We start from the raw sequence: 261,240 nt of genomic DNA on the forward strand, positions 1-261,240 counted from the left end.
TTGCCCTGTTTAGCATAAAGACTGGAGGCTAGCCTGGCTCTCCAAAGTTCAAAACCCCAGCATCTATCAGCGTCAGAGGTGCTGCAGGGCACAGAGCCAGGCTAGTTGTTGATTGAATGATCAAAAGATCTCTCAGTATTCCATCCTGTGGCCTCTCTGAGTTGCTGCTCTTTGTTTATTCTATGTATATAATCCTATTTCTATAAAGGAAACTGGTCCCAAAAACATCATGCATACCCTGCTATTGTTCTGAACAGTAACCATCCCATTTTTCGGGAAGGAAAAAGTGCCACACTGTAAAGCAAGGCCTGAACAGCAGTTTGGTATATTTATGTAGAAATTATAGCGAAGTAACATGATAACTGACAAAGCCTCGGATATGAACGTACTGGTTGAATATACAGTACAGCTTAAGCCTGAGAATATAAAGAGTGCATCTCAGGATGGTGCCGGCCAATTCCTCCCTGAGAGAGACACGTCTGGAGGGTTTGCAGAAACAGGCCAAGCTGCTCTTAAAAAGGCCACTGGGGTCTGAGATGTATCACACCACCTGCACACCAGTAGAAAGAGAGCATTCGCTCCCCTTCCATGAACTGCTGTCTCATTCCGAGGGGGGGGGGGGCATACCATTTATCGTGGCACACTTTTTGCCTCTTCAGCCTACCTCATATACCCAGACAAGGGGTAACAAGGAAATCAGTACAGATCAATCACAGTGATGGATTATTGTACATTCGCAGTTGAGGTTAGCGGAACATTTCCATGAATGCACTCAGGTAAGCTTTGTGCTGATCTGGGGTCAGAGAGGTGAGGTGAATTTGAAGACATGCTCAGGTTTGGAGGCTCCAAAACAACAAACGGATCAAGCAACTGTTCTATCTCCGAAACAAATAGCAGTAGACCGGCTGTATCAAAAGAACACCGAGCGTATCACAATACTGCTCCTTCAGGTCGAGATACCAGCTGTCTGCTCAGGTCTGTCCAGAAGTACCCGTTCGTGGCTGAGACACCAGGGTGGACTTTTGTAAATGAGGCCCTCGCCGCGATGTTTTGCAGTAACGCTGATATTCAGCAGCGCTTAGGTTGACGTGTGTCAGCCTGAGTTTAACTCACAGGGTATCCTGGAGGACGTAACAATCGCCCTGCGGCTGAAGACGAGAGAGTTCTCCAGCTGCAGCCGCACCAGCTGCTGATAGACCTTTAAATAGAAGTACTTGTAGGGTTGTTTTAGACAGAAGTGGGCCTTGACATGGTGTTGGGTGTGAGGATACACACACACACACACACACACACACACACACACACACACACACACACACACACACACACACACACACACACACACACACACACACACACACACACTTCCTCTCCATTTTCAAACACACCCACAAATCAATAGCCTGATTGAATTTGGTTCCCTACTTCTTGCTCCCCAGGGGTCCTGTTGATTGGGCTTGGCAAACGCAATCGTGTGAGTGTAACAAAGAGAGAGCATCAATGTGTGTGTTTCCCTCATTGGACACAAAGCGAAGTAGGGCCTCTGATCGGCATTTTGAGAGGACCCTCCAAAAACCACGACAAAACATTGTCCACCCATCATGGCGAACCGCTTCCCAGAAAGTCCAGAACTGGCTGCTCGACCTAATCCAGAAGTCGGTGACAGTCAGCAGAGGAAACGGCCGACAGCTGATGCAGCCGATTGATCTGGTCATTTGTTGTGATTCAGAATGACTTTGACGCATCTTCAAAACTTTCACGCTGAGGAGTGAAATACTGTGAAACAAGTAAAGAGGCGACCAGGCAACAAGAATCACTTCACTCAATAGACAATAGAGAAGTCATTGTTATAACGATTGGTACAGATTTCTTCATTGTAAGCCATATTGACATCCTTTCAAAACAAATATCAAAAAATCTGCAGTTCATGTCAAGATGGGCCAGTTGCTACATCCAGTATACGTTTAACAGCTCATCACCGCCATTATCTTTAGCCTGCGTAATGTAACAGCTTTAACAGGGAGAGAGAGAGATAAAGATGAACAAATGAGAGAAAAAGAGAGGAAATGTGTGGCGCTCCCTCTCCCCCGCTCTATGACTTTGCACTTTTCTCCTCATTAGTGGAGGCGGACCTGCCAGTGTCCTGCCGGGGACAGCAGCAGCAGCAGCAGCCCAACACTGTGGCCAGAATCTCTAATGAGAGGTCTAGAATAGATAATTGACAATTTTAAATTTGCTAGCCATTATATAGGCCTTGAACACTTTGGTTTAATGAGAATTAAAGATTCAGAAGCAATGCATTTTATATCAATCAGGCAAACAACCCATGGGACAGAAAGAGGGGATGGAAGAGGGGGATGGAAAACAGGGAAATAAACACAGAGGGGGCATCGTTTGTGTGTCTGAAATCTGCAGGCAGGAAGGCAAAGAAGCCACAGCTGATGCTTTTTCATCAGAGCATCTCTCATTTCAGTTTAATCTGATTTAAATGATCTAACTGTGACAATAACACACAAACTCACAACGTTGTTTATTTCTACTTGCAATGCTCTGCTTGTTGACTCAACCACACTGTGGGTTCAATCAAGTGCAGCACAGTGGGTGGTCTCCCTTTTCATCAGTCCTGCTGTATGAAAGAGGAACACGATGTCCTGCTGACAGCCTCTGGAGGTCTGGGGATGTCAACTCAAAGTGTCACCACAGGGACTCAAAGATGGAGCAAGGATGGTGTGGAGGAAGCACAGAGGTGGAGGAGGAAGATGAGAAAGGGAGGATGCCCCGACAATCAGCCCCGTGCAGACGGATGCATGCAGGGGGGGGGGGGTGATGACATCAGTGAAGCAGCAGGAACAGCCGGCTGTCTCTCACAGACAGGGTGCACCCCCAGGTGAGGACAGAGTTGGTCTCCTGTGCTGTGAGACAGACACACATGTTGACATAGGAAGACACCGTTTACCTGGAACATCAACACTCACACAAACATTTGAGAGGAATATACCGAAACTTGGACGAGCTACATCAGCTAGCAATACCAAGCACACCACTGTTCACCCCGGACAAGTTGTCTTGAAAACTCATCTTCAAGATTTTGATTTGGTTTCAAAATCAGCTCACGGCCAGAGAGAGGCTCAGCATCACCTGAACACCGTTTACATGTCTTTGATGCACTTCAGGTTCAGTGGGCCCTCCGGGACGCACGTTGCCTGAGGTGGGTTCCCCGGTTCATCCATGACATCACTGCCTCCCAACCTGTTCCCCGCTTTTGATGGCTCCGGGTGAGGAGAGGCAGGTCTTGGGACACATCGTCCTGAACTCTGAAGGCATTCTCATCATCAATATCCGAACAGAGTGTGAAAAACAAGAAGGACAAGACATCATGTCACTAGTTCACTAGTGAGCCATGATTTGTTTGCACAATCTGGATCTGGAATTACTGAGTGTTAATAGCTTTAAATGCCAAATAAAACAAAGTCTGCTGTACTTACTACTGTAGATGTATTGATCTATTCCCACAGAGACAAAGGTCTGTGACTCTAAAGACATAGAATGTAACTGTAGGGACCTATAGCAGAAACCACAGCTGGTATTTCCACCTTTGAACATCTGGTTTCTGTGATGTTCTAGCATCCTCTGTTTGTCAGAGAAGCCCGGCTTATTAGAACCCATGAAAAGCATTTCCAGCAAAGTTCCCGTTCTAATAGAAGCCTAAATGACTCTTGTGACCCGCCTGAGCCTGCTCTGATAGATAATTCCCTTTACGTAATCATCTTAACGTGATGAATAGACTGTGGGAGCCGTCTAAGAGGAGACCTTTGTTAACCTTTGAGGGTATTTCCCTCTGGAGGAGCTATAAGAGGCTCGGCTATTGTCTGTTTCACCATCAGGGCCAACACAGTCTGCCAAAGTTGATATACTTCTATGACGTGTTGCCTCTCTCAAAGGGAGGGGGAAATGAAGTCCATAAACTCAAACATATTTCCCAGTAAGCACATGAAGAGAGCATAGATATTTGATGGTCCTTCAGAGGAGGGTTTGTGCGACAGGCAGGTTCAGGCAAAGCACATCCAAGTGTATTCCAAGGACACGTTTTCCACCAATAAGAACATTTCACAGATAAAAACATTGTTAATGAAGACACAAACACAGCTCTGTCTTACACACAAAACACAACAGAGAAATACTGTCATGCACGTGAAATATAGCAGACATCAATACAAGCACAGGCAGGCACACAACACCAGCCTCCCTGCACGCACACGTGCACACACACGTGCACACACACTGTGACAGCAGCAGATATCAGCAGCAGTGACAGTGCAGGCTGGGTCGTAACTACTGCAGAGGCCATCTGACACCTCATCGATGGAGATTCAGACGCAGTGCTCTGGCAGCATGCTGAAACAGCAGCTCAGGCTGCCGGGACTTCAAGCATTTCAACATTATACCGTTTGCACTTGACCTTGACTCTACCCTGACTTATCTGTTTTCATATCTTTATTTCATCAAGATTCAACCGCGCCAAATGTTCTTATCGGGAACGTGGACGACGTTGACAGCTTGTCATTTGACGTCTGACAATACATCAGCTCTCCTATCAGACAGCTGAATGAACCACGCCACTGTCGCTGGACTTCAGGTCACCGCGAAGTTCATTAAAGGCTGACTGATATTCGGCGTGATGATTTGTAGAAGCTTAAAACAAACAAACATGGAATGGACATGGATCTGTTGCTGTCACGAGCCCACACATGTGCGTGATAACCAATGCACATGAAGATAATTTGGGAGTAAGCCTGATAACTATATCCAGCTCACAGGACGAGATACCACAACAGTGCTGCCCTCCACATTCCCACGAGCGCCACAGAGTGCAACAACATGACGCATCCCTGCTAATCCGAATGGTCATCCTGCGGGGTCAGGGCTGACACATGTCTCCAGCACTCTGACAGTGATTTCCCTCAAGTGTTGTTATGCAGTGCGCCCCCATTCCATCCACACACACACACACACACACACACACACACACACACACACACACACACACACACACACACACACACACACACACACACACACACACACACTAACATCAGACAGTTAGGCTGACAGGTCAGTGGACAGACGTTCTGACGTCTTCCAGCCTACTTCTAAACCTGCCTCGACAGTTTCTTCCTGTTCCTGGCTGCTTGGCTTCCTCGTGGATATGTGGATCGCTGCCTTGCACACTATTGAACCCCCTAATTGTCTGGCAGGCTGGTTTACCTCTCTCGTTTGCTAAGAGAAGTAGCAGCAACAATCTGTTGGCTAAACTTTGCTCTTGCTGGCTTAGCGACCGTTAGCTTGCTGATTGTCTGACCCTCTGCCTAACCAGCTCCTCCAGCTCAAAGGATAAGCGTCTGACTCTGCACCTGCTACGCTTGCCGCAACTCTGTGCTGGGACTCGGGGAATGCACAACATTAAACCCTTTAATGAGAATGTTCAGACTGGCACCTGCAGGGGCGGCTACCGAGAGCCACCGCTGGGCCTTTGGGAACAGGGGAGCACGAGTGGTGATGGGATACACAGAGTTTCTCTCCCATGAACACAGAGATTCTTTATTTTAGCACCGTCACCATTCTGGTATGCAAATCAAGGGAAATACTTGATTCATGATAACATGTCGTTTCTATTACGTTTTAAAGGAAATTGTGGTAATTGCAGGAAATGCACAAGAGACATTTATTCATCAAACTTCTTTCTGTGGACCCACTTTTTACAAATGACAAACCATTGCGACCCGATTCACAAGAGGCAGATTTATTTGTAAATGAACGTTCGTGAGCATTTTTACCGACATCTCCACATCACGTGTAGCACAGATATGAATGTTAAATAAAAGATGGTGGAAGAAATTCAAATGTAATTGGCTACCCTAATAAACTCCCATGTGACCCACCTGTGGCTGCAGTTTGTGCATGACTGGCCTAGAGCAGGGGTTCTTAACCTTTTTGGATACATCCTCTCTAGGCCCTAGAGGATGTATCCACCTGATGTAAGTGATCCCATGACTTCTCATCTAGCGCCAACGTGAGGTTGACATTTTAGTTTTTTGGTGAAATGGGAATTATGGAATGAATTGCAGGGGATGAACCCTCATAACACTGGTGACTTTTCATCTGGCGCCAACAGCAGGTCAGAATTTTGGGGTTGACAGTGAAATGCCTTGACAACTGTTGGCTGGATTACTATAAACGTTGGTGCAGGCATTTAAAGTCTTTCAGAACTTCTCTGTCTGTATCTGTGTTCCAATATGTTCGGCGACTCGTCGAACATAGTTTGAGTAGTTACGAATGAATGAACAAAGAACCAATCACTAACAGAAAATGAGTGTAGCTTACAATAAGCTCCCAAAAAACTCAATCAGAGACGATTGTACTTGAGAAGAAATTGGAGACTTTTGGACTGTGAATGACTCAGGATTTTCTCGACCTTGTTGCAGAGAGTAAGCACACGTTCTCCTCTCCTGTCCATAAACCAGCTCGTCTCCAGACGCCAACAGAAAGAGGAACACATTTTGAGGTCAGTTCCCACTGAACTCAGGAATCAAACATCCTGTTAAATACTGTAAATTGCGAAGTGCTAAACAACAGCAACAGTTAAAGCAAACTTTACATCCTCGCTCAGCAATAACATCAGCCCTCAGGTAGTTAGTCACCGTCCAGGATGGGAAATCAATGGCGGACTGCAGGAGAACATTTAGGACGGCTTCGATAAACGCTGTTGTGCTCTGACACAGCTCACAGCTCGTTAATGTGCTGCTGCTTAAAATAGGAGGCTGTTTGTCTTACGTGTTGGACTTTTGCCAACGTTTGCTTTTAGAACCTAACTTTTTACAGGGACAAGCTTTGCTGTGACAAGAAAATATCCAGATTTGTATGTTTTTGTTTGCTGTGTAGCTTTCTGCGATGCCTCCACCTGACCTGAGCCGCTGCCTTTACTCTGCTGCTCTCCTCCACTCATCACTATGTATTTACACCCACACAAGACAATATGGAGGGCCAGTGGGCAATGACCCAAATGCGGGCACGCACACACACACACACACACACACACACACACACACACACACACACACACACACACACACACACACACACACACACACACACACACTCCAAAGGTGAACAGATATTTTCCGCACCTCGGGGAATTCTGTTTGGTTTTATTAAAGGGAAATGAAAGCAAACACACAGGCGATGAGCCAATATCGTCATAACTGGGGGAGTTGTGTTTAATAACTGACTGAGGGAAAGTGTCTCTGCAGGTGGGCGGGAGCAACTTTCTCAAGAGTAAACCGTGGGCGGAGACATCGGTGTCCTTAAGCGTCCACACAGATGGAGGGAGGAGAGAGGTGGAGAGGGAAATGTAAGCAAGAGCTATCTGGGTGAAGGAGTGCTGATCAAACATCACACGTGAAGTGCACATCATATCTTTTTTAAAACAAGGTTACAAATCTGTAAACCTGTATGTCTGTGCACCTACTTCCCCTGCTCATATGTCATCAAATGACTTCCGATAAATACACAGTGCAGTAAGTAAGCGTGTGAATCTGTGGATCATTCAGACAGCGTCACGACATGTGACCCGCAGTGTCCCACCGGACCAAAGCGAGGAGGCAGGATATGACAAGTGACACCGAGGACGCCTCAGAAGTCCCACTCAGCATGACTCATCGCTAGCCGCCCCTGAGGTTAGCATGGCCGTCAATCAAACTGCTTTCCAATCAATACAACTTCAGCAGACGTAATTGATTATCGCTTTAATGAGAGAGACGCGATTGGTTTCCATTCGTTTATCACAGGCCTGGACACCCCTGGGGCCTGGGTTCGTATCGTATTCGAGTATCATGGTAAGAGTTGGCGAATTCGGCTGACTTGATTACCTCTGGTGATGTTTGTTTTGCTAGGGCTTTAATATCATATATCCATAATAAAGCAAAGGCAAAACGAAGACTTCTCCCTCCTTGTTTTCAGCACAGTCTCTATTACTCTGCAACACCTCTGTCTCTTCTCAGCATGTAGCCTCATACACAAGCACATGTCTGCTCCTATCAAGTGTAATATTCCACTGATTATAAACACAACCTCAAACACTCTGCGGGCGGTAAAGGGATCCTTTGGAGCCGTGATTGGCGAGGCGTGCAGAGGTGAGAAATGAAGCTGGGTTTGATCTTCTCTTTCAAGCTCTCTTTTTTCATTTTGTGTGCGTATCACCATTCAAACGCTCTTCCGTACAGCGTGCGTCCCAAAGTAAGCACCGCATGGCGTTCTGCACTGATTGCGAAGGTCTTCACCTCAGTAGTACGTCCAGTTTATTGTTAGTTAAACCTGATACCTAGTGATGAAACAAGGCCGGTGAGCACTGTTAATAAAGTAGCAACTTATCGGCAACAGAGTTATCACATCATGAATCTGTTCTTGGCTTTCATTGTTTCTCATTAAGCTTTACTCAGTGATCCAATCACAGCCGAGCTAGCTGAGCTCCAGAGTTAGCAGGGGTTAACCTGACTCGAAGGAAATGGCTGTAGCCGCTTGTTAAAACACAGTGTTTGGTTTTCTATTTCCATTTCTGTTAAATTCAGAGGCTGTCGTGTGAGGGTGCGGCAGTCTGCAGTTATTTAAAGACACCTTCAATGGCACTGCTGAGTCACAATATCACTCTTGCTGTGGAATAATTAGTAAAGAAATGGAATTTCTTTTTTAAGTAGTAATATCTAATCGGCACTGTCATATAATACCACCTGCCGCCGTTACATTTGTCTCTGCACCCCCACCACCACGCCGGCGTCCTGAGCTGATGACAGCCGTGAGGAATATTCCACACATCATCTCCTCTTGGCATCCAATTGAGCCCCGGCTTCCACACTGTCTGTGTTCGGATGTGTGAGTGTTAGTCGTGCGCTTAACAAAGCAGTTATGTTCAATATACATGCCCTGTCTGCACAAATGCACTTCAGCGCATGTATGTGTGTGTGGCTGCCCGTGTGTTTGCACTCGCCTCGTCTCCCTGTGTGTGTTCTGTCTCCTCCTGCAGCATCACCACACCTACAGCCGGTGAGCTAAAGGGCTGCAGACAGACCTCTGAGTGCTCTCTGCCTCCTCCTCTGCATCCATCAGAGGCGTGATACAGAGCTATGAATTTCTCTCCTTCACTCAGATTTATTGAAATGATATACACCTGCTGTCTGCACTTGGCACACATTTTAAAACTGCATTTTAAAAAGAGAACACTTTGCAGCTTGAGAGCTGCAGAGACATTATTGGGAAAATGTTGCAGACACCAACGTTTAAACACTGTACAATGTATGACGTGAACATGCAAATGAACCTGTGATGCTGTCTTCATGATATGATGGTAAAGCTTGATAATTACACTACAGAGCCAATATAAAAGATTTCTGCTCCTCTCATGACCTTATAATGCAGTCATTTACATATAACCTGATTGAGCTTTAATACATAGGTCTTTTCAGGTGGAGAGGAAAATAATTTCACTGAAATAAATAAAGTTTAAGTTTAGTAGAAAACAGTTTGAACTGCTTTATACATGTGGGTGCAATCTAGTCCAATGTGAAATGCATTCGTACTAAAATGAAATCTTTTGACAATTCCAAAATGTATTTAGGAATGATAAATGGATTACAATCAAAATTGTAACTATTATAGGGAAGGACGATGACTAACCGGAAGGGACATTTGTTCTTGTTCTCTCCATTCTCTCATGATGTTCATTTTGTCTGAACCTCAACCTCTTTTTCTCCAAACACATTTTGTGAGGAAGGGGCAGAAGATCAACACATTTCGGTACGATATATCAATGACGATATATATTTTTAACTTGTGGATTTGTGATGTGTTCTATTTGAACTGTTTCTCAGCTTCTTCATTTCTTGTATTTGTATGTTCCTCCCTGTTCCTCTCTGTTCCTCTCCTCCCTGTTCCCCCCTGTTCCTCTCTGTTCCTCTCTGTTCCTCCCTGTTCCTCCCTGTTCCCCCCTGTTCCTCTCTGTTCCTCTCTGTTCCTCCCTGTTCCCCTCTGTTCCCCCCTGTTCCCCCCTGTTCCTCTCTGTTCCTCCCCGTTCCTCTCCGTTCCTCCCCGTTCCCCCCCGTTCCCCTCTGTTCCTCTCTGTTCCCCTCTGTTTTCCTCTGTTCCTCTCTGTTCCTCTCTGTTCCTCTCTGTTCCCCCCGTTCCTCTCTGTTCCTCTCTGTTCCCCTCTGTTCCCCCCTGTTCCTCTCTGTTCCTCTCTGTTCCTCTCTGTTCCCCTCTGTTCCCCTGTTCCCCTCTGTTCCCCTCTGTTCCCCTCTGTTCCTCTGTTCCCCCCGTTCCTCTCTGTTCCTCTCTGTTCCTCTCTGTTCCCCTCTGTTCCTCTCTGTTCCTCTGTTCCCCCCGTTCCTCTCTGTTCCCCTCTGTTCCTCTCTGTTCCTCTCTGTTCCCCTGTTCCCCTCTGTTCCTCTCTGTTCCTCTCTGTTCCCCTCTGTTCCTCTCTGTTCCTCTCTGTTCCTCTCTGTTCCTCTCTGTTCCTCTCTGTTCCTCTCTGTTCCTCTGTTCCCCCCTGTTCCCCTCTGTTCCCCCTGTTCCCCCTGTTCCTCTCTGTTCCTCTCTGTTCCTCTGTTCCCCCCTGTTCCTCTCTGTTCCTCTCTGTTCCCCTCTGTTCCTCTGTTCCTCTCTGTTCCCCTCTGTTCCCCTCTGTTCCTCTGTTCCCCTCTGTTCCCCTCTGTTCCCCTCTGTTCCTCTGTTCCTCTCTGTTCCTCTCTGTTCCTCTCTGTTCCTCTGTTCCCCCCTGTTCCCCTCTGTTCCCCCTGTTCCCCCTGTTCCTCTCTGTTCCTCTCTGTTCCTCTGTTCCCCCCTGTTCCTCTCTGTTCCTCTCTGTTCCTCTCTGTTCCCCTCTGTTCCCCTCTGTTCATCTGTTCCCCTCTGTTCCTCTGTTCCTCTCTGTTCCTCCCTGTTCCTCTCTGTTCTTCTCTGTTCATCATTTAAATACATTCCTGTCATTCCCCTCATCTCATGATTACGAAAGGTCATGTTTAAGTGCAGTTGAATGATTTAGATTTAATTTCCTCTGTGCCTTTAACTGGCTGTTTGGAGTCAGTCCTCTGCCCTTTGTGTCTAAGAGAGTGTCCTGATCTCTTCTCCTCATCCTCACACTATTGTGCTCGATTCTTTTACATTTGAGCATTTCTACGGCAGTACAAGTAGAAATGGTTTACAAGTATCTCATTGCAGTTTGAGCTTGGAAATGAAACCTTTAATAGAAACGACCGTGAGCAGGAAAGCAACAGCAGCAGTAAGAAGTTTACATCAGAGAGGGACGTGTTGGAGCATGCTGGTTTCCAACACGCATGGAAAACCGTGTTCTTCAAAGCACAAAATAAGGCCATGACATCATATATTCCAAGCATATATATCTAATTTGTTTATTCTATTCCATATGGATAAAGCACATTTAAAAAAAGTGGACGAATAAGATCCAATGTTCTGGTTAACGTTTCTCCGGTACTCTTTTTCCTCTCAGATTCTCTTTCCTTTCTGTTCCTATTTATCTCTATATTCTCCATCTTCCTCCAGCACAGCCATCCAGTGCTGACACTCAAGAGGCTACATTGGCCATTCTTAATATATTCGTCTATTTTATTTGTCAGCTTAAAAGCATATACATATGTTACAATAAATCATCCGAATGGTATTTTTATATTTGTTGTGTTTGTATACTGTGTAAAGTTGACATGAGTATTGTGTGATCACTCCTCGTGTTCATCACAGCTCGAACACATTCCTCTCACATTTACCTGAAGAAGACTCGAAGTCAACACACGATCATGACCGTGTAGACGGAAAGAGGGATCGGAAACCATTGTCGTAGACAAGAAGTAAAAAAAACACTTTAATCTAACACACACTTACACATACAATGTTGGTACTATATCTACACTTCTACACGTGTGTACTATGATATCAGTATTTCTTCAAAACAATGTTGAAGATGTGGAATGACTGAAAACAAATCAATCAGTCCTGAAAGTCAATCATGCTGTTGTTTTATCGTGCTGATTAGTTTTAGATTAAACACATCATTAGGTTCAGCCCCTGAGTGTAGCTGCTGCTCAATTATAACTTGAATTATTTTTTATGTTTGCAAAAATGATTTCAGTATTCATGAAAGAAAACAATATCCCTTGAATTACGGAAGATGAATTAGTGTTGTTTTTGTTGAAATAATTGCTCCCCTCCTCTCTATCACACACACACACACACACACACACACACACACACACACACACACACACACACACACACACACACACACACACACACACACACACACACACACACACACACACACACACTCCCTGTAGCACCACTAACAGGCCAGCAAGGTTATGATGCACAATTAGCTTCCATCTCCCGAATAAACATATTATTATTATCGTTTTCTCACGCACTACCATGCTCCCCGTGTCATATCCAACCATATATCACCTCGTCAATTTATGTCCCGTGGCACTGCAGCAGACAGGTGATGAAGTTTTGGGCTCACTCATAATCCTATTGCTGCTGCACCTCCCTGCTCTGGACCAAGGCCAGAACACATATTACACAAATAAAACAAGAGGCAGACAGACCGGCTGCTCCAACCTCTGGCGCCCGCATCTCTCTTAAAGCTCCGTCATTGAATGCCACTGACCAGGATGAAAGATAGTCCCTGACATTTATGTCCCAATCCAGTGGGAGACAAATGAACATCATGGGCTCAACACTTTTGAAAGGGCTGACAAGATGCCGATACGATGTATTCTTTGCCATTTTGTATTTGTTTTTGTGTTTTTGTGACGTATCTGTTCTGACGTGATTCTTAGTGGACAAAGAAGCTGTGCAGGGGTTGAGTAGTTCATTCAATGTGTTTTGCATATAATGAAGTGAAACACAATGAAATGTGAAAGTTGTTATTCCTGCAGTCGGCTTAAAGCCTTTCCCGACATGCATCCCTTTACATGAATCTGACAACAATTAAACATGTTGAAGAGTAGGTCACAATCTGAACCGTAACATCATCACCTGATGCCACTTCAACAGCAAAAGAAGTTTTAAAATTCATGAGCGATGCAGCCTCAAAGACAGCAACGTTACGTATCCGTCTTTGGAAAGGCTTCGACACCAACTTGTACAGCTGCATCAATCTCAGCTTGTTGCCATTTTTCTGTTGCTACCTTGTCATTGATGTAGTAACTAAGGTGTAAGTAAGAAAAGGTCGCGTATATATTCATATGTAGTCGCTGTATGTGCTGCTGACTGAAACACAGCAACGCTACAAGATGTTTTATATGAAAACGGTGACATTAAGCTACAAACTGACGCCTGACATGTGTCACTGCATGACACGCTACAAATCAAAAGGTAAACTGGTCTCACATTTTTTTTCCTAAAAAATGCCAGTAGCCAGTTCCCAGTGCTACTACCAGTCGTGTATTAATAACGACATAACTACGCTAACGATCAACACTTCAACGGCAACTTGGCCACAATGTAGCTGGCCGGGCTTTGCCATGTTGTTGCTTTTGTTGCTTGTGGTGTGAACATTGCCTTCCTCTCCACTTTGCAACAGAGAGAGCACACTACTTCCTGCATTGACAGGTGAACATCTGCACTGGATGTAAATTGTGAGGTGCAGAATTGTCCAACATGAAGGTAAGTCAGAGGGATGCAGGCCTGAGCATAGAACACATAACATTGGCTTTGGCTTTACTAAATCCACGAGATGGATGAATGACGAGACTGTTGTGTTGTGTAATACTCTGCTACGGGCTTATCCAACTTGCACAGAGAATGAGCATGAATAGAGGTTGGCAGTTGCTGTGCAAGCTGATAATCATAGCAGCGCTGTATGAGTGACGTGGACGCAGCAGAGGGAACCTGACCTCGGGTACCATATACAGTCGGGGAAGGAAAGAAAGGGACAGAGGAAGAAAAGATGGCACCTGAGAGAGCGGAAGTAGTCCAGGGCCACTCCCTAGGCCAGGCTAATGGTGTGGTGTTGACAGTATACACTTAGATGGAGACAGAGACACTAATCCTAACAGTCTACGGTGAAAACAGTAATAGTGGAGCAGGTGTAGACAGACAGAAAGCTCAGCACATGGCAGGGCGTCACGAAGGAAGACTGAGATAAATAAAGGTGTGGAGCAGGGCGATACTAAGGAAGACTGAGATAAATAAAGGTGTGGAGCAGGGCGTCACTAAGGAAGACTGAGATAAATAAAGGTGTGGAGCAGGGCATCACGAAGGAAGACTGAGATAAATAAAGGTGTGGAGCAGGGCATCACTAAGGAAGACTGAGATAAATAAAGGTGTGGAGCAGGGCGTCACTAAGGAAGACTGAGATAAATAAAGGTGTGGAGCAGGGCATCACGAAGGAAGACTGAGATAAATAAAGGTGTGGAGCAGGGCGTCACTAAGGAAGACTGAGATAAATAAAGGTGTGGAGCAGGGCATCACTAAGGAAGACTGAGATAAATAAAGGTGTGTAGCAGGGCATCACGAAGGAAGACTGAGATAAATAAAGGTGTGGAGCAGGGCGTCACTAAGGAAGACTGAGATAAATAAAGGTGTGGAGCAGGGCGTCACTAAGGAAGACTGAGATAAATAAAGGTGTGGAGCAGGGCATCACTAAGGAAGACTGAGATAAATAAAGGTGTGGAGCAGGGCATCACTAAGGAAGACTGAGATAAATAAAGGTGTGGAGCAGGGCATCACGAAGGAAGACTGAGATAAATAAAGGTGTGGAGCAGGGCATCACGAAGGAAGACTGAGATAAATAAAGGTGTGGAGCAGGGCATCACGAAGGAAGACTGAGATAAATAAAGGTGTGGAGCAGGGCGTCACTAAGGAAGACTGAGATAAATAAAGGTGTGGAGCAGGGCATCACTAAGGAAGACTGAGATAAATAAAGGTGTGGAGCAGGGCATCACTAAGGAAGACTGAGATAAATAAAGGTGTGGAGCAGGGCGTCACTAAGGAAGACTGAGATAAATAAAGGTGTGGAGCAGGGCGTCACGAAGGAAGACTGAGATAAATAAAGGTGTGGAGCAGGGCGTCACTAAGGAAGACTGAGATAAATAAAGGTGTGGAGCAGGGCATCACTAAGGAAGACTGAGATAAATAAAGGTGTGGAGCAGGGCATCACTAAAGAAGACTGAGATAAATAAAGGTGTGGAGCAGGGCGTCACTAAGGAAGACTGAGATAAATAAAGGTGTGGAGCAGGGCGTCACGAAGGAAGACTGAGATAAATAAAGGTGTGGAGCAGGGCATCACTAAGGAAGACTGAAATAAATAAAGGTGTGGAGCAGGGCATCACTAAGGAAGACTGAAATAAATAAAGGTGCGGAGCAGGGCATCACTAAGGAAGACTGAAATAAATAAAGGTGTGGAGCAGGGCATCACTAAGGAAGACTGAGATAAATAAAGGTGTGGAGCAGGGCGTCACGAAGGAAGACTGAGATAAATAAAGGTGTGGAGCAGGGCGTCACGAAGGAAGACTGAGATAAATAAAGGTGCGGAGCAGGGCATCACTAAGGAAGACTGAGATAAATAAAGGTGTGGAGCAGGGCGTCACGAAGGAAGACTGAGATAAATAAAGGTGTGGAGCAGGGCATCACTAAGGAAGACTGAGATAAATAAAGGTGTGGAGCAGGGCGTCACGAAGGAAGACTGAGATAAATAAAGGTGTGGAGCAGGGCATCACTAAGGAAGACTGAGATAAATAAAGGTGTGGAGCAGGGCATCACTAAGGAAGACTGAGATAAATAAAGGTGCGGAGCAGGGCGTCACGAAGGAAGACTGAGATAAATAAAGGTGTGGAGCAGGGCGGCACTTACCACGGGTGTGAATTTATGGTTGTGTTTAGATGTCATCTGCTGAGGTTAGTGTTGCATTGCTGGCAGCAGCAGTCTGCTGGAGTGATCACAGCTCAATCAGCCCCAGCTCCAGCCGAGTGTCAGTGCCAGGGACCAGCCATTCGTTATAGCCCTCGCAATGGATATGGCTGCGGTGCATGGCCACCATAAATTACCGTTTGCTCCCCGTTTGCTCTCCTCTTGTTCTCTATCTCTTTCCTCTGGTCTGTTCATCTTTTGTGCTCTCGCTCACAGTTGTTTTTCATTTGCTCTCACTGTCCCTGATTCTCTCTCTAGCTTCACTCAGATAAAGCAGAGCAACAGATCATCAAAAAGAAAAGAAGTCAAAGCATTCAGATGGAAATCTTCTCATCTTGGCCTTTTAACTTCTTCTGTTTCACAAGTCAATTCAGGATTTAAGTGTGACAATTAAATCAATGACTCAGGTAAATTAGGCTTAGTGTTTGAAAAGAATGAACCAAACATCTCTATATTTTTCAATTGTCATTATTTATTGCTTCATGAACTACACATGCTCACTTTTCTATTACATACAAATAACAAGTAAATACATGATGTATACAACTTGGTTGCAAATTAACCATCAACATCAAATATCAGATGAAATAACCTGCATTAAATACATCCGTATCTGGCACCCTGCGTCACTCTCTGTCACCCTGCGTCACTCTCTGTCACCCTGCGTCACTCTGCGTCACTCTCCGTCACCCTGCGTCACTCTCTGGCAGCTTGTGTCACCTACTGACATACATATACATATAAGGAGAGGAAGAGTGAAGATATTTTCAAACATGTATTTTTGGATTGGACATTTTATGGGTTTTAATTTAAATTTATTTTCTTACATATATATATATATATTTTAAATGACAATGAAACGGATGATTTATTTTCATTATTTTAGCCGATTGTTGGAAATGACTATGAAAGTAATAATTTGGAAACAGTATTATGTTCCATTTTGTTGCAAAACCAACAAAATCATACTTAAATAAAATGAATGAGAAACAAAAAAGTACAACGTACTTACTCTAAGGATGCATACAGAGAACAGGGGGCTCCGGTGACTCAACTAAAATCATAAAACTGATTTATGGAAGCTGATCTGTCGTAACAACAATGGGTGTTCTCAGGAAATGGCTCAGGAAATGTGGCTCCGCCCCCTCAGCTCCGCAACTTCTTGACGGTTGCCGAACTATGCTCGCCTGCCACAGCTGACTCTTTCCGCTGAACTGACACAGACTGACACTGAGTGACGCTGAGTGCCACAGACTGACGCTGAGTGACGCTGACTGCCACAGACTGCCGCTGACTGCCACAGACTGCCGCTGAGTGATGCTGACTGCCACAGACTGACGCAGAGTGACGCTGACTGCCACAGACTGCCGCTGAGTGATGCTGACTGCCACAGACTGACGTAGAGTGACGCTGACTGCCACAGACTGCCGCTGAGTGATGCTGACTGCCACAGACTGACGCAGAGTGACGCTGAGTGACACAGACTGCCGCTGAGTGACGCTGACTGCCACAGACTGACGCTGAGTGCCACAGACTGACGCTGAGTGACACAGACTGACGCTGACTGCCACAGACTGACGCTGAGTGACACAGACTGACGCTGACTGCCACAGACTGACGCTGAGTGACACAGACTGCCACTGAGTGACACAGACTGACGCTGAGTGACGCTGACTGACGCTGAGTGACACAGACTGACGCTGACTGCCACAGACTGACGCTGAGTGACACAGACTGACGCTGACTGACACAGACTGACGCTGAGTGACGCAGAGGTGCCAGTGCCACAAGAAGGAGCTCGGCCCTGCACCTATACTGTGTGCTCATCAGAACAGAGTAAAGCCAAATCCTTGCTCTGCTGGTTCAGGAGGTTCAGCGTGTGTGTATGCGTGACGGCTTGCACAGTAGCATCGCTTTTACCTCAAAGAACAATGGAGAGAATATCTCATCAACTGACATCAACATGACACATGTGACACATGCACATATTATTTTATGACACAAACATGTAGATGCACACACTAACACACAGGCACTCTGTGCACTGCGGGCGCCTCCAGCCCCGAGGAAAGTTCTGCTCCGTTGCATGTGGAGCCTCAACCCAGCAGAGTGTGAATCATGGTCCAGCAGTCAGGTCAGTTAACCCTCTGAGTCCCCCCCCCCCCACGACATCCACTCAGACGGACAGTGTGCTCCAACTCTGCTCTATATATATAACATGTCCGTGGGGAATCCCAAGCAAACGAGATGTGGCGATGCTTTCCGTAGCTCAAGTAATGTACATTGATGCATGAGCTTACAGCTACAAAATCATATTTATTTCATATGTTTGGTAAAGTCTGACATTCCTAGTTTGCAGTTCAAATATTCTTGATTTCTAAACAGGATATGTGAATAAGGTTGCATTAGAAATGTTCCATTTTCAGCGATATTATTATAAATCCTGCCTCAATCATTTTAAATTCACGTAATTTGTCCTGAAAGGTTGACAACACTCATCCACCCTTTTAAACCCAAAGGTTGATAGAATCAGCATTCAGCAGTGACACCACACTTAGTCACTGAGTGAGTCCATTCATTTTAATGGGCCTGTCGTGCATATGTGTGCATAAAAAGCAATATTTTTCCTTGGAACTAAAGCAAACTGAAAGCTTCTTGTGTTCTCTTCTTATGTGTGGATTTGACTGCATCATCACACGGCTGTCCAGAGGTCTTGCTGAATCAGAAGGTCAGTCAGGGTGACAGAAGCAGTCACATCTATGCAGCGAGGCCGTCCGGCATCCGTACGCGGCGCTGAGTCACGATTACAAGCCCCCGAAGAGGAATTGTTCATTCTGTCTCGTTGGAAAACATCTCTCCAGGGATGCAACCTGAGCTGCTGACCGAGACTCTGACCTTTGCATCGTATCGTCTGTTAACACGTGGCATACTGCTCCGTTGTACAACATTACAGCATTAAAGGCCGATGCTCAACCTAAAGCAGCTTTTCTGTTGAAGTGATACTGAGCTGGAAACATAACAAACGTGAAAAAGATGCAATAAACCACGTCACATTACGAGGGCTGCTCAGAATTAAAACGAGCTGCTGTTACCTTTTCTCTCTCTCTCTCTGAGTCCCTTCAAACACTGCGGTTGGATATCTGCCGTGTCAGAAATTCTCCTCGGCTGTCTTGCAGTTTGAGCAGTTCCATGGTTCGATCTCCCACACGGCTGCTGTCAACAAAGGTCTGCTCTGAAGTGAAGCGAGCGAGCGCCGCTCTAATAACACTGGAGTAGTATTCTAGAGACTGCTGTGACTTAAAAATGCTCTCCCAGCCATCTGTGGCTCCATGATGTGCTGTTAGCACACCAAACAGAATGGGAAAGAGATGAGATCCTCCATGAAGTCATCAGTTAAACACATTTGGAAGTTTGGATGGTATAGATACAGGTATATATATATATATATATATATATATATATATATATATACACATTTCACTAAGAGTCCTCTGCAGCCAGCTGTGTGCCCACATTGCACTGGTCTGGTTACCCACCAATCAAATGGTCTTTAACTTATCTTGAATCAACTCAGTGATGAAAGAAAGTTTGGTTTCTCATCGTCACATGACTTTTGGAACGTTGACGTTAAGCATTGATACGATACATTATCCCGCTGCCAAAGCAGTCAAACAGCTGCTACGTCCTGGAACCTGTCTCCAGAATCTGGATCACTAGATTAGCTGAAAAACTGCACAGAATAAAACACAGAAAGGCTCATTTGAAGTATCATATTCCAGAAATGGGTTTTACTCAATCGTTTTATCCAGCTAATTTAGTATTCCTGCTTCCAAAGATAAGCCGTTGATGTCTGCATTTGGACATTTTCACAATAACTCACAAACCACAGCAGCTAAAAGGAGCAAGTCCAATCCTAACACACTGCACAGCAGCAGCATTCACAAACAGCTATTTCCAAAACACCTCGCTTTCCGAGGTGACTCATGTTTGGTAGGTACACCACAAATGTAAATTAGGATAACACACTCCATCACACAATAACACCTGGACTGCAGTCAACGTCAACAGACCATTTACGACTGTGCAAGTGTATTCAAGGGGAGTATTTGTTTTAAGACTACACGGCACAGTAGCTGACGTTGGCCTATATATGGGGGGGGGGGGGGGGGGGGGTTCCCATGTGGCCTATGATTGATTTTCAGCTTGGAGTGCTCACCTGTGCAGCCTCCAAAGATCCCGGTAGATAAGCATATTCAGGGTCTGCCGTGTCTTGACCTTTGCACGGTAATTGAGGGAGTGAGCTCGCTGGAAAGAGCCGAGTGCTGACGTGCTGCACGATGTCGCACTCGACCGTCAGCGAGTCGTCCGCCTCACCAGACAGAAATAAGACTGTGTGTGTCGTCAGCGGGGTTGCATACAGCTTAAAACATGTTGGGCTGGCTTTAACATTTACACGTACTGTTCCATTTGTTAGAGTTAAGATCATCACTGATGATGACTCATGGTGTGAATTGGAAACTTACAGTCTATATCGTACCGGAGTCAGATACACACAAAGGAAAGAAGAAGAAATACTGACGGTCCTGTGCTGTTTAACAAAGAGACGGAGAATCTGCAGAGAAATGTCTTTTTCTATTTCTGCCCTGAAAGCCGTGACCTCCCCGGTGGTGCATGAGCTCAATAACTGTGTAACGCTCTCTCGCTCCGACCTTACATGTGGAACATCTGACAAACCAAGCAACTAAATTGCAACAATTAAACTGGAATCTGCTTATTTTAAGAGATGATACAAATACGAGTCAGATTTGGTCTCTTCCTCGTCCACTCTCTCGCCAAAATGTCCATTCAGCAAGCTGGCACATGCTCTAGGTGCATTATAAATACATCGACAAACAGCTTTACAAATGAACAGTTTCTATGAGACACCTTTTCGGAAGAGCAAACAGGATTTCTAGAGTGCATTTGATGGACATGTCTCACATTTTTTTTCTGAAATACTTGAATCTTCAGTCCCAACACATTCTTAATCTCCTTTATCCCATTTTAACCTGAACTCTTCTGTTTCCTGACTTTACTTTAACCCGGCCCCAACTAATTACTTGCCCGACCTTAAGTAATTACTGAAACATTAAGTTGGAGATGCTTGTCTCTCATTATGTCTTCCACAGAAACGACGGGTTCAGCAAAGCAGGATATTAAAGCAGAACGTGCTTTTGTTAAACTGCTCGTTTATTTGGTTCATTACTGTAAAATCTAACTGCTGACAATTCAACCAAATGAAAGTCTTCTGTTCCAGCATCAATAAAAGTCCTCCAGAGATACAACTAAATGACAAATCAAGAACACTGTGATACAATCTAAGCCCATGGAGAAATCTGACGGAGTCATTCTGCCTCCATGTTATCTCTACCAGATATTATGAGTATTCCGAATGAAGCTCAGAATGTCTGTTGACATGTTATGAGGTTGTCATCACGCTAAATAGGGAATTTTGGAGGAATGATGGATATGTCTATATGTTCTGCCATTCATTGTCTGGATACACCTGAATATACTCAGTCACACAGTTGTCTCCTCTGCAGCACACTATACATGCATTATCAGATACCTGTGAACACAACGAACAGTCTGTTGATTGGTGTAGGAAACAAGGAAACAGTTCATTTGGCCAGTGAGGTTTGTGTATTTAAGAACGGGACCGCACGGCACGGCTGAATCAAACGGGCCTTAATCACAGCAGACACTGTGGGGAAGCTCAGGTGTTACCGATGACACTAACGACGGTCGACAGCGAGTCATAGCAGTGTGACGCTGAGCCAGCATGAGACTGAAGCAGCTTCACGGAATCATTCATCTCATTACTTACAGCTGTGCTGTGTGCTGTGAAGAAGTCCGAACTTCTGTCCACAGTGACTCGTTCACTCCCAACAGAATAAACATTCAATAGTTGACTCTATAGTCAGCAGCAAATCAAGGTTTTAGATATAATCATCTTTTTGCGTCATCGCTGACAGCTGTTGCATCACATCACTCAGCAATAAACAGAATTTTCACGTTTGTAAAATGCAACACATTGCATTGTTAGCAAAAAGTATTTTCCTCTTTCCATTCTGAAATTGATTCGGGGCAATATGTATTGTAGAGCATAAATGATCAGGTGTCTGACGGAGATTCAACGATAGAATATTGAGAATATAACCATCGATGGCTGTATCTGCACATCAGTAACTTAAGTACCTCCAAATATACACTTTACTTCTGACTTTCAAACTGAAGAGAATACAGGAATGCCAGGAAACAAATTGTGCTTTAAGTGTTAGCGCTAAAAACTGACGTAAGAGTTCATATTTGACCACTACGCCTGTATTATACCACGACACAACAAACAGAAAATGGATGCGTCCCGCTGGCTTATTTTCATCCAAACATGAGCAGGAAATGGATTCACGATGCTCAGTGCTGATGTGAGGCGCAGTGAATGTTCTCTTTCCATGTCTGCTGTTTGTCCACATTTGTGTGACCGGGTGGAAAGCTGTGTGATGTGTCCTTGGAGGACTACCTTCTGGCAACAGATCTGCTTCCTGCATTGATTTTGATTTCCGTGGCCGGGTTATTTGGGTTCCCGCCCTCGAGTCGTAGCTCGGCTGCCACCAAGGTCAGCTCGGAGACGAGGAGTCTGCTTTCGTCTCCATCAGTTTCACACTAAGTCAATGTGTTTGTATCTGTCGACTCCCTCTGCTGTTAACGCCACTGCAGCTCTGCCTCTCGTGCTTTCTTACCAAAGGAAGAAAATGTGCAAAATAACATTTAGACTTCAGCAAAACCCAGCAGGATACGTGTCAGTTTATAATTGAAATGAATGTGCATCTCTAAGCTCTGCAGATACGAACTGTAATAACATCCTGTGATGAATATCACGGGGGCTTGGGGCGATGCATTCTCTACCTGATCAGTACAACTGATTCATAATTCAAAGTTCTCAGTTTTCCTGAGCATTGCACATGCAGGTTTCACAGAGAAAGACAGCGAGTACGATAATGATACAGAGAGGAGACTCATGCAGCCCTCTTTGTATTTAACGGGTCCACAATCTGGCCTTGGAAACACTTACTCATCGCAATAAGTAGCACCTAGAACATGAAACAGCCTGCTTTCATGATTACAGTAATACGTTCAGGAGTAAACCTTCCTCCAGTGCTCAGCAATGAGAGACACATGAGAAAGTGCTCCTTTGCCCCCTGTGTCTTAACACACACACACACACACACACACACACACACACACACACACACACACACACCTACACAAATACAGTCCAAATGTCGGGATACATGATGTGAAAGTCTTTTTGAATTACAGCACACTGGCTTCCGTCAACATGGAAATTAGCTTCAGCTGGTGGAGAGAGTCTACCTTTAGAAAAGTGACGGATGGAGGACACTGCTGGACAACGTGTGATCCGATCCAAGAGAAGGCCCTACGACTGCACAGCCCGTCTGAGGATGAATGTATACATCTCGGGTATCCAATCAAATCCCAAGGATGATGAACTGACCTCCTCCCCACCATATCACACAAACAGGGATCATAACTCTTGATAATGCCGACTGGATGGAATGTCTTACAGCGAAGGGAGAAGCTGAGCTACCTTTGACCTACTTCCCCCCCCCCCCATCCTGCTCCTCCCCACCGTGCCCCGTCCAGTCAGGTCTGACCTCCGCCTTCCACCTGAATAAAAGCTGCCGCGGTGCTAAGAAAAGATCAAAGAACAAGCTGCTCCGCTGAGCATAGATCGACCAAATACAGTAAAAACAGACACTGAAAGATGTTGCTGCAAAGAATATAAGAACAACAACACATTCAATTTACACATTCAAAAAGTGTGTTTTTCTAAATGATCACCTTTACAAACAATGAAAAGGTAGAATTTGACAAAGAGCAGAATAAGAGAACGGGATCGGGCTACATGTCTTGTCCAATTTCCATTTCACTCTCTCCGTTGAAATCTATCTGCTTGTGCTGTCCTTTTGTAACAGAATCAGTCAAAACACAGCTGCCAAAGGACACAATCAATAGTTTTTACACAACATCTATTGTTTGTCATCGGCTTCCGATTGACCCTTTAAACAATAGCATCATTCATATAGTAGCATCACCAATTCTCTAACCCGTTTAGTTCAGCGTTGTGTACGGAACACAACGCACTCTGGACCAAACAATCTATTTTGACTGTTTAGTTTGTGTGTGTGTGTGTGTGTGTGTGTGTGTGTGTGTGTGTGTGAGAGGGGGCAGGGACATAAAGTGACACATTGCTGACTGAAGCACATCAGCAAATGTTGCTTCAATAATGAACAAGGTCCTAAACCTTCTGTCCGTCCCTCAAGAACTCATTTGTCTCTCTTTAAGATGTCCTTCCCAACTGTCACACACTCGTGGCTCCCACTTCTTTCTCTATTGTTCAATCCTTTATTCTCAATAAGACATGCATACTATCACATTTCAATGCACTCATGCATCCATCATGGGTACATGTATGCATGTATGTGTACAAACAATACCTGCACATACACTGCACCCACTATACTGCTCACGTACTATGGATGCCCTTCTATACAACACAAGCTTGCACGATCTGCACAAGCCTGCAGGCGCACTGCTGTTGTCTTAGGCAGGAATTTAGTTTGTTTGTTCATATATCACTTGATAAAAATACTGTGAGAGTCAAGCATGTAGGGGCAGAGGTTGTCACTCTGTGAGTGGAATTTGAGGTTTGGCTGGAGGTGAACTGTGCTTCCACTCATGAGAGACATCTGCTGAGAGGATCAGCTTTCTGAGGCTGTTCAGAGGGGATCAGTGTTCCCCCACAGGGCGTCTCTCACACAGCGCTGCCAAATACACGTGCTGCCATCTAGTGGATGCAGAACAGCAAGCGCAGCGGTCATTTCTACACCCATAGAAATCACACGTATAGAGATAATGCAATGGACCAGATAAACAGGGCCGCCCCTTTGCATGAAGCCATACCTCAGCTAACAGGTTATATATTTTCAATACCTTTTTTGATGGTTGAAAGATTATCCATTGATAAGAAGAATTTTGAACTTTGACCTGTCTCTCCCATATTTTTACCTTATTATTTTTTCGCGAAGGTCCCTCTAATAAAAATGTGTTTAGAAGTTCCAGAGTCTGAAAGAAGACGAGATGTTATGGAAGCAAAATAGCCCGAAATCTCAAACGTGTCCACTCCATGAAAAACAATGTTTCTGATCTGACTTTGCCCTGCATGAGGATGTGTCATTATGTGATTATTATTTTGGCCGTTGGGCCGTCGGTGATCTAAATATCAAAGATCAGTAATCAGTGTTACACGCAGCCATTAGTTTTATGTTATAGATATGAATGGAACAGAAGAGAGTTGGTCTGCCAGAATAGATTCAAAGAGAATGTAGCAGAGCATGTAATGACGTCATTTAATAATGTGTCAGTGAATTTCTGCAATATTTGTCAAACTTGTGTCTAATTGGAACTTTATTTTGTTGATATTTCTTTTCCTTTTCTTTTGTGTCGGTGTATCTTTGTATCATGTTGATCTTAAGGTAACTTGGTCTTCTAACTTAAAACCTGCTCATTTAATATTTCACAAGTTACATGACAACATGTAACTTGCTGGTATTGATGATCTAATGATTATTACACACAAAACATATTGGAAGGATGAAAAATGGAGAAAAAACATTGCTATTCTAAAACAAATGCATCGACCATAAAAAAGAGAAGTTTGTCCTGAAGGTGGCACCAGAGCTCCTAACGTTCAACAGTCGAGTCTCAGTTTGACAACATTTCAAAGATAATATTCAATATGTGTGTCACATTTGAACAGAAAATAACTGCTGTGAAATAGAAGAGAAGACTTTCGTGTTAAATACCTTCAACTGTCTAAAAATCCCTCTGGGTCAAATGTGTGATTTGTGATTTTGGGCTACACAAAAATGAATGGAATTGAATTGAAATTAAAATCACACGACACACCAGGTGACAGAAAACAAGCCAGAGGAGTTTGTACCGTACACACAATGTGTTTAAAAAAGTGCCAATAAGTATTTTCATTTTTTTAAACTCTTGCAGTATTTATGTAAACTCAACCGTAACTCTGAAAACATCAGTACATCCCTCAGGTGTACTGATGCATTTAAATACAGCAGCAAGGAATTCAACTCATTATGTTGTGATTATATATTTTCACAGGTTACTTTAAATATGCATAGTGTTCGATAAATGCATATTAATCATCTCACTGCGGCTATTTCCAGAGAAACCTTAGAAACATGCTGTACATTGAAACGAGTGCCTCTGCACTGCACTTCTGCCACAGGAATCACAGGCCAGGTGTAATGAATGACATTGATTATGGACCTGCTTCATTAAGGCCCTGCTATTTCATTGTATATACTGTGCATCTATCTATCTATATGTCTCTCTGTCTCTCTGTCTGTCTGTCTGTCTGTCTATCTGTCTATCTGTCGATTGTGCATGTTGGCTCACTGGAAAGACTTTAACACACAAATTAGAATCGGACCATAATTAATGAATCAAACTTCATCCATTCCTCGTGTCTTTATGACACGTCAAAATGTCTGCTGTGAAAAGAACTTGTTTGCTGAAATTCTACGGTCTCAGTTAAAATTCCAGGTGCAGCGTCTTATAGTAAGACTTATAGTACTATTGCTACCAATAATGTATGGAATATGTGGACCATTACAAGGGTTTGAATCAAGTTGTTTTCTGCTGACAGTATAAATCAGTAGCGATAAGTGTGTGTGTGTGTGTGTGTGTTAAACTGCACTGATTTGCTAATCTCAATCACCTGTGTCTGTGGAGCAGCAATCAAAGTTTTCCTTCAGGATGTTCACTCTGAATTATTTGGTCGGAGTTAACATGAGTTCCTGTCCCTTTGAGGCTGTTATTCCCGAATGTGTGTGTCCCATTGATGTCATAGTGTGTCTGGGTCCAGCATACGATTTTCTACATTTTGACCAGAAATCATGTTTGAAGAGTGAAATTGTGTTCTTGATATTTGTTTCAAAGGATTTTAAAGCTCATATCAACCACAGCTGTGACGTCACTCACTAGGCAGCGCAATACACACCAATTACAAACGAAGAGAAGGTTGGAAAACAGTATAAAATGTATACCGTATATAATAACACGAACATGTGTTTCTGTGACTTTAACGGTTCAAAGTCTTGTGACCCGTTTAAAGTTCAAATGGAGTCTGTACAGCACAAGTATGCAGCAGTAACATTTCAGAGTGGAGTATGTCGCCCATCAACTGACATCGTAAAATAAAATGTGATGAAAAGTAAAATATTTGAAAACATATAAGAAGTAAAAACAAGAATAGATGTAGCACTCGTTTACTTAAAGAGCTGAATCAGCATTCACACAATAGAAAACTGCAGGTTTTTGGCTTCAACTCTTCCGCCAACAATGTGCTGCGCTTTCAGCACTCACACAGCAGATGGTGGTAGAGCCCTGTTGAGAGGATGAGTGCCAGCGCAGAGACCTTCAATGCAGACCTGTGACATGTCGAATTAATAGCTTCACTCTATAACTTCATAAGAGATAAGATTGAGTCTGTTGTTTCTTTGCTTGTGTTTCTAAAAAATCGCAGGAACCAATTCACTGAAATATGTTTGCTGCTGTTGTCCACACATTCAAGTCAATGCAGGGACATCGATTTAGATTTCGTAACAATATACAGCACAGGAACGGCATGAGAATGTGAATATTTATTGTGTAACGACACCAAATGAGGATACCACACATTACGACAATAGCTGAGAATAAGTGAAAAACGACTTTTTAAACTGTATTCATCCACTTGAAAAGTCTGCTCCACCCGTGGGAATCAAAGTGGTGCGTGCTATAACTGCCAGAAGCCATCACGTCAACTTTCCACAATGTAAACTATCATCAAGCATATATTATATTACACAGAGGAAAACGCCTCTGTAGTTCAGGCAACGTCCACACACACACACGCACGCACACACACACGCACACGCACACAGAAGCAGACACAAATATAAATGTAAATGTGCACGGAACAGTGTCAGGCATGCTGACACTGGCACACGCCAACAGTAAAATCTTGGCCTGGCTAATGGAGTAAGGGAACCAGCTCTCCCAGTGATGTCAACAGGCCAACACACACATCCCCCTCCCCCCACCTCCTCTCTCTCTCTCTCTCTCTCTCTCTCTATCAATCAGAGGGGAATGACTTTCTTTTATTTCATTTTTTTTCCTTTTGACACCTTTCTGCCAGAAGATACTGAACACGAGTTCCTCCAAAAGCTGCTCTGCATGCAGACGCTACTTAACAAATGTGATCAAGCACTGAATGCATGCGTTGAATACACATGACCGTTAAAACAGAAACAGGAAATGACATCATCACTGGGTATGCTTGTTGATGATGCTCGGGTGGAGAAGGGATGGAGAAGCAGAGGGACGGTGGTGTGTAGGTGTGTGAGTGTGTGTGTGTGTGTGTGAGTGTGTGTGGAGGGTTGGGGAGGGCAGCGCGGTCACAGGTGACTGTCATGTTTAATAATGATTATCACCACGCACCTGCGCCCCCGCGCTAATTAACTGGACGCATATGCAAATGAGTCGGGGGATTTAAAAAAAATAACAGCTCGTGGAGTGGCAGTGAGCGGTTGTTCAGCTGCTGGATTTGATTAGGGTAATGAACGGTCAGCGATGGAGGCACCGGTGGTGGTAAAAGGAGGAGAGATAAAGGGAGGATATTAGGGTGAGAGGGGAGGAAGGAAGGAGTATTAGAGAGAGAGGGAGTGGGAGGAGAGAGAGAGATATCACCGAGGTAACATAATGGGAACAGGTGGACGAGTGGCCTGTTGACTGAGGGAATCGGAGGAGGGCGGCTGTGTTTATCAGTGCAACCAATCCAAAGTCTCACAGCATGTAAGAAAGCTCGAGGATTTCACAGCGTAAACACTGTTCCATCATTGATTGCTGTTATGCATAATGAGCATTCAGATTATGCGGACGGGACAAAATGGTGTTAGTGAGAGCAGTTGTCATTTGCATTCGCACATACCGACAAACACGTTGTGTCCTGTGTTGTATTGTCGGACACTGCACTGCAGCTTCACTTCACTGAGGAGTGCGAAGAAAGAGAGACATTGAAACCCATTCATTCCTTCCAAATGCATTCCAAACACGCTTTCTATATCTCCATACTGTGATTCGGGGCCGTGCATGCATATACACCTACCTCTAACAAAGCAAATTGCGGTTCATCCAACTCGATGGCCCCAATCTCAGTCGGGGGAGGCAGGCTCGTCACTCACACAGATAAGGGTGAATTAGGGTCTCGCTCTGGGTTTTACATTTCAATTTAGCCTCCGGCTTCAGAGCCATTAGAGGCCTAATCTAAAGCTTGGTCCGCAGGGTTCTCCTTCCCTACCGATGGCAATATTGTTTTATTAACTTTCCAGTATGCCAGAATGAGACTCCAACAGATTCATTACTTTGCATTAAATTCATATTAAGGTTATTTGTGATAGGGAGACCTCTTATTTAAGAACGTGCAGTGTTGCTGTATCACCAACTGGTTGATTTGGGCGAGCAGAGCAGAGCGTGTGAGTGTAATTGCAAGTTGATAATGTGCCTGCATGCGGAATGACCACGACGGCTCTTGCCGACAAAGGAGGGAGGGAACATTGTGCAGGTGCAAAGTCAACAGGGGACTGTAACTCTCTTAAGATAACGCTCTGCAGATCAAGCAACGTTGCAGATTGTGCAGAATACCACGATACACTTTTACACCTGACTCATGCTATTTATGTATCCAGAATGTGTGAGGGAAAACTGTAAAACTGTAAAAGCATCACTGATCACATCCAAAGGCTCCACACCCGCACGACACATCCTTTGTATATTTATCAGATGTACAAACAGAAAACAGGACGTTGTGGTTTGAAACCAGCTTGGAAATGTTGACTGACAATTGACAGCTAGCTTAATATTTGCCCCTTGACGCTACAGAAATCCGGCCTCCAACCGACAAAGAACATGTAAATAAAACATCTTTAGAGTTACTAGCAGTCATGTTTTCCCACTGTTGGTGGAGGGAACTCCCTTTACAGATCAGACTCCCTTGTTGTTGGACTTTGACGGGGTAGATGTGCTAGAAACTGGGATGCACAGTCTGCGTTATTACTCTACATGCTTCTTTACAATTGTTAAGAGCTGAGTTTCATTGAATTAAAACGTAACATGATGGCAAACAAGCCCCGCCCCGAACTGTCCGAGTACTTTAGCATGAGCATTATTCAGACTGAACACAGCCGTGCATTAAAACAACGCATGGGGCTGTGTCGGCGTGTGACACATGGCGCATTGCGGTATTTATCAAATTGTATTTTGATCGTTACTTGATAAAGTAATCATAATATTGTAAGATGTTACTAAGCAATGCATTGGTGTCCGGCGCTGGTTATGCATTACCAGTTAAAAGCTAGATGGCAGTTGACAATATATCCCATGATGCTGCTTGTCTGCTGCCACCGCTCGGTGAAACTTCTTCCCTGGGAACTCACGATGATGCTCTGCTTTCCTACCCCCCCCCCCCCATCTCATCTCTCCTGTCTGAAGCTGTTTCTGTTTATCTACAACTACCATAACTGCAAAACACTTATACACAAGCACGCGCGCACACACACACACACACACACGCGCACACACACACACAGGTTGGGTCAGTTTACCCCACTCTGGGGCTTTTGGTGTGGTCTGTGTTCCTGAGCCCAGCAAGAGATGCTGGCCTTGGGGGATGCTTGACAACAACAGAAAGTGTGTGTGTGTGCGTGTGTGTGTATGTGGGAGAGAGAGAGAGAAACATGTGGTAGTAATCTGAGTGTTTTACTGTCTGGCTCTGGTGGTGAAAGTGTTGGGCAGGGGCTACGAGCGGTCTGGATCGTGTCAGAAGCCGCCGGAGTCAGGTTACCCTGACAGACCAGACTGGGAGAGAGTACAGTGGGGGGAGAGAGAGAGAGAGAGAGAGAGAGAGAGAGAGAGAGAGAGAGAGAGAGAGAGAGAGAGAGAGAGAGAGAGAGAGAGAGAGAGAGAGAGAGAGAGAGAGAGAGAGAGAGAGAGAGAGAGAGAGAGAGAGAGAGTTGAGGGGATAAACAAGTGAGTGAGCGATGGGACTGGAAAGTAAGAGAGTGAGGCGTTGGACTTGCGAGAGCCAACCCTCTGACTTATTCTGTCTTCCCTCAGGACATTTTAATCCCACTGTGTATGTGCGTGCAGTGTTTCTGTGTGTGTGTGTGTGTGTGTGTCTGAACCAGGGCCAGTGGGCTCCAAAAGACGACCACTTGAACCAGCCCCAGCTGAGAAAACAAATGGCCTTGACGGCGCTCTCTTCTCTTCTTCTCTCATCCAATTTTCATATTTATTTCCTCGACGATGGGCATTTAATCAAGTAAGGGGGCTAATCAAAGCCAGAGAAAGGCTCCTGAACCCTCAGCTATCTCCTTCTCAATCCTAAAGCTCTGCTTCTCATTTGCCATTGACCTCGAGGACCAGACTTGTCCACTGAACCCCCTGCCACAAGGACAGAGGGGGGAGTTGGATTGCTGGAGAGTTTAGCGGTTAGCAAAAGGTTACAGCATGTGTGCTCATGTGTATAAATCCATATTCTAAGGCACAGGCAAATTAAATGTCAACAAACCTCTTCAACTGTAGTGTATGAAACATGGAGAGGATGAGAGGATGAGATGAATAGCGTTCAGGAATGAGGGAGTAGAGGGGAGAAGTGAAGAGGAGCGAGAAGGAGAGGAGCAGGGAGGATGTATAGGAGGCATAAGGGGTCACAGGGTGGAGGTGATAAGTCGCCTGCCGGGGAATTAATAGGGAGCAGATGGCGCTACCTTTACTTAATGTAGGGGTGTGGATACAAGAAGGAGAGATTTATCAGTCTATATGAGAGAGGAGTCTGCCGATCGCTGACGGGCCGACTCCCCCACCTGAGGAGGATTTAGCACATTCCTGCCTCACTGTGAACTGGGAGGTGTCAGTGGAACAGCAGAAGTTCACTGTCAGAAAGGGGGATTTAAAACAGTGAAGTGTGTGTGTGTGTGTGTTTTATTTTCTTGCATGATGAAATGAACTGAGAGGTCCTGAAGGTGAAGAGGTTTGTTGTTGTCCCTTTGAATAGCCACGGTTCTCTGTCTGTTAATGAGCACTCTATGGAGATGAAAGAAAGAATTATGCTCATCAAGCACACACGGTTACCTATTTTAATCCAGTTGTTAAGCTCTTATGTTGGTTTTTTTCTTTCTGTCATTTCACATGCCGGGCTATATCTCTTAGTATGTCACAGATAATTGAACTCTGGGCTCTTGCGTCCTTCTAAAGGAGAACTAACTCGGCAGGACTCTGAATGCCGCCTTCAAAAAAACACAACGTAACTATCAAAACAATATTGTCAGCTGAAAGTTATCTTGCTGTTGTGATGCTTTTTTAAATTTCCTCCCCTTAGTCCAAACCTCAACAGAAAATGGTTTGTTCGATTAAAATAGTGACATTTTACGTAACTTAAAACAATCATCTTTGGAAACAAAAAGCTGTATTCTATGACCTGTACCACTGACTGTAATGTCGCCCTTAACTTGACCCAGTCCCAGTTATTTCTATGGATACAGCAAAGGAACCAGTGGGAGCTGAGTGGGCCTATCACTCTTATCACTTTAGTGATAATGACGTCACATAAAAGATGACCCGGTGAACTCCACAAATGCCAGAGTGGCCCAATTAGCCACTATGCATTTCATACAATTTGCAAAGGGCAAATGTTCCCAAGCTGTAATTATGTACTCACATTGCCCAGCTTGGGTGACCTGCCAACCAGTTTTGACGTTCGTCCGTTGTCGAGGTCGCCATGACAGCGTTGGCAAAAACACAGAGAAAAAATGAGCTCGGGGGTCTGTCATTGTGTCTGTAATTGGTCAAGTTGCGCTTGTTACCTGGTAGCGAATACATAATGGCTGGTGCTGATTGCACCGTGAGATGGACAGGGAAATGTCACTGTGGGGGATGGATGAGTGGGATGCTGTTGGTTGTGTCCACAGTTTAGCTGTGCTGCCTCTGTCATCAGCATCGATTAGCGATGAAATAGAACAAATTGTCATTTTATTTTATGACTATTGTAAGACCACGCACGCCTCTGATTCGCTCCTCAATGCAAAGGTCTGCTCCGGAGCATTACGCTGACCAATATACGCTTCCTGTTGAGGATGATGAGCCTGCAACGTGATGCAGTTCAGGCTCGTCCTGCTGCCACGTAGAAGCTTGGAGTTTGTTTGGCCAGAGGCTACAAATATGGAGCTAAATCCAGGTCAAAAGTTTTGATCATTTGAACAAAAAAAATTTAACCTGAAAGTTCAAGTTGTGGTCTTGAACATTGAAAAATACAGAAATGTATTCAAAATAAAAATAAGTGAATGAAAAGTTTTTTTGGGTTAAATATAATTTTGATTCAGTACATTTTTCTTTTCAATTTTTCACTTTCACATATATTTCGATATTTGAGTTCTTATATTTTTCAGTTTGAGATTTTATATTTTCAGATTCAAATCATTTTTTTTCGGTTTCAAATCTTTTTTTCACTTTCACGTAGGTTTTTTGACCCAGATCTAGCGAGGGGGCGTGGCATCAACTGAGAGGGGCGTGTCATCATGAGCGACAGCATAACAAAGAAGGCTGAGGACCGTCCTCAACCACGTTGCCTTCAGGGAACGTGGGCACCGTGAGAATTATGATTCAACACTTTCTATCCACCATATTCATGTGAGTGGAAGTAAAGAAAAGTACGCTGGTGACAAAGTTCTGTTTAGCAAGCTGTCTTAGCCTCTACTTGGCACGGATCACAGTAAAAGAGCAATACACTCTGCCATATTGGGCCGTTCAACTACCACACATTAATATCTGACGTTTCTTCCACATTCCACTGTGAACGCAGCGTAGAATCCTCGCGATGGCGTCCGCGAGAAAGGGCTCAAAATGTGTCAGCGGCAGCTGGTAGAGTATGACGGCAAATCACTGTCAAGATGAGCGGCTAAAACAAGATATGAACTGATACTATTTGAATGAGTCTTAGACGTTATGAGAGGTACTGCCAGGCTGTGTCCCCCTGTTCCCAGTCTTTAAGCTAAGCTAAGCTAAGCTAACTGGCTGCTGAAAGCTTCATATTTGGTGTACGGACATGAAAGGGATCTCAACCTTCTCATCTTTCAGCAAGAAAGCAAATAAGTATAATTCCCCAAAAAGTTGAGCCATTCCTTTCATAACCACTGGCAACCACTGACCAAACATCCCCGTGGAATTATGTGAGCTCACATATCAAAAGACAGTTTGTTGTAGAGTTCTCTGAACGTTTCTTGGACTTTATTTTGTATTATTTTCAGTTAAATGCCCTTTAAAGAGGATAGTCCAATATTATAAACAGTACCTTTAACAATTCAGTGAGATGACCTTTCGTAGCCTAGTCCAGCTTCTCCTGGTGCTGAGGTCCAGCAGTGTTCAGGAGACGCTGCTGGGAGCCAGGCCCTCACTAATGTCTCCATTGCCTGCACCTGACCCCGCTAGCCAGCAGTGGCCAAATTTAGTTTGGAAACGTGCCACCACGGGAGAGCCGACAGGCCCATTAATCAGCAGGAGTCTCCCCCCTACTCATCCCGCAGGTCAGAGAGGGAGCAGCACACACACGTGATACACATTAACTACCTTCACGCGCAAACACATCGCACAATAGAGCACAACACACCGACTAAACGAATGATCGCTGAATCTCTAAAAGGACTCTGACAGCAACCCCTCTTTTTTCCTTTTCCACTACCTGTCCTAAATCCTCCGTCACCTCCTTTATACACACACACACACGCACCCGCACACACACACACACACACACACACCGGGTCACGGCCCTCCATCACTCCCAGCCTCATCCAGCCTCATATCCCAGCTCTCTTCTCTCAGTCTGAGCCAGGTTTTTCTGTCAGCCTGAGGCCCCGGTTGAAGAGGTTGTCCACACACCGCTACCCCTGGCCTGAACACACGAGCACACACACACACACACACACACACACACACACACATACGGGACCAAACACTCAGTGTGACCCTTAGGAACACTAACACTCAGACACTGAGACCATCTGCAAAATAGGATGGATTGATGTGTTGGACCTGAGCTGGATAACTTATAGTTTTGGAGGACCTGGATGAATGTGAAGTGGGAAAAGAAAAGGTCTTTGAATACATGTGGTGTCAGGCCAGCTTGAATGTGACGTTCATTATCATGTCTGAGATGAACTCAAAGTGCTCTCGCCTTTGGGGATCCGCAGAGAAATCCGCAAAGATGTCCGACTTTGTCTGCAGAGTTACATCACCTGTTTTTTGAAAAGTGAAACTGCAGCAGTTTGTTTGAAGCAGCCTCTAATTGACTTGTAATCAGTGTTTACTATCTCGCAATTAACACTCAGAGACAATGAGATCGGAGGATGTGGCACCAGCAGAAGGCATTTATTGGGCAATATCCCTGAGGTGTTGGACGATGCCAGAAAGTAACCGGAGAGAATGTGTCTGATAACTGCTACGCATTGATATGCAGTGTCACTGGTGCACTTATCCTTTCTAATGTGAAACTCTGCAGGGAGATGAATGGCGGGATTGGGTTAGATTAATGAAGGTTACCGAAGTCCCCAGATGTTTCTGTGGTAATTAGAGGCCTTTGTTTATCAGGAAAACAAGTCACATCAAGAGCAAAGCATTCATTATAATTTTTCATAATCTTAATAATTCAAGTGTAGCTGCTTCATTTTGTTCCCAATTTATCATGCTAATGCTATGAATAAATCTACATAATTGCAACACTCCCTGTTGGATCAGCGAGAAACAGACTTTGATCCAGCAAAAACATTGAATTTGTACTTTACATCTATTGATGCATAATATCTGCAACAAATCAACAGGTCAGAGTTTGTTAAGTGATAACGCAATGTAATAACCGTTGAAGAAGTGCATTGGTTCATTGATATTAGTAATTAGCCCTTCTTAGCATTTATTCTTGAAAAGTCGGCGATTCAGGAATCGTTTGCTGCCGGTAATGAATCTGCCCCGTACAGCAGGCGGGATGCTCAAAGCAGCGTTTTAATGTCCACTCGACTGATATCATCGCACCACGAAATAGTTTGCACCAAATAGCTTCAACCTCACAAAACACTTGAAACCATTGAGAGCTCAGAAGCAGCTGTTTCATTTCAGCCAAAATGACTTAAAGGTGGGAAGCCTTTCCACAAGGTGACTTCACTACAGTGTGCTGTCAGTGTGTGTGTGTGTGTGTGTGGGGGGGGGGGGGGGGGGCTTGCAGGTGTAGCTCGACAGCGCTGGCTGCATTTCGGTACGCCCCAATTGTCTTGTCAGAAATCAATCGGAGATCACGCCATGGTTTTGAGCGGGAGGTCAGTCCTCGCCTCAGCGTGAATATTTCATCCCGGACTCGCGTCACGGGGCTTTTAAAGATGTGTGCTGGACCATGCTGCCCACTTGCTGCCCGCTGAAAGTGACAGGGCTTACGTTTTAGCCCACTTCAGGACCAGGTTAAATCAATTAAGATCTATTATTCATCATGACAGTGCAGTGACCTCACTGAAAGCCCCTGTAATTCCAGAATAGAAAGGAGAAAATGAACTGGCAGTGAACTTTGGCTTCTCAAGTTTTCAAGAGGGAACAATTGAGCTTGTTTTAAAAGTCGGGCCTTGAAACGATGACTGCTTGCAACATGTTGCGTTTTTTGTTCCTGAGATGCTATGTGTCTCTCTCTCGTTATTCTCGGCTGCCTCTCTCCTTCGCTCTCCTTCTCGCTCTCAGATGAAAATGATGGAGCCTGATAAAAGAAAGAAGGGAAAAGATGAAAAGTGGTTTTGAAGTGGTTTGCCACATTAGTTGGCTTCCCTCATCCAACCTTCCAATTTAAGCAAACAATGCGTTGACTCGGAGACCTGCCAAGCTTGGGTGTTGGAGGCGAGAGTGCAGCTCACAAGTCAAAGTTAGACGGGTGGACGGAGGAGCCGTACATGTATAGATGGGCGTTCAGGGGATGTAGCACTCCCTCTGAAGAAACAATGCTTGTACATGTACATTCTTGTTATTTTTAGAACTATAGGGGAACATTGTGTCACATCAGAACTAACATCATGATTTGGTTTGGAGAAAAAATGTTCTGTGTGTGTGGTTTTGGGCTTGGAGGACAAAACTAAAATGCTTTGTTTAACAAGAGTCTACAGATATGCTAGCAGCTTTGTGAGGCTGTACGGTGTTTTGAGCTAAATGCTAACATCGGCATGCTAATAAGCTTGCAATGACAATGCTGATGTGCTGATGTTAGGCGGGTGAATCGTTTACCATCTTCACAATCTCAGTTTAGCGTGCTAACATTTGGTGCTTAGAACAATTTGGACGAATTATTTTAATTTATTAATTAAAAAAGTTACAATCAACAATTGAAGCTGATGGGAATGACATTAGTTTTGCAGGTATTTCATTAAAAAGCAAAGTAGTAATTGGACAAATGGGCTTAGAGCTAGCAGACAAGTCAGGGAATCACCAAAGTTATTATCTGTGGGGAACATGAATGTCTTATCAAATTTCATGGCAGACCATCTGATAGTAATTGGGACATCCACTGGAAACCACAAGGATGAACCTTGTGGTGGTGCTAGAGGAAAATTCCTCAGATCGCAAAAGTGATTTTTCGTCCTCTAGACACTGTGGATGTTGGTGCCAAATTTCATGCGGATTCCTCTCAATATTTGTAGAAACATTTCTCAAAAATGTCAATTTCATGACATGGCCAAAATCAATAGAATCCATTGAATTTTGTGCAAGTGAAACGTCTGACCTGCTGGTGGCGCTAGAGTAAAAGTCATTTTCCAAAGTGAATGGGTTTCATCCTCTGGGGACCATGAATGTCTTTGACCATCCAGCCAGTGGTGTTGCGATGTTTCAGTCTTGACTAAATTGGACAGACAAACAAACATCGGCATCGATAGAGACATGCCGCGAGCATGCCCAAAAGTCAGTGTGTATTTTTTAGAAATGTGAACTGATAGCAGCCAGTGTGTGCATATTGAGCTCTGAGACAGCAGCAGATTATATTCAAGGTCCTTCTTTTCACTAAAAAAAGCCTTCCATAACCAGGCTCCCCCTCCCTCACCCTCTCCGCAGCTACACTCACGCAGCTTTTGTTCCTCTGACCTCCTGTCTGCTCCATCCAGGACCAAGTACTGACCCATGGATGACTTCTCCTTCGCTGCCCCCTCCCTCTGAAACTCTGCCCAAACTCATCTGTGTGTATGACTAAAACTACTCTTTCTGCTTTTTATTTTTCATTTAATATCCTGTGCTACTTTGTGTATTTTTAGTTCTCAAGGATCTTGTCGTTAAACGCGTCTTTGAGTATCTTGAAGAGCGCGCTGTCAGAAAACTGTAAATAAAATAAGCTATCATTATCTGTATGCATATGTGTACTGCACCTTTAAAGACATGGCTTGTTTACATGCAGGTGCCTCATACCCCTCCGGGGCAGCATCAGTAGGCGACTGCTGTAAATGGACTCTCACTATCGTTTAAGATGGCGTAACGCATCAACCAATCACATGATCCTCTACCCCCTCATACCCTCTGGCCTCAGCTGGTACCATGGCATTATCAGAGGAGCAAAGCAGCCATTTATACAAACATACACACATGCTGTACACATACACACACATGCACCACCTCCCTCGTATGGCTTCAGGGCCATTCCAGGGATGTCAGAGATGGTTTCACCCTTTGTATCTCTCCTCTTTCACCGACGCTGAATGATGGTGGCCTGCATGGTTTGAGATTGTCATGGCCCAGAAACCCATTCGGAGTGACTGAAATGTAATAAGGCCATCCAGCCTCTGAGGGTAGAAGATGAAACCATCACAAAATGGCGGTAAAATCCAACGTTGATGGCTGTCACTACCGGAGTGTGAATTTCAAACTGGTACAAACGAGCTGAATATATGGTGTTAGACTTTAAACATGAGAGATGCAGATGTACGCTGGACTGGAAAGTCCGATTCACGGCCTCATTTCATCTCCAGTGGTAACCTATAATAGTATTGCTTGGCTCGCTCTGCTTAAAAGGTACGATCCACTTACTCCAGAAGAGTAAGCATATTGTTTCTATCTAATTGACACTAAGCTCATGGCTTTTACCATGTCAACACTGGATTACTGCTGCCTTTGAGCCTATGGAGTGGTTGACTTGGCCCACATTCAGGCCTTGTTTTCCTTTCCACTCTGTCGTCCGCTGCTCACATGCTCATAGTGCCACATGTGCACACACACGGAAGCACTCCCTCCATGGCTCTCACACACACACACACATTCACCATGTCTCTCTTTCCGTCCCCGTCCCTCTCCTTCTTTACTCTGCTACACACACACACACACACACACACACCATGTTCCAACATTAGACGAGTGTTCCAAGGCCAATTTCACCGCCGCTGAAAGTCCCTCTCTCCCAGAAGCCCCTTTGGTTCAGAGGCTAGACCGGCTAGCGATTGGCCGGTCAGAGGCTAGTTTAGTTGGTGATTGGCCAGCGAAGGCCCCCGGTGCACGCTGACAGTAATTAGCACACACCAACCATTAACAAACACAGATTAGACATGAACCCGCATGGCGTGCTGCCATCGTCGTGGCGTGTGGATGTGTGTGCGTGATGAGCGGTATTCCCCCGTGAGTGTCTGAGTAGGTCTCATTTTTACGGTTTGTGTTTGGCTGTATTTGAGACTTGGCAAGTGTGAGTGTGTTTGTTACTGGTGCTTGCATATGAGTATGCCTTCTTCCTCTGCCGGTGCATTTATCCAACCTGTCTGCGTGCACACGAGTGTGTCAGTGTATGTGTGTGCATTTGTGTTCTGCCTCATTTCCTCTGTGCCTGCTGGTCAATTTTGGCATTTGGAGAGAAAGCTGCTGCGCATTCCCCACGGCTCCTTCGCTTCTGAATTAGAGATGGGGCTACGATATGTGGAAATTATTTTTTAAACGCCCCCATTCTTTCTTTCTCTCTCTTTCTCAGTCCTCCCCCCTCCTGGGCTGGTGAATCTGCCCTGCTGTGTGCGCTTAATGAAAGATAAGAAGAGTCCTCCACCACTGACACTGAGCCACGGACCCTCAGAGGACTCCGCTAATCTGCTTGGCCCCTAATGGGGGCCACTTTGTGTCTGCCGAGGTTCATTTCATATCAAACAAATTGTGTCCTGTGAAACCCATTACATTTTGGGCCCTTTGGAGATGTTTCGCCCTTAGCTGACACATAGAGGACATCTTCGGCCCGACTTTTGATGCTGTAAATATTTCTTAAGATGGTCTTACATTGAGCATCTCTCGTCTATTCAGAGATGGGCTTTGCGCACCTTTAAAACCTGTCCGTTCTTTCATTAAACAGAGTTTGGGAGGGCGGGGGTTCAAACGATGAATAGAGCCAGCGAAGATAAGAATGTGGGGAATGGAGGATGGGGGGATAACAGAGGAAGCGATGAAGGGTTAATGAACTCGGACTCTCATCTTACACACACTCAGTTTCGTAATTGTCTCTCTGCATGCAGCCTCGCAGCATATGCCATCGACATCAGGAAATTCAAATGATGTTTGACACGTGCTTATAAACACATCTTTATTTACACGTGACGATGGCCTTGTGATGTGTTGTGAAAAGGTGCTGATGACGCAGAGTTCAGAAATCACGAGTTTCCAGCGTCAGCGCGGAATGCAAGTTATTTATTTAAGGGAGAAAATATGGTCAACGGTGTTATAAAAATGCCAACGTGAGGAGGTATGAACGCACTATCACAGGCAACATGTTCCTAATACATCTCCGCTCACCCTGCAAGGCACAACTGCCGCGGTAAGCAGCAGCAGCTGCAACACATGTATAGTACATTTATATTTGTATTGACAACAGTGTAATCTGCCGGGACAGTGTCGCCCCTTGTGCAGGTCATCACTCTTAATGTTAACGCCGTGTGTTCGTCCATATGCGTGCATGTGTGCGTGTTTCTGTTGTACGGTGTGCGTCTTTGTGCGTGCTTGTGTCTGTATGCGTATGCCATCAGTTCTGCCAGGGAGGAGAAAAAAGGGGGTGGGGGCTGGGATAGAAAATGATCTGGGGCCGATACATATGAAACAGGAGGGCTCATACATAAACATAGCTCCAAGGCCCCGGGGCCAGGCAATCTACGAGGCAAATTGCTCACCAGTCAGCCATGGAGGCCGCTCTGTTTACTATGCATGAGGTCTTGTGACACGCTTTAAAGCCGCCCCTAAAACAGGACGACTGGTTCAGTGGTAGCGAGGAGTTGGCTTTTTCTATTGCTGTTGTATTCTTTCCTGTGAAGAATATGTGGTGGGTGGAGAACAGATCATCGTTTTACTCTGCGGAGCTGTTGTGCGGTGTACAGTATATGACTGTTGGGGGATGACCGCCTGTCTGTGTCTGAGTGTGTTCAGAGTGTGTGGAGGGATTTCAATGTTGTTTTTCAGGTTATTTTGGGGCTCATTTTATCTCACTCACAGCATTCGTAATGACAGACAGACCAACATGAGAAGAGAGAGAAGACGAGCAGCAAACGTCTCACAATCCAACAGAGGATGTTGTAATTGCACAGTATGCATTTCAACCGTCCGGTCACACAATGCAGTGTTTGTGATGGACAACTTACAACACTTCATGTTTGAGAGTGTCCATTGAAAAGCAATGTACAAACAACAAACAACAGCATCTATTCGTCAATCGTCCCGTTTCCATCCAAATGTCAAGCAAATTTCAACCAAAAGTTCCACAAAATCTGCAAAGTACAATACAAACTATGGGCTCATGTGAGGGTTATTTTAAACACTGAAAAGATAAGATAAGATAAGTCAAAATAATGCTTATTTGGTCTCTCTCTCAAACTCTCAAACCAGAGTTGGTGAAAGTCTAAGAAAGACTAAAGTGAATTTTACAATAACCAGCAAAGTAAAATGACTGTGGCTTTGAGGTGTGCATATTATTATATATATATATATTATAGCTACTGTCTAAATCGCTGTTGATTTTATTTATCATCATTTGTCATTCATCCCGGGAATGTATGCCGATTGTTACCTTTCTCACTAAAGACAGAAGTGAGAGGGTGTGAGTGGCTTTTTATGATCACATTGACGTTTCCACCTCATCAGTATGTTTGTGAGTTTTGACAAATTAGATGGTTCCTTTCTGAAGAACCATTGCTCTATTTTGGGGAACAAACAATTAAACAAAGACCGACCAACACAACAATATTCAGTGTTTCAGAATAACACAGAAACGATTTTAAATTCAGAATTCCTCACATGGAAACATGTAAAGACCAAACCATAGTGTCTTTTAATTTCACGCAAGTAGCGATTTTGCCAGAACGATAGACGTTTGAGGCTGAACTTCAAATAGCCCGTCATTACACGGGAACAGGAATGAACACAATAGAGCGGGACAGAATAACATAACCGAGTGGGAAGATATGTTAACAAGCCGCCGGGACCACAGCTGCTCCAGCCTGCGTTTACCAGCCCGGTATCCCAGGGGGAGCCCTCCTCAATTCAATTCCAATCTGCTCACCCCCAGGGTCCAAGTTCAAGTTCAAAGTCAGGCTGCCACGGCACCAACGGGAGGATTGCCCACCCACGAGCCCAAAGTCAACTATTCCAACGGGAGATGAGATCAGGACAAATCCAAAACTACGTCGATTCAAACGGCCTTTTTCAAGAATGTCTGTGTGTGTGTGTGTGTGTGGACTACCGTCACGTTACAAACACCTTTGCTGCCTCTCTCTCTATTTCTCCGTCTATCTGTCTCCCTCTCTCTCTCTCTCAGGCTATAATTATGCTAATAGTATGTATATAGCTGTGGCCCTGGAGGCTTGGGGCGTATTGAAGGCGCTCAGGTCTTTCTCTCCTGTAACAGTATTAGGGTGCTATTGAAAAGCGGACGGCGGGTGAGAAGGGGGGCAGGATAGAGAGATAGCGCGGGGTGGCAAATGGGACATGACCACCGTGCTCTCTGTCACGACGCCGCCCATTGTCTGGCCGAAGAAAAGGGCCTCCGCCGGCAGTGGGACAATAATAAAGGAGCAAGAATGGACTGTGCATATTAAACAACACAACGGGCCACGCGGACCAACCTGCATACGATGAAGGGGGAAGAGGAGGAAAATAGACCGTCAGAGAGCGAGAGAGAGAGAGAGAGAGAGAGAGAGCGAGAGAGAGAGCGAGAGCGAGAGCGAGAGAGAGAGCGAGAGAGCGAGAGAGAGAGAGAGAGAGAGAGAGAGAGAGGCGGGTGTAAAGGAGTGGCAGGCAGTGGAAGAGAGAAAAGGGTGCATGATGTGAAAAGGGCACAAATAGAAGCAGAGATGACAGAGATGACTGTAAAACCAGAAATGTTGTTTTGTTTCTTCAAAGAGACGACACCGGATAATGTCACAGGTCTGCTTTGGTGTGTAGAGTTCTGATGCCACATCAAGGCCAAACCTCTGTTGCGCTAGCTCGTGACTCACTGCACTCTGGAATGGAGAATGTCTTTTATCAGGAACATAGATGTGCTTGGGTTCACTTAACCTTCTTTTTGGGGTCCTGAAGTTCATGGTTCCTTATTATCAGCTCAAGAGACACAAAGTCTCTTTTCCCTTGTTGCTAAATTACTTTTCCGAGTTTTCTGAAAATTGCTTAGAAACATGATTTTGACCTGACAATGTTTCAGATGCCTGCTACAGAAAATGAGGCTTCAGTTTTAAACATGTTTAAATACAATGCCGTCCATGCTGCCCCTGCATCTGTAATCGGTACGCTGCAGTTTACAAAGCAGGCATTCTGCTTCCAGGATATCCACCAACATCCTCTTTATTTTCCTGAACTATTTTTTGGCAATTGATGCCTTTGTTATAGCCGACAGTTAAGAGATGATGACCAACAGGGAGATGCTGTGGCACATGAGTGATGCCTTAAACCCGTTGGTCATTAAGGCTGAAGGATTCCAAAGTCTTCTTTCCAACCTTTTAGCGGTTTAGACATTTTTACAAATGTCAATGTGTTTTCTTTTACTTCTAATACAAAAGAGGTGCTACACGTCCAGGACACAGTGCACAAACCAGTGTCCTGCCTGTGTGTCCTCCCCCCCTCCCTGCCCGAGTGTGTAGAGAGGTGTCAACAGTATAGGCGTGGGTGTGGGAGGCTCCACCACGGTTCACGACTATCGCATGTGCCTCTGCGGCTATGCAGTGTGGCTACCATCTGTCCGCATGTCACACAGTGCGCTGCTCTCTCACTTTCTCCCTCTCTTTTTCTGCACATCCTCTGCCCTTCTCTCCTTCTCCCATCCGTTCATCTTTTTTCGCGCTTCCTGTCCTCTTGTCATTCCTTCTCATCTTCTGCATACATGGCCGCTGCTGCATCAAGAGGATCAGTTCAAGAAGAAGAGACAGAGATGAGACTCTGTCCTCGGAGAGCTGGACCTTAAAAACTTTATCATAGGAATTCTGCAAGCCGCCGGCTTTTTTTTGTGTTGTATAACTTCAAATATTTGTGATAAATGGAAACTTTGACCATGACATTGCTGTCAACACAAAAAATGTAGCAGCATCTCAATTTGATAAAAAGAGTGATGCACAGACGGTGTATGGAATACGATGTGAGGAATATATTCCAGGAGACACAGCAGCACCTCTCACAGACCAGTGAGTGGCAGTGTGCCACAGTCAGAGCCGACCCTCTTCAGTAGTGTGTGGTACACGTGTGGTGAAGGAGTAAGGGAGTATGTCTGTGGATGCTGCTTGTATCTGCTGGTGTTTATGAGAATATTCTTGAATGCATGCGTCTATGTGCTCTGATACATGTGTGCTTTGGGTGTCTTCAGACAGGCAGGCAGGCAGACAGAGTGAAAGCAGTAGCCAACTAACCATAATATTGTCATTAAGGAATTCAGCAGATGAATGGCCTTAAATACCTGGAAATGTCCTAAGATCTAGTGCCTTCAGCTTGTAATTTCCTCTCCAGGTCCTAAGCACTAAACCCGCTGTGTTGTTCTTGGCATTCCTCGGTCGGAGCAGAGAGCATCGCACGGACACTGATACCTTCCTCTGGGATCCATTCTCCTCTCCATTTGATGGAAACCAAAAAAGGCGCCTTTGGCCAAGCAGGGCCCATTATGGCTCAGTGACAGAGCCCGGGGGTGCAAAACGCTCTGTTCTTTCCTCAGCGCACCTTTTGGGTCTCAATGAGAAATGACATCCCGATGAACACAGAAGCCAAATTCAGCTCAAGTTGTTCCCGGTCTGAAAGTACTTTTTTGTTATGAATGATCGGAGCTGCTTTCTCGCTTCGATCGCCCACCAACTTAGTTGGAAAGAGTGGGCAACCCTTCAACGCAATCAAATCCTCCTCCAATGTGACAAACTCCATTTTATTTTTTAACTATTTAGTTGTGTTTAGCAAACATCACAATAGCCGTCGGCGCTGATGATTGCCAAGTGCAGAGCCCTCTTTGCTCCCTGTCACATTCCCACCTCATGACCTCATGACTGGCTGTATGCATTAAACAGATGCGGCTGCTATGAGGGGCCTGAAACAGGATAGGACAGCCTATAGCCTCTAGGCTGGTCTTCTCTGGCCTTGAAGCCAGGGGCCTCCGGGTCCAGAGGACAGGATAAACAGCATAGATGTGTGTGTGTGTGTGTGTGTGTGTGTGTGTGTGTGTGTGTGTGTGTGTAAGAGGCTCGAGCAATTTGCTTGCTCAGGAAAAAAACACACAAAAAGGATATCATTTTGTTGTGAGAAAGAGTTATACCCTGCACAGAAGTCACATGAAATCTATCCCATTTATTTATAAATGGCAGACCTGTATTCTTTATAATACTTCAGAGTATTTTACAAACATACTACGTGCATGTTGTGGACATTGGAATGTCTTATTCTTACCTTCAAGTCAGGATTTCCACTCTCACTCCAGTCATGCATGCAAATCAATTTGCAGGGACAACCTTTAGATCCAATCCACATCCAACAGGATGACGCGATCGCAGCGACAGCTGATTAGATAGAAAAGTGCTGATAAGTGTATTTTACCCAAAAGGTCTGGTGTGAGAACAGTGTGAACCGTGTGAAAAGGGACACGTTAACTTAGAAGCATTACAAATTTAACATAATTCCAACCAAAAACAGGTTTGTGCATCTGTCTTAAAATGCATGCGTTTGAATACAAAATACAAAAATGTGTCATATCTTTCCTGAATTTCTTGTCAGGTGGATGAAGCATAAATGCTGAATTTATTCCAAATTTAAGACTCTCATGTTAAAGATCAAAACCTACTTCCGAATAACATCAAGTCCAAATGAAATGGAAAAAACCTTTTTAACCCTTTTAGATCACACATCCTGTCATATTGTGCACATATTGAAGAATATAAATGCAACAAAACAAAAATACAAAATCAATCAATGTCTTTGTATTTTTACATCAAAATCCAATCAAAATATGAAGTGTGCGTATGTGAGTGAGTACTGACCAATTTCAACCAATAATATCACGACATCCATCCGTTCATCAACAGAGCAGTGTGGGGCTGTAGCTCCGCATCGCGCTGCTCTCTCAGCTCCATCTGCAGCCAAACGCAGAGGACTTGATTGAAACTGGAGAAAATGTCACAGGACAGAAGCAGAAGAAACTGGAACTTGTGTTTCCCTTCAACACAGAATGTTTGGGGCGGTTTAGTTTGTTAAAGTAGCAATTAAGTGTGAAAAAGAGGCACTTAATGGAAAGTATGGATCTCAGACAAACATGTAATATGTTGATGACAACAGATCGAAACTACGACGCTAAACAGACCAACAACAGCTCCGATGGCAGCGTGATGGATTCTGTTTGTGATCGCGGCTCCCCTGGAGAGAGGGGCCGGTGCGGTGCATCACTCATGCGTCTGCAGAGGGATTTACTCACTTGCAGTCATTGTCCTCTGTGCCTCCTTTAACAGACACATTGTTCCACCGAGTCAAATAAAAGCAGTAAACACAATCAGCAGCAGAAGATGGATAATGTGGTGCAATGAGTGCATGTAGAGCAGCCACACACTGCGCCCCGCTGCAGCCAGCAGCGAGGAGAGCCGCCATTAGTGAGACTGTCACCGACCCAGGCGGTACACTTTAACTAGCCCACAACCTCAGACCCATCTATTCTCAATATGCCACATTTTTATTCATTTCTTTCCCCAAAACCTGACACGCAATCTGATGATGAACCAGCCCCATTATTTCCTGCACGCCAGCAGGAAGAGATAGATCCACGAGCGCGGTGCCTTCATAGAACCAACATTATCCCTCTATGTCAGAGGTGGGTAATATCCTGGCGGTGTGGGAGTCCAGAGGTGCATACAGAATGATGTCATTAATCCTCCAGGGCAATCTCTCGCTCTCTACCTCCCTCTCTCTCCTTCTACAACCGGCAATGCCGAAAACAGAGCCCCATTTGCATGCTGCATATGTTGCCAGGTGGCTCTGTGGGCTGCGGGTACAAATGAGATTTTCTGACAACACGGCGTGAGAGAGGGGAGACTGGAGGGAGCGGGCGGTTTGGTTCCTTTCTTTCTTTTTTCTTTCTTGTCGCTGTGCATGTCTGTCGTTGCAGTATAGTCATACATTTCACAGTGTCTTCCCCAGATACATAATAATATAACAAGTCATTTGTTAAGACATCTTCGGTGCAGAAGAATAAGGTAGGCGTACAGTGACGCGTACAAAGCGCTTGCCTTTGACACAGAGAATCAGGATTATTCCCCGAGCGGTCAACAATGCTTTCCCTCACTGCGCTGGAGGGGTTTTTCTTTCTCCTCGCTATTAGGACTTTGCAAATTGCATCGTCTAGACAGGAGAAAATGACTCGGGTCACATTTTCACGAAATGGTGACCTATTGATCAGCTCAATCTAAGATGAGGGGCCACACAGAGAGACAATCTGAGGCCTTCACCTTGACACTGGGTACAGATGGGGGTGGGAAAGGAATAAAAACAGCTCTGAATGGGGGGCTTAAACTCTTCAGACTGGACTTGAAAGCTGAGAGCAATGTGTCTGGCCTGTTCCTACCCCAAGGGGTAGTGGCATTGTCTGTCAGTCACCCTGGAACTAGCCTGGATGCTCCAAATGGCTTCACCCCACATTGTTTACCACCATGTCCAAAACAGAGGACAGGAAGGAGCGTCTAGGTTGAGGATGACATTAACATTCCTCATATTCTTCAATGCCTCTCAGGAGACAAAGAGAGGGGGCATCAAAGAGAAGAGGCTTCATTTGAGCGTGTCAGCAGCACACTCGTGAATGCGTGCTCGGTCTTATGTTGTCCGCCGGTATCGAGGAGCAGAGCCTCCTGCCTCGTTTCCCCCAAATCTAACATTCCGCCATCATTGATCCGTCTCTTCAATTAACAGCCAGGTTTGTGCCCAATCAATTCCTATCTCCCTCCTCTGTTCCTCTATCTCTCTCTCTATCTCGCTCTCTCTCTGCCTTCCCCTTTCTTCATTTTTCACATCACCCCATCGTGTCCCCAGTTGCCCCCCCCCCCCTCACACGCTCCTACCTCACACCCTGAGGTCTCGGGGGTCGCTCCCTGCAAGGTGATTCGTAAACAGCAGCTTGCGGAGAAATCAATACTTTATCAACAAGCCACAACGGGCTTTTTGCACTTATCCCATATGATCTTTGTGGTAAAGGGCCCCAAGCATCCATCTCCTCCTCTGGCCCGCTCCCTAAGCTCTGTTGCTAAGACAATCAGAAGAAAAGAGAGAGGGACGAAGAGAGGAGGAGGAGGAGGAGGGGCCAAAGGAGGGAAGGAGGGAGGCAAAGGGAGAGGGGATTGAGGGTCTAGAGGCTCGCTGTTAGAGGAGGGATTTGCTGCTCCGCTGCTTTCAGCTTGATCTGCATCTGATTAAGGAGAGAGGGCAGAGTGTTGTCCTTCACCCCCGTGCTCCCCTGTCCCACCATTATGTACCCTGGCACTGAGATCCATCATCCACCTACCACAGACCAGGCTGCCATAGCCTGGGGACTTATTAGACCGGCCCTGCTCCACTCAACACCGCCCCGTTCTGCATTCCACGCGGGGTGAAAACCCGCTGCTACCCTAACATGCTGTTTCCAGTATTTGCCGTGCGTCCCAGATGAAGCCAAAAGAACACGCGCATGAAAGTAAATACCTGTTCTTTGTGGGGTCCTCCAGAGACTGGGCCCTCTAAAGCATACTTAATATCGTTTTATCCCGTGGATACTTAATACTACTCTTAATAATACTGGCGATACGTGATCAGAGAGTGTCTTCCCTTCAGTATAGTCTTCGCTTTTTCCCGTGCTGTCACATCGGTGAAGGCTTTTTCACGAGCTGGTGGCGGATGAGTGTGGCAACATGTTTAAGTTCATTAGCTAACTTTCCGTACGTAACTTGATTTATGTAACACGTGTTCATTCAAACTCAAACCACGATCCTTTCTTGAGCCTCACAAAGTAGTTTTGTTTCGATTCAAAACTTAAACCACAACCATGCGTCCGTATGTGACACGCTTGGAGTGAGAACTGGGCCTTCAAAGCATCAACATGAGCTACACATCTTCCCATGAGATCGCTTTGGATCAGAACGCCTTTGCTTGCTGTGTGTCGTCCATTTTCAGCTGTGAACTCAGTGTACTTCCTGAGGTCAAAAGAGCATGCAAGAAGACGCGCTGGATTTTAAGAGCGCCCTCTGCTGGACCACCAGACAAACCACTGTTACACTGATGAACTGTGCCCCTCGAGTTCCAACAGGTCACGACGATTCCAATGTTTCATTTTGTTCGATGTTCGAGTTTTGAATAAAAAGTGACAGCTCTACTAGTTTACAAATGCAGATTTATTTGTGAACTACTTTTTGCCAAATAGTTTTTATTTGTTCATGTTTATGCCATATTACCTGTACAACATTAACATTTCCCTATTTGGTGCATTAACAATGCTTTATTGTCATTTCCATATTTTAGGATAAAACAGTATAGAATAACTTAGTGATTATATCCGGGGGGGGGGGGGGGGGGGGGTTCAGTGCTGCTCTTTCAGACTAAATCAGAAACTGAAAAACTTTCCTCAGTTACTTCATGTTTGTATGATCCGTCTACGTCCTTCACCCACACACTTTCTCAAAGGTTAAATTATGAATTCAACCCTCAAAAAACGATTGCGGCACCAAAACAGCCCTGAAAACGTGTCTCCCTCAAACTGTATTTATGCACCGCTTCTCGCCGGCATCAAAATGCAGATACGTTGGCCTTTAATTCAGCTCTAAATCAGACGCTTGACGAGGACGGTCTCTGTGTGCTGTCTCGCTCCGAGCAGCTCTTGTCCCATAAGCCTGCATCAAAGCCGTCGGGCTGAGTGAGAAGTGGAGGAGCTCGACATGTGCAAACATCAATCCTAAATTTCCAGCCTCAATACCATCATGACCTTGGTTTGGAATGACATCTATTTGCTGGCTGGCTGCACACATCTCTTTGCAAATGGTATGGGCCAGGCTAATTTGTTTTTATGCACGTTTAGTCAAGAATGTGATGCCACGTTAGCTTTTGGGAGCACTGCCAATGTGGTGTGGGGTTTCCGAATGACAGACAGAAAAGGGGTGATGGAGGATGATTGTTCTGCCGGTTGTGTTGATATATGAAAAGAAAGACCCGCTGAACGCATCCTGGAACAAGTTCACGGCAGAAAGGAGTCCTTCTGGGACCATCTAAAGCTGAATCTCGTCTTCTGTGCACGGAAATAAACTGACCTTTAAAGCTCGGCTTCTACAGTGAAGGCAGGTGCTGTGAGGTACAAATCTCAAAGTAGGGAACACTCTACCGTGTCATGAAAAGCCGTACGAAACGATTTTAAGCATGAATCATTCCGAGTAAAGGAAATTTATGGACAAGAAATGTGCATGAAAAAAACAACTTGTCAAGTCTGTCTGCAGGACGCTCCCTTGACCTGCCAGCAAAACGACGCGGTGCCCTCAATAAACTGCAATGTAAACACAGCTCGCGCAGGAAAACATTTGCTTTCCTCGCAGCTGAATTGACCTCTCAGCACTACACAGTCAACCTCAAGATGTTGCTTCATTATCTCTACGGCACGGAATTGAGTCTCGGGTTCTGCTACCTTCATACACGCTGCCTCATTACCGTCATCACTTCCTGAACGCGAGAGCAATCAACACGTGAGTTATCGTTCACAGGACGACGTAATGAAGCCGTACGGCGCACATGACCTGACTCTAGCAAATTGATAATGTACAGAGAACACAGAGAGCAGCCGAACACTCGCAGAGATAAGACTTTATCGTGCACACACATGCGCTGTATACAGTATCCCCCTCGCCCCGCATGTCCTCACATGTCCTCCCATGACCAGGGCCCAGTTCACCTGTGGCCCTCGCGTATACATTCTGCTAAACAAACAATAGAATGCTGTCCCTGTGCTCCTTTCCACATGCACACGTTGGGCAACGCAGACAGTTTAGGTCACATGTGTCAAACTCATTTTATGTGCCCGCGAATCCACCAGCAAACAAATGTCACACTGTTACAGAGCAGAGAGAATTAGACTGAGCAGACAGTCAGTCTGTGCAAAAGAAAAGTAATGACACGGGGAAAAATACGTCAGTTCAGCCAAATCAAATCTATTTGAATTGTCTCACTTATCATCCTTCTCTTTGATACCAGAAACATGTCAAAATAGTCTTGACAACCTATCCGGGCCCTGGGGTGTATATAGATTTATCCAAAATAGGGCCGGAGGTGTGTGTTGGTTTACCGGTTGGGAAAAGGTGAACTATCCTCCACAGCTCGCTCCATATTCTCCAGACTTAAGTTCGACGAGTGACGAGCATTCTTAAAGTCCCAGTGAAACAACAGCCAACGTGTCTCGAGCTTCTGGACTGTGACTGTCCCACACACACACACACACACACACACACACACACACACACACACACACACACACACACACACACACACACACACACACACCTCCCTTATCACTAAAAGTTGCAGCTTGCTGAATGGATGGATGTCATGGTGCTGGTTACTCGCTATGTTTTTAAAGCAAGAAACGATGATTGAATTCATTTTTCGTGTCATCTCGACATTAACATCCAATTGAATGCCTGAACAGTTTGCTCCTTTGAAATGACACCTCATTGCATTTGAAAGTTGGAAAACGGCCAACACGGGCTGCACAAAGTGACAAATAGTCGACTTGAGCTGGTCCGACGGTCTGAAGGCGGAACAATAAATGAAGCAAAGAAGTTAAACCTGCCTCAACTTTTAGTGCAACACCACATCATCCAGTAACACACACGTGCAAGCGCACATACGTGTTTAAATGCCTTGTGTTACGACGCGACATAATTCTACTGTTTTCATTGTGATCGTTGAGACAGAGGTCACTGAAATTCAAAACTCTGTCTCGCAGTGTTTTGGCATCTGACAAGCCTTCAAACCCATGTCAGCATTACTGGAAGTGGTCTTCCTGGATCATATTTCATGGTCTTACAGGAACCTTCAGCAGCACCCAACACAGGGCTGTTTCTTTTGTCTCAACGTCAGCTGACTTTGATCCCTCGTTCTCGCTCCAAAGTCCAGCTTTGATCTCGGACTGCTGCTTCCCACAACACAATGAAATGTCTTACTTCTGTGTGTTCTGATTGGTTGAGCATTGAATGAGTCATTTTGTCCTTGCGTATGAGAATTCAACGTGCTCACAGCGCCGCAGATATTAGACATCCTTTCATGCACGGGATTCCTGACGGCAACACGCTGGCCTCGCACCCTCCGGCTGCCCAAGGCTGCTCCCCGCCCGCATCCAGCCAAACATTCGACCAATGCTTGATTGAAACTGGAATGAAGAGATACAAGAGCATGTGATATTGCTTCGGGTATGGAGTGCAGCTTCGACTGCAATCTCGCAGACAGGGTGATATCAGAAATATCAGGTATGCTTGTAGAGCTGGAGGTTATTCCACGGGATTAGAAAGCAGCGTTATCTCTCCGCAGCTTGAATGTGAAAAAGACCACGCTGGCTTTAAGTGTGTGTCAGTCAAAGCACACTCTGGCATGCCATCCAGCAAAGGCTATCAGAGATATCATTTAGTATTCCTGTAGTCTCGTGCAAAATATGCATAAATATTCAGTGTGTATGATTCACTGCTTCACCTGAATCAATAGCACTGATGAAACCGGCTTCACAGGTTTAGGGAGACGAGATACGGTGAGTTTGAGAAGGAGGGAAAAAATACGTGTGCCCCGGTAAACAGCAGGTGACCCAACTGCTTCAGCTGCTGCGCTGATTTACACACAACGAGTAAAAAGCTGCTTCTTCACTGAGGATGAGGAACATGAACACCGACAGTTAGGTCTCATATAGAGAGGATGAATAAAGTCCATTTAAAGACTCGATTTAATTACTTATTCAAGGGTTCAAAGGTCATTTCTGCATCCAAAACCAACAGTGGAATAATCATCTGTTTCCTTCTCTGCCTTTCTCTAACGCGTCACCTTCCGCTCTCCTCCTCCCCCTCGTCTGTTCCTCCTGCCTTCTTTCCCTCCGTCCCTCCGTCCCCTATTTTACCTTCCATCTTGACATCTCTCAGGCTGTCACTGATTCATGCTCACCTCCTCCCCCGACTCGCAGCTCCTGCGTCCCTCCATCCGTCACTTGGCTGTCCCGAGGCGAGCGGGGCAGCAGCCGGGCTGACTGTACACGAGGTCTTGGAAGGGTGAGCGCTTCCTGCTGTCTGCTCGGCTCGGCTTTTGTTTGATGACTTAACTGTCCATTGAAATTGGTTTTGTGTGTGCGATCTGTCTTTGGAAAGTATTGTGAAAGTTTGTGCAAATTTGGAATTCATAAGGAGACATTGGTGATCATTGGGCAGATGTTTTGAATGTGCAGTATTATTACAGGCCTGTCTTTTCCACTACTTCCTGACCTTTTTTCCAAAAGTCTCACTAGCCGGCCAGATTAAACAGGAAAAATATTTAATACCCATATTTTTGCTTCTATTCTACTTATGAGGGCCTTTTGGTGACAGAGTCCCGGGAAGGTCATCTACAGTCACCACACATAGAAGGGTGGACCTCCTGTTGGAGGCATTCAAGTCACAATGTAACAGTTCAACACTGCTGCTGCTGTTAAACGGATCATTTGGCTGTTGTGCTGCATTTACAGCTGTTTTTGAACCTTTACAACCAGTTTCACGAGCCAACCGCTTGAAGAGCAGGAACAATAGAAAGAGATTTAAATAGAATAATAACAACAGCAATAACATCAATAATAATAACAGTAACAAAGTTTAAATTAAATATGTGAAGTGGGATGTCCGTAGTATCTTAGGAATCTTGTATTAATGGTTGTTTGATTCATTTCTATGATTTAGATGTTTCGAGGCTGAGAAGCGAGATCCATTCACTGCAGTGAAGCTTGCTGTGAGGCTGCAGCTTTCTTTTGTTCGGTGTTCTTTTTCTTGTTGTTATTTTATTCATGGAATACATTTCTGCCCTTTGTTTTGGTCAACTCTCTGTGAAGAAGACCCTCTTCCATTGCACTACACCTGCTTGTCAACCTGAAGTTTTCCGGGGCCAAACCACCTCATCTGCCTTTGATATTAGGTGGCGGCACTACACATAATACACATACACATAATACACATACACATAATACACATCGAGTTTTTTTGAATGTATTATGTTTTGTCCTTTATGTGGACCCAAGGAAGATGAGCGGCCACTGAGGCATCAGCTAACGTGGATCCAGTTAATACACTAAACTGAATACGCATCCTTTCTCTCAGGCAAAGGTGATTCTAAGTGAAATACACAAAATCCCAAAAATGATGTGTGTTGTTTGCTCAAGAAGTTTGTTGCATCATTTCACAGAGTGTTTGCTCTTCGGCCTGAGATGTTTGCAGAAATATACAGACTCTCACAAACTTTGTCAACACACGGACCGGATTACGATGAATATAAACATACAGACATCAGAAGAAAAAGCCGTCCATCACAGCGTGTTTGGACGGTACAGGAAGACATGAGGATATGTTGTGAAGCTGTAACTACAAATAAATACATACATAAGCAAACACATGTTCATAAAAACAGATGTGTACATTTGAGCATGTACAGTAAAAGACAGCAAGAAAGTGTACGGTTGAATTGCCTCTCAGTGCGTGTGGTTTCATGCATACACTCGCTTGTCTCTGAGTCCTTTTGTATTTTAGCCACTGCTGGACACAGCCATGCATGGACTTACACTCATCGCTCTATTCTCCACCAGCAACGATCACACACACACACACACACACACACACACACACACACACACACACACACACACACACACACACACACACACACACACACACACACACACACACACACACACACACACATATCTAGGTCAAGGCAGCCAGGGGTAATGGGAAAAGCCTGAGGCATATCTGCCAGGCAGATGATCTTATGAAATGATGAAAGAGTTGTTTCTCTCACTGAAGGCGCGGATAAAACAAGACGAGTGGTGCATATGCAGGTTTCTACATGTATGTGTTTGTGTGCATGTGTTTGTGCGAGCGAGCGCGGCTAATCCAGGCTCAACAGTATCCACCCAAAGGTTCCCTGGGAAGAAGCAGTTAAGAGGCGGTTTGGAGCGGCGTGGTGGTGTAGTGGTTGGAGAGAAAATCTTTCAATTGAAAAAAAAGGTTAGAACACCATATGCCGCCACCATATACTGAAGGCCTTCAGCAAGACAAGAAACCGCATACAGGGGTGTTGCTCTGTGTGCTGCACCTCCACCACACTTTCACTGTTGACCGCTGGACTGTCGAAGGCAGTACTCACAAGATGTAGCGACAGTGACACGTTTAATACAGATGAAGCACGTACAACAGGCCAGTTTTGACTCTGTGTGTGCTTTTGAACTCACACACGGGGAAAGGGAAAGTCTGGTTACCCGCTCTTTAGCCTGTAATGACAGAGTGCTGAAGTATGACGATCAGAAGTGGAAGTGGAGATGACATTTTAACTTATGGCAAGGATGAACATATTAACTACTCTAATGCCCATAAACAGAAAAACGGAAAATAGATTTTTATTCAGTGTGAGAGAAAAGATTTAACATGTTTACCCAAATTAGGCTAAACATGTTAAATCTTTTCTCTCACACTAAGTAAAATGAGGGTAATATATATATATATATATACTGTATATAAACACATTTGTATTGTTTAATGGGGAGTATTTCTTGACAAGAAAGTCTTGTCAATGAAAACTGCAAACAACACGTTCTGTGGTTTAATGTGAGAGACGTCGATATGGAAAGACATATGACGCCGATATGATGTTGAGTTAAAACATATTGTTTTCCAATGTCGTGAGCACAACAAACACAACTTCATTCACCCTGCTCTCTGCGCTGAGGACGTCTTAACAATAGAAGTCCAGGAGTTATGTTTGTAGTTGCAGCTCTTTTAGAAATCCAATAGATGGAGACGACGCAAATATGTTTACTCTGCTCCGCTCTTCCAAATGAAGTTCCTTCATGATGTTTGCCTGCATGCAGAAAATGTGTGTGCAATTCCATTCAGTATGTGGATATGTTGTTTCCTGTAAATCTCTGGTGCATGTCCTTTAAATCCAGCCAGGGAACGGCGGACTCCGCCAATGAAAATGCTGACGAAATGTAAATAATGTGTGTGAATATATTTCATGGCTGTTGCAGATTAACTGCCAACCATGCATAGTATCTAAACTAAGATTGGTATGATTAACATTTTGAGAATTATAACTTTAAACCGACATCTTTCCAAATTGATCAGTCACCTCCATTGCTCACGGACCGAAAACAGCTTCTCGTGAGGTGACAACAACAGATATTTTTACCTTTGGCAAACTGATTCAAACCGTTTCAGCCCACCGTGTTTTAAGTGCTAACGGAATCAGCTCTATTGCAAAGTGCTGACAAATATGCAAACAAGCAGACTACGTGTTAATGACTGCTAGCTTGGTGTGTGAATGGCAAGGTGTTGATTGGTGCTGTTGCAAGCTGCCGAAGCCAAGACAAGCCTGGCCCACCGTGGCGAGTTATAGCATTCACCCTCGGCCAACAATAACTAACTTCTGTGTGCAGCAACAGCTCTCACAGTCACTTCTGCTCCTGTCCTGACAGAGGCGATGCTGTGTTATCGCAGAGCTGAAGTTTGCCCTCGGGGGCCATGTGGGAAAAGAGGGGGAGGATAAATGAGAACCTTTCGGACAGCGATGAAGTGACCCACATGTTTTCTCTGGTCATCTCTCCGTCTCTCCTCTTGTCTTCTCTCACTTTGTTCTATTTCCCTACTGGCCATCTCTCTCTATCTCTCTCTCCGCCATTTGCTTCTGCACTAATACCGACGCCCCACACCATTAGTGTTGCCCCACACTGACAGCAGACAGATGTTTGGTGCCACTTTTTGCGAATAATAAACGCAGGACAGGAAGTGGAGTCCTCACATGCAAATTCGCGAAACTAACACACCACATGCACTGCAGGGTGACAGCTGCACGCTGTGTGTGAGGATCTCTCTGTTATATGCAAAGCACTGCAAGTGAATTCATCACACAAACACACATACATTCTCGGTGCCCAATTCAGAAGAGGGAGGCTGTGTAGTTGTTCCCGGTGTCACAGCATCACCCTCGCCACAGATGACAAAACAGATATAATCAGCTCTCCAGAGACCCATCCTGCTGCTGCCGCAGTCATTGCAACTGGATAAATACGTACATCAAACAATCAGGGGCCACTGGCCACCATGCGCTATGTTGACACACACACACACTCACATTCATACACATAACTGCTAACACACACACGCATGCACATGCAGTTATATACACGTAATTGCACGCACTGTCAACACTCATTGTCGTCGCGTCAACACATATCTCATATCAAAGGACTTGTCCCTTTGACCCTCAGTGGCACATAGACCAGAATAATCGTATAATCTCCAAACGAAGAAGCAATCTACATATCTCAATGACTGGCTGGGCCGTCCTGTCATTCCATCACTAAGGATTTGCATGTGTGTGATGTATTTAATACTTTCTCATGCCTGATCCGTCGCATCATAATAACACAGCATGCGAATCAAGCCGAGGCAGACCTGGAGCTGATTTATAGTCGTGCCCTGGCTGGAGGCTCCGTCTGGGCTGTTTGAAGTGGCGTGAGTGTGTCTGTGTGTATGAATGGATGCACATAGATGGAGATATAGGTGTTTATGCATGTGCCCGTTTGAGTGGATGAAGGCATATGCATGTGTGTGTGTGTGTGTGTGGGGGGGGGGGGTTCACCCGTCTAAAGCATGTCGTCTAGACAACATTTGTGCCCTGCGTCCGAAAAGGGTGATTGTTTTATGCAAATGAGGCCACGCTAGCTGTGACATGTCGTCCAGCATGCGGGTCATGTGATGATAGAGAGCAAGGCGAAGCAGTGACGGTTGATAGCCTGCTTTTCTTTTTTTTTATTAGCGCGGCCATTGTTCGCCATCACCTCTTCGGTCAGTGAAGACACTGAGTTTCATTCAGGCCAAGAGAAAGAGTACAATGTGTGGTTTGAACCTTTCTGTTGGGACATGAGCCCAATGTACAAAAGCCTCCTAATTACCGAGATTGTAATGAAAATTCATCACACCAAGTTTGGTTTTCTTAAAGGATTGCTTCACCCAAATTACAAATAACCATATTGCCTTTGATAGTTTAACAGTTTGGGTTTTATACTGTTCAAGTGTTAAGGAACCTTCCAAAGAGATTTCTGTCATCGCCTTGCTGACATGGAGGCAAATTCTATTTAGTTTTGTGTGTTTTATTTATTTGGTAGATAACAGTTCTCGTTTCTGCAGATTAAAAGTAACCAGAACATTGATTCTGGATCGTTACCGTTCACAACCTTTCATATACAGCATGACATCAAGCAGCCTTTCATTGTTTCACGACAAACACTTTAGTCCGACTTCACATTCAACAGCATTTTATTAAGAACAGTCACTCAATGTGGCACGACGCTGTCGTGACTTCTATTGTCCTGCTGTTCAAACCTCCGGTTCTATTTCCACCATTCATTTCCAAGTGAACCACTGAAAGTAAAACAGATTTCATTCTGACTCAGTTTAGACTCTTTAAAAAAAAATATAGGTTCAAATAAAAATCATGTTTAAGTATTTCATTGATTAAAAGGTAAAAAGGTTAAAATATTCGAATGTGTTTATTTATTTGGTTATTTATGACAAGTATAAATGGAAGTAGGAATTAACAACTTTTAGTATTGGCCCCATCTGGTCATAAAGTGATGCAGGAAGTGATTACACCCTTACTGACGAGAACCCACAAGTGAGTGACTGTAATACGTCTCATCGTAATTCGGGGAAACCGACCGCTTCAGATTTCTTCTCTTCAACATGGACAGTGTGTGTGTATTTGTTAAAAGACGTCTTAAAGTCATATTCGAAGCTGACACCGACGTGTTCCGTTCTGTCCATGAGAAGGCGTGAGAAGCATCCAGATAATGACGAGGCCTCGTGTTCAGCTCTGTGGGATACAACTGCTCTTCATCCCATCATACTCTCACAGCCCTTTCCACCAAATGTGGCAGCCATTTTCTTGCAGCTCGCAGTCTCAATGCCCTCTTTAATTATGGAGAGCCAGAACGGGTTTGCGGTGGAGAAGGAAAACACTGTGAGGCTTGGGATATGGGGGGGGGGGGGGGTTCTGGGACGAGCAGTGTGGACTTGACAACCCAGGGCATGAATCGTGTAAATGGATTTGAAAACAGATGACCTGCATGCTGATCTCATGATCTGTGCCTTCCAGTCCTTCCTAAATGCGAGCTCTTTACTTCTCATCTCTCTCTCATCATTCGGCCTGTTTTTCCCTCTTTCTCATATAGAAATCTCCCCCCACTCACATGACACGGCCCGGGGTATTATCACAGGATATGTCCAGAGGTCCATGCTGACCTTTCACCCCGGTCTCGGTTATAGAAGGGGGCCCCGTTCTCTGCCTAAGCATAAAGAGTGGCGGGGCCAGCGGCGGTATTGTTGCAGCGGGCTGCTGACTGACAGGTCATTTTTCACCCATTGTTTTTTTTTTTTTTTTCAAACAGCAATTTTATCTTGCAAAGTAACGCCTTGGCAACCGTGAAAAGTGTAGCTTCAATGTGCTTGTTATTGTTAAGTGATGATCCGATGGCATTCAGGGGATAAAGGTAGCCAAGGATTTCACCGGGGTGAGTTTCAAAAAGCCCATTCTTTGTAACACGAGCAGCGTTTTCCTATTTTATTACTGTCTGCTCTTCTACTGTTAATGATAATCCATTGAAAACAACAACAGAGTAAAAAAGCACAAAATAAATAGGACAACAAACCAAGCAGCCACAACGCACACATGTTTCACGTGTGTGTTTGCAGCCGCTGACGCTCCTCAGCAGCCACGGCGCTCCATCTCCTCTCAGTATCTGGCGCTGTATCAAAGCAGGGGACGAGACGCGCTCCAAGTTTTAAATTGAATTTCATGCTGGATTAGTGGCACTCCTCTGAAATGCATGTGAGCCTCCCTTAATGACGCGCTCATCTTCGCACTCCAGAGACGCTCTGTGTGTGTGTGTGTGTGTGCGCGCGTGTGTTTGTGTGCGTTTCTCCATCAATTCGTAGAAACCGGCGAGTGGCACACAACAGACGTGTTTGCCTTATCAGTGGAAGTAATTGCTTTGTTAGGTTCTGTTGGCGGACTTCATCAGACTCTGTACATATTATGACAGGGAACGTGTTTTATTCTAAACCCTTGTTGTATTACACAAACTTTGTCTGTGGAATATATCAAATGTTCGTTTCTAACCTACAATGAACATTCAAACAAAGCGATCAAACTTTGAAAGTACACACTTGTTCATCAACACGCATCCGGTCGATTGTCCTCCTCCCTCCGTCTGTCCCTGGTCTGATGGGGTCCAGGCAGCCTTGGGTCAATCTGTCCTTTGCCATGTGTCCTCTTTAGCATTGACCCATGCTGGAGGAGCAGGGACTGGGGCCCGGGGGTTGAGGTGGTACAGAGTGGAAGGAGTGTGTGTGTGGGGGGGGGGGGTGAGGAGGGGAGGTGGGGGTGGCCTCTGCTCAAGGCAGTGGGTGAGCAGAGGGCAACAGTGTGGGGGTTGAATGTAAGTCATGAAAGCCTCTCTTTCCCTTCCATCCACCACTTCACCCCTCCCTCGTGGTCCTGGCCTGAATGACATGGATGAATAACAGAGATGTGCAGCGGTACGGGCTGACCTGCCGCTGACCCTGCTGCTCTGGCCAGGCCAGCGACAACACGTGTGTGTGTGTGTGTGCGTGCATGTACACACACATGTATATATATATATATATATGTATATATATATATATATATACATATATATATATACATATATATATATATGTATATATATACATGTATATATATACATATATATATATATGTATATATACATATATATATATATGTATATATATATATATATATGTATATATATATATATATACATATATATATATATACATATATATATATATATATATATATACATGTGTGTATGTGTATGTGTGTGAGTTTTTTTGTGTGTGCATGCGTGTGTTTATAAAGTTTCAAATTCATGTGTGCTTAAAGTGTGCATATACACCGTCCAATATCCATGTGTGCAGGTCTTTGTGTGTGTTGTTCACCATATCCATATTTGACTGTTCATGCATTAATATGTGTGTGTGTGTGTGTGTGTGTGTGTGTGTGTGTGTGTGTGTGTGTGTGTGTGTGTGTGTGTGTGTGTGGCCAGCAGGGGAAAATAAACAATGTGCTCTCCTGGTCAAAGGCAAGGCCTCAGGGCTGTGGAATATCTCGGACACAGCTCACACAGGGAATGAAATCAAGCAAAGGACAGAGAGAAAAAAGGGGCTTCACTCCATATGGCACATGGCTATAGCATGTCACTGTTATGTGCATGCTTCTGTCTGTGTGTGTGTGTGTGTGTGTGTGTGTGTGTGTGTGTGTGTGTGTGTGTGTGTGTGAGAGAGAGAAGGTATTTATGGGCTTTTGCAGTGTGTATTAATAATTATCTGCAATTACTGACTTTGGTTTATAGATATTTACATCAGCATCTGTACCTTTATGGGAACAATTTTACTTTTTTGTCCTATGCTAAAATGAATGTGTGTATACACACACACACCCACACACACACACACACACGTAGAGTTCATATTCCACTGTTACTGTCTTGTAAAACTTTCTGACAGCTACAATCCTGAAAAACATGAACCCCTTTTGTGTATGTGAGCCTGTGGGTGTGCGTTGTTCTTTGATCTGCAGATATTGTGCTGGGTCAGAACGGGAGGGGGGGGGGGGCGGGGTTTGACAAAAGAAAGAAAGAAGACAGAGTTGTCACATATCACATATCCTTAGATAGAGAACTAAAGCCTCTGGGACAAACTGATACGTGTGAATGAAGGTGTCAAAGTTGTACAGATGTGTGAATATGCGCTGCAAACTAGATCATATTTAAAGATAGACGGTGGTGGAGGAAGTACTCGGATGTATTTAAGTAAAAAGGAGCAACATCACACCGGGAAAATTCACTCCGCAAAGTGTGAATATCAAAAGTATTCAGCACAGAAAAGATACCTCTGTGGGTGTCATACTATTATATTACACACATGCAGTATGTATATTTATACAATATATAATTCATGTGTATATATATATAATATTATGTTATGTATAGTTCCACAACATTTCCCTTTCAATTGTTGTGGAGCAGAAGTATAAAATAGCATGAAATGGAAACACTCAAGTAAAGTAAAAGCACATGAAGCAGAATACAGAGTAAATGTACTTAGTTACACTTCGCCATTGAAGATAAAACAGAACACACAATACAGGCTTCAGCAGGAACAGCTAACAGCAAACAGGCATCAGCTATTTGAGTCAGTGTGGCAGAAAGCCTTTTGCAGCTGATGGCGCTCTGAATGACTTGAAGAGCTCCTTATTGCACCTCGGGGGGCGAGCAGAAGGCTAAAGGCACTGATTGAACTTTACAATATTTTCACAGTAAAATGCATTTTATTCCTGTTTAAAGTCTTTACTCTTCATTGATACAGTGAGTGCATAACATATATTAGGATTTATATTATTTGAAGTCTTCATAATAAACATGTTAAATACATTGTCTGTATTCTGTTCTGTACCCTGATCCCCATTCATTGCTACTGTACTACATGTACACTGTAAACCTCACTGTGTGGTCTGCTGATTAATGGCACAATAAAGACGGACATTTCCGACACGTGCGGCAATAACGATGCTATGCAAATTCACAGCAATCAATCTTGGCACAGCAGTGGTTAAGTTTCAGAGGGAGGTGGAACAAAAAGCCAGCCATATTGGCGGTGCTGTGTGCCAAGTGGTAGTCATGGCCCCTGCCCAGCCCTCCGATTACAAGGCTGGCAATAAGTTGGCCTGCCCGCTGGGGAAAACAGGGAGCTGACACCAGGAACATATGCAGCAACACCTGATTGCCGTGCCACCGCCGCGGATCCGGCTGCCAGAGAGCACAAACACGGCACATGTAGACGCAACACACACACACACACACACACACACACACACACACACACACACACACACACACACACACGCAAACAATGCTGGAGGAGGGAGATGCTGTAGCATGTATTAAAATTGACATGTCGACACAATCTGAGTGAATACCTGCAGCCACAATAAAAAAACACATGGACTAACACGCTAACATTTTAACTCATCATCACTCGTGCCACATAAATATGACGCCCGATGGAGCACATGCATACACAGACACACACGCTCTGACTTACAGAGCAAACCCACTGGGGATTCATTTCCGTATTCAGAGAGAGTGCGTGCCAGGCTTGGCTGGTGTGCCAGTCGCCCGCGGAGCACCACACGCTGCCATGCTGTGCCAGCAAACAGCACTGATGCCCTCCATTTGCAGTGTCACATATATCAAATGCACGCTGCTATCACTTAGCCCTCAGTAGTCTGACCCTGCCCAGCCTGCCTGCCTCGCTGTGCAAATGTGTGTGTGTTTGTGTTTAGCATCTGGCTTCATCCAATGCTCTGTACTCGGGTGGACATTTGATTGACGACAGTCCAGTATAATGCTATGATTGATTGTGTGAAAATCAGAGTGAATGAAAGTGTTTTTGGGATTATCTGTGAGCAGACATTCAACCCGCTCTGCCTCAACACAAACTGACATTTCTTAGCATTTTATTTCCTGCCGTTTTACAGAACTTTACACCAATTCACAAACCCATGACCTTCTTAATAATCTCACACACATGCACACACACACACACACACACACTTAAATGCATGAACACTTTCAAAATTGCATACAGATTTTTCTACCTCTTTGGCCGGTAAACCGTAGCCATGTGTGGTAGAAGGAAGAAAGCTTGTGAGGAGGAGGAGGAGGAGGAGGAGGAGGAGGAGGAGGAGGAGGGACTTGTTAGAGACGAGGCCTGCATTGTTTGCTCCCTCTCAAAAGGTTTTACTGTTGTTCCTGGTCACGTTCTGAACTGGATGCAACCCTACAGGTGTCCCTGCTCTCTAAATGTGTTCCCCAGACCCTTTACCAGGCCCCCTCAAGCCACCCGTCTGTGACCCCTGACCCTGCAGCCCCCGGGAAGTATGGGTAATGGCAGGCTTGTCAATAAAGTTCAGGGTTACTCATAGACCGGCTTTGTTCTGCAATGTCAGCTACCAAAAAGGAAGAGACGAGGGGGGAAAAAAACATCTCCCTCTTACCCGCCGTCCTAATAACGTATCTGGGTCTATTCAAATTAGAAATGGGTGGTTTTGATTGTGAGCGCACAACCCACCACTTTTCTCTCCTGCCTGCCTGCCTCTCCTCATCTTCTTCCATCTTCTTGCCAGGCTGCTCTCTCCTTTAACTCCAAAGAGGTGCTTGTGCACTGGGCTAAAAGGTCTTAATGTGTCTGCATTCATGGAGCCAGACCATAGAAGGCTGTTTTTAACCCTGTTTACGGCCTTGCATCCATTTGGCCAGGAGTCCTTCACTCCGTGTCCCTCCCCCTCTCCATATCTCTCTTCATTTTTCAACCTCCTTCACTCTCCCTTGCTCTCTTTCTCTCTTCAACCCACATCCCAATCCTTTTGTGATAGGATATGAATGCACTTTGCTAGTTGATAATTACACTCTCCTTCTCTGCCCTTCTCTCTCTCTCTGACAGCGGGATCCACAGGCAGTCCTTATTCAGCCAGTAATTTGCCTGTCCTCCTCATTCATTGAGAAGGTACAAATTATCCCTCACACAGGCACTGGCTATTCTCCCTCTCAGCCAGTGTGATGAGGACTGCACGAAAGAGAAAATAGCCAAGAATATGCACTTTGTATCTTCTCCAGTGTAATTTAAAAGAAGGCTCGCGTTTCATTCAGAAAGTACAGATTTCTAGTTAATATGGTCGGCAGATGGAAAGACGATAAATGAACTCCCTTAATTGTACGGCGTTTTACGGTAAAAATGAGCTCATAATGAGACAGGCATCATAGAGTGGATTTCAAACAATTAGTCTCGAATGTTTTGATCGTAACAAATACAAAATGTTTAGCTTCAGCACAATAATTACAGTCAAAAATGCCGTCAGCCATCTCGACATAACTCACCGAGATGATTCCTGGCATTACTGCGTCCGGGCTCGGGCACATTTGGACATTTGCTCCTCATTTGCTCCTCATTGCCTTCTCATCAACACCCATAGCTGAGGTCTCACCGCCGACCCAACTGCGTTTAAGCCTCGTCCAAAATAGTCCGAGGGACAAACAGATAGTGAGCAAGTGAAAGGATTCCACGACAAATTACTTGCAGGACTCCGGCTTCTTGTGAGCATATGTGTCTGCAGCCATTTATATCGCCGCCCTTTTTGAGTGTATATTTTTGTCAGCATTTATGTCTGGATATGACTTGTGTTACAGTTTAACACCCCTTCAAGGCTGGAGTGTTTTGAATCCTTAGACGGGGATGGTTTATTTCAGCATATCTGTGTGAATTTAATTACAAGTGCTTTGCTCACTTAAGAAGTATGACAGCACCACGGGCCATTTTGGTTATTCATTCATGGGCTGCGTTGGCAGGGTAGAGGAGCCTCATTGGCTGAGAGCAGGCTTCAAGCAGCCGGTGACGATTACAGGGAAAATGTGACCACTGGACAGACAAAAACTGGACCGCGAAGTCAACAGGAAATGCTTTTTTTAAAGACCATAATCATGTTTTGTCAAGTAATTACAGAACAGAGAAAAAAAATAAATACGACGACACATGATAATAGTGATAATGGGAGAAAGCATTGATCATAACCGTACAGAACAACGCCTAATGCTCACGGAGGGACAATGGAGTACAGAGGCCCCCATTGTTCTTTGACTCGATGAACTATGTAGCTCATTAGGTGGAGCTTCCCAAGATTAAAGAGATGGATATGAGCGGAGGAGTCAAGGCCCGAGGTTAGAACTGGGGGCGAAAATCGACACTCTGCCACAGCAGAGATGATCCGGCTCCCGAGCCCTTGACCCCACAGCGGGCTGCAGCCTTTGATTCCTCTCCTCTATTTTTCATCCGCACATCAAGAACACACATCGTTTCATCTCTTTGCATATTATCAGACTCCACCCAGCTCTCCTCATCTCTAATAAGGAGTATCTGTCCTTTCTTCCTCTTTCTCTTCCTTTTCTTGCTCTCTTACAACCGTTGTCGTCTGTCTCTCTGTAAGGGGTCCGTAATTGATGGATTTCATTGAAGGGTGTTGGTGGTGTATGTATATCTGCCAAAAGCACTACGGCATTGATATTCTCCCCCAGGCAAAGGAAGAGAGAGGGAGAGAGAGGTGACCCTGCTGGCTGAGTGGCAGTGGCCGTCATGCATAGCATCTCTAAAATGGAGGGAGGAGGGGGGGGGGGTGAGGGAGGGTGAATGTCACTTTCAAGTGTCTCCTCGGCACTCTCCCTTAATGAGAGATGGGTTCTGCTCCACAGACAGCCAAGGGGACCAAGGAAGGGCCCTCCCCGCCTCCTCCTCCTCATTCCTCGCCTCCACCCCTCAGATCTCCAATCCTCCGAGGAGCTGACAGCTCGGAGATCCGCGAGCCTGCGTCTCCTCCACCTGCACAACCTCATTTCCCCATCATAACAACAACAACAGAGGGAGGAGGATTCTGTTTACTGGTACTGTCCCTGTCTTCACAACATGCACATCCTTCGTAGATCACTCTCAATCAAAATGACCTCCATTTATATTTCCCCTGTATTGGCTGGTATATCGGCTCCCTCTCTCACTCTTTTCTTAAGTGAGAGATGCACACTAATGCTATTTAGCTAGCCCGGCTAGTGATTCATCCATTCCAGCTGAAGGGAAAGGTGAGAGGAGAGATCTCCCAGGACTCCTCGCAGCCCCCATCTGTCAGACGCACCCGGCCCACTGATTTACATTTACCGCAAGGATTTATGGGATGCCCGCCACAAAACGAGTCGAAGCAGCAAGAATCATGGGGCGAGAGACAGAGCGGGGAAATTATTCAAAGCAGTGATTATTTTGGGACGGCCATTACGCATGCACACCTGATCAGGGGGTGTCACCCGTGACTCCCCCCATCCAGCATGATGGAGAGGGGCCTCATCCGTGCTGCGCTCTCATTTTACCTGGCTTGCATAAAGGAGAATTCTCTTAGGCACCGGGAGAGCCTACTAAGGCTAAATTAGGCCCCCGGACAGGCAGCGGAGAAGGGAGAGAAGAGCAGATGAGGCAGTTACGTATGCACAGGGGATTGAGATGAGGGATACTGGTCAAATTCACGATCAATCTTCAACCCAACGTGTCGTGGCTATATATTCACGTATGGATATTCCACGGTCCTGTATGGCGTTGTTTCAACACACTAGGCCAGACTCAGAATACATTCCAACATTTAGAAGTGAACTTCAAATGTATAGCGTTGCAAATCAGTGGAAACTAAATGCGGCAAATGCTCATAAATGTGTGAATTTCTGTATGTTTAACAGATGACATTTGCTAGTCCACCTGCTCTCTGTAATTCAGAAGCCCAGAAAATGTCACGATGACAGCCCTCCTCTCAACGCGGCTCTCAAAGCTCTGTTCGCCGGCCGCCGTCACTGAGGATCCTCACTTATCGTCATTACTTACAGCACTTTGCAGTCCGCCGCTGAAAAAGGTGAGCAGAGCCAAGTCTTAGCACACGCTCCTCTTGCTGCAGTGTTACAACCGAGGTCAACTCAACTGCAACTCTCGGCCCTCCTCCCCTCTCCTCCTCTCGGCTCCCCGCCTCCCCGCCAAGCTCGTTACCAGTGGCCCCCAGGAACGACCTGATTTCAATTCCGACGCACTTTGTTCAATTGCCCTACATGGGAGAACTTGCCGGAATGGGGACAGTGGATTATGCTCTACCACCACTATGCTTATTTTATTTAATGCCCAAAACAGCAGATCATTCTCAGAATCTAGGGCAACTAATCATCAGGCTTTTTTTTCTTCTTCTTCTTCTTCCACTTGCTGCCTTACGTATCCATTTCGTCCACATGTTATTTTAAACACTCGGAGGCAACATGCTGAAAATATTTGGTGTACACTTAGCGAGCGTCTGAGTGGTGTCAAAGAGCAGTTGAGAATTGGTGATTAGCTGTTAGCAATTAGCTGACCTCAAGTTGAAAGGAGCAAGAATAAGATCTCAGCTGTAGCGATGAGGGCGACACAACTGACCTCGACCGGATGTTTTAACCTCACGAGGACAAAGAGATGACTTCAGATCTACACTGAATGATAAGCAGCGTGCACGGCTAAACTGCAAGTGTCAAGTTAGCAGACGTGGCGCTTTAGAGGGTGGTTGTTATTGAGTCTGCCACAGGCATGTTCCTTCTCCTTTCATGTTCACTCGTAGGCAACGCGGTCTCAGGAACATTTTGTGAGCCTGATGTCTTTTATCACAGCTCTAGCTTGATTCATGTTTTTGCACGTGATTTTCCATCCCTTTAATGTTCTGTAAATGCTGTATATTTTACGTTGGTTTGCTATGATTAAAGACATTTCTATTCTGTTCACTGCCCCCAAGCTCATTTACACCCATTCACGTCAAAAACACGTACAAAGCAGCTTTTGCACGACTAAAACAAAACACTTTGTCAACAAATAAAGAGGAAAACAATGATTTTTTTCTCTACAATAGCATTTTTAAATGTCAGTGTCTAAGTTACACTGAATGTCTTATCATATCGAAACAGTGTTTTTTTTAAAGAATATTTCTTCATGATGTTTATTTTGCAGCACAATTAAGTTGCAACGCTTAAAAATGGAAACCCATTGTGATGCTCTTTATGGTCTGCAATTGTTACATTCTGTCATTACTTCTTTATATGGTCGTTTTCATTGTTATCGGATGAAGCGGTAGCTCAAGTAGTGTTGACTGCAACCAGAATTCTGAGACATGCAGTCAGAAATGACAAGAACTCTTTTCAAGGCAGTCTTGTTTTTCGGTTTTGTCCACCGTGACCAAACCTTTATTCGAACCTCAACCAAATCATTTTAATACCAAAACCCGAAAAGGTTTTTTTTCACCTGACTTTAACCTTTAACAACATTGCTTTATGCTTCTTTTGCAAAAACATTCCTCTCAGCGAAACGTATTTCATTTGTAGATAGAGCTACAGCTATTTTGGGTAAGCAGGAACAGTCCTCGCTGCAAAGAGTCTGTGTGTCAGAGGAACTGGGGTGTTTTATTGCGCCTCTCTCTGGCCAAGGCTGTGATCCCCTTACCCCTGAGACACATTTACAGGCATTACGTAACTGGATGAAGTTCAACGTCGAGCAGTGCAATATCTCTGTTTTACTACGCACTCTTTTCCCTCCTCATGTACTGTCTGACTGCTATATAAGGGTCTTTATTGAGATGAAAAGCAGACTGAGATTCCCCGTTTGAATTTGATTCAAACACAGTCTCATGATAGTCTTTTTCCTGGCAGTGAATGATCAGTTCGCCTGCTCTTTGTGCCAGCTGATCCCAAGATGATGAGTCGTTTCAACGGGCTCAAGGGAAAGTTGACTTGCCCCCAAAACACAGAGTCTTTATTTCGTCTGATTGAAAGAAGAACACAGAACGAGAATCGACTGTAGTCCATTTGTGCCACGCTTAGACTCACAGAGAAAGACTCGTGTGAGCAAAGCCTGTAGGGCTCAGAGAGGCCAGAGGGAGAAAAGCAGCTTGGACCGGAGAAGCGCTGGACGAGGTGGGCAGATTAGTATCACAAGGATTCCTCTGAGGGATGAAGTGAAGATGGAAAGTCTGCTTTGCATTATATCTTCAAATGTTGCCGCTGATTTATACTGAAAATCATCACATTGACAGATTAAAGCCACATAACGCATTAAGTCCCACACAGAAAGTTGATGATAGCGAGGTTTAAATTGCTACGGACACTTTCCTGGCACCGTCCGACGAACGAACAATAACGAAAGTAATGGCTATTAATAACGATTAGCATATTCTCCAGCACCCAGACCCCTCACACCATTGTCTTTGCCAACCCCGTGGACATGGTGGTGGTGGATACGTAGCATCACATATGTGGGAAATATTCGAACCCTTTTGTGGCCTGACGGAGGAAACACCTAATCTGTGGGATAGCCTTCCCTCAGATAGCAGGTCTGAAAGGCTGCTCAGTGAAATAGGACAAAGGGACTCTTAATTTCCAATACGGCTTCATCGGTTGTCAACACAATTATCATGTCAGGAGGGATCATTCTGTGACAACTGTCAGAGCACCACCTCAAGACAAAACCACCATTGTGCCCGAAGGAAAGCTACATGCCCTGCTCAGATGGGCAATAGGTAAGGCCGGACATGGACCAGAGTGTGGGTGTCAGCATACAGGTGCATGTCTATTCAAAATATGTCTGCGGCCATGTTTTTGTGCATGTGTCTGTGTATGGGATCATGTACAGTTTTTTCAGCAGAAGGCAGTGTGCCAGCCGCACTGACGGTATTTGTGGCGGGTTGGCGGCAGTGTTGAGGCTAAGTGCTGGTGACAATGAGAGATGCCTAGAGGACTCTTCAAATGTCCATCCTCACGCGACATGAAGTGGACAAGACCTGCAGCGTCTCTGCCATGGGATGCCAGTCTAAGCATATGTTACAGAGGGACAAAGCATCGGGGAGGGACAGGCGGGCGAGAGGGGGACAGGGAAGCAAAGGGGTTAATGCAAGGCACGATAAGAGAAACAAACAGACAGACAGGCGGGCAGACAGACTGAGAAGTATGGGTGAGAGAAATAAGACACATAGACGTGGAGGGGGGATCGCACGGTGAAAGGGACAGAAAGGCTGCGCATGAAAGGAAGGAACGAGGGGGGTGAAGGAAAGAAGGGGACACGAGAGGGGAGGAAGTTTGAAGTAAAACTGTTGGGACGTGTGTGACATTAGGACATTGGGGCCCTGGTAGTTGTGTCATTGGTCCATGTGATTTGTGTGTAGCCTGGGTGAAGTAACGCATTGTAACAGTGGTGGAATGGTCACTGTATGTCACTGCCCTTTCCATCAGAAGCCCTGTAATGACACGTCAAAATATTTACTGGGACGTCACGCTAAATGTTGCTGATGACTAAATGTCTCTTGGCTGACAGAAATGGCTGTTTTGGTCAAGAATTAATAATCATAAATTCATCCGGACAGAGTGACAAATGTAAGCTCAGTGTCGCTCTAAAAAAACAGGGATTTTTGCGATGGAGGCATATGTGTCTAGCTGCTGTGGGCTGATGAGACTTAGCAGAGTCCTTCGGCCACATAAACAAAAGCCCTCAGAAGAGAAAATGCCAGCGTGTCCTGGACCCCCCGACCAAGAAATGTGACATGACAAGAAACAGACACAGGTTCAAGCCTTGGCCTGCAGGCCTCGCTGCATTCTTCAGCCTTCCACAAAACATAAAGTGGTGCGCAAATGTTGACATTTTTCCTGTATGGCACCGTAAAGTAGTCACACAAATTAAAAGAACGCGGTCATCTCGAATTAAAGCATTCACATCACAGACGAGGAAATGGCATAAACGTGAATATCAATTCAACTTTACATCTCCATACATCTCCGACAGATTGCATTAGCAATTTAGTTTTGTACAGGAAAGATGCACGTTGTATTCACGAGCATTTTATTGGTTATTGTTTGCCCAAAATTGCAAATGCAGTCTGTTGGAAATGTGCTTCCAGGAGCCTGGGCTGGTTCATGCCAACATAATCCCACAATAAACATTTTAGCATGTTTACAGATTCCACACATGAAGTTCAGTCACGCCTCGTGCAGAGTACCACTCAGCTTGTGAAAGCAGATATTTAATTCATCATGTGGTTCTGGAAAGTACTCTCTGAAGTCATGCTGCTATCGGGGGTGATCTCAGGTTAGACAGAAAGCTTGTTTTATAAACTGGGGCTACGGAGTTTGCATTTAGGAAAAATCTGACAGAAGATGTTCTTGATTTACATCACAGCACATATAGGATTCTACCAACTGTGTGTGTTTGTGTGTTGTACCACCTCACAGATACATTATGTCCATGGTCACAAACTATAACCGTAACCAAGTGGTTTTCTTGCCAAACCCTAATTTTACCTTCACAATAATTTAGTTTCTACACGTAAGTATGACAAAAATATGAAGTGAACGTCATTGTTTTTGCTTTGCTTGGAATTTTTGGGGTACTTTTATGCCTCTACTACAAACAATACAGATATGAGAGAAAGAGGGTTGCAACAAAAGGCACATATGAGTATTTTTAATATTCCATCGAAGGAGTTGACGTATCAACAATAATTATAAGTCCCTAAAGAGTGAAAAAGCGTAAAAGTTTCGCACAAAAATGACCACATGGACAGATTATTCATGACGGGGCATGTAGAGGCTTTGCTCAGGTTGAGGCCGTGGTTATTTCTCTCTTAATATACAGGTAACGAGTGACTGGATACAGAAATCAAAATGACTTGACTTGGGAACGGTTAATACTACAAACACTACAGATTTATGATACATAATCATATTAACTTGCACATTTTTTCAGTCAGTAACAACATTGTAGGATGTAAAAAGTAAAATGAATGTGAGGCACTGCAGTTCAAACCCAGTGACCTTTTTTGAATGGCTTGATAATAATAAAATAACTGTTTCTGTCAAAGAAACTCGTTTCGACTTGCATGCTGGTGGATGTTGCTCTTGTAAAGATAAATACTTTCATGAATAGATTTCACTTAAACTCTTCATGCCAGTACTGAAGCCTGAGCGTCCTTCGCCGTGCATTGTTCACAAACCAGCAGCAGCTGATAATAGAGAGTGACCATCCCAATGTCAGATAAACTGGACTCCAGTTGTGAAGTACAGATCGGCCTTCGGTCACAACCATCAGCTAAACTGGGTATTCATCCTTCAGGGTTGAGTATGAAGACAAAATAAACTGGCAGCTAGTGAGGGGACTGCAGATATAAGAGGATATTATAGACTGCTTTAATTTAAGAGAACACGAACTGTGGTCCTTCAGGAGGATTAACGCTTTGTTCTCCTAATACTTGCTGATCAATAACCACCAGACCCAGACATCTTTATTCGCAGACGGCCCAAATGCTGCTCAAAAGGAGGAAAAAGAACAGAGCCCCCTATTCTGCTCTCGCTGCGTGTTTCAAGGTGCAGACATATTCCTGTCTCCCCTTCCGTAATCTGCCCTGCATTCAAGTTGGCCTTCTTTATGTGCAGCAGTGTGTGTGTGTGTGTGTGTGTGTGTGTGTTTATGAACATATTTCCACATCAGGTGAGCGGAGATCATGACACCTAATGAATGAGAGGTAATAATAATTATAATGTGTTTTTAAAAGACGCAGACAAAGAAAAATATCCATATGTAAACTCAAGATATTCTCTCAAAGATCTGATTTTGATTAGCAATTGGACAAAATAATTAAACGAAGCGATGAGGGTGAAAGGAGCATTTGGAAATTGCAGATCGGTGATGAGAATAACAATAGTGTTGCGCACTGATCATGTGTTTGCCTCCGTAATCCTGGGGCCGCACTCCCACATCCTGGCTTCTTAAGGCTAATCCAACTGTAAACAACAATCTTTGCAACACATCTAATTATTAGGAATATGACAGAATAAGAGAAACCACACGAGAGGAGGGAGAAAAAAACCCCACTTTTCCTCTTAAAATGTGTGCCCTCATTCTTCCCTCCCCGGTGGTGGACTCCCACAGTCCTTGGGCCTTTGTGTCTGTCTCCTCTTTATGAATAGAGGCTTAACCATGGCCTGAAGCAATGCGTCTTCTGCTCCCTCATTGATAGCCAATGCATTATTCATTTATTTTCATCACATCATCAGATGTGCATAATCTTCACCCAGTTATTTTTGGGGAGCGGCATTTATTATTATTTGTATCCTCCGTTGCTTCTCAGGGTGTCGTGGAACACGTTGACACTGTTCAATCATTCATGACCTCACAAGTTTATCAAGACCCCGGCTGAGATGAAGGCTCGTCTCTACCATTGATTATCAGAGGGATTAGCTCCCAGTGAAAGTTGAGGTTAGCCCCCCGATGCCGCTGGTCAATGGAAGAGAGCCGGGCCTTTTTGTCAGGAGAGTGTTACTGCACGCTACCCTCTTATGTGCGGGTTAGACGCTTTGTGTTTATGCAAAGACGTGAGTAATAATATCCAAATCATACATGCGTTCTTAATAATGGTCTTATTTTCTCTTCAGTTCATTTGAACTTCATGCAGCCAAGGCAAGCGTTCAAAAAGCTTTTTCTTCCCATCTTCAGAAGACAAACCCCGGCCGGGCCAATAGGTAAGATGAGGAACAAAGAGTGTGAAACTCTATATCCTGTGTCCACAGCCCTGTGTGTAAGTCAGCGCCCTGGACCAATTATCCAGAGCTCTTTCCCCTACCTTTCTTTACTTGGAATGAAAGACAAACAAAAAAAACCAAAAGCAGCTGCTTGCTTGGTGCTTCTGTATGAAAGCGCTGCTTCTCTCTCGACCCTCTCTTCATCCAGTGCCCACAAGTCTCCAGCCTTGACCATACATTATCTTCCAGGCTCAATGCTCCTCTTCCTCCTCTCCTTTTTCCTCTTCTCTCCTTTTCTCTACCTCTACGAGAATAAAGTGCTCCTAATGACTGTGGGCTCTCAAGGGCCTGCTGGTGCCCGGGTACTCGAAAGTGTGTGTGCAGTGGAAAGGGGGGCACCTCCTCCTTCTCTTCCTCCTCTTTTATCACAGGTGAGAATAGAGGGTCAAGAGGGGTTAATGTGCTGCTGTTGCACAGAGGTTTGGGCTATCGCCATGGCAGCGAGCATGTCGAATACCAAGGTGCGTTTCCTTCCTCCTAACAGAGAGGCTTGTTTGTGACTTGTTTTTCTGCCCTCTGGGTTCAACTTCATTTTCAAATTGTAGGTTGAAAAGATTTCGCTTTGACAATTTCAAGTAAGTTGAGGGTGAAAAGACGACGTTTTCCTTGTGTTGAGCCCGTCTGAAGGAACCCCAGCAGCGAGAGCTAAATGACCCCACAAATCCACGAGTTCCTCTTCAAACACCAGAACATTTGTTCCTCTTGCAGCAGCGTCCAAGGCCTGCAGCAGCAGTGCATGAACGAAAGGTCACAGGGTGAAGGGCTGAGGCCACTGGATGGGTTCAAGGGAAAATAACAACTGGCCACTGGTTCAGAGGTGCAACAGTAATGTACACACACACACACTGTACATGCAGGAAAAATACTTTTAACGTGATACATGTGGCACACTTGGCTGTAAGTGTGGGAAGCAGAGACATTGTTTTGCATGGTGCAGACCTGAGAAAATTAATCATTAAAGCCCTGCAAGGCTCCATGTGCTAATTAAAATTCTACTTCTACAATAAATTAGCCGGCTCCTTTATTCTTTTCCCCTCAAACTTGAAACAAATGCAGGCAAATCTGAAATAATTAATTTCTAAGGGTGGGAATTAAAAAAACACATTTCCATCTAACCATTCCGATGCAATTTGCATTTAGATTTCTGCGATTTCTGCACTTTTTATTTTGCTCCCTCACACTCTCGCTCTCTCTCTCTCAAGGTTCTCGCTTTAATATCAGCGTGGATCAAAAGGCTTTCATTAAGGTTTTCTGCACTCCTTCCAGCATTGTTTGGCTCCTAGGATAACAACAAAGTGCTTTCCCCTCCTCCAGGGCCAGGTTAGCAGAGAAGAAAGGAACGTTATTCCTGGGCTAAGTTCACATCAAACACAAGGGACTCCAAGTGAGAGAAGATGAAAGCGCCAGGCCTGACCCGGAAGATTAGACCAACACTGCTGCCAGCTCGGTAGCACCCAGGGGCCATTCTCACTCTGGGATCCTACCCTCCTCTTCATACAGCACAATGGACTTTAGCACGAAACAAGCCGAGAAGAAGAAGAAAGTAAAGACGAGGAGAGAAGGAGATGAAGAAGCAGCCGGAGGAACAACAGAGGAACAAAGATACGAAGGAGAAGAGCGAAGCAAGCAAAGAAGGAGAGAGGGGAAAGGGAAGAAAGAAAAATGTGATAATAATAATAACTGCAGACTATCCCAACCTACTTTTCTCGCCTCTGCTGCCGCCTCCTCTGACAGATAGTGGTGAGGCACGGAATAATGGAGATTATCATAATTGCTTAAAGTGTCTGTGAATATTCATGATTTGTCCAGCCTTATTATAGCAACAAATCCACACCACAATGAATGTATGCATTGTGATTATTTTACATAGCGCAATGCCCCCAATCCTTCTGTGTGTGAGTGAGTGTGTGTGTGTGTGTGTGTGTGTGTGTGTGTGTGTGTGTGTGTGTGTGTGTGTGTGTGTGTGTGGTGTGCGTGTGTGCGTGTGTGCGTGTGTGTGTGTGTGTGTGTGCGCTAGTGCAGCTGCGGGTGTCAAGGTTGGGTGCTATCTCTAACTGGCCCTCATCAGCTGGCCAAGCTGTTGCCATGCATCACATGCAGGGGAGAGAAAACGTGCAATGTGAAAGGAAGATGGAGGGAAGTAAGAAGTGGGGGAAGAGGAGGGGAAACAGGGGCAAGAATGTGATCAGTTAGCAAGGAAAGGAAAGAAGGTGAGGAAAAGAATACACGAGAAAGTGATTGAAGATAATTCAAAGCAGGAGAGGACAGGTGGCATGAATAAAAAAAGACACTTTCTCATCACAGTGTTGAATGTCTAGAAAGGGGAGAGAGTTGAAGAGAGAGAGAGAGAGAGAGAGAGAGAGAGAGAGAGAGACAAAGAAAAAAAGGGATGTGAAGAAAAGAAAACACGAGATGTTGAGGTGTTGAAATTAGGGGTACGAAGGAGTGTGCTCGGGGCACATTGGGACATACAAGGCACATAGCGTCGTAATGTCAAGATTTCACCCCCTCAACCACACACACACACACACACACACACACACACACACACACACACACACACACACACACACACACACACACACACACACACAGGCCCCCTCCTGCTCCTGTGCCCATGCTTCTGAGGTGCCAGATGGCAAAGGACAAACCCTCCTTAGGGGAAACAGCGCGGTGACCCCTCCCTCTCTCACCCATACTTTCTCACACATTGAAGACACATGGAAACAAAGATAGAGGGGGGGAGGTTATCAGTGATGCCAATCAAAGCACACACACACACACACACACAAGCTATGCACGGACCAACTCCCAAGATGCAGCGATATCAAGACATGCCATGACATATTCCGAGGCAAGCGGAGATTTTGAATAGCCCCTCAAAAAATGTGGCTCGCCTGTGGGCCTGCCTCACGGACAGTACCTGACATCAAACGAGAGCTGCCTGCACTTTGTCTGCCATTCATGCCCTGCTACCTGCAGATGTTATCTCACCCCCGCCTGCATGGCACACAGTGACCCGCCCCGCAGACCTCGGCAGCAACAGGACCTGTGAATCCTGTCCAAAGACTTTCATGAGGAGTGGCGGTGGTGGTTTTGGGTGAACGGTCCGGAGACACAGAGAGGAAGATGGAGGAGATAGCAAGTTCAGGAATGGATGTGGGTGAAATTAGAAGAGCTTAATGCAGATTGGTGTTGCAGGTGGTGGCGATATTAATCAAAACACCTCCATGGCTTATGTCATATAACCCGGTGGCTGCGAAGCATTTTCAGAATTTGCTACATGTTAAGATACAACACCGGTTTCTTACACACTTATAGTCACATTTTTGGCCGTCATTTGCACCAGGTACCAAAGCGCTGCTGAAACAGTGAGCACACCTCAGATGTTCTGTAATAACTCCCTCTTTTAGAAAACTCTGTTTTACGACTACGGCAAGGACGGGAGGTCAAAGCTGAATTAAGGAGTTGGTTTGTAAACTGTGTTGAATGTTTACAACAGTTCGGGTGATCATTTTACTCTTCGCCTTTGTTTACTTTTCCCAAATAACTTTGGCTGACCTGAGGGAATTTCTAAAAAAAAAAAGAAAATTGTGATTGTCTGGCTGCTTAGCGATGTTTCTGTATTCCCTGATACCAGAACATTGATCTGGAGGGAACAATCTCATTATCAAGTTCAAATTAATTTGAACCCACAGAGCCAGCTGAGCCGCGGTGCACTGATGTCCGGCTCATTCACGGTGCCTCTGTCGCCTCACTCGAGATACACGCTAACAATAGTGGAGGGCAGTTTTATTTTCGGTCAGCAGAGAGCCGTGACTTTATCATTAAATGTTACATGTATGGTGTTGAATGCTTCCACACGCTACTCCTCCTCTCAGTCGCCTAGTTTCATGATGGCAACAGGGTCCGGTCAGACAGACCTTTACAACACTGGAGTGTGTAGAGAATTCTGCTCTTCTGTAATGAGGATTTTGAATTTGAACACATGATTACAGATTTACTTTTTCCCAAATTCAAAAGGTTGCTCAAATTTTGAATCCTGAATTTTTATTCCTTCTGAGCCTATAAATGATATGTGGCCATGGTTCCATCCAAAATACCTCTTGTTTCTCCACAGCTACAGAGTGACCTATTTGATTTCTCCTCAATCCTCTCTCTGCGCGCCGGCTTGGAAGGAAAGACTGCGCTGGGAGGACAGGCCAAGCCGTCCCAAAGGGCTCCACCACTTATCACCAGCCTTCTGAGATTCCACCGAGATTCACCCCCTCATGAATAATCTCACCCACGGGCACAATGAAGCATTGGAAGGGGGGAGGGGGGGACAGATTATTTAGGAAGACACAGGGAGGGTTAGGGATGGTCTGAGGGGGAAGGAGAAAGAACGAGGAAAAGGGGGAGACAGGAGAGAGAGAGGGAGAGAGACATGCGGGATGGAGAGAATAAAGGGAGCAGGACGGAGGGGATGAAGGCGAGAGAAACAGCAAGGCAAGAGGAAGTCTTTTGATGTGTTTCCCTCTGCAGAGCGGGCATCAGGGCGGATGGTGGATCCAAAGCTGGCCCCGCTGCTTGGAGGGACTGACTGGTTTATTAAACGCTCCCACCGCCCCCATGCCTCCGAGCATGATGGGATTAATGCTGGCATAACCCTTTACTTAATTCATTACAGTGGGATGCTGGCTAATTTGATTTGATATTATTTTAATAAAGTTCTGTGATGATTTGGAAGATTGTTTCAGGCTATCAGAAATAATTTTCCAGTTATTACCGCCGTTCAGGCAAGTCCTTTGACAGTGGCAGTCAGTCTTGGTGTGTGCAGAATACATTAGCTGTAAGTGCAAGTACTTTAGCTACAAAGCTACTGAAGAAATACTAATAATGAGACCACTCTGAATTGCTGAGTGTTGTGAAATGATGTTCAGATGTGCTGTGGGCAGGCGCCATGTATGACAGAAGAAGAAGAAGAAGAAGAAGAATAAAGAGAGAAAGAGAACAGAGAGAGAGACAGAGGAGAGATATTCTGTATGCATTGAGCTTACACATGTCACCATTGTTAAATCTCCGAGGGATACACGGTTGCCTTTCAGAGGAGCACCAGTGCTTTGTGTTATTCATGTGGTTATTGAAGAGTCTACTGCATAGCGTGGGTGTCTCAGAACAAAAAGATGGACCGTTTTCTTTTTCATTGCTGTGGATTTTGTTTGTCAGTGCACAAATAATCAGATGTAGAGCAAAAAGGGCACGGTCCAGTGTTGTCCTTTGAAAATATCAAATCGTTTTCGATGCTTTTTTAGCAACATTTGGTAATTGTTTCTGATGTATTTAGCTTGTTCTACTTCCAGTGTTGCTTAGTTTGTACTGTAGTTTTATAGAATAATTAGGTTCCGTATCTGTCTCAGTAATATGTCGGCGCTCTAGTTAGAATAATCCTGTTTTCCACCGAGCCTTTTGTCCACCTCGTGTCATGAGCCGTTGCCAGTTGTATATAATCCCGCCACTGTGTCTTCACCTATTTACATATTCCTCAAGATAATTGGAGACACTGTGGATGTCTCACACTATTTCCATAAGCCTGCGTCCAGACCCTGCAAGTTTTGGAAGAGAAGGGAAAGAAGTGAAGGACTGGGGGCTTCAGGAGGGGGACGAAGTGTATGGTGGTGACAATGTTTTTGTTTTGGTTTCCCTTAAACCCCAAATGACACACATTTCCCTCTGAAAAGATAAGCCCTCAGTCAAAGGCCGCGGGAGATGTCTGGGACCCTGTGAAAGAAGTGGGAGAATTACCTACCAGGGGTCTGGCATGGAGGGGGGGGGGGAAGGTTGGGGGCGGGGTTACCCTTATTCATTAGTCCGTCTGGGGTCCAAGGCGGGGTCACACAATGTGACGGTTGTTCTCCAGACCCCCAGACCCCAGCAGACACGTTTAATGGCCACCGTTTCCTCTCCAGACACAGAGGGAAAGAGAGGGAGGGGGGGCGGAGGGGAGTGAAGGTAACAGAGGGGGATGGACTTTAAGAGACGAAAGAATAGACGGCTGGAGAAAAAGGTACGGGGAAAAGGGAAATCTTAGAACGCGACAAAACAAGATATAGGAGGGGGAAATGGAGAGAAGAGACGCATTATTGGGTCATTGAGGTTCTCACTCGGAGCGAGTTAGTACCTGCCCTCGGAGAGCAACGCCAGTGCATTCCACCTCTGGATGCCTCCTTCTCTGTTTTTTCACGAGCTCAAGAGTTCACAGGTCACAATTTACAACAATTATTGGGTTCAGAGTTCATGGTTATCGTGGGTAAGTGGAATCGCACGAATGTGGAATTTCATGGTCCAAAAAAACAACAAAAAACACTTGAAAGATTTCCCTTTACATAAATACTTCAGCAGCTCTTGACATATATAAAACATCTATAAAATCCAATTAAAACTTTTGTGTTATGATCGAGATCAACACCTGCAAACCAAAAGGGATCATGTGCAACTTCCCATCGCTTATGGAAATGGCATGCAAATAACATGGGTATTGCGTTGTATTTGTGTTCCATATGTGCGTTTTTAACCAAGGCATTTGATAATGTCAAATGTCAGAGGTTTCGGTAATAACTAGTTTTCTTTAAGTTCATTATATCCGCGGAGATACGCTGCTCCAGGTTCAGTAGCGTGGCCCCCGGCAGAAATCAATGTCCGCAAAAAGGTTTTTTGATACTACAGCAAGTAATCAAGGCCACAGCAAAGGGCACGCATTAACACAATTTCACTGAAATATGCAGAGTTCATGTGCATGAGTTCTGAGATTAAATCAAACACTCAAATGTCAAGTGGAAATGCATGCAGAGCCAAGCAAATAGGGCAGAGATGCTGATATTGATACCATGGCTGCACGGCTCAGAGAGGTCTATGCATTCAGTTAATGAACAGTCAGCTGACAAAATACTGGTGCTTCATATTTAATTATTGTATTAATCATCTGTTATAAAGACAATGCCATATAAAACTGTATCGATGTATGAAGATAATTTGCTTCTATGTATATGTATATACTGTGCTGTTCAAATTAACACATGCTCTGAACAAAGCATAATGGACAATGGCAAATTATTTTTATCGAATGTTTTTTCAGCCATTTACAAAAGGGTTTAAGATGGAATTAACAGATATAACATTAACTACCTAGGTATCCTTTCCTACATCCATCTCCAGAGGTTCCCTCCTAGTCCCTAGTGTGAAAGGTAGTAATTTGTCACTTTACGCCGGCTCCAATTAGATTAATTGCATTAGACAGGCTAGTTTAGTGAAACCCCCTCCTCTGGAGCTGAGAGGCATGGGTTTTCTGTCTTCTTTATTTCTCTCCGTCCTCTATACGCTGTTTCTATCCCCAGAGGATTTGTCATGATCTTGACAGATTCTGTAATCCACTGTTGAATTGTTTATTGCAAATAGAAGCAGCAAGTTCAATTATTTTAAGAAACACTTTTATTTCTAGATAAATATAAATTTGTTTTTCCAAGTGTAGTTCCAGGACATTAATCGATTGGTTGGAATAACTACAACATTATTGTTATTTATCAAAACAGCAGCAGAGCAGATATTTGTCCTACCCACCTACATGTCTCAACCGTGCTAAAGACACACAAATAAGACCTTGTCCTCCCCATAAAATCCTCCGTGGCTGTGCCGTCCTCATAAACGTCTGGCAGCCAAAACACATGTTGGTGCTGCCAAAGCCTCAGTTAGCACCGTTCACCCTGCTGACTGGAGCAAGAAGATTAGGGGTCATGTCAGCTCCAGATTATTGGAGGATTTTACATTTATAAACCTGTGCTGGCTCTAATTTAACTGCACCTTCAGGGACCTTAAAGCGCAGCTGGAATGAGAGAAACAGATGTGGGGCCCTGTTAATGGGGAAATAGCAGTGCTGGGATGGCCTGGCATTCAGTTAAAAAGAGCAGAAACAAACGATGTGGACACAAAGACAAGGCCAGACAGGCTCGCTCATGTCCTCATATTCTTTGTCTCTTTTTCCTGCTCTGATTTGCCCCTTTCTTCTCCACCACTGCCACACTGTTACTTCCTCTACCTGGCCCTTTCTCCACCCTCTCCTCTTCTCAGGTACAGCTTGGCTGGACCGGGCTGGGTTCCATGCCATAGACTGTTTAGTGGGTTCCCTGCCAAGCGCTCAGCGTCCAGGGATACTCGCCTGGCATTGGTGCACTGGCTGCGGCCCAGGCCTCTGGAGCCTGTGCTCTGGTCAGCTGGCAGAGCAGTGTTAAACACCTTGGACTGTGAAATCAAAGGCATTGCAGTGATTTGACTTGTACGATCTTTGCAGAATATTATGACACAGAGTCCTGAGGCGAAGAAGGCTGAAATGGAAAGAGATTATGAGATGTGAGATATTGTGTCCTGCTGCTGGTATGTGTTTCAGGAGAAATAGTTTTAGTATTTGGATATCTTGGACCAGTAATGCCCACAGCATAGTGAGATCACTGCAGGGCAAATAATACTGACTGGAAAGAAAGTGAGGGCAAGATATACAGGCTAGCTTGCTCTGATCTTTCTATGAATACTGATCTCTTGTTTTCTTGTCTTCTCCACCTCTGCCCATCTGATTCTCTGTCTGATTCCCTCCTTTCGGTTTTCAGCCTGAAATGGGTCAGCAGTTGAAGGGATCTGCTTCCCATTTGAAAGCTCTCAGTCGTCACCATGCCTAATGACAGAGGGCACTGGATTCCTCTCCCTTTCTAGGTCTGAGAAATCTCACCATGGAAGGACCAGCCACCACAGACAGGGCTGTACAACGGCAGATTTCTGGGTTACAGAGCTGCCTTTACATCCATGCAAAGTAATGAACAGTATGTCCTGATATGCTGGAAAAGATACCCTGTGGAGTTGACACTGAGCGTGTATTCGTGAGGCCTCACACACTTGTTTCATGCATTTCCTTCCACATTTAACATTTGCAAAGCCAATCGTTTTAAATATTTTGAAACCTACATTGTTTGCATCCATGTTGTAGTTGGCAAACGGAATGCATTTACATAGTATTCTTCTTCCTCTCCTCCTTTTGAGGGCACATTGCTGCTTTTTTGCCATTTTGCTGCCACTAACTGTTGATCATTGAGCAGGAAATCAAGTGATGACACAAAGCTACACATTTGTATTACCACAAAAAGTAGGATGAGGGAGCTGTTCTGAATAATGAGGAGCTGAATTAATTCCAGAGTAAATCTGTGTCTCAGTAGCATACCGGTATAAGGAGATGCTGTGTTTCTTAAATAAAGTGACCTTACGGGAGCAAATTGATAAAACAAAATGGGTCCAAGTATAGAGCCCTGGGGGACCCCTATAGATGGAGGATACAGATGAATGATAAGGTGGACCAATTTATCAGCTGATGTCAGCTTATTGCAGATAATAATTGCATTTTGTCCCCAAAAGGATGGCAAGTCCCCACAATGTAAGTGTGTGAACAGATTCATGTCCCCACAACATGAGTTATACATGCCTAAACATTCACACAGGGACATACACCCTCCCTTGTCACACAGTGGCTCGGTGTGAGAGGAGCAAAGCGGTGCCTCATCAGCAGCCAATCAGTGGTTCTGTTCCATATGGCACAGATCGGGAGGCATCACATGCTCGCCGGCTTCCCAGTCTTACTGCCAGACAGGCCTGTTAATTGGGCGACAAGATCAGAGGTAATATTACAAGCCAATTAAAGCGATAGGGACAGATTGCCAAGTGATGAGCTCCACTGCGTAATTGAGAGTGCGAAGTGCTTGTCGCCTCTCTCGCCCCCTCTCTCTATATCTGTCTCTTTCTCTCACTGGGTTCATCTGAATAAGTGATGAGACTGGGGAGGACTAAAACTAGTTAGCGCATTAGTGATGTCACTTGAGAACCCTTCATCATTACTCTCAGAGCCGGACGCAGTGCATTTAGTTTTGTTGGTATTTGCAGCGCCGCCTCACCTGAGCCGTTACTGTGGCGAGTGGGCCCACGGTGCTGATGTACCGACATCAGAGCAGACTGCAAACATTTCACAATGCAGTGAAACCGAGGCGCTCTCTAGACCCATCCATTCCAAGTTTCAGAGAATTGTAGCTTCATGAATCTCTGTTTGTTTGATTTCTGCCATTCTCCTGTGATTTGAGATTGCCTGTATCATTAGTTTGTTTTCGGGTTGGTTTTGTTTGTGTCAGAGAGAGAGAGAGAGAGAGAGAGAGAGAGAGAGAGAGAGAGAGAGAGAGAGAGGGAAGAAAGATAAACATAGAGAAGAGAGAGAGAAGAAAGAGAGAAAAAACAGAGAGAGAGAGAGAGACTGATCCATACGACAGCTACTTTAATTTGTTCTGGGAATATTGTTGTACTGGTGCAGTCCACTGGGTAGCACCTGCATGCCAAGTTTGCTTAATCATGCAAAAAGAACATAAAAATGCATTACAGATGTCAGACTGCCTCCCCGATAGAGACAGAGATTTGACAAACACCTTGAACCCTGAGAGGAAAGTGGTGCAAAATTCATTTTTGTAGCTTTCAGGTACCTGCTTGCCACTAGAATATGAGTTCTGTAGCTGATGTTGTGCATTAGCCAAGCTTACAGCAATTCATCATCATCTGTATCTTTCATTCTTCAGTGTAAATAAAGTATATCATACAAAAAACATTTGAAACATTAACTGTGTCAACTATTATTAAAAATAATAAATGTCATGTAAATATGAGCAATATTTACATGACATTTATTATTTGTCAAACACCCATGTTTTTAAAACTCCACACTTCCATTTGTAACTCCCGTACTTTCTGTTAAAAATGTTGATGTCTGAAGTAACATCTGAGAGAACCGTGATGACATGACATCCTCATTCAAATGTTCTCAGAGGCTGAGGTGGAACCATGACCATTCAGTCTCCCTTTATTACAAACTAGTTTTTGCTTTTAGATCAATAAGTGAAATATCTCTTATTTGGAGAATATTACATCCTGGTCCAGATATTAAGGTTATTTTTTCTTGTTTTTAGTTTTTCAGTTATTTCCTGTTTTATTTTGGTACTCACCTTTGTCTCTCGTTTCAGATACTTCACTTCCTGCCCTTGTGTGTTTCCCGCCAGTGGGATTACCTGCCCCGCCCTGATCAGTTTCACCTGTCCCTGATTACCCTTCTTGTGTATTTAGTCTATGTGCTCCCCTTTATCTGAGCCGGTTCATCTTTACTGTTTGTTTGAGCGTTCCGGAGATCGGTTTCAAGTGGTTTTGACCTTGTTTTTGTCCGTTTTGACTTTGACCCTGCTTCGTGTTTTTGGCAGTCTGACTTCATTGGAGAGTCTGCTGTGAACATTTCTGTGTTTTTGCCTGGTTAAGACTTTCACCTGTACTGTTTGTCTGTGAGTCCTGCTTTTGGGTCCATTTCTTGCTGGTTCCCAATGAAGCCTGACAGGGAGATGAATAAAACCAGAATCAGCCCCCACTACAGCCGAAATCACTTCAAGGTTGCTGTTGTTTTTTTTAGCTATTGTCCTTATGGGACAGTAGGTTCAGCCTCTGAACAGCTTTTAATATGCAGATATTCTGAACAAAGAGAAAGATCACGACAGTCCCTCGACAAACGCTTGTGGAACAAGACGAGATTCCACCCAAGCCGAGACAAATCACAAACCTCGGCTCGGATGGCAACCACCAGTAAAATCTCACAACTTAAAAGAAAATCACAGCTTTTTATGTATGAAGGTGTTGTGAGACCGACTGAGAATGTGTTTTATAGCAGCTGATGAAACACAGTAGCTGGGATATGTTTTCGTAAACCGATGGCAACAGAGCTCTTCACCATAAGCTCCCTGTGATTACGTTATGACAGTTATGACACAGAAGACTTATCTTTGGCGATAGCTCCGTGTCATGTGTGGTTTGGAGGTAGCTGGTATTTAGCGTAGTTTAAAACCAGAGTGTGCCCTTTGCTATCTGTTTCTCTCTCCCCCTGCCTCTCTATCTCTCTCGACCACTATCGGTGTCTCCCACAGCCTCTCCCACATCCCTCCATAATACCACGGTAGCCCCCTAATAACCAACGGCTGTGATTATCCAGTCAACTCAGAGATTTTCTCTGATATTTTCCATGTGATTTTTTTTAACTAATAGGGTGTTGGTGCGTGTCCTGTGTATGATACACTTTTTGAAGGATCGTAGGGGTTCCTTCTGAGGGCTCGGAGCCATTTCAAACAGCAGCTAATGCTAGACTCAACTGGCTTTGTTTGTTTTAAAGAGGGGAGAGTGACATTTAGTGGCTAACCGAGGGGCGAGGGAGAGAACATGAAAGTGAAAGTTCTGTTTTCGAAAATGCCAGCCCGAGGTTTCTGTTACAGGCAGGTTGTCGTACCACACACACCCTCCCAAACCGCATGCACATGCACATGCACACACACACGACTGAAGTTCCAAACCGAACGACCATTTTCAGTCTTCCCCATCAATCTTAAATGTCCTGCAAGGTGCATCCTTGTCACGTTTAAGCACACTTCTCTTTAAATGGGCCATAACTTTAAAGGGAGTTGACACCAACTTCCCATTACAAAACAGTTACAACTTTCACAACCTTTTTTTACGAGCTTTATTGACAACCCTCCCTGCAACGCAGAGCAGCAGCAGTTCAATAGTTGAAATGTCCCTCTTTCCCTCTCCCCCCCGCTCGTTCTGCTGATGTTGTGCTACTGCTACTCGGGGAATAAGAGACCTCACACTATGGGGACTTGTAAAACCGCTGTCATGTTGATGGGGGGACTCGGCAGTGTGTATGTTTGCGTGCATGAGTGTGTGTGTGTGTGCGTCTTTGGATGTGGTGTATAAGCACACTGCAGAGACCAGTAAAACGCTGTCTGAATGAAGTCCCAGTGCAGCAGTGGTGAGTGGTGTTTGATGGCCATGTGATTTGTTTGTTCAGCCCCAATGGCCTTTTCTCCTGGCTGAGGGAGGGAGAGGGGGAGAGAGCAGGGGGAGAGGGAGGGCTGATCGCTTCGCACCTTCTCCCCTTCTCCCCTCCTAGCCCCGCCAATGAGCCATTTAATCCTCCTTCCTACAGCTAAATCAACACCTCTCACACACTCCTAGCCGGTCCGGACCACCGCTGTCTGCCACTCTATCTGACTTGGTGGGATTTCAGCTCCCGACAGTAGTTGCAAAACATTTCTATGAAAATCTGTGTTGGCATTGTTGTTATGTCATTCCGAGATACCATATGTGGTGAGTTCTCATTTCACCTGATGGAGGAAAAAGAGTGAGTAAGTGAGAGCAACGTTAGGAATGAAAGCAGGTCGAGTGTGTGAATGAGATATACTAATAATGGAGAAAGACAGAAAGCATCAGAGGAAACAAGGCTGGGAGAGCGTACGGAGGGCCTTTGATGGAAACTGTAGCTCGTGGGCGGCACATTTAGCCCGGTGTGGTAATTGTGTCTCTGGGGTGAGATCCTTGGACCTGATCCTGGTTGAGATCAGAGAGCGAGGCAGATCACTACAAAGCAGAAGAAGAAAGAGAAAGAATTAGTGAGCGAGAGCAAAGGAATGCTCTCTGCGCTCGCACTCATATGTAGGTTGATGTCATTTTCAAAGTGAATCAATACATTCATACCTCAACTACAATTATTCAATGTTTTACAGTCGGTGTTAACAGTGACAATGAGTCAATTTAGTGAAATAAGATGACTGATGGATCAGATTAGACCAACACACTGAAGATACAGTCAAAGCCACCAATGCAAAAGGGAATTCTTGCGCGAAAGACATTTGATGGTATCACTGCAGGGAAAGCAAAAAAGAGAAATTAATAACGGCTGAATTCTATTGAGCCGCATCAGTTTCAGGATCCTGGTATTGTGCACTCGTCTGTGCTTTTCCTGTGATGAGTCAAAATGTCTTCTGTTAATAAACGTCTGTGAAGTACATGTGACCTTAAAGGATAATTCAGGTTTATTACAGCTCGAGTCTTTTTCTTGTAGTTTCAGTAACGGTAGCATTGGCACAAAATAATTGTCAAGATCTGGGAATGAATGAATGAAAGAAGATGATAATCAGTCAGTCTCCTGTAATTTCTTAAACGCTATTTCACGCCACTCGCCATCTGATACCGACGCACAAGTCACCTGTTAGCTTCTGTATAAAACGCACCACGCTTTCAAGCAACCACAATGTAAACCCGTCCATGTATTTATTAGATGCTCAGACAAAATGACCAATGACGTAGTGTAAAGACTGAAGAACCCTAAACACTAAAGGCAGGAGGGGACTTTCCACCGGGAGGCCGGTGTTGTGGGGCGGCCGTGGCTCATGGGGTAGAGAGGGTCGTCTGTTTACATTTTACTTCATTTGCTTGGTGTGACTACGAGCATTTTTGAATAATGTGTGAATACTCCCAAGTCAGAATAACTTTTTTTGCTGATCTTCCCGTACTCAGACATGAATGCAGCTGTGCAACTCAACAGCGTCATCACTGCTGTCGTTTAGCGTCAGTTTGAACGCACTCACTTTCAGTTTTACCTCAAATTAAACTGATTCAGAAAATCCGGTAAATCAACAGATTTGCCTGTGAACTTAACATGAAAAATAAACAAGAGCAAGTCCAGTTTAGTGCACTTCCGCATACGTAGTGCCTATGCCCCACTCAGCTGAATGTGTTGGCGAGCCAGTGTACAGAGGGGCTACTTGCTCTCTGCTGAAAGACCAACATACTCTGGTGTGAAACACCTCCTTATCTCCCTCTCCCAGAATGACCAGGTTTGTGTCCCTGCAGGCCCACCAACACACACACACCAACACACACACACTCACGCACCACGCACGGAGCTAGCAGGACTGTTCACAGGCTCATGCTGTTGCACGCATAAAGATGTGTACGCAATAGTACAAATTCAGACACACAAACGTACATATGCTCTCCTCTCCCCCTCTCTTTCCACGTCTCTCTCTCTATCTGGTGACGGCAAGAGAGCGAGGTGGAAACGTGAGCGTTGGCGGTCCAAGTGCCTTGGTGTCGACTGACATATATAATTACAGGAGCGGCCTCTAAAGTCCCCCCCCACCCTCCGTCCTCCACGGCCCCGCCCCTCCTTTTTCCTCTTGCTACCCCTCTACCCCCTACCCTCCAACGCCACTCTTACCTCCTCGGCCCAAACCATTATTTATTTTAGCAGCTCCATCCCGCTTCAGAGGGCTCAGCAGCACTCACAGGGCCCCTGCCAAAAAGTGGCTTTCTGACTGAAAGCTTTCCAAACAAGCTCCGCTGGTCCATTTGGCCCAGATCCAACGCGGTGCGGTCTCCCGACCAGCGCTCCCTCTCTCTCTCTCTCTCTAAGAAAAGAGGGAGAGAGGGAGTCTGGTTTGCATTAGGATGAATGTGTGTGTGTGTGTGTGTGTGTGTGTGTGTGTGTGTGTGTGTGTGTGTGTGTGTGTGTGTGTGTGTGTGTGTGTGTGTGTGTTCTGGCGATCTGACCCAGACCCAGAGTGATGGTCCCTGGAACCTGAAGCCACACCGCGCTGTATAAACAATGAGCGGTGTATTTACACAGAGCTAAGAGAGCAGGAGACTGCGGCTCCTCCAGTGCATCACAGCAAAGCCACGTCTCTGATACTACGCAGACAACCTGTGTGTGTGTGTGTGTGTGTGTGTGTATGTGTGTGTGTGTGTGTGTGTGTGTGTGTGTGTGTGTGGAGAGAGGGTGAGGGAGACCCTGCCAGGACCCTTCTCTGGTCTACATCCCTCCCAGGTATCTTATCACCGCTGGTGAAGATATGAGTATATGGAGAAGTTGCTATAATGGCCCCTCAGATAAGTCTGTGTACAGGAGAGTGAGGAGAGTAGATAACACATGATTAGATTAAAAGAGGTGGTCAGAGACTGAACTATAACATGTTCCATACTGCTGCCAGTCAGCACATGCATATGGAGAAGTTCAACAACATAAGTTCTCTGATATTAACTTTTAAAGCCACACAAGCACTTTGCATTCATAAAAAAGTCTAAAAATTGCTAAATTTAGATTTTAACCCGTAACCTGATCAAAGAATAAGTGAAGAAGATCATGGCCAGGCAGTTGACAGCAATTTACGAGACAGTTTTGGACACATGTTGAAGAAATTGTTTCGGTTCGTCACTCTTTGAGACAAGACTTACAAAAGAGAAAGAGAGATGATAAGGATGTGTTCGAGCTCTGTTTGTGTTTTATGTCATGGCATTTGTGTGAGATGTTGCAGCTGTCCACTCTTCCAGGAATCAGGAACCAGACCCAATCTCACCTGACCTCCCGTGAGTGTCGGAGCATGACCAAAAACATTCACACACACACACACAAGCGTACTGTACACACACACACACACAGACACACACACATGCATGCACAAGCCCCAGAGGAACAGAGCAACAGGACACACACTCTTCCCCAGGCCAGCAGAGAGGAAGGAAGTAAGGGCTGGTGGTCACACAGCACACCAACGGTAAAGCTGTCACACAAACATGCCTCCTTTCACCAGCGTAACCTCCAAAATGAATGAGCGTCGTAATGAAATGTGTGATGTTATTCATTTTTCAATCCTCTTTTTAATCAAACACAAGCCAGTTCTATTCATCGTCATGAAAGATATTCACATCGGCAATGCAGCTCGGCTTTGAAACGTTGACATTTGACGTGGCAACTTCAAATCTCTCAGAAAGAAACGATTCAATACGTCTCTTTTTGGTTTGCTTTTGGATTTTTTTGTAATTTGAGTGCTGAAAGTGGAAGGATCTTTTTAGTCGACAACATTTCAGAGTTTGGGTGAAAAGGTTACAAGACTTTATATTCCATATTCCACATATTCCAAAGCCACAGTCAATTGATAATAAGCAATTCAAACAGTCTAAAAAGCATCACTGCAAATGCTCCCCATGAAAGAATATTAATACCAAATACACCAAACATACCAAATATCACCATTGCCGACTGTTATTAGAAATAGTCCAAATCAGAAGCAATATAAGTTAGCAGTAAAAGTAAATAACTATTCAATGTTCTGTCAGAAAAGTGAAGTCTAAAACATATAAAACCCTTCAAGAACTTTTGTTTTTGATTCAACAGCTGTATTTTCAAGTACTGCTCACAAAGCAAATATCAATGTAAAATACATCTCCAGCGTTGGTTATGGAAAGCACTAAGTGTCAGACATGAATGTGAAATGATCCAGAAAACAAACCCGAAGATCGGCTCAGAAAGATCGATTGCAGGTACGTGTTGCATCTCTTGATGAGTGAAATAAAAAGGATACATAAAATCTTTATTTTGTGTAAATAACTCAGAACAAATTGTTCCTTTTTAGACTATAAGGACAGATAATGTTTGTTAAAAACCTAAATTATGAACATAATGTTTTGTGAAAAAACAATATCTTGTGTTTTAGGAAGAAATCCTCCTTATTTGTAAAATTGTAAAATTGCATTCTAATTTAAATTGTGACTTAGATAATGCTGCCATGAATGGAAAGCTATAATACGTTGTTTATATTGCATTTTAATGAACATTTGAATGATGTCCTCTGTACAGAACGGTAAAATGTAATGTCAAACAGCTTTTGCATTTTCATTTTAATATTGTCGTATAAGTATGCGAACAGGAAAGAAAATATTTAATTCTTGCATTTTCATTTGACTCAAATAACACATATAAATAATTTAAATGTTTGGTTTGGTTTAGCACAGTATAAGGTATTTGTCTAAAATAAACAACCTCAATCGTCAGCTTTAATTGCAGCTGTCCCTTTAGAATTAAAACGCTCCTTCATGAAGCACTTTGTTTCAGGGCGCAGCCGGTGAAATATGCTAAACGGATTGTTTACTCTGATGACTGACAGTAAACAACAACAGCTATTTGAATGATTTACCAGTTTTACGACACCAGCAAAGATGTACAAAACTGGAACAGCTGGTTTTATGTGTGTGAACACAATGTCCGTTTACAGGAGCACTGACTGAGCGATGCCGCGGAACAGAGAAGTGATTGTTCAGTTCGTTTATCAGAGGGGTCAAGGCTGTCGGTTATTGTTTGAGCAGCCACTGCATGGCTCTTCCGCTGCACGTGGACGACTGCAATGAGCAAAAGGTTGCCCTCGCTGATAACTGTCAGCGACCTGGAGTGTCGACGCTTGCATCAATCATTTCTGATCAATTCACCCCTTTCTTCCTCTGTTTTCTTTCTTTTTTTTCTCCAATCTTTTTATTACCCTGCAATTACAGCTTATCTGCAGCGGTAAACTTGGCCCCTCCACTTCCTTATAGAGAGAGAGAGAGAGAGAGAGAGAGAGAGAGAGAGAGATGAAAATAAGAAAAAAATGAGCAAGGAAGGAGATCTCAAGCAAATGAATGAGCAAGTTGCTGAAAGGAAGCAGGCTTTACTTGTCACTTCCTCCCTTCTCTTCTGTAACAGCCCAATACGTCTTCTTTTTATTTTCACCTTTTCACACCAACAGGCTGATAAAGACAACAGCTGGATTACATGGATTAATTCACTGAATCATGATAGTTCAAGGTTGAGGAACTTCTTTTTTTCATGCATTAAAATTATAGAAACGTTAATCTGCCAACTTAATTTGCATATTAAAATAATAACCCGTGTTTTACCATCAATTCTTGTGTTGAACCGATTTCTTTTTCCTTCAACCATCCCCCATCATTCCCTTCTTCACCCCCCTCTGCCCTGGCTGGTCAGTGTGTGTGTGTGTGCGTGTGTGTGTGTGTGTGTGTCTGAAGGGCCACTGGGGTTAGGGAGTAGACCTTGGCCTTGTGGTCTGACCCCAGAGAAGAGACTAGTGTCTGGGTCTGAATGCCCTGTCTGACCTCGCGTGTGTGTGTGTGTGTGTGTGTGTGTGTGTGTGTGTGTGTGTGTGTGTGTGTGTGTGTGTGTGTGTGTGTGTGTGCTCGTCCATCTGACAAGATGCTTTGTGTGTACGTCTCTGTGTTCTGTATATTTACACCATATGTCTTCCTGTGCTTGTTTGCATGCACTCACCCTCTTATGTGTACATGCGTGTGGGCCGCCTATTTATATTTAACGATTTGGATTTCTGCATACACTGTGTGTGTGTGTGTGTGTGTGTGTGTGTGTGTGCATCATCAAGCTCTCCCACTGTGTGTTGGGGGGGGGGGGGGGCAGGGGAGCAGGGCTCTGGCCAGACCAGACAGAAGTGACAGGTATTGATCATCGTTGTTCCAGTCAAGCAAAGACCCTCTCAAGCTTGTGTGCTTTGGGGAGAGTCCTGTCTGCATCCAGGGGGAGAGAGGGAGAGAGGGAGAGAGGGAGGGAGAGAAGGAGAGAGGGAGAGAGGGAGAGAGAGAGGGAGAGAGGGAGGGAGGGAGGGAGAGAGGGAGAGAGAGAGAGAGGGAGAGAGGGAGAGAGGGAGGGAGAGAGGGAGAGAGGGAGAGAGGGAGAGAGGGACAACCACGATCAATGTCTGATCCTCCTCTCAGAGCGGCGGGGTCAGTCTGGATTCACCTCTCTTTCTTGTTCCTTACTGACAACATCCAAATAAAGTAAACATCAAAACGTCAATATTCATGTTTTCAGTGTCTTCAGTACAAAACACAGAGAAAAAAATGATTATGATGCGTCTGTTTGAAAAGGGCAAAATGCAGTGAGCTCTGCACAAAATTGAGATTAGGTTGTGTTTTGACTTTGGTGATGCTCAAACTATGAAAACTAAAAATCACATCTCTCCCGGCTAATTGGCCTTATTGAAAGTTTCCTAATTTGTGACAAACAATGCAAAGGAGTAGGAACTATGATGTTGTCGGGAGGGAGAGTTGCATACCTCAGGCTTTTCACCCAGTTGTCCTCGGTGCTCCACAATCCCCCATCCCACCTCCTTGCCCTCACCCTTTCCACAGACAAATTGATTTGCAAGGGTCCGGAGCTGGCGAGCCCTCAGAGCACCACCTTTTTTGCATACAGAGCGCTGCGGGGATAGCACAATGACTTGGTCCAACAAAAGAAGAGAGAAGAGAGGGATGAAGAGAGAGGGAAAGAGGAGGGGGAGGTTTGTAGGGGTGCTGTGCCTTTGCGGGTGGGGGGTTGGTTGCACCAGGCCAAACTCAGCAGGACGGGGAGAACTGACTGGTTCAGAGGTCCACGAAATCAACCAGCACGCACACACACACACACACACAAGGATACAGCCACGGACTCACTCACACACACGCAAATAAGCACACAAACACACACTCACATATACACACTCCAGTGCCCTCGTGCCCTCAGCCCTCCCTCCTTGTCCCTTTATCCCTGTCTGGTTGGAAAGGTCAGTGCATGTCTGGGAAAAGGGGTCCCAGGATCCCCAAACCCCTCCATCCACATACACACACACACACGCACACACACACGCACACACATGCAACAGCCCAGTCCATTCATGTTTATGTGAATTTGCCATAATTCACCAATACTGTACACACTTCCATATGAAATACACGCACAGCAAAGTGGTTTTGCGCGTGGTGTAAAGGGCCTGAGAGAAATTTATGTGGTCAGCGCCCCCCCCCCCCCCCCCCCCCCCCCCTCCAGACAGTGTACCTCCCTGTTACCCCCACCCTCTCCCGACCGCAGTGAAAGAAGAGGGTGAACACATTCAAATGGAAAACGTAGCCCATTGTGTTTTGTCTCCTCACGATGTAAATAGCTACACTGGCTAGCAAACACAAATGTGTACAATTGTAGCAACGGCAGATAAAACCACAGCCACTGTCAGTTACGTCATATCCACTGTCTGAACAGTAAAAACAAATGTGTGTGTGCACCGGTACAAATAATGTATTTCTGCTTTCTGGTCAACTGTCCTCTCAATACTACAACATAGAATAAAGTACTTTATGCACACACTTGTGTCTGCATGTTTGTGTGTGCAGTGAGATGATTTGCTGTCTGGCTCTCTTCCTTTTCCCCCAATGCCCCTGAGACACGACACCATACACACACACACACACACACACACACACACACACACACACACACACACACACACACACACACACACAGTCTACGATAGAGAGGGAAACCTCCTTCATGAACTTCCCGACCTGGAGCCCTATACAGCTTACCAGGACAGGGAGGGAGAGGGGGGGCGAGAGACCCCAGGCCCAGCTGGGGTGGGGGAGGAGAATGAAAACCTCCCCTCCTCCCTTTTCTCCCTAAACTCACCCTTTGCTCTCTGACCTGCTGCGAGGAGGAGGACTTGCCATGTCTGGTCCACTGCATGGCTGTGGATGAGTTGTCCAGCACTTGTTTCGGGTAACTTCTGTTGTACACATCTACGCCGGTCCCAAAGTTTATTGCAAGACCCAAAAGACCCTGAAGAGCGACACATCCCATCCATGCTGTGCAGTTTTGGACCCCTTTGATTCCAACGGAAAAATGGCGAGTGTTGCATCTTAAAAGCACAACTGTGGAAGAATGTTGAGAACTTGGATGTAATAAACAAATACTGTAATGTTACACTGAGCAGGCTTTCCAGACCCACATCAGCTATGCTACCAGATGGTGTGATCGTTTTGCTCTGGTGACAAACATAAAGTTGCATATTTAGTTTCTTCTCTGTGTTTAGTGGTTTTTGATTTCATTCAAATGCATAAAAACACATTATTTTGAAGTTGAAGTGTAAGCAGAGAGGACACAAGGGAAATAAGAACACTTTGCATTCGCTCCGTCTCATGTTCTGCATCACACCCACAACACTGCAGGTAAACAATCTAAAGTGTCGGCCAAAAGACTCACAAATGACCTGCCTTCTTCCAGTTTGTGTGTCTTACAGAACCACTGATTGTGTGTGTTTGAGTGCACACAAACTATTAACTGACACCTAATCTTTTTTTTCCCATGGTGCAAAGTATTTGTTGTTCGGAACTGACTTCAAACTAATGATGAATTACAGCAATGAGCAAGTTGTCAAACTTAGAAGCATTGATAAATGATGATACACGAGGAGCAGAAGGTAACTTTGCATTTCATCACTTTGCTGTGAGGCACACATTAGCAACATATACATCATAGAGGAAATGATCAGTTGGATGAATTTACTTCTGCATCACATCCATCAGACGGTCCGGTTTGTCAAGAAGATGTTGAACAGGTAACCTCGACAACCAGGTGATGCACAGGGACGTTATGCGATGCTGCCAATACTTCATGGTTCTGTGTTGATATGCAATGCTACACCTTATGATACAATATATTTACAGTATTTCCTTGACCAAGTCGTGTTACAGCTCACCTGTTAATGCCTAGTTCTTCTCCTGCTTCTTCTTCAGTCTGACTGCCGATCTGAGAGCAGCTGCCTGGAGGGAGAGATGTTCAGACAAAACAGTGACATGGACCCATGTCAAGGACAGATAAGTCTCAAAGAGAGAAACGGAGAGCGGGAGAGAAGGCGAAGGCTGTATTGTGTCTGAACAAGTTGTTTGTTAGTGACACTGATGAAGTGCCAATCGCTTTGTCTGGGTGTTTGTTTGTGCGTGTATCTGTGCAAGAATTTGTATGGATGTGTGTGTATGTGTGTTTACATATTTACACATCAGTGCTTCCAGTGAATGGGACACAGGGTCAGTGTTTACCTGGTCCTTGATCCACTAGGTGCTTCACACACACCATAAGGGTTTCTGCTGGTCCTGCCCCTGATCTGGGTCACGGGAGACCCCATTCAGGTCCATTCCATCCCCAAGAACCCCCTGCTGCTTCTCTGCTCCATCCTCATCCCAGCAGCCTCTCACTCCTCCATGCCAGGGATTGTTTCCAAAGATTAGACTTAATATGAATATCCATAAACAGAATGGGACTCCCAGACTGTGAAAGCTATCAAAGACATATTTGCATCTAATCCTCAAAGAACCTCCCTCCCACCCATTACAGAGAGCTCGCTACCCCCTTTCGGCCCCCCAAAAAATCCGACTAAACCTCCCCCGAAAAAAACCTCAGACCTGCCATCCCCCTCCCCTCTTGCCCCCCGGACCATCCCATCCATTCCCCAACCGTCGGGCCAGACAAGACCAGACCAATTCTGTTGGGGATTATTTGGCTTAGTGATGAATAATGGATGACCATCTCCCCTCTGGCTCTCCACCACAGCAGCACCTCTCAATTGGCCTTGGCATCGAGCCATTCACTGGCCTGTCTGGATGGCTGCTTGGCCGACTGGCTGGCTACCGGACCCAAGAGATCCACACGGTGATTGCAATATTGGGACAGAGTATTCGTTCTTAATATTGAGGAAAATGTTTGTATTCATTTAATGACATGATGGCAAATGACATGTGGGTTAAATCAATATGGAGCCAACTATTTTGAATTTAGCAAGCAGAATTGTGGATCATGTTGGTACTTTTATTTTGGCGGCTAATGTAAAAAATGTTCAACAATAAAAAGTTAGTTGTTTGCATCTGTTTTCATTCTCACTTTTTACATTTGAATGTATATCTCCATCCTTGAAATATTAACGAGAAAGCTGCTCACAGAACATGAAATGACTGAATGCCTTTCAATAAATTAAAATACAAACTGCTGGTCTTGGACACTCAGTAGACCACGGGGGCAGAGAGAGTGTTGTACAGAGCGTGGGAGAAAGGCCTGAACATTGTCCTTGCCCTGAAAAGCAAGGAAGCCACTCTTCTTTTATTCCTCCTCTCATCCTTGTTTTGCACTTTATCTCTTTTCATTCGCTTCGCTCTCCGTCTTATTTTCAATGGAGCACTTGGGGCCAAAGACATGTCAGTGCTGTGGATACACACACACACACACACACACACACACACACACACACACACACACACAAGGACACACCTGGGCATAAGAGCGCCAACTGAAAGGAGACAAGTTCATCTAAAGGGCCTGGCTAACAGTAACACAGGAGGGGCCAAGTCCCATTGTGCCCCTGGTCCGCTCAGAAGCTTCTTACCCCTCAGTCTTCCTGAAGACAGACTCCCAAGGTGCAATTCGACAAGATGGTTTTTGTACACTCATTATTTGTGACCCTTTTTTGTCTTTCATTTTCTTGTTTTACGGCTTTGTTTGTTTGTTTCTTTCAGGCGAGGGTAGAGTAGCCTTGGGTCTTTTGACGACAGCTGTGCTGCCGAGCGCCGCTTAGAAACAACACAAGTTCAGCACAATGACTGACAAGCGCTTTGTAGAACAGGAGGCCCACAATGAATGTGTCCCCACTAAAGACCACCGGTTGGCCCCATAAAGACCAGAATATCAGAGGCTGCCTGGTCCGAGAGAGTTGGCCGCGCTCCTGCGACCCCCTGGAGCAGTTTGGACAACTGCGACCTCCGTCCTGCAGGATGGCAGTATGTGGGGAGAAGCTCTTAATATGTGAAGCGTTAACTGGACGGACTAACTGAAGACCAGGAAAGGAAAGGCGTGTTTCTGAGAGAGAGTGAGAGATATCAAAAAATGATCAGGAAGAGAACAGAGAGAGGCTTTGAAATATCAAACAACAATCTGACACAATCTGACACTAACTCTCCATCTCTGTCACAAAATGCACTCTTGGATCCCAACAAATACAAGCCCATACACAAAAACTATAACTACTGCAGGATGTATCGGATGTATGCAGGGTGTAATAAGGTCAGTCTGGCAGGTCACGCATGTGACCGTGGCCCTGCAGACCCTCGTCCCTTCCCCCTCGTCCCGCCCTCTCTGACCCCTGGACCTCAGGAGTTAACCAGGAGTGGCGGGGCAATTCTCAGAAACTTCCAGAAACTTCCCGAACCCTCTCACCCCTTTGCCTCGGTCAGTCTTAGCCTCTGACACCCCTGCAGCAGCTGGAGCAGCTCAAAGAGCTCTGCTGGCCCGACAGGGGGAGTCAGCGCCGCCATACACACCTTTAACACAAACACAAGCACACAGAGGGACACAAACATCAGTATCTATATATATTATGTAAATATATAAGAAAGGATAGGGAAAGTAAACATATGTAAATACAAAAGAACAATATATGTGAACAGGGTACAACTACTAGTGTGGTTATAGCATAATCTAAGGTTAAGCTATGGATTAGGCAACTTTAACACATGGTTGAGGTCAGGGCGAGATCGTGGTTACGTGTACAGGTAACATGGCATTGGTGTCAGTAGAGGTAGCTATAGCACTGGACACCGAAAGACAAAGACAGGAGAAAAAACAACAACAAATGTAGCTCAAGCGTAAGTTCAGTCAGGAAGACACGCACTAGTCATCTCTGTCTTTCCTCTCCTTGTAATTACGCTATCAGCTGATTGGGGGCGTGCACTTTTAAGTAACCCACCAGACTCTGCTCACCGGTTCCTCAAGCCAATCATATCGTTGCTGTCAAACGTTAAAGAGTGTTCTCCTCTCTGCTGCTGTCAGGTGTCATTTCAGCGAAGCAGATGCGACCCTCCTCCACCTCAGTCGCCTCCAGTCAGCAGCACAGTCGTGCTCCTGATCATCATCAGTGCAGCAACTCCTTTCATCACCACCACCAGTGTCTGGACTCCAGGGGGGATTCGGCCTGTTGGACCTCAGTATCCCGACCCTCGGTGACAGTACTTCAGGATGGAGTCCAATCGCCAAAGACTTTGCACTTTGCATATTTGAAGCTTATAATAAATCATTGTTAAATTATGAAACAAGTCTCTCCTGATTGAACTCCGATATAGCTCAGTTAAATATCGGCCATGAGTGGAGAACTGTCATGAGTGACGTCGTTTACAAGCTATAAATGATGTATTTGTTGTGTTGCTGTCGTGTCCGGCCTTAACTGACACTGAAATATAGTGGCATGAAGAGGCCAGAGGGTGAACTTTGCCTCTTTGTTCACAGGACCGTAAACAGGCGCCCTACTGTCTCCCACTGCACGCACAGCATACAGCTCACACACACACAGACACACATGCAGGTGCACTGAAAAGCACACACAAGTCAGAGGGCACTGATAGTATGACCCTGTTTCACTGGTCGTATGAATTCTGCCAGCGGCGTTGCACCTGTAGAACACGCACACACACACACACACGACGCAAAGATATGACCGTGAGCATACACTGTATGCAGACGTATGTGAGTGCACACACCCGCATGTATACATCTGTCTTCTGTCTGGGCAGTAGATTCCGGCCCCTGGAATCTACTGCCCCCGTCCCGCCCCACCCCCCTCACCCCCTCACCCTCCCCTCTCCCCCAACCCATGCTCTGGAATGAGCCACCTCTGCAGTGTGCCAAAGGAAACCCCTTTGGCGATAGACCAACACGTACTGATACTGTACGGTGCAGCTGACATAGTGCTGACCTGCACTGGGCTCATGCGTCAGTGTACACACTGTACACACACAAGTCATATGCAGTAGAGTTTTTAGGAATGTCACCAATGAAACCCAAAGGTCAATAATAAAGGCAATACCGTGAGGCTCATATCTGATTGCGCACCATGAAACCAAAAGAGTCCACTCAATTATGGTCAGCGCCGTTTTCAAGACATTCTTTCCCCCTCAGCCCCGAGCCCCTGTCCTTTTCTTTCACTCCAGGGTCAAAGTTTTCACCTTATCTGGAAGCCATCAGCAGTACCAGTCCCACCTCTGTGACTCATTTAGTTGAAACTGTTGCACGTCGTTAAAATCCTTCTCTCTCGGCCTGAGAAGTAGGAAAAAGGAAGAAAAAAAACCAACACATACACGGACGTTTAAAGCAATACTTCACAAGCGAGGTAATCCGGGTCGCTGCCAAGATTTTCACTGCCAGTTGCAGCACATATTGTCTAGCGGGCAGACCACAACTCAGATGTTGTGAAGGCGAAGGAGGAGGAGGAGGAGGAGGAGGAGGAGGAGGAGGAGGAGGAAGGGGGATTCTGCTGTGATCCAGTTTACTATTTTGGCTGTTGCTTTCTTCTCGCTGTGTGGTCATGGGGCAGATCGGCGCAGCCAGCAGGCACAGAGGACACTGGCTGGCCACAGCCCGACACAGAAGCCACATGGCTCGAGTAAGAAAGAGAAGGAGACAGAGTTAAGAGAGGGAGAGGTGTAAGGAGAACGCCAAGCAGAGCTATAGGGTGAGGAATGTGGGTAGGTTATTCTGGTTTTCTCTTTTATGCGCTCACATTTTCTCACTCTCCTTCCCCGTCTCTTCTTCCTCTCCCTCGTGCTTCTCATACACTCCCTCCTCACTCTTGCACTTCAACTTCAGCCAGACCAAACTTTAACTTAAACCTCGTCCCTCCATCCATCCCTCTGCCCCCCCCCCCCTCTCTCTCGCTCTCTTTTCTCAGACAGACACAGCTACCCTCCTGGACGTTTCCTTTCTGCCGGCCTGCCCCAACAAAGGTGCTCAGTCATGTGAAACCTAATCTCCAGCCCCCCAAAACCTGACCCTTGACCCCTTCAGTCTTCACACAGCCAGAGGGGGAGGGGAGCCGGGGCAGGAAAGGGAGGCTTTTGGGAAAAGGTCACATTCCCGAAGACACTTTTGTGTACGCACGTGTGTGTATGTGTCTATGTGTGTGTGTGTGAGTGTGCTTGCACCCGATCCATTATGTGGTTTGTGTTCCAGGATCAGCATGTGTGTTTGATTCTGTGTCTGCGTACAAAAGTGCATGAGGGGAAGTTTGCCTGTATACTCCTGTGCACTTCACTGCCTTTTAAGTTTGTGTGTGTGCGTGCATGTCTGTTGTACAGTAGGTATGAGTGTGTGCATGCTTAGGCACAGTCTATGGGCGTATGCGCATGTTTGTGAGAAAGCACTTTCAGCCCCCAAGCGTTGCTGCCCATAGACAAAACACAGACTTTGTTTTCTAGCCGAGCCAGACCTGCAAGTCTTGTCTGGGCAGAGCTCCTCTCCTTCCACCCTATACTAGCAATCCTCAGATCTTTGTGTGTGTGTGGGGGGGCTCAGTGTGTGTATATGTGTGAGGCACTGGGTGTCAGCTGTCCCGGCTGATTAGTGCTTTTATATTGTTCCAAGGAGCCCGGAAGAGGCCCCCTCTTCACTGCAGCACAGCACAGCTGCAGTCTGCCTCTCCATCTCTGCTCTTCAGCCTTCCTCTACTCACTGACACTCGAGGGACGGGCTCGGGCCCAAGAAAAGATGAGCCCGAAACAGAGGCAAGAACTGGAGGAACAGACAAAGAAACGAAGCGTGACAGAGTCCGTATAAAGGAAGGAGGGATAGGAGAGATAAAGAGGGATGATCCACTGACAGTTGACGCAAGAAGGAGACAGAAGCGTCAGAATGATGGAGGAAGGCAGAGGAATAGAGTGAGAGCAGTGGACAGGGAGAAGTGGCACATTAGGAGGATTAGAGAGTCGATTCAACGCGCCGACTCTCTGCTGGACAGGATTTCCCCAGCTATGCCTGGGAGGCCTCCGCTGCTTTAAACACACAGGCAAGTCAGGACAGAGAGAGAGGTGAAGTAGGGGAAGAAGAGCAGAAGAGGGAGGGGATCGGGAGGGATCTTATCTCTTCAAGAGTGTTTGTGAACGAGTTTTGATTTGCAGAATGAACTAATAAATCCTCGCCCTTCAACACAGAGCCAGTGTATCCTCCTTTGACTTTCCAGAAATGAGAGTAACAAACAGAACCCTTTTTTAATTTCACTCCAACATCTTGTTTTACAAATGAAAAACGAGTTTGATGAAGAAACTATTCAGACGGGACCGTACGCATTACTTTCGGCATAACAGCCTTTTTGAAAACTCCCCTTTCGATCACCCGATCCCGACTGTTGCCTTTACGAGTTAAGGACATGTGTCTACACAAGAAAGCAGGAGGAGGGGGGCAGGGCCTGGTAGGCAAGGGCCAAGAGTCTGCTATGGGAAAAGTATGTCTGCTATGCACGGGTTGTTTGGTGGCGGGATTTGTGGGCCAGAGCATTGTTGCTCTCTTGACATTGAACTTGGGAGATCGGAGACAAAGGGGAGGGGGTAACCACCCTCCTGAACATTATAAATGTGTAGATGTGCAAGAACACACACAGGCTAAAAATCCCCTGCTCCCAACACCCACCCAGCGCCCCCTCCACTTCCTTGCAACTCTGCTTTATCTTAACTGTCAACACCTGGCCCAAGCAGGAACCTCTCTCTATCTGTGAACTTTAATCTGGCCCTGCTAGGCAAACAGCGGCGGGCTCGGACAAGGAGAGCGATTAGTCTGTCACGTTGCCCTCCAGTGCTTCAGCGGGGAGAGGAGGAAACGGGGAAGGGAGAGGTCGGAAGAAAAGCGAGAGAGACCGGGACATCGGGAGACATATGAAGTTAGACACAGCGTAATGAAAAAAACATGAAGGAATAAAAAAAGAGCAGTGTGGTCGGGGGAAAAAGAGATGGGGGGGGGGGGAGACAGAGAGAGACAGGAGGAGATGGGAGGAGATATAACAGGCGCTTCACTGACCTGACAAGGCCACAGACCAGAGATATGTTGGTGAACTTCCACCCCCTGTGACGGGTGATTCAAGCTGAGCCATGCAGAGATACCTGGGTGCAAAACATCCAAACACACACAGTGTGTGCACTAACATGCATTACATTCTGTGTATTTGTGTGTGTGCCGGTGGTTCTGAATAGTCTTCTACAGTGTTTGTTAAGTGAAGACAGTGAGGACGCAGGCCACAATAAGAAGAAAAAAACAAATGCAGCAAATTCAGATATGTATGTAATACTTTTTATTTTTTTCAAGACAAAATGGCTGAGTGAAGAGAAAAATGCAGACAACAGCTGAAAATAGAGTGGCATCTCCGTAACCGAAAACTAACAACAACCAGATCTGTAAGTCGAGAAAAAAACTCATGAATGTCGTCGATGACCTTTGGTCACCAGACAGAGAAATGAAGCCGTCACAATTCATCAGGAGGGAGACAAATGAACTGACTTGTTTTGCAGTGACTCCGTTCTGAACAGAGCATGTGTGTGTAGAGTCATAATAAATAATGTCGACCAATGCCGTCGGTCAACTTCAAGTTCAGTTCAGAACAAATAGCTTGGAAGTAAATACAGAACACAGGAGGAATCAGGCTGAGAACTCACATGTACCTCAAAACATCAGCAATGATAACATGTACCAAACTTTTTTTTTCTTTCTCTGATTTATTTAGAATATGCCTTGCATATGAGATGTACCATATTTAAATTATAAAGCATCATGGTTCTTTTGGCAAATGAAAAAAAAGAAATTCAAAATGACAAAAGAAACAAAAACTGCAGCAAAAAAAAAGAAAATGCTTTTCAGATTGACGTTGGATTGATTGCATATGACAAAAGGTCTTTTTCAAAAACGGCTGGAATGTTATTAGGTGGTACATGTTCAAGGACAGTAAAAAGTTGGCTACTGAGAAAACCCAACAATAGCTTGTATTACTGCATATAAAATGGCAGGAGAGAAAAATATATAAAACAACTAAAAAGATATGTACAACCACCTGTTTTTACCTCGTCGTGGTCACTCCAGCGGGACTGCCTGGAAAGGCCATTACATGACCTCTCACCCTCAGGGGGGGAACTCCACAACATTTTATTTTTCAAAAACAAACTTATTTTCAAGCATACAAATTATTCACACTATATTATCCTGCCAAATTAAGAAAATATACGGTGGCAGCTTGTTGGGATTTTTTTTCACTACAGAAAAAAGGGTACATTGAAACCTTTAAAGAGTACAGGCAAAACAGTTAAAAATACAGGCTCCAACATAAATACTATAAGTGCCTACACTAAGTGAACATTAATTTCAAATACCATTCTAAATACAGGAAAAAAGTAGACCATAAATGTGTTTTGAACAAAGGAACTTACATGAGTGTGCATTTTCCTATGTGTTTTAAGTTCTCTCTATATATTCATATATCATAAATCTCTCCCCAATGCAAATTTTTGTTCAACCTGAAGACTTGTGTATAGTAAAGGCAAAAAAAAAGAATGAGAGACACGTTCATTAGAATTCATTACATAGTGATCAAGTCCCAGATGTCACCAAGACAGAAATGAGAAACGACAATAAACGATAAAAAACTGGAAAACTATTTTTTAAATAAGATTCTCCCCTAAAGATATTGAAGTGTTACTTTAAAAACTCAACAACAGCAATTTACTTATATTGTTAAATCAAATTTGTAGACTTTTTTTCCTTTCTGTACTGAGCAGTATATTTCTATCGTCGGTATGAAGCAGGATATTTCTATGGCGGTTCCTGCGTTGATTCCCCCGAGAGCCGAACTGATGTCCGGCTCCTCGGGAGGATACATGGCTGGCGACAGTTTCTAGTTCAACTCTTTTTTTCTTTTCTTTTTTTCTTCTTTTTAATGCAAAGCAATGACACCACACTAATCTGTCAGCGTAAGAGCAAGTTTTCCCTTGAGCGTCCGACTGTAAACTGGGAAAATTGAACAGTGCATGTAGGTAGTCCCAGATCTGGAATCCGGTCCTCGTTTTATACTCAACCGACTGTACCTCCGATTAGAGAGACACATACAGAATCCAAGGCAGAGTGACAAGTGCTATATCATCAATGAGGGGATGGAGATTTAAAAAATGAAAAATAAAAAATACATCTACCACGATGAGGTCTAGAGTATGTTATTAACTGAAATGAACACAATGAAAATTTGACTCAATTTGTTGAATTTGTTTTTCTAAATTCTGATTCTTGACTTTAGATTTCGACTTCCATTTGAGATCGTTTCCAATGAGTTGATAAAAAGTGTTTCAGGTTACTTAAGGGTTTCTAAGAACTAATGCGGTAAAGAGAATAAGCGCTATAAGGACATAAACATTTGAATTGTAGAGACACCTGTTCAACCCACTCCCCACCCCTCTACCCTTACCCTCCGACACCCACCCAAACCCCGACCCCCTCACCCAAAATCTGTCTGGCTTAGGACGACTAAAACCCACTCTGTGGTCTTCAAGTGGCTGCTGGCTACACTGCTGCCTGGCTGACACCGAAGGAACATAATTCTGCGCTACTTACAAAAAAAAACCCTGCAAACTCTTAATTTTCAAAGAAAATAAACACTCTGGAAAATTAAGGGCATTACGTTGGTTGAAAGAAGTCGTCAGACTTCTCTCTCAGTTTGGTACACGCGTACCGGAAAACATAGACACCTAAACCAAAAGTCTACACACGTACTCGTTATTAGCATGTAACATGCCAGTAAACAGAACCATAATCTGGAGAATAACAATATACATGAGTCAGGCAGATAAATGATTTACCAGAGGTACACATTATCTTTTTTTTCCGTTTTCTTTTTTTTTCCAGCTGGTTCCTTATGCTCTGCTAAGTCACACAACGACAGGGTTGTGCAGGTGCTTGATGCAAGGACCTGCTTATTTCACATGTGCACAAAAATGTCCTGTAATCTTCTCTAGCTGACACTCCAAGCTTACAGCAAAAAGGAGGATTAACTAATGCAGGTAAAATATCCAAGGCACTCTTTGTTGTCATTTTACACCTTATTGTTAATTTCATTGCTGTTTGTCAAAGAAATATTTCATGGCGCTAGTGCCTAGCATTTCATAGGCAGCCCAATTTCTATATGTATATATTTATATATATATCTTATCTCAATCTTGCATGGAAAATCTTTCACAAAGATCAGTTTTAAGTGTGACCCTGCATGTCTTGATGTTTCGATAATATGACACTGTCCACTATGTTTGAACACAAAACTGTACATGATATGTAAAACAGTATGTACTGTATGCAGCATGGGTTCACTTGACTAACTCTTTTTTTTATGTTGAAGAAATCAAAAGTATCAACTGCAACACATGTACAACCAAACCCATCAGCCGAGGACAATTTTCTCTCTAAGTAGCCAAAACACACCGAGCATGCTGACCAGTTACAAAAAATACAAAACGTGTAAATTATTGCACAATAGAAAGGCTCAAAAAGTTTTGCGTTTGATGCAATAGTATTGCCCCAATGATGGATCATGCATTCAGCTTTTTCCAGTCCGGGGTGATAACAGGGCTGTACCGTGGACTGCTTTCTAACCCTGTTGTCCTTTCCCCTCACTTATTGGCTAGTTAGCCAGGGTCTCTTTTTAGCCTGGGGAGCTGAGAGAGAGAGCTGCCAGCATGCTGCTCTTTGCCTACTCAGTCTTAATGTCATTAGCCAGAGGGCGGTCGCTGTGCCACTTCTTCATGTGTTTCTCCAGAGTGCTGTATACACTGAAAGGCATGTGGCAGATTTCACATTTGTACACGTCCTTGCCCATCTGTCCGTGGGTCTTCATGTGGCGGGTGAGCTTTGAGCTCTGGGCGCAGGCGTAGCTACACAGGGCACACTTGTAGGGCCGCTCTCCAGTGTGACTGCGTCGGTGCACTGTCAAGTTGCTGCAGTTCTTGAACACCTTGCCGCAATACTCACAGGTGTCACTGCGGCGGCTGTCCTTGGAGTTCGGCCTGCCATTTCCACTGCCGTGGGGAGTGCTGGCCCCGCTGCCGGTGCCGCTGCGTCCCGAAGCGGCCCGCTCCCCATCCAGCTCGCCAGGCGGAGTGGAGAAGCGCAAGCTGCCGTTTTCTGACGAGTGCTCGGATGAGGAGGCGAAGGGCGATTGTCTGGAGTCCCCACCTGTAAAGTTGATGAAGGGGTCCTTGAGTTGTCGTGAGGCAGCGTAGCCAGCTAGCCACTGGGAGTAGACGTTCTCGGTGTTGGGGATAGTGGGCGTGTGGGGGTCGAGGTCCTTCTCCACCTTGATGCGCTTGGACAGGGGACTGAGGGAGCCAGGACTGACACGTCCCCTCAGCAGCTTCCTGTCAGTGGGTAGAGGTCCCAGGCCATTGATGGTAGTGGTGGTCCCATCGTCTGCTCGGTCTGACTCCAGGGCAGAGTCCTCGTCGCCGGGCTGCTGGGACGAGCTCCTGCGGTGCGGGTGCAGGGCCTCGCTGTTTTGATGGTGGCGGGCCCCTTCGAGCCGAAGGCTGAACCGATAGTCATTCCTTTCCTCCTCTTCTTCGACTCCCGGCTTAGTCTCATTTTCCTCCTCCTCCTCTCCCTCTTCCTCTTCTTCCTCCTCTTCTTCCTCCTCCTCTTCTTCCTCTTCTTCCTCCTCCTCCTCTCCCTCTTCTTCTGCTCCATTTTCAGGCATCAGGCCATTGTTCTCACTCTTGAACTTGGCCACCACTGACTTGAGAGCATCTGTGGCACTGCCCATCAGATCACTGGTGCCAGGTTCAGGGGAGCTTGCAGTCGAGAGTCCGTCATCTGACTTGGCATTAAGCACCGAAGACTTGCTCTGACAGTGCGTCTTCATGTGTCGCTTCAGTTTGCTGGCCTGGGTGCAGGCATGGTTACACAGGTGACACTTGAATGGCTTTTCCCCTGTGTGGCTACGCCGGTGAACGATTAAGTTGCTCTGGAACTTGAAGGTCTTCCCGCAGAACTCACAAGACTTTGACTTGAGAGGTGTGCCTGGTTGGGTTGCATTGGACACGGGATTGGGGGTGGATCGTGATCCAGAAGGTGACTGAGAGGTGGAGAGGGGAGGCGTAGCTGAAAATGGAGGCTTTGAACCCGGCTGAAATGGCTGCAGCAGCCGTTGCATAGGGCTGGGCCTGTTAGGGGAGAGAGGCGGAGAAGCCCCAGTGGCATTCCCAGCCAGCTCACGTAGACGTCTAGAGAAGTCCATTGGAGGGGCTTCTAGTGGTACTGAGTTGAGCCTCATCACCCTGTCAAAGGCGCTGGGATGGTGGGTTGCCAGGGCCAGATCATCGGGGCTGAGGCGGTGGCGCGGTGGCGGGCTGAACAGCGGTGGAGTTCGGGGGTAGCGGCCCTCGCGAGGTGTGGATGCTGAATCCCGGCCAGATCCAGAGCCCGGCATCCTCAGCAGGCTGTAGGGACTGCCATCAGCCAAGTGGACAGCATGGAGGGGAGGCTGGGAGGAGGCACAGTCACCCCCCATCCCAGGAGCTGCAGCCACGCGGGGGGTGAGGGGGCTGCCGGGTTTGCTCTCCAGATAGATGCGGAAGCCGTGGGTGTTCTGGGCATGCTGGAGCAGGAACCAGGCACTGGTGAAGGGCTGCTTACAGGTAGTGCAGGTGTAGCTGCTGGGCTCATCTTTATCTGACAAAAAAAGGAACACAGAGAGAGAGAAACATTTAAAATTGACCTGATAAAATGATAAAACAGACTTACTGACCATCAACTAACTGTAGAATCATGACATTCCAGTGATGACAGTAAGCTTTTAAAAATATGTAACAAAAGGTCCAACATGATCATCAAAAACTGAGAGAATGTGACTGAGTTCACTCACAGCTATTTTTTCATCTCTGGCAAAAAAAACCCCATTACACCCCCAATTATTCCTGGAGTGTGGAGAAAAAATTGTATTGCCACAGATAAATAAATCTTCCTTCCTACTGTTCAGATCATTAAGCATTACTGAATCCTAACACACTGTATGATGCATTCCAAACAAACTATAATATAGGTGATAGATTAAATGTGTATTTTACATTTTTTTCAAACCAGCATTTACTTCCAGTAGGTATACGCTTAACAAGAGAATTAATTCAACAATAATGAGAGATATCTAAGGCAGCGAGTACACAATTTACACAGTTGAGAAGGCATTGGAATATTTTAAGCAATAATTGACTTTCAATAGCACTTGCACACTGACCGGAGATTTGCCCGACAACGCACGCCTAATCTCGTTAAACACACTCATCTCTCCTCCAATGCCATGTTTACAGAATTAGCGAGGCTGGAGTGGGACATGTATCTGATGCTGCATATTAATGCTGAATACAAATAAGAGGTCACATGTTGATAAATTGTACCAGCGTTTATCACAAAAAAACACACCTTCACAGCGAGAAGAAGCAAAGGGAGAAATTGTGTTTGACTGTTTGTGTGTGGGTGGGAGGCTCCTATAAAAATGCATTTCATGCATTACTTTTCTATTTCTGATATTTCATGCTTTATGGATTTATTTAAATCCTCTCAGGTGAATAGAAAAGGAGAAGAAGGGGAAAGCAGAAGTGAGGGATATGCAAAATAAGAAGCATCCGCCACTTGCAAATGTGCTCCCTCTTTCATCTTTTTGCTTTCTTATCCTTTCTACTCTTTTTTTCTTTTTTCACTGGAGGGCATTTTTCTGAAGTCATTTGCAGACGCTGAACCCAAAACCATGGCCATACTGTGCCAGACAGGGAGAACAAGGGGAGACGAAGATAGGCCGTGTGTGTGTGTGTGTGTGTGTGTGTGTGTGTGTGCGTGTGTGTGTGTGTGTGTGTGTGTGTGTGTGTGTGTGTGTGTGTGTGTGTGTGTGTGTGTGTGTGTGTGATTGCGACTATGAACGATCTCTAAGATGGTGGATGGACAGTCGTGCATGTTTTAAGCCTGCTTAAAGACAAAGGGGTGAAGAAGGGGCAGAAAGAGACGACGGCTGCTGAGCGAAAAGAGGCATGTTGTGGATGAGCAATAGACGGAACAGATTGGTGTTCTGTGGTTCTCCTTTCTATCTCGTGTGATGGCGGCCACCACAGCCCCCTCCCAACAATCTCACTTAAAGACCAGAACATGGCATAAAATGTGCACCCAATCAAACCTGCACGCAAACCTTTTTCTCTTGACTGAAAAGAGTTGGAAGGGGGTTATACTGGTAAATTATGGATCATTACAATCTGCAAAAATTACAGTTAATTGCTGCCACCTGCAAGGGGCTTTGACCCACTATGGAATTTTTCCATCATAAAAAAGCCATTTGCCCGTACACGTTTTTGCTCCCTCTCTTATAAGCACAAGTAAAATGTGCCAATTACATTTTGGCGATATGTAGGTTTCCTATGATTATGTGTGTGTTTTTATGGCTTTAAATAGAAAGCCCCGTATCTCTCGTAAAACGGTTGCAATAGCCTGGCCTCTCCCGTTCGCTTTGCTTTGATTTGCAGCGCATGCACACTTCCTCATCGCTGTCTTAATGTGTGAGCAGAGAGTGCATATGCATGAGGAGGAAAATAGATGAAATGTTCTTGTTATTGTGAAGGACGAGAGAGGGAGATTGGGGGGTTGGCTCGAATGTCGTCTTCTCCTCCGAGACATAGTCGCGTTTGTCAGAGGAAAGAAAGCACTGAGGGATCGTGGAAGTGAAGGAAGGAGGCAGGGAAAAAGGAAGGGAGCGAAGTAGGGAGAGAAGTGTGGCGTGAAGGGGACATTCCTAATGACAACCCACCACATTTCTGAAGGACACCAGGGCCACAACACTACAAAGCCGGTAGTCAATCCACTTTCTTATGTATCAGAAACAACACGTCTTGTGCTTTGCAATCACAGCCCATCTATGGACATTTGACAAGCTGTGCTCATGCCACAAGCAGTGACAATAATTGTTATTCCCATTCAGACAGTGGACGCATTGATGGGCATCAACAAGCCAGACCGAAGCATGCCCAGATTCACAACAATAGCAGAGAGGATGTCTAAATAACCCCACAACTGTCCTTGACAGATGTAGTCAAAGGGATGGAAGGACGATTATTCAAAAGGAGAAAAGACGTTCTGACAAGGCATTTGACGGCATTGAAGGTTTTGGAGGTTTTTTTGCAAGTAAGAAGAGGAGAGAACTGTGCCAGAGAGAAAGGACGATCTTATAAACGAGTCTGTCCTCTAATGGAATAAAGAGAGCTCCCTCTCACTCTGTCCGTCCGTTTCTCTCTTTCCATTAACTCTAAGTCTGTGGAGAGCAGGAGAGCTCGGGCTAATGCTGGATCTCCAGGTCCCTTTGAAATAGGATCAGCAGAGAAGAGAAACCACACTGACAACCCCTTAGCTGCTATTTCATGGCGGGGGCTGAAAGAGGGGACTTTGGGGGAGAGAAGACAGAAAGCATATAGGAGAAGTGAGAGATGGCAGGAGGATCAGGAGCAGAAAAAAGTGAAAGAACGATAATCACGGAAAAGAGAAATATAAGAACTAAAGAGGCACAGAGGAGAGCCGCAGAGCAGTCAAAGGAAAATAGTGGGGTGTTAACGACTCCTTCAAAGCCATTTCAACACGGTGCAACACAAAGCTGGGGGAGGCTAGTGTCGAACGGACACAGTGCACCGCTATCAGGAAAAGAATATGATCCAGGGCTCGTGCAAAAGCAAAAGGACAACTGACACAAGGGCAGTGGGGAAATGATAGCACCTTAAACAGCAGATAGAGGCGTCTGCGCTGCTGACACCATGTTCACGTCGCCTTCCCAGACAGCAGTGTTGACCAGACAAAGCAACACACGCAAGCAGTCTCGGAGGCTGAGGCATCATCTAGACTTTGCTCATGCAGAGTGCTCTATTGTCAGTTACCCAACCCCCAAAACCCAGCCTCACATGCACTCTCTCAATCACCACACACACGCGCACAAACGGAGGAACCACATCACCCCCTTCTCCTTGTATCCCCGACATCCAAACCACAGCCGAAAACACAGACAAACAAAACAACGGACGCCAAGACAACAATGAGCTTGACCCAGTGTTCGCAGGTTAACGATGCGTTGAGGAAAACACACTGTCCTTCTTCCCTCCATCTCTCAATCAAAGCCACCATCCATCGACTGGCCCTACTCTCTCAAACTTTCCAGCCATACATCCAAAAAGCTCGCAGACTTTTCCTTGACCTCCGTTTTATTTAGTTTTGTCCTCGACCAAGCCTGATAGTGGACCCAGTCCGTCCTGGTGTGACCACGCAGCTCTCACTGATATTGGTAATTTAGCTAATGGAGGAACAAGCTAACAGGATTAGCTCGCAGGCCTTCCAAAAGGAGAAAGAGGAAGGGGAAGGCACAGACACGGGAGACACGGGGGACGCAGCATGTCACCGACATCTCCCAAAGCTATCAGTCGCCTGGGGCTCTGCGGCACTCACACACACCTGAAAAGCGATTATGCTAATAGCGGGTCTTTGCCAATATTCATAAGTGTTTATGGGTGTTGGAGTGAGTGCCTTGGGAAGACGGAGGGTTGTCAATACAGTGCCTCTTAAGAATGCCTCAGCCGTAACTGGCGTTAATGTGATTACTACTCTGTTTATGTCATTAGGGTATTCACAGTCAGGGATTGGGCGGGGGTGAAGGGGGAAGCAGCAGAGGACAGGTTGAGGAAGAAGGTGGGGAACTTGTGAAGGCGCACATTAGAGCTGCTCTGTCGTGTCCTGCATTCTCTTAATCCACTCTGTTGTACATGACTTTCACCTGACTTGAAGGTCTGAGTGGAGAAGGGTTGAACTATAATCACTCGTCGTCAGGGGCTTTAGAGTGTGAGAGCAGCTTTATTTCTTTGCATTCACTGGTGTCTCATACATGTTATCGCCCGAAGATGTTTTATCGGTCTCTGAACCTAATAGAGCAGCTGGCTGGCCTTGACCTTCCTTCTTACTTCTCTACCTCTCTCTGTTTGTCTGTTTCCCTGTCCACACACATACAAACACACACACCGGGGCTCGTACACTCACTGCTTTGTCCCGGGCCAGACTCGTTGTGGTGTGCTTAGCCACTGGCCACAGACAAAAGGCTTGTTTGACCAACACTTGTTCCTGAGACAAAGCCGGTTGCAGGAAATACGGTTTACTAAACAGAGAGTCAGCCCGGGAATAGTACAGGCCCAAATCGAAGTGTGATGTGGACCAGGGGCCTGCAACGCTGGCTGGTGTTGGAGTCATACGTGACACAATTGGGAGAAGCCGACCACGAACCACTACACACATCGCACACAGAGAGAAGTGGGGAAAACATAAGGAGACTTAGAGAGAGGCAGTAAGAAAAAGAAAGAATGGAGCTAAGAGAGGGGTCGACAGGGACGAGAAACGCCGAGCTGGCATGAACAAGCAAAGGGGAGAGGCAGATCACCAGATAAAGATGCATGGTGGTCTTTGAGGGCCTGTGCCCAGCATAAAGTCATCTGCTGGCTGTGGCTTTGTCTCCAATCTGACTTTTACACTTCTTGCCTTTCCTTTCCCCTTCTCCTTCTCTTGAAAATTGATAAGAGCAACAGTGGAACTGAGCCACTAAGGAACCATTATGGACAGATGGCACCCACTCACGGGCCAATGAATGCATGCACCATACACAATAGACAAATGTGTGTGTGTGTGTGTGTGTGTGTGTGGGGATGTCAGTGTTTTTCATATGCGTGTGCTTTTGCATGCGTGTGAGTTTCTAATGGGCATGCATGCTCATTGCGAGTATGACCACATTTATGTGTCCATTTGTGTGTAGGTGTGTGTGTGTGTGTGTGTGTGTGTGTATGGACATTAGTATGTAATACACATGCTACAATCATTTCAAAATTAGCATCGCTCTACCCTGTCTGTTTCCCTGCGTAACCCTACTCCCTTTCATCTTTGCTCGGTTGAACTGCATTTGAACTGACCATGCACCCACCCACCCATCCATCCATCCATCCGTCCGTGCGTCCGTGTCTCTGTCCCTCCATATATCCATCCATTCCAACTAAGCCCTGCTGGACGGCTTCGTGCTTGGGTGCGGCTCGGTCCGGCAGACGTTACAATAGCCTGGGCCAGCCGTGTCTCTGATGCAGATCATTATTTGCTCTCTGCTTACCAGAGACGGTGCGGCCGCACGCTGTTGTTTCTCATCCTAGCTCTAATGACACAGTGAAAAGACCTCTGGGCTTCTAAGCTTAACCAGTCTAATTAAATGGACCATCGCTTATGTAAGCATCCGCAGAGATTATTTATTGAGTTGGGATCCGCTTCACAGGATCAAACCGCCGTCAACAAAAGCCAACGCTCAACGGAGTAGGTATTAAATAAAGAAGTGGAATCAAAGAAACTGCAAACTGCCAAGTGTCAGTTTAAGCACATATCCAGGTACATAAGAAGACTTAATCAAGCAGGAGTATTTCTGGACTCGGGCAATATCCCAGATGGGCGAGGAATCTCTGAGCACTTCAGAGGGGAAATGTGAAAAGAGTTCTGTCAAAGAAAAGACATGTCGCCATAAACTACAGCTTAAGGCGAGGAGGATAGAGTAAAACAGGCTAATGAAGAAAATAACAGAACAAAACAGAATGCAATGGAATACAATGGATTACCACAAAACAGACTTTTTTTGTCTTCCTCACTTTCAAAATACAGGCTGCAGCATTCAGATGAGGGCGTCCGCTGTCTTTCCTGACAAGCTTCATCCCGGTATGAAGTGTAGAGACAAGAAAGCCTCCGTAAGACATGAGGCCAGCAGCCTGAGCTTCACTATCTCTGCATAGCTCAGCTTATGACAGGCTGGCGTCCCTGCAGAAAGGATGGAGGGGGACCAGAGAGGTCGACTAGCTGCACATTTCTGCATAAATCTCCAGATAGATAGCATCAGGAGAGCAGAAACAGCGGAGGGAGGCAGGCAAGCAGCGGTGGACGATAAGGCCCCCGGGGCAAGGCATTCGACACTGTCAAACCTGTTTCGTCTCCGGCTATTGGACGAGTGGAGCGCGTTATGAGCCTGCATGCCATTTTCCAGGACGCGATTTGGCTTCACCAGAGCATACAAGGCCCTGTATCGGACATCGCCTCCTTTCCCCCCACTTCAGTCTTCTTCACAGATATGTGTGCAGGGAGCTGGACACAACAGCACGGACACTCCATGGAAAAAAGACGATGAAGAAGTGAACACGTTGCAGTCACATTACTCTCCAGCTCTGATAATCAACAGCTTCACTGGTGAATATGCTGAACAACATGAAATCCTGAGACACCAGCATGTCAGTCGCTGTTATATTGTCACAAAAAACAAACAACTACAACATACTGTATGTCAAAGCAAACTGCGCTGGCAATAAAGAATCAAATGAAAGCTGTCAGACCGTAATGTGACGCACACGTAACAGGACAATCATTAAAAACCACAAAGTTAAGAATTCAAAAATGTCCACGGTCATCCTCATAAGGCTGATGTGTCAGAACTGTCATTTTTAAATCAACTGTATAAGACACCAACACACAATGGCCTTGTGGAAGCAATTCAATGCAATACACTCGTCTTCTCTTTGTTGTTGTTTCATCTTTATTCTAACTGCGGATCCACAGATTATTAAATGCCAAAGAACAAGAATTGATTGTGTTTTTATGTACTTCATTTATTCGTCACAGCATCAGCAGGTCGCAGCACCCTCGGATCAAGTATGTGAATATGAACTGTCTCGCTAAAAGACACTTAAAGACACATCCTCTAATACGTCACCACCTCCGCAGGTTCTCCTACAAAAACTGAATATCTTCTATGACCGTGCGGGTCATTCGGTTCGTGACATTTAGTCCATATGATGTTGGTGTTTCTGTAACTTTGTCCACCTTCTGTGCGCTTTGCCCCAAATTCAGGCCACAAGTGGACTTACTGCCATAAATAACATGCTGAAGAGTCGGGGGGCAACAAGAAGTTGGGGATAAACAAAACTGAAGGGAGCAAGTGAGTGAAGAAAAGTGTAACAGGAAGAGTGGACAGTGACTTTGCCTGATCTGCAGGCACAGACCTGCAGTCAGGGTATCTCTGAGCTCATGGAAGTCCGGACACACACACACACACACACACACACACACACACTGAGTGTGTCTGGACTAAGTAAACACTTCAGCCTGTCTGGAGGACAGAGTCATTCCCTCTCCCTCTCCCTCCGTCCCTCATGCAGCCTGCATGCTCCCTTGTTACTCCCTCCTTCTATCACGCTATTTCCTTAACGCGCTGATGACAGCACTGAGAGGTTAAAGTGGGTCTTTCACAAACACACACACACACACACACACACATACACATGAACACATGAACACAGTTTCTCCTTCACCTTTTTTCTTTTACCTCTGAAATACCCACACAAATAGTTTCTCCAAATCGTTCTTTCCCTAAGCTAAAAGTCACACTACCTTAACACCTGTGCCACGATACACCTCTCATCTTCTCCACCCACTCATTTAGTGCCGGGCAGATCTCAAAATCCATTAGGCCAGTGTGTGCAAGTCTTTTCTTTTTCTCCTCCTACCTTTGCCTGAGGTGCTCCGTCACTGTAAATAATATTTCCAGAGAAAGTGAGACACGTAGAGCGAAAGGAACAAGCGAGCGGGCAAAACAGGGAAAGACACTCCATCATTATCTTAATCTCTGTGGGACGGAGCTGGAGGTGGATTGGACTGAGGGTCTTTGTGTTAAGGTTTGGGATTTCGAATGCACCTGGAATCACCAGTAAAACACCATATTTTCATGACAGGGTGCTGAAGTGGAAGTCGGGAACTGTTAAGAAACACAAAGTTACTGCTAACGTTGACCTCAGTTGTTTGTTCCTGAACTCGCTCCCAGAAGCTCTAAAGCATCATTTAGATGCTCGTGAACAAGGGCTGTTTTAAACATGCCGTTATTTTTCACCCTGCCCTACCACCTCAGGGTGAGAGGACCAGGGCATGTGAGCTCGGGCCAACCATAGCAGTTCGTTATGCATACGAGCCTCAAGGCATTGTGGAGGGACATGGCACTTTAAAACAAGAGGGCCAGTGTGTTGGAGTGTCCCGTGGCCCGGAGCAGTGGAGGCTGAGGGTTTAACACGCGTCCCATCTGCTGTGTGTGACTGTGCACACGGTGGTCGAGTGGTTAAGGGGGCATCAATAGCCGGACTCTTTAGATCGAGGGGTATCTCAGGGTCAGCTGCAGCTCGCAAATCCAATTTCCTTAGATACAGAGAAGTGGGAAGTGGAGAGAGATGAGCTTGCACATGCGGTGACCGCAGGTCTGACTTGGATGAAAGCTGATTGTATCACAAGTTCAGCATTTTTTTATTTTTTATGTTGGTATAGTATCACAAGTTAAATTCATTGCAATGTCATAACAAGTAAGGTCTAAGACATGAAGTTCCCTGATCCTGTAATAAGGACATGCCCCCACCAGCATCCATTCATCCAACCGTTCCATTATTCATCCATCGAGGAGAAAACATTGCTGGGCCACTTCTCAACCCAGACGCTTTCCAAATCCTGATTAAAATTGCAAAATGGCCTCCTGTTCAGCCCTGATTCAGCCCCTTCAAGACATTCTGACAGAAGCTGGACTCGACGTGGCAGAGCGAGGAAGTGGTCAGATATCCAAAGTGACCTACAAATGTTTCCTTCCTTGCTCTTCTGCTCAGTGCAAGAAGGTGACACTAAAACTGCTAGGACTACCCTGGAGACGTGACACCAACCAGGGCCACACCTTTATGACATGCTGTTTTGCCCCAAATCAAATGGGTCAAAGTTGGATTGTACATCCAGGGCACAATATTCTTTCCCAAATGACACACGACTGAACCGTACACGCCGGGTTAGAACAGGGTGAATGCAGCCACTTAATACCTACATGTAAGGTTTACCATCAATAACAGTTGGGAAGACGGATGGGCCATGTGCTTGGCAACGGCAGGCCACGCGCCCCACAATTCCTCATCTCCGAGGCTCCCCGTACCCGACTCCTGCCGACTAATTGAAGACACGTGCTCTGATCAGCCGCCGTAGCAACCAAGAGAGGCGGGTAAAATGGTGGAGAATAGGACCGAGTGCGGCCCAGAAAGTTAACACCCTTCTAGCCGTATTCCTCTGCGTTCCAACAGAAGGCGGAATTAGCATTTATATCAATGATACGTTTAACCTTGTGGCTCTCGGAGAATCATTTAAAATCATGTTTAACAAGGCTGCTGTGTCTTTTCAGTTCCATGTCGTGCACACCCGCACCGTCACTGGCCTGTTAAAAATACAGCATGTGGACTCTTCCGGTAATTCTCCCTAGAGGTGTGTCAGGAACATGCATAGGTCCACGCAGGAGAGAGCGTGATATTAATTAAGGTAGCCAACCTGTAGGTTCCTTTGTGCCCAGCTGTAGAGCATAAATCAGGCTTTTAACGAGGCTAGGGCCCTAAGATCTCAAACCGTGCTGGAATGCTACCTGCACCGCCATGCCAAAAATCTGTCTGGGTCTAGGGCTCCTATAGATCACTGTGTTTATAAGGGGGGCTATAGCGATCCTACCCTGGGGAGGGAGGGCGGAGCAGAGGAGCAGAAAAGGAGGGTGGCAAAAGGGGGGGGGGGGCAAGAACTATTTCTGTTGGGTCAGCAGGTTTAAGTAAACATGTGTGGTGTTGCTGCGTAAAGGTGCAAGTATGCATGCACGCATGCACACGTGCTGCACCACAACAAATTCTCTTGTTTTTATGAGGACTGTTTATAATGGGCAAAGGTAACCAAGAAACAGGCAGAGCTAAGAAGAGACAAAGAGACAAAGACTTAAGACGGAGAAGGGGGACGGCAGTAATAAAGGTACAAAAGCAGCAGTCAAAGAGCCATCGGCTAAAACTATGAATTCCTTTTCTCTCCCTCCAGACATACAGAAACGTTCAAATGAGCCTTTAGACCTCGGAAAGAGTTGATGAACAGGATACGTGAAGAAAGCCTGTGTGCCTTTGGTGACAGAAGGATTTATTCACAGACAGCTGCAGGACAGAACACACACATGTAAAGACTGACTGGCTGACTGACTGACTGACTGGCTGACTGACTGACTGACTGACTGACTGGCTGACTGACTGACTGACTGACTGAGTCCACCTTCAAGCCATTGTTTCCACACAGAAAGGGTCCATGAACTCAGACATTCCACAACAGGTAGTGGCAAGACATACTTACACACAGCCAATACACAGGCATGATGCACACACACACACACATTTACACTCACTAGAGCATATCATGTAACCACACAGAAAGGTCAGAGCTCTTGCTAAGGCAATGTGCTAAACTGTACTGTGGTTTATTGTCACATGCACCTAATAGCACAGCAGCGCTTTCCAATGCGATGCCTTCACTCCTGGAAGGCTTACCAGCTAACCAACCGTACATAAAGAAGTCGCTGTGGATCCGCGGAAATTTGGATTAATGGCTGATCAGGGGATGGGTAGAGCTGGTTTCTCTGGCTGCGCTCTGCAGCACCACCTGAGATTTATGGGACAGATGTTTGTGCCATTGCTTCTCCAGCAGACGATAAAACTTAATTTACAGAAGGCAACAGTGGAGTCTCAATGTAAGACGTCTCCAACATGCAAACATTTTGCCACACTGATGCAAATGTCAACTCCAAATGATTATAATTAACAAACGGCTTTCATTATTGTATATTATTTTGCACTCCTGCAGTTTTTCTCTCTCTTTCTTTTTTCTTTCTCTCTCTCTCTCTCTCTCTCTCCTGTCACTTGTAGAATGACAACACCGACAGGAATGTGACTCCACTCCCGACGTGAACTCAGGTTCTCAAGATCCACCCTGTCATTTTGACAACCTTTGGCTGACGCAAAGGCTGCGGGGGCATCGACCTCGGCGGACTGCTTGTGTTTCATTCCGAGAAATGAACTTTGTCTGCTTCCACAAGGTGAAACTGGAAAGATCCTACATGCCCATTCCATACATGTCCAGCTGATATGCTGTAGGCCTGCAGACCCCGGGAGGAGAGCGCTTTGCAGACGACCCGATGGCTTGTGTACCTTTGCTTCGGCCGTACGGATATATAAAGACATAAAAAGATATGTTTGCTCATGAAGCACATGGCCTTTATTGCTCTCGTCCGGTTTGGTCACCTTTGCAGTACACAGAGGGGGAGCTGATGAAAGGAGGAATTAAGAGTAGTGAAAGAACAGGGGTATTATCTGAAGAGGAAGGGTGCAGTTGAAGGGTGTCAAGAACGATGTAAAAAGCTGTGGAGTGGAGAAGAAGGGAAAAACAAAAGAGTGGTGGACAGCTCTACACTGCAGCACCCCATTCTAGATTACATTAGTGGCAGCTGCTTCCTTTGTGTGGTTTTATGGCCTGGCCCCAAGAAAAAGCTGCTAAAATTTCATTTAATCTGCTGCAGAAACTCAAGTGTCTGTCAGCCACTCAAACAAGGGGGCCTAAAAGCACCACGCTCTCAGATAACTGAGGCAAAATAACGCTAATAATATCTCTGTCCGTGGCCATACAGGCAGACATTTTGTGTAACCAAAGAGGGTTTGCTTGTGCATGGGAAGCTGGCCCGCTCTCCAAGTCCAGGGGCAGGCCTTTAATGGCGGGTGAGGGAGCTAGACAACGTCCCCCTGCTTCCCTCCTTCTCTCCCCTCTTTATCTCCACCTCCTGTTCATCCCGTCCAAGTCATTAGCTTATGCTAATCACTAAAACTAGCAAGAGTGACCCCCGATTGCATTTAGTATGCCACTACACTTAACAGCAGATGACGACGCAGCTGCTACAACTGATTTATTAAGGTGAACTAATTTTATGACTGGGCCTATATTTTGTGCTAATTTGTATCAGTCGTCCACTTTGACGCATACAGTGTGTGGTGAAATAAAAATCCAATCCGTATGTCTATATATTTAAATATGTATCTTAATTCAAAATCTAATTTTGTAACACTCTTTCGAACTCCTTTTCCTCCAAATGTGCTTTGCACCCTAACTCTGGATGAAGGCTTGCCAAATCACTGTACCCAAAAAACTGCATCTATAAAGTGGCCTAAAGTCTACAAACTACAATTAAACAAGCCCCGAAAAAAATGAGCTAAAAGTAGAAATGACAGCATTATCTTTTAAAAGCAAATGTATCTCAATATTCTGCTCGTAAAGACCCAGATACCCAAAGCTAACGCACAAGAAAACGCCGACACAACCATTTGCTGGCCGTGTTGGCCGGACGCAGGGATGGAGCCTTGACAGCAGTTGTAACTGACAGAGAGCAGAGGTACAGGCAGCGGTTAGGGGCAGCTTCCTTCACAGTTCACAGGGCTTTGGGTTCACAAAGCGGCGTGTCCACGTACTTCCACATGCATTTTATTCAGATAAACTGAGGGGCTATTTGTGCCATGTGATGCCACTTCTGTAGCCTAAGTCAAGAAGAAAAGGAAGAGGAAGAGGAGGAGGAGCAGGGGCCCCTTTCCTTCGACTTCTCAGATAATAAGATGACAGGAGGGCTGAGAACTAGAAGGGTTGAGGGAGGAAGCTGGAACTGAGAGGAGTCAGGAGCAGGCCAAAGCACCAAGCAGAGACGTCGAGGCGGGGAGGTGTTTGTCAGAAGCAGATATCTGCTCCCGCAGTCTGAATGTGGCAAATCACAGGAAGGAAAGTAAGCCTGTGACTCGTTATCCCACAGGAGCAGGTCTCACTTTCACACTGCTCATCCTCTCAGGTTCGGCTCAGGCTTAAGAGACAAGAGAGGACAAGAGAGGATAATGACAATGAAGTGTGGCTACCACATGCATGGCAGCTGTTGTCAAACACCTTTCTCCTCGTCTAGCAAGATAGGCAGGTTTCTCTCTTCACTGTCAAATTAACTGTGATGACAGTGTGATGCCTGATTTGTTTTGTGCTACTTGTTGAGCACGCTGAAGAGAAAACATCTAGTGGGAGCGCTACATGTTATTAGCGCTACAGCTCTGATTAGACGAGAAGCACTCGTAACTCTAAGAGGCATTGGGGGATTTAAATCGCTCCCTTGCCAAAAGTTAGGCAAAATGATTGATACCATTCTCATATCTGTACTGTAAATATGAAGCTACGGCTAGCAGCCAATTAGCTTAGCTTAGCATGAAGACGGGGGAAGGATTTAGTGGAGCCTCGGCTGGTGATGACAGGACTCCAGGCTTGCTGTTTCCCACACTTCCAGTGTTTTAGTTCGCTGGCTGCTGGCTGCAGCGTCTTCTTTAAACTTTGTCCGAGCTAACTTTCTAAAAAGAAAGAAAACAAGTATTTTTTCCCAAAATGTCAAAGTATCTCTTTAATCTCCTGCTTCCTCTACTGAGGCTGGTCAGTTTAAAGTGCTGGAAGTTCAAAGTGAAATTAAATAGGGCATAGCGGGCAAAGAAATTGAGCTGATTTTAACTTGAATTGCTTGGAAGAAGCTGGAAAAAAACGTACAACAATTTAATAAACATGCTGGCTCAGAATAAAATATGCTGACAGCCGCTCACCCTTACCTTGTGTTTGCAAAAGGCAACTAACAGAAAAAAGAAAGGAAAAGTCAAAGGGAATGGCAACAGAAGCACAAATGAGTACTAATCAAGACATGGAAAGCTGTAGGGGGGGTGGGTGAGGGCAAATTAACCTTTTTAATTGCAGAGTGGTAGTCCTCTTTGGACCCTGCAGTTGGATCCAGAGTGCTGACAGATGATGAGAGGGAAATGGCAGGCTTATTACAGGCAATCTGGCCCTGCGACTTGGCAGACCACAGCAGTACCAGAGCCTGGGGAGAACAGGGCATGTCCAGCATGGAAAGCATTCCCTGCCAGAGCGCTCGCTGGCACAGAAGGGCTTGCCTCAATAAAAGGTATAAATAGAGAATGATTATCTTGGCACTTTGAACTATGGGGTAAAGGGTTGTCATAAGGGAGTCTGATTTCTTGTCTGATAACAAAATACTACCTGGTCAAGAAAAAGGAGAAGGGCTTTGCTTTAATGAGAATGATAGAGAACCATTCTGACAGGTATACCAGAGAGAGGAAGGGCCAGGGCCAGAGGTGTGGGGGTGAAGAAATGTACACGAAAAAAATTCCCACACCATTTGAGTTCACAGGACGCCGGACTCATGCACGGGCACATTTTCAAACCCAGTACGTCTGCCCGGCGTTCACCGAGGAACCAGACGCAAGAGAAAGACATCAGAGAGGTTAACTTGCTGTCTGTCTGTGTGTCTGCATGCGAGAGCCATGTTTATGTCTGGGGATACAAGGAAAACAAACATCAAGGTCAGAGAGGCTGGAGTCTGTCCAAGCGATAGGTAGCCTCCTTCGACACAGCGCTGCAGGCCTGTTTCAACATACGGCCCCAGAGGACAGCAGCATTTAGACAGAGCCCTTAGACCTGAGCGCTCTAACAGCTATTTCCCAAGCTGAAGACTTTACACCTGACATCGGAAAGACACTTATGCACAAATGATGTCTCATAACGGATCATTGGCGCTTCTTCCTTCTTGCTCTCCTAACTTGATCTGGAATACGACTTTCTGAAATTCAATCAAGCTCATTTCATGTCACGTTCTCTACAATACATGCCAGTCAACTCAGTCATCGTCTCACTGTCCAGCAAACAGTTGATGTAAACATAATCCTGACGCCTTCTCTTAAATGCTGACCCCATTAGCATGACGTCGATGGACATCGCTACGCTAGGTCACTGAGACAAAGAATCCTCAAGCCTTACCTCTGTTCTTCCCTTTCCTCCTTTCCTCTTAATGCGCAGCTTCTCCTCTTATGTTTACCTCTCTTTTGTTTCCATCTGTCTTGCATTATGCATTTTGAACACGGCACAGGCAACATAGCAGACCACACAAGGTTGCTTTTAGTCATATGGTGCAAAGGATGCTACATGAAGCTGTGTAAGTCCATTAAGTCTCACACTCTCACACATAAATGCCAAAGTGCATATGACACGCTCTGCGTCCCACCATCAGCATCCTCTGCATCTCCTCCACACAGGTCTTCCTCACAAATGTCTCACTCTCTCCTTTGTATCTGTCTGTCCAGAAACACACACACACACACACAAACTAGACACATGGCCGAAGAGAGTAGACTACCATCTGGGAGTAGTGGCCGGCTTTGTCTGGGGGGGTGAAAGCGTCAACATGACCCCCCCTTTAACACACACGAACACACACATACACATAACCCTCGCAACGGCCCCCATCACCCTCCCCATCCAACTGCTCCAAGTGTGAGAGCTGCTCTCGTACAATCTGCACATATACATATGCAAATTAGCAGGGGGGCATTATAAAAACAGCCATCATCACACGCACATACACACACACAAACACACACACGCACACACACACACACACACACACACACAAACACACACACACACACACAGAGAGAGAAGCAAGATATTTAGTTGCTTCGGCACCAAAGTAGCCACGCAAGAGTTTTGGAAAAGAAAAACGTGTTTCTGAGCTGGAGGGCTGGAAGAAAATAGCACAGAAAAAGGGGAAGATGAAAAGAAGAACCTTCTTTATAAATAACAAATGAATGTGAGCATGTGTGAAATACATGCAAATGTGCATGCATCTACATGGCGACACGCATAAACACAGACACGCGCAAACATACATTATCCCTGTTTTGCCCCGCAGCATGCATGTGATGAATTTATACATAAAAAGTCACTCAATCAAGATGACACAGGATGCATCACAACTCTCCTTTGATTTAACATCACATGCGAGTCGGAGGCCCTCGGAGACGATGCACCAGACATCAGCTGATCATCATCGATTTGAGTTTTGGCAGGTTTGGACATGCAGTTGTGGGCACAGTGATGGGTCTTTTTTGAATGATCTCGGATAGGATGGGATGCAATACCTTGATTTGAGGAATATAAACATTAAAGTGGCAATAGACAAAGTTTATTTTGCTTTAAATTATCCTTAAAAAGTAAATGTTGATTGAGCTATGTAATGGCTATAGAATAATGACAGCCTCTGCATTTAGAGTGGGTCCCTTTAAGTCCTCGGATTCACTTTGCAATTCCGTCTGCCACCGAGTCGCAATCTCCCGGAAAAATGAAGGCAAAGACAATGCGTCAGCCCTGTCACAACCAAAACAGGAAGGGGATAGCGCTTTTGTTTTATATCGGTAGCTATCCCTCGTTATCTAAAAAGCATCAATCGTAGTTAGTTCTATGCTGCTTCTATCCCCAGTAGCGGAAGTGGCAGACGGGAGAACAACCGAAAATGAAAAGTAAGTAATACGGATGTCTTTGGATGTTCTCACTTTGACAGAATTGATGCTCAATGCATCAATGTTAAACATATAAAGTTTCCTGATTTAGATCAGGAAATATGTGAACAAAGAATGAGGAAGGAAGCCTAGAAATCTCAACAAGCATTCGATGCCAAATTTTGATGTTTGACACCTTTTGCGACGCCTAGTTTTTACATTCATCACACGTTTACATTTATAAATGTCTACCAAACCTCAAAGAATCAAAGGAAAGAAAATATATGACGATATTTGATACAAGATGAATCAACTTCTCAATGGCTTTGTGTCCATTTGTCATAATCATAGAACACAAGGCCCTGAGTGAGGACAGAAAAAGACAGAGCTAGAGAGAGAGAGAGAGAGAGAGAGAGAGAGAGAGAGAGCTAGAGAGAGAGAGAGAGAGAGAGAGAGAGAGAGCGAGAGAGAGAGAGAGAGAGAGAGAGAGAGAGAGAGCGACACCTGCAAGGCTAACTGGAAAGCCGACACCTAATCCACTCCTTTTCTTCCATAAACCTCTCTACAAGAACCTTTCACACAAGTTTCACCCTTTTCTCACCTCAGCAGTACATGTTCACTTCTGCTTTAGTCGCGATCACATTTTCTCCCCTTTACTTGATATTGTAACGGTGTGTGTGTCCATAACTGCAAATGTTCAAATCGATCACAGCGGCAATTTGATTTGAAGACAAATGATAGTTAAAGCTTAAACGGGACTCAAATGAAGGATTTCTACAATCCTGCCGAGATAAACCGTCGGTTACTCGAATTCCTTAGATGTTCATGATGTGACGGAGCTTTCTGATCTGCCATCTCGAGGCAGGGTTTGTGCGTGAGCTGAAAGCATTTTAAGTGGAATGCTGAACAGCCTGCTCTCAAAACTCAAGGGACACATCCGAGTCGTAATTGGGAGAGGATCCGCGTCCATATTTTATGGCGTACAAAGACACAAACACATTCACAGACACGATTTCCATTACTGCCACATGTGTATATGTATGATACATGGATCCACGGGTATATATTCACGCATGTAAAGCAGACACAAATAGAAGGTTCCTCGCCCACACGGCACAACGCTCCATTATGTACATCTTCGATATCAAATTCTCTCCCCCAGTTTTCACCACTCTCATGTTTGCTGTAATGTTGTCAGTACACAATAGCAGCGGCGGTGTTAAGCTCATGTTGCCCCATCAAGAGGAGAGCACCAACAACAACCAAACACGTTCCCCTCCTCTTCCCACCCTGTTTACGAGCAGATCCATTCGTCTCTCACTTTGTTCCCACGCTCCCTCGCTTCTTTTTTCCATCCTCCGCATTGTCCTGTGCCCTCAGGTTAGAGGTTCTCTCTGTTTCCTCCTCTAAAGCTTGGAAAACAGAGGAGGAGGATGAGAGGAGGCGAGCTAGAGAGAGAGAAAGAGAGCGAGAGGAGGCCGGTCCGTCTGCCTCCTTCGGCCTGGATGGCTAACCGGTCTGAACTGGTTCTGACATAGGTGAACCAGAGACGTGTCCTCTTTCGCCTCTGGACAAGAAAGAACCATGGTGGCATTCCATCTACAGCCAGCAGGTACCAGGGAAGTGTGCATCCATGTGTGTGTCTGTATGTGCATGTGTGCGTGTGTGTGTGTGTGTGTGTGTGTGTGTGTGTGTGTGTGTGTGTGTGTGTGTGTGTGTGTGTGTGTGTGTGTGCGTGTGTGCGTGTGTGTGAGTGTGTGTGTGAGTGTGTGTGTGTGTCTGTCTCCCAAGACCTTTGAGGCCTGGACCATTGCCAAGTTCATCTGTTAATGGACAGCCACTACGAGAGCTGCCCCATCCCCCCTCTTTCCCCTCCCCTCTGTCTCTCCAGCAGCCATGCCTGCTCACGACCCCCCCTTAACCTCCCCAACCCCCAGCCAGGACTGCCCAGATACAGGCCCTCACTCTCCCTCTCCCGCCTCCTCCACTCCCTTCCCCTGAAAGCTATATCATTCCCTTTCTCCCTCTCCTCCTCCTCCTCCTCACTGCCCCCCAACACTCTGGGCTTCTCCTATTCAAGATAAACAGAGTGCTTCAAGTTCAGGGGACACCCTGGGACCCTTTAACAAAGCCATCTATCATGCTGTCTGCCTGAGACTCCTTTGGCCATAGTGGGCTCTGTTGCTGCTGCTGCTGCTGCTGCTGCTACGTCTCTCTCTCCTTCTCAGTCTGTATGTGTGTGTGTGAACATACACAGGCTGGACATAGACCAGCCAGCCAGCCCGCTAACCCTGACTAGCTACTTGCTCTTCCTGATCCTGAGCTGGACAATTTCCCCATTGTGTTTGTGGCCCCTCCAAATCCCGAGCACAGACAGACCCCCACCTCTCGTCCCCCCCCCCCCCCCCCCCTGTTAAAACGAGACAAACTCATGACACGGAGGCACGCAACGGAGCGAAGAACAGCATGCACGCGTGGGCCACTTTCTCTCCACACCTCGGAGACGGACTCCGCTGACCCCTCTCCGATTCCCCTGAAGTCAAACAGCGGGACGATTAACCAAACTGTCAACATCTTAATAGTATGGGAATAAGAGACAGACAGTAGGCCTAGAAGAAGTGTTTAAACACTATGGAGATTAAGAATGGTACACAAGAGAGACAGAGAGACAGAGAAAGAGAAGAGAGAAGCCCTGTTCATACATGGATCCTGCAACATTCATGGGTTAAATTATCTAGCTGGTCTTTTTCCGCATTCAAGCACAGGTCTGATATGGAAATATTCGGTGGCAGGTGTTTTCCCAAGTGATGTGGTATTCCATGCATTATTTTCTGCTCATTACGGGTGGCAGAAGAAGAAGAGGATGGTGAAATGTCACACGGGCTGAACTAAACGATAGAGTTCAGAGTCTTTTTAATGCCTTCTTCTAATAACAGCTTCTGTTGCTGTTGGATACTTTTTTTATTCATTATTTTGAAAGGCGTTACTAATTATGTATTTGCAATGAATTGACAATAAGTCGACTTTTACCTTCTAGACTATGTGGAGCTCTTCAGTGCAACACCATTGTTTCTATGGTGGCTAAAATAAAGGCATTCATTATTTGTTTTAGAATTGAACTGTTGCTGTGTTTCCACTCGACCTAAGCTGGAAGATTTCCAGAAATACAGCTATAGGTCCTGAGCAGGCAAAGACTCCAGCTCCTCTCCCCACCCGACGCTGCGTATTTCAGGAATATTTACAAGTTAAGGTGCATGCAGTTTAGGGGCCAGAGAGTTTCCTGGACACCACAAGCTCACTCCTGGCATTCTTCCTCTTCTTCCTCTTCTTCCTGCTTGTCCTCGGGTATCTCTCCGACACACAGCAGCCCCAAAAGCCCAGCAGCTGCTGTCCTCTCCTGCCTGCTCGAGAAGGGGACCAGCCAGCCGGTTTTAGAGCGCTAAATTATCCATTAGATGTTATCAAGTTGTAGCAGGGCTATGCCATCCTGCTAGGAGCCATCAATCTTTCATAGGTCCCGGGCACGGCCTGCATTGGGATGCACTACCAGGACCTCCCCACCGCTCCCAGCACACCACCCGCCCCATCCAACTCACCCAACTGCACGCCAACGTGGACATGTACACAGGAGCACACAGTCAACAAACACACCATGCTGGCATAAATGCATCAAGGTACACGCTCTTGCACTCAAGCTCTGCAGAAACAAGCTGGATGGAGATTGTTTGGGGAACATCCAGTTCTACATTTCTAGCATTGTGTCCTTCATCCCCCTCGAGCTCACCCTGCTAAACAAAACATTTTGGGCCAAGCATCCATATTTTTTGCTGTCTAAACCCTGTTTCACTGCCCCTCACACTACCTTCCCTGAGATGCTCTCCCTTTTTTCTCTCCTCCTCTCCCTCCCTCCCTCCCTCCCTCCTGCTGCTTCTTGCCGTGGCCTGGCAGGCAGGCAGGGCAGACATGTTCAGAATGCGCTCCGGTAATGGGCTAATCAAAAATGCAAAACAATTGGCAATTACCGCGCGGGGCCCTAATGGTCATTAGAATTTACAACAAGGTAATGAACTGAGAGTCAGCTCAGCCCATGCATATTCATAAAGCAATCAGGCCTTTGAAGATTAAAGAAGCGCTTCAAATTTAAATGAGGGCGCCAGCATGTTATCAGTGAGATTCAGCCTGCAAAAGTAAAGGGTGCCTGGGACGGGAGTGTGCATTTATGAATGTGTGTGTGTGTGTGTGTGTGTGTGCGCTGTGGGGGTTGGGGGTCAGTTTGGTGTGGGGGATGGATGGAGGTGTAAGTATGTGTGTGCAATGTGCATGCATCTGTGCATAAGTAATGACGGTGTGTGTCGATCTCATTGGGGTGCCAACTCGTGCCTGCGTGCCTTTGTTTCAAGCGCAAACGACAGTTACATCAACATCACCATATAGCCTAAAGTGGTTCTAATAACCAAATTAACACTCTTAAAAATGAATGAGGCCCTATCTTCTGATCATCATTTAAAAGACGTGGGATTTGAATCTAAGATCAAATGTAACTTGAGCTATTAGGAGTCAATGAGCTTTTAAACCCAAACCCCCCCTGAGGAATACAGCAGCCTATTAGTACACATTCATGAAAAAGTGCAGCGGCAGACTTGGTTTGCATGCTCATGGACGCACTGAAGCCCTCTGAGACGTTCACACACACAGAGGGCTGTGAGTTTTCACGAGTGCAACGCCAGTGGCAGGGGCCCTCTCTCTGTCCTGTGTCTCTCTGGTCGAGATAAGGCTCGCAAGACACAGCTGTAGACGACCACCCGGCCGCACACAAAGGGTAGAAACAGACTCGCACAAACACGCACCCATAGACAGGCACGGTGTGACAGGCCGAGCCCAGCGCTGGGACCTGCAGTGGGACAGATAGTAGAGGAAGAAACATCACGGAGACAGATAGTGACCGGGATCAGTGGGTTCAGACGAACACGACGCCCTCGCCCTCGCCACTCTCCCTTGGCCTCAGCATTATCACCATGGGCGTGAGAAAGACAAAGCAATGGTCCTTCAGCACCACAGCTTAAAACACGACAGTCACAATAGGAGCCGCAGAGGTTGAGCTGACATACTGAATACGGGAGGTGATAATACGATACAGGAGACACAAAATAATTCAATGTGGATCGGAAGCAAACAGTGACCTAAATGAGGACATGAAGGATGGAAGACTTTGTTTTTTTAAAGAAGGTAAAAAAGAAAATGACTTTGTTGAAGTCTCTGTTCCCATTCTCACCCTAAACTAACCTGCCTGCTTCCTAAAATACCCCTTCGGTCCTTTTTGCTCTCATCCACCACTTCCTGAGCCACAGCTGTATCAAAAACACTTTTTCTTCTCTGTTTCTGTTCTGTCTAAAAATAAAGTCATTAACCTGCAGGTGGTGCAGCCGGCGGCTGGCGTGACAGGCCCTGATGCTGTCAGGTGACCCCTGACCCTGTGATGTGACTGCCTGCCACGCTATTGACAGGACAGCGGCAGGACACGCTCATTTCTGAGGATACTTTTTCATCTCGCATGACGTGGCTGTGGACAAACACGGTTGTTTCTGTCGTATAGCTTCGTTTGACAGTAGGTAGAAAGAGGCAGCAAATAGTGGGTGTGTTCGTGTGTGTCTTTGTGTGTGTGTGTGTGTGTGTCTGTGTGTGTGTGTGTGCGTGTGTGTGGATGTGGGTGTGTGTCTTCTGGCTTGCTCTGCAGCCAAATCTGCTGGAGTGAGAATGAGTGGATCTTGGAAGCCTTTGAGAGGTGTAGACACGCTAATGTGGCCAAAACTTTCCAGTCCCTCAAGATGAACCACTGGGGGGATGCGTGGAGAGAGAGTATATGAGAGAGAGTATGAGTGAGAGAAGGAGAGATAGGGAGACAGAGGAAAGGAAAGGAGAGAGAGAAAAAGACAGAGAGATGGAAAACAGAGGGGAGGGGGCTAAAATACGTATCATATGCTTCTGACAGATCTCATCAACTCGCAACACATCATGGGGCCTCTGCCACATTTATTACAGACAAAACACAGGTTCACAGGGGGGTTTACACTGTACGTGTGTGTGCGTGTGAGCGTGGGTGTGTGTGTGTGCGTGTGTGTGTGTGTGTGCGTGTGAGCGTGGGTGTGTGTGCGTGTGTGTGTGTGTGTGCGTGTGAGCGTGGGTGTGTGTGTGAGCGTGGGTGTGTGTGTGCGTGTGTGTGTGTGTGTGCGTGTGAGCGTGGGTGTGTGTGTGAGCGTGGGTGTGTGTGTGAGCGTGGGTGTGTGTGTGTGCGTGTGTGTGTGTGTGTGCGTGTGAGCGTGGGTGTGTGTGCGTGTGTGTGTGCGTGTGAGCGTGGGTGTGTGTGTGCGTGTGTGTGTGTGTGTGCGTGTGAGCGTGGGTGTGTGTGTGAGCGTGGGTGTGTGTGTGCGTGTGTCTGGGGGCATTGTTGTGTTTATAAAACAGGTTTGTCTGTGTACATTTGTGGGAGGGTGCATGCAAATACATACGCTTCTTTTTGTGTGCCTGCTTGTGTGTGTCCGTGTGTGTGTGTGTGTGTGTGTGTGTGTGTGTGTGTGTGTGTGTGTGTGTGTGTGTGTGTGTGTGTGTGTGTGTGTGCATACTTGAACTAGACTCCACCTGAATGGCCTGAGGCCGCGGTACCGTGGTTGTTAGAAGACAAACAGAGACACAGGAAGCCCAAGCAAGGACAGCACACACAAACACACACATACCTACCCTTAAGTACACGCACACACTCCGCTGTCAGTCACACACATAACAGCCACCTCAACATAAGTTCTGCTTCCTAAACCCGCAAAACGTTGCTTTAACACACAGATACACCTCCTCTCTCTCTCTCTCTCTCTCTCTGCCTCTCTCTCTCTCTCTCTCTCTCTCTCTCTCTCTCTCTGCCTCTCTCTCTCTCTCTCTCTCTCTCTCTCTCTCTGCCTCCCTCTCTCTCTCTGCCTCTCTCTCTCTCTCTCTCTCTCTGCCTCCCTCTCTCTCTCTCTCTCACACACACACACGTTTAGGCCCAGCCCATCCCTCAGGCCCAGAGCTCTGTGCCAAGTCTGGCCTGGCAGGGTCCACAGAGGGGTGTCCTCAGGCGAGGCTTGCCAAGTCAAAGACCCTTTCATGTTGAGCCTGCACGCCCAGAGTAGTAAAGCTTTAACAAACAGCCCGACACACACTCTTTCTCTCTCACACACACATACGGAAAGCTATAAACAGTTTAAGTGGTCAAAACCACACTCATACACACACACGTGCACACATATGCACATACATTAGTTTAACACCGCATCCACACTCGGGATGTAAACATCCACTAGACTTTAGCACTTGAATGCAGCCACAGCCACTAACACTCAATGCAACAACAAAGGCTGCCGAATCGCCGCCGCCGACAACATTCGTGGGTGTTTGGAGTTTGGCTTTGGAATACAAAAATGTCCTCCATGAAAAAGTCATCCTAAAGACCGTTCCTGTTCACCTTCATTAAAACTTTGTGGAGCCCACAGCCAAAAACAGGACCGATTCCATCAGAGCCCAGAGCAACTGTAGGATCAAATTAGAGTCCGTTTTTACAGACAATGGAGTGCTTATCTTGATAATATTAGCTGGTGTCCAATAATTACAACAGCATGCATCTGTGCCTTTTCAGTATCAATTAAAGTGATCACCGCAACAAAGGCACACACCGCATGTGGACTCGCAAAGCGACTGGTATGCACGCACATACACACTCGAAAAAGATATCACGACCAAGACGCCTCTCACCCCCCGCCACTCACACACACACTCCCCATGCACTGCCCAGCCCCCCAGTTCTGCCTGACAGATACCCAGTGTGTGTACGTGTGTGCTTATAGGACTGTGTGTGTGTGTGTGTGTGTGTGTGGGTCGGAGGGGGGCTGTGGTGGTTTGGAGAAAGGTGGCACCGTGCCAATAGGGAGCCTGCTAAATACCTTTGTCTCCACAACACACAGGGACAAACAGGACAGGCAAGCTGCTGCATGAAGACACTCTGCAGCCACAGAGAGGTGTTACAAGAAATACCGCTCGTTGTTTCGAATGTTTTCTTCCTCATAGAGGAAGAAAAGGCGAAAGGTGGCTGCCATAATTAACTCAGTATTGATTCAGAGTCCAGGTTACAATAGAGGCAGTGTGCTGGAAAGAGGCAGAAGTGTGAGATAGTGGTCGGTTTGAGCGGCTACAATGGCCTCATTAACACACATGGCTACACTGGCGAGAATGCAAAAGGTGCTAATGCTGGGATGGATAAATACAGGCCACAGTTATGTAGCAATACGAGCACAATAATGTGGAACCACACTCGTAAAATGTAGTGAAGAGAAACGATTTTGTAAAATTACTAATTATGGTACAGAGGACATGATAGTGCATCTTAAATCACAACAATGAAAAGCATCTTGCTCCAATTACTCAATGCAGGGAGACCAAACAATCATTTATTGCCCTGTTTACAATTTAGCCCGTGCAATAATGAATGTGAATGCAAATTAAAACTGTGCATCCCCTTCACCAGTGTGCCTGCTTAATCGTGGTTGTATCCTGTGACATAAATCCAGTTTTACACTGCGGTCACATAATTTGTGTGAGAAACCGTCATCTGCTCTTTTTCTGGGCCATCCATAATCTGGAGACAAGCGACGGTGTCCCTATGCATATCTTAAATTGTTTATCATGCAAATGATGGCACGCAGGCTGCTCTGCCCTCTTCTAACGGCCCAGAGCTCCAGACTGCAGACCCCAGCCCCAGCTGCAGCCATGACTCTCCCAGACGGCCTCAGCTGTCCCAAAGACGGAGACCGAGAGGCACGGCCTCCTCTCCGGCTCTGGGTGTATTGCAGACAACTGCCCCCCCGCCCCCACCCGACCCCCTCCACCCCACCTCCAAGTTCAACCATCCTGGGTGTCATCTCCTTCAGTCCAGCAGCTCCTTTCCTAAACCTTGCCCGAACCCTTGCCTGTATACGCTGCTGTCTATACAGACATTCATCTGCGGCAAAATGACATTTCAGGAGGAGGGTGGGGAGTGTAAGGGTCATATTAATTTGCGTGTACGCAATGCATATGCAGTAAATATTTAAGGGTGTGACTTATAATACACTCCCCTGGAATAAACTGGACATGAAGCCAGTCTGGCAGAGACACAGTATGTATTGAGATGCCTCATCTCAGTGTCAGCATCTAACTGAGCAGGGTGAGAGAACATGGCAGCTAGCATATGGGGCACGGGGGTGGCGCGCTGGCACTGCCAGTCTGTATCCATCAATCTTGGACACAGAAAACAGAGGCGGGGGGGGGAGGCTGGCGTTTATGCATATGTGGCTGACGTGTGGTCTATCCTGCACAGTTCTGTTTTACCCCCAAAAATCTTTTGCAGGTTTCTCCTTTTTCTTTATCTGTAATCTTGACCACAAATCGTTATCTTTGGTTTTACACAAAAACAAATGTTGTATCAGGATTACAACACTATCAATTGAAGTGTCACAAAACAACCAAATCAATCTACGCATCACGGTATCAAGCGAAGCCTGAGAGTTACACAATGCCAAGAGACATAAGGCCGATAAATAAAGCTCTCCTCACAATGCCAGTGACCTTATGATATCATGTGAAATCCACTGCATGATGATCCAAATGAGCACAGAAAAGCATGTCCGAACAGCTGACACGGCCAAGAGGCATGTTGGATGTTTTCGTGTGAGGATGTGTGTGGGTGCTCATACACAGGGCAGATGTTTAACAAACTGCACACAATTGAACAGTGGTCATTTTGTATGATCGCGGGCTGACTAGTTTACAACAGATAGCAGTCGTCCCTTCACGAAGCCGTCTGCAAAGCTGCACGCTGAATACCACAGAGCAGCAGTGCACGTTATTGAGCAGTGCTCTCCGTGCATTTAGCCTGAATTGACTTTAAATGAAATCTGCCCAGGCAATCATCCTAATCTGGCACATGATATTGGATATGTTAAAGGCAATGAATGAACATTCAGATAGGCTGGTCGGAATCAAACTCCACTCTGTGAAACCAGTCATAAGGGACACACGCTTGTTTGCACAGAGACTCGTGTTTTCACTTCAGCCTCATTGAGCCCCGGTGGACAAACAACAAACCGACCAGCCGCCGTAAGAAGTCCTTAATTACTCAAATCAAGAAAAACACTGACAATTAGTGGCTGTAGGGGTCCTCAAATAAACGCTTCTTCCTTGACAGTTCAGTTACATTCTTTTCTATCTCTTTTTAATTTTAGCATCAGAGTGAGGCTTCACAGGCGCATATTTGAGGGAAGGAGAGATATGGCGGCGTAATAAGCCAGGGAGGGATAGAGAGACATCTCTCACCACCACATGAGAGAGAACGTGGGGACCACAGGATCTGAGCACATCTGTGATGCAGCAACAAACCCGAAAGAAATGCATCTTTCTCTCTCTCTCTCTCTCACTCTCTCTCTCGCTCTCTCTCTCTCTCTCTCTCGCACTCTCTCTCTCTCTCGCCTCTCTCTCTCTCACTCTCTCTCTCTCGCTCTCTCTCTCTCTCTCACTCTCTCTCTCGCTCTCTCTCTCTCTCTCTCTCTCTCTCTCTCTCTCTCTCTCTCTCTCGCTCTCTCTCACTCTCTCTCTCTCTCTCTCTCTCTCTCTCTCTCTCTCTCTCTCTCTCTCTCTTTCATACTGGGTTTCTTTGTCTGTGTGTGTCTTTTTCACTGTCTGCAAATGTTTCCATTTCTCACAATCATTTCCAGCTCCGGCTGGTCTTCGTGTGTGTTCATGGTGCAGCTGAGGGACATTCACAGCTCCTATATGCAGCGGCAGCTTTTTCACACTCTGGTTATGCAGAACGGACCAACAGCAAGAAACAAAGAAGAATCTGAGAGAGCATCCCTTCTGAATAAAACTGAAATAAACTCTCTGAACCTGGAGAAGTGTGACCTGCTCCACACCTGTAGACCTCAAAGACTCACTGCCTGCTTTTGTTTTCCCTGCTCATTTGTTTGCTCTTGTGTGGCAGCCATTTTAAGCTCCCACTGTGTTTACCTGTGATATTCTCCTGCTTGGGGATTATTCCTTGCAAGGGTGCAGATAAACAATCCTCATCCTGCGGCGACACCTGAACGGCCACTTCCACGGGGCGACACACCCTCCGCGGGTGCTGATGGTGGGTCCGCGAGTGCGAGGAGGAGGTGGAGAGGGGAGAGGCGAGCGGGGAGGACGGCGGCCTGTCCAGAGGTTTGTCCATACAGAGGCTCCCGTGGCACTGCCTCCGTTTGTGTTCAATGAACAGCAGGATGTCAGCCAGGGGGAAGCGGGAGTGGCACTGGCCGCAGGTCAGCAGGTCCTGGTCCCCTTTTAGGGGCTCACCCTGAACCACTCCCAGCCTGGGGAAGTCTTGAGAGTCTTCTTCTGGTAAAACACCTGACAGCGGCTCAGCTGCACAAACAGATAAGAAAGAGGATTGTGAGTTCAGAGAGAGGTTGTGATTCTGTAGAGCTGGTAAACAAATGTGTCCTTGCTACAATAGATCAAGACATAGGACATAGGAATAAGGTCAGGCTGTAAGATATGTACAACAATATTTCTAGAAAGACAGAAAGAGCACACAGACTACTTCGATGAGGACTGACATGTTCAGCTTGCAGGCAGCAGCCAAACGATTAAGTTGCTTGACCCTCTTTATTGTGCTGCCAATCTCGCTTTTTTAATGAACCTAACACCTCTGAGAATCAAAAAATAGATTCTAATTTGAGTTCAAGATGATTGGTCCCCATTTCGTTAAAAGTGCTGGGATCTCATGAACCAAGGTCAGACATTGAGGGGTTGGATGTGGAGTAGGTCCCTGAAGTACTAGCAGAGAGAGAGAGAGAGAGAGAGAGAGAGAGAGAGAGAGAGAGAGAGAGAGAGAGAGAGAGAGAGAGAGAGAAAGAGCATTTTAAAAGAAGAAATCGAGCCACACGGTAAACGACATTCGGCGCCCGACTGGGATTTTGAGATAAGATGTGATGAATTCTTGCCGCCGGTTCAACCTTTAATTCCATGTTGGGTCAGACGAGAAGGTGGTGAGGGACCATGCAAGATACTCCCTGTTACCTGTATGTTCAACTGCATTAAATATGAGGGAATCTGCCCCTATTTTACTGGAGCTTATCTTAACCTGCTTATGCCATGGACATAGCGGGGTGTGTGAGGCAGCGTTAGGTGGAAAGATTTTCTTCAAACCAAATAATCTCATTTTGATGCCACGCAAGAGTGACGTGAATAACTTTGAAAACTAAAATATAATCCTTTTCTCAGACATCTGACTGCGGCAGAATTTAAAGTTTAGGCGAGTGAGTCTGTTTCACAACCAGGAAAATCACGAGGCCTCTTCATTTGATATTTTAGATGTGTATGGCTCCGAACACTGAATCAATCATTTCATTTCTGGGGATTTTTTTTTTATGTTAAAATGGAATAAAAAAAATAAAATGCATCAAGCATTCAGCTTAATTTCCTCTGCCTGTATAAATACGTAATTAAATATTCCTTTGCTACGTGATGACAGCTCAACATTGGCCCCAAAACAAGATCATATAAAGATTTTGTCGTGTTTTGTTGTCCGAATAAGTAATATGAATATTTTAAAACATAATTATTAAGCCAGATAAATTGTAACTGAGAACTGGATCTGGGTCAGATCCAAAAATATAAATGATTTAGGCTAAATAGAACCTCGCCAGGGCATGGAAAGTATATTTTTTTAAGTGTACATTTTTGTAAATAGTACGCAAACATATATACTATACACACCACAACTGCTTGTCTCTAAAACACTTGCTTTGGCTGCTTTGGCTGCATTTTCTTTGAATATTCTGAATATTTCAGTTTCCCGTTTTCCTCCGTTAGAAACCATGAGCATCGAATATACAATCACTTAGTTGTGCTCAAACGATCCTCTTCATGGTCTTGGTCAAGCAGCACAGAGATAAAGTAGTTCAAGTTCATTAATGGCCTATACAGGACTACAATCAGAGTGCGCCCCCCACTGGCAAACCTTTTGACAATTACACCTCAAATGAAGGCATTCATGTTGCCAGAGCATAATTGGTTTCAACCGAAATGGGAACAGCGTGCAGAGACACATCTACTGCAAATATAATTAAGGGCAAAATGAAATAAAGGCGCTTCTTATCTCCTCTTCTAACTTAAATATATTTGGAGACGTCTCCGCATTCACTGCTGACCATGAGAGTGTTTTAATTAAGCAGTCCCTGCTGTTATCAGCCTCGGGCTGGGAAATAAGTCTCCAGCAAACATAAACGCGTCTGGACAGGGCGGAAATCATATCACTCAATCTCAATCAATGCCCTATGATTTTAGCACAAACGCGCGTAAAGCCGCTTGCCTGCTTTCCTCTCCCATAGTTGTAAAACAGCATCGCGCACGGGGAATTCACGTGGATTTATACAGCATCTGCCCGATAATGAGGCTAAATAACATACTGCGCATTAAAAACACGACATTAAAACAGCAGCTGAGAGGGATTTGTGACACAGACACTATTCCGCCTACAACGCGCACGAGGTTTCTGCGCTGTAGATAAGTGGGCATGTAAGCGCCACTTCCCGGTGTACAAACCGGCTCAAACATCTGGAATTGCATTCTAACAACACAACGAAGTACGTGCGTTGTTGTGGTGGAATAGCTTTACACGATTCACCTGGAAAACTTCTGAGCGGAACGGCAGCAGGAGGAGGCTGGCGCTGCCTTCATATAGGCAAAGGTCCCTGGCCATAAAGCCCATGCATGCCCTTTAATGGCGAAAGAAACCTTGTGGGCTACGTTGTACAACACGGTTAACCTACACAAGTTGAAGCTCTCTGTCACGTTGTTTGAAAACTTCCACCGGATGATCCCATAATCAATGTTAAAGAACCTGTAGTCTTGGGTATGTTTGCATTTTTGGTCATTTCACTCAGGACAGCGGTGTGTCCGTGCGTGGCCGCCTCCTACCTATTCAAATTCCCCGAGGAAGTTGCCCTGTGCGTAAGAAAAGCTCGTTGAGAGGAAACAAACAGCTTCAATTCAGTCAAAATGCGATTAATCTCCACTTACGCGAAAACTCCCGTTTGCTCAAGTGCTGGGGTTTGCCTTGCTTGCGGCGAGACATGTTGGTTTAGTGGTGGCTTTTCGGCTGAGTTCACATTGGGAAATCCGTCCCTACAAGGTAGACTCCAAATGAAATATCTTCATTGATGCCTCTGACATCCGAATAGGAAAAAAAGAACTGCAGATCATACAGAGAGTGATGCGTCGCGCGCTACGGGCTGTGCGGACCTCTTCATGACTTTTTCGCAAAGAGAGAGTGATGGGGGTACAGCGATACCCCCCTGAGCTGCAAGTTCAAGTGCGGACGTGACGTTCCTGCGAACTTGAACGTCAGGAGATGCACGGACTGAGACAGAGAAAACATGGGCAGGGCGAAGGCGGCCAGTGGGAGGGGGACAAGCCGTAATAAAAACCAATGGACACTCATTATGGACTACCTATGAAGGGAAGGAGGGGGGAAACAGAAGAGAGGCCCCCAAGACACCAATGGACAGAGGGGATCAAGGGGGCTGGGCTAAGAGAGAGAGAGAGAGAGAGAGAGAGAGAGAGAGAGAGAGAGAGGGGGGGGGGGGAGTTGAGTTATCCAAGGAAGTGGAGGAGCAAAGCGCATGAACCAAACAGCGCTGTAGCAGAGATGTGGAGTAATAAACGCAGCTTTACTGCTCCATTCATATTTATTCGTTTATTTTCAGGCTGATGAATATTAATTTACAGTGTAGACTTGAGATTGTGTTTTCACATGAAGGTGGGATAAAGTGTATTTATTTCATTATGATTATATCTTATATTCATTTTTTTGCCATTTCAGTAAGATGCAATGTATTTGATTTTGTGGTTGTTGTTTTTAAATTATATTTAAGCTTTAATGAAGGGACTAATGAGGGGAAGATGCTCCAAAACAACTTTCGGATCCGTCTGTGGATGAATGCTGAAGCCTATAAAGTGGATCTCCTTGCTTTGGTTTGTATCCACAGTGCAAATGTTGACACACATAGAGTGAGATACAAATTAATATTAATATAAAATGATCCAATTGTGGAATCATTGTATTACCAATCAATAAAAATGAGGAAAAATGAATTAGGTTAAAGGTGTTAAATCAGATATCTCTCCATGAACAATGCACCAGTCTGTATAGAAACAAAGTGAAGCTGAGGTTGTTTCTCTTTGCTTATCTTAATGTTTTCATCTGACAGGTTGTCTGTGTGATAGATGTGCAGACACATCTCTTCACAGAAGAGGCTCCAACCGGCGAAATAAAAGCCTGTAACATATAAAGCCATATGGAGGTGTTAGAAAACACATTGCTGAACGTCACTGTAATATTATGTTACAGTGTTGAGCTATTGTATGTAAAATATATCCAGCCTATTTAAATGATTTGGCATTGCCGTTGAGTTTTTTACAGTTTTATTGTGATTTTTATAGCCTTTACTGAACAGGAGCACAAGCAGTAAAATCACATGCAGGCAAATAATGTGAGATTTGAAACTGGGAGCCAAAAGAGTAAACTAATTGTGACAAAAATCATTTCCACATTGTTTTATGCATAGCTGTAATTCTCCATCTGCTTTGATTGTGTGGTTGTTGTTTTTTTGGCAGAAGCTTGAAAGCATAATGTTTATCTTCCATAGCAGCACAATAAAACAACAGCTAAATGTTTTCATCCTTCAGGGACACCACGAACGATAAATGCAACAACGAAGTATGAAAAATATAAACAAAAGGCTAATAACTGCTGTGCTATGGAGGGGTAATATAACGATGCATGTCAGATAGATGAAGGTAATCTCAAGCTCGAGTCTTGTTATAATCATATACATTAAGTAAATGCCGAAAATCATACACATAGGCCTAAAAGCATTTTCTATTTAATATCTGTTTGGTTTCATATTGTGAACATATAATACAGAGACAGATGGAGAGATAATTCACACACACACACACAGTTATTGGTGAGAAATGCACCTGTTACTGGTGTTGGTATTCCAGACAGAGTAACTCGTCGTTTGGTTTGATTTCAGTAGATTCATTCTTCTTTTTTTGTCCAGTGCGAGTTTTAGTTATTTTGTGTTGGTGCCATGAACGCCTCACAAAAGGCCCCAAAATGCATCACAGCTCAATGCTTTGGCGCCATCTAGTGTGTTTTATTACAGATTGACTCCAATCAGACAGAGCATTGAGTTGGGATATACTGTATATACTGTATATATGTATATATTTAGATTCATATATTATTTAAATATATATATTTAATTATTTATCATAAAACAGAAAAAAAAGAGTTTTGTAGAAAAAATGTTAATACTCATCATAATTGATTCAAACTCAAATTGGCAGTAGTATTGACAATTATAGTACAAACTCTATAGATTTACACTTGCAAGACGCTTGACAGCCAAATAAATAAAACCAATAATAATGTAACAGATAGAGGATAGCTTCATGCTTTTTAATGGCCACACAAACACAATATTCTGAAGTCTAGAGATGCTGAATCTCTCTTTCACAACAATGTTATTCTGAAAAACGAATACCAAAACAATATTGCTAATACTACCACTCTATTCCATTTAAATAAAGGGTTGGATGCCCAAGATAATCAGCGTGCCTTTATATACCCAGTCTATAATATAATAATATATATATGATACAATATTTATGTCATTAATAATAATATAGGCTTTACGTTCATTATATTGCGTGTCCAAAATCCCCTATTACTAATCTAATGTGGGTCCCTCGCGTTTACTTTCAGTGTTACATAACCTCATGTGCGCTTCCTGTATGAGCACATAGCGCCACCGTGAGGCCACGCGCGGTGCTGTTGGTGGCGCTGGGCTGGGCAGCAGCGCTGTTGTTCATAATCCTCATATCGAATGCTGATTGTCCGTAGAGCACCTGGTGAGTTGCATCTCTGTTCCTCTGTTTCATTCGATATCCTGTTGTCTCTCGCCTTCTTCTCTGCACCGAGGATGGAGGCGACGGCGAAACGAGCATCGCTGTGTTTGTGCGACAAAAAAAAAAGAACCCATACGCGTCCATAACGGGAGAGCCGGCTGCACAACAGCAAACAGCCTCCATACCCTGATTTACAACTACACGTGATAACTGTTATCCGAAATGGGTCTAAATGAGCCTTTATTGGGCTTAAAGCGCGCGCGGACACGAAGAGAGATATCCTGAACGTTAAGGATCAGTACGCTTCAGATGGCAAGTGGGTATAAGCATTCACGACAGACACCCTGTAGCTGCACATGTATTTATAGCATAATAATGGTCCTTGTATATCATAAGGTTCCTGAGATGTTCCTCCCCGATATCACCGCTGCACTGAGACACGGCCTAGCTCATCCAATGTGCAGGCTCTGCCATTGTCCGACCGGAACACAGCGGCCACAGCGCACTTGACGTGTTGTGACTTACAGAGGAGACGTTGTGTCTTTGGAGAGTGGACGGAGCTGTGCGTGGGCAAGCGTCTAAAAGGGAAATCTGGGTCACTAGTAGAAGCCAGGCCAGTGAAAGGGTTAACGTCCATTCCTCCATAGGGAGAGAGGGGGGGGGGTCGAGTTGATGCTCAAAGAAAACGAGCCCCAGATATGACAAAGTGTGCGTAATTAAATCTCACATATTCACCCATGGCTTCTCCAGAGCGTGAGTCAGCAAGGCCTGTGTGCTGCTGATGCTCCTGCAGACAGGAGGAGGAGGAGGACCGGCTGTTCGTCTCAGTGAAAAGAGCTGTTGTGCTGCTTTCATGTGCATGACAAGTCTGACTACTGGGAGCAGAGATGTGGGTTTTCGAGGAAAAACATGATCTTTTCTGTGGCTTTGCCTCGCTTCCTGCCTCCGTCTTGACTGTGTGTGAGCTCTCTCTGAGGTTCTGCACAGCATCCAGTTCAATTAGCTGTCTCTCTCATCATTTAGCCCACGTCATCCTCACTTCCTCCTTCTCTTTGTACAATATCGAACTCCTACAATTTGTTTTGGTGGCGTCTCTGGTGAGTATTTAAATTAGTGAGTTTAGTAGGATGCCGATCTGTAAACTGTTGGTCTTTTTACACTCGCAGTTCTTCTCTCATGTTGTTTGCTGCACGACAGCAAAAGATGGGCATGCCAGTGTCCTCGGGTGATACCTGAAATAGAAACTGTGCATATGACACACACACACACACACAGATGTTGTTTTCTGTCATTTTGTAAAGCAGCGTGCCTCATTCTCGCCTGTTCACTCTGTCATTTATCTGTTTATTGATCATGAATAGACTCGCAGATAGATAAATAACACTGTTCCTGTTTTCAGGAGGATGCATTAGGGGTCAAAGGTGAGCTCGTGAGGCAGAGATGAGTCTGACTTCCTGGTTCCTGGTGAGCAGCGGGGGTACGCGTCATCGTCTCCCCAGGGAGATGATCTTCGTGGGGAGGGACGACTGTGAGCTGATGCTGCAGGTACAACACTGCAGACACAAGCCTCTGAGCTGTCTCCTCCTCATCTGCACTGGATTATGATCTGAAGCGCTGGGATTAGCGTTGGTTACAGTGATTGACTGGATTCTGTGTGTTTCAGTCCCGCAGTGTGGACAAGCAGCACGCGGTCATCAACTATGAGCCAAACACAGACCAGCATAAAGTCAAGGACCTGGGCAGCTTAAATGGGGTGAGTGTTTCTGTGTCTTCACCGCTTTATACGTCTGTTTAGAGAAGAAACAATCTCTGATCTCTGAGAGAAACTATAACCAGAGTCGTATGACATCAATGTGATTGTTGTACACTGACACGAGCAGGTTTTCACATCCATCTGCTGACGGGGGAAGGGTTCTCTTCTCACCTTAAACTGCTCTTCAACACGTGCACCAACTTCTAAAATAGTTTGGAGCCAATCATTATTCATATTTTGATGAGTATTAACATTATTCTCACTCACTGTCTATTTGTGTTTGCAGACATTTGTGAATGAAGTCAGAATACAGGAGCAAATCTACGTCACACTGCAAATTGATGACAAATTGAGGTTTGGGTACGATATCCTTTGAGTCTGATCGTGTGTGTTATACTCAGTGGCATGCAGCACAAGGTCAGTGCACATGAACACCACTGTCACTTTATCTGTTCCTAAATAGCTGTGAATGCTCATTGCACGCTGCCTGCTGCATAATAGATACGCTATCAGTGTGTGTGTGTGTGTGTGTGTGTGTGTGTATCGCCCTTGCAAAGAGCTCACCGTCTTCTACCTTAACCTGCCTCACATACCAACCTGTTCACTGTGGTGCGAGGGGAGCTGCATATTCCAGAGGAGGCCCTGAAGGTTAGGCACCTTGTGACAAAGTCATTATGTCATCTTTTTATGTTTTGCCTCCGTCTCTCTAAACTGTCCTCCCCCCCCCCCCCCCCGTACATCAGCACGAGAAGTTCAGCAGCCAGCTGCAGCTGAGCCAGAAGAAACCTCCAGAGGGGGAACCGTGTAAATCTGAGGCTAAAGTCTCCGAGGCAGCAGCAGCAGCGTGTGACGGGGCCTCCGCCAAGCCCCCCGAGGCCTCCGCCAAGCCCCCCGAGGATAAGACGACAGGTGAGAAGGACTGAGGATGCACAGGACACGGGGTGCAACACTGCATGAGCGCATCAAAGACACAGACATCAGTCTCCCGATGACGCTTTCACAAATAACGTACAGTGACGGTTAGTTATGTTCAAAAGCGTTTCAGTGCTGAAAAGGTTGATTCATTCAGATGCATTTCGATTTTGACTAATTTATCAATCAAAAAGTGAAAACATTTGCCGGTTCTTGCCTCTCAAATTTGAGTTTTATGTCTTTGAAAACTGAAGGCATCTGTGTTTTGGTGAGTTAGTCCGACAACAAAAGATTTTTTTTTCGAGTTTGTTTTGTTTCACAAATTTCTGACCCTAAAATGTAATAAATACATCGATAAACACAAAAAATGTGTGCTTCTAAACCATTAGTCATTGTTGATATCGTCCTTGTAGATGCTAAAAGCTGTTTTAGTTGTTGTAAATGCAGTCGTGCCATTCCCATGTAAGATGAAGGTGACTGGTTGTTTTCGCCAGGAGACGCAGCCGCGTTGCACAGAATCACGCCGCTCTACGGTCGGCCTGCCTGGTGGGGAGATAGTGACCCGAACAAGCAGCAACCCGGGAGGCCAGAGGAGAAGAGCTCAGATCGGAAGAGAGAGAACGCTGATACAGGTTTACAACACTGCAAAAAACAACTTGTGATTGTGAAATATCTCTATTTTACACAACTTTAAATATGTTCAGTCCTGATGAATATATTGCTGCATGCTTGCTTTCATTCTGACAGACATCAAGAAGAGTGCAGAGGTCCCAAAGTCTGCCCCGCAAACAGCATCCAATCAGGAGCCGAGCTATTTTGAGATCCCAACCAAGGATACTGCCTCAGCAGGTAAAGTGAGTGAATCCCGCTCGCAGGAACTAGAGGCTGGTGCCTCTTCTGCTGCAGAGGCCATCCATGGCCACGCCTCCTTCACCATCGAGTTTGACCCCGGGGCGTCAGCTAAAGTGACCGTCAAAGACCGAGTGGCAAAGGTTGGACCGGAGACCAGGCCGCGTCCTAAAAGGGCTGTCGGGGAGGAGCTGAGTCCCCTCCAGACAGCCATGGTGGCTGCCGAGGTTAAGGTCGCAGACTGGCTGGCCCAGAACGAGCTGCCGCTGGCTCTGAAAGACACGGTTGCAGAGGATGACGGGGAGAGTGTGAAGAGTGATGTGCCCGTACAACTGAAGAGTCTTAAAGGTGTGTGAAGCCATCTGTATTTAACTTAAGTGATGTGTGTATTTCCTGCTTGTTAGTATCAGTTAAATTCGATTATATTCGCCTCCTTGTCTCCTACATTCTGACCCCATTACCTTCTTCTCTACCTCTCTCATGCCAGGCAGTAAACATGAGGACGGGACTCAGAGTGACTCAGAGAACGCACTCGGAGAGCAGCGCAGGGCTGCGGCAATGGAGCAACGCTCCTGGGGGCTGTGGGGCGGAGCAGGGATGAAGATCAGAGAGGGTCGCGCTAACGTACCGGAGGGGCTCTTCGCAGAGGAGGACAGCCCCGCTCGCCGTCGCAAAACTTCCACTTCCAAATTGGCAAGTGGGTTCACGGCGAGGCGACGTGGAGAGGCACCACGTCAGCAGAGTGGCCGTGATGAGTGCTATCACCATGGGGATGATTACAGTGACAGAGGGACCTATACCATTGAGCTGGAGAATGGAGACCACGAGGAGGAAGAGGCCAGGAAAATGATTGACAAGGTGGCGAAGAAGAACCGATTCCGATGATATCATAGAATGATCATTTTCATACATGTATGCGTACGCTTGTTTACCTTTGCATGTGTGTATGTTGCAGGTGTTTGGTGTGGATCAGCAGGAGGCTGTGTGTGTGTCCAGGTTGGGGGTTGCCGACCAAAGAGAGAGGCTCACCTCCCAGAGGTCTGGGATGGGAGACAGAGGAAAACCTGGACGCATGGAGACAGAGGTGCAAAAACCTAAAAGCGTTTCAATTCAAGCTTGACAGGCGTCTAAAGACGATATTTGATCTGACGTGCTGTCTTTGTGCAGGTACTATCTGAGCAGCTGATGGTGGGTGGTCCTCGCTGGGTCTCGCAGTGGGCTACTCTGGCTGCCAGTCACATTAGGACAGACCCTGAGGGGTCAGGAGGGGAGAGTCACATCATGGTCACAGAGGACAGAGGTACACAAACGTTTTGGTTGGTCTGCTCATTCGAAGCTAAAGTTACATCGTGTGGCTCCTGCACATTTTTCAGCATTATACAAATGACAGACCTGACAATTCATTCAAGTATGAAGAACACAATGACATCGCATGGTTCATTTAGTAGAAATAGAATCGCTGAACCAACACCAGTGCATCAACTCTACCAGCATGCACCATTGATATCACGCCCATTAATCAGAGGATCCACTTCACCAACAATAGCTCGTGTTTTTTCTCTACTTTCAGCTGAAATAAGTGAGTCCAGCCACTCAGCCTCCTTTGCCTCGTCTGGATACACAGAGCGTAAAAGGAGAACCCTGCCCCAGCTCCCTGCTGAGGAGCTCGCCCTCGGAAGGAGGACCCCAGGCGCAGGCCTGCTTACAGATATGGGGGAGAAGCAGGACACGGAGCTACAGGAGAAGGAGAGCCAGGAGGAGAAGATGGCCAGGGGGAAGAATCGCTCCAGTCATGGCACTGGAGGTGTGGGCAGTCACGGCGGTAGCCCCAGTCGCTCCTCACCAGCCAAGTCGCAGGACAGTGCTGGTGGGAGATCAGGCCAGTCAGGTGCGTTGGCCAAGCTCCCCCCTCGTCCACTGACCAGCGGGGGGAAAAGAATGGAGGAGGTGCGGAGGAGGGAAGAGGAGAAGGCCAGGGAAAGTAGTGGGAAACCTTTGCTGAGGCAGGAGAGCTTTACTGTGGAGAAACCAAGCTCCAACGTGCCCATTGACCTCCGACCTCGTATCGATGGGCTCACGGGCTGCAGAGCTCAGAGTAGGGAGACTGGCATTGACAGCGCCGCACTGCAGAAGGACTCGGACGCTGTGGCTGCCTTTTTAGAGACGACCGTTTCAGACCAAGGCGATCCACCGAGTCAGTCCATTGAAGGCTCCATCTCGCCGGAGTCAGACGTGGACACAACCAGCACAGTCAGCCAGGCTGACGGAGCCAGAAAAGTCATCCAGAAACGGCGGACTCTTGCAGGACAGCAGAAGGAGAGAACGGTAGTGTGCTCGTCGGGGAAGGGCCCCGCCTGGAGCAGAGAGACCCAGGACAGGAGGGTCAGGATCAGGGCATCTGGTCCTCCGCAGCCCAGTCGCCCCTGGACTTCCCAGGACCTCACTGACGATGACGTCAACTCCAACTCACTCCTCTCTGACTCCCAGCACACCTCTACACGGGAGTCTAGAAGCTCAAACACCAGAGCCCAGACTGGGAGCACAACTGTGGGGGCTAGCACCAAGTCTAGTCGGGCTAAAGCCTCCCAGGCCCCAACGTCTGCTGCAGCCAGTAAAGCCACGAATGCTCCCAAGCCCAGGCCCACCAGGGCGTCCCTGCTGAGGCGAGCCCGGCTGGGGGACTCCTCAGACACTGAAGCAGCTGAGCTCGACCGGATGTCGGTAGCGTCGGAGGCCTCCACCGCTAGTTCCGCATCCAGGACAGGCATGGCAAGAAGAGGGATGTCCAGGATAGAGGCGCTGGCGCAGCCGAGGAGGCCGAGGGTGGGCTCCCCGTCGGCCCAGAGTGACTCGGAGGCCACTGTGACAAGGAGCCGGGGTCTAGGGGCCCAGAGCGCTGCAGGTGATTATGCCATCAGACAAGGACTGAGAGGATCCAATGTGACCTCAGTGTCTGGACCCAGAGCCAGGGCCAACAGCGCCTCCAAGCTGCCCGACAAGAACAAAGCCACTGCCTCCTATGGACATGTCCCACCTGCCTGTGAGTAGTTACACAGTAAACCATTTTCTTTCAGGTGAAATGGAAATAGTGTTTCCGTTCATGCATTCTGTCTGAACAGTCGAATGATCGTGTGTAATGTGAAAGGATTCGCTGGTAGTGACGAATCCACAGAAAATGATCACCCTGTACCAGAACAGAGCTAAAGGGACACTGAACATTGACTTCAGTGCGTCAGAAAGGTGGCTCCAAATCAATACGAATCGTGCTCTGTGTCTGCAAGCTGTGTAAATAGGCAACTGTTTTCTAACCCTTTCGCCATATCGACCTTAACTTCCATTCTCTCCTGACATTAGCTGGCACTCGGTGGCGCCGCGCGCCTGTGGAGTATGCCTCCACGTCGGAGGACGAGTACGGCTCAAACCGCCACGTAGCCAAGCAGAGCCACGCACGGCCGTTCCCCTCCACTCGGGTAGCCCAGCTCGGAGGTTCAGCCCCGGCAACTCCGAATGCTGCAGGCCTGTCTGCCCTGAGGCAGAACTCCAAGGAACAGGACGAGTACATGAGAGACTGGACAGCGCACAGCGAGGAGATAGCCAGGTACGTGGGTGAGAGGTGCTCGGAAAGATGTATTTGACGTATCGTAGATGGTGATTTCATATTTGTGTTTGTCACATTAGGATTAGCCAAGACCTGGCCAAAGACCTCGCCATGCTTGCCAGAGAAATTCATGATGTGGCCGGGGAGATCGACTCAGTCAGCCCTGCAGCCACTGACCCTGGAGTTCCGGTAGTCAACGCCTTACGACATTTATATTTCTATCTGCCAGATTAGACATATCAAAATATCAAGATTTGTATTTATTTTCTGCTGATCAGATGCAGGGGCGTGTATTTGATGGCAGCTCGGACCTGAGCGGTCCCTCTGCGGAGCCCAGCAGCGCTGTGGGAAGCAACGGGCGGTCTGTGGAGCTTCGACCCCGGAGCTCCGGTGGACAGAGCTCCCGCTCCATCCGCCGACAGACATGGAACAGAGAGGATGTCAGTCCCTGTGCTCATATCAAACGATGCTCAAACTATACAGGCACTCTGTGTACCATCACGCATGTGATTCTCTTTTAAGTCTTTATTTAAAGTGCGAGTGAGCAGAAATACTCTGTGTGTGTGTAAGCACACCTCCACAGCAGCTTACTGGTGCAGCATACTGTACGTTTGTTGACAAATTGTGCAGCACATCAACATGTCAGTGTGTACCACAGTGTGCCACTAGAGGGCGCTCCCTTCATGCCAACAACAGCACAGTCGCCCCGAAACAGACAAACTGAGCTGATGAGACAGAATATGATCGTAAATGCAAATACAGTCAAAGCTATAATTCAGCTAAATTGCACATAATTTCTCATCGTCATTGATTGTATTGTTTGATTGAAAAGTGGCATGTCTTTGTTTTGTCATCAGGCGGTGTTGGACAGTTTGCTGTTGGCGTCTGTTACTCAGCTCTCAACGAGGATTCGTCAGTCTGTCGACAAAACGTCCTGCAAAATCAGGTGAGCGTCGCGTTCCGTCCTGTTGTTGCATCACGAAACAGGACTGCGCTGCTGCTGTAATTTGGTGTGAATAAAATGCTGGTTATACTGCGGAATGGACGGATGCAGGAAAGAGTTGCTGTTGTTAGGACTCCTGTGCGTGTTTGATGTCAGAAATAGGCCAAACAACACATTTTGAGTGGCACATCACAACGGTTTACACTGACAACCGGCTGCACGTCGCACTAATTATCACACGCGGGACGACAACTCATTCCCACAATCTACAGAATGAGATCAGTCCAACAGTCAACTAATGCATCGATCAAAACGTATTTAAAGACATGCATGTATTTCTTACTTTGATCTATTTGTGTATCTGCTCGGCCTCCAGGATCCTCTTCAAGGATAAAGAACGAAAATGGGAAGAGATTGAGAACAAGCTGCAGGCTGAGCGTGACTCCTTACTCCTCAAGAGCTCCAACAAGGTGACGAGCACACCTCCTCCGCATGTCTGCGTCGTCTGCTGAAGGAGACAACACAGTGATGTGTGTCAGCCACATCTGCAGCGTCCACCTTTTGACTGAAATATCTCAGATTGCCACAACATTTGGTTCAGACATTTATTCTCCCCTGAGGTTGAATTGTGTTTTCTGTGGTTATCACTCCACCTTTCCTCCAGCGCCAGAAAGTCCAAAATGTTTTTTGGGGGAATGTGTAGGGAGGGTTTCAGTAATCGTTGAAAATATTGTGTTTGAAAAAAAGAAAAATGTGAAAACCATTTTAAAGTCACGCCTGAATGCTGATGTGGTGTATACGGCTGGTAATAACGTAAGCTTTACAGCTACCACTTCATACATTAGACTCTAATGTGCTGAAGGATGATACACAATATTCACTGTTAACTTTTACAACAAAATCTGTTCAAACGTTATGTTTGCAAGTGTAAAGAATTGTATTGTGCCCGTTGATTGAGAAGCTTTTAGTTTCCAGACAGATTCATTTCAGGGAAGTCGAATCAGCTCAATATTTGGTTTTTGGCATAAATGAATACAAAAAGACAGACACTGAAAGGCCCTTTTTTATGGCTACAGTAATGAATTATTTTGCTTAAGTATTTGTGTATGTCAATAATGCATTAGCTTTTCAAAGGGTGAGATTAATGTCATACAGTTTTAAATCCACTCCTCCTCTCTCTGTAATCCTTCAAACCTCACGATATCTGATTACTTACAGGAGCAATCACAGTGAGTGCTGACGGTTTGATTCGATCCCACAGACAGCTGCAAATCAAAGACACTTCAGTCGTGCACATACCATTTAGCTGACCTCGCTAATTCCCTTTTCGGAGGGCAGCGCGCACCAAATATGGTTGTTTTGATGGAGAAAGAAAGAGCTTTGCGGGTGCAAAAAGTTACGAGTCCATAAAACTTCAGCCTCTCTCGAGGGCAGCGTCATAAATCCTGCCTTTAACCCGGCCCGGCCTCAAGTGAACCCCTGAAGAGAAATGTCTGTCCACCACAGTCAAAGGGCTCGTAAAGCATTACTGAGCGCACGTGGCACCACTCCCAACTTATTCCTGCAGCGAAGAGATGAATGGACTTGATTTATTTGGTGCATGAACTTTCCCTTACTTCATCAAATCAACCAATTTAAACGTTTCATTTATGTTCTCTTCAAAGGAGATTTCAACCATTCTTCAAGACCTGAGGAGAGTAGAGAGACAACTGCTCGGTATGGATGCTTTTCTTTTGTTTTCAGGGAAATATCACACGTCAAATTACAAGTGGGTGTAGTGTGAACTGTCTGAAGCTGTGTTCAATTCAAGAGTACTCATTTCAAATGTTTGTCCTGCGCCAATCTGACAGTAATCGACATGATGGTGGACCCAGACGGCACCCTGGATGCCCTGTCCAATCTGGGCCTGACCAGCCCTCTGACTGGGCAGAAGATCGGCCCTGGGACTCGGCAGGGCTCGTCGGTGTTGCACCCTGGAGCTGAAGCTTCCTCCGGCACAGTCTCCAGGCCTGAGGGACGGGCCGCTGAATCCTCCAGGCCTTTACACCACGCAGAGGTGGCAGAGCGAGACGCAGGGCCCCAACAGGGCCCTAGATCCTACAACTGATACTCCAAGGACATAGTTCAGTGTGCATCCTTTCTGTTGGACATATGAAGCTGTGAGGTAAGAACATTTAGAGGAATTTGGTTTCAGACGAAGGAGAATGATGCCTATCAGGTGGAAGAGCCTGACTGCGTAAATGTACTTCAAATTGACTCGTGACGGGACTTTATTAAAGTCCAACACTACCAAATAGCAGCTCTCGTCAGATATAGAAACGAAAACGTAACAGCATTATAAAGAAGCCGTGACATAATATACTGTGTGTTTGTGTTGCAGCTCATTCTTATTATCTGTTATCCTTAAAAACATTTGAGAGAAAAAACGATGTAAAAGATCAGAAGATTTAACGTTAAAGATAAGACACATTAAACACATTTATGTTTTTATTACAAGCCTTAAAATCTTTCTGTAAAATCTTAAGTCCAATGCAGGAATCCAAACTATAAAGGTGCAAAGCTGTCAAAAAAAGGATTCAGTGTCAAGTGTTCTTCTATCCTGCCATAGAGTTATTTATTAAAATGAATATATTGTTGGCCTGTTGCGATTGCAATCCCTAAACCTGCCTCAGTAATGATTTTCACCAGAAAAGAACTGGGTCTGTACAGTATGTACCAGTGTAAATGTTTATTACAGTTCAATTAAAAATCCCATCCATGCCTTCTTTCCTGTGGCGATGTCATTTAAAACCAGTGTATCAAAGATAGACCGTGTTTTTTAATAGAAACTATAAAATCAAATGTAGCCCCCAACAGGTTTTACTCTTCCAAATGTGTTTTGTCACAAGTGCCCCGGATCAAACAATCATTACAGTCGGAGATGAGAAATGTTAGAGTGCACAGGAGCTGGAGGCGAACTTTGTTTTGCACATTTCAAAGCCGACGTAATTATGTTATTATTCATCTGTGAGTGACCGGGACACGACGTTCCCCCACGACGCTCCTCCATCGTGTTCTTGTCCTCGACGAAAAGCAAAGCAGGGTGAAAGTCGGCCGGCCGTAGACGAACAGTTTGTCAAATTATTTTCTGATTACAAACAAGATGTTGTGTTTGAACCAGCGTAGACGGGGGGGCTACCTCCATATTGCTGTTAACGATGCAATGAAAGGATGGACAGTGTAATGACTGTCGGTTTCCCAGTGTCTTGCCTCATACCAATGTTTACACATGAATGTAACCTGATCAAAACTGTTGGAACATTTGAGCCAAAACGACTTGAATACAGATTGATAATTGCATTTTGTGCTCAGCACCTTCTGTACTTTATCTTTTATTCTGTTCGAGCATTTGGAGAATTTTTGTTGAGATGTTTTGTATGAAGTTTTTTTTTTTCTTTGTAATGATGTGTTGACATTGCAATACCGGCGTATTGTTTGTCTCATTTTCAATAAAATGCATGATAATCATGAGCTATTTTATTTCTTGTTTTTTTCACAGTTTTGATCAAATGTGTGAAATAGTTTTTGACAGCGGTGGAAAGTAACTAAGGACATTTAAGTCCTGTGCTTAGTTTCAAGGTACTACTTGAGTATTTACATTGTTTGCCACTTTACACGACTACTCCATGGAGCTGAAAGCTTCACAGTCATTGGTGTCTGCTGGGTGTGTAAACACGCAACTGGTTACTAATAAATCCGCTAAACAAAGATAAAAGTAAAAAAATCCCTTTTTGGTAACTGGCATTGTGGTACATATATTAAAAGTATTTCAGCGCTTCTTTAACATTCAAAAGGAAAAAGGTGTCAAATAAAGTAAGATGAAATTGTCTCAGACATGAGGTCAAACGCTGAGTACTCCATTTAAGTTTCTACTTCATCTTCATCACCCCAGAATCCCCTTTTGTTGGACGTCATCCAACCTCCTAGATCCTTCCTCCACAAGAGGCCCAGGTTCCCTGTAGATTTCATTGCCGCACTCACACTGTTTGCATTTATTGCATATAAATAAAATATTCACATCACTGCAGCATTGTTGGTTTCGAGCTGTCGGTCTGGACCTCCTTAACAATGATGCGTTTATTTGCTCATGTAGACAAATTTAAAATTAAAACGAAAATAGGATGTTTGCCAGGTTATGCACAGCAGTGTCCCGTGTAATACTCAGTGTAATGTCAACTGTCATTGATGATTTAGCACCTATGCGGCCTCGGAGTGAATAAGATGTATGATGCTGCGTTGTGTGCATGCAGGATACTGGAAGTATTTAGAACAACAGGGAGGAGAACAACAGGATAAGGCAAAAAATGTGTTGTCAGCCAATTGAATCCACTTTATGGTCATGCAGTAGTTACAGTCCATTGGACCTTTACTGTTGAAAAGCTGAAATAGTTATAGTTCAACACTTTGGTAACAAAAGCTTCCAACCAGCACCTCACAAGCTCTGACATTTGCATGATATATCTGGTTCCTGTACAAAAACAAAAGTATTGCAGCAATACTGGATGAGTGGAATGGTGTTTCCAACCTTCATGCTAAGCTAAACTAATTGGCTGCGGGCTCTGCACTTCTATTTCCTGGACAGTTATCAAGTAAACATGAGAACGGTATCAGTCTGCTCGTGTAACTCTCCACACAAAAAGAAAACTGTGCTTGCTGGAAAAATCTTCAGTCACCTTGTTTGTGTGTGTGTGTGTGTGTGTGTGTGTGTGTGTGTGTGTGTGTGTGTGTGTGTGTGTGTGTGTGTGTGTGCGTGCGTGTGTGTGTGCCACCTTTATATCAGGCAGATGGCGTCTCTAGAGACCTGTGCAAAAGGTTTCTTAAGGTGAGGCTTCGGTGCTTCCGGACGCTCTGTCTTTGCCAGGATCAGTATTCTGTATGTGAGGTGTAAATGGGAGAGATTAGATTTCATACAGTGTGTGTGTGTGTGTGTGTGTGTGTGTGTGTGTGTGTGTGTGTGTGTGTGTGTGTGTGTGTGTGTGTGTGTGTGTGTGTGTGTGTGTGTGTGTGTGTGTGTGTGAGTGCGTGTGTATGTGTGTGAGTGTGTGTGTGTGTGCATCAGACTGTCTGTACCCCAGCAGACAGCAGCACACAGGTCATCAATGGAACTGTCAGATGAAGCAGCTCCCCCAGCGCTCCTGTCCTGTGTGTCCTATGAGAAGCAGCAGCTACAGTGCTGTCCAGCAGCAGGGCTCCTCCGCATCCATCTTCACACGTTGGGGCTTACGTGATGGGGCTTTCTGTACAACACAACCTAACGGGGGGACTTCTTACTGCTGGATCCCTATTTGCACCCACAGTCCCTTTGGCATTTGTCCCAGCTGCCTCCCGTTGCATTGCACCCTGTGCACACATGGAGACCTGCTGTTGAACCTTTGGTGTGAAGGTGAAACACCTTTATCGAGGCGTCCTTCATTGACACTCACAGGGCTGTGTTTGGATAGGTTGAAACAACGTCGTCAAACCTCACCAAGATGGCAAAGACAAGACACACCTTGTTCTTTCACCACCAGACACTGTGTGCGTGAATACCTTCCCTGCTTTAGGCCCATTTGCTAATCTCAATGTCCCTTGCAGTGTGGCTCTTAGAGATGAAGTCTATTTTAAATCGGTCTGTCGTGTTGGAGAACTGTTCTGTCCATCATCAGGTGCCCTGCACGGAGAGTCAGGAGGGAATAGGAATAACTCTCAACTGCTCTCCGGCAAAGAGCGCCGCTTGAAAAGTGTACAGATCGCAAAGAGCTCTTTAAGCTGTTCAATATGACGGAAAAGGAAATGGACTGGTCGGCGTTTCATACATTAGTCTTCAACGTTGCATCACGGGGGTGACTGTGCAGTTGGTAAATTGTTTATGTCAACAGTTTCTTGGTGTGACCGCTGCTGTTCAGGATCTTGTTTGTGATGTTGCTCAGCCCTGTGGTTCTGTCTCAGTTAACGGTCAGTGCTCACGATGGTCAGGGGAACAGTGAGAACCCCTTCCTGTTTGAGTGTTGTTCTCACCCTATATCTGCAGCTTTGGGGGCATTCTCCTCTCCTGGGAGATGGTCCAAACGTTCCTGTCTCTTCTGTCTCACTTCTTGCTCTCTCTTCTTCACTTACAGGCTGACGTGCAGAGGGCACCTGCACAGACAAGCACAGCAGGTGTCACTGCTGTGGCTTTGTTCCTTGTTGCTACTGATATCTCTCTGGAATCTCACACAGTGCTCCACGAGTCCTTATCATAAAAAATCATATACTCTACATCGTTCATGAGTATACCAACGAGATGAATTCAGATTTTTCAAGCAGTGTAATTATTGTGCAATTTATAACAAGACTACTGCTGCATTCACATGGAATCGTAATAATAATAAAATAGTAGGGATGCACCGATACCAGTACAAGTACAAGTACTTACATTTGAGTACCTGACGATACCGAGTACCGATATGAGCGTAGTTCTTTGCAGTCGGGATGTTAAACTGTGTTATCAATTTAAGCTGCTTTGAGGAACTTTTAACTGATTAGGAATCAATTTAATGTCGATGCGTCTTTGATGAGTAAGACCATCAGCGAGATGATTGGCTGGGTGGTCAAATAGGCTGAACTGACGGAAGGACAACGTCACTCTTCCGTCGTGGTATCGGGTGCAGTTGTACCGGAGTAGTTTCACAAGTACAGTGTCTCAGTTGTTTTTATTTTCTGTCTCAGTTGTTTTTATTTTCTGTCTCAGTTGTTTTTATTTTCTGTCTCAGTTGTTTTTATTTTCTGTCTCTGTTGTTTTTATTTTCTGTCTCAGTTGTTTTTATTTTCTGTCGCAGTTGTTTTTATTTTCTGTCGCAGTTGTTTTTATTTTCTGTCGCAGTTGTTTTTATTTTCTGTCTCAGTTGTTTTTATTTTCTGTCTCAGATGTTTTTATTTTCTGTCTCAGTTGTTTTTATTTTCTGTCTCAGTTGTTTTTATTTTCTGTCTCAGTTGTTTTTATTTTCTGTCTCAGTTGTTTTTATTTTCTGTCTCAGTTGTTTTTATTTTCTGTCTCAGTTGTTTTTATTTTCTGTCTCAGTTGTTTTTATTTTCTGCCTCAGTTGTTTTTATTTTCTGTCTCAGTTGTTTTTATTTTCTGTCTCAGTTGTTTTTATTTTCTGCCTCAGTTGTTTTTATTTTCTGTCTCAGTTGTTTTTATTTTCTGTCTCAGTTGTTTTTATTTTCTGTCTCAGTTGTTTTTATTTTCTGTCTCAGTTGTTTTTATTTTCTGTCTCAGTTGTTTTTATTTTCTGTCTCAGTTGTTTTTATTATCTGCCTCAGTTGTTTTTATTTTCTGCCTCAGTTGTTTTTATTTTCTGCCTCAGTTGTTTTTATTTTCTGTCTCAGTTGTTTTTATTTTCTGTCTCAGTTGTTTTTATTTTCTGTCTCAGTTGTTTTTATTTTCTGTCTCAGTTGTTTTTATTTTCTGTCTCAGTTGTTTTTATTTTCTGTCTCAGTTGTTTTTATTTTCTGCCTCTGTTGTTTTTATTTTCTGTCTCAGTTGTTTTTATTTTCTGTCTCAGTTGTTTTTATTTTCTGTCTCAGTTGTTTTTATTTTCTGTCTCAGTTGTTTTTATTTTCTGTCTCAGTTGTTTTTGTTTTCTGTCTCAGTTGTTTTTATTTTCTGTCTCAGTTGTTTTTATTTTCTGTCTCAGTTGTTTTTGTTTTCTGTCTCTGTTGTTTTTATTTTCTGTCTCAGTTGTTTTTGTTTTCTGTCTCAGTTGTTTTTATTTTCTGTCTCAGTTGTTTTTATTTTCTGTCGCAGTTGTTTTCATTTTCTGTCTCAGTGGTTTTTATTTTCTGTCTCAGTTGTTTTTATTTTCTGTCTCAGTTGTTTTTATTTTCTGCCTCTCAGTTGTTTTTATTTTCTGTCTCAGTTGTTTTTATTTTCTGTCTCAGTTGTTTTTATTTTCTGTCTCAGTTGTTTTTATTTTCTGTCTCAGTTGTTTTTATTTTCTGTCTCAGTTGTTTTTATTTTCTGTCTCAGATGTTTTTATTTTCTGTCTCAGTTGTTTTTATTTTCTGTCTCAGTTGTTTTTATTTTCTGTCTCAGTTGTTTTTATTTTCTGTCTCTCAGTCCCGTCTCCAGCCACGTCCCACGGCCCCTGCATTGCCGTTCTCCATCCATCCACCAATAATTGATAGAATTTAAACTGAGAAGTTATTTAAAAGTTGTCATGAATGGGTATATACTTTCCGATCACACTTTGGCTCTCTGTGATGTTTGCCATGTTTACCGCCTTAGTTGAACATGCTAGCATGCTAACATGTTCACAGCAACATTGCTAATATGCTGATGTTCAGCCGGTATATTGGTTGCTACATTCACTATGACAAAGAACACCTGAGGCTGGTGGAAATATGAGTTTTACAGGCATTTGGTCTTCCAAGTATTGGACAAATTCGAATTTGCACCTGATGATTGCACTTATTAGTATAATTCTTCCTGAGGGAAACATGAATATACCAAATGTCATAGCAAACCATCCAGTAGTCTGAGCAGAAAACTTTTCAAGAACTCTCCTCGTATCCTTCCCTCATTACTCTCTCGTCCCCCATTAGGGCCTCCCTTCCTCCCTTCACTCCCTGGACAGTGTGGGACTCATAAACACAGCAGCAGCTTGCCTGCAGTCAGCAGCATATGTTGTTTTCTGCTGTTGGGCGATACTGTAATCCTCTGTGAGAAAAGGGCAAATACAATGGGGGAAGAAAGTGTTTAATATTCCATCTCCCCCACCGAGGCCCTGTAATGTACTTCTGTGCCAGAGGCAGAGTTTTAGATTTCAAGGTATATGTACAGTGGAAGTGAAACATGAATGAGTGCTCTGGAATCTGGTGCATGAATGAAAATCACACTTATTACACCGATTTAAACACAGTGGAGATTAAAGCAGACAATACTGCTGATTTATGAGTTATTAATGGGAGTTATAGGACTTTTTCTTCAGTCTACACTGGGCAGAACTGTGACGAGTGTGTGTGTGTGTGTGTGTGTGTGTGTGTGTGTGTGTGTGTGTGTGTGTGTGTGTGTGTGTGTGCGTGTGTGTGTGTGTGTGTGTGTGTGTGTCCTACCTATGATGAGTTCACAACAATTTGAGCGTTTTGCAGCAGCTGTCTTACACACACATGCCATCGGATCACCGGTGGCATATTTCAGCATCCCTCTCCTCTAAGCCAAGCACAACTGCATTCTATCAGATGAGTTTTGTTCACAAGGCAGATAAAAGAGGAAGATAAAGAGGAAGAGGAGGAGGAGGAGGAGGAGGAGGAGGAGGAGGAGGAGGAGGAGGAGGAGGAGGAGGAGGAGGAGGAGGAGGAGGAGGAGGGTTGCTGGGGCTCGGAGCTTCAGCTCTGTATTGGCTGTTTGAACGAGAGGGGTTGGGTCTTTCTCCATCTCTCTCACCACCTCCACCGAGAAGCAAAGAGTGAGCAGCACAGGCAGCTCACACACACACACACACACACACACACACACACACACACACGCACACACACACTCACACACGCAGCCAGAGGCTGGAAGAAGCATGTCAGGACATAGGACGGACAGGGATTCGAGGTGTACACACACACACACACCTTCCAGGACAGTGAGGAACCAGCAGGATGAAGACGGTGGCAAAGAGTGAAGACGTCAGAGCCGGACAGGCTACGAGTGGGTGATGAAGACAGAGGGACAGACGGACAAAGATGTGTGACTGAGCTGCAGTGTCCTCACCTGTCAGAGAAGTTTGAAGGAGTGCTGCTCTCATGGCGGGACCGACCAACCAGCAGGAGCCCTTGAAGGTGATGTTTCCTGCCCTCAATACGCTCTGCATCTATTTAACATGTGATATTACTCTTCATTTGTCTGTTTGTGGGATTTTAGTGCATGTTTTTCTTCAGCTTTTCCTGCCGGCTTGTGGATAACATTATGTATTCATTGATTGATTTGGATGAAGCCCTAAATTCATTCCATTGGTTCTCCAATTATCCAGCAAAACACATGCATGTAAAATAAACCCCGTTAGGGCTGTGACTTTACAGCTTCATTGTCAATTAATTTAGAAATTGTTTCTTTGAATATAATCAATTAAGTATCTGTCAAATGTCAGGAAATCGTATATATCACAAATGTCCCAGTGCCCAAGAGGCCATCTCCAAATTCCTCATAGAAATGAAATGTACAATGACATAAAACAGAGAAAGAAGAAAATACATTTGGGAAGCTGCCAGCAAATATTTGCCATCGTCATAAACATTATAGATGATTATATTAATAATCAAAATTGTTGCCAATTCATTTTCAGTGAATGATTCAGTCTATGAAGTGTCAGAAAATTGTGCAAACAATGACCATCCCAATGTCCCAGTGTGTAAGGGGAGGTCTTACAATTGTTTTGTACAAACAATAGCACAAAACCCAACTTAATGTAATGCACAATGATATAAAACAGATAACAGAAGGAAATCCATACATTTTCTAATATTTGGCATTTTTGCTCGACAAATGAAAATGATCCAAAACAGCTCTGGAAACCTATTGTGTGTGTTTTAATGAAGGGAATATTGTATCTCATTGCATCAACTGTACGTTTTCATTCTGTATCGTGAGTTTATATTTCCTATGCACACATCCACAAGTCAAGCATGGTCCTGGACTCTGCTAAATATGATGAAGAGCTCAGTGGTCTCAGTGGACAGCAGATGGGGTGCAGGTGTTGCCTGAGACAGACAGTGTGGGGCAGAGTGGGAAATCTGAGAAACACCCTCCGACCCGCATCTTCTCTCTGATGCTGTGTGCTGTTTCTTTTGTTTTATCGTACAGTTTATTTAAGAATATAAAGTTGTAGCTGGGAGACGTCTTTCAGAGACGACTGCTCATGCTGCCAAACTAATCAGTGGTCTGCGATTCATTCGATTGATTGAACACAACAAAATAGAATGTAGAATGTGATGCGATGACTGCTTACGAAAGCGATGCAGCCAAACAAGGCAGGGAGTGAGACGGTGGAAATCTGTTGTCGTAAGCGAAACAGAAGTGCCGAACTGCACTTTTAAAACAGTGGAAATCAAGACTCCTCGGGCTGGATGAGGGCAACAAGGTTGCTCCTGCATAACTGACCCCACTGAACCTCATTACAACCAGCATCCACCATATAGTGACGCACAGATGCATGCACACTGACATAGACTTTGATATTGCTTGTCATAACTGCGACACTGAGCGTGCCCCTGCTGGCCCAGAGGTCATAAAATCCCCTCCAGCTGGGAATTCGCTTCAACAACAAAGCAGACGGTAGACAGAAAAGCATGAAGCAGAGTCTCCAGTATTCCTTATAGTCGGCTTTAGTGTGCATCAGCCTTCACTGGAGAGCGTCACACTTCACTTGTCCTCTGCTCCGTTGCATAAAGTAGGATTTGTGAAGCTGAGGGGGTTTCGCTCCACAGATTTGAATTTCTCTGCAGCCAAGTTGTCAAATCAAGAGTTTCTACTGCAGGAGAAGACCGATATCCAAACCGCTTTTCAATGATATTGAATGACAACATTAACATTCAATGGTTGATCATTTCCTTTTTGTACAACACCCAAAACCAACTGTCATGTCAATGGCTTCACTGTGAGTTGTTACCCTGTTATTGCAACAGCAGAAGGGTGCTACAGTGCTGCAGATCATGCTCTTGTCTGTGTCTAACTCGCCTTCCAGACCCAGCAGAAGTGCATTGCCATCTTTGCCCTTCTCTGCTGCTCTGCTGTGGTGGTGGCGCTGATCTTCTCATCAGTGGACATTTGGGGGGACGATGAGGACAGTATCACAGAGGAAAACTGCAGCAGAGACTGCAGGTAGGATGCTCTGCAACTGTGACACATGTTACGCAGGAGAAGCAGAGGTATCATCCTTTTTATTCCACGCATTTTCATTTCCTTCGTCGAAAACCGACATTACCCACAATGCAACTAGACTGTCAACAATGTGGTCAGAGATTCTCACATGTTGTGCTGGTGGCAGCTTTTGTAGCCTCGAGATAAAATGAGGAGTGGACTGGTGGTCACCCTCTCTCACTCTCCACCCGAAGATTTATTTTATGTTTAAACTTGTAGTCGTCAGCCCGACACTGACTCAAGTGACATCACATTTGAGGCAACATATAAAACATGTAGTAGGACTCCTAAAGACGCGTGAACAGACGTTGATGTGTACATTTGTTTAGTTCCACTTCAGAAACTCAAGAAGTGTGTTGATTTCAGCATTGTGCTCGTGGAGAATATTCCAGACGACCTCTTTCTCCCCGCGGACGGCAGACCCCACCTCCCTCTCTCTGCTGGCTTTCATACATTGTTGGACAAGGCAAAGCACTCAGTTGAGGTGGTCTCACCTGTCTGGGCCTTAAACCCCTGGGACCTCGAAACAACGCCAACCTCTGCCAAACAGGTACAAAGTCACGGCAGACAGTCTGAATACATCCCACTACATTCAAGCAGAGCCTGAACCAACCGCATTCCCCAGGTGCTGTTGTAAGGGGTAATGCCCGAATTATTTCCCCGTAGCGCTCAACGAGGTTAATCCTGCTGAGATCTATAAGCATCGCCATTTTTAAGGACAACCGGAAGCACTGCTCAACAACAGTAACACAGAACATCCCTCTCCTCCTCAGGGTCAGCTGTTGTTCCAGCGGCTGCTCAGCCTGAAGTCTCGTGGGGTGAAACTGAAGATTGCCAGCAGTCTGACGAACTCTGCTGAACTGAAGACCTTGGCAGCACACAGTGAGTGGCTGTCATATTTTCATGTTATAAAAGAGATTTGATATGCCACAGTAACCTTCCAGAATGAAGATTTGTAGCTTCCAACAACTCACCCGATGCCATTGTCTGTGCACAAACCAGTTTTCAAAAGTAGAAGAAGGATTTTAGTAAGTGTTTTGACAGATGCAGCCTCATTTACACACCTGAGCCCCATCCAGCGCCTCCACAGCACAACCTTCACCATGTCTGCCAAACTTCACAATAAAGGTCAAAGAATGATGAATGTGTTGATGTACCTGGCTGGTTTCCTTTCAAAGCCTTTTGCGTCTCTGCCTGCCTGCTTTGCCCACATGTCCGTCAGACACTCCACTCATTCCACCACCACTCTGCGTTTGTCTCTCTGTCTCACGCTATCCAGATGCAGAGGTTCATTTTGTGAATATGACGGCTTTTACCAGAGGAGGACTGCATTCCTCGTTCTGGATCGTGGATCGGAGGCACATTTACATCGGGAGCGCTGATATGGACTGGAGGTCTCTCTCCAAGGTAACAACCCACATTCGGCAACATGAGTGTGCAGAGTAGAGTCCGACCAGAGGATGAGTGAGCTGCTGCAGTTAGGTGTGGTCAGATCTGCACTTCTTTTCTGGCCTCAATATGGCTGCAGCAGAGTCTGGTCTCTCAATAACACAAGCTGGACAAACTTAATTAAATGATAAGATTTGCACTCCACGGGGACTTAAGACACGGTCAGGATTAGTTCCACTCTACATCCTGTACCTTTAATGCAATTACTCCAGCCACTCTTAATGGGCATCGGGATGATTTAAGATTGCTGTCTGAGAGGCAGAGAGGCAAGTAGCATTTCACTTTGCATTCAGTATGTAATTCACTATATTACAATAGAGGAGGAACCAGGGAGGAAGAACTGCTGTTTGGTGGGATTAACTAAGAAGCCAGAGGGAAGGAAGAGACGCATGAATGATGACACACACACACACACATGATGGAAGGGAAGGTAGGAAGAGTGACAAAAAGAGAGCAAGTCAGATACTCACTGTAAATGGTAGGAGAATAGACTTGTGTGACTCTGTGTGCTTCCTTCTGGGTCACTCACCAAAATAGAACAAACACAAAACAATAATGAAGGACCAGACCAGATTATACATTTAGAACTCTTGTTTGCTGCGTGCAGCTTTGGTCCAGACCGAAAAACAACCATCGAATGGATTGCAAGTAAAGTTCGCACATATCAGCATTCTGCCCAGAAGAGGAATCCTGTGGACTTTAGTGAATGCTCCTCTAGCGCCATCATGAGGTTGATGTTTGTCATTTTGAGTAAAATGTCTCAACAGCCAATAGATGGATTCTCATTACATTTGGTACACGTAATAATTCCTTGACGCGTGTTTCTTGTCTTTTGCACATATCTCACACCGACGCCGCTCGTAGATGAAAAGCAATACGTGTTTTATTGATCCATTTCCTTCGTACAATTCAGTCAATCAACTTCCTTTCTCCTAAAAGTATGCTGATTACTTCGACCTACTATACGTATCCACAGGTTATTCACGTAGATCGTTCCCTTTAACACGTTTTATAACACGATCCCAAACACGTTCGGAAAACTGTGCGGCTCCATACTGCCTCAGATATAACTCACCACCGTCAGTAACTGTCACAGTGTCCTTAAAGGGCCAGTTATCCGTCACTTACGTGTATTTCTTTCTATAACAAATTATAACGACATCCTTGTAACATTCAAGGTAGAAACAGATGTGATTACAGTTAAACATGTAAATACAAATGAATATTTAACATCACATTCAATTTGGCTCCTACACACCGGCCCCTAATTGTTCTCAAGATTTAACATTTGAAACAATTATCTAACTTAAAATAAGAGAGCCATGTACTGTAGAGGAACATTCTCACAAAATAACGATATAAGAGCCGGAGGCAGATAGACTCCTCACTGTTGCTCACTGTTGCTCAGTCTTTAGCACTGTTCATCTTCCAAAAGCAGACACAGCTTTGTAATGGGCCTGTGTAAAACACTAGTCTTCGTCTTTATGCAGACCTGACGAACAAGTCCTTTGTGGTCTGGAAGTGCCTTAATGACCTTCCCCATGACCCAAGAGTTTCTTGGAGCAGAGTCATCCACTAAAAGAACGATGTCTCCCAGAGTGAAGTTTCTCGATGCCTTTGACCATCTTTGCCGTTCCTGGAGCTGTGGCAAGTACTCTCTGGTCCAACGTTTCCAAAATATATCGGCCATATATTGGACGTGTTTCCATCTCCGCCGAGTGTAGAGGTCATCATGGTCGAATAGTCCAGGTGGTAAAGCTGGTTTAGCCTTCATCAGTAAGAGATGATTTGGTGTCAAGGCTTCTAAATCGTTCACATCATTAGATGCTCTTGTGATTGGTCGGCTGTTGATTATTGCCTCCACTTCACAAAGTACAGTCTGAAGACTTTCCTCGTCCAGAACTTGTTCCTTAATTGTAGAATTTAGAGCCTTTCTCACTGATCTGATGAGCCTTTCCCAAACTCCCCCATGGTGAGAGCCTGTCGGAGGGTTAAAGGTCCATTTGATTCCACGTTGATGAAGATAACCTTGAACCTTTGAGTGATTAATTTCATCAATAGCTGTTCTCAGCTCACGTTCCGTCCCAACGAAGTTTGTCCCGTTATCTGAGCGGATCTCCATCACTTGTCCTCTCCTGGCAATGAATCGACGTATAGCGTTGATACATGAATTGGTATCCAAGGAAGAAGCAACTTCAAGGTGCACTGCCCGGATGACTAGGCAAGTAAAGATTACTCCATATCTCTTAACCAAGCTTCTTCCTCGTTGTACCTCGAATGGTCCAAAATAGTCAACACCAACTCTGGAAAAGGGTGGATCATCAGGAAACACTCTATCCTGAGGAAGGTCTGCCATTTGTTGCTGTCCTGTGGACCCATGCAGTCGGCGACAGGTGACACATTTTGAGATGATTTTCCTAATAGCTGTGATGGCACTGGGAATCCAATACTTTTGGCGCACTTTAGAAAGCATGTGGTTCCTTCCAGCGTGCCCAATATCCTCGTGAATCTTGCGAAGGAGTATGTTGGTAACATGGTGGTCTTTGGGCAAGATGGCGGGTTGCTTACATTCTTCTGGCAAAGCAGCTCGACTGAGTCTTCCTCCAACACGCAAGACTCCATCCTGAAGCACGGGGTTTAGCTTAAGCAAATGACTGCTCTGTTTTACATTTTGCCCTTTGCTCAGAGATGAAATCTCCTCAGAAAATGTTGCCATTTGACAGAGTCTGACGATTTCCAGCTCAGACCTTGCAAGGTCCTCAACTGAGCAGGAAGATCCTTTTAATCCTGCTTTGAATTTCTTCATGGCTGTGTTCACTTGTTGAACCTGTTGACTCTTATCCAAGTCGGATTGACGGAAGGCTGCATAAAGCTGTTTTCTCTTCTGTGAGAAAGTCAACAGTAAGGTTTTGAACTTCAGGAGCCACGCCACTGTGTATCTTAGCTTTGTCCATGAGGAGAAATGGTTCATCAGTTGGCTGATTGTGTTTCTGTCCTCATCCACGTTCACAAGGTTTGCTTTTACTTTCTTTATCTCGGGATCATTTGACGTAATCCTGCAGCCTTCGGGGCTTTTAGGCCACTCTTCCGTTGGTCCTTTGAGGAAGGCTGGACCAGAGATCCATGTGTCGTTTTTCATGAAAGCCTCCACGCTTTGTCCTCTTGATGCACAATCTGCTATATTCGTGGCAGTGTTCACGTATCTCCATTGATCTGTGGTTGAACCTTTCAAGATAGCAAAGATCCGATTAGCCACAAACGTACGGAATATAGTGGTTTCATTTTGAAGATATCCGACCACAGCAGTGCTATCGGTCCAAAATACAGAATCTGATAGCTCCAACTGTAGCTCTTTTCTCAGCAGCGTGTCCATTTTCACAGCAACTGTTGCTGCCGTCAGCTCCATCCGTGGAATGGTAGGTTGCTTTAAAGGCGCCACTCTGGCCTTCCCCATCATGAATGTGCAGTGAACTTGATTTCTCTCGTTCCGCAACAGTAAGTAGCTAGCCGTGCCGTAAGCTTCCTCACTTGCATCCGCAAAGTGGTGCAACTGTGCGTAAGTAGGATTTCCAAATCCTGGTGGCTTGATGCACCGGTTGACTTTGAAGTCCTTTAGATTGGGAAGTTTTGTCAACCAATCTGTCCACTGTTGTTTAACCTTTTCTGGTAAGTCGTCATCCCAGCTCATTTTCATCCGACTCAGTTCCTGGAGGATTTTCTTTGCTGGCAACACCACTGGTGCGAGAACTCCTAAGGGGTCATAGATTGAACTAACAACTGAAAGGAGGCCTCTTCTGGTAAAAGGATAGTCTTTGACAGTAATCTTAAACTGAAAGGTATCTGACTCAACACACCAGTGTGCTCCTAGGGCTCTCTCAATTGGGAGTTTGTCTTGTTCGAGATCCAAGTTCTTCACCTCTTTGGCCAACTCACCACCTGGAATTTGGCTTAGGACTTTACGGCTGTTGCTGACCCATTTTGTGAGACGGAAACCTCCCTTGGAACAGATTGCTCTTAGATCCTGACACAGCACAACTGCCTTCTCTTCTGTCGCCACAGACTTGAGACAATCATCCACATAAAAGTTATGAAGCACTGTGTCGGCCACTTCTGGATCAAATTCTTCCCTATGGTCCTCAGCACACTTCCTCAGGGCAAAACTGGCGCAGCTAGGTGAAGAAGTAGCGCCAAATATGTGCACCACCATTTTGTGTTCCACCAAACCTTTCGTGAGGTCTCCCCCAGGCCACCACAGGAACCTAAGAAGGTCAGAATCCTCTTCTGTCACCTTGACTTGGTGGAACATCGACTCCACATCTGCCATAAGTGCCACCGGTTCTTGTCTGAATCGTATTATGACACCTACAAGACTGCTGGTTAAGTCTGGTCCCTGTAGAAGTTGTTCGTTCAATGACATGCCTTGGTATGATGCACCACAGTCGAACACCACCCTTAACTTCTGCTTCACAGGATGGTATACACCGTGATGGGGTATATACCAGACTTTATCCACATTGCCTTGAAGCTCATCGTCTGATAGTTGCTCAGCATAACCTTTTTCCATGAGGTCAGTCATGAAGGCAGTGTACTCTAGTTGATAGCTTGGATTTCTGTTGAACTTCCTCCGTAGGTTAAGTGCTCTTTGCTCAGCTACTTTACGGTTGTTTGGCATGTTGACCATCCGGTTCTTTAGTGGTAGACACAAGCTGTAATGCCCATCCAGAAGCTTTGCTGATCTGGTGACCATGTCCATGAAGCAATGATCATCTCTGGACATCTCGACCTGTTCATCTTTTTCCCTCTCAGGGAAATCCACCTTAAATTGCTGCTGCCACAGGTCATCAAGTCTTGTTACTGAGATGCGGTTTGATGAAACCTTGCATTGTTTTCCCTGCTGGTGAGCACTACGTCCTCTTAATGGTCCATTTACAGTCCATCCTAGCCTAGTTCTTGTGGCGTAGGGTCCGTTGTTGACACTGTTCACAACCTGCCATGGCTCCATGGCCTTGTGCGCATTAGCTCCGATGAGCAATCCGACATCTGCATTGATTACAGGAATGCTCACGTCTTTAAGGTGAGACCATCCTTTCAAATCCTCTTGACGTGGAATGTTCTCTTTGTTTACAGGAATGTTTTTTCTACTGAAGGCATTTGGGAGCTCAATGAAGTTGTCCTCAGACAGATCACTGACTTCTATGCCGGACACCTCGTAAGTGTCAACAGGTCTTTCATCGCCCATCGTTCTCAGTAAGATGCTTGTTCTCCTTCCACTGACTTTAAGTTGGTTCATTAACTTTTCTGTGCAGAAGCAGTCCGTGCTTCCTGGATCAAGGAAAGCATACGTTTCCACTGTTTTGTTTCCTTTTGTTGTTTTGACTCGGACAGGAACTATTGAGAGTATGCACTCTTCTTCGCCGGCCCCAGTGACTCCACATAGCTTATTTCCAGCACATACCATTGCACTAGTGACTGGAAGACCACCACTTCTCTCTGTATTGTCGGTAGCTTTGCTTTCCTGTTCAGTTGCATCGTCTCGTCTTTTCATATGCAGGAGTGTGGGATGTGTTAAAGAACACACCTGGCAGCAAAGCCTTTCACTGCAGCTCCTGCTCGTATGTCCATGCCTTAAACAGCTGAAACACAGTCCTTTGCGACGCAAATATTCAATTTTTTCTTTGTGTGGCTTCCCTCTCATCGTTTTACATGAGTCTATGCTGTGTTGTCCTTTACAAAACATGCATGAGTTTGTTGCCACAATGTCGGTGGGACCCCTTTGCATGCTTGGTTCAAAGTCTTTAACCTTGTGGTCTATGTGCATTGCGCTTGTAGTGAATGTTTTCTTGCTTCTCCAATCATGTGTCTTTGCCTCTGCATGCACCTTTGTAGCTGACTTAGCTGATTGGCTATCCCTTATATCGCCAAATATTGGATGCGTAGCGATTTTGGCTTGTCTACGGATAAAGTCATCAAGGTCTTTAAAGTTGACTTTCCTGTCCTGCCGTTCCTGAATGTCACATGCGATTCCCCTCCATCTTTCTCTCAACTTGTAAGGTAGCTTTGTGACAACGGCTTTCATGTTGGCAGCATTGTTCATTTCTTCCAGGTAGCTAATGTTCATCATGGCATTGCAACATCCAGTAAGGAAAAGTGAGTAGGCGTTTAAAGACTCACCGTCCTCAGGTTTGATGGGAGCCCAATTTAAGGCTTTATCAATGTAGGCCACGGCAAGTTTGTGCTCATTTCCGAACTGTTCCTTGAGAAGCTGCTTGGCTTTGTTGTATCCTCTCTCAGGATCCATGTGGAGGCAGCTTCTAATTAGCTCTCGGGGCTGACCACTAGTAAACTGCTCCATATAGTAGAGCCTATCCCTGGCATTATCAGTACGGTCCTCTACTCCATGCTCGAAGGCCCTTATGAACAGATGGTAATCGAGCAGGTCTCCTTTAAAGGTGGGAATGTCCAACGGCGGCAAAGTTGATCCTTTTTGCTGCTTCATCATTAGCTCCGAGATGTTGGCTTGCTGCTGCATAACACTGCACAATGTCGCCACAACATCGCCACTGATTTCAGCGTTCCTGGGTGGCTGCACTGAACGACCATAATCGCTTGGCTGTGTGTTAGGAAGATGAACTGGACCAGTTTCCACATGGCTGCGATGCTCGTGCCCTTCTCTTGATGCTAAGTTTTCTCTGACATCGTTTATTCCTGGCGTTGAATGGACTATCGACATGCGTCCAATGCCAAAATCTTCCAACACTTTAAGCTTAGCATCTGAAGTTGCTAAAGCAATGTTCAACTCCAACTCCTCTCTTTTTGCCTTTAATTCAGCTTCCTGTCTTTCCAATTCTTGTTTTCGTTTTAATGTGGCGACCTTAGCCAGCAATGTAGCTCTTTCCACCTCTGCTTTAAGGCGAATAGATGATGCTGTGGATGACACAGAACTCCCACTTTCTGATCCATGTTTCTTACTCTTTCTACTCGTGGTAGACAGTATCGTGGATATGCTATCCGAGGGCTTGATTTCATCATCACATAGCTTTGCTTGCTCAGCACGTTCATCAAACAACTCTATCCATCTTTCAGTTTTAGCAATGAAAACGTTGGCCTCATGTGCTTTAGGTTCAAACCAACAAAGCTGATCATTCATGTATTCCTCCTCAGTAAGGAACTGTTTCAGAGCATAGTTCTTCTCTTCAAAGTCTCTGAGTAACCCTTCATAGTCAACTCTCAGTTTTCGTTTTATAGTGCTAACATCAGGATCCTCCTCCCGTAGTCGCTCTATTTCCCTGGTTTTGCTCGTTAGTTGAGCTAGCTTACTCCGTCTTTGCTGTATTAGCTTATTCCTTCTTTCATCTACAGCCTTCTCTGTCATTATCACTTGCCTTTTCCCTATGACAAACTCTTCTTCTTCCATAATAGCGTTTCAATCGGGTTCCTTTTGCTTCGCAGTAATACTGTTAATGCACCTTATCCACGTGAACTTGATTGACAGCTCCTAGAGTTACGCTACCAGCATAACACTCCACGATCACCAGCACCCAGCAAGCTAGCTTATTAGCACATGCTTACCGGAGTCTGTCCAAAACTGTAGCCTGGCACCTCGCGTCGTAATTTCCTCGTCATCGATAATCCTTTCCTTTCCGTGAGGAGCGAGTTTTCCGACTTATGTAGCGTCCAAATCTTTAGCAGTAAGTAAACCTTTAGTTGACGCGTGTTTCTTGTCTTTTGCACATATCTCACACCGACGCCGCTCGTAGATGAAAAGCAATACGTGTTTTATTGATCCATTTCCTTCGTACAATTCAGTCAATCAACTTCCTTTCTCCTAAAAGTATGCTGATTACTTCGACCTACTATACGTATCCACAGGTTATTCACGTAGATCGTTCCCTTTAACACGTTTTATAACACGATCCCAAACACGTTCGGAAAACTGTGCGGCTCCATACTGCCTCAGATATAACTCACCACCGTCAGTAACTGTCACAGTGTCCTTAAAGGGCCAGTTATCCGTCACTTACGTGTATTTCTTTCTATAACAAATTATAACGACATCCTTGTAACATTCAAGGTAGAAACAGATGTGATTACAGTTAAACATGTAAATACAAATGAATATTTAACATCACATTCAATTTGGCTCCTACATCACCTCTTCATCGAGCACCATCATGGAGTCAAATTGTGTCCAATACTAAGAATGTATAATATTTACTATGTTCACCATATACGATAAATATTACACCTGGAAAACGTGAGCGTGTTAGCGTCGTCATTGTGAGCATGTTGGTGTGCTTATCTTAGCGTTGAGCACCACAGAGCCAAAGCAAGAAACCCTGATCCGAACATTACAATAGAATCAATTCTATTAGACAATCAAATCCTCTCACAGAGTTACTGTTATCACTCTAAGATCAGCAGCACTTTGCTTTTATCGAACTCCAATTCCTTTGTCACAGTGCGAAAGCATGTCTGTCCAATGAACACACACACACACACACACACACAGACTGCAACTTTTCTGCTGCGTCACCTTTCCCTGCGCGCTTCTTTCTGACACCCCACAGAGGAAAGAACTGGGGGTGGTGGTGTATAACTGCAGCTGCCTGGCTCTGGACCTCCACCGAGTCTTTTCGTTTTACTGGCAGCTCCACGAGAGGGACTACATCCCCTCCATCTGGTCGAAGAGAGTCACAGCCCTGTACGGGAGGCACGACGCCCTGGAGCTACAACTCAACGCCTCAGAAGCCACTGCTTACGTGTCTGTGAGCAACGACTCCGTTGTGCATCCGTATTTACTGCATGAAGTGACTCGACACAAAACTCACAAACCACAGCTTGTGTCCGAATCAATTATTGAACTGTTTTATATTCCTCTTAAGGCACCGGTTCCCTGACTCTGGACTAGACGGTGAATGTCTTTATGAAAGTTTCATTGCCAACTAATAACAGACAGGCGCAGCAGGTGATGGATCATGTTAATGTCACGCTGAGGAGCATCTGGAGTCTGAATATCTCAGGACCTCAGCCTAATTTGACAGTAATGAATCTTGTTAGCCTCTAAGCGACAAGATGCCAGTTGCATTTCGGACATTCATCATCCGACAGGAACTAACGGAGCCGTGCTGTCAGAAGCTGCTGTGCCTCGCTTTAGTGTCTTATTGTTTTCTTGCCCTTTACTTTGTCAAAATGTTACACTGCATCTGTCAGACATTTTGGAAAATGATATACTGATTATGTTGACCTTATCGGTGTAACGTTTTTTCAGTGGGGTATAAATGAGTTTGTTGAATTGGGACAAACTCAATATCAAAAGTCAGCCAAAATCATTTTTTTGACTTTATTGTCCCCGAAGGGGAAATGCTTTTCCACAGCACTGTAGTACATACAACAGCACACAGTGCGCACACACTCCGGCCTGTTCAGCGAGGGCTGTTGTTTGAGGCTACGGCTGTGGGCATCAGGTTTTCCCCAAAGCGATCCCTTCTGCACCCAACGAGCAGTAACTCGCCTTTCAGTTCTGTGGTTTTCATCATTTCTATTACATGTTTGGGTACAAAGCTGTCTGAATGATGCCTCCTGTCTGCAGACCTCTCCCGAACTCTTCTGCGCGAGAGATCGCACCCGAGATGTCGATGCCATCTATCAAGTCATCCAGAGTGCGAAGACATTCATCTTCATATCTGTGACGGACTACCTCCCCCTGTTGAGCAGGAGCTTCAGAGGAACGTCGGTCACAAGGTATATTAAAACCATTTCTAAGAGCTTTGAAATGAATTGAGACACAGTTTCATGTGACGGATGGTTCTATTCACTGACTCATTGCCTTTAGATTATAAAACAGTGTCTAATTGCTTCCGATAGGTACTGGTCACCTATTGATGAGATGATCAGAGAGGCTGTGGTGCTGAAAGGAGTCAGAGTTCGCCTGCTGATAAGCTTCTGGAAGAAGACCCACCCCCTCACCTTTAACTTTGTCACCTCCCTCAAGTCGCTCTGCATGCAGCTGCCCAACTGTTCGGTCGAGGTGGTGCGTGAATTGACCGTTTCTCCAAATATGTTTCCTTAAAGCTGTCGTTGAGTATTTGCAGTGAACTTCTTGACTTTCTCTAGATTCTTTATTCTTGCATGTTACATTTAGAATAGGTGAGCTATGTTTGCACACTGATCATGATCAATACATTTTTTGCAGAGGTTTTTTAGCCACAAGGAGAAAGAGGATGACATTCAACACGGACTCAACCACAACAAGTACATGGTTACCGACAACGCTGTCTACATTGGTAGGAAACGCATATATGTCAGAATGTTTTGTTTTCATGCTGAGTGCTGTTTCAACAACGTGACGCAGAAAACATATTCTCTTTCTTGACTTAAAGGACTCGTCTAAATCACAGCAAAGAAGTGAATGGTGTTCTTCCAAATGGAAAACTATAACTTTAGAATGTTTGCAAGAAGACAAGCCCAGTATAGTGCAACGTAGGAGTCATTGTTTCCCGAGACACACTATCTTAGATTTGCTGTTTCTCCACAGGGAACCACGACTGGGTCGGGAGTGACTTTGCCATCAACACAGGAGTCGGGCTGGTGGTCAAGATGAAAAATAGCCTTGAAGGCAGGGGAGTCCTGGAACACTTCAAGGCTGCTTTTGAGAGAGACTGGAGGTCACGTTACGCGAAGAGTCTTCAAGGAAACAAAGATCAAGTGAGATCCAGAAACCTGCATCAAGTGAAAATGAATCCGCAGACTGAGGAGGAAAAGGAGCGGAACGACCCTTTATCATTATGAGCATCGAATGTCTTCCTGTATCCTTAATAAGCCTCATCGGGCTGAATATACAACATGTACACAATATGAGAATGTGACGTACGCTATTAGACTCCACATTCATTGTGTGACATTATTTTAATATATTCAGATGCAATCAACAAAGACAATGTTTGAAGCAATAAGACTCACTGCTGTTGTAAGTTACAGTAACGGTATCTCATTAAATGTTGACTGTTATATGAGCATGCTATGCTGCATGAATATTGAAAGCAATATTCAAATTCAATCCATATATTATGACAAGCAATATGCTGATTATAAAATCAATATGCTCTATGTGACTCTTATTTAAATCCATAAACATATCCCATCAAACTCACCCAAATAAATCATTGAGTATTTAATGATGATGCAATCTTTTTGTTGATATAAATGAATAGCACACAGGCTTATGCAGTCGTTTTACCGATGTGACGATTGTTTATCATCTCATTGGAAATGTTCATCTGACCTTATGAAATGTGCATTTTTCCTAATTCTTGTGTTTATTTCAGCATCACCTCTCTGGGAAGCACAGCTGACGTTTACACATAAAATCTATTCAAACAAGGTCAGGTGCTTCTCAACAGATTCAACTTTCAGGTCGTGTTTTCTGTTTTACAGAATATAATCAGCAATGACTCATATCGTGCTGCCCAATCATTGTTCATATTTTCCTAATGAGCTGTGAGTTACGTACCAATGTGCCGCATTAAACATAAGGCCTTCACAGTTTTAATGTAGTTAGAACATAAATACATCATGTATGCAGGGCATTATGACTACCGTAATGAGGTCACGATGTATTCCATAATCTCACATTACACCCATGACACATATTAAATTGTGCATTGATTCCAAAGCTAGAGTCACTTGTTGGTAAAACAGAGCATCTCCAGTTTGTGCAAGAAATTGCTCCGTTACACTAGAAATAGTCCAAAATGTTTTGATTTGTGTGAAACTGCATCTACGCCCAGTGATGAAGTCAGACCAGCTGCATGAGCCACATGTGGCCACTGGTGGGCAGACAAACTCCAAAACATGATGATCGATGAAATACCTTCAGCGGTGTGTTAGCGCACAGTGGCCTTACAGTTCACAGCACAAACCTCTCATCAGGCAAAGCTCAGCATGTTAATCTTCACATGAGACGGAACAATTAGAGTTAATGCGATGTCAAATAACAAACTATTTCTGTGTCAACACAAGTGGATGTTATGCTGTTTATCTGTTGACTGAGGGAAACATCTGCCATCTGGCATTTAGATGTATCAAATGTAATAAGATTGGAAATTTTTTATATTTGTCATTTAAAATGTGGGCTTATTAGTAAGAGGGTGTTTTTTCATTCAAAATAACACACTTCATTTTCTTATTTTGTGGTGGTGTTACACTGACACACTGTTTTATTGTTTTGTAAATAATAGAACCGGCCTGTGTTTAATGCATGTCAACAACACCACAAACTACCGTACATCCTAAAACACTATCAACATTGTAAAGGTGGGATTTATTGCAGGATTGATGTATTAGACTCCTGACAATTTTATAGATCATGATATATCTGAATAAATGATGTACATTATTTTATAACGTAAAATGTAAGTGTATTATTGTAAAGTGCATCTATGATTCAGATTCTCTTCCAGGTTTAAACACAAGGAGGCGCCGCTGCTCAATCACAGGCTGCGAGCTTTGGCGGCTCAACTTTGGCATGTTTAGTTTGGAGGTTTTGTATTCAGGGGGAAGAACTTCATCACATGATGGGTTCATCTGTCAGGATTACACCCATAAGAGTTCACGCTTTATTGTTTGTATCGTGCTGAACAGCCTGAACCATAAATAATTATTTGTGTGCATAAATGTTTGTTGTGTGTGCTGGGCTGGGGAGGAGGAGGAGGAGGAGGAGGAGGAGGAGGGGTCCGGCGGCAGATGCCTTTGCAGCAGAGGACCAAGGAGGATGTAACGGAGTGTGGGGTGTTGCGGGACAAAATGCGGATGTGATTGGACGGATGGGGACATTTAAACTGCTGGATGTGCAGAATGTAGCGACAGACTGTGTGTGAAAACACCGACAGCACGAACCGCAATGCCGAGAGACATTTCTCAACTAGTTTAAATGAGATGGACCGGACAATTGTGATGGTGCACTCGTGCAGGACCGTGTCACCTCTGAACTACATGTAGACCGGGCTGCTGACACTCTTCTCCCTGATTGACATAACTGTGATTTTCTGTGTAGATCCATCACCCACAACCTTGGTAGCGATGGAAACTGGAGTTTTTCTGCCCTGTCTGGATGAATTCATGCTGAGCCCTCTTGTCACTTGGGTAAGTATTGCAGACGGCTCTGATTTGCTGTCAGACACTGTGGTACCAACCTGTCATCCTGTGTGCTACCTTTGTTATTTAGGTGAGGACATTCGTGCCACATGATGGGGACATGCACTTCGACTTCTCTGCGTTACTGGATGGAGTCTTTTTGAATGATGTAATGACACAAATGTAAGTCACTTCATGCCACATCTCTGTCCTTGCAGCTTATACTTCATTTGTCACATTTCTAATTTAGATTGTGAGCCGTGTCCAGATGGTGATTTAGATGAGTAGCCTGTCTTTTGAAGCTGTTGACTGTCATAGACTTCAACAGCAAATGATGATGATGAAGCACATCGTTCAGATACTAGAAATCATCCTTATTTAGCCTTAATAAGTATTTTTTTTTAAGAATTAGGTATCTTCTCCCCTCGTGCCATCTACAGCAGCTACAGTATCAAGCATCTGCTAACATTCTTATCCAGCCACCAACAGTACTGGCTTTGTCACTCAGCAGCAATAAAGGGTATCTTTGTCGTCTGCAGCGGTCTTCAAATGCAACTTCCTCATTACTTACAGGTTAGGTTTCTCAAAAAATGTAAGAATTTGCATGAAAGTCACAGACACTGAGGGACATCTAGAGATTTGCAAAGACGTGAGGAAATTCATAGATACTGTCAAGACTCTACTTAAGAGATTGTGATTGGGGTGCCTTATGTTCTGAGGGAATTAACCCGCACCTATAACAAACATCAACTGATGGTCATCTGGCAGTTTACAATGTGACACAAACGGCTGTAAGGTGACAGGTGGTGAGACCCCGGTTCTAGTCTCCATGTTGGGAGACACTTCAGACATCGATGGTAGAACTGAAATTGAAGAGTTGCAAAGAAAACTGATGAGTCTACAGTGTGCATTCATCCCACTCATCCCCCACGGCCACAATAACCAGCTCTAAATGCAAAACAATGCTGCGCTGAGGGGAGCGTAAGAGGCGGATAATCTCCTGGATTGGGAGACCCTCTGGGATTAGGGCCTTGTTGCTGGTGTTTAGTGGCACTGGGACACAGATGGGAAGGGAAGGGAGGAGTCACAGGAAACCGACCAACAGCACAGAGATGGAGAAAGGCAGAATAAAACATGGGCAGCAGGGCAGCATCTCTGTCTCTCTTTCATTCATTCTATCTGCCTTTCTATTTCACTCAAACTTCTAGAATACATTTGTGTGTAAATACAAATTTGAGTCCATCTCTTTGCTGGCTACTCTTAATGTCTGCACACAACAGCTTTCCTTTCCTGAGCAACAAGGTGAGGTCTGTCCTATTAAACTGCACAAAGGTTCATGAATGACAGCATTTCAGCTGTAATGTATGACAGCTCAACCCCAGACCACATTAGAGCCAACAGCCCAAGAATCCAGCTAAAGAGTTCCCTTTGGGGGAAAGTCTAATGCCGCCCCATTTGGCTCGAGCAGTGCAGTTTGTTGACTGAAAGGAATGACATCACAGGGGCTAAAGTTAGGAATGAATAGAGAACTCATGCATGTTTTCATGGCGATCCCTGAGCCTAAACCTTTACCAGCTTGCAGCTCCCTCTCACTCCATTCCGCTGTCAAGTAAAATGCCTTTGTGTTGTGTCGCGCCTTCAGAAATCCATCGGCTACACCTCAGGGTGCAAAGAAAGTAGGCAGAGATCCAAGTCAGAGGATCCAGAACCTGAACCTCCTTGTCCAACAAATCAAGTCGTATTATCTGGTGAGTTTTGGATGTTCCTCCCTCTCATCCATATGTCCCTAAACAGACCGCTAAGCTTTCCCTCTCTCTCTACACGACATTATGCTATCTGAACATTGGATTTTCCTCCTCAACTTTGCATCATCCATCACGCACACACTCGCTCACACATGCGCAAACCAGATATGCCTTTGCTTCTCTTAGAATAACTCTTAAGTACAAAGCAGTAAATGTAGATGCAGGGCAGCCCTTGAATCTTTTATCTGCTGTCATGTGAAAATCCCATCCGGATCTGATTTTGGTTATTTTTATGTTGTAAGGTACGTTGGTGACGACAGACATGCTGCTCTGTGAGGCATAATGTTACTTTAAAGCTACATGCTAAGTCAGCAGCATGCTAATACTTTTACAATCACAATGCTAACATGCTAATGTTTAGCAGCTATAATGTTTGTTGTTTACCATCTTAGTTTAAGGTGTTAGCATGCTGACATTTCAAATGAAAGAAAGGCATAACAAAGATACATCTGGTGTGCTTTACATTGGTAGAGAGGAAACAAATTAATATGCAATAAGATGCTGTTTTTGATCTCTTGCAAGGCACCGTATTCCTAACAGGAACTATTAACAAACACTGTTACACTGCTCACACACCAGCACACACACTGTGCACATGTATATATATGCACACATGCATCGATGTAGCCACTTGTAGGCTGATGCAAGGCCGCACCGAACACTGCACCAGGGAAACGGGCTCTGTCATCTACCCATTCAGCGCGCTCCTCCCTTTGTTGGCTGTGTTTCTATACATGTATTAAAGCAGCTGCTATGTGCTGTACATACATACGTCGCTGTCCATTCAAGCACTTTGGCAGGACCGCAAGAAGTGCTGTATTTAGTCCTTGTTTTAGTTTGGCCTGAACTGTATCGTCATCTTCCTTTTTTCCTCCACCCTCCTCTCTCGCTGTTTCTCTGTTTTTCAGGATCATCTGAGACAATTAATCATGATTCCTTTGCCAAACGTGTTGCTGCTTGGCAGGACTCCTTACTGTGGTATGCTCTTTTATTCCTCATCTTGGAGCTGCTAATTCAAGCCTGATGGGTCCGTCTGCTGATAGTCAATAAGCACTGCATTGATCTCCAATCATTCACCTGAAATAAGGACATGTGTAATATAGGTCGAGTATAATCGCTGAAGTCGTCGAACGAAAACTTCTGAGTTTATTTGACAAAATGATACATCCATAATTTGAAAAAACAATTAAAGCAGCCCATCTAATTAGACACGTTAACTACTAGCAATAATGTAATTGTTCAATATTTTTGAAAATGTTGACAATGCAAAACGTGTGATAATCTTTGTTTGTAATTAATGAATCATGAAAATCAAGCAGCCTTGTGATACAGTTTCTGATACAGTTTGAATTCAGTTGCATTCTATGAGTCTGATGAGCAAATTCCCCAGCCAGCAGTTTATTCTACTTAAATCCACGCCAGCAGCACTCAGTGCATCAATCTGATCAGTCATATTTCAGACAATGAGCTTTCTCTCCTCTTTAACAGAGCAAAGTCTGGAGGAAACGAAGAAGCTTTTGCTGCTGCTGTTGGGATGTGCAGTTCAGGTGAAGCTGAGTATCTGATCAGAAATCCTGAAGCAGACAGACTTGCATGAGATGTGGAGATCTAAATCTGTTAACGTTTTTATTTTCAGTGTGAGGAAAAAGAGGAGTACATCGAGAGGATCCAAGCACTTGACTTTGACACGAAAGCTGCCATAGCTGCACATATTCAGCAGGTATATGAGTTCATCTGAGATGCCACAGCTACGTTGTTCAGGAAATCAGTTTGTGTGTAGTTGTACTTGTGTCTCGTACACAAAGAATACTGTAGATACAGCAGGAGTCACAGCCAGCATAGATATCATTGTTAGTTGAAGATATAATGAGAAATACAGTTTATATTAAATTCCTGGAAGTAGTAATGATTTATTCGGCAGTGAAAGACAAACCTGTATTTTGTAGCTGCATACGAAGGATCCTTGTGCCAATACACTGTATAATGTATTCATTCCCATTATATTGTGTTTTTTCCTGCTTGTCTGACTGTCCGTGTCGACCAGGTGACCCACAGTCAGGAGAACGTGCTGGACCTGCAGTGGCTGGAGTCCAGCGATGTGCATCCAGATGAGTTGGAGGTCGTAGCGAGGAACATGGCCACGCACCTCCGACATGTGCTGGACCAGAGGGACGCCCATCTGGAGGTATATTTGATCTTAAGAGATACATATTTACTGCAGGTTTCATGTGAACCTAGGTGTGAATCCAAAAGTGTTGTGTACATGAAGATATTTTGGGGTATATCGTGGCTACAAACTATGCATTATAAGTCATGGAGATTCTATGTAGACAGTGAAACGGGTTCAGTTCTAGATTTTAAGAGGTAAATTGGGTCAAATGCTAATCTGTAAGCTGTCCGTTTCGCAGACGATAGCAGAGCTAATGCAGGAAAAGGAAGGTGTGGCGAGCCTGCTCAATAGCCCCTCCAGCCCGCAGTCTGGCAGCTACTCCCCCAGCATGCAGCAGCAGACAGGTACTCAGCAACACCTGGCAGTGGAGCTGGCTGATTCCAAGGCCAAGATCAGACGACTTAGACAAGAACTGTGAGTACTAAACACTTTATTCACTGAAATAAAAAAGTACAATGCATTTTAACAAGAAAACAAATAGCAAAAAGGAGAAAAGAAAGTCATTGTGGCTAAATGTTTAGCATATAATGTACACAATCAGGAGAATTAAACCATCTTACAGCAAACATGCCCGATCATCAAATAGTCGTTCTGAGATCTAAAAACAATGCAAATGGCATGAGATCAAAAATCCAAAGTGGTAGAAGTTGTCCATTCCCACACAAAGCGATGGTTTAATTTGATGTTGTCTCTTGGTATAGTATGAGTTCCACTTCAGTGTGGATGCTGGTAAAGAGTTAACCTGTCCTCTGCCAGTAGTGTGAATGAGAGGAGAGAGAAAGATATACAGGATAAGAGATGCCTCTGGGAGTTTGGCCCACATTACTGCCTGCTGGGCAGGTTCCATGGCTGTGCACCACCACTGACCCACATTGGCTCAGCATTTCAGCGAACACAGCATGTACACACACACACACACACACACACTAACCCTGATCCAATCGAGATCTCAGCTCCATCATTGCTCTCCATCCCGTTTACTCGGCTGTATTGTCCTCTCTTGTTGGGATGCTCAGATTGACTGCTGCCTCTGAGCAACACACAATATCTCTGAATCATCCCGTATGGCCTGAGACAGTTCTTCCATGTGCATAATGTACATCTGAACCTGCATCGGTTCCTCCACAACATGTGAGAGAGAAAATAAAATGGGGCTGAAGAAGCTTTATGTTCTAACCAGCCCACCTGCTCATCTTTCTGCACTGCCCATCTGACCCCACCAGAGAGGAGAAGAGCGAGCAGATGCTGGACTGCAGACATGAGCTTGAGACCATGGAGGTAGAGCTGAAGAGGATCCAGCAGGAGGTTTGTCGTTGAATGAATGGCAGCTCCTTCTGATGGTGACACACAGTAACCTCCTGATCGCTCTGCAGATCATACAGATTATTGCACATACTTTGCTGCAGAGCGGTGCTTAATGACAGCAAATTTAACCCTCTGAACTCAGAGATACAAGCAAAGCTGTTGATTTGTCTGAATGAGAGATCTCATGTGTGTTCTCTGTTTTAGCCTTGTGGCTGCATGGTTCGTTTCCAACATGTTGATTTTGGCCACTAATTTAGTCTTAGTCCTTAGATTAAAATGCTTATTATTGCTGAATAAGCATGCTTATTGATATTAGTTTTAGTCTCATTTTAGTCATTTTTATCCTTCATATATTTAGTCTAGTTTTGGTCTAATTTTAGTCAACGTCAACTCAAAATGTTTTAGTCCAGTTTTAGTTGCTGAAAAGTCGTTAAAATGTTACTTTCAGTCAAAATGTTTTCTCTCTCTTCATTTTTTTATTTAGTTCCAGCCATGTGTGAAATGCCCCTTTTACATTGAATATTTCAGTCATTCTAGTCTCGCCAAAGCAATAACTTTGTAATTTTAGTCAAACTCATTTCACACAAGATTTTATGGGATGAATAGAAGAGGTTGAATGGAATACAGCTTTGTCGGTACGGACATTTCAAGCAAAAATACTATTCGAAAATGACGTGGAACTATTCGATGATTCTTTGAAGATCGATGCAGCTTTGATTAAAAATAATAGCAACAAACTGACTTTGACTTATGCTGAGAGACACTTGAAGACTTGCAGAACCAGATAAGAAAGAATGATGCACGGCTCCATCATGTTTTGCTATGAACTATGCGTCTATGTCAACCTTCGCCAGAACTCCCAGCTGCTGGTAGACGCCCGCGCAGCCCGCACCTACCGGGACGAGCTGGACGCCCTGAGAGAGAGAGCAATGAAGGCGGACAAGCTGGAGAGTGAAGTGGGACGCTACAGGGAGCAACTGCACAAGATGGAGGTCTACAAGGCCAAAGTGGAGGTTGATGGAGTCTTATAAATGCTTTACCAGTTCATTTTGATTATATATGCATGGATCTCAGGAAATCACAGAATCCTGCAACAATGTGTGTGTACTTCAGGAGCTAAAGGAGGATAACAGGGTGCTACAGGAGACCAAAGAGGTGCTGGAGGATCAGTTGGCAGGCTGGAGGGCACGCTCCGATAAAATGCACCAGCTGGAGAAGTGCGGTCTGCTGCTGAAGGCCAGGGTCCATGACATGGAGCAGGTCAGACATCTGCACACAAGGAGATCAGTAGCAGTAATTTTCAAAATCATCTCAAACTCAATATTAGATTCCGAAGTCCTCTTTTAGATTCAACGATTCAACGGAATCTGCTCTCATGCCTCTCTGATGCTTTGTCTCCCCACGTTAGGAGAGGGCGGCAGATCAGAGGCGCACTGAGGAGCTGCAGGAGGAGAACCTGGCTCTGTGTTTGGCTCAAAGGAGGAGCATGGAGGAGTCCCAGCACCTGGGCTGGGAGTTAGAGCAGCTAACCAAGACCACCGAGAACTCTCAGGGTAAGAGCTGCTGATCCAGTGAGATGACTTCATGGGAGAATTAATGGATTGTATTGATTGGAATAGTAGCAAAGGGTGAATTATGTGAGTGTGTTCATCCATGGATACATGCATGCATAAGCGCTCCATTAGAACTTCTTATGTCAGGAGATGTTTCACCAAACAACGTTAATTGTGATTTTGAGATGAACACTTGCATGTCCCTGATCCTATAGATATGTAGAAGGCTAACTGAACTAAGCTAGACTCATCAAACTGTGCTCACACATATCAAAGGTATCCCTGAGAGTGTCTACCTCCCTGTAAGGAAAGCCGAATGGCACGTGTTCACAACTCGTCTTTCATTCCGTCTGTCTCAAGTCCTCATCTCCTTCAGTTAATCGCCACCATGTGTTTGTGTAAAGGCCAGCAGACTCTGAGCGAAGAGGTGAGTGAGAGGACCTGCAGTCGGATGCTGAAGCTGGAAAAGGAGAAGCAAAGTCTCATAAGGACCGTAGAGGAACTGAGAGCTGCCTTGATTAACAGAAACATGCAGCCCAAACATAGCCACCACCTTGAGGGCGATCACGTCTGCCAGGGGATCTGTAGCACCGACAACTGTACCTCATCAGCAGATGAACCCACAGGGTTGCAAACCACCTGCACCTCAAATGTAGAATACCGCACTAATGTATTCCCACACAGTGCAGTCACTCAGCACATGCTGAATGGGCATTCAAACTGTCATCGGCCATTCCATGCAGAAGGTCTGGAGCAAGTCCAGAGTAAGATCCTCCTCACAGATAATCCAGGTCTTCTTGTTCAAGAGAAAGGACAGCTCGAGGATGCAGACCATGGAGACCATTTCAAAGAACTGATGTCTGATCTGGAGGTCTTAGAAAACAATCACAATAGGATCCATTGTTTTGTTGGATCACGTGATCACTCCCCTGGCTCGAAGGGCAGTAGTCCCTGCCATGAAAGCATCATCACAGGTCTGCCAACACGTTCCTCCTATGCCAGAAAGCACACACAGCGACTGGAGGCCAAGTGCAGGGCCCTGGACACAGTTAACCAGCATCTACAGACGTCCCTTGATAACACTGGTAGGTTCTGTTGATCACAACACAAATCAATGTAAAAGATTCAGTTACGCAAGCATACGACCCAACTCCATCTCTTTAGACAGGAAAGTTCAGCGTCTGGAGGCAGAGGTTCAGGAGGTGGAAGCAGAGAACCAGAGTCTGCAGGCCACTTTAGAGGAACTCCGGATCTCTGCACGGCGCCTGGAGCAGCTGGAAAACGATAAACAAAGGCTGGAGCAAGAAACCACAGCCCTGGAGAGGGAAACGAGGCAGCTAGAGAAAGACAATCGACGACTCCGCCAGCAGGTAGGCAGGCTTGTTTTGTGTCAGTTGCTTACCTTAAGGAAGGACAATGTTTGAAAGACTCATGTTGCTCTTCAATAAAATGGCTCCTGTTCTACCTGTCTCTATTTTAGGCTGAAATCCAGGAAGCCAATTTAGACAGCAGCAACGTCTGCATGGCCAGCATGGAAAGGGAGATGCGTTTTCTCGTGAAGGAGGTGGAGGGGCTAAGAGAGACTGCTGAGAGGGTCAAAGGCCTGGAGAGAGACAGCAGAGAACTGACCAAGCAAGCTGCTATCGACCAGAGGACCCTGGCCACCCTCAGAGAGGTGAGGGGAGCAAGTCTGTGCTGTCTAGTTTACGCTGACCGTATGAATAATCGACCCAGACACGCCCTCACGGTTCACTGATCGTGCAGCAGTGAGCATGTGTTTCACAGATTTTGGTTCAAACTTTGCTTACATTCTTCCAACAACAAGAACTCATTTACAGACTTACAAACAGACTTTCCTAAACAGTGGAATTAAATGAGTTCTTGATGTGTAAAAAATGATGTTCAGCGTCAATAAATGTCTCTTAAAAAAAAAGGTTTTGTGAGATCCACATAATACCGTCCATCTTTAGGAGCTGGTGAGCGAGAAGCTGAAGACGCAGCAGAGAGACAATGAACTGGAGACGCTGGCCCATGAGTTGGAAATGAGGGTCCTGAACCAGGAGAGTGCAGAGCAGGCTGAGCAGGAGGCACCAGACAACAGGTGCTTGGAGTTCCCGTCCAGTAGCCTTTGAAGTGAATATGGTAAGAAATGAGGAGAGTTATAATGCCACGGTTGGTACTGAATTTCTTCTTTCCTCTTTGCAGCAGGTTCAAGATGCTGGAGTCAGAATTAGAGTCGTCTCTGAAGAAATCTCTTCGGATTAAAGAGGACAAGATGGCAGCTTTAGAGGCTCGTCTGCAGGAATCCTCCACCCTCAACCAGCATCTGCGTCAAGAGCTCAAGACTGTTAGTCAAGTCATACAATCTCACTTTTGGAGGCCTGTTAGCGTCACAAAACTCCCTTGAAAAAATGACATCGTATTTTGCTACAGATCCATTTGACCTTTGACCCCACAGGTGAAGCTGAGCTATGAGGCCTTGCAACAGAGGCAGGAGGAGGAGTGGACGGCATCGAGTCCCACCCCTCCCAGAGAGACTGGCAAGGCAATGAGCGAATGGCTGCGTGAAAGCCAGGAGGCCACCAAGGAACTGCTGAAGCTCAAAGACCGCCTCATTGAAGTGGAGAGGCATGTAAGTGGCTGGCCTTTATCAAAGTTTATCTGTACAGTCAACTATTTTTAAAATGGTACTATTGGTTCTTAACACACACTAGCACTTGCTTTTGATGTTCATGTGTGCTAATAGTCGACCAAACAATGTTCTGGAGGTACAAAGGTAACACGACCTCCTGTTTTTCATGTCACATTTTACAATAACCTCCTCTCCTCTTCTCCAGAATGCGACACTTGAGGCAGAGCGCCAGGCAACGCAGGCCCAGCTGAGGCAGCTAGAAAGTCAGTCTGACAGTCAGCAGGCTCAGATCCTCGCCCTGCAGAGGCAGGCTGCCTCACTGCAGGAGAACAATACGGCCCTGCAGACACACAACGCAAACCTGCAGGTGACACGACAACAGACACTATTCTCTGTGGTACACAAAACATGCACACAAGTATATTCCCGCCTCTGCAAGAGCATGCAAGCATGCAGACAATACGCACTGAAATGTTACATTAACTCCTAATCCCTTTCTGTTCCAGGTGGAAAAATCCACTCTGAACTCACAGAGCGCTTCCCTCATGGCCCAGAATGCTCAGCTGCAGCAGCAGCAGTCAGGGACAGAAAGTGAACGGGACAATGCCATACGGGAACGTGAAGAGCTGCGCGGTGTTCAAGAGCAACTATTAAGGGATCACGAGCGGCTGGCAGCTCTGCATGAACGGCAAGCCATGGAGTACGAGGCCCTAATGGGCAAGCATGGCTGTTTGAAAAAAGCCCATCGCACACTGGAGTTGGAGTCTCGCACACTGCAGGACAGGTGGGGGAAAGGCACTAACAACATGCCATGTAGGACGAGAGCCCTGCATCGTCTCGTGTGTGTGCGTGTGTGTATTCGTGCATGTTCACCTGTGTGTATTGGTGGTATATTTAGGTACAATAGCCTGTTGCAGCAGCGGACCAAGCTAGAAGACCTGGAGAAAGCAGTGAAGGAGGAGCAAATGAGGATGGCTTTGGAGAAAGAACAGCACAGGACCACTGCTGCTGAGTGTTGCAGGCTCCGTGATGAGAAGGAGCGGTGAGGAGGCGACAGCATGCACACGCCCACGAGAGCATGTACACACTAATGCACACCCAGACAAATGAATGGATGTGGGCTTACACTAGGAGCTAGATATCACCGTACATCTTTTTTTTGAAGGCTGAACCAGACACACCGTCAGCTTGTTAACGACAATGAGTTGCTGACGGCGGATCACAAACAGCTCAAGAGCCAGCTGAATGAGGCCAAACTGGAGCACACCTGGCTGGAGGCGGACTTTTCCAAACTCAAGAAGGAGTTTCAGCAGCTGGACATCTCCTCCACAAAGCTCACCAACCAGTGTGAGGTATTGACATGCAGCAGGTTGAGCTGCTGTGGTTTTGCCTGTTAAATAATATGAATATACCTCATAATTACCTCTTAACCTCAGCACACTCTGGACTAACATGCTTCAGAGTCAGTGCTTCATAGTGTCAATAAGCTGACTCGATGTACGGTCTTGCAATTGTTTTCTTTCAACAATTGCACAATAGTGTGTTTTGCATACATTCCTATATGCACACATGGCTGCTTGTCTGTGATGTCTAGCTGCTGAGCCAGTTGAAGGGCAACCTGGAGGAAGAGAACCGCCACCTGCTCGGCCAGATCGAGACCCTGATGCTGCAGAACCGAACCCTGCTGGAGCAGACGCTGGAGAGCAAGGATCTGTTTCACGTTGAAGAGCGACAGTATATGTAAGCAAATAGGGACAACACCGTAACAAGATAATGTAGCACTGAAAATGCTCTTATGTGTTGATTTACAGCATGTTACAGTTATTTGTTAATTATCTACCACATTCACGTGTTTGATACTTGCAAAAAGCCCAAAATGTAGCTTATGTACACCGAAATACCACAGTAATCAACAGCTGGCCCGCAATAATAAACTTTTATTAAATGATAAATCTTTCTATCTGCCTCTCTTCCTGTTCAGTGGCAAACTTAATGACTTAAGGAGACAGAAGGAGAAGCTGGAGGAAAAGATAATGGACCAGTACAAGTTCTATGAGCCATCGCCTCCACGCAGGTAAGTTGCCTGCAATATAGTGACATAAGATGATCTGTTTCTTTTCTGTTTTACGGTGAAATGACTGTGACATGCCACATTTTCACATTCAGTCCCTGATACACTTTGATGTGGTAATGGACTGTGTCATTTTCAGCTCACGTACATTACAGTCAGTTATTTAATCAATCAAGAAATGTTCATAGCGTGTAGTCAGTAATACATTGAGCTCCATAGGTCTGTGCATCTCTGTTTAGCCAGACATGTTGTTCCATGTGCTAATTGTTCTGTTTCTGTCTGTTTGGTCTCCACCAACTTCCTGAGGCAAATACATGTTTAGCTGCTAAAGAGCTCGTTGCTAACTCTGCCTGTTGTTTGGTCCTGGGCAGCTAGAGTAGCTTCAAACGCTGCTATGAGAGCAGGGAGAGTGAACCGAAACAGTACAAGCAAAACAATGAGCAGCAAGATGCTAAAATGCTCCGTAAAGCTGAGAGGAATTGCAGATTTGTTGGTGTAAGAATATTGATAACAGCAGCATTAAATATGTATTGTTTAATCTGCATATCAGGCAAACATGTACGTCAATTGCTACTCTTCACCTTTGCGTGATTGGTGATTGATTCCTTCTTGTAAATCTTCCCTTCCAAAGACATGGAAACTGGATCACTCTGAAACTGAAGAAGTTGATTAAATCCAACAGCCGTGAGCATGGACCCGACTGCCCACCGACACCCACACACTCAGGGGTCGCTGAGCAGCACCTCTACTGTCACGAGAACTCCTTCATCAGCTCAGACGGCTCTGGAGGCTCAGCCTCCCCCTCAGCAGGTGATGCCATCTCACCCCAACGTAACAGCAGTGAGTCGGACCTTCTTGAATTCACCAGATCATCTCCCATTGACTTGACAGGAGCAGTCTCATCACAGTTCCACAATCCCCCCCCTTCACTGCTTCAGCCACGATCAAAACTAAGATCATCATCAGAGGCAGGGCCCAAACATCACTCAGGAGTGTCTTCATGTCGAATCAAGTCCACAGCCAGAGGACAGGGCGGCATGGGCCAACCACAGCAGTCACATCTACACATGAAGCTGTATTTGTAGAACAGACGTCTTCCCAACATTTGACAAAACGATCCCCTCCACCTCAGCAAAATATCAGAGAAATGGATTTTAAAGTAAATTAATACTAGTGTAATAAATACTCAATAATGCAGGTATTGCAATGTGTTTAAAAATAAGCATATGTGCATGTGACCAGTCCTCAATATGTCTTCCCCGTGTCTTTCTTGTTAATGTGTTTCTTCACTCCTGCCTTCTGTCGTTCCCCTTCCCTTCCTCCCTCTCCTCCCTTACATCCCTCTCTCTCTGCTCGCATCGCTTCCTTTGTCGACCTCCCACGTGGCTGCACTTTGCTGTTAAATAGACACCAAAGTGTTTCCCCGTATGAGGAACCGGCTGAAGGATCGAGACAAAGTCAAGTCCCTCTTCCGGCGTTCCATGTGTAAGAAAGACTGTGGTACAGTGTCGACCCTCATCTTGACTGCAGCCTTTTATTTAACTGCTAACGTGACCATATTAAGTGTATCAATGCTTTATTCTTTTCTCTATTACATAGCATAACATCGAAGTAACCTTAGAGTGAGTAGGATGCATCATTGTCAGTAAGGATACTTCCCAGTCATATGTTAGTAATGTGCCAACCTCATTTCAAGATATGATAAATCATTTTTAAGCATTTGCAGCATTCATTGTAGCAGTATAGACAATCTGGGGTGATTTATCAGAGGTCAAAGAAATGGTGCATTGCAGGAGGACACTGGTGCTGCAGGAGCTCTGCCCCACCAGGAGCCAGCTGTACTGCAGGGATTAACAGCTAACACCATATTTATCCATGACCAGTTCACCCGTCTGTCCCTCTCCCTCATCCACTTCCCACTTCTTCCACTCCTTGGTCCAACAATGCAGCCCTGAGCAGCTTGGCGTACCCCTCAGCCCTGCTCAAGGAGGAGCAGTGGGCAGAGAGCTCAGCGCGGCTGGAAGGCTCAGAGGCTGATGTTGAGGAGGACGGGAAGAACGCATTGTCCTCATCCCTTACCACATCCATCTTATCCATCCTCCACCTCCATCTTACCACTCTACCATCTGGCCACGTCACCATCACTGCCACTGATCCAGATGTTTCTGAGCTCTGGGTGACAGGTAGAGGCATTCACGAGCCACTGTTTTGTTTGACGTCATCGTCATTAGTTCGATGCTGGAATAAAGTGGAGAGGAGAGTAGAGCAAAGATAGCACAACATTTCTCATTTTAGGAGTTGAAAATAAAAGTGCTAAAAAGTGTCATTCGCTTATAACTCTTCGATGATTTCTCCTGTTATGCCCCACAGACAAGGATTCAAATGACAGCGCTGTGCCATCTGGAGTTGAGGACGACGAGCTGCAAAATCACGGTAAAGCCCTGTGGATACACGTTGAGAGGATTCATCAAGCATACAGATGTATGACCAGCTCAGGAATTAGAGCAAATCCATCAAATCGCAATCGTGACCTTGTTTCATATTAATCTCTGACTACAGAGGCCAACAACTGTCATAGAAAGACTTGACTCTGCTGCCCCCTGTTGGTCATTACGAATATGCTGAGCCAGCTGACACATTTTCACGATAGAAGTGAACATTTCTGTGTATGTTGTAGCTCTTTAAAAAAAGCGTCATCATCTTTTTTCCAGGGCTGAATGGCGTCCAGAGTGGAGCTCAAAGTGAGAGCAGCTGTGAGTTCAGCCTGAGCCTGGAAAATGAGCCGTGGTCAAATGGCAGCAGCCCTGTCCAGCAGCCCCCGTCCCGCCGCTCCTCCTCCTTCCAGCCCCCCAGGGATACCTCCACCCCACAACACACACAGAAGCAGCACAAGGAGAAAGCTTCTACCATGCCCATCACCAACAGCCAGACTTCAGTCGTCCAGTCTCTACCAAAGCAGAAAAACCCTGTGCTCTCTCAGGACTTCTGGCTCACCAGGGGCACAAAGAGCATCCGAAGGGGGTCGAGAGGGAAAGTGACGCGTCGCTCGTCAGATTCAGCGGGCACAGCCAAAGTTAACCCAGTGCTCAATGGGATGAATTCAAAATCGTGCTCGAGCAAAACGGAAACAACCCGGGCCTTAGCTTGTTCACCGATCACAGTGATGTGTGTTCAGGGCAAATCTTCTTCAATGTCTGGCTGCCTCAACTGCTTCTCCACGCCTCTGGGGAAAGAGGGGCGACAGAAAGGGTCCAAGTCGCCCACACATCTCCCCCGAGCCAGCAGCGTCATTTCCACCGCAGAGGGATCATCCCGGCGCTCCAGTGTAAACAGTGACTGCAGGGCCACGGTCACGACTGACTCGCTCTCCGTTCAGGTTTCAGACAAGAGCAGTAATCCGGAGGAAGCACCGAGTCAAGCTGAACCTGAGACCAATAACAGCGAGCCCGAGCCCACGCCTCCCGTCAAACCTCCCAGAGACCCGACAGTTGTCGTTCCCACCGACGGCCCCAAACCTCCCGTGCAGGAGTCACTTTTTGGCTCCTCTTTCACGTTCAACTCTGTTTTCTCAAACACCATTTTCAGTGATTCTGTGGTCACGACCATGACCAGTCCGGACGCTCTTGAAAACAACAAGTCCTTCCTCTGTCTGAATTCATCCCGAGTGCAAAATGGTCCACTTGAGAGCCAGAAGTTCACTCCCAACACGCCACAAGCACTGCTCTGCGTGGATAATGAGCAGAGTCAGAATGCAGAACATGCACCTGGGCTGGAGGAGAAGGACACGCCGCTCACAAGTGCATGAAAGCAGCTGTCACATCATTGAATATTGTGTAATTTAATAAAGTCAGTGTCTGCGAGGCCACTTTTCGTCACGTCAGCAGAAGTGTTGAGAAAATTATTTCTCTTAAGGTGTAATAGTTTACACCTGCTACTGCTTCGCAATTAGTAGGGATGAAATAGCTTTAATTAGCAACTAGTTTATATGCAGCTTAATTAAACACTAGCTTATTTGCAGTTCTAATAACCAGTAGCTTATAGCAGCTTAAATAGTCTTAGCTTTAATAGTGACTCAGGCAGTACTCATATGAGACAGTAGGGCGAGAGAGCAGCAGTGGAAGATTACTGGCAGATCACTGGCTTAACTGCGTCACAAGAGCAGGGCCAGCAGCTTAGAGTAGGCCCAGCAGCCTCGGGCTGTATTAAACCAGTCACCCCCCCGCAGTCGACAACATTTCACACACACTGACGGAAGAAGATGCCTTCTGGGAGGGGCCAAGGTGAATGGACATTCACGGCCTCCAAGCGTAATACACGTACAAACGTTTGCATCTTTGACTTTGGCCAATGTGTACGGAGGGGCGGACCCCCTATATTAAGGGTCACGCTGATGTGTTCAAGCGTGTCTTATGGTGGACCTCTGAGAGGGAAATCATTAGAGCCCATGCATGTTTAATTGTGTTGGCTGAATAACTCTGTTGATAAATAAATCTATTGCTTTGATATTACTATACGCCTCTGAGAGCTTCTGTTTCATTCTTAAACCTGCTCTAAGTGTGAAAGATAGCTTTATTTTCACAACAAATTGGTGGAGGATGCGGGCAAGACTTGATACAGAGCATATCGGGTTGGAATGTTAACAGACCTCTCTATCTGTGATTTCAGAAATAATTGGCGAATCCTCCCCGAGGCTGGGAGCCCCAGTATCTGCCACTGGGTCCGTGCCAGCAGTTTCGGGAGGTCTGATATTGCCGGCATAACAAACAGGTGAGCAGGTCCTATTTAACTGAATCCTGCATATTGTATTCATAGCTTGAATTCTAAATTTGATATCAGACTGACCGAACTGTGGGTAAGGAATAGTTATAAAGTATTGTAAAGAATAAACACACAGCAACAGAGTTGTTATACAGCCATTTGGGGGGTCTGTGCACAGGAATGAATGAGTCCAGCAGAAGACGTTAGATAAAAGGCGAAAAATGATGTTTTTTGTGGCAGCGTAGAGTGTAGGAATGTGAGCCGTGCCACGCGCCTTCTCTGTCGCTGTCACGCGCCTCGCGCCTCGCACTCAAATTCCTGCCACAAATAAAGCGTAATCTTTAACGTAATTATAAGACGTTTTGGACTACGAAGAAACTGTATAACATGACGGGGATATATGTGTGTTAAAGGTCATTGATAAACTGTAAACTGACAGTGAATGGACCGTGAAATATTACCGTATCAAGTGTGTTACGTGTGGTGTAAAACCAAGTTAACTCTGCGTAGAGTAACCTTCAGATAGTTTCTGCACGGGAGCACAGGTTTTAAATTAACTGATTGATAGCGGACGAAGAGAAAATTACCTTATCAAGACATCAAGTCTCAGGACACCAGGATTGTGCGTAGCGTTTAGTGGAAAAACATGATATCTCTGCTTAGAGTATCCTCGACGGAGTTTCTGGGCGAGAGCGCAAATCTTGAGTTAACCGGTGAATCGTTGATAACGGACGAAGTGTAAAAGAAAAGTCGACAGGAGACAGGCCGGAGCAGAGGCTGTCGCTATTTAAGTGTGCTAAATTGTGTTGTGGATATACAGGGCTGATAGCATAGTGGTTAGCATTGCGGCCTTCCACGTGGGAGGGCCGTGTTCGAACCCCAGCCAAAGCAGATGTTATACTTGTGTTTATGATACGCAGCGGCCGCTGTGATGCATTAAAGTAACGTTGTTTGTTTTGTGTGTTGGTTAGGGAAAGAATTTTTATGATTTGACTGTATTTGTTTGCTGAAAAAGCAGTTTGTCATTTGTATCGTGATCAAGAGGTCATCGATACACAGTCGGTTTGCTGAGGGTGAGAAAGTGGATTAACTGTTCAGTTAATCCGAGTGTTCAGAGACGGGAGTGTGTGATTTTGATTATTTGGTATGAATGTGTGTGACTATTTGCGTTTTAACTTTTGTTTATTTGTTTGACTGTGTTTGTAAAGATATTCCTTTACCGTGTTTGTGATTTGTGCGCATTCCAAAGGCGGCAGGGTGCTTGGTTTCAATTGTGTTTATTTTGTTTGTTTTAATGGTTTAAAGGAGGGTGATTATTTGGAGCGTGCATATGAGAGAAAAAGCTGAGGGCTGCAACTGCCTGCTGCAATTGTTGGTGTGTGACTTTCAAAGTTTGAGGGCCAGTTGGGCAGCAGAGAACACATATGAGACCAAACAAAAAGCTATCAAACACAAACATAAAACATTAGAATAGATCGATACGTGATTTGTGCGTATTTTAGAGGCGAAAGTTTTAATTTGGTATGTGTGAGGGACAGCTGGGGGTTAATACTTTAGTTTACTGGGAGACTAAACAAAGTTAGGAGCGAAAACAGAACAAGGCCACAAGAGGCTCAAAGTTGGAGATAAGCAACCAGCTGGACACAGAGAGTTGCTAGGGGCAACAGGAACATTTTGACAGGAGGCTTGGCTCCATCTAGTGGACATTTGAGAATACTACTTCCAAAATTTTATATTTCAAATCACAGTGCACAGTGAACAGTGCAGAGAAGTTTGACATGGCAGGGAAAGTGAGCAATTATCTGTGGAGTTTGGAGAATGAGGTCCAGAATCAGAGCAGAATGAATGGGAGAAAGACGCATTGGCCAGTGGAGAAAGAGGCATTTAAGAGGATGATAAAGAGATGGAAAGATAAAGACATTTGGAATGGAGAACGTGGGAGTCCTCCAACGGGAGAAGAACTGCAACAGATAAGCAAAGAAGTACTGAAACACTACGAAGAGAAGAAGAAGGCATGGGAGAACAGAAATCCTAAAAGTCTTAACATGGGGAAAAGGAGGGCGTCGACTCAAGTAGATGAAGAGAGAGGAGTTTGGCCCTACATCAAGAGGTGCTTTAACTATGACACAAAGAGGATGGACGGGAAGCCGATGCCCATGGGAGAACAGAAGGACGAGATGAAGCTGGCAGCTGGAGCAGTAGGCTTACCACTAGGGGCCGCCAGAGATGTCAGCGGCATATTTCCGTCCTTAAACCCCTCAGCCCCTCCCCCACACGACAACGATGCTCCTAACAGCCAAAATAAGCAGGAGCAGGAACAAAGCAATCTGTATCCTGACCTGCCACCTCCACCTCCCGAGAGGGTGTCCTCCAACCCCTTCATACAGGCCCCACAGAGGGAGGTGACAAAAGGAGAACTGAAAGGATTCTTCACAGTGGAGGGAGGAAGTCTGGAAATACTGACTTCCCCCCAAGAGAAGGATAGAAGAAGAAAAGCAAAGGAAGTTGAAAGAACAGTGAAGGTGCTGGAAGAACGCCTCCGTGAGCTTCAAACACCAGGCACACCTAGACGAAGGAGCGGAGCATGTTATGACGCTCCTGGTGAGGAATTGACAGAACCAGCAGATATAGAGCGCTTCGTCAATGACCTCAAGCGCATGGAGGGAATACAAGAAAGAAGAGAGTCACGTCTGTTGAGTGACTTTGTCGATCGAATGGCGCTGCGCCCAGATCTACAATCAAAATTGGTAGATCTCACCCTAGAGGGGGAGGGTGGAGGGCTGCTGTTAACGTCGCCTCCGCCAGCTGCAGGTGACTCGGTTTTTCACGACCCAAGTGAAGATGAAGCGAGAGATAAGAGAGAAGAAGAGGAGGGGGAAGGAGCGTACCAGCTACGGACACCAGTGAAGACAATAAAGAGACTGAAAATCAACGGAGACTTCACAGGCACGGCCGAGGAGGCGGGACAAACACGAAGTTTTTTTTTTACTGTTTAAGTCCCTGTAATGTAATATGTTTGCATTTTATTCCATTGACTACCGGAGTATACCATAATCCTAAAAAGTATTTTTAGTTAGATTTTGTTTCTCCACACAGATTTAGAAACATCCCCAGTTTTCAAGGCATATTCATATACCTGAGTAATAGTTCACAGTATTATCTTTGCATTCTGGTTCCATTCTGTCTTTTTGAAGAATGGATGGATGTCCTCCAGATGTCCTCCTTTGTCCATTTTGGTGTTAGGACGCAAGTCTGTTTGCTTGACCACATTGGACATCTTGTTTTGTAACATTGTGTTTATTTCTTCTGTTTGTATTTATGTCCTGTCCCTCAGACAGATGTTTTAAATGATTACATGTTGATTGCTTTGTCTGTAAGATTTAAATGTGAGCCGTGGGGAAATTTGGCATTAATGTGTGGGAAACTGTAAATCTTGTAAATTAGGATGTGTACCTGAATGCTATTTTACCTTAAATAAAGAAACCCTCTATATGTAAAATATGTACTTGTGTTGTCTTTGTTTTATTGTGGTCCATGGGCCAGACGAGATATCTTTACCATTTGAGTGGGCAAACGTTACCTTCAATTGTCTATAGGGTCAATAAAAGTGAAATAATATATGGTAGCCTTTCCATAGGGACAGCTTCTCATATTTAGTGCACATTTTGTTATATTTGCCTATTAGCAGCTTTGCATCATTTCCAAAAAGCACACAAACAGCCGATTCATTATCATGTTAATGATGTAATCTTGAACCGAAGGCAACTCAAATATTTATAAAAATTGTTCATTGTAATAAAAGCAATATGTTTGAATCTGCAGACACATGTTCTTTTGAAATGATAAAAATGATATGTACATTGCCTTAACTCAGTATTTATATTTCTATATAATATTTGAAGATATTTTGGCAACACTTTATAAGGTCATATCAATAATTATAACAACATTCATTCTGTTCTGCTGTCTTTCCAAAGTCTCACAAAGGCACTTAAAACATCTTAAATCATTTTAAATACACATGACAAACGACGTCACCTGGTGGTTGAGTGTGAGAGACTGTGAGGGCATGAAATGGTGTGAATACGAATGGGACAGCACTTTGCTGCAACATATCACGTTACCATAAAAACGACAAAAAATATGATGTATGTGTATTTTACCTGTGTATTTATTTTATACTTTGTACTCCCTGATCTGAAAGTCTTCCTGGCTCTTTCCTCACAAGATGAGAGGTCATTTCATATCATTTACTCGTTTTTGTCAAAACAGCTTCAATGACAAAATAAAATATTTGATGAATGAATATCCTCTGATTTCATGTGTATTTTGTTCCGTCTTTAACCCTTGATGTTTCTGAGTTTATTTGATGTGACAGGCTGAACACACGTGAGCCGTCCTCTTTGTTTACCTTTTTTTTCGTCTCCATGCGTCCACTGGTTACCCCGTGTTTAACGTCACATTGCAATGCTTTGTGGGTAATTCCCTTGGGCAAAGAATGGTGACTGGGTCACTTACTGTCAAAAAGTAAAACTACTCGCGAGCAAGGAGGTGGAAGCTTTGCAAGCGAGCAGATGAAAGCTTCGCGAGCAGAAGAGCAGTGATAGTAGTCGCGCGCTAGGGGACGCCCCTCGCGCTCAATGCAATTTTGCTCGCGGGAGCGGAGATATTCTGCGCGGAGTGATGTGACAGCGCTCACCAAACTAATATCCATGCGCGTTTGTTTTATTTGCTGGAAGGCATTTCTACTTACGGTTTACTGAGTATTTATGTCGGTGAAGACGGTGTTACGTCTGTGCAAAAGAAGTGCGTTTGAGCCCGTCCGGTGTTCCCATTGGATGTCATTTCAGTCACGTGAGATAACGCGGAAGTGGACAATTTTCACCCGAAAATAAAACATTCGTGGGTGGTGGTGTTGAGTTATTCAATCTGGACCGACGTTACCCAGCTGTACTGGCGTTGTTTCATAAACTGTACCGCTTAATTCCACGGTTATACCCGGTGTCTGGAACGATGCTGAACGCCGCCGCCGCGGAGAAGAACAAGGAACCCATCCTAGCAACGCTCCGGGAGAGCGTGAACACCGGGAGATCCCTGCAGGCTCTGGAGATCTCCTCCGGTACCGGGCAGCATGTCACACACTTCGCTCAGGCCCTGCGGAATATTATCTGGCAGCCCTCAGAGTATGACCGCCAGTCTCTTGCCAGGTAAACACCGTTTGTGTGTATCAGTCAGTAAAACAAAATGGCATCATTGTGGTACCGTATAAACAATTTATAAACTCGGTTATTTACGGTATGTATTCGTTTCTGCGTAGCAAACTTGAATCAAGACACTGGCCATTGAATTTAGGTATTACGGTAGTTTATGTAATACTACTGATGCATAACTGTGTTTTGGTGTGCTTTTACAATCATGTCTTTTGTTCCTATTCTCAGTATCGAAGCGTACAGAGCCCACTACCAGCTGCACAATGTGAGGCCTGCCATCCACCTGGATACCTCTCTGCCCTATCAGTACTGGGGAGGCATTCAGCCAGAGAGCCTCGATCTGGTCGTCAACATCAATATGATCCACATTTGTCCAATGGCTTGCACTGAGGTAGGACAGCTGATTTGTTTTTGTTTTTTTATAATTGCTTATATTAACATGTGATTGGTCTTATCTAACCCAAGGACCTAAGGATCTTGCCCAAAACCTCCCTGGGTCCCTCAGGACCCCTGAAGGCCCCATATTATATGTGTGGTAATTTGATATATTGCACATGTTTGGTGTCACCGTATGCACCACTAAAGCACAATATAAACTGAAATGTTAAAACATCACCTGCATTATTTCCTAATCTTGAGGCTCTGTGTCGCCGTGGGGCCCGCACATAAAATCAAGTTTCGTGCTGCGATCCATCGGCTGGTCCTGGTGTTTCCATTAAGCTGAAATACTCCAGCGTTTGTCCCCCAGAGTACATACACAGTATGACCCCTTTGACTCATAACTACTGTACAGCGATGCCTTTTTACAATTCCTGCCTCCGGTCGTTGACTCTATAAAAGAGACCAAGAACAAAAAGGGCTGGAGTAGTAATCCCTCCTGCCTCTCAACCCCCACCACATGTGATCATTATTTCTTCTTCTAGGGTTTATTCAAAGGGGCTGGAGTAGTGCTGAAGCCGCAGGGCCTTCTATTGATATATGGGGTGAGTGGAAAAAGCATGTTATAAACATGCACTTACCACATTCATGATATGTTGTTATTATCAAATCTAAACGTATATAATGTCAATAAATGCTACATAACATCCTTTGTTGTTACCCTCAGCCCTATGCAGTGAATGGTCAGATCACCCCTCAAAGTAATGTTGACTTTGACTACAGCCTACGGCAGAGGTAACTGCTTTTACAATCGTTGTGATGGTTGTGGAAGTTAATTCTTTTGTGGAGAGATTTGAAAGGAAATGAGTGGTTTTCATGAGCAGCCATGGATTTCACCTTGACATGCATCTGTTTGCTTTGTGGAAGAGAGAATATCATTGTGTAGATAATCATGAAAGCTCATGTTCAATAAATAATGCAAACTATGAGGCTATATTGTTTTAATCCTACAGGAACTCCGAGTGGGGGCTCAGGGATATCTCCCTCCTCAGTTCTACAGCACAAAGCAACGGTTTATTCCTGGAGAAAATGGCAAGTAAACACCTCATTTAATCATCCAATACAATTTATTTTCCCCCTTAATTAAAATATCAAAAGATAACAAAGTTAACAATGCAGTTACGGTAATGTCGGCCGACCAATGTCTGATTTCAAATCTTTTCTTTGCTAGGTGGACATGCCTGCAAACAACAAGTGTCTTCTGTTCAGGAAGGAGAGTTTGGTGTGAAGAGTCCTGCGCTTCCTTCTCTGGGTGCAGACCAGTATCAGAGCAGGAGGGTCAAAACGCCTGAACTCACACTTGAAGCTCGGATACATTGCCAAATTTTCCAGAACTTTCAATGAATTGTTTCCCCACAGTCTGAAACAAATTGACACAAATGAAGTTGTTTGATCCAAACTGAACTGCTGTAATCCATCATATATTCTTCTGTATTGCACACTTGAGTAAAAAGGCTCACTGATATGTTGTCTCTGTGCTGTCTGTGCCTTGATGCACACAACGACTCTTTCTTTTTCTTCATTCAGTTTGCAGACTGTCAGAAAAACTACGTTCGAATAAGTGCTTTGCAAAGGGAGATATTGAAGGAGCAATGTGCTGCATTAGGGAACATAACACATGCATAACAAAAGGCAACGGAAAAGAACCCACAAAACACCTAAATGACTAGTATAAAGAGCCCAATATATAATAAACACAATACAGAGGTTATTTAGGCGTCTATTCCTATAGCGGCACAAGCTAGGCATTTTTGTAAGTTGATCAACTTGTGTGGCTACCATCTTAAACATACAGAATACATGTCAAAAGAAAGAATATCTATATTTATAGCAACATTTCAACATTGATATTAATGGACTCGCAACACACCTGGAATGTAGTACAGCCTGTGTTGTAATGAATATATATTGTACATGCAAATTATATCTCATATCTACATTAACATATAACATTTGTGTCATTTGATTTAAAGAGTTATTAAATATATCAGCTTGCAATTCTAATGCCCATGTTCAGTGCTGAAGGTAAAGGTGACCACAGACCCTATGTGGGCTAACGGGTCCGAGTCTTGGGACTTCTATACCTCACAGGTCTTTTTATTTAGGACCTCACGTAGCTTCTTGAGTCGGCGTTCAGTTATGGCTCTGACGTAGCTGTCTGATTGGATGATGGCCATGCCATCCTGCACGACACCCATCACCAGCAAAGGGTTTTCCTCCATGGTGATATTGGGACAGGGACAGCTCCAGTCGATCTTGGCAATCGTCACCTCCAGGTGTTTGGTATTGAGGAAAGTCAATCCCATCTTTTCATCTCTCAGGACCTCTTCCAAGCTGAAGCGGGCTAACCCTGAGTCCAGATCCTCCACCAGCTCTGTCAGCCGCCCCACGATAGCAAAGTCACTCCGGCATAAGCTGGGCACCATTTTCCCCTTCACCCGACAGGTCTTACAAGGTTTCCTTTTGGGCTGTGGGCAGTTCGCCTCACAATCCTTCTTGGTGCTGAAGCTGTTGGCATTCCCATGGCAGCCACCATAGGCGTAGGTCTGGCACTGTTTCAAGAGGGTATTCCAGGCCCAACGTGGCTCCCAAGATTTACAAGGGCCCTGGACAGCAGGCAGGGAGCAGATCCCCATCCCTTCTCTCTGACAGGAGGCCTTGCACTCCTCGTAAGACTCAAATCGGTTGCGGCTGTCGTCGCATCCGCCATTGCTGAAGGCCATGCAGGAGCCCAGCTTGCTGTCATAATACCAGTCCACGTGACGCTCACCACTGCACACTCTCAAGTCTACTTCAGCCAGGCAGTCTGCTGGTGAGAATGGCCTTCCCATGGGCATCTCAGGGTCTTCAGAGAAATCGTCGCCGGCCCGGCGGATGACAGACAGCGGGTATTCTGCACGAAGAACTCCCGCAGAATTCCGTGCGATGCATGAGTAGATACCTGTATCCCACACCTGGGCGTTGTAAATGACAAGCTGACCGATGTTGGTGATGACCACGTTGCCATACATCTGGTCAGGCCTCATGACGAGCCGCTCGCGCCTTTCCCTCTGTTTCTCCCATGTTACATCAGGTCTGGGGGCTCCAATAACGTCACAGTGGAAGCTGACTGTGCCTCCGACATAGATGGACTGGTGGTGAGGGTTGGAGTACAGTGTGGGGGGCATGGGGTCCTCCTGGGAGGATGTCGGAGTGGGGTTAGCTGTAGTGTCCTGAGGCAGTGGACTGGTGTGGGGCCCGGCCAGGTAAAAGCGGCAGGGGACCACAGTTAAAGTCACCCCACGAATGCAGGCCTCTGCGTCCATGTAGCAGCGGTTGAAGTAGGTGAGGCCGTCTGAAGCGCACGTGAAGTTGGGCTCTTTCTCACACCGGTCCAGGCACTTGCAGATGGGCTGTCCATCCCAGATGTCACAAGTCGCTCCCTGCTGGCTGCAGATAAAGCCCTCGCAGGTGGCTGTGGAGGTGGGGGCATCACTTCCTTCTCCTCCACCCTGCCCATCTGGCTGGGCAGGGGTGCCATCAGAGAAACGTGCAGCCACGCAGCTGTTGAAACCACACACGTTGGTGCAGCATTTCTCAAAGTCTGCACAGTCCTGCACACACAAAACAGCATTTATGAAAGCAGATTTAAATGGACAAAACACCAAATGAACTCACGATTATCAGTTCATCAATAATGAGGATAAAATAAATAACACCACCTCATCGACGTTGCATTCTCTCTCGCAGGTGCTTTGCGCATCGACCCAGAGATTGGAATTCAGCTTGTTAGGACAAAATCCTTCGTGTTCAGCTTTGGATTCTGCCACACTTGCACACAAAGAAAGTCCGGGTAATTCGCAAACCAGGAGCATCAACAAATACGCACGTATCCACCCTATCACTAGTTTATTTGAGTTGGGTGCATTTTTCCAACTTGTATCCTTTAGACATCTATCCTCCAAAAGTTGTAGAGGGATTTTATACATTATTGCTTTTTTGCATGAGTCGCCAACCGAGTAAATCCATTCCTCCTTTAGGTTTTCAAATCTGAAATAAATCTGCTGTCGATGCGCAAACGTGCTCGTCCGTTCAGCATGTGGAAAGGAGTTTGCTGCGCGCAGAGAGGAGCGTTGTAGCAAATCCAAAGATCAAGACGAGTTCCCATGCGCTATTGAACAAAAATATCCAAGAAAAACGCGTGTAAAATGCAGTTTGGTTGCATGCAATATTTGCCTTGATAACCAAAACTCTTGCAACAATGGCCAAACTCTCATTCAGGTCGATTTCCCCGAACAGCGAACGAAACTGCACAATGAGAGAGAAAGACGCAACATCAGCCTTTCAGAGAGTGAATGGAGGTGGAAAGGGCAGCCCCTCTGACCGCCCCCATGGTCCTCCAGTGTCTGAAACTCTTATGAAGCAGCACCATGCGCTCAGCAACTGGACATTGTAAAATCATCAAAGAAAACGTGTGGTCGTGGTGGCAAGCTGCCCCATCAACCGGGTGCACGGCGCTACATTCCGGTGAGAAATCCAACGTTAAACGTGTCCAGACAGTATTTATAGACGTGCCATTCATAAATAAGAGAATGAGCCGTGTCCTCCCAGAGAGCTGTTGAAGTTGTTCGTTCTGTAGTTGATTTTCGGTTGTAATTCAATTTTATCCGCAGTTTTTAAGAAGCATAAACTTCTGTAGACTCTACTCTCTTCTTGCACAAATCAAAGAGCAAACTGTGAAAAAGCGGAATGCGCCACAAACCAAACACGGGGCGTGTCGCATCATGTCTGGGCAGCAAAACATGTTTACGTCCTTCTCGTCTAGACGTCGGTCACTTTAGCACCGACGCTCATTCACACGGAGCTCAGAGATGCCACGGTCAGGTGGGAAGGCGTGACGCGCCACATTTTCAATAGTGTGCGACTCATCTTTGTCCCGGCGCAGGCCTCGGGGCGATGAGAACTAGCACCCCGCATCTTTTCATTAAAAGTGACCCCCGCAACCTCCGGGTGACTTTTGACCGCGCTGTATTCATGCGCTGCAGCGACGTGCCGGTTATCCAAAACTGGCCAATGCCGAGAGAGCGGCTAATCAATTCAGCACCCCCAACGGGGTTTGTTGCACTGGACAAAGGGTACAAAAAAAAATATTCCCACAATGATAAATAAATGAAAAGTCATTGCAGCAGCGTATAAATTGATGAACACACAAAGCGAACCTGTAGCTTCACCATTTATTGTGTTTGGCAACTGTTTGAGTGGAGACAAACCGTCAGAGACACTGATAGCAACAATCATCATCACACGTTTACAGAGAGCTTTGAATGTTCTGTTGAACTGGTCTCAACACACCACATTAAACACGCGCTGGTAGAAAACATGCAGCAATACTTTACGGCCTCAAAGACTTCATCACAGACACAAAGCCATGACACGGAATGTTTATAGTGGAAATACAGCACGTTAATCAGAGGTGGAAAGAAACTATGTCAAATTAAAAACATTCCTGTAGATTATTAAAAGAAACATCATTATTAGTTACATCCAATTTAAAATCCAAGCCGTTCAGAAGTATTCATGTTCATCTGACTTTACTTTCTCACAAACAACCATTCAAAGCCTTAATGTACACAAATTAATCACAGGGTTAGAAAATGAGAATTAATTTACAGTATAAACACCCAACGCTGAATAAGAATATCACAATATGTACCCTGTGACCTTCCACCTCTGATTCTTACAGCTTCACCACAAAATAGCAGATGAATCTGGTTTTACATTCATAAAAACATTGCGTATAAATAAAAGATCCAAAAAGCAATAACATTAAAATATTCCTCTCACCAGTCTTGTGAGTTTACAAATTCCTGTTAAGGACCCACAGACACGACGGCAGCACCTTCTGAAGGCATAATGTCGTGACTGAGCAAACAATGTGCACATCTGAGTTTGTTTAAGGTTTCCTCTGAATAGCCAGAGGGTTAACGGGCTGATAGATGGTCCTGCAAATTAGATTTAGAGGCAAAAATGGCCTGAGAAAGTCAACAGATGTTCAAACCAAAGACTGGTGGAGATGGAGGGTGGATTCATTTGGGCGGAAATTAAGGGACACCACAGGAAGTCCTAAAACAAACTGGACAGCTTCACAGATCGAGACGTGCAGCTAAGAATGATTTTCAATTGTTTCGTAATTTATCTAAAATCCAGTACTATTCTGAGCCCTTGCTCTACTCACGAAATTCAATTTCAGCTTTAAGTCTTGTTTAAAAAAACAAACGAATCGGAGTTTTAAATAAGTAGCTGAGCACCGTTGAGGTTGCAACAGGAATTGTCCAAGGTAGACAAGAGCATAAGACACAGAAATAAGTTGTACACCAAAATATTCAAGACAAAACAATCAGAAGAAGCTCCTTTCCAAGATGACACACTGACCAAAACAAGCACGGCACACACAGCATATTTACAACTTTAAATACAATAAACGATCCTTTTCCAAATGAAAGCGTAGCTAATGTCCCTCCACTCATTCGTAGTGTTAACAGGTGAGCAACAATCCTTGATTCACATCTGTTAGTCCCAGGGAACTCTTGATCGCCTTGATCAGTGAGCCCTGTAGGTAAGAGAACAATCCAACCATCCGAGGCAGCCGCCAAAGAGTTCAGAGCTATATCTCCGTTTCTGGTGAAGACTGCTGGTGGCTCTCCGATGGCCTTGTGACCTCTTGGAGCAACAACACCTTTAATACTGGCAACCATACGTCCACTCATCGCTATGAAATCTTACAGTTCCCCTTAGAGGTTGACGACGAGCTCTTCGGAGGACTCTGCGGGGGCCTGAAGGACTTTGAGCGTTTCAGACTGTTGGCTTTGCTCCCACCGCTGCCGCCGCCCGAGGCTGCACTGTGGGCCACCGAGTAGGAGCGTCCGTGCATCATGACTGCGTTCATGCCGTTGGCCACGGAGAAAGACTTGAGGTGGGACTTGATGGCCACGGGGAGGGGCAGTTTGTCGATGAGGTGCACCGGCGTGCAGGAGACGATGGAGCGGCAGCACAGATCTTGGAGGCTGAAGACTGTGGGACAAGAAGGTGGAATATGAATGTTACCACTGGATGTCGTGTCAGATACTATCTTTTCAGCTTGCTCATAAACTGTACTATTTGGACATCATAAAAAATTGTATGTGGCCCCTACACTGAGGTGGTGGGAGAAAATATAGAGGTAAATATCTCAAAATCTAGAGAAATAAAACGGCAAGAGTGATGAGAACCCACTCTTTTTCTACCATAGAGGGAAAAAAACATATATTCCTAATCTGAAAAGAAAACAAGTCTCAAACTCACCTCTGTTGGGCCTCCAGAATTTCTCCATCCCGTGCCTCATCAGCACAATGCGTGAAAGTTCTGTGAAAGACTCGATGACGTTGAAGTTGCACAGCGGACTGACCTCAAAGAAAGTCATGCTGTTCTTCTCGGCGTAGGCCCTGGCCTGCTCCGTCGGTACCTGCCGCTTGAAAGCCAGGTGAAGACGATTTCCCACCAGGATCCTGGGTACACCTGGGGCATGCTGATGGACACAAACAATATGGGAATGTGTTTAGGTCATTTAACTCTCTCTTAGACAGGATTTCTTGAAGCTATTGCACTGACTAGTAGACATTGATTTATCTCAGGGATGAAAGAATATAGACACATGATTGCCATACATCTCCTCATATATATATATATATATATATATATATATATATATATATATATATATATATATATATATATATATATATATATATATATATATATATATATATATATATATATATATATTTGTCAAGCAGAAATGTGTCGAATGGAGTTACCTCGTCAATTTCCCGTATCCAGCGGTCAATGCCATCAAACGACCAGCCGTTAGTGATGTCATACACAAGCAGGATGCCCTGTGGAACAAAAGCCAAACATGTTGACACGTGTACAGAGTGACATAATGATGGAAAACACAAACACTGCTTTATAGTTCTCACCTGTGCTCCACGAGAGTACGACCTGAAGATGGTGCAGAATCTGCCCTGCCCCGATGTGTCCCTGTGGAAGCCACAAACGAGCATGTTACAGTGAGTACACTACTATGTTTTGGGTTTGTCCATTTCATCACTTTGGATTTGATAATTATACTTTGCTAAAACACCCACCATAACTCTAGTTTCACTCTTTTCCCATCCAGCAGAATTGTGGTGGTCTTGTAATCAATCCCTGCGATTACACACAAAGTGAGTTCATGTTGGTCAATCCGGGCTTTGTAATTCATTTCTAAACAACTGAACAAAAGCAGAGATCGTTACTCACCACTGCTGTAGGCATACGGAGACTCTACTGATCCGTCTTGTAAACTGTCCAAGATTTCTCCTTTTCCAACATCGCTGTCTCCCACCAAAAGAAATTTCAGGAGATAATCGAAACTCTTAACGGGACTAGTCTGTGTGCCCGCCATCCCACGCATTGGATCCGGTTCACAGGCAGCTTTTCAAGCCCGCCAGACGTCCACTATTCGGGGCAAGGGACAAACCAAATGGTGCCTAAACTGGTAGCTAAAGCTAGGCGACCGCCGTTGACGTTAGCTAAACAGCTAACAGGTACACCACCCAGGATTTACATTAACTCGGTTCTTTGTAAAGTCAATCAGATTTTAAAAAGCCTAGTTCGTCAGGAATATATCGAATAAACTTGTTCGTTAGTAGCACTTGAAGCTCAGTGCATGCACGTCGACGTGACGTTAATGTTCACATTAACAACCAAAACAACCGTAGCTAGCTGTTAGCTGGCCTGTTAGCTAGCACCAACGATAACAGATTCTAGTGCAAACAGGTGACACAAAGTAAACACGAGGCTGCTGAGTCCCACATAAAACAATAATCTGCCAAATCAAATACGATTGTTTCACTTTGTTTATAAGAAAAAAGACAACGAGGGACACTGAGCATCCGAGTACAACGTTTGGCCAAGGGGACTGCGTTGGAACTTCCTGGTGTTGACGTTATCAGCGACGTCATTTCCGGGTATGATTTATAAAATAAAACAACCTCCAAAAATGTTATTCACTTTTTTTTATTTTGTCGTTTTCTAAATGTCCCACATATTGATCTTTTGATTTTGGATTCATCTTATTGATGTTATGTGTAGCCTACATATAACTTTACTTGAAACATTTTAATAAGATACGATTTTTTATTTAAGCTTTTAATGTTATTTTATCCCTCAATTGATTGAATACATAATACTAATACAGGTCACTTTTTCTTATATATTTAAGTAAACACTACTTTGTCTTACTTGAGTAAATTTAATTTACTGATTTAATACTTATTTTCTCCAATGAAATGCAAAAGGGAATGTCACATTATGATATACCTTACAAAGCCACACAGGTGTATGAAAATACAGAGATATGTGATTATTATCAGTCTCCTCTCATTGTTTGCTCATGATTTGCAGTGGATGTAGGATTTAGGGAATTCTGTTGATTGCAGAATACAAAAGCCAGCTGAAACACACTTTAGTTCACACACAGTTTTTTATTTGCCACTAAAGCAATTCCTTAAGCATTTGAAGGTCTGCTAGAATATACTATAGGCAAGCATTCAATGCCCATACAACAAGTATTCTCAGGAATTCATCACTTGTATATTTAAACCGCTTATTGCTCAGGTAGGGATCAATTATTTCCCTGCAAAAAATATATTTTTTTTGAAACCCAATCACATAAAATGGTGACCATTTGTAGCAGCCCTGCTTAACTTTGAAAGTACCTAAAATTGTCCAGTTACTGACGTTTCTCACTTTGCCACAGCATCAGGGAACGAAATCATCGGCGTCAGTGTTGGTGCCTTGATCTTCAAGGACAAGGTTTCCACTCTTCATCACAGGTACTGTCAAGTGGTACAGAGCTCTATAATGTCAAATAAAAATGTTTTAACTCCCAGATCCAATGTCTTTCAGCAACTGCACTGTGACTTCTCTTTGGGGAACTCCAGTTCAGAGTTCAAAGGCTGATAACTGTTTATTTAGGTGGAAGGCGCTGTACGGCGATGACTGTGTGTGCACCTGCTGTGACCCAACCTGCTCCACGGCAATGTCAAAAGGTATGTTTACACATGATCTTTAACTTCAGCATCAATTCATGAAGCATACAGGCAATTTTGATTATAATCCAATGTGCTTATCCTTTTTTTTTGAGATGTAAATGACATTCAAACTTTATTTTTTTCGTGGAGTAGTAGTAGTAGTAGTTTTGTCTTATTTCAAATGTGAATTTTAAAAATAAATTGCTAATCTCTTGTATCTGAAGTTTTAATTGCAATAGTCATGAAGTATGGACATAATTCACCTTGATCTTAACAGTGACCAGATTAAAAATATATCTTAGACTGCACACTGAAGGCTGCTGATTACATTTTTTTAAACGAATGGAGCTGTTAATCGAGATAATCATGGATCAGCATGTGTGCGTTTCTAAGCATTTCCTGGAAATGCATCACAGCATTTTTGTAGATACAGTTGTGGACCACAAGGGGATGGAAGAGATTCACGGTCTTTGCATGAGTGTATTCAGCAGGAAGTTCAATAACCCGCTGCCTCAAAGGGTTCCCTATAAGAACATGCGGCAGCAGTTGTTTCTTGAGGCTTCTCTCCATGAAGGCCAGTAAGTCTCGTAGCCTACAAGCCACGAGATTTGGTTTCCACTGTGATGGGTCTTTGGTCAAAAGCAGATGCATTAGTGCAGCTTTGAAATGAAACTCCTTGAGAGCACTGCTTCCGGACAGTGCTGTCTGTCTCTTGTGAAGGAAAAGCGCAATTTCAAGAGTTTGTCTGTGGCATGAGTTTACAGGCAGGCGCTTAGAGATGTGCTCTAACAAACTATCTTCATAGCAGATCAGGGAGAGTGTCCAGCAAGTATCCAAGTTGTTTGGGGAGCAATAAGTAATGAAGAAATGGGCATCCGTGTTGACTTTGACCACAGGACGCATACTGAAGCTAATCTTCTTCCCTGATCTGAATCTAACCATCAGAGCACCCGGAGCGTTAATGTAGCTAATGTTGAGCTCAAACTCGTACTTGTGTGAAATCTGTTCCCACGCTTGTTTGATGGTGCTCTGAAACCATCTGGTAACCAGTGATTTTGAAAGGAAGGGCGAGTTCTTCATGCAAAGAAGGACATCGCGATTATCAGTCGTCTTCGTCTTCACACTCTCTGCCTCACAATGCAGCAAGCACACCATATCGTCTGAATTAGGAGACTGACAGTGGCAGCCATTTTGGATTTTCTCATTTTCCACCAGTTTGATTTGACCACAGGCTTGCATATCTGGCAGCAGGTCATTTGGCTCACTGTTCCACAGCTGACACTGGAAACTGTAAGGATGAGGGGGGGTGAAGGGGACGATGATGTCGCACACATCCACTGTCTGAAAGTCCTCGATCGCCATACCACCATTGCTATCACAGACGGTCCTCATGGCTGCAAACAGATCCTTTGTAAACCCCTCCAAGAACTCCTTCCACTTCTTTTCGGAGGAGACTTCCAAACACTTAGAGTGAAATTTCTGCAGAGTGTCGTCGTCTGGCAGCAGCGCTTCAGCGGTGGTGCAGGTCCCTGGGAAGGCCTTGGTTTCTTCTTCTTTCATTTGGGATTGTTTTCTTCGGTATTTTCTCAAGAAGCGGATGAAGGAAATGATGGAGAGTATGTTCCATGTGTAGCAGAGGAAATCCCCCTCCCAGTCAGTGATGTCCTCTGAAGTTTCATTTTCTGGTGTCACGACGTGACGGTGTGACAGAGGTGATTCTTGTTCTTTGGGGCTGAACACTTCCTTCTCTTTAGGCTTTTCTTGTTGCCCTTCTGGGGCTCCATTTTGCTCACTGTCAATTTGTGAAGTCTTCAGAGCAGCCTCAGGTTCACTTTTGGAGTTTTGAGGCCAAATTGGGTCTGAATTTTCTTTAACTTGGCCTTTTTCTGATGAGTTGTGATCAGCAACTTCTTCCTCTGAATCTTGATGGATGACAGACACACCTTGTAAGACTGACATCGTGTCTTTTTCAGTCACACGTTGATCAGACTGAATGTTTTTTACATCATCCTGAGGCCCTCTTTTGTCAGTATGTGGGATTTCCTCCTTGACAGGCGCCATTTTGTGGTCCAGCTTATCTCCTCCCATCAACAGCCTCTCTTCATGCTTTTGCATGCCCACTGCGGTGACCTCATCCCATTCCTCAACCCCGGGCTCGTCCCTCGGATACGTCAGGAGACCCAGAGCTACCACAAACACTCGCAGCAGAGTATCTGGCATCGTCAATACTGCCTGTGAATGAGTTCGACAGCATAAAGAATTGTTAAAAATAATTCAGTCATTTTGAAAAATGCATTCTTCAAAAGATGTTTAAGAAAAAGGGAGAAAGGAAAAAAAAGGAAGAGATAGAATAGAATAAAATCTTTGCAAATACGTGAAAAATGTGAGAAATGTTCCTGCAGGCAAATTTCATAATGATGCAAAGCAAGTAAGAAAGAAGCTACTTCCTTGATGGCCTGGAAGCATCCTCTCTACTCGTTTCTGTGATCACATTGTATATAAAACACCATTTATTACTGCGCTTAACATTAAAGGAGAAGAAGAAGAAGAATACACACCAAAAGAAGTGATTAGTTATCTCAGCTTTGCGATGTTCCGGTGATGCGTGAATTATTGGTACAAAGGAGGAAGCGAGAGACGAACCTCGCACAGCCACAGGCTCAGTGTTCTCTTCCTATCTGAGATGTCATCGTAGCTCTTCTTTCGTGACTTATTTCCTGCACACCCTGCCCATCTGTGACACGGTGCAATACACAGAAGCAAACCGATAGCACAGACTTCCTGTAAGTTTAACTGCATAGTCACAATAGTATGAAGTGAACCAGTGAGTCACTGAATGAATCAAAAGGTTACAGTATGTATATGCAATATGACGGACCGACCATTAGGCCACTCACTATCGTTAAAATAAAAACAACGTGTGGGAAATGGTTTGCATCCATGAACAGCATGTAAGCCTGCCTGTTCCTCTTGTGGGCTTCTAACTGCTTTGTCGAGCTCTGCCTCACTCAGCGGCTGTAGTTCTCTTGATATTTTGCCCGAGATAAGCTTTTGATTTATTTGGTTCTGATTCAGCAAGTGGAAACAGATTCACCCTTCACCTCGTACACAACGACCACATTTTACAGCCAAAGTCACGGATATTTGAATGTATTGAGATCATTTTTGCATGTCAGGATTGTTTAAACAGCACTGCATCCCAGAGGTCCAGGTGACTTGAATGAACACAACCACATACGAACGTCACATGAGAGAGACAGACAAAGAACAGTGAAATGGATGCATTTCAAAAGCACCAGCTGGAAGTGTGTTTGTGAGAACGGTAACAGGTTTACTTTTGAGTAAAACGTGCACTGAATGACAATCTGTTGTTACATCGCACTGAACACCTGTTAAGGGAGGGGCATGGAGACAGATGATGTGGTCGGCTTTGAACATCACCACAGAGAACTCGAGAAACACCTTCCAGTCAGTCAGAGCTACGCTGTCTCGTAATAAAGAACTCTACGTCAACTACCATGGACTATCTTGTTCCTGTATGACATTTGTTCCTCTCCTGTTCATCCAACGTTAAGAAAATAGGTACGTGTGTTTTCATCTTTCTTTCTGATCAATGATTTATGCCTGACTTTGTATCATCATCTCTGTATCAAACGGATGAAAGATGGTTTAGAAGAACAGTCACAGTTCACTATAAGCATATGATATTCTGGTACCACTTTCTAAAAAGTCACCAATATATGACCAGCTTTATCAATGTATTTAAATCCTTCACTCATGCTTTAAAGTAATACGCCTTTATGAAGAACAACTTTTGGATTGCCGGGTCTCTCTGTCTGCTAAACCTCTGCAGAGCATCGCGATCAAATGTTATAACTACTTATTGTTAACAGTCTTGTATTATTGTTGTAACGCCTTCTATTAATAAGTTGTTAACACTTATAAAGGACGAGTTACTAACATTTGCTGTAGGATTATTAAAAAGTGAGAAGTCTTTGGCCCTTTGTTAGTGACTTATCAACATTCATTCAATGTTATATGGTGCACAATTTATTGAGCATTAATAAAGCCATTAGTTGCAATTAATAATCCCTGTAGAGGGTACGATGAGAGCGGTTCTGGCTAAACCTTCATTCAACACAATAGGAAAACGGTGAAACTTGTTCTCAAGCAACTTATCTGCGCTTTTTCTTCCACTGATTGATTCCAGACTTCCGGCTGCACTTGCTTTCATAGATACAATTCCATCCGAACCAAAGATCCACCACATCGCCCAAAATGGATAAGTTCCGTATGATGTTCCAGTTCCTCCAGTCCAACCAGGAATCCTTCATGAATGGGATCTGTGGCATCATGGCACTGGCTAGTGCGCAGATGTACTCTGCCTTTGAGTTCAGCTGCCCCTGTATGCCAGAATACAACTACACCTACGGGATCGGACTGCTCTTTATTCCAACTATATGGTTCTTTCTGTTGGGTTTTGTAATGAACAATAACGTGTCAGGGCTCACAGACGAATGGAAAAGACCCACGGGGAAACGAACCAAGGATCCAACAATCCTCCGCTACATGTTCTGCTCAATCACACAGAGATCCTTAATCGCACCTGCGGTGTGGGTGTCTGTCAGTCTCATGGATGGGAAGATCTTCCTCTGTGCTTTCAGCATCGACTTGGATATTGGCAAGTTTGGGAATTACAGTCTGCTGACGGGGTTGTCAGAGGTGGAGAAGCTCAGACTGCTGGCGAGGATTCCATGCAAAGACCTATTTGAGCATCAGGAGATAAGAGAGGCAGCGTCACGATACATCAAGTGTATATCACAGGTAGACATTGATTTATTTCCCCCACACCTTTCTGCATTTTAACTTGTGTTAAAATTAGAGGTAATTCGTTTGCATGCATGGAGATAAAAATGTAAATTTTAAAGACCAAACGTCAGTGAAATGGCACATTTAAGAGGAATTCTGGACTGAATGTGAAAAATAACTCTGAATAGACGTGGCTACTGCGGTTAGCTATAAGCTAGCATGGCTGTTTGGAGATTTAACTGTATTTTTAGATGCAACAACAAGAACATTTCATCAGTAAATCTGTTGTCATCAACTTTAGGTCTTTTTCACACGCAGAAAACATTTTGAAATCTCAGGGTAGAACAAGCGCAGGTGTAAGTACTAAAATGTCTGGCGGCTAAATGCCATTGCTCTGCTTCAGATTCAGGGTTCTGGTGTAACCGCTGGTTCGCCGTCACAGCTAACTGGGACACTTGACTTGAAAAGAGTCATCATTAATGTCAATTGTAAAACCTTTATGACAAGTACAAATGACTGCTGTGAAAAAGGCCTATTGAGCGCCGGTCACGTCCTGAGAATTGATCTTTAATGAAACCTGTGGATTTCACGACAGAAACATTGTTTTGTTCTTCCGTGTGTTTTTAGTGTTTGGGGAATCTCTGACTATAAAAACATTTGTAGTCTGGACAGTGTGGCCAAAGTTGGGGACACTTTCAGCAGGCAGTTTTCGAACTTCATCTCAGGAAATGACGAATCAAATTAAATTCTTTTGCTTTATTCCTTAAAAACTGTATTTAACTTAAATCTCCCCACCCGACTCTAGCCTTGCACTTTGAGCTCACTGAAGCTTTCCTGTTCGCTTCTTAGAGGAAGAGATACGCCTCCAAATGTATTATTCATGGCACTGGGACCGATTTCAATCCATCCAAAAACAGCCACACAGTTATTTAGGTCTTTGATCAGCCCGAGGACATTCACGCAGCCTTAAAAGTAACATGTCTCTGGAAACTCTGTTGATATTCAGATTCTGTTAACGAGCTATGAAACTGTCAGAAAGCTCTTAGATATTTATCACACATTGGAGTTTGTGACTTCCACGATCTTCAATATCTGCACGAACATAAACACAACTAAATATCGGCCAGATTCTTAACCAAAGTCCGTCTCTCTGGTTGTTATATTTAATGCTCATTTTGCCTCACCAACACATTTAATAATGTCTATATGTTTTATGTTTTACAGGCATGCGGATGGATGTTCCTGCTCATGATCACCTTCATGGCCTTCCTGATCCGAGCCATTCGACCATGCTTTAGTCAAGCTGCCTTCCTCAAGACCAAGTACTGGTCTCACTACATTGAGATCGAGCGCAAGATGTTCGATGACACCTGTAAGGAGCACGCCAAGAGCTTCGCCAAGGTCTGCATCCACCAGTACTTTGAGAACATCAGTGGGGAGATGCGCAGCTTCCACCACCATCGCTCCGGCAAGGACGTCAGCGACGACGAAGACGAGGATACGAGGAGAAGTGACGAAGAGAAGCTGCTGGGTATCAGGGCCCAGGATGATATGAACAAAGTGTTGTGGAACTGGCACGCCTCTAAACCAGCTCTGGCTCTGAGAAAGGACCAAATGGAAATGGAGGGTGAAAACAATGGCAGACTGAACGGAGCAGCAAATGGATTTGCAAAGGGACACACCCCTGAGGTGCAGAAAAGGGAATGGGCGGTGTATTACAGTAAGGTCTGACCAGTTCACAGGGACAAAGGAAAGCTGCACTGGCTCTTCTTTAACTCGCAGACAGCGGGAATCATTTTCTTTCTATTAGCTAGAATTAGTAATTTATCAGTTAGTTAAAAATGTAATTTAATAAGAAGTTTCCTTCAATGCCCAGAACATATAAATGAATACATATTAAATTCACTGCAATATATATTTGACTGATGGTATAATACTTGAGCATAACAGGATGGTCAACATCATTCCGGTTCACTTCAGTTCGTTCTGGGTGTTTGTTGTTTTTACTGTTGTCACAACTATGTTATTTACATTATTTAGTCATGAATTGCTGAAAACAATCTGCCACTGCTCCCCGAGTATCGCAAAATATGAAGTCTGCAAAGTCGAGGCTGCAGAAGTCGTGCTGCTGTTTAGCAAAGCATTATGACACACACTGTCCCGTTTTCAACGATTGACAACACTTGTGAATGTTGGTGTTGCTCTCAAGTGCGGGGCCACCATGAACATACCATGAACATACCATGAACATACCATGAACATACCATGAACATACCAAATACATACAAAGCAGAGCGTGACGTGGAAAACATCAGCAAAGACAACGGCTCCGTGCACGTCAAGCGGCTTCTTGCTTTAAAGAGAGATTATGTAACTTTTGAGAGAGGAAATAAATGAAAAGTTGAATTAATAAAGGATAAAACACACTCTTTCTCAATTCAATACACAAAGAAGATTTGCTGCCAGCCTTGCCTGGTCAGATGTGCTTATGGTAGCTCTTCTGGCAAACGTTAGCAGTTAATTAGCGAGACACTGCCGTCAAACTGACATCACTGAGTCAGTTTCCGTTGTCCCGTTTCAACACTTTATCTGAACTGGCCCATGTAACAGGAGTTTATCAGTGTTTATCTGCCTGTTTTGAAGTAATTTATTATGCTTTTAAGCACATTCCTGGCCTTAAACCTTGTTATGAGCGGATAAACCCACAATGTTGCTTCATTTCCAATCAGGAAAACCGATGATTTATGCAAAAACAAAAGGTCGGGACAGCCAAAACAATTTACATGTCACCAAGAAAACAAGGCCAACATTTGCATCTCTCTCGCGCCCTCATTTCCTTGCTCGGTTTCGTCAGTAAAACATTAAGGAATTCTCCTCGATGTTGTAAAAACGGCCTTTCATCGTATTTTACAGTCATTTCTTCACAGTTGAACCGTCCTATTGTCAGGAAGCTGTGGATACGATGATGTTTCATCCTATTTCACAAGAGGGCGTGCTGTTAACCACCATCCTTCACATACCAACAATGACAACACAGCCCTGTAGCTACAACACAGCTCTCATTTGATTCTGAAACCTGTAAACATCCAGCTGTGCATGCATCTGTGCGGTCAATCCAGCTGTTCGTGTGTTCAGCAGTAATGTCATGACTAGAGCAGGAGGGGAGGGTGAATGAAAATGGCATGAATCCTATTGAAGCGTCTCCCTCCCTCCCTCCCTCCCCCCCCCCCCCCCGGGGATTGGTCAAGCAGCACTCCCCTTGACTGGCTCACAGCTTGCCCAGTGGCCCAGCAGCTGTTCTCTCCCTCAGCGATTTGGCAGCCAAGGCCGCTGGTGTGGGGGTGGACGACGTGCAGGCAACGTCTTTGTCCGGGCTGTGACTTTTCCCTCCGTGTCTCCCTGTTTGTCCCTTTATGTCTTGCTTCCTGCTTTGTTCCCTCTGTCGACAGATGTCTCTTCCCTTCTCTTCCTGCCTTGTTCTTTCTTTGCAAAAAAGAGTGACATGAGTGTTCAAATATAGATCAAACAAAGCAAACATGAATATTAATCAGCTGTAGATCTAAAATTACAATCTGTGTGTGTGTGTGAAGGGAATGGTGAAGGAGGTTGCATCATCTCTTCTTTCGCTGACCTCCACTTCACTAAGATGGCTTTGTTTTGGTCGTCAGGACATCAGCCATGCGCATGCTGCTGGCGGGGCCTCCCTCGACTTTGCTGCAAATGTCTCTCTTCTCTCCCTCTCACATATACATGCACAGGGGCGTGCGCATGCAGACACACACATCAGCGTGCTTGCAGGCGCCCTATTCGTCAGTGTCGGGCTCATTCTGCCTTCCTTCTGCCTACAGATTGGAGGACTGAGGTAGCGAGGGAGGGCTGAGGGAGAGGAGGGTTGCGAGGCAAAACGGCTGGTCACATGACCAGAGATCTGTTTACAAACCCAAGGCAGGGCAGAGCAGGAGCAAGGGAAGGGGAGGAAGGGAAAGGAGAATTGCAGGCTGTCTCTGAGCAACATTTGGGATTGAAAGAGGAAGAGGGGAAGCCTGCCCTGACAAAGCCAGCTGTGAAAACGACACACGCAGACACACTTCTGCACACACACCACCTTTGTCTCTGGTGTTTCTTTTCTGCATAGGAGCAGATGGTTAGAGGGAGAGTAGGACCCCCCCCCATGCGCGCACACTAACTGACACACAAAACACAGGCTCACCAGCAAAACACCAATCCCAGCTAGAGGACTGTTGTTGACTGCATGGAGCTGTCCTCACTCTGTTTGGGCTTTGAGGGAAGCAGCACATCTCCGCCTTCCACACTGAGGAGGAATACCCGCTGCAAGATCAGAGGACTGGAGGAGGAGACAACAGAGGAGTGGGGGATGAGACTTGTGAAAATCCTCTGTTGAAAACAGCAGCTTTGGGAGGAAGACAAAGCACAGAGTAATGCCAGATAACTACCTTCATTGGACGAGCACTGTCAGTTTGAGCGGTGGATGTCATTGAATTTGGCGAGGGGACAAAGTCTGGAGGTCCATTCCTGCTGCAAATGTAAGTATTTCCTGTTACCAAGCAGCCTGTGTTGTTGATGACATTGTGAGATTCAGCTTTTCACAATAACAACTCCTGAATAACACATGGCACGAGGCATCTGATTAACAATCAGCTCTGTCAACAAGATGTCTTTGTTTCTTCTTCTCTGTCTCCCGTGATGACATCATTCTCACTGGAATCCAAACCTCAGTCTTAAATCTCCCAATCCTCACGCGGACTGGTTAATCCAGATTTGGGGGATGCTGGGCAGTACAGACTTGCTGAGCCAACAAAACTGAGCAAATCTGAAAATCTCGATTTGTTGTTTTTCCGAGAAGCAGACACAACCCGACAAAAGAGCGATCCGGCTCAGAGGGACTCGGTCCAGGCTCCCAACAGATCCGGTGTCCGTAGCTTCGGCCACGAGCGTGGCTCCTCTCCAGCCTTCTCCTGACGGGGCCTTGATCTGCTGCTGCTGCTCTGGGACTTACATTTCATGCAACCATTCCAATGGTGTAACGGTAAGTGAGTGGATTTCTCTGCTGTCTGCCAAATAAACAAGAGGTGGTGGCGCGTGCACTTACTTGTGTTCCTCAGTTGCTGGCTTGTGGGATCCCCGTCGTGGGCAGACGACGGTAAATCAGTGAGAGAGAGGCGGCCTCACTTAAAATACAAGAATAATTCACGGTCGTGTTTGTTTGACGGCCGTGGCGACTGAAAACTGAAGATATTGTTTCCTCTAACTTTACTACATTCTTGTTTTGATGCTGTTGACTGATTCTGCAGTGCATCCACGCCTGGTTCATGATTGTATCTCTCATTATGTTACCGAGGTCTTCCCTACACGAACCCCCCCCCCCCCCCCCTCTAAATCCCCCAACCACGTCAAATGATCCAACCCATGCCCCCCCACAGGGTGCAAGCTGTACCCATTCATTCACTCTAAAGAGACACATGGACATTTAGAGGCTGGCAGAGAACACCCTCGCTGAATGAATAGGAACACATGTGGCCCGTGGAAGTGGGGCTTCCTCTGCTATTGTTTTAACCAAATGATCCTTTAGTCCCCAGAGTTCAACGTTTAATATACACCAACCCCCTGCCACCTGCAACACACACACAATTCAGACAGGCGCTAGACATCCCTACCCTTCCATCCCCCAGCGCTACCACACACACACACACACACACACACACACACACACACACACACACACACACACACACACACACACACACACACACACACACACACACACACACACACACACACACACACACACACACACACACACACACACACACACTCTCTACCAGTCACCTCTAGAGAGGCTGTGGAACAGATGGTGGTAAAGCGGAAGTGGTGTCTGTCCTCCATGTTTGTCTTGTTCTGCAGCCGTCCTGTGATGCCTCAGTCAGTCACAGCTCTCTGGAAACACCTGCATCAAAACAAACACCGTCGTTGATCGTGTGGACATGAGCCAGAGGGCCACAGCGTCATTGTCAAGCAGACATGTGGTGACCCTTTGTGCCTGTTGGCAGCCAGAAACTCACCGCATGGGCCGGCGCCGTAGATTCATGTTGTAGTTAATCTCCTTGTCTGCCATGATTCCTCGTGCTCCTCACTGTAGAGTTGAAATTGCTGCTTTCAAATAATAATCATTCCATGACCAGGGAATGATCTCTAAACCCATAACAGAACCGGCTGCACAAACGGCAGCATCTTAAAGTCAATGCTGCCAATCAGGACTTGCACTGTCGATGCTCAATGCTGTCGATCTTGGGGGAGCTTTGGTCTTTGTTATGGGAAAGAAAATAATGAAGTTGTTGCCAGTAGCTCTCTATTTAGAGATGGAAAATCCAATTTCAAAACTGAGATTGTAAACAAACTAAAATACAGAAACATATAAATAAAAAGGTTTTGAGGTTCACTGTCAGGATAGTACCACAGAATGTCCTCTACATTCAACCATATAAGAAATATAAACGTGTTTTAAGCATCTAATATATATCTGCCAACTCTTCTCCCCAGGATGCCTGTGTGGTTTGGCTTCTCAGCGCTCTGAACACGACTGCAGCATGACATCTGACATGTATCACCTCCCGCTCAATGTGTTCGTCATCGTCCTGGGCATCGGCCTCTTCGTCTTCATGCTCAGCCTCATCTTCTGCTGCTACCTTTTCAGGTAGGGGGGGGGGGGTTTGGGGGCGGGGGGGGGGGGGTCTGGGGAGAGAGTAAGGGAGGTACACAAGAAACAGGGGAAAAAGCAGAACGTGCAAAAAGACAATTGACATTACAGCAAGAGGGCGATCCTGTTGGAGAGCAACAGTGTGCCACAGCAGGTGCAAAATAATTCTAAATGAGCTCGGTAATAAGATCTTCATATGTGATGACAGCAGCAATAATGGTGCAAATGTATGTGGTGCATGGTGCCCTGTAGAGCTGCCAACGTCGCTACATATTTTGGTCTATAAGTGTTTGAAAAGAAAAACACATCAATCTATGCTAGTAGCTCTATATGCATAAGCATGTTAACGCAAAAGCTGGGCTATTTAATATGATCAAGAACAAGTCACATCGGCAGCTATTTTTAGTAAAAGGCTCTAAAACAAGCTGCTCCCGGCCCGGCACCAAACACGAGACAGACACGGCCGTCATCAGCTCGGCCAGAAGAGCTTCTACAAGGAAAGTAAATATTGGACTCAAATGAATGCTAATGTTGCATCTGCTGGATGTTTAAATAAGCAACTTCACAAGGTGATAGAAATCTATGAATGCAGATGTAAACGCCACATTTAAAGGGCCCGTATCAAAAAAGTGTGTTATACGTTTCTAAAAATGACACAATGACACGACAAGTGTCTCATGATCAGATGTTTCTCAGATGTTGATCATTATTAAAACCCAGCATCCCCAGGCTGGGGACCACTGACTAAAGTTACAGTTGTGACGTGTGTCACTGTGTATGTCGTGTCACTTCTACCGTACAGATGTTGTTCTCTCTGCCTCACTCAGGTTGAAACAACAAGGAACGAGGGAGCAGTTCAGCTACAACGAGGTATGCATTCACTGCAGTACACGTCACTACGGGGGAACGTGCAACACCAGCTTCAGAGCAGGTGTTGAAATAGGCTGCTAATGTAGCATTTCCCACCGTTATTGTGAACTGTGTGCAACACAGCCATTTATACATGACCATGACTTCATCCATGTCCTCAGCTGCCCGCTGATTCAAACCTGCTCATCCAGCTGCAGCGTGACATGGTGTCACAATGCTGTGGTGACAGTTAGTGACAAGGTTTACAGCTCCAGCTGGCTGTATATGTATTCATGGTTTTTTTAAACAAATAAAAGAGTGCACACCCCTCTTGCAAATATTTTTCAGCGAGTCACATCAGGACATTTAACCCATCTGAAATGTTTGTTTTGCACCAGATTTTCTGCCAACATCACTGTGTGCTGACACATCAATCACGTGGCATTATTTGTCTCCTTCTTCCAACTGTAGGTGGTGCTGAAGGGCGCAAGCAAGAAACTGAGCCTTCTAGGAGTAAGTCATTGTTGCTGCAAACGCTTTTACGCATTTCTTGTGTTAAACATAACACATGTAATGAGCTGCATTACACACGTGCAGCTTTGCACATTTCATGACCACACTGCGAGGCGATGGCCTGAAAATACCGTGTATCTCAAATGCAGCTATTTAAAAGGAACGTCAGAGTGCCTGCTTGGCTTTCTTCTTGCAGCAGAATTAGGGCTCCAGGAATAACTGCACTCATTCAAAATGCATTACAAAAAGATCTCTCGTCTTGTGATTTCTAAAAATATTGCTTTTCAAAGTTGTTTTCTTCTAGACAGTGAAGGTTAACGGTCATTCTCATTGTTCATTTAATGTCTCAATCTCTGTACAAGAGAATGTTGAAATAATACCGTTACTAAAGATAGTTAAGGTAAAAGCATTGTTTGACACAAGCTTTACTTGTGTTATAAATCTAGGTCACAATCAATGCATCTATTGAATGTGACACATCGAGGTCAAATAAAGAATCTGATCACAGCTAACCTTGTGTTTGTGGTTTGTTCTTGCAGCAAACCTGTGCGGTGTGTCTGGAAGAGTTCCGGACCAGAGATGAGCTGGGAGTCTGCCCGTGCTCACATGCATTTCACAAGAAGTGAGTGTTATAAAACGACATCGTTTGAAGATTTACTAAATGCTCTTTTAAAAAACGTTTCCTCCTTATCCCATGCTAATCTAAGAACATGCCACAAAACCACCATGCCGATGGCTTCCTTTCAGCCCATACGGTGTCACGTGAAGCGGCTCCTGTTAAACTGGATTACGTCGTCACTGTTTTAAAGATAACTGCTACTTGTCCCATCAGGTGCCTGCTGAAGTGGCTGGAGATCCGCAGCGTGTGCCCCATGTGTAACAAACCCATCCTCCGGCTCCACACAGACGCTCCCCAGGGTGCCGAGAGTCCACTGGACCCGGAGGAGGTGTGAGGGAGCCGGGAGAGACGAGACAGGACTCCCCCTCACAGAAAAACACACACATTAAATACACGAGGGATGATGGGCGGCGGTCATCTTTAAAGACATCTCACAAGAAATGTTGACAGTGAGCCCAAATGGCTGCCCTGCTGCTGACCTTTGAGCAATATGCCTTCATGGGAATTTGATAGACAGCGCCACAATGACCTGGTCAGATCAGTTGGGGAGCGGGTGGAGGAATGGGATCTTTTCATTAAAAACTAAATAAAAACACTCCTAGTTCTACTTCCATATTGCACTGTTCACCAAAAAAACATGTCGGGCAAAGGGAGGCACGTTAGAGAGCAGCTCATCGCTGCCGTCACTGCCAGAGACAAACACTGCAGACGGGACATCAGGATCAGTTTGGATACCTCTAATATCTCAGGGGTGTCACCAATACAGCCAGCACAAACCATGTCAGTCACCCTATAGCCCTGTGCCACGCATGCATCTTCAACACTGCCAACGTAGGGGAAACGCTCCAGCGGTCAGAGGTCAGCCACAACCTCCAGCTGAGACCAAGACCAGCGGGATTACAACCACGACCAGTTGAGCAGACGAGATATTGTCCCGATTGTGTCCCATGCCCTTTCCTTTCAAAGAGAGACTGATAGAGAGCTAGTCTTGCCTGTATGTACTGTCTGTAAACATGTCCCTAAATATTGTTATTTTGTATTTGTTGCTTTTAAATAAAACGTCACGTAATGTACTGTAATGGTGCCGGATTTATTGAACGGCTGGACAGATTAATAGAAAATGCTCCCACATGTTTGAATGAAAACGCAGTAAATTAATCGTTACATTAATTATTCTCTTCATAGCTCGTTCTCGTGCAAAATTGACGACAATGAAACATCAAATACCAGTTTCTTTGAACATTTACAGATTGTTCCAACACACTTTACAAACGTTGGACCTTTAGGTTCAGAAGTCTCCACAACAATAAAAACAAGCTGAGAAGTTGATCATCAGGAGGAGCCTGTCTGAGCATCTGGAGCCACGAGCTTGTTTGTGAACAGGTGTGCGGCTCAGACCGGGTTCAGCAAACTGCAGTCCACACACACGTACACACCGCGTGCGTTATCGTGTGCATTAGTTGGCAGCCTCGGTGCCTTTAGCCTCCACAAACTCCATGGCCTTCTCTTTGACTGCCTGGATGCTCTGCGGGGTGCCGTGCTTCTTCTCGTACTCCAAATAGCGCTTGAAGAAGAACTTGATCTTTTTCACTGAAACACTCAGGTGGATCACGCGATCAAACAGCGCCCTGCAGGAGACAGGCAGTTGGAAACCTTTATGTTTGATCATGAAACTGGTCTGAACACAGTGCACCATCAGCTGTTGTCATTAGTTTAAACAAAGAAAAGATACAAGGAAGGAAGCTAAATGTGTTGAAAGAGACAACGGGGGGTCAGAGGGCAGAGTAAGGGCTTTGGCTCACCTGACTTCCTTCTGTGAGCCATGTTTGACCATGAGGTCGATGAAGACGGACCAGAGGTCCGTGCGTTTCGGGTAGCTCGTCAGGACTTTGTCAAACATGGTGCGACCTTTCTCTGAATCACCATAACGGAACTCCAGCTGAGCGAACTTGGCGATCACATCCACACCTGAGAGGAAGCACCACAATACACAAAAGGTTAAGACCTGTGGAGATACACAGCTGGGACGGGGGAAGCAGTGCCCACACACACACACACACACGGCGGGTGGGTGTACAGCACAACAACAGAAACATACACCAAGACTACAGTTCAGTGTTCGGGGAAAGCGTCTTACTTTCTTTGGAGGGCAGACTCGTCAGCGCCCTCTGCAGGAGAGCGCTGGCACTGTCGCTCTGTCCCTGTTGGAGCAGGAAGGTCCCGTAGCTCAGCCACACGGCCTTATTCTGACGGAAACGCTTGACCATGGTCTTGTACAGGCCCTCTGCCTCCTGGACACACGCGACGTAGAGATGCAGACGTTAGTGGCTGCAGAACACAGTGTTTCAGCGTCCGTCTCAACCAACGCACTCAGTGGATCGTACCTTGGTCTTGTCGCACTTTGCGTAGATGTCGGCGAGCTGCTGGTACACGGGCATGGGCTCGCAGAACTGCAGCGCCCGCTCAAACACTCTCTTCAGGCTCTCCTCCGTGCCGTACATGTTCTCCAGGTTCAGCAGGGCCACCCACACGTTCAGCTTCTCCTGCTCCTCCCTGGACGGGTTCAAGTCAAACCGTGCCTCAACACAGCGTATTGTAACAGATGTGGACACACTACTGTACCTCCTCCCCCCCCGCAGATACAATTATTATTCGTAAGGGAGGATGAAGAGCCAACAAATACGTATCTATGATTCACTCACCTAAAGGAGATTGTTTTTAGGGCCCTCTCGGCCACAGCGCGGGCCTGCTCGATCTGGGTGGCCTGTAGATGGTGCGCCATATACTGGAGCCAGAGCAGCGAGCTGTCGGGTGAGGCGAGGAGCAGGCGCTCGAAGGCGGGAGCATCTTGAGGCCGCAGGCTCGGATCCATCAGCTCCGTCTCGCGCTGTACCAGGGCCTTCTCCGCTGCCTTCTTCTCCTGCTGGAGCTCGTGACGAGACTTCTTCTGGGGCTGGTCGAGGAGAGCGGTGAAGACGTGAAGGACGAAGAGTTTGACGGTAGAAAGTGTTTAGATACCGAGACGGAAACCGGGAGATGTTCTCAGTAAGACTTTTAGAGATAATCTTTACAAAAACGACGACAGGAAGTTGAATTCCTTTAATAAACCTAAAGTTATACATGTGTGCACAGTCATGGTCAGCTCACCTTGCTGCCTCCATCTTGGTCCTCTCCATCACTGGAGTCGCCCTCCTGCGCTGTAGAGGCAGGTTTCAGGGAGCTCAGGTGCACGTCCCAGGAGAAACCTGCTGCCACCTGCAGCCTGGACAGACCCGCTGAGCTGGGCCTCACCTGCTGACGAAGAGGAGCAGCACGTGCATCTTTCAGGTTCTGCATAACAAGATCACTGAACCAAATCGACGGAGATTTGTATGCATGTAAACAGCAGTGTACTTGCTTACTTTAACAGATTTGGCTTCTCCTTGGTCTCCCTTATCCTCCTCTTCTCTGAAGTACACCTCCACGCCGCTGTCACTGTCATCAGTCTTTGCTTTCTTCTTCTTCTTCTTCTTCTTTGGGACCTGGGACTCTGCTTGTTCCTGACAATTGAAACCACAGTAAAGACTAAATAAACCGCAACACATACACAAAAGGGCATCAGTGACCGTATTATATTACGGTCAGACTTATGGATCATGTGATCACTGAAGATGGCATTGATCCATGTGAACGGGGTTCAGCTCAGCACACTTGAAAAGGCAGCGTGGTGGCTCAACGACCATGTGTTTACTATTTAATATAAAAAGCAGGAAGGAGGAAGGAAGGAAAGGTTGACGTGAGAGGAAACTGAGGCCGTGTGTTACCTGCTCACTCTCAGGCGCCGAGCGCTTCTTCTTGGAGTCGTATTCCGTCTTCTCCTCTCCGGTCAGACGCAGCGGCAGGCCGAGAGACTCTGGGAGGACGTCCGGCTTCCCGGTGTCCCCTGGGAGCAGAGAGAGGTGGACCAGCTCCACCTCTTCGTCAATACTGAGGACAAGAAAAGAAAGAGCTGCAGATGTGACGACAGCATTGACTCTATAAATGGCTGTTCACCATCAGCATCACGGTGCTAGATTCTCCCTGTTTGTCCAAATCGATTGTTTTGATGTTGATTGCGACGCATCCTTCCTTTTGTACGTTTTATTTTCAAACACTCTGCGACTACAGAAGGAGACCTGGAGCGGTGTTTACCTGTGGATCTTGGTGGTGAGCAGGGTGTTGGGGGTCAGGTGCTCAACGAGGACCTTGTGGTTGTTGACAAAGTACTTGGTGGACTGATGAAGTTGGGCTCTTCCCGTGATGCTGCTTGACAACCTGGAAGAAAAACATGAAACGAGGATGATGATAATTGCCGAAATAACTGAAGCTGGAACTCAATCTTCACGAGGTTCCTTTTAGAAGTCTGTATGTTTCTATGGAGTTTAAATATGAATGTGAAGTCTGTCACTCACCTGATGAAGACGCCCTGCTCTCCCACAGACTTGACGTAGCCTCTGATGATCTGGCCGGCCTTCAGCGTGTCTACAGACAAGACGTCGGGGTCCTTCACCGGCTTGGTCTGCTGCGGGTTCAGCCTGGACGAGCAGAGTTACGGTCAACCAGACGTTGCTTTGAGATACGCGTCTGAATTTGATACACAAATCCAACGGAACTCACCTTGATGGCCGTAGAGACAACTGCCACTTGCCATTTTCATCCCCGAGGAGGAAACACCTGCAGCAGAAGAAGAGGCAAAAACAAACTCTTCACTTCTAAATAGTCTGATAGTGGTACTAAGATGGTTTTATTTAATTGTAGCTGCTGATAGTTGATGTGCCGGCAGTTGCACATAAATGTATCCTGAGCAAAGTGAGACAGCATTTACAACCATAACAATAAGTTACTAATGATTCCAACGTTTACTCTGTTCGACCTGAACTACAGTTAAAACGTTAGGTAACTTATTTCTCCAGTTTGTAATTTAAAAGATCAAACTGTCCTGATCGATCAGTCTGTGCTCACACGTCTCCTGACCTCAACAGCTGATCCTTGCTGTAGCCGCCCAGCGGGTTGGGCCTGTAGGCATCAGCCAGGTCAGTCACAGCAACTGTGCCCGAGTTGCCAAAGGGAAGTTTGACCAGGAGGCCAAGTTGTGGCTGAATATTAGTGACTATCCCCAACGTTACGCTGCCTTTCTCCAGCTTATAGACACCTTGAGCACAGAAGGAAATACAGAATCAGTGTCTTTGTATTTGATGAACAATCTGAAGCGAGAGCGAACAAAAGTGCAACAGCCACGTGAAGCAATAAACAATTAAAAGAACCTGTGAGTGACAGCACGAAACGTTGAGGTTTGGAGTTCACTTCGACCACTGTGGCACGGACTGCTTGGCCCAGCTTGTACATTTTTTCCGGGTGCCTCGCATCCTGAAAATAAGCAGAATTCAGACAATCGCAGGCGTTTGAAATGAAGGTTCATCTCATCTTTACTCTCACGTTTCATAACAACCGTGGACTGTTAAAAATGATCCCACACGTTCTCTTCTGAAATACTTTGAAACCTACCTTTGTGTCAGTGATCATGGCCAGCAGGTCGACCGTCCCAGTAACACAAGGATCCGTGGTGACCTCCAGAGACTTCCTCTCTGGATTAAACTGGAGGCAGAAGCACGAATACACTGAAAACCTCTTCTGCACTTTTAAAGTCGTTTTTGATTCATTTTTTAAACTGCCAGAAAGAAATGGAGCAAGCTACTGCAAGCCACTATGATCTCCCAAACGCACCTTTGATACAAAGCATGTAATCTCCTCCCCGACCATGTAGCTGCTTAGCTTCTCTTTCACTGGAACTGCTTCGATATCTTCTCTTGTATCCAGTTTGCTGCAGAGATGAAAAAAAACAATAAGAAACAGACCAACCGCACATTGAATAACATTCAGGTTACTGTGCAGTATATCGTGATCATAACGATGCTCAGTGAACCGGTCTGTACGATTACCTGGGTATGAGTGTGAGCTCAGGGATGGTGTAGGTAAACTTGGGATGAGAGAAGGGCAAGAATCTGAAATAAGAAACTTGAGATTAATTTCAAGTTCAATACAACTTAACAAATAATACATCACATTCAACTTTACAGTGGTTGTTTCATGAAGAATGGAATAAAAACAGCGTGACAAAGGAAGGCACTTGGACTTAGACGTGTAAAACGAGCCGCGTCAGCGTTCTCTACCTGTGGCTGGAGGCTTCGCGGCCTCCGATGACTCTGGCGGTGACCTCGCTGCCCACTTTGACCGTGGACGTGGGGAAGGATCCCTTACACACTTCTGCAAGCTCCACCACCTCCGACACGTGCACGCTGCCCGTACTGCCGTCCTCCAGCGTGACCTGAATGGAGGCGGGCTTCACGGTCCTCACTTTGCCGCGCACGACGTCCCCGAAGCGGTGACCCGTAGCGCTGGTCTGGTTCTCCGAGGTGGTGCGCTGTCGTTTGGGGGTAGTGCGCTCCCACGACACCAGGGCCAGCCCCTGCAGTCCCTGGCAGCTGGGTTCTATGACCTCGACGGACAAACTCATCCCCGCCTTCAGCTTCTCCGACTCGACCAGAAGTATCTCATTCAGGTGGCTGCTGGTCTGGATCACGGTCAGCTGTGCCGTGTCGCCCAGTGAGATGACGGCAAAGTCTTTGTTGATGTGCTGCAGCATCGCTGTGTGCTTTGATCCTTCAGCTAACTGTGAAGATGAAAACAAACAAACAAACAAACATAACAACAATAACATTTAAAATTACAATCTGACCGTACCCAAGTGCCCTGACATTTACCATATACCGGTACATTTGTATGAACTGTAAGGTGGCTCCAGAGAAAGCGTGCTCAGTCAAACTTTCCAGAGTACAAAAACAGTCAAAACATTGTTCTTGTTTTGAAACACTAAAAACCGCAGTAATGGAAGAAATACTCACAGATTTCTTCTTCGCCACCAGCTTGGACAGGATGGACACATGGACGCAGGTTGACAGGATGTCAACATGGAGGACGACCGCAGTAGCTTTCTGACCTGAGGTCAGACTAACGCCTGGAAACAGTGCAGCCAACAGACAATTACACACAGCAGCTCACACACAGGGATCCTGCAAAGGTCCATACAATTCATAATACGCTTCAGGTAACAATGCAGCATATGACAGATGAGTCTTGTCTGTAAGACACACACTGGTCTCAATTAGGTAAGAAGACAATAATCGGTCCAATCAGAGATGAAAAAACAACACTTTACAGGGTCCGTATTGAGTTTACGTCATCGGGGGTCTGTTTAAATACACACCCATGACATGGTGCTTGGTGGCCGTTATGGTAGCACCGGCCAAATCATCAGACTTAAAGGTGGCACCGCTGTCCTTCGCAGTGTCTACAGTCAACTTCAGCTTCTGACCAACAGTCAGAGCAGCCAGCTGCTGGCGGAGATCACTGTTCTCTGAGAGGAAAGACGGAGACAATGAGACGTTCAGACACCGAAGACAAACGAATTCAAACGAAGAATTAAAAGAGCAACGCAATCACACCTCTCACAGCGAATGTTTCAGTCGCAGCCCGTCTCTCCTGCAGGCCGTTGATGAGTCTCGTCTGGGCGTCGCCCTCGGGAGACATCACCTCTGAGATCTTCAGCGTCACCAGGAAACGCCGTTTTTCTACGTCCAGGTTGGTCACTTTAGCGAACACCGTCTGGCCCGGCTGGAAGGCGGTTGTTGTATCGATGATGAACTTGTCTGACATGGCCTAAAATAAATAAATAAATAAATAAAAAAAAGAAGCAACGCAGAGGGAGTTTTAGTCGAGAAAATGCATAAACGGCTTAGAAGTAGAGAAGAAACAAGACGTAAACATGAAGCCCTTTACTTACAGACTTGGGTGCGAGACCAACGAGGCCGTACGGGAACTCCACAAAGACGCCGTAAGACATGATGCTCTTGATGACGCCAATCAGCTGCATTCCAACTGTGACTTCAGAGAAGTCCTTGGCAACCACTCCTTCCTCCAGCGACCATCTCACCGTTGGTTTCTTGGTGACAGTCTTTAACGGTGGAGCCGCTAAGGAAAGATACAACTGCCCTGCTTTTCATAATTAGGAACTTTACGTCTAGATAAGCATCAACGGGTGGCAAAAACAATGAATACTGTACAGAATCGCTCAATCATAACAGGTTGAGGTTCCCTCACACAACATATACAGACTCTTTCATCCAGGATACAATGTTCTGCTTGTTCTTGGTGAAGCAGATGAGGTTTGAGATGTTGTCTCCCTCCTGCATGCTCTCCCACAGCAGAGGGCAGTTGGACATGTGATCAGAAAGGTGCATTGTGGGTAGTACGGCACGGATCTCATCGGGGAGGATGGCCACCTCCAGACCGTTGACTGACTTTTTCAGCACTTTAGCCTCCAGCCTCTACGTCACACAAATACACACGTTGAGGTCAAACAATTGCTGAATTTAGATTAAAAAATGAAATAAAAATAAAACAGAGACACTTGCCTTCCCCAGCTCACAGTCAAACTCGGGCGTGGCAGCTTCCTCTGTGTCTCCCTCCACCGCGGCCTTAAATGAGAGCACCATCTTCGCCTTATCGGGGTCACACTTCAGAACTTTAGCCTTCAACACCTGGACGATCAACGGAAAACAAACTTAGCAGATGCCGAATACATCACAGTCAAAGTCTGGTTCATAAAAATGTTGCCAAACATCTGGAACAAAGGCAAAAAACCCAGACATGATCCTCTGTGTCCATGCGGTCTGATCTCCTCACCTGCCCCACATAGAAGACGTCCTCAGGACAGACGATCGCCTCAGAGCTGAGCTCGTTGAGCGGCACCAGACCCTTGACGCTGTTGTAGAAACGAACAATGCAGCCAAAGTCTTTGATGCAGACGATGTAGCAGTGGGACACACGGCCAGGACGGGCATCGGTATAGCTGAGGAACAATGGCAGGGAGCTTTCAACCAGAGCCTTCTTTCTGGTCAGGTACAGCTTCTTATTCTCTGCGTCTACTGACAGCACCTGAAGGAACATGTTCACGCAAAATATGAAAGATGAGATCTGCCACACAGATCTTATTCTCGCGGTTATCTCGGCGGCTTCAAAACAAACTATACCGACCCGGCATTTGATCTTCATGCCCTCCACGTACTTCTTCTCCGGGTTCTTGAGGATGATGTCGGACAGGTGTGTCCGGGGCACCATGCCTCTAATGTGGTCAGACAGATGCACCACCATGCCGTGATCAAGCAGGATTGACACTGTCCCCTTGGAGGGAGACACATGGAAGACGGACAAAGTGAGACGGACAATCGACACAGTGAGAGAGCAGAGCGAGGCCGGAAAATGTGACTGTTTCTAGTCTTTATGCTAAGCTAACTGGCTGCAGTTTCATATTTAACAAACGGGTATCGAGCTCCACATCTAACTCTCTGCAAGAACGCAAATAAAAGTACGTCTCAAAATGTCAAACTCCTCCTTTGATTCAAACACACACGGTGATGCTTTTATTCTTACCTCTACAACCTGACCGGCCTCGAGATCATGATATCTATAAAAACGCTTGTCAATCACACTCCTGAAATCAAGAAAAAAAAAAAGAGACGATTGTCAATACATCACATTGGAATAGTAAAGTGCATTATTACTGTGTAATAACACATATATGCGGTGCAACATACTTCCGCAGACTAACGAAATGAATCTGGTCCATGGCGCTGAAGTCCAGTATCCTGCAGGTGTGCTCAGTCATAGCCAGCACTCTGTTTTCATTAGCCGGCTCATTAGCCTCCTTCAGGTGGTTCCTCTGTCAACACGGATACATTTAAGTTATGACCCTAATGCCGAGTCAGCACAATATTCACAGGGAGCATTTATCCTTCGTAATCGTCAAAGCAGGCTTTAAGATTCAAACGTCACCGTGACTCACGTGTACGAAGGCCAACGTTTTGTCTGGCAGTTCCACCATGGCTCCAGACATGTGGTGCATCGCGATCATCTTGCAGTCCTTCACCACCTCGCCAATGCGGTCACCTCCAGCAGGAGCGTGGTCCACTCCGGCCCCGGGCCGAACGAGGTAGCTGCGCAGGCTCAGGCCCACCAGACGGGCGGACGGCTCCACATACAGCACGCAGGCTCGCACCTGGGTGCATTGATGCAAAACAGGGTTAGCCTACCAAGTTTATACTCCAATACAAACACATGGTAATCCGTCAGCACCTTTGTTTAAGATCGTTTTAATAAGGTGCATTTCAATCCAAAAACATCTATTCGAGTGACCACATGGCCGGATCGCTTTTACCTCAGTTCCCTCAGCGTAGCTGGACGTCTGATCCGGCTCCATGTGGAGAACGTCCACCTGGCCACTAAAGGACGACAGGAAGTCCAGGATCAGACCGTGTTTGGTCACCTGCAATACAAACATGTCGACGTCATTCAAAGGAAACATGGCGACCACTGAAGTTGCGATAGTGACTCTTGGAGCAAGCGTCTGCAGGATTGTCGTTCTACTATCCCGACATTCACCCCTTCATGTTGTTCTCCACCCACTACCAGGCTTCAAGCAGCAGCGCACACGAGAGATGATGTACTCTTTACCAAAATAAAGGTCGTGCCTCTACCTTTTTGATCTTAGCTTTGACCAGGAGGCCGGGCAGCAGGTTGGTGAGGTTCCAGCCGTGCTTGGATTCAGCACAGGCCTGGGCGACGGTCGGAGGGCGGACAGAAAGGCGGACCACACGTCCTTCGTTCTTTACTTCTTCCACTTGAGAAGTCAAATACTGACCCACTTTCAGCTCTGCAGACACGACGACACACAATCTGTTACTTTAAGAGTGTGACAACTGCTTTGCTGCTACTCTGCATCTGAACGGATGCAATTGACAGATTATTTCCACAGTAAATGACAGTAATGGCAATGAAATACTTTGTCATACCTTCCGTGTTGTTGTGTTTGTCTTTTAATGTCTTTTTGGGCAGGAAGGCGTTGGTTCCACTGAGGCCAATGTCAACTATGTAGCCATGATCCTCCACACTCGCCACACATCCACTCACGGCCTGAGGCGCCACAAAATAACATTACAATAAATTGTTGAATTGCAATGATTCTTTTACCAAATATTTAACTGAAGACCACTAATGACTCACCATGCCAGCTTTCAGAGAGCTAGAGGTGAGAGCCTTGTTGACCAGCTTTGGATTGATTGACAGCTGGATGCTAAGAGAGCCTCTTTTGGCGACATCCAACTTGGCAACCACACACCTGAACACCATGCCAGGGTAGAAGAGATGCCGTAGAGAGCAGATGTCCTGTGAAGTAAAAACACAAGATACATCTCTAAGATATTACTAAATATACTGGTACATGAGTAAACTCTAAGACATTCTAATGTAGGTTGCTATCTGATTTTAGACTGATCGTACCTCTGTATCAGCTGAATCCAGCTGCTCGCTGAGCAGCTTGGTGTAGGAGTCACAGATGTTCATGATGCTGAGGAAGCCTTGCATGCCACAGGGCAGACTGACGGTCACCTCAAAGTCAGTTACCTCCTTCACACAGCCCAGCATCAGGGTACCCTGCTTCAAATTCTGGGAATGCGGAAAACACACACAATATTAAAACGTATATACTGTGCTTCCTGCGCTTTTGAATAACGGTAGTTTAACACTAAAACTAACCTACTTATCACATTTGACAAATTACAAACACGCGATGCATTACCTTGATGTGTAGAATTTCCACATTCGTTGCTGCTGCATTCAGCGTCAGATCGTCTCCTTTGCCCGTCTTTGGCTTCTTGAGCTTCTTGCCAGCATCCTTGCCCGCCCCTTTCCTTTTCTTACTCTCTTGTTCGTTCAACTGAGAGAGAAAAGCAAACCGTCCTTCACTGTGGAGGTAATTTTACTGATACCTCCTAACGTGAGACTAAGTACCAGTGTACAAAACAGAAACCATGCTTAATTACAGCGTGTGTGAAAGGAAAGCGATACGATGACCACTTCAGTAATGCACGGATGTCAGTTAGAAGAATACTTTGCCTGATATTGTGTGATAATCCTCATTATTTACACGTTCACCCAGTTCTGTGAAGTATTTTCTTTTGACAGCAGTATGGATGTGAAGATAGAAAAGAGTAGAACTCTACCTGGAACAAGTTGTCCACTTCTGTCCGCTGCACCTCTATCTTACTCTCGGTGGGCTTCTTCCCCGTCCCTCCTCCTCCTCGAGGGAAGTCTTCTTCCACTGATGCCATGTTTGATGTTGTTTCAACGTCTAAGAAACTCAAAGACATTTAATTATTTTAAAACCTCTAACCTGAGCTGACGATACAGTTAGGTTATCCTAAGAGCCAGCATGTGCCTCTCCTGTAACTCAATCATCGTGTTTAACGTAGGAGTGAGTTACTATTACTGATAATATAGATGCATATAAATGATGCATCATGACACACAGACAACAGCTTAGCTCTCTCTCTAATCAGACACTGTTTGATACATTCAACACTATGTAAATACATTAACCGATTAGTTAGAAAAATATAACCGAGTCCGTTCGAATCAGATGCAACACCGCTGCACATAAAGTTACCACTCAAAATGCACGAGACAACATTAGCTAACGCTACCTGTATCGTGTTTTAGCACGAGGGCTAAACATAAAAGCGTGTTTGTCAGCAGATAAAAGGCCGAACGTTACTCGTGTACAGACAAACTCGATTTCGATCTAAACGTTTATCAAATGGTTATTTCAGTGTTTATCATGAAATATTCCCTCACATTAAATCTCCGGCAAAACTCACATGTTGTTCAGCAGCACGCCATGACCTCAACCCGGAAGAAAAACTCATATGGGCGTTTCATTCTTTCTCCAATCACAGACAGGAAATGGTGATTGACACCACTATTAGCCACTCAGTGGCCGTTGTAGACGCTAACATTGAGTGACATTATTTTGGACCAATACTGACAAACCTCTGGATTATGAGAGTAGGCGGGACTTCCTAACGGATCTAGCATCGCGGCCTCAGCTGAAGGGCACTTGTTTCATTCTGTTTGCACAGGGGTCGATCCGTGAAGGTAAGTCACAACACATGTAGAAACAAATAACGACATTCACTGTTTGTTCAACAACGCTGAGTAGCAATGTACCCATGTCCTCTTCAAAACGCATCTGTGATAGTGTAGAATTTAACCAGCGGTCTGAAAATGCAACTCGCTAACGTTAGCGGGCTAACCTAGCGAGCGTGCTAGCTAACAAGCGATGCAGTTACTGGCCGATGAAAGTCAGTCTGAATAAAATGTGGGTCAAGCCTCAATGCTATGCAAGACGTATTGTGTTAAAGCATGTGTTTAGCGTCTTGACATGTTAATGCTAGCTGGATTAGATGTCAAACCAACCACCAGTTAAGTTGAACATGTAATAAGTGCAGTACACTGTTTAGCTGACGGTAGTTCAGCTAACGTGGAATTAGTTTGTTCCCCTCTCTCCCTCCTGTCAAGTCTTATTAATTCAACTCCAGTGCTGTGTGACTAATACCAATTTAAATGTCCTAATCTCGTTTTTGATTTTCGATTTAATTTGCTGATTATTTCTCGGTTATGAATCTAGTAAAACAGCAGTTTCCCAGGGCGCAAGGTGACTTCTTCAAATGAAGCTTTGTGCAACAAACAGTCCCAAAACCCAGAAATAATTCAAATATATTCGGGTTACCAACATTCTTTTAAAAATGCAATTTCTGGCAATTCATTTTTTGTTTCAGCTCCAGATGTTTGTTACACACAAGGTTACTGTAGCTAAGGTAAAGATTGAACTCTACTCATATACTGTTGTTAATCACTCACTTGTTCTCCTTGTTATAGGACCATTAACAATCCATCATGGGAGGACACGACGCAACCCAGCACCAGTTCACTGGCTTTGCAAAGTACTTCAATGCATACACAATCACAGGAAGGAGGAATGTGAGTTGTGTTCAACTTTTCCATAAATAAACTGTATGGTCATGCTTAACAGGGAAACCGTCATGAAATTCCCATCATGCCTCCTTTGGTTCTTTAGTGTGTTTTGGCCACATATGCCAGTCTACTAGCCATTGGCCTTTTCTTCAAATTGAAGCCCAAGAAACAGGCAGCAGTCACAGAGAAGTGATCATGTAAGTCTCTACATCCTATTTTCCAAATCATTGTACTTTAGGAAAGCAATGCTCCGTTCATTTAACCCGAGGCCCTCATTGTCTCCTTACAGGCGTCCATTTCGACCACCGTTTCGAACAGCTGGGAGAGGAGAAAGCATCTGGACATGCTTGTAATAAAATGACTGTTTGGTTTCCCTGTGTTAACAATAAAGAACATTTATGCCCAAAACATAGAAAACATGTTATTTACAGTGTACACCAATATAAAATACTATGACACAGAAATGTCAGCCACGTGTTGAACACAGCTGTACTAATGGCAGTGATTTAAAAGGAAAACAGTCCTCGATCAACAATGGCACTTGTCATGGCGAAGGGATGTCTGCAATAGATCAGCTTGATTTGTGGCCAGAACAGGAGCCGGCGAACCGTATTTGTATCTTCATTCAATTTTCACCAGCAATGATTTGTTGATAATGCAGTTTTGTTCCAACTGCACCAGACACCTCTTCAATTACTTTGCGCATGGGGACTAGATTTGCTTAATTTCAAGAGTCTATCGATTGTTTTCTCATAGTTCAGTAATGTCTCATGGATTGTAGGCACCAGCGGCCAGCAGCAGGTTCCTGCGGGTGAAGTGAAGGTGTATGACTGGTGTGGATTTTGACAAGTAGGTGCCCAGCAGAAGCTCCTGGGAGTTGTCTTGTAGATGGACGTGTCCTGTAGCCGCTGTGAAATCATCGGTCTCTAAATCGTCAAACGCTTTCGTAGCATTCCACAGACGAACCGTGTTGTCCATCGAGCCTAGAATAACAAGATTACACAGTCACTGCAAGCGTAACTGAAGAAAAACCACTCAAATCTGCATGTGAATACATTGAAACCAACATAAAGACTGCAGGGGTATAGTCTACTGTAGCTTAATCATTCTCTAAATCTGACTCTTAAACGATGGCTACAAACGCATTCAGTTACATAACAGTGAATAGATATTAACTTGTCATTCAAAGATGTCGCTCACCAGAGGCGAGGATCTCTCCGTCTCTGCTGAACCGGAGGGAGTAGATGGAGTCTGTGTGGCCTTTAAGCTCTCCAATCATCAGCCCATGACCGATGTCCCACAGAAGAACTCTGCTATCCGTGGCTCCTGAAGCCAAAAACTTACCATTGGGAGAGAAGGCCAGCGCATGGATAGGACCCTGGAAGACATGGTTGAAGGCTGGCTGAGTAGCGGTCTCTGCAGCAGTCAATTCTGCTCGCTGTGCTGTCGTATTAACCTGTGACTCGAGCATATTTAACTCTGTGGGTGTAAAGGAAATTCTCTGTATTTAACTCTGTGGGTGTAACGGAAATTCTCTGAACGGCATTACTTTATAGCCTCCATCAGAAACTATAGAGGTGTTGCTCCAACATTTATATTTGTAAATGCTTAATTTCCTGACTTCAGACCACAGATGAGGCTTTCATGACACGGCCCTGCTGCAGAATGAGAAACCAGATTTGGGGCTCTGCTCCGGCGACTCGTCTGACCTTGTGACCAGTGAAGATGCGCACACAGTTTCCGTTCAGGACGTCCCAGAGTCGGATGGTGCGATCAGAAGAACCCGTGGCCAAGTAATTGGAGTTGGGGTGGAAGCGGGTGCAGGTGACATCAGCTAGGTGACCAGAAAATATCCTCAGAGGCTGGTAGTGGTCCGTCGCCCAGAGACTGTTAAAGAAAGCACAATGTGAAACATCTGTGGACAGGTCTGCTGCTCATCCGCAGGGTGTTTCTCTCTGTTACTGAAGAATGAGGAAAAACTGTTTCTTACCGGGCAACTCTGTCATGTCCCCCGGAGACAAAATAGTACCCATGGGGGGAGAAGTGGGTGTCCCACACGGGGTAGTTGTGACCTTTGTAGCCCACCAGACAAGTAAATGTTTGGAGACTCCACAGCCTGACTGTCCCGTCTTCAGAACTTGATAGCAAGTAGTTTCTGAGAGCCAAAACGAGAAGGAATTACCAGAGTTATACTAGTCAGGGGTCTCTCAACATCATGTGCACTGACTGACAATAATAATGTTATAATGTAAGACGCAAAAATTAACAATTAAATGATGAATAAAGCCCACTGAACACAGTACGCTCGCTTATTTACAGGAGTAATAGATGTCAGAAAGTGGATATCTAATCATGTCCTTCAATTGAACTCAACCAAAAACAGAAATTCTTCTTATTGTCTCCACAAACACAAACATTCAACTACTGCCATCTACTGGGCGCCCGTCTGAAGACACCAGACCCGTTGCTAGAAATATTGCCGTCTTGTTTGACTGCAATCTAAGTTGTGAGCAGCACAATACAGATAACTGTACAAACATGCTTTTATCAACTAAGGAACGTTGCCAGAATACCACCTATGTTACATTTTAAAGCTACAGAAACTATTTCACTTTTAAATCTAAGCTTAAAATAAAACTGTATTGCACCGCCTTCCCTGATTTCTCCCGTCTCTATTTTTGTATTCTGTTTATGGGTTCTGCCATTTAAAAATGTTTAACGTGTTTTATTTTACATTACTTTTATTCTTTTACTCCTGTGTTTTTATGAGTTGCTGTGTTGTGTTTTATGTGTTCTATGTCAAGAACTAACTTTGCTTTGATGAGGGCTACACAGATAAAGACAGCGTTGCTCTGATACCTGTCTGGGCTGAAGCTGATGCCATACACCGGGCCACCGTGTCCATACAGGATCTTTGACTCGCTGGACGTCTTCTCATCCATGATCCTCTCCAGCACATCGTCCGACTCTTTGTCGATGAGATTCAAGTCTTGAGCGAGAAGAAGAGCCTCGTGTTATAGAAAGTCAGAGAAACATCGAGCCGGGCTGCGATGGTCACAGTCTTGCACTGTACCTGCTGCAGACTTGACCCTGCGGAGCTTTTTCGGCGTGACACTCCACACCCGTACCGTGGAGTCAGCGTAGCCTCCTGCGATCAGGCTGGAGTCATCTGTGAAGTCCACCGCAGTCAGACCCTGTGAGGATGATTAGAAATGATTCTCGTGTAGTTTACAACGAACGCTCCATCGATCGCTGGGCTGCGAGTTCTTACCTGGTACGCGTTGAGAAAAGAGTAGAAGCAGATGGAGGGCAGGTTATCCGGTCCCAGGCGGATTCTCTTGGTGGCCTCCTTCATGTACATGATCTTGTCCAGCTTGTCTGAATCCTTCAGTTCTGGAAGAGGGATCCTGAAAAAACAAAAATGCCAACCGTCACTGACTGGTGGATCCACAAGTAGTTCAAGGATTGTTAAAAGTAATAAAAGCAATAACTGTAATTGTGAAATTGGAATATGTAGAGGCTCGGATGTTTGCCAACACTATTACCGGTCTTGTCCTGTATGTGGAAACGTCTGCAGATAACTTCTGCTCTGCTAACAGCTTGGGTCCATGTTTACTTCCTGTCAGCGTACGTCATTCACACAGTGCAACAGGAGATAAAGTGGGACACATGTTTGGAGTGTTTAGCTCTACCTGGTCTGTGCCGGTGAGTTAGGATCCTGCTTCTTGCTCTTGGAGCCCATGTTGTCCTTTTTGGGTTTCTTCTTCTTGGGTTTCCCCTCTTCATTCTCTGCCTCCTCATCCTCATCATCAAGAGGCAGCTCAATTTCTGGTTCCTTCAGCAGTCCATAGTAAACCTGAATTAATGATAATAAAACAAGAACGTGTCATGAATTCAACAATTGTGTGGGGGGGGGGGGGGCACAGCGAGCCAAAGAAAAACACATTGGTGTGTTGGTGTATAAATCCAACCTTCGCCTTATTGGCCTCTCGTTTGCCTTCTCCTGCCAAGCTGCCAGACATGGTGTCGATCTGGCTCTTGCTGCGCGGCATGCCATCGAAGATGTCAATGTAGAGGTGCTCTTGTATGATATTCCAGATCTGGTTGTTCTGACGCTCCTGCAGGTGCCTCTTCAGCAGCTGGTACGAGTCGCGGGAGATACGCAGGACAAACTTGCTGGTGCGGAAGTCCAGCAGGGTCTCGTTGCCTCTCATGTGCTCCCTCTTGGACAGGCTGGACAAAACACGCAAGTCGTCCGCGTAGTAACACTCTTGATCACCGCTGAACCTGGCGAGAGACAACAGAGGTACGGTTTATCACCTGTGCAGGATTCAATGCTAAAACAAAACAAAGTTAAGTGTTTGTAGTTAGAAGGAAACTCACTTGTCAAAGAACGCCTTGGCCTCACTTTCGAGATTGTTGTACACCAGTTCCAGATACATGTGCACAAACAGCGGGTAGAAGACCTGGGAGAGCTCCGCTCGGTGGCAGTCCAGAACCGATTCTATGAACCTCTTCAGGCCGCTGTAGTAAACCGGGTACAGCTTCGGGTCTCCCTGCTGGCTGTAGGCTGACAGCACCACGTTGACATCTGGCTGGTCCTCCGCAACAACTGTTGAAGAAGAAGAAGTCTCAGTGAGATGTGCATTGAGCTTTAAAACTATGTTGTATTAGTTCTTCTTTTTTAGATTATCTTAACTGTCATTTAGGTAAAGATAGAAATATCATTGCTTTATAACACAACTTTTAAACTTGCGAGATGACATGACGACAACTAAGCCAGTGTGGAAAAAGTAGTCAGAATTATCTGAAAAACACAATTGGTTTTGTGTCTTCACTTTTGCAATTACACTTGGAACTGAAATGCAAATGAACACTTGTGGTGAATTTAACTGAATGAATAACTTTGGCTCCCCTAACGCCACGAGGAGATGTAGTGAACACATCAGAAACTCAACGACCAGAAACACACAGCACGCGCACATTACAGCGTAACTCACCCATCCCTGCAACACACACCGCCTTCATGAAACTTTAACCGAGACTCAGAGAGGAGTTGGGAGCAACATATTGTAGTTTATGTATTTCTGGTCATTGAGAGCACGATTATAGTAACTCTATAGTTATAATGCATGGGGGAAATACTTCTCTCTAACGTTGGGTTTTACTGTATTAACAGACAACATTTGGATTCACGATGCAACAGCGTTTCACGCAACAAAAGAACAGCAGCCAAGTTGTACATCGGACCTTTAGTTAGCGCCGGGGCTACAGCAGAGGATGCGGTGGTCACCCGGCTGAGAAGAGAGCTCGCATCCCCGCCTTCTGTCTTCCCATCTCCCGGAGCACCACCCGAACCTGCCCCGGAGTCTCCGCCCACCTTCAGGTCCAGTGAATCCTCCGGTAATCCCGCTTCACGACGCAAAATGTTCACGGACTCGGTCAGTTTGTTCTTTTTGAGGAACTGCAGGACCGCCAGCAGCGTCTGCTGGTCCTCCGGGGGTCCCGCCGCAGATGTGTTGCTTCCAGCCGAAGCACTGGAGCCGGGGGACGTAGACGGCGGCCTTCCATCGTTTGTACTGTTATTTCCACAGCCGTCGTTTGACGGTTCTGATTTTATGTCTTTTTCTTCGACCGCGTCGACCGGACCACCTTGCACGGCCGCCATTTTAAAAATGAAATGCGCATGTGCGAGGTTTAAAAAAGGAAAACGCTAGCCGTGGAAGATCAGATCACCTGATTGGTGCTTATTGATGCCACGTCATCCTGTGCAGCGCAGAAGTCCCGCCTCCCGCCTCTCTCGTCACCAGCATCGGTAACTCAGTGGAAACGGGTCTGCTGGTGTTAATTGTAACAAAATCTAAATTTATAACCCACCATTGTATCCTCAACAGGTTCATTTTAGCTCCAATCGTTCTCGAAGACGCTATCTCCATATTTTCCATGCACAACTATCGCACCTGTTGTCATTTTCATGATATTGAAGCTCATGTAAACTATACATTTGAGGATTGATTGTCATATAAAAAGTGAAAGAGTTCTATTTATACTTAACTTAATGTGTGTATTATTTTAAACTGAAGAGCACATTTCATTTATTATTAGAGATGTACCATTTTGAACCACATGGTGGCACTTTGGTCCCACATTACTCCCAGTCTCAACCAGATAACCTCCTTGGACAAATGTTGAAGGGAAACCGAACCGGAACAAATGATAATCGTCATTATTGCTTAATATACTTATCATTTCATCGATTAATCAATTATTTGTTTTGTCTGTAAAAGGTCAGCAAATAAAAAAATGCACATCAGACGATCCCGGACGCCTTTATATGTGTTGTTTAGTCCAACCAACAGTCAAAAAATCAAACGCACTCAAATTACTTCCATGGAAGAGTAAGAAAACCAGATAATATTCACATTTAGGAAGCTGACACCAGAGATTTTTGTTGTTGCAATATTTTGTTTTTAGAGACAAGCGTTGCCCTGTAACCTGTCCACCTACAGTCATGCTTCACGGCATATCCCTCCTGTGCTCCACAGTCTAATATGATTTTAAAGCAATGCACTATCGTCCCCTTTATTTGAAATACAAATAATTAATGTCAGTCAATGGGTGATGCAATAAAGCGAGGAACATACAGCTTTATATTGTGATCTTGATACGCACTTGATCAACTCAACTTTGTGTTTAGTAAACTTGGATTGATTTAATTGTAGCAGCGGAGAAAAACACACGACAAATAGAAATTACATACAAATATATATCAGCAGCACCCACTCTGCATTCTGCTGAGGCTGGATTTCTGCCCATACAGAATAACACACCTTCCCTCTCGGAACATTCTAAACTCCCTGTCAGAGATACACTCATATTGCTGACATGTGCATTATTTGGGTCAGCGCAGCATCTGTTTTCATTTCTATAGGGGACTGTCCAGAAAATCAGGCCTTAATAGCATTTCATTCTATTTTCAAACAGTGCACGAGCAGCGTTTACTCACTGGCAGCATTTCTCATTCATTTCAAGTGTCTGACAGTGTTTTCCTTAAGATCTGTCTTAATTATAACGCTGAATGAATTGTAATGTACGTCGTAACAACCTTTCTTCTAACCTCGTGACTGATTGTTCCTCGAGGTCAGATGCACACAGAAGCTGCTCTCTCCTGCTCCGGCTCGTACACACTGGAGCGATAACTCAGCAGCAGGTTTAACGACTGCACGCCGCCCAGGTCCACAGTGGGGTGGGACAAAAGAAGGAGAAGGGTTCACAGCACAAGCAGCAGGGCGTTGTGTAACATTGCAGTGGCATATAGCTCGGTGAGGAGGAGGGATGGGGGTGGGGTGGGGAAGTTTAGGAGACAAACACGTTAACATCAGCAGCTCAGGGCGTGGTCATCAGTGCAGGTTCATTGTAATGAGGGAGTGTGAGGAGGATACATGACTGCTTTATGTTTTACATGGAGCCCGTTGTGCTGCATCGAATGATTACAATGTCCAGCACCTGTGCCACTATAAAGAAACTCGTGTGATTCGTGCTTTCTGTATTTAAATATAATCACTTCACTGTTGTGTTGAAGGGATTTTATTTTGAAATGATAGAATAATGAATGTAATAAAGACTGTCTCTTGTGGCAGCTTTAATGCCTCATGGCAGCCCACCAGTGTTAACATTGATTTGAAATAAGACTGCGGGATTACATGCAGCAGTCTGGTACTCGAGGATTGAATTGTGCTCAGTGAGAGATACGAGCTTTTGAGTTACTGACTCTCTGCCTCTGTGTCAAGAGGCAGCAGGGTGTGGCATCCCCCAGCAGAGACAGCTCTGTAGGAGCACACAAAAGCCCTCAACGAAAACTGTTTCATGTGCACTTAAACCCTGCTGCAGAGCCGCAACATACTTTTTGAGAGAAATGAAATAGTATATCATGCAATGCAAACATTAGCACTTGTTATAGGAGCTTACATTCACATGATACGAGTGGTGCTGATACCACTGACATGCGTCACTGATTCAAATGAAAAGGCCTTTTCTTTGTGTTTACGTGGTTAATGCGCTTCAGGAGATGCGCGGTTATGGATGTTCCCTCAAGCTGTTATGCTTATGCCAGTAAAAATGTCCTCTGATAAGATTGGACGGAAGGTTTATAGCAGATGTGCTGATCGGTATTGGTGGAATCACCCCAAGTGTGAAAGAAATGAGCAGCAAATGAAACATTTCAGCCGTTGGATTTATATAGTTTAATATCACTTTTACCATCGTCTAAGGCGTATGCTGTAAAACTGAAACAAAAAAGATAAATGGCAAAAAGTATAATTGAGATTGAGGATTAAATATTCACTTTGCAGCAAAGTGTGTATGTGCATACGCGTGTGAGGCGTCAGAGAGTGACGTTGCCTTGGGAGCGCAGAGTGGGGCGTTGCAGTTTGAGTCACTTTCAGTGGTTTTATTTTAATGCGTGCACGTGTAGGGTAGATCCTTCTCCCTGCTGCGAGAAATGGTGCAGTTGAGCTGCATCTAATGATTACTTATATATTATAGATTCACCATCTTCATAAGATAATGTCTGCTTTTGAAGGGCATAATATTATAAGAATAATCTAATAGGATACGATGACAACCATATCACAAAGGGATGTTTCCCCAGCTCGCTGTGTTTGTCCGTCCTCAATTTCTTATCATGGTGTTCATGTTTTCCAGGCAGGGACAGCAGTCGGCTATGAGCGAGCGCGTGAAGCAGACAATCTGTGACGCTTACCTGCACATGTAAATGAGCAGAAAGCACTGCCTATGTGCAGTAAACGGTCAGGAAACGCAGCAAAATCCCTCACTGAGATGCACAGGTAAATAATTCATGAGGTGTGACTCTCAGAAGAGGTGGAAAATGCCCTAAGAGAAGCAAAAAGGGGAGGGAGAGAGTGGGGGGGGAAGCTGAAGGAGAAGAAGGAGGGTGGCGGGGTAAGACAGCATGGCGGGTGGGATGGGGATTGGTTCAGGGACCAAAGCGGTGTGGCAGCGCACGAGGAGCAGCACGAAGAAAGAAAGGACGGTGCCTTAAACTCAGGATGTACGGTTGATAGAGAGGCAAGGAGAGATGCTCGAATGAGATTGTGAAAGTGAGAGGTGAGAGGTGTAAAGGAAGGCGTGTGGATGAAGTGAACTCACAGTGAAGCAGATTTCTTGCAGTGACGTGAGAAGTGAGCAGAAAGGGAGGAAGGGGGCTGAGGGGTCTCTTCTGGTAGCCATGAGCAACAAGGAAGAATTGCATCCTAATCCAGTTTAATCACACGGGGGTGAAATAACAAAACAGAGCTGCTGTGTTTGTGAGGGACTTGTTGCCAATTAAAGCTAAATCTGTTAGACTTGGTGCACAAACACACAATACCATTATTACAAACCCATTATTTGCATTGCTCCCACAAACAACGAGGGTTTAAACCTTCATCCAACCTGATAAATCTCTCTTTACATCATAAAATGTGGAGTTGGAAATACTTGTATTAGGTAGACAACGAATTCCCTGAAATCCATCTTTATGTTACCGTGACTCACTCAAAGCTTTCTGGATCGCTTCTATCCTGTCATTCCTTGGCTTACTGAGGCTGCTCTTATTTTCTTTGGCCTATACGTGTGTGTGCGTGTGTGTGCGTGTGTGTGCGTGTGTGTGCGTGTGTGTGCGTGTGTGTGTGATGCATTGATGAATCTTAGAGCCTTTTGCCCATTCAAGCAGAATAATGGGTGTGAAGGCAGAGCTATGGCCCTAGAGATCTCCATTTGGGGGGGGGGGGGGGGGGTGACATGTGGGGGGCTTGCATTATTCAATACTGACCTAACTGGAGAGCTGGATCTCGCACGCAGTGCTCGGCTCTGCCCACCTTATGGATGGGCGATGGTGGTCGCACAGAAGCAACCTTGTTCTAATCCAGCTGGGAGGAGTCTGGGTCGATAAAACACAGTCTTTACTTTGTCAAAATGCCTTTAAGCAAGGCATTTAATTCCTATCTGCTGTTTCCCTTGTTTCATTATTTTTCAGTGTCTTGAAGCAGTAATATATAGAAAATGTACATTTCTGTAGGCTGCTTAGGCCTCAGTATGCTGATGTTAGCAGTTAGCTTTCACTGCATTTAGCTCATATTGCAACATAGCTGCTATCCCACTGTGGGTCATCCCTGTGTTCAGGAGATTGTCAGAGATTGGTGAGGGCTCTCTTTGCAATTGAAAAAAGTGCAAAGATGCCGAAAGTCATCTGTTACCAAACGTGTGGAGTTGTGTTCATGACCATAATGTGAAGTTGTTTTCACTTTCTGCACAGCCTCTCCTCGCTATCCCTCTCTCTGCATGAGGGATCCCCCCCCCCCCCCCCACTGCAGGTCCCTCCCAACACAATGTTGTGCACCACAGTTTCTTTATCACTATAAATAATGCAGACCCCGTCTGAAACTAATAAGGCAGTTCGGTGCGGTGAGGCGACAACCAATTCAAACCAAGTAACATGCAGAGTCCTGTTGAAACATTTCGATTCAACTCATTATTTCATGCACCCCAAACTGTATGTCTCCATATCACATATTACATCATAACTGTTGCTGTTATTATAATTCGTGTTTGTTGTTGTTGAACCACACGTTGTTATTACAGAATGAAGCTCTGCAGAGACAATTCACTGCATGAATGTCCTTTGTTCCAAACCCCTTCAGATAGCTCCCCGACCAAATTAGGCTTCTCTGCGGTCCAGTGACCATGTCGAAAGATCATCACACACACACACACACACACACACACACACACACACACACACACACACACACACACACACTGACTGACAGCTGCTGAGAGGGAAAGATAAAGAGGTGGCCTCCAATGTGCGGAAGATCAGAGCCTCGGTACTTAAAGCCGAAATCAATACTTACAATTTGTAACCAATGGTGACATTAACATTTTAGAGACAAATAATTAACATAGCTTAATGATTTATACGTCTGTTTTAGCGAAGTCAGTCTCCTCTAAGTGTGGATATGTATAGAATGATGAATAATTCCCAAAAGACCTGAATAAAGATAAATAGTTGTATTATTAGCTCTTTCCTATCCCCATATAAATTAGAATAATCTATCGAGGGATGTTGTTCATGTGGAAGCAATCTTCTTTATTTTGTCACCAGGAGGGGAGGGCGGACAGGATGGAATTTCCTCGGGGACCTGGACTGGTAAATCTCCATGAAAGTACAGAAACGCACAGATTCCACATGCGCACGCACGCACACACACACACACACACACACACACACATGCCTGAATTAATCACAGGGCTCCAAATCTCCAAAAATCTCTGCTCTGCTGTCCTTTGCTGCTTTAGAGGTTCATCAATCAGCGACGCCTGAACAATGCAAATAGATGTGTTGTGGTGATCATTTCTTTTCATTTTCACTTGGTCCACAGTTTGACTCCGTAATTGTTTGGAGATTAAATGTATTATGCCAAATTGGATACACACTTGGGCGAATATAACTGAGTTGTTTGCAGGAGGACATTTAGATTTGATGCTAAAAAGCTATTTCAAAAGGAATATAATCTGTAAGGGAATAAAACATACAGCGATATCTGAACGTGTCCTTATGAAGCAGAGGAACTAGTGAACTGCTTATTTTATATCAATCTCTAATGTATTCTGAATCTTAATGTCCATTTCTATTGTGCAGTAAAATTACTGCAAATTATTCAGTGTAATTTCCATCTCCCTGAGCAATGACGGGTGTCTTCACCCTGAGAGAGCCTGTCATTAACTGCTTCATGAGAGAAGGCTTGAGAGTCAATGAGATAATAGTCTCATGTTTAGGAGAGTTCTGATCCTAACCTCGCAGCACACAGCGACACTGTACATGGTGAACACTTTGCCAGAAGACCAAGACACCAAGAGCTGAATTCACATGTGAAGCAGTCCTACACATGGATTTATGCAGACAAGTGACATATGACCTCTCAGGCTGCTCAGAAGCTCGCTGCACAAGCTTCCAAACTGCTTTTTAATGAGGAGCTGATCCTGCTCCATCGATCTGCTCTCTAACGATGGGGCGTTGGCTTGCCATGGATCAGCTGCAGCTTGTAATACACACAACAGCAAAGCCATCTGCGTTCCTCTGCACCACTCAGCTGGACCGTTTACTGTATTCACTTCATTATGGGAGGTAAATATTTCAGCGGTTTACCAGCCGGAAACGTTGCCTGAATGAGTCCCACAGGCTCAGAGTGAGTTGCCATTTTTAAATGACGGTCGAGTCGAGATAATTGAATGCTTTTGCTGTTTTCGACCCGATCAATAGCTGCTAATGTGTGTACAGTGACACAGTATATCAGCCTGTGGGCGAACTGCCAGCAGGTGGGGAATGACTGCAGTCAGCACTTTTGGAGATGGGAGAGGAGCGGGGGCGGCAAACGCACACATGCATTCTGTCAGCCTGGAGATGGGATGCCTTGACATGCATGTATTTGCTGTGTTGGTGTAGTGCAGCAAAGAGGGGCGGGGTGCACACACAAGGAGGAGGAATGATGTAGACATGCGCAGTAAGATTGGCAAACATTAAGCAACTCTGAATACTCATTAAATAGTATTCATCTGTCCAAAATTGAATGAATCTCTGTTTTGTGTGTTTGTTTCTTGCAAAGTAGGTCTACAGCCTCTGGTTGGTTTTCTACGGCTTCGTCTGCACGGACCAGCTGTCGATGAAGATGCTTATGGATATTCAGTGACGGATGCCCAGACCTTCCCTCACACGTAATGCAGATAGTGCGTCAATCTTGTGACACTGCACACGAGAGAGGTGAGATGAATGGGATGTGCTGAGCATGAAGAACCGCGGCACAGTTTATCCTCATCCATGGCCTGTAACGCCACAGCTGTGCGGTACTGCCAAAACAAATTCATTCGATGAGTTCACATCTGTTTGATGGTTTCTCTCGCTCAATAAGGCAATGCCTTTGATCAATGCTGACATTTGAAAGCAGCCATTAGTGTGATGTGCTCCCATTACTGTCTCTGCTTTCATCGCTCTGCTAACCTCAGCCGGCCACGTCTTCCCCGTTGAATCTTAAGACAATCATCACGCTATTCGGTCGTTCTCTGCTGATCTTGAACGATGCCTTGTAATTACCCTGCACTCACCCATGACTAGCAGGTTAGATTAAATGTCTCACTCCCAGGAAAACGCTCAGCAGCAGTCCATCGCTAACCTTACTGTCCTTTCTTCAAGCGTCAAGGTTGAAATAAATATTGCTGCACAAACGGGCACAGGGGAGTAAGGTGACGACGGTTCGATGCTTTAGCGCCACCCACCCAACCAGCTACCCACGCACCACACACGTCATCTACAAAGACATCATCACCTTCAGTGGGTGAAGGGACGATAAAACCGAGTTACTTCACAGCTAAACCAACAAAAGGAATAATTCAACACACAAAACAACGTATGTAGGCTTACTCAGACATTTATAACTTAACAAATGGCTTCACTAAAGTTAATAAACCATTTGTTCATGCATTACAGATCAGACATGATGTCTTTTGAGAAAGAGGCTCATTCATCAACAAAGGGTCACAATGGTTTCTCACAATAGGAGCTAAGACATTAGCTTGTTACCGTTCTCACGTGAGAGTGTCTGTCTTCTCATGTGAATCCCAGCAGGAAAGCAAATAAGCATATTTCAAAAAATTGTTAAACTCTTCTGATATAAGAGCATTTGTTTTCTTGAACATTTACTCGATATGGACAGCACTCTGTGCACAGTGTGTGTCAAGTTTCAACTTCTTCTAAAGCAGTTTTCTCTATAAACAGGACAAAGACGAATGACTTTCACGTCTTTAACGGCAGTGAGAGTGCTTTGCATGCTGATGGACTGCCACGTACATGGAGACATGTTGTGGTTTGTATCTCAGACCTGATGCAGGATTTCCACATTTGTCGACTGATTTATTATCATATGCACAACAATTGATTGAAACTGATTGATCAATTCTGAATGGTAATCAGTCGAAGGATGGCTTGCACAGCAGATAATACAAGACCCCACCGTTGTCTCATTAACATGTGTCACTGTTGTTCTTGCACCTCACAGAGAGGGGGCAGGGGAGTATGGAGCGCCTTCTTATATACACGCCCCCCCCCTCCCCCAGCTGCCCTGTGCATCCTCCCTCCCGCCTGACAGCCTGCAGCCCTTTGTGAGGGGAAGGGAGTGTCCCTCCGTGTCCCTCCGTGTCCCTCCGTGTCCCTCCGTGTCCCTCCGTGTCCCTCCGTCCTCTGCTGCACATAGCTATGAGGCAGTTTAATACAAGTTATACATCATAAAGTAATCTCACTCTCAGGGGGACACGGGATGACAGGACAACTTCAAAAGTGATATTGTTTATGATTGCAGAATGTATCCTTGTTTGATGATAAGAAAAAGAAACACCTGCTGATTGTTTTAGTGGAGGGAAAATAATCACAGGAGCCTGAGAAGCAAAACCTCATCAATCCAGTCAAGGCCACATTACGGGTTACATTTCTGGAGATAAGGAATTGTTATCCTGTTTAATCCAACTGTTCTGAAGTGGTTTAAACAGGATAACTTGCACTGATGTGCTCAATAATAACACACAAAATAAACCAAATATAATGAGGCGCTTCTCAAGGTTAGACACGAATCCTCTTCAAGATAAAGATGAAATGAACTCCACAAATTAGAATTTTAGGGAAAGTAGTAAAACAAGCTAACTGGCAGTGAGTGCCTTGTGATTTCTTAAGCTACAATTTTCTATATTTTTATATAATTCCAATCATGAAGGGTATATATTATGTAGAAATGGTCGCTTTTACAAACACGTAGAAGTATCACCTGGTGGCAAAAAAAAGCAAACAATCATGGCAGGTCTAAATCGATAGTTTGACATTTTGGGCGAGACCTTTGTCTCTCTTGCAGAGAGTGAGATGAGACGATAGATACCACACTCTCATATCTGTGAGTTAAATATGAAGAGCTGATGGCTAGCTTAGCTTAGCATAAAGACTGAAAACAGGGGACGGGAAATAGTCAAGTACATAACCCGCTTACACTTCTGCTTATTTGTGAGGATAAAAAAAACAAGATATGACGTGTGAATCAGTGAGCTGTAGAGCTATACTAGGCTGACAGTGTCACCTCTGATCTTAATGCTACATTAAGCTAACCACCAGCTGACTGAAAATACTGACTTTTGCATATACTGTCATCTTTTTTCATTTTTCTTTCGTGAAACAGCTCATATGACAGGATCACTCCCAGCTGTATCTATATGTCTAATGTGTCATATTTTCAATCAAGATGGGAATTCTCAACCCTTTCTCATTTCAAAATATGTGCAGCCTGTTTATAATCTTGGAAATCAGCCATTGTGGTCAAATCAGGTTTAATTATCCTCTATTTTGTGGCGTGATCCGAGTTAATCTGCAGCACGAAGAAGGACCAAAACATCTCTTACAGACACACAGTGCTGGTTACTTGTTCTTGAGAAATAGATGTAACTTAGTTATTAACGGCCTTAATAAAATATTAATTTAAATCCTAAGATTAATGATAGCAGAATGACTGTTTCTGACCTCCGACAATTTCACACCTTCCGCAGCAGAAGAAATGAATGGTCACATTTGCGTGGCCTCATAATGTTATGAAATGCTATTTCTTATTAATTACATTTATTTTATAATATCACTGGAAATATGTGGATGCTTTTATTGGAACATGATGTAGATGCTGCATGAGAACATTACTGCAGAAGTCTGTGCCAGCTCGCCAGCAGCAGCTATTAAACAGCAAGACAGCTGTGAAGTCATTTAAATAATTTACGAATGATGGACGAGAAAAAAGACCCTGAATAACATCACAAAGCTTGTGCTGTAATCTCTCAACTGATCAGGATGCATCATCGGAGCTCTAACATAAGTGAAAAAGAGAATTGTTGACGCTTATCGTTGAAACAGAATCATCTCAAACTGATCAGAGAAATCTCTTTTCTTTTTTTAAAGCATTGAGCTTCTGATCATGAATGATTCCATTCGTCACTCACTACTCTTACTGTTCCTTCAACTGTTTGAATTCTGGCCTTTAATGCCTCACGGTACCTTCAAGAGCATTCTTTTCAACATCAGGTTGAGCTCAGCTTTGCGCTACGTTTTCATACTTTCAATTATTTCTTTGTTCTCTCTCTCAAAATGCTGTGTCACAGTGAGCCGGCTGGATGCTGAGTAGAAAGCCCTGGATGGGCTCAGCTGCTCCATAATGGATTAGGCAGCGGCAGCACAGACCTCTTACCCCCCAAAAGAGCTGAAGGAACATTTTAGAACAGAAGGTACACTGTGATCTTTAGACACACCATTTATCTAAAAAAAATATCATATTGTGTGTTTCAAAGAGAAGGAAATAACTGCTTCAGATATATATTTTTTCATTATTCTTTTCTATTTGAAGAAAAGAAACCTTGAACTCTCATTGCTGATATAAAATGGATTCCTCAAATTGGCTGGAGTTTAATGAGACATTCTCTTGGTAATGACTTATAATCCAGAATGTCAACATCTAAACGGATATCTTCATGAGAGTTTCATTCCAAATGACATCTGTTGATGCTGTCAGCGGCTGCACGCTGCAGCACAAAGGTTGCTCTGAGGACACATCCCTGAAGGTTGAGCTTGTTTTGCTGCACTGCTGCACCCTCCCTGGCCTCCTCCGACATAATGAGTCCCATCTGAATAGGGACCAACCAGCACTTCTTCCTCAAGCCACTGACTGTAAGCTTATCTCTGCAAAATGTTGAAATGAAGTCAGTTAACCGTTGCCCTGCAAATCAAATCATTACACCAAAATCTAATTCTGTACAATATTTAAAATATTTGAAGAAGAACAGTGGCCATTTTCTGATTAGTGAGATGCACTCTACAGCTAAAGTGATTGTATTTCTCAGGTTGAATTATCTCATCCTCACAGCAGCTTAGACGAGGTCAGGAATAGAGCTGCGACCTTCCCCTTTGTTAGACATTTTCCTTCAGTCTGTCTGTCTGCATGTCTGGCTTGGCCGGCTCTGTCTCAGGCTATTATTAGCACCAAGGGAAAAATAGAGACAGCCACGTCACACACAGGGCCTACCTCAAAATGACTTTGCGAGGCAGAGAAACAGAATGCATCGAGAGCTTAACGCCAAATGATTTCTGAAGTGCATTTCCCCAACTGCTTTGTTTGCTATGTTTGCTAGCTGCCTTCTGTATCTGTTTATATTCCCGTCTTCTGATCTCTTTGTCTGGACGTTAAACTCTGTCTCTCTGAAAGGTGTAAATCACGAATAAGGCTGCTGAAGCACAGCAGGATGCTAGCAACACATCCCGAGGCAACAACAGCAGCAACTCAAATTAACACTTTGATTACAGCTACAGAGAGAACATGCATCACCATCTGTTGCTGATTCAAATGGTGAAATGAGTTATTCCAACAATGCATTGCAAATGCATCTGGCTGCCTGTGTTTAAAGGAATATTTTGTGAAATGAGCTCATTCAATCGCAGTTTCATCTCAGTGATGTGTTTAGCCTAGCTTAGCATAGCTCAAAGCACTGGACGTAAGGAGAAACAGCTAGCTAGTCATATTTACACACTGTAACTTTTGTTACATTTAGAATAGAAAACTATACACTGGTTTAATGAGCAGTTAGCTTATTCATCTCTTACTGACCACCAGGAACACATGATGGTGCATAGGCCTACAATAGGTCACGCTGAAGTTGCATGGCTTCGCACATTTTCCCTAAAATCCAGTTGATTGTTGGATTTGTAAACAGACAATTCTGGAGTTATTGGACGGAGTATTTTTCCTGTTTTTAGCAGAGGCTAATTGTTTGTGCATTCTTCTAAAGGTGTGTTCAGACAGAAAGCAAAGCAAATATCCATTTTTATGTGTGGTTTGCATGCCGTCCGTGTTAATTCACCCCAAAAGGCCAATGTACCACCTGCACCGGAGTTAGCTGTAAGCTAGCGACATACGCACCGACAGTGTGTGTAAAAGACTGGTTATTGTCCTCCTGCCGCTCTCCTTTTTTCCCTCTTGTCTCTGTACATTTATGAAGTCAATTAAAGCCATAACATTTGTTGTGTGTTGTTGTTGTGTGACAGTATGAATAACAAAATAATAACTTTGGTCAATATGACGATGTTCGAGAAAATCTATTGATCGCATGAATAAAAGTCATTATTTTATAGGTTGTGCTGTTTTTATTCGAAATTTGAAACATTATTTTATCGACGTTCACAGAAATTAAAACAGCTGCGAAACATGAAAGTTTCAGATTCAGTATGGACCGGCACAGAGATAAATGGCTTTATATTTTTTTAATTGATGTGAAATTTGTCCGAACGAATTCTTCGTGTTTGGTCTTAAAGGCCTTTAGACTTGAAGAACTTTGGATGAAGATTAAAAAGGAATGTGACCATCTCCCTTATTAATCACGTCTTTCTGCCTGTTTTTGTTTTGTGTTGGCTCTTGGTGGGTGTGTAGGATCACACACATTCAGAGCCGACTCTTCAGTCCAGTGAAGAAGGACGGCGTTGATCCGGAGTCGCTGACAAACAGATGAAATTTACGGCCATGGCTCCCTCGCTCTGCATCCTGATTCTCATTTCCATCACCATCACAGCCCCACACAGACACACCAGACAGGACATAAAACATGCTTCTCCCTCAACAGAGCTTTGCTGTACTGCGGTAAACTGTCAATTCTCAGCTCATTCAATTTACACTTATCACAGCATAAAAACAATATTTTACACAACACAGTGAGTATTTTAAGACAAGCAAGCGGCAATAATTATAGAGTGACACACTTGAGAAATCAGCCAACTGCAACGTTTGCTGATTGCATTGGGACTGAAGGACTAAACACCCTCAAATGAATCAGACATGTTCCTATAGGAGGCAATATGTCCTACATGGTATCTGGTACATGGTGTTTTTTGGCCTCGTAATACTCCTGTGTGTTTTCTATGGCTGTGAGGAAAGGCCAGGGTTGCTAAGGGCTTTTACAGTGGAATCTCACTGCACCACACCTTCCACTCAGCAGCATTGCAGGGGTATAAATCTTTGAAGAACTGCAAACTGCGTCACACATGCACACCCAGCGCCGTAGCTGTCCCGCCCAGCTACAGAGACAATTCAAGAGGCCGAAGGGCTCAAGTTCTAGGACTGTGTGTGCGTGTGTGTTTAAGTATGTGCAGCGGCGCCGGGGGGTACAAAGATCAATGTACAGTACAGCAGCAGGTAATCCATCATATTGCTTTCATACACATCTGCACTGTGGCCCCGAGAAGCAGAAGAAAAACAGATCTCCAGGAATGAGGTGAAGGTGGCATTGCTTTCTGCCCCGTGTTGGTCCAAAGCAACACTTACTTTTACGGTTAAATCAAAGCAACACTATTATCTTCCTCAGACTTGAAAACATGGTACAAGAATAATAATATTACAATACTGGCTCTCAGCATTGAACCTCACAGGCTTTCCTGCATTTGCTGCATCAAGTGTGCAACAAAAAGAAAACTGTTGATGATGGTGTAGAAACACATTCAAATCTGCTCAATGTGCTCCTAAATCTGGGAATATTCTCTCCATCCTTTTCCTAATATTGTTGAATCACATTGACTGATTCATCCGTGGAGGGAGGACTCAGATATTTTACCTAAGTACAAGACGCAATAGCACCGAATAGAAATACACACTATTTATACCCAATATTCTTAAAGTACCAATAGAAAATGTACTAATTATGAATTAAACGTATTATGCAGAATTGCCCATTTCATAAAACTGCTTGTTTTAATATTGGATTTTTATTACTGATGCAATTAATGTGTACATCTCTTCAGCGTTGCAGCTGGTAAAGATGGGTCTAATATGGATTACTGTACATACTGCTGGGTGACCCCAGGAATCATTAAAGTCCTTCACCGATAATATTACATCTTTTATTTGTTGATTTAATTTTGTATTATTAATTTGAATCTGCAAAATAAACAGTAACTACCAAATGAATGTAGTGGAGTAAAAACAGTACAGTACTTGCACACATGCACTTTCCACCACTGTCATTAATGCTGTTAACTTATACAGATATGCACAAGTAGTACAACATAGGATCTTCTCTAGACAACTAAAAGTATCATGTAAAAAAACAATGAAATCATTTGCAGCCTCAATAACTTCAAGTCTTTATTGAGTCTTTATTTTATGGTGTCATACAGCAATACATGAGAATAACATCACACAGAATAGCATGTTAACTACATTCGATCCCTTTGTAGTCGTGGTAGCTCTAATAAAGAGAGAATAATGATTACACATCGCTACTGAACAGAATCATACACATCACACACATGGCCAGAAATAAAGCTGCTGGTGGTTTAAGGCATTTCACATCCTACAGTTATTTGTTCTACGGCTAAGTCTTGATTGGTGCTTTTGTGTTTTCCATGAAAGGATGTTGCATGTGCACTTAGAAACGTTTGGCAGTGCAGTATAGTAGCAGGAGTGACACTTCTTTCTTCAGACACTAATGGATGAGTGTTTTGGTTTACGGTGTAAAGATAAAAGCTTGATGAACCATTCATCCGTTGCTTTAGCTGTGTATTATAAAATGCGGCTCATATTTTTAAGTTCTTGTACATTTATTTTGCTTTACACTGGAATTCAGTGATCTAGAAAACAAAATGCCCAACTATCAGGTTTGCTGCCCCCTACATATGTATAATAGGCCACTGCGTAGAGACACAGACACACTCACTAAAGCACGAACACACCTATCACAAGCCTCGAGTAAAGCAACAGGAACCCAATCCACAGCACTCTGCCGCACAATCAGTCGTTTTGTGTTGTCATCGTATGTGCGGTTTGTCAGGGTGTGGGTCTCCATGAGCAGCAGCGGGGGAATAAGCTGTGTTAACGTCGGCAGTACACGAGCAGAAAAGAACCAGGCTACGCGTCTCTCATACCGAGGTGTTTCTAGTGGTGAGGTCGTGCTACAGACATTTTGTCCAGTCACGGCCACAGCTGTAAAGAGAGAAGCTCTTTCAAACGTGTGGTTGTCTGGCGGCTGAGGTTGTGAGTATGTTGAGCGTTGATGGCATCGTTTTCTTCTGGCTGAGTGATATGATATGAATTCTGGAGCATGATGGCACGTGGGAAATGGTGTTGAATATGCATACAATTCACCGCACCCAGAGGGATCACAGAGGATCTTGTAGGCTAAAGCTCTAATCGACTGGATGCTTCAAGAGAACGATCACTTCCTCTTTCTTATCATATTCGCATCACCTTAGCTGCATTTCGCCTCCTTTACAGCACCTTTGCTTCACGTTTTCCTGTGTCTTTCATAGCATATTGTGCAAACTCTTCACCAACTTTGGTAGTTTTGACATTCTTGACATATAAGTGCAAGTGGATTTGTACTTCTTATCTTCATAGCGTCGAGGCCTATCTACGTCACATCCTGCAGTAAGAGTTATAATCTAACCGACAGGCTTACAAGCACGTCTATTACATGTATTAATGAGTGTTGTGCATGAGGATGCTCAGCACGGTAGATGGTAAACAGGAAGGCAGTAGCCAGCCTTTTAACAATGAAATAGTGTCAAACGAGCAATAGGCCGATGGATTCCATGCAAGCATGACATCTACATACGTCATGCAAATTATGCTTGATCGATACATTTGTTTTTTCTTTGCTTTAAATCTCTTTTAAATTGCTAAGGGACTCCACTTTTGGAAGTTAATCTTTATCGGGAAGTTAGAAAGGAGGTGGAAGAGGAAACTCTTCCATAATGTTGTCATGCAGAACTGATTGGACTGCAGTCAAACAGGGATCAACATTTTGAAATAATGTCTCAGCAATACGCTGTCATATATCATTGTTTATCTTGGCTGTAGACTGTGTGCTTTCTTTTTCTTTGTACCGTATGAGTGGATGCACACACATGCTTCCATTGGAACGTGTTGAGAGAAGCTCACAGCTTGTGGTGGTCGTGAATGACCAGAACTATTGTCTACGTGTTTCAGTATCACATGTTGAAGTGACATCAGCCCAAAGTGTGACAGGCCAGTTGAATATTGTGTTTTGAAAGACTGCACTTGTGTAACTACCTACAGTAAGTGCTGGTTATTCTTTGATGTTGAGTGGAGGAGAAGGAGAGTGCACAGATGTGCTGTGGTTTTGTATAGAGTGGCAGTTACAGTAGAGTTATAATGTATTTCCTTTGGGGAACACATGTGGGGGACAAAGGGGACAGAGAGGGATAACCCCGCGTAAAACAAACATCTAGATCCTGCACTCTACACACTTGTGGACATCCAACACACAAAAGGGCAGATGGAAACCAGGATGATCTTACTATGCTTATAATAAGGAGGCAAAGCGATCATATTAGATCCCCACAAGTGTTGAAGTGTAAAGGCTCAGGGTTTGGATTTGCAGGGTAAAGGGTGAAAACAGGCTTACAGTCGGCTCTTAGTTGTTCTGGATGGTGGGACTGTCGCTGGGGTCTTGCTGCTTCTCCATCTTCTTGGTGGTGATGACTGTCTCCTCATAAACTTCACGCTGGGTCACCTTGCCTCCAGACTTGCTCTGCTGGTCCTCCTCCTTGCCCTCCCTCTTGGAGCCCTTGCTGGAGCTGCCGTAACTACGGCTCTGGTAGCTGTAGCCTGGCCCGAGGCTTGCGCTCATTGAGGAGCCATAGCTGATCCCTGTCCCGATGCGGGTCTCCTCCCCTTCCAGTAGTTTCCTGCAGCGAGGACGATGGAGGGAAGGGTTTAGATAGGATAGAGATAACATGAAGATAAAGAGTCGTGGTCAGGAACAGCATTTTAACAGCATCCCCCCACTAAATGCCTGAATCTTAGTGTTTTTAAATTACATTTTATAGAGGTTATCAAACTGATAATGTGTCAGTTGTCTTCGGGAGAAGAACCTACCTGTAAGCTGCAATTTCAATATCCAGTGCCATCTTGACATTCAGCAGATCCTGGTACTCCCTCAGGTGAGAAGCCATCTCGCTCTTATTGGCCCTCAGCTCATTCTCCAGCTCTACCATGTTGTCCTAAAATAATCAAGCAATACAAGAAAAGTAGGTTCAGGAGTTTTTTTTAAAGCACAACAGTCTGTGACCACATTTCTTGCAGAGGAATAATCGCAGTGCCCAAACAAAGACCTCTGTCAATCCTATTGTTACCCTCATGTTCGTATCATGTGGATGGGAACTCAAGTCGTTTATGAGCATAATGCGTA

General features: G+C 45.1%; 14 protein-coding genes across 16 annotated transcripts; 7 read left to right on the plus strand and 7 right to left on the minus strand.

The window, feature by feature from the left end:
• Positions 1 to 107,809: 107,809 nt before the first annotated feature.
• On the minus strand, positions 107,810 to 141,133 carry LOC306784343 (B-cell lymphoma/leukemia 11A-like). The gene is made up of 3 exons (XM_079278271.1): positions 141,005 to 141,133; positions 137,951 to 138,343; positions 107,810 to 110,261 (listed from the first exon to the last, which is right to left on the minus strand). The coding sequence occupies exons 1-3, from the start codon at positions 141,057 to 141,059 to the stop codon at positions 108,289 to 108,291; spliced, it is 2,421 nt and encodes an 806-aa protein (XP_079134397.1). The 5' UTR covers positions 141,060 to 141,133; the 3' UTR covers positions 107,810 to 108,288.
• A 4,206-nt stretch (positions 141,134 to 145,339) lies between these two features.
• On the plus strand, positions 145,340 to 154,061 carry cep170ab (centrosomal protein 170Ab; the record flags this gene model as incomplete). The annotated part of the gene is made up of 18 exons (XM_079278574.1): positions 145,340 to 145,444; positions 145,563 to 145,652; positions 145,939 to 146,017; positions 146,242 to 146,300; positions 146,396 to 146,561; positions 147,059 to 147,196; positions 147,312 to 147,761; positions 147,901 to 148,271; positions 148,369 to 148,497; positions 148,581 to 148,713; positions 148,984 to 150,453; positions 150,768 to 151,011; positions 151,092 to 151,200; positions 151,290 to 151,451; positions 151,869 to 151,957; positions 152,331 to 152,424; positions 153,619 to 153,670; positions 153,805 to 154,061. The coding sequence occupies 18 exons, from the start codon at positions 145,340 to 145,342 to the stop codon at positions 154,059 to 154,061; spliced, it is 4,197 nt and encodes a 1,398-aa protein (XP_079134700.1).
• A 7,593-nt stretch (positions 154,062 to 161,654) lies between these two features.
• pld5 (phospholipase D family member 5) lies at positions 161,655 to 176,378 on the plus strand. The gene is made up of 10 exons (XM_079278284.1): positions 161,655 to 161,779; positions 163,681 to 163,817; positions 164,223 to 164,406; positions 164,630 to 164,738; positions 165,136 to 165,263; positions 173,873 to 174,070; positions 174,895 to 175,046; positions 175,170 to 175,335; positions 175,498 to 175,588; positions 175,840 to 176,378. Exons 1-10 carry the CDS (start codon positions 161,744 to 161,746, stop codon positions 176,091 to 176,093), a joined length of 1,455 nt encoding a protein of 484 aa, XP_079134410.1. The 5' UTR covers positions 161,655 to 161,743; the 3' UTR covers positions 176,094 to 176,378.
• Positions 176,379 to 178,382: 2,004 nt separating this feature from the next.
• LOC306784341 (girdin-like) lies at positions 178,383 to 193,777 on the plus strand (the record flags this gene model as incomplete). The annotated part of the gene is made up of 28 exons (XM_079278268.1): positions 178,383 to 178,445; positions 178,528 to 178,619; positions 180,079 to 180,184; positions 181,150 to 181,219; positions 181,730 to 181,788; positions 181,878 to 181,961; positions 182,286 to 182,426; positions 182,650 to 182,825; positions 183,635 to 183,716; positions 184,571 to 184,729; positions 184,830 to 184,976; positions 185,125 to 185,269; positions 185,674 to 186,354; positions 186,434 to 186,639; positions 186,750 to 186,944; positions 187,240 to 187,370; positions 187,475 to 187,616; positions 187,728 to 187,901; positions 188,107 to 188,268; positions 188,408 to 188,685; positions 188,800 to 188,943; positions 189,067 to 189,253; positions 189,496 to 189,641; positions 189,883 to 189,975; positions 190,604 to 190,812; positions 191,380 to 191,457; positions 192,343 to 192,405; positions 192,684 to 193,777. 28 exons carry the CDS (start codon positions 178,383 to 178,385, stop codon positions 193,775 to 193,777), a joined length of 5,307 nt encoding a protein of 1,768 aa, XP_079134394.1.
• A 5,638-nt stretch (positions 193,778 to 199,415) lies between these two features.
• mettl26 (methyltransferase like 26) lies at positions 199,416 to 201,854 on the plus strand. The gene is made up of 6 exons (XM_079278298.1): positions 199,416 to 199,937; positions 200,169 to 200,331; positions 200,864 to 200,923; positions 201,046 to 201,113; positions 201,332 to 201,410; positions 201,550 to 201,854. Exons 1-6 carry the CDS (start codon positions 199,744 to 199,746, stop codon positions 201,604 to 201,606), a joined length of 621 nt encoding a protein of 206 aa, XP_079134424.1. The 5' UTR covers positions 199,416 to 199,743; the 3' UTR covers positions 201,607 to 201,854.
• Positions 201,855 to 202,105: 251 nt separating this feature from the next.
• wfikkn1 (WAP, follistatin/kazal, immunoglobulin, kunitz and netrin domain containing 1) lies at positions 202,106 to 205,008 on the minus strand. Its single transcript, XM_079278275.1, has 2 exons — positions 204,080 to 205,008; positions 202,106 to 203,971 (listed from the first exon to the last, which is right to left on the minus strand). The coding sequence occupies exons 1-2, from the start codon at positions 204,344 to 204,346 to the stop codon at positions 202,457 to 202,459; spliced, it is 1,782 nt and encodes a 593-aa protein (XP_079134401.1). The 5' UTR covers positions 204,347 to 205,008; the 3' UTR covers positions 202,106 to 202,456.
• Positions 205,009 to 205,608: 600 nt separating this feature from the next.
• On the minus strand, positions 205,609 to 209,345 carry LOC306784360 (ras-related protein Rab-40C-like). Its single transcript, XM_079278294.1, has 6 exons — positions 208,695 to 209,345; positions 208,541 to 208,601; positions 208,373 to 208,433; positions 208,211 to 208,288; positions 207,699 to 207,921; positions 205,609 to 207,428 (listed from the first exon to the last, which is right to left on the minus strand). The coding sequence occupies exons 1-6, from the start codon at positions 208,846 to 208,848 to the stop codon at positions 207,127 to 207,129; spliced, it is 879 nt and encodes a 292-aa protein (XP_079134420.1). The 5' UTR covers positions 208,849 to 209,345; the 3' UTR covers positions 205,609 to 207,126.
• A 637-nt stretch (positions 209,346 to 209,982) lies between these two features.
• LOC306784351 (inositol 1,4,5-trisphosphate receptor-interacting protein) lies at positions 209,983 to 219,743 on the minus strand. The gene is given in 3 exon segments (XM_079278283.1): positions 209,983 to 212,701; positions 219,489 to 219,511; positions 219,514 to 219,743. Coding segments are annotated over 3 exon segments (1,923 nt in total). The 5' UTR covers positions 219,533 to 219,743; the 3' UTR covers positions 209,983 to 210,820.
• Positions 214,748 to 217,009, plus strand: calhm1b (calcium homeostasis modulator 1b; the record flags this gene model as incomplete). Its single annotated transcript, XM_079278293.1, has 2 exons — positions 214,748 to 215,293; positions 216,503 to 217,009. The coding sequence occupies 2 exons, from the start codon at positions 214,748 to 214,750 to the stop codon at positions 217,007 to 217,009; spliced, it is 1,053 nt and encodes a 350-aa protein (XP_079134419.1).
• On the plus strand, positions 219,297 to 224,905 carry LOC306784366 (RING finger protein 122). Its single transcript, XM_079278300.1, has 7 exons — positions 219,297 to 219,822; positions 220,143 to 220,325; positions 221,837 to 221,990; positions 222,821 to 222,863; positions 223,314 to 223,355; positions 223,895 to 223,977; positions 224,188 to 224,905. Exons 2-7 carry the CDS (start codon positions 220,301 to 220,303, stop codon positions 224,306 to 224,308), a joined length of 468 nt encoding a protein of 155 aa, XP_079134426.1. The 5' UTR covers positions 219,297 to 219,822; positions 220,143 to 220,300; the 3' UTR covers positions 224,309 to 224,905.
• A 140-nt stretch (positions 224,906 to 225,045) lies between these two features.
• pdcd11 (programmed cell death 11) lies at positions 225,046 to 236,788 on the minus strand. Of its 2 annotated transcripts, none has more exons than XM_079278267.1 (36): positions 236,763 to 236,788; positions 236,109 to 236,236; positions 235,685 to 235,822; positions 235,387 to 235,551; positions 235,111 to 235,272; positions 234,900 to 235,020; positions 234,585 to 234,760; positions 234,266 to 234,373; positions 233,894 to 234,106; positions 233,646 to 233,770; positions 233,482 to 233,542; positions 233,086 to 233,232; positions 232,735 to 232,986; positions 232,464 to 232,589; positions 232,182 to 232,376; positions 231,833 to 232,003; positions 231,495 to 231,708; positions 231,257 to 231,406; positions 230,895 to 231,007; positions 230,163 to 230,662; positions 229,932 to 229,994; positions 229,717 to 229,813; positions 229,498 to 229,587; positions 229,257 to 229,359; positions 228,967 to 229,144; positions 228,610 to 228,666; positions 228,405 to 228,527; positions 228,145 to 228,267; positions 227,778 to 227,940; positions 227,376 to 227,513; positions 227,122 to 227,265; positions 226,677 to 226,927; positions 226,359 to 226,527; positions 226,112 to 226,265; positions 225,777 to 225,942; positions 225,046 to 225,602 (listed from the first exon to the last, which is right to left on the minus strand). In XM_079278267.1, exons 2-36 carry the CDS (start codon positions 236,214 to 236,216, stop codon positions 225,431 to 225,433), a joined length of 5,436 nt encoding a protein of 1,811 aa, XP_079134393.1. In that variant the 5' UTR covers positions 236,217 to 236,236; positions 236,763 to 236,788; the 3' UTR covers positions 225,046 to 225,430. The 2 variants fall into 2 exon arrangements, with proteins under 2 accessions (XP_079134393.1, XP_079134392.1); XM_079278266.1 differs by having other exon boundaries at positions 227,122 to 227,268.
• A 160-nt stretch (positions 236,789 to 236,948) lies between these two features.
• atp5md (ATP synthase membrane subunit k) lies at positions 236,949 to 238,335 on the plus strand. Its single transcript, XM_079278304.1, has 4 exons — positions 236,949 to 237,039; positions 237,823 to 237,924; positions 238,022 to 238,115; positions 238,208 to 238,335. Exons 2-3 carry the CDS (start codon positions 237,841 to 237,843, stop codon positions 238,109 to 238,111), a joined length of 174 nt encoding a protein of 57 aa, XP_079134430.1. The 5' UTR covers positions 236,949 to 237,039; positions 237,823 to 237,840; the 3' UTR covers positions 238,112 to 238,115; positions 238,208 to 238,335.
• A 133-nt stretch (positions 238,336 to 238,468) lies between these two features.
• taf5 (TAF5 RNA polymerase II, TATA box binding protein (TBP)-associated factor) lies at positions 238,469 to 243,586 on the minus strand (the record flags this gene model as incomplete). Of its 2 annotated transcripts, XM_079278272.1 has the most annotated exons (11): positions 238,469 to 238,901; positions 239,119 to 239,296; positions 239,628 to 239,805; positions 239,909 to 240,073; positions 240,778 to 240,907; positions 240,992 to 241,112; positions 241,190 to 241,325; positions 241,611 to 241,774; positions 241,890 to 242,205; positions 242,302 to 242,530; positions 243,169 to 243,586. In XM_079278272.1, the coding sequence occupies 11 exons, from the start codon at positions 243,584 to 243,586 to the stop codon at positions 238,687 to 238,689; spliced, it is 2,250 nt and encodes a 749-aa protein (XP_079134398.1). In that variant the 3' UTR covers positions 238,469 to 238,686. The 2 variants fall into 2 exon arrangements, with proteins under 2 accessions (XP_079134398.1, XP_079134399.1); XM_079278273.1 differs by lacking the exons at positions 238,469 to 238,901; positions 239,119 to 239,296 and adding an exon at positions 239,323 to 239,397.
• Positions 243,587 to 258,173: 14,587 nt separating this feature from the next.
• On the minus strand, positions 258,174 to 261,048 carry inab (internexin neuronal intermediate filament protein, alpha b). The gene is made up of 2 exons (XM_079278302.1): positions 260,928 to 261,048; positions 258,174 to 260,737 (listed from the first exon to the last, which is right to left on the minus strand). The coding sequence occupies exons 1-2, from the start codon at positions 261,044 to 261,046 to the stop codon at positions 260,464 to 260,466; spliced, it is 393 nt and encodes a 130-aa protein (XP_079134428.1). The 5' UTR covers positions 261,047 to 261,048; the 3' UTR covers positions 258,174 to 260,463.
• Positions 261,049 to 261,240: the final 192 nt, after the last annotated feature.

Source organism: Melanostigma gelatinosum (assembly GCF_949748355.1).
Source record: "Melanostigma gelatinosum genome assembly, chromosome: 11".
Lineage (NCBI taxonomy): Eukaryota > Metazoa > Chordata > Actinopteri > Perciformes > Zoarcidae > Melanostigma > Melanostigma gelatinosum.

Excerpts from the sequence above, each read along its gene's own strand:
- LOC306784360 (XM_079278294.1), bottom strand. The coding sequence starts at position 208,848 with ATGCGTGGGATGGCGGGCACACAGACTAGTCCCGTTAAGAGTTTCGAT. Across the intron at positions 208,434-208,540 it reads AGAGTGAAACTAGAGTTATG|GGACACATCGGGGCAGGGCA; the intron begins GTGGGTGTTTTA and ends TGGCTTCCACAG. Across the intron at positions 207,922-208,210 it reads GGATACGGGAAATTGACGAG|CATGCCCCAGGTGTACCCAG; the intron begins GTAACTCCATTC and ends TGTGTCCATCAG.
- pdcd11 (XM_079278266.1), bottom strand. The coding sequence starts at position 236,216 with ATGGCATCAGTGGAAGAAGACTTCCCTCGAGGAGGAGGAGGGACGGGG. Across the intron at positions 234,761-234,899 it reads CAAACACAACAACACGGAAG|AGCTGAAAGTGGGTCAGTAT; the intron begins GTATGACAAAGT and ends TCGTGTCTGCAG. Across the intron at positions 232,004-232,181 it reads CCAAGAACAAGCAGAACATT|ACTGTCACCAAGAAACCAAC; the intron begins GTATCCTGGATG and ends CCACCGTTAAAG.
- LOC306784343 (XM_079278271.1), bottom strand. The coding sequence starts at position 141,059 with ATGTCTCGCCGCAAGCAAGGCAAACCCCAGCACTTGAGCAAACGGGAG. Across the intron at positions 138,344-141,004 it reads GAGCAAACGGGAGTTTTCGC|CTGAGCCGCTGTCAGGTGTT; the intron begins GTAAGTGGAGAT and ends CTGTTTGTGCAG. Across the intron at positions 110,262-137,950 it reads CAAGCAGGAGAATATCACAG|ATAAAGATGAGCCCAGCAGC; the intron begins GTAAACACAGTG and ends TTTTTTTGTCAG.
- inab (XM_079278302.1), bottom strand. The coding sequence starts at position 261,046 with ATGGTAGAGCTGGAGAATGAGCTGAGGGCCAATAAGAGCGAGATGGCT. Across the intron at positions 260,738-260,927 it reads ATTGAAATTGCAGCTTACAG|GAAACTACTGGAAGGGGAGG; the intron begins GTAGGTTCTTCT and ends TCCTCGCTGCAG.
- wfikkn1 (XM_079278275.1), bottom strand. The coding sequence starts at position 204,346 with ATGTATAAAATCCCTCTACAACTTTTGGAGGATAGATGTCTAAAGGAT. Across the intron at positions 203,972-204,079 it reads GAGAATGCAACGTCGATGAG|GACTGTGCAGACTTTGAGAA; the intron begins GTGGTGTTATTT and ends TTGTGTGTGCAG.
- pld5 (XM_079278284.1), top strand. The coding sequence starts at position 161,744 with ATGGCGGGACCGACCAACCAGCAGGAGCCCTTGAAG. Across the intron at positions 161,780-163,680 it reads ACCAGCAGGAGCCCTTGAAG|ACCCAGCAGAAGTGCATTGC; the intron begins GTGATGTTTCCT and ends CTCGCCTTCCAG. Across the intron at positions 164,407-164,629 it reads CGCCAACCTCTGCCAAACAG|GGTCAGCTGTTGTTCCAGCG; the intron begins GTACAAAGTCAC and ends TCTCCTCCTCAG.
- LOC306784366 (XM_079278300.1), top strand. The coding sequence starts at position 220,301 with ATGCAACCATTCCAATGGTGTAACG. Across the intron at positions 220,326-221,836 it reads ACCATTCCAATGGTGTAACG|GATGCCTGTGTGGTTTGGCT; the intron begins GTAAGTGAGTGG and ends TCTTCTCCCCAG. Across the intron at positions 222,864-223,313 it reads AGCAGTTCAGCTACAACGAG|GTGGTGCTGAAGGGCGCAAG; the intron begins GTATGCATTCAC and ends TTCCAACTGTAG.
- mettl26 (XM_079278298.1), top strand. The coding sequence starts at position 199,744 with ATGCTGAACGCCGCCGCCGCGGAGAAGAACAAGGAACCCATCCTAGCA. Across the intron at positions 199,938-200,168 it reads GACCGCCAGTCTCTTGCCAG|TATCGAAGCGTACAGAGCCC; the intron begins GTAAACACCGTT and ends TCCTATTCTCAG. Across the intron at positions 201,411-201,549 it reads GTTTATTCCTGGAGAAAATG|GTGGACATGCCTGCAAACAA; the intron begins GCAAGTAAACAC and ends TTTCTTTGCTAG.
- atp5md (XM_079278304.1), top strand. The coding sequence starts at position 237,841 with ATGGGAGGACACGACGCAACCCAGCACCAGTTCACTGGCTTTGCAAAG. Across the intron at positions 237,925-238,021 it reads CAATCACAGGAAGGAGGAAT|TGTGTTTTGGCCACATATGC; the intron begins GTGAGTTGTGTT and ends TTGGTTCTTTAG.